This window comes from Buteo buteo, chromosome 25 (genome assembly GCF_964188355.1).
Source record: "Buteo buteo chromosome 25, bButBut1.hap1.1, whole genome shotgun sequence".
In the NCBI taxonomy this organism is placed as follows: Eukaryota; Metazoa; Chordata; class Aves; order Accipitriformes; family Accipitridae; genus Buteo; species Buteo buteo.
In genome coordinates, this window is record NC_134195.1 from 2,164,099 (window position 1) to 2,437,287 (window position 273,189).

General features: G+C 39.0%; 2 protein-coding genes across 4 annotated transcripts; one reads left to right on the top strand and one right to left on the bottom strand.

Moving 5' to 3' along the window:
- Positions 1 to 3,508: 3,508 nt before the first annotated feature.
- On the bottom strand, positions 3,509 to 57,492 carry TUBGCP3 (tubulin gamma complex component 3). The gene is made up of 22 exons (XM_075057278.1): positions 57,220 to 57,492; positions 45,398 to 45,505; positions 43,592 to 43,659; positions 40,149 to 40,226; positions 39,319 to 39,536; positions 36,329 to 36,501; positions 33,669 to 33,787; positions 31,149 to 31,274; positions 27,567 to 27,635; positions 22,941 to 23,073; positions 21,432 to 21,598; positions 19,514 to 19,624; positions 19,006 to 19,114; positions 14,199 to 14,388; positions 12,786 to 12,921; positions 11,912 to 11,980; positions 11,033 to 11,168; positions 8,402 to 8,490; positions 8,136 to 8,267; positions 7,622 to 7,762; positions 6,924 to 7,040; positions 3,509 to 4,636 (listed from the first exon to the last, which is right to left on the bottom strand). Exons 1-22 carry the CDS (start codon positions 57,293 to 57,295, stop codon positions 4,478 to 4,480), a joined length of 2,724 nt encoding a protein of 907 aa, XP_074913379.1. The 5' UTR covers positions 57,296 to 57,492; the 3' UTR covers positions 3,509 to 4,477.
- A 40,764-nt stretch (positions 57,493 to 98,256) lies between these two features.
- ATP11A (ATPase phospholipid transporting 11A) lies at positions 98,257 to 228,551 on the top strand. Of its 3 annotated transcripts, none has more exons than XM_075057697.1 (30): positions 98,257 to 98,502; positions 158,560 to 158,682; positions 169,896 to 169,985; positions 171,134 to 171,214; positions 174,753 to 174,860; positions 178,721 to 178,849; positions 179,322 to 179,425; positions 182,052 to 182,102; positions 184,366 to 184,430; positions 186,026 to 186,107; positions 187,372 to 187,522; positions 188,752 to 188,949; positions 191,859 to 192,032; positions 193,439 to 193,602; positions 193,901 to 193,972; positions 195,683 to 195,756; positions 195,972 to 196,075; positions 197,840 to 198,021; positions 198,702 to 198,953; positions 201,498 to 201,672; positions 202,925 to 203,027; positions 203,281 to 203,426; positions 204,396 to 204,455; positions 206,612 to 206,739; positions 208,499 to 208,634; positions 214,506 to 214,571; positions 214,867 to 214,970; positions 216,827 to 216,992; positions 218,944 to 219,032; positions 224,220 to 224,327. In XM_075057697.1, exons 1-29 carry the CDS (start codon positions 98,464 to 98,466, stop codon positions 219,019 to 219,021), a joined length of 3,405 nt encoding a protein of 1,134 aa, XP_074913798.1. In that variant the 5' UTR covers positions 98,257 to 98,463; the 3' UTR covers positions 219,022 to 219,032; positions 224,220 to 224,327. The 3 variants fall into 3 exon arrangements, with proteins under 3 accessions (XP_074913798.1, XP_074913797.1, XP_074913796.1); XM_075057696.1 differs by lacking the exon at positions 218,944 to 219,032 and adding an exon at positions 221,699 to 221,814 and having other exon boundaries at positions 224,220 to 224,296; XM_075057695.1 differs by lacking the exon at positions 218,944 to 219,032 and having other exon boundaries at positions 224,220 to 228,551.
- Positions 228,552 to 273,189: the final 44,638 nt, after the last annotated feature.

Genomic DNA, 273,189 nt, shown 5'->3' on the forward strand with positions numbered 1-273,189 from the left:
GCGAGCCCTCAGAGTGATATACGACGAGTTAAATCAATGGCTGCAGAAACTTTTAATTCTGAACAACTGCAGGCTAAGAAGGAGAACATCTTACTTGTGCCTGTTTATTGTTATCTTTGGCACTGTAATTTTGGTTTGTTAAATGAGGCAGAGCAGGTGATGGTTACAACGCACTTCTAGAAACCATCCAGAATTATTTCCTCCAACTTCTGAAACAGCAAGTTCTTGTATCTGTCCTGCTCTACTTACAAATGTTTGCACATCTCTTGCAGGTCTCCCAGCTCTTTTTCCCTCTCTCCAATTAGTAGAATCTTATTAGAGGTTAAAGGGATATTTTAGGTTTCAAGTAGCCAAAAGAGGATTCTCAAAATGAATTAGGCACTTCCGAGAAGTCTCTGAGCACCTTTCCGTACGTGCGAAATGTGCTCTGTCGTCTCTGAGGCTGCTCCTTTGGGTGAAAATTGAAATGAGCACAAGTGTCTACACCCACAGCTGGTTTCTAAGGTCAGCATTAGGAAACATTCATGCAATGTCACAGGGGACTCCAATCTTTAAGTCTAGGAGTTGTAAAATAAGCTTCAATTTTCTGTCCAGATGCCTCCCTTTTTTTTGATCGTTCATTACCTTTCAACTCTTAGTGTGTTTAAAAATTTACACGTGCACTTAAAGAGTGCCCTTAATACTGAAAATCGTTGTTAGATGTGGCGTACTGGAAGTTACAGTTTCACACTGACCAAAGATAATTGGCCATTCTTGATAGAAATGCTATTTTAAACGGTTGAAAAAACTTCTTGTCCAAAAAATGGACACCTTAGATATGTGGGAGGATGAAGACAGAATGCTTCCACAACTAATTTTAACAAAGTAAATCATATAGATTTAGTTTCTTTATAAAAGAAAAGTATCCTCCTATGTAGAGTTGACAGACCCTGGCATTTGTTCACTGCATCTGGTGTGAGAGGAGAAAACCCACAGGGCCTTGAGTGAAAAATAGAATCACTGAAATAAAACTGGATTATGATTATATTCTGTCCTTGATCACCTACCCTAAATCTAAAACTAATTCACTGGAAAATACATTATACCATGGGCTTCTGCATTTCCTAGTGGATGTTTCTAAGATACTAAATTGCACCGTCCTGTACCCTGCGGCAGTCGAGCTGTTGTAACTTACAGAGGGAGATTAAATTTTCAGGGCTCTTTTTTAACATTTTGTTCTTCAGAGTTCATATTGGTTAATTTCCATGTCAGTTACCAGAACAAATATCCCTTGTAATTTAAAAGAATAAGACATAAATACTTTTCAGCTCTTTTCCTTTCAGTGTATTTATGATATTGGTAGCCCCGCACGGATAGCCCTTCACCCTAGAAGAGTTCTGCATATCGTGTGACTTCCTGAGGTGGGTGATGATTTTGTCCTCGGTTTCTGCATTTCTGCTTTCTGCTGCAGTTTCTCCGAAATTTCTTTAGGCCTTGGCAACTCTGAAAAGGAGGGAGCCGAGCGTGCGGGGTCGGTTAGCGATGGCCCCGGGGCAGGATGCAGAGAGCAGGAGGAGCTGCGCCTGTTCCAGCCTGGAGACACGGCCCCCAGCTCTACTTGTATTTTCAGACACTGTAGCTCCAACAGCAAAACACTGACATTACCAGCCAGAAGCCCGCATTACGTATCTTACAAAATGAAGAATAGCTTTGTATAGTAAATGTGGTGTTAAGAATGATAATCCTTAACATTGACTGTAGTAGATAAGCAGTTCAGTGTTAAAAAATAAAGCAAAAAGCTAAAACTCCTCTGTTTCTCTTTAGGAACGTACCTGAACGGTGCTGCTGCCACCCACTGCAAGGCAAGCCACCGGTGCAGTCGCAGCAGGAGGAGGTTGTCAACTTTTACACTAAGTCCGCACATTTATGTAGAATTCAGTGTTGGTCTCCAGGCACAAATGAAATGCAAGATCATTTCTCTCTCGCTTTTGTTTGGAATTGCTGAATCCAGCAGCCTGACAGAGGTGAGGCTGCCACAGCCCCAGGTCCAACCAGTAGCGAGGCTTGGGATGCATCCCCTATAGGCACATGCACACACCACATATGTGTGTGTGTATATATATATATACACACGTATATACACATGGACGGCTGCACAGATCACCCCAAACAGACACACAGAGCGCTCGCATGAACACAGGCAGCACCAACAGCCTCATCCTGCTCCCCCCTCTGGCTGAGCAGGGTGGAGGTCCATTGGTGGGAGATACAGATATATTAGTGGGAGATCTATATATCTGTATCTCCCACTAATATATAGTGTGTGTGTGTGTATATATATATTACTTACCTTTCCAAGTACAATGTTCTGCACTAGGAGGTCAGTGAGTGAGAGAGAGGGTGCAGAGTTCTTTCTGGATCTCAACAAGAAAGGCCTGACAACAAATGGCTTAACAAAACAGCTGTTTCAACACAACAGAATAAAACCAGGAAAATGCATAGGATAAAAAGAGGAATACAGGTAGTGAGCAAAACTTATACCCCTTCAGATGCTGGAGACCCCACCTTTGTGCAGCACGGGACGGAGCCTGGATGGATTTTCCCGTGGTGCAGTGCACAGGTCCCATCCGTGGAGGGTTTCCTTCTTCCCATGCCTCAGCACGCAGGATGGGCTGGCACGGACGGGACACTCCAACAGGTTCCCATACAGTGGCTGCTCACGCTGACATTCAGGCTGCTCAAGACCCAGGGACGAGGCCCCGTAGAGCAGACACGGCTGTTCAACCTCCCTAAATCCTTGAAGACAGCACCATCCACAAGGCTCGCAGTACAAACGTGGATCTCTCCCGTAGCCAGGCTTATACACAGAGTCCAGCCAGCCACAGACCCCTGGACCCCTTCACTCCGGATCCATACGTCCTCTCACGGCAGCATCCGTGGCTGCTGGCACCACAAGCACACCTCCCACCCGCAATCCCACTCCAGTTGCCGCACTCAGACCCCCATCACGGACACCCAGGAGATTGGGATTTAGTAAGGACACGCAACAGGCTGCACTGATCAGGTGAAGGGTAGCTGCACCAGCAGGTCCTTTAAGGACACATGGTTAAAAGCCTTACATGTTTTATTTAACAAAAGCAAGGACTCCAAGGTCTGCACAATAACGGGAATTCTGGTGTCCGGAGGGCAAACCCGCAAGTCCAGGGCTGCAAGTCAGTGCATCGTCCTCGTGAGAGTTCGCCTCCATCGTGACTCCCAGCAGTCTCACCTGCACGGCCTGGCAAGCGCCTCAGCTTCCCAGGGTTCAAGCAGAGCAAGGGCAAAGGGCAAAAAAGGCCACGGACCTGGTTGATCTGAGGGTCACTGTTAATTAATGAATTGCACACAACTCTAAGTATAGATCAGACTAGTACCAAAATCCTGTAATGGGTAGGGGTCTGTGAATCAGTACTCTCCTAACTGGAAGCTTCTTTCTTACCCTGTGGAAAAATCATCTTTCAATTACAAAAAGCAAAACACTTGATTGAAAGATAATTGTGTTTTTATTTTTCTAAGCTTGCACTTGTGGAACATAATAAATGACCTGATATAATGACAACTTTGCAAAAGAAGAATCCTCCTCACCCCAACATCTGGACAGCAATATATAAATATTTACAATGAAAAAATAGGGAAGGGAAGAGAATGAAGTCAACATTAGCCAAGTCAGTTTGTTTCTACACATCTGATTTTGAACATCAATTATTTCATTCAATTCAATCTTAACCAACACTTTCCTTTCACAGTACTGAGGCTTTAACTTCATTTTTTAGATCTTATGTGCAATAGATACACTCCTGCTCTGCTTCTATAGTTTTCTCCTGTACAGTAACCATAGAATTTCCCTACTAAATTTTTATATCAGTTAAACAACAAAAAAATTAAATATAGGTTTATGTCTCCTGATACAAAGGTTCTCACACAGTCAAACACATCACAACACTGAAAACCAGCATAATGAAATGCTGTATAGCTTCTTAACAAGGACATTAGGTCTGGGTCCTAATCTGTTGGCTTTAACAAAAGCTCTCTTCAAATAGAACAAGTACATATAGAAAAAATAACCTTCTTATTTTCTTGTTAAAAAAGGAAATGGTGCTTTCTATAAACAAAAGATGCAATTTCCTTGACACAGATATAAGTTACAGTGGGGAGAGCTCAGAAAGCTTCAAATAAAACTGGCATTTGTTTAAAAGGATGATTTAAGAAGCTGATTAGAAGAGGTTCAATCAGCCCATTTAGTCTGGTAATTCTAGAAACGTCAGTGTAAAAAAACCCTACTTTTTTTCCCTTTCTGCTATACAGTGTCACACAATCACATGACTGAAAACACGTTGCCTGCAGAAATGGTAGACACCGATCACGCACGATTTGGTTGTATTACGTCAACACTGATTGCCTTGTCCAACAAGAGGTTCAACATCCTTCGGATACCGAGGTGCGGTCCTTAGCAGCTGCGTCACATGTGTGAGCTTCGTCTGCCTCTAGCGCCCAACGACACACGAAGCCTTGGCTCTCTTGCTTTATAATGTTCATTGAAGTCCAATCTAAAGCTAAGAAACCGAAGGCTTTCGTCAGAACTCGTTGTCAGCAGGACCAAGAACTGCTGGACGATTCCCTGGAAGAGACAGAAAAACCCAAGAGACAGCTAAGACGACATCACCGGTGTGTTTTGCAGAGGGATGCTGCGCGGTGCCCAGGCCTGGCAAGGAGGCAGAGAGAATCTGGCAAAAGGCAAGCATGAGCTTTTCTACTCCACTGTCGGCAAATCGGTCATGCCAGATTCGTTCTTCCTGCAAAACCCTAGAGCTTCGTTTTACCTTCAAAGGTCTGCCACGCACGTCAGAGTCTCCAGGGCAAACAGCTCGCTCTTTTAAACCGCTCCCCCTGTGCCCTGCTGGGACCCCCCATCTGCCTGACGGCTCCCGAGCTGCAGGGGGGCTGCCCCTGCGCCACCCCCCCAGGGACCGTACCTGGGACACCATTTGGGACCTGACCCATGCCAGCACGAGACCTCCCCTTGTTTCCATGTGGCACGTGCAACGTGGGCCAGGCCAGCGTTAGACCACCGCTTGCTTCAAACACGCGTATTTGATGCGGGTTATGCAGCAGCAAGCAGCACCCCAACACAGCAGGGCGCCTGCCCAGTAGTGCAGTCAGTGCCCTACAGACCAGTAGCTAGACTTTATGCATTTGGAGAGGTTTTTATGTGGGACTTGCACTCAGCAAGCGGGAAGCACTCTCCTGAAGCCCATCTTCCCACTGGGCTCTAGTCAAGGGACTGCAGGAGCTGCTCAGCATGCAGGAAAGGAGAGGACTTCATGAAGATGGGAAGACTCATTTGAAGAGCTCATTCCTGATCTCCACTAAATACTAACGTGGACATGCCCATAACTAGAGCACCCCATTACTTCCAAAGATGACCAAGGCTGGCCAGGTAAGTCCTGCATGGAAAATCTATAGTAGGGCTCAGCAGGAATATAGTCCAGGCAGGCAAAAGGTACATTGTCAACTTGTTGCCATCCTGCAGAGCACACAAACTACAATCTATTCACAGCTTACACTGAAATAATTTGGCTCTATTTTCCTCTGGGAGGGAGAACTGCAGTATTTGGATCCAGGAGCAAATTCCTCCCAGCTTTGAAGTCCTCACATCAAAGCTCAGGATCTCTACAGCCTTCAACAGAAGCCACCGGTATTTTATAACCTGGGTGTACTATCCTGTTTTCCTTCAAACTTCCACGTGAACTGAACTCTTTTGACAATGCAGCACTACCTCCAGGGTAGCTATAAGCTTGGCAAAGCTATAGGCAATACAGAAATGGATCTGATGCAAACCACCAGAGAGGAGGACTGGGAAGTGCTCTGCACATCCTGTACAGGTGCTCAGTCACAACTATAATTACTATAAAGAACCAGTTGTACTCTTACAAGGTAAGACGAACATATGGGTAACAACCCAGCAAAACCACTTCAAACTCATTCATTTACTTAGGGAAACAATGCACGCTTACATATTTAGCATTTGTCTAAATGTGTATTTATGGATATTGGAATAAGAAAGAAAGATACAAGAAATATCAACAGCAAGAAGGAAGAAAGCAGGCCCTACAACTTTAAGTCAAACTCAGTATCAACATTATTAAAAAAATCCTAACTTCAGGCATGCCAAAGGTGATAAATAAGAGAAGTTAAAAGGTACACTACACTATATCAAGAGTATCTCACATATCAAAGTCAAGAAATGAGGTGGGATAGGATTTTGGTTTTCAGTTGACCCAGGGTCTAATCCTGAAAGGCTGCTGTGGCACACAGTGCTGTGTCACTCCCTTTCATCGCTTTCTGGAATGCTTTCCTTGAAATCTAACAGCTGTTCTTTCTGGGGAATTGGAGCTTTAGAATCAGATAACAAATTAAGACAAAGCCAGAATAATTACCATTAAAGAAGACAGCCTGCGCACATGCGCCCAAACAGCTTACACATTGCCCACCTCGGTGCGTTTAAAATCAAGTGTTAGGCCCTTAATAAGGACCCTTTCTGCAGTCTTTAATAGCAATGACTTGCAAAGATGGTGAGAAAAACTGGAATGCAGAAGGAATTTTTTTTTTTTTTTTTTTCTTCAGATTACACCAGAAGATAGCTATTATTTCTACTACTGGATGAAGGAGGAGACTTACATGAAGAGACTATTCCCCTTTGTCAGGGGAACATACATGATCATAACACCTACTGTCTGCTGAGGAACAGTAAATCCAGGCTTTTAAGTAGAGAAGCAAAAAATGAAGACCTAGATCCACAAACTGCACACAAAAATACGGAAGTTACACCTACTCAATATCTGAAATTGAGTTCTATATATCAAAGCTCAGCATCCATATTAAAAAAAATGTAATGTAAGGGGCACCTGGTAAAAGTGAGTCAGTATTCGCAGCTGTGAACACATTTTGGGTATTGAGTCTTGAAATTCTTTCATCCTCTTGCTCTCCTCTTCATCTTCTGACGCAGTTACACCCCACTTGCCCTACACAGAGACCAAATGAGTTAAGAGGTCAGGTGTCACATGATGAAAGTTTCTAACTGGGCCACCTTCTGCCCAGCTAAACCACCACATTTATGCAAACCAACCACTGCCACAGTAAGCCACACATGGAGTCTCTAGTACTGAAACCATCAGTTCCCTTGGTGGTTGTACATCACATGGAAGAAATTCAGGGTTAGCAAAGCAGGCGAGTCTCGCACCAGCACTGCATGTCCCACAGACTGACAGTGGGGAGGCAGGCACGGAGCTATGGTATTTTTTGCAAAAGGGTTCAGAATGTTAAAGCCTCTTCTATTTCCTTCACCAAAAGAGCCCTACGTTTCTCAACCTCCAATGGCCACTAATCTGCTCACCTAGAGGTTTTGTGCAAGACAGAAATGAAAAACACCATTCAGCAGTTTTGTTTGAATTCACTAGCTACTGCTGATGACTTTTACGTTTGTCCCAACTACATTTTTCATTTTCACTGTACCTCTACATAGTATCTAAAATCCTGAGTATGTCAAAAGGCAAGTATATCTACCTCAATTAATTTTCACATTCTAGTAATATCCCTACTGTACCTCAAGCTCCCGCTGTTTTTTCCTCTCTTCAAATTGCAACCTCAGCTGCAACTCCTCCAAAGCAGCTCTGTACATTGCATCTTGGGCATTCTGAAGCTCAATGATCTGATCAAAAACAGCTCGAAGTTGGTTGAGAAGTACCTGTGAGACAGTTAAGCAACAAAACAATGAAGCAGTTGTACAGCAAAAGAGTTTTAAGTTACTACCATTCTTCAGGACACGAGTAAACTAAATCTTTTCATGCACAGCTGGAGAGACTGTTTTGCAAAGCTCTAAGACAGTTGTTGCACGATCACACAGCTTCTTAGGACTGAAACCAACTGGCCCACATTGTCACAAGTTTTATAATCAGCATCTGTCACTGTGTCTGGGGAATATATACAGAGCCTACCATAATAAGGTCTTATATCAGAGGAAGAAAAACGACTTTTCCCCTTGCTCCTACAGCATAAGAGAAGGTGGTTCCTAACACATAAGCCAAGATCAGAAATTTCATGCAAAGGAGAAGACTTACCCTGGAATCGCTATCCAGCAAGCACCGAGCTATGATTGTGTCTAGAAAAACTTCATGAGCTGCAATGATGTGATCCAAGTCCTGTGCTTGTTGGACCTTGTTCCAGAGTTCATCCCACGAACATTCAAGCACCTGGAGCAATGATTCAGGATTGTGCTGTTTTGATTTGCTAGATGACAAGCTCTTTGGAATTTAAGACACACAACACATACAGAATATTAAAAGTACTTAATTTTTAAGCAACTAATTGGGTGGATAGAGTATACCTCAAATGTAATGTAATACTGCATTTGATGAATGAAATGGACCATTTCTGATGCCAGAACGTGACACTGATGCAGCACCCCAGAAAGCTCTGTAAAAAAATCCAAAGAGATGGCATGTTAAAGACCGCAAGCACAGGCACAGCCATCAAACCAGCTTGGTAAACTTTTTTCTACCAAATTGAATACTTCATAAAACAGCCACTAGTCTTGGGTGGTAGCAGCAATACTGGCTGGCAACAGATGAGCAAAGAACATTGCACAATTAACTCCTAGAAAATGTGAGCCAAAGATGACGCCAACTGTGTGCTTGGACAGTGCTGGAAACTTGCTGAGTATCACTAGTGAAAAAGACCCTCTCAGTCCCCAGAGAGTAAAATACAGTTAAAGTCCCATGCCTCATTTCAGTTGAAAATCTGAGGCCACAGATTTGCAGTTGCTTCTGGGGCCTCTCACATCTCTTACCATTAGCCTTCAAACCACAGACAGCATATTTTTGCATTACTTAGCTACAGTGAGACCAAAAGAGAGGGGGGGTGTGACAGGGGTAGGGAATTTGTGGCTCATGTGGTCTAGGTTCTATTCCCTGATCCACGACAGAGACCCACAGGCGAGTCACTAATGGCCTCAGCTGCTCACCTGTAAGAGAAGGTACCTCTGTTGCAGAAGGGTAATATCTAGATTACCATAAACTGCCAAAATTCTCTGGAATGAAGATACTCAGCCTTTTGGAACTAGGCAAATATCCAGACAGAAGAAGTAATTTCTTAAAAGCTGCCAAAGTAATTTGCCACTGCAGACAAGCTGAGACTACAACAAAAGAAATTCTACATTTTCATATCTTGGGATGTTACAGGACCATCCAATGATCTGAAAGATATTGTAGCAAGCTACTCATTTCTTCATTTCTTATGCCTTTGCAGGAAGATTATCCCTAACACATTATGCTGCATCAACTTTAAATAGGATCAATGAAAAAAAAACCTCCAGGGTTGGCTAAACAATAGAAATTCTTCAACATTGGTGAGTTGGATACATCTGTATTTCTTCTTCCAACTACTGATAGGAAAAGAGCTAGCATGCCACTACTGTCTAGAGGTACTACTTTAAAGCATTAAAATCCCTGGCTGTTAAGACTTTTGGGGAATTGTGAATACAGCTATCGTGGAAAGTAAATGCTACCTCTTTGGGGTTGAAAAACAAAAGACCCTGGCAGCTGCTTCCTCCTATCAGTTACTGTCTTCCATTTAGTGCTCTGTGACTGGAAGGGCAAGGTACTGTTTTGGAGGGAGAAAGAGAAAATAAAAGTAAGTTCTACTACTACTTCATAGATCAGTGCTAGGGTGGACTCTCCATGTATTTCAGCTTCCAACTTAGACATGCCAGTAAGAAAGACTCCTGTCCCTCCAGGCAGAAGGCAGTACAGGTTTTTGTAAACATACTCTCCTTTGTCAGAGGCACAAACTGAGAAATACAACACTGCTCCTTCTGTCAACAATAGCTATAACAGCTTGGCCAGCATTTCAAATGTCTACGTTACTTAAAACGTAGCCAAAACTAAAGGCGACAAGCAACTGCAGTCTACAGAAGACTGCTCCAAGGCAAAGAAAGGCCTCCCAAAGGGGTGTAGGGGGTTGGTAAAAAGGGAAGAAAAGAGGAAGAAAAATCAAACTTCCTCTTGAGAACACAAGAACAAATAAAACCCTAGCAATGGGAGACAGCTCCAGCCCGAAGACCCTCAGGTGATGAGAATAAAATCTGTTAACTGCACCCTAGCCTCAAAGGGAACAAAATCCTATCTCACAGAAGCAGAAAGGAAACATAGTCATCCTGTACAGTTCCAGAGATCAGCCTTGTGCACTAGAGCATACTTTAAAAAAGCTTGTTTCCCAGCAAACTTCTGTGGCCCACCCACCAAACAGTTCCTATTTATAAAAACATAAACAAATTTTTGTAAATATTACTACGTCACAAAGAAGTGTAACCAACCCTCAATAGCTATTTTTTACTGAGAGAAATGTAGACAGGTAAAAGAGTCAGGAGTGAGCCAGTACAGGTGCTCACAAATATGGCTATATCCTCAGCTGAGAAGTAGGATCAAAAAGTCCCAGTCTATTAAACATACACTAGAGCCACTACACTTAAAGAGCCTTCCTCTTTCTTCTCTAACACCTCTTTCTCTCTTAGCCTCTTCTCTTCTTAGCTAAACAAAAGCATAGGGAATAAGTGAAGGTAAAACTAGTAAATTCAGGAGTGTGTACGTGTGAGACTTACTACTTTCAGCACAAGAAAGAGGAAGACACAGGGTACAGACAGGAAGGCAACAAGGAAGATGAGTAAAAGGGGATGGAAGAGTAACAGTCTTTTTCCAAAGACATGGGATGTTTCATTTGCTCACTGCTACAAAAACTTACAACCAAGGATTAAGTAAAACAACAAACAGGAAACTTCCATTTACAATAATGTTATTTTATCTTCATCATCATCTAACATTACAGTCATGAGAAGCAACAAAATACAAAATTCATCTGTCCCAACAGACTACTTTTTTCCCCTCTTAACAAACAGTTTAAAATAAGATGCAGTCATCTAAATCCAGTTTACCAGTATGTCATCCATTTGGGCCTCTCTCACCTGGTATACTTTTCAGAAGCTTTGCATTACACATGTGCCCTTTCCATATATCAGTAAGAATATACTCCATTCGCTTTGCTCTCCAAAGGAAATTAAATACTCTAAGATAGTGGCTCATGCACTCACGTGTAAATACCTACAAAACAAACAAGGTATCAGTACAAATTTAATAGACTAATGTTCTGAAGGACCAGGAACCTCTTCACAGTCAATCTTATCTGACCCATGCAGTTTATTGGTAAATATTGTCAAAACAAAATCCCTGGAAACCCCAGAGCTTTTGGAAAGATCCTCCCTCAAGGGCTGAACTGAGCTACCTAACATTCAAGTAGGCACAGGGCACTACAGGAGGCATAAGGGATGAACATGGCAAAGCCTAAACATTTCGCTCTTTTCGAACTACATATGAAAAGTTCTTTACAAGTTTTTTTATAGAGGCTAAATGATCAATAGTGTAGCTATTTTCTCAGTAGTTCTAATGAACACTACCTATCAAATTTCATTTAGACAATACAAATAGGTTCTCCTCAAATACATTCTTCAGTTCCTTGCAAATTATCCCAAATTAGCAGTTACAGACTAGTAATAATGGAAGAGGAGCATGGCAGTTATTAAGTACTTGCTAAAATCTCTGCTGGAACAAATGAATTACTGATTTTCAGTAATGATTGTTTTAAATGTAGCTTTTCAGCACTCACGGTCAATCTATAAGAACTGAGATTTTGGCTCAACTCTTTATACAGTCAGTGCATCCTAGATGCCAAAAAAAAGACCCTCCGATCTTACACTCCAAAACAAAGGTTATTTAAAAAAAAAAATAAATTAGCAATTCAATTCAGTATTCAAGACATGTTTACAGCCAGCAGTATATGACATTACCGTTGCTATTGGCCCATCAACATGATAGTCCAAGCTGAAGACATCCCATCCAGTGTCCCCAGGAGATACCTGTATTAAAAAGATATGTTACTTTCAGTGTATAATCAGAGCATACTAGTGCTGAAGACCAACTCTTGCTTACTCTTCCATTCTCCACAGCGTATGAAGAAACAAGCATCCACATCAATATGAGTTACAGGAGTTCCGTGTTCAAAGTAGTAGATTAAGCAAAAATGAATCGAAGTTTGACACAAGGGTGGGATTCACCTCACCCAAATGTTGATGTTCGTAATGTCAATGTTTTTCCATTGCAGTTAGCAAAGGAAATGACAGGAAGGAAAAACTTCTTAGGCAGGACTCAGCCTAAGGTATAGACTTATTTCAGATGCTACAGTTCATCAGTTAACTTCCATCTCTGAGACTGGAGCGCTCTCATTAACTCAAGTTTCTTACCAGAGGTCTCCTTCATGAAACACACTTTCATTGCTTCACTCTTTGTAACTACTGATGACGAAGAGACTACCCCCCAGATTCTTGTAAGAGAAACAGCAGCAGGAGCTGTTTGCAGAACCTCAGATCAGGGCCACCAGCATCAATTACTGTTAGACTCCAGATCTCAACTTTGTATTGTCAGTGAAACAGCTGTAAACCCACAGCTTGAAATACAAATAGACAATAGGCAGGAAATGAGAAAAGAATGGAAGACCTATTAAATGAGGTTTACATAACTCAAAATAGACTTCAAAGGAGAGGGGGGTAAGGGGGCGTATTTACTATATAAACATATGAAAATTTTGTTTCATGTAGATGTCTGCACATATACACACACAAAATAAGGTATGTTTCAGGTCAGAGTCACCATGATGCAACAGACCTCCAGAAGTCGAACATCCAATCGTTTGAGAATCTCCGGATTATCAAACTGGGCATTAGTTGCCCTCACCGCTGTTTCAAGGATTCCAGTTAGATTATGCTGGTATAAGGTTGTAGCTGGTCGTGCAAGCTCTGGCCTGGTGGTTATGAAACAAACAGTCATGGCATATTACCAAGATATTCTGCAGCAGCAATTTGGTAGTAACTGCAGCACACAGTGAAACACTTTTCTGACAGGCTTTCAAAACCTCTCGTATTACTCTTTCAGTCTCAACCACAAAGAAAATCAATGAGCAAAATATTTCGGCAGAATATGTCTATTCATATGCAGCTATACACCTGAACATCAGCATGAGGAGTAACTTTATCCTCATTTAATGCCAGTAATTTGAAATTACCAGGATTGCTAGCATAACTACTCTGTAATTTGAGTTGCATTCATATCTAAAATGAGGCAGATTACCTCATTAACACATCAAACCAATAATTTCATTTCAGTTTTGAGAGACTTACTGATAGCCATCTCACGGGCTTAGAAGTGCGGGCAGAAGCATAAACCCACCCCCTCTACCTAACTTAAACTTTCCAAAGAGCTGCAACATGCAAGTAACAAGCACCTTGCACTACTCCTCTCCCCCATGATCAGGACTGGAAAGCCCCTCACTACTGCCTCAAATGTAATACCAACTCTGCAAACCAATCTTATTCTGCTTTACACTAATTTTCACTTAAAAAAAGCATGGTCATGTACAAATCATCACCAAACAATGCTGATTTTGATTTACAAACAAGTTAATGGAAGCTCTATTACAAAGCCTGCCTTCTAGACCAAAGGAAGGCTTTGTAAAGGACATTTTTGATAGACTAACTTTCATCAGTAGCACCAGCATGTAAAAGCAGCGAGCTTGCAAATATACTAAGAACTGAAACTGATACTTGTGGGTGCACCTGAGCGCTTAAAACAGAGGCTGGTGAGGCATCAAATAATTTTTGAAAAATGCACTGAGGAGTTTTGACAGAATGTTTTGGACAAAACACCTCCAAAATATAGAAGCCTAACGTTCACAGCAATGCTAACTAGTGGCATCAAGAGCAACAGAACTTTTCTGCTTAAACTTGCTGACAGGAGCGAGAGAAGTGCTAACATCCTCGAGGCTGATACCTATCTTAATGCAACTTTTCAAGACATTGTGAAATGCTTCTGTATGTACTTCCTACCAAAAAGGAAAAACAAATTTTAAGCCTCAGGATCAAGAAATTAAACCCAAAATAGAATTTAAAAGTTGTTCAACTAAATGTTTGAGTAGTAAGATTCTTAAAGGGTCCCCTCCCAAAAGCAAAACAGTTTCTGTTCTGATCATGCACATTTGCAAGCTTTAGAAATTCAACATAGTTACCCTTCCTACTCTCTTACTTGAGCAAGTCCATTAAATGCCTGATAAAGTCTCCTTGACCAAGTAGTAAGTAGCGCCTCATGGCCTGCATGTGTTCCAGTAAATTGTACTTCTTATTGAGAACATCCAGCAGGTACTTGCTGGTCTCAAAATAAGCTGCATCAATTTTCTCTTGAAATGCATTTTCCAGATCTGTGAACAAATCAGCAGCTAAAAGAAAAAAAAAGTTAAAATTTAATTAGTATTTTTCCAAAACTGAGGCAAAGAAGCTTCGGAATTGAAACACAGAAGCAGAGAAATTGCTATTTATTCTGATCCACTATATTATACATTTGGCATAGCCAAAGTGCAAACAAGTCTAAAGCAGCCCATACTTCAACACTACTACTTTTAATCTGTGCCCAGCTTGTACTTTCCAATAAGAGCTCATTTCATCACTTTTACACAGAAAGTGATTTTGGTTTTTTTTTAGCTTGCTGAAATACTGCAATTTACAGAATCAAATAATTTGAAGAAGATCTAAAAGCTCAGAGTTGAGGAAAAAGCTTTGTTGAGGGGGTGGGGGGATCTAAATCAGAAGTCACTTCTAAGGGTGGGGTGGGAGGGATGGGGGAAAGAAATCTAAGAATCAGTCAGAACATTCAACAGAAAAGAGTTCCCACATATAAGTCAGAATGAGAGAGGAGGGAATATGCTTATGCTATCTGAGGGACAGCCAGCAACCCACTGTTTTCTTCTCCACCTTAAATGCACGGCAATTTGGAGGCAGAAAGTAGGACGCTGCCCTTTAGTAGGATGTGTATTTCATTCTGTTGTACAACTACAAGCTTATTAAGAAAGGGACTGCAATAAGGCTGTTAGGAGATTGCAAGAAGTGTGGCCTCTTGAGGCAACGTGGAGCAAAACTCCAAATACTGGACTGCCAACAATCGTAAGATTCAGACCTTCCTCAGCATTAAAGGACATGCTCCCACTTTGAATAATTTTTAACCACACAACTATTGTTCTAAAGGTAAAAAAAAGAAGATCCAGGTACCAAAGTAGTGTAAGACAGCGCACTGCCTGCTCCAGGATTAGTTTCAACATGCACCGCAGACAGGAAAAATTAAAACCAAGTTTCATGTTGTTCTGATGAGATTCAGCCTCAACTAATAAAATGCTTTTAAATTGAAGAAATAAACAGTGGTTCTGATAAAGAAGTCACTCTTTAATGAGGGAAACCTCACAATGGCTGGTTCAATGACATTCCCTGAAATTTCCAAACTCTCATTCAGTAACCTGTAAAGCTCTCCGTAAGACACCAGAAGTGCAAGCATATGCAGAGATGTCAAAGAGATGACACTTGTATAACACGTTGCTGCGCTCAAAATCCCTACACTAGGAGAATACTACTTAGTCAAGTAACATGCATCAAGCTTAGGAGATGTGAGAATTAATACAGCCTGTAGTAAGGAATCCTCAAAGTCCCCTTTCCAGTCACTGACAGCAAACCAGGAGAGACAGCTCACCAAGGTCTCTGCTCACTCTGGTCAAGGAAGATCTAGTGTGATCTGACAAAGCGATTCTTGCATTGCTCAGGTAAGGAAGCACGCAGCAGCGTTCCCACTGCTGGGAAAAATGGAAAAATGTCAGTTTGTGCAAATGCACTTGTCTCACTAGTACAGGGCAACAGGGCAGTGAGAACGTCCAGTCAATTCTGACTTTCATCTAGTCTTTCCCCATCGGCAGATCCTGTCCTCTTCACTGCTGTCTTCAAAAGATTGGTTCAACTATGGCTGCTTGCACACACAGTGGTACCAGCCATCTGATCTGCCACATGGCTTCACTGCTGGCTTTAGAGAAAGAAGGAAGAACTTCCAGACGGGGGCAGGGGGGGGAAGCTAAAAGAGGTGTTTCACAGACAGAACATGGCAAGTTACAACACCCCAATGATCTGTGCCTGCAAGTATCTTTCCACAAGATGCTGCAAACCTAATGGGCAAAGCAGAAGAGGGAATAAGCCAACCCAAAAAGAGTTATGAGCCAATACCTTCAGCTACTGGACACAGAGGTTGGGCCTAGGACTGGCTTAAGGCACAGGTAAACCCCACAGGAAGCAGGGAATTGCCTAGTTTGCCTGTGCCTTCATCTCTGACTTCCCATTTTAATACATGTTCAGACAGTTTTTTACATTATGATTACTTCAGCATCAAAAGGAAACTGGGGAAACACGAGAGTTAAGGTTCCAAAGCAAATTAAAGAAATAAAAAAATACAGCCAAACTCATGAAATGTTCAGATTTAAAATGAGAAAAAGCATCCAGAATTCAGGCTGGCATCCTAGCTTTCCATCGTCTTATTATAAGTCATTATCTGAAGGGACTCTCAGGATGTTGTCAGATGGCACAAACAAGGACGACAGGATGCATTTCCAACATCATTGACACAGAATGTTCTTTCTGGATTGAATGGGTAAAATGCCCTAAATACAAATGCAGTTTCGTGCAGAATTAAGGCAGTGCAATACTATGAGGTATTTGGCTGCAGATTATAAGCTCAGCATGCCTTCAGCACATGGCAGATATAGTGGATAACATCCATTTCTAAAACTACACTTCTGCCTGAAACAGGTATTCTCAGCACTTAAGATAATGTACTTGCTTTGAAGCTCTCATCTCCTACATAATACAGAATTTTTGCAGGTCATCCATTCAATCAAGGAGAGAGAAATGAGGGCAAATTAAAAAAAATATTGGAAAAGCATGGCCATAAACACTGTAAAGTGGTGAAAGTAGTGTAACCAAAGAATGTTTTTGCCTTTTTCTGGAGTAGCTGGCAAGATGATGGTTCAAATGCATTTACAGCTATTACTCACTTAGCCCTGATCCCTCTCTGCACTTTAAGTGCATCTTTGACTAGGCAACCACTGCACATGGTACAAAAATCACATTATTAGATTAAATATTCTTGCAGACATGAATGGGATTTTATTATTATAACATCTTCCATGGAGGTACTCATGCTGAAAGTCCATTCTGTGAAGAGTTAATGTAAAAACTAACCCAAGGTTAATCTGGGGGGGGGGGGGGGGAGACAATCCCACAAAACTAAGCTTCAAAGTTATATATAATAAAGTTATCTTTGAGTACAGTAATAACAGAAAAGATATTGTACAAGATATCAGAAAGTGTAAAGAAGGATGTTCTTAGAAAACTAAGTAAAGAACCTGACAGAAAAACAAATGCTTAGATAATTCTTCTCTTGGCAAAAGCTGTATATACTAGTAGGACATCATTACACTTCTAGAAACTACGTACCAAATAGCATCAGAGAAATTATCCCTGTCCTGGTTTCAGCTGGGATAGAGTTAACTGTCTTCCTAGTAGCTGGTACAGTGCTATGTTTTGAGTTCAGTATGCGAAGAATGTTGGCAACACTGACGTGTTTAGTTGTTGCTAAGTAATGTTTAGACTAAAGTCAAGGATTTTTCAGCTTCCCATGCCCAGCGAGAAGGCTGGAGGGGCACAAGAAGCTGGCACAGGACACAGCCAGGGCAGCTGACCCAAACTGGCCAAAGGGGTATTCCATACCATGTGATGTCATGCCCAGTATATAAACTGGGGGGAGTTGGCCTGGGGGGATCGTTGCTCGGGAACTAACTGGGCATCAGTTGGCAAGTGGTGAGCAACTGCATTGTGCATCATTTGTATATTCCAATCCTTTTATTATTACTGCTGTCATTTTATTAGTGTTATCATTATCATTATTAGTTTCTTCTTTTCTGTTCTATTAAACTATTCTTATCTCAACCCAAGAGCTTTACTTCTCCCGATTTTCTTCCCCATCCCACTGGGGCGGGGACGGAGGAAGTGAGTGAGCAGCTGCGTGATGCTTAGTTGCTGGCTGGGGTTAAACCACAACACCCAGTGATCTACATCTTAACAATTAGACTCTCTTTGGCATATTAAATGAGTTCTAAAAAAGTTATAGTAGTAAACTATCACCTTCACTAGAAGAAAGCACATTGTCCTTTCTCCCAGATGTAGCAGCATCCTATGCATTACCTTACCTTCTTTGCTTAGTATTTACACATAAAGTCTCCTTGTTTTAGATGTTTATTTGCTATCTTTCATCATAACAATGTTAATTTTATTGCAAAGAATATGCCACCAAAGAATAACCGGAAATGGTATATAAATTCTCATTCATTAAAACTGAAATCTCTTTTAAATAGAAAGAAAGAACCTGAAGGAATTCTGATAGTTAAATTTTGGTTTAATGTTCAACAGCTGGCAACCCCAATTTTAAGTAATCTTCAAAAAAGAATTTTATTAACCTTCCATATACTCAATTTTCTTCAGACATATTAGAGTGGTAGAGTGCATTTACAGAAAGGCTTCTGTCCTGCCTGTTTTTACTGCTCATTCTCTTATTTACAATTAATTATTATTTTTTAATCACAGAATTAATTCAGTATTATTACGGAATTGTATGATGAAGTATATTTGATGAGGAGGCACAAATACTAAATTCTTACCACAGCACTCCAGAATATCCCAGCCCCCACCCCAGCCCTTTCAATGAAAGTCAGCTGAAGGCAGACTGGTTTCTGAACGGTTTAATTCAGAAATCCAGTACCTTAACAACCATCCAGCAAACCTATCAAATTAAGAAAATCGCACATATGCATCTTCATACATCTTTTGTAAAATGCAAGTATCCATTAGAATACCTTTATTTCAGGTCAGCTGAGACTTTTGTACTCCTTTCCATCCCACTATCCAAAATGTCAGTTTACAGTCTAAACTACATACTGTACAGAGCTCAGTTCAAATATTGAATACTCTACCATCTTTTGAAGACTCTGCAGATTTTGCCACAGCAATCATCTTCGTGGATGGAGTTTGATCATGACAAACTTGATGCAAAAAGTTTATGGATTTTCCTATTAGGAGGACCTGAACAAAAAAGGATATATTTTTTTCAAGTGATTTGCAGATAAGAAAAAAACCCCACCAAACCAAAAAGCCATCCACAACCACCAGGACAACAGGATATTTTGTCATCCCTGTGTGCTCTTAGCTTCACAATCCCAACCACAGCAATCCAGAACTTCAGTGCTAACACAAAAAGGTTTTAAACACAAACTTCTTTTCCCCCCTTGAGAACTCCTTAAACAAAGTTTATCAGTTAGACAATGGAAAGGAGAAACAGTCTTATAGTCTTCCTCAGCAAACAATTATAAAATTCTTAAGAGGATTATTTATTGTTAAATTTGGTCTCTATTTTCATAATGGAAATCTAAACAGCAGCATAGGGCAAACAAATCATCAAAATATTAATTTTTGAATTCCTACCTTTTTTGATTGCTCCATTGTAATAAAAGAAGGGATCATTGATTTCCTCAAAGTGTATTTGTCATGCCACAACCGATCAGTTTTAACTGTAGGATCTGAAGCTACAAAAAACTGTAGATTGAAATAAATATTAAAACCAAAAGACTAATGTAAACTCTCTCCCCTAGCGTCTCATTTCAGTATTTAGAAAACTGTAAAAATATTCTGAATTGTGCCTTTAACTAAAAAAAAAAAAAAAAAAAAAATTTCCTAGCTAACATGCAGAGTTGTCCTGGCAATTGATATGTAAATTGTATGTTGACCAATATGAACGCTGAAGAAAAAGTTAAAGAGCTCACATAACCTAATCTCTTCTGTACATTATGAAACCTTGACTAGCTCAGGGTAAACTGTACTATCTGTAAAACATCCGCTATGAAATACAAAAGCATATAGCATTTTCCGGCAATTTGTAACACAGTTAGGGTAGAAGATAAAGTTCAGAATATAAGTATAATATGCTTTTGTTTTACTGATTCTATTTTTACTTAAGTCCCTTTGGATTTCCTCCTATTTTAACAGATGCAGAATTGCAGAAAACAAAAAAGAAAACAAAACAAAACAAGAAGAAACCCCCAAAACCAAGAAATCCCTGCAATTGAACTGGCCATCAAATGCTAAGGTCTCTCAAGTCCATGCAAGAAAATACTTTCATTTGTAAGAAACTAAAATTACAGGATTACTTTCGTTAAAGTGACTTTTGGATTGATTCTCTCCTCATCCTGTCAAACAAGATACTGATTTTTTAGACAAGAGCTTTCTTCACTGCCTCCAAATACCATTTCCACCAAGAACAGCCAATTGTCTTTGTTCAAAAACTGTGTCTATGGTATGAAAATTGTAGCTTTCGGTATACCACATCCAATAGTTATTTTCAGTATTAAGAACACTCTTACAGTGCCCACATAAATTTTTAAACCAAAAGTTGAAAGCTGATGAGTGATATAAAAACCAAAAAAGACAACACATCACATGTCTGAGGAGTAGCTGGGAAAAAAAGTAAAGTCTATTTTACACTTCTAGCCATAAAGATTCATAGACATTTCACACAAGTCTCCTAATGCTGAGCTTGAAGATCAGCTGTGGGCGATATTGGTACTCATTTTAATTTTGACCCAGATGGACAGTTTCAGAAATCAGACAGCATATTTCATGCTCAAGTACAGTTACTCATATGTGTCTCAGAAGTGCTCAATTCATTTTAAAAAATGATTCTTTGGCTTCTTGGAAGCAAAAAAATGTCACTTCAACAAGACTGTACTGATTGGAGACAGGAAAAAGAGTTGGGAGAGCTTAAAAAGGCATAAAAACATTTCCAAGAAGAAAAAGGACAGTTACTAGAACTTGCTGTTACAGAAGTCAGAACAAATAACTCTGTAGAGTTTCTAGAGGAACTCTGGAAACATAAATCAATCTCTTCTACCCAATTTGACCAACTGAAGTTATTTATGAAGCTGAGGTTAAGAGTGGGTCGTCAGAATAGAGCATTCTGAACTTTATTCCAAATACAACGCTTGCATTCTAAACAGTTACAAAGAACTCTGCATACATTACTATTGTTACACTAAGCAAGAAAAGCTAGATGACTTTGCCTCTCTTCAGAAGCAAGCATCTATTGCTAGTCCATTCTGCCTCTATTAAAGCAGACCCAGGATATGATTGAAGACAACATACTGCATCATTGCAACCTCCAAATACCACACTGACTGAATCCATGCAGAGTGTCACATTTCATGTTGTTATTGTATATGTTACTTACTCATATGTTATACATTTCCATCACAGTCTGCTTTTCAAATTCTCCTCTAAGCTTCCCACAGATTATACTCCCACAAAGCAAACGAACAGAGGAAAAATATTTATTGTATCACATAATTACCTCATGGTATGTATCCTCCAGCTCTCCATCATAAATCCAGCGATAAAGGAAATTCAGTACAGGATGGGATACTAGGCCAAGAATGTGTTGAACCAGAGATCTCATGTAGGGATCTCCTGTTTTAGTATAGGCATGAACTGCTGAGGCTAGTTCACCACCTTTTCTCCCTGTAAGATCATAGGGGAGAGGAACAGAAACATATGAAGGAAAAAACATACACACCACACTTTAATTCAGCAGCCATTGATTTTAGCAAGTTGTATGTCACTCAGAGCTTCCTGAACAGCAATTCTAAAATGTAGCACAAGTATATTTTTTTAATGTTGACGGGGAACTCCTAGGCATGAATCATTAATCTCACTGAAGCATTATGCACAGTTCTCTGACACCATATTCTATCTACTTTATGGTAGCTTGGAGGAATGCAAATTTCAAGGCATCAGATCACACACAAAGGTTGACTTTATGCTGCTTTTCTTCCCCACCGCCCCAACCAGAATAGCATTAAAGGAGCCTTGGTATATTTTCCTTCTCTCCTGTACTTGACTCTCTCTCAGACGTTCTGTGTGCATACACACACACAAACACATCTTTCCTGCTTCTTGGTTATAGTTTCCCCCAGAGCTCCTTTAGGTAATACCTCCAGTCTTCTTGCAATTGAAAGGTAAGAGGTTGTTAAAAAAAATAAAATAGAACTAGTACTTGTTTTGCTGTTATGCTGCACATCTTAAAGGTTCCTTGCAGCACAGGCTGTAGCATTCAAAATTTTGATGAATGTCTTAAAAGTAAAGCCCACTTTTTTTTTCTAAAATTGTTACCAATTCCAATAATCAAGATAAAACAGATGTTGTAAGCTTTTTTGGTTAAGATGCTTTTTCCAAAGGGTCACAATCTCCATTTATTTTCAAAGACAGCAAAGCTGAAGTACCCTGAGGGAGAAGCATAGCCTATGGGTCAGCTACTGGGCAAAAATTTTGGTAAGCTCCACCACCACTCCTCAGCATTTTCTTGTGGATTGACAGCACAGCCACACACTGCCTGCAGATTTGTAAAGTTTCATGGTTTCACATGAATCTGCAAGACAAGTTGCAAATGACTGCTTTATACCATCATATATAGAGGAATAGCATAACACTCGTACATCGTGAAAAGACTAAGCCAACCATTTCATAGTGTATTAGTGGGTTTTTTAACAGTGTAACATTCTCTGAAAGATGACTAACATTGAATAATTGAAAACAGCATGAAAAGTGCGTACTTAAAATTTGAAGGATTTCTCAAGCATGTTCTAGTTTGAAAAAAAGGCAAAAAAGTCTAAGTATATCAAACCAGCAGTATAATTCATCAGGTTTTTGCCTAAACTAGAAGGGAGAGAGAGAATCCTCTGGATTAGCTCCTTCAAATTTTCTAAAAAAACAGAACTAAGATTATCGATATCCACCTTTGGCATGCACAACTACTCAGAGTTACACAACTTCCCCAGAAATATTAAATTAATGTTAAACAGACCTTGACAGTGATCAACAAGTGCTGCAAGGGTCTTTAACCTTATTTTAGGATCATATGTCCAGACTAGAAGACGGCGAAGTGTTAAACTGCTCTCCAGTCCCAAATTCACGCCCTGATCATCTTCCAATTGCAACTGATCAAATCAGAAACAGAAAGACATATCAAGGAACAGAACCGGCAAAACTGAAGCAGAACTGTTGTTTCATAGTTTTAGTTCTGAAGTTAGATTTTTACTAATACACTTGAAATACCCAGTATTATATGTTCTCTCATTAAATCATTGGGCCAAAATCCAAGAGCCACACAAGTGGAAATAGAGAATCAAGCGCAGATGAAAAGACAGAGACAAGTGGAAGTGTAATAGGGCAGACAGAGCACAAAGGCCAAGAAAGTTAAAGCAAGCAAGGTGATAGATAGTTAGTCACAAAAGAGCAGCTAAGGAAAAGAGAGCAGAGATCCTGAAAGACAGCAAATACTGGCCAAAGAGATGCTCAGTAAATAGTAAGAAAAACATCTAAAGGAAAGGAAGGGTGTAGGAGGTAAAATTCTTATTACTGCACAGCCAGCTTATTTTAGTTGAACATGGGACAAGTTCTGTTCAATGTCTTCCTCCAGAAGCCATCAGAACTTAAGTTAGCTCTATAGTGAGATTAGGGAATTGCTACTATTGGGGAAAAAAAAAAAATTAAAAGCTATTATAAGAAAAATCTGTCACAATGTGACTACCACAGATCTTCCAACACCACGGGAAATGAAAGCCAAATATTTGCAGCTCAGATGCAAATGCACATCTCACACACGTACAGATGGCATAAGCAGGACAAGAACACAACCTAAGAATACAGAAGCACGTTCCTAGAACAGTCCAAGCAGATAAACTCTTAGAAAAAGATGCTCTGTTTCCTGTATGGGCAACCATTCCACTCCATGCTTCCACATCTAGCACATTTTTGGCCAAATACTATATATCAGTTAAGTTTAAGACTAGTGTCATCCACGTTAAGCTCAGCCTTAAAGCCAGATTAGCTTCTGGATGCTCCTGGGTCCATGTTCTTTTTGTTTTGTTTGGAAATTGGCAATAAGAGAGATATATGAGCAAGAGCCACCCTTTGTCTTTAGGGAAGAGATGATACATCTTCATCATGGAAGTGGATTTTTAAATGGGCTGACAACGTGAAAACAGTCTGCAAGGAAAAGACCTGAAAAGCTTATGGAATAGTATACAGTACACTCAGGACAACTCTTTCAGAGGCAGAAACATGTTTGGGGGAAGCTGTGAAGACATAATGTAAAGTTATAGAGAGAAAGACAGTACAGAACCCTTTGATGAGATTCTTATGTACTGCTATGCCTGAACTGCTAACCGGAACAGCAGCTAACAACTCCTAAGCTGGCAGCCTGTACAACCTGCTGAATACAGGAATGCAGCATGCACTCGATTCCAAGACACAATTTTCTACATGTTTTCAAGTAACTGAAATGTACGGTTTTGTAAAGAAAGTGTCTTTCAAAAAAGTGGATTTTTTTTCTGTCACTTTTGAAAATAAAATTGACAAGTCACCAAGCTCACATCTGCGATAATCTGGCAAAAGTCTTGAGAATGCTGACTTCTTTCTTAAAGACTTCTGCTCCATCAATTATGAACATAAGGAATGCCATCCTCTGTCAGAACGCTGGCTAGATGAACTACTGCTCTATCTCCAATAATGACAAAGGAAGCACTGTACAAGAGCAGCACACAAAGCTGACCCCTCTCTGCAGTCCGTCCCCCTTAGTCTCCTTGCAGCCCAGTTGCAGTGTTCAGGACATCAGAGGATGCATCCTGGCTCAGCCCTTCTAATAGCAGTTTACAGATCTGTCTTCCAGGAATTTGTATAATCCCTTTGCCAACCTGTTGGTACTCCCTTTTGCCATAACATCCTCGGGCAACAAATTTTGCAAGTTAGCTACTCTGTTTTATACCAACCTCCTGCTAATTTCAGAGTGCCGAGTCCAGCAATGCGGACAACCACCTGCGAGGTCACCAAGGTTTTTCCCCAAACTGGACCTGCTGATGCCAAGTCCAGCACTGAGGAAGCATGCATTAGATTAGCTTTCTTCCACATAAAAGACCATGTACTTCCCACACTGAGTCTCCCCAGCACCGATTTGCTCACACACCGTTTCGTGCTGCTCTTTGCCATGGACAGAGCATCCAGAGTACCAATGCTAGCAAGCTTTCACTGTCAGACTGGGAGATTTCACTCTACCTTACCTTCTCCAGATCATCAACATCAACTAAAACCAGTGCCAGCACCTATCTTTGGTGCACACTACTGACCCTTCTCCATCCTGCAGTGTGACCTTGTGCTTCCCAGCCTTCAAGTCACAAGAGAATCTCTTCTCCACTGCTGGATCTCCCTCCTTTCTTTCACAGCCTTTGGGGAGGAATCTTGCCGGGGCTTCTTGAAAACCCAAACATAACATGCCTCTGGGATCCCCTTCAGTCAGGTGCTGAGGGACATCCCCAGAAACTCCAGTGTGCTAGTGCAGCAAAACTTTACATTACAGACACTGTATTGACTGTTCTCTACCAGAATGCATTTAATTAACGTGCTCAATACACTCATGAACTCTAACACTGGAGATGAATCTGGCAAGAAACATAAAGAGTAGCAAAAAAAAAAAAACAAACAGTAAAAGGAAGACTGGGAAAAATGTGTGTCCAACTACTGAATGGTGCTGGGAAAGTGGTGACAGGAAAAATGGAAAAGGCTGAGGTACTTCATACCTTCTATGCCTTGTTTTTTTGGTGAGATTTGCCACTGAGAATACCAGATGTCACCTGAGATCAGAGGGGAAGTCTGGAACAAGGAAGACTTACTCCAAGTGGAGAAGGATCAGGTTAGGGAACATTAAACAAACCGCGTATACTTAAGTCTATGAAACCTGATGGAATGCATCCATAAGTATTGAGGGAGCTGGCCAATGTCACTGCAAGGCCACTCTTGATTATCTTTGCAACATCATAGCAATCAGAGAAGGTTCCTGACTACTGAGAAAAAGCAAATATCACTCCGCTCTTCAAGGAGGATCCATAGAACTACACACTACTGAGACTCACCTCATTCCCTGGGATGCTGACAGACCAACTAATCCTGGAAACCATTTCCAAACATATGGAGGACAAAAAGGATTTCCTGGGAAGAAAAGCTCAGGGAAAGGAGGAGGAAGGGAAGACATTTGTGGTGATGGAGCTTGTCTTCCCAAGCAAGCGTTCAGTGTGCTGAGGCTCTGCTTGCCAGGAAGTGGCTGGATATCTGCCTGCTGATGGCAAGTAGTGAATGAATTCCTTACTTTGCTTTGCTTGCACGCACAGCTTTTGCTTTCCCTATTAAACTGTCACTAACTTGATTGACTTGTCTTTTTGCCTTCCTTCTATTTCCTCCCCGTTCCTCAAGAGACAGGGGTGAGCGAGAGGCTGGATGGGTGTTTGGCTACTGGCCAGGGTCAACCCACCACAAAGGCAAATGCAGTTTGAAAACAAGGGATGCCAGAACTTTCCTTTCGTTTTCCCCTTACATGCTTCTCCTCCTACCAGACTCATCTCTTCTTTTGGAAGGTTTAGTGGAACAGAAAAGGTAAGAGGAAGCTGCATTTCAAAGAAGTCATAAATATTTTCACGGTCAAGAAGTTTCAGAAGTTAGAATAAATCAAAGCTCCAACAAACCAAGAGAGCAAACGTATTTTGGACAGAGCAGGAAATAATTACAAAAAGAGTAACTGGATAGTAGCCAGGAAAAACAAGCAAAAAGTATGTATGGCAGGCATTCCAAAAGTCAAGAGTGTTAAAGAACTGCAAGTGAGACAAAAGGAATAGATGCCTTGAAAAAGTTTACAGAAACCTATGACTTAAACTACAGATTTTTTTGAATGAATTTTAAATGGCATTTTAATTTAACTTTAGGTCAATTCTCAGAATAAATTTTTCTCAATTACAAATAATGAACTCCTTGAAAGTCCCATATAAAAAAAAAAGTAAGCAGAAGAAAAAAAAAATCTAATTTTTATTTTAGAGCTAGCATCTAGGCGCACATACCTATAAATATTTGTGGACAAACTGCAACATTATCAGCACCGAGCTGGTCTATACATCACAGAAAAAACATACTGAAACATCTTACTCTCTCAATACAATGGAAGCGACAAGGAAAACGCACAAACTGCCCCAGACAGAACAAAAAGTTGGAACTGTTGTTACTAATTGCTGAACCACACATTGCTTGAAATACAGAAAGATTTTTTTTTTCCTCTCTTCAAAGATGTATCATGCTGTTTGGGATTTGAATGATAAAGATATCACACAAGATGAAACCAACAAAAAGGATGCAAAAAAAGGGACAGAGGCTTAGAAATACACATTATATCCCTTGCTTAGGTAATACATCAAATAACAGTGAATTTCTAAGAGAAAAATATTCATTGGTACATACATCCAAAGAGTAAGAAATGTACAGGTTAGAAATCGTCAGTAGAAATTGCTGTACATCCTTCCCTTTCTAATGGGATACCTAGGTATACCTTTTAGGAGATGCTCAGATAATGTAAAGCAAAATAAGAAAGTTAAACAAGAACCACTTAACTTACCTGAGAATGTAAAACAGACAGAAGTCGGTAGTATTCTTTAAGTTCCTGATGTAAGGCTGCACAAAAACTCTGTAAGAGAAATAAGAGAAAAAGAAAAAAGAAAAAAAAAATCAGGAAAAATCTTTCTGGTTTAATCTAGAATAACTTTTATTCTATCACCACACTGTGAAGGTAGTTAGAAATTTCCTAAGAGGAATCGAGCTACAAGTTTCAGCACAAAAGCCAACTCTTAGAAAACTGGCCAATGTATAAATGCTTCCCTACGAGATACACAGGCCTTTTCCAAGAATATATACACACTGTCAAGTGACTTTCTGTTTCTTGCTGTCTTAATTCTATCAACAAACTATGATAAGCATAACTCTCCAGATAGATGTATCACCTCAATAAAGACATTAATAATTACCATAGGGATGTGCAAATCATAACATGACCCAGAAGAAATCGTCTTTAATAATTATGTAGCATACAGCATGTAGTAAAGTAATAAGAGTTTCAATTTCAGGAAGGCCTCTAAGAACACAGAAGTCAGGCAACCATCATTATATTTACAGTATAGACTATATGACATGAACAAGAAAACACAATGCTCAAAAGAATACTCCCAGTAAATGCTGCTGGATCAAGTACTCTAAATTTCTGGCTTTTTATCAATTGACAGTCATATACAATTCTTCACTTAACATGGAACAAATGAATAACACTAAGTATATCCTAAGAAATCTGTAAAATGTGCAGAAGTTAACAGGCCTGAACTAAACCAAAAATTCTTCATAAAACAGTTCTAAGCACAGCTACTTTGGGTTATTTTAAAAATAATTCCTGAAAGAATACTTGGTTAGTAACAGATAGTTTTCCACAGTTTGGGGTCCTGGGGTTTTGCTTTGTTTTTGTAATAAACTTAACCTAAAACACAGACAAAAAAAAAAATCCTGCAAAATATTTTCTAAAACCAAATTAAGAATATGGCTCATTAATTCTGGACTGAGTTGAAAATTTTGGACTTTAAGCACTTTTGGGGGGTTTGAAAATTTTTTGGTTTTTTGAAAAGTACTTCTGTGCACACACACAAATTCTTCAGAACCAATTCCTTACCTAATTCTCAGCTAATGATTTTGATCCTATTTTTAAAAATCCATTAAAATAGGTAAATTCCCCAGGACACTCCCCTCAACCCCTTTTAAAATCATCACAGTCAAAGTAATTTGGAAAAAATATGGACAGCCTCACAAAAAGAACCCAAGAGCTTAAAGTAAAATATTTATTCACTAGAGTGTGTAGAAGGGAGAAATCATTACTACAAGCACAAGGAGAAAATAAATCTTTTTTCCTGCTAAGAGGCCTACCTGCTAAGAGGCTAAGAAGCCCCGCCCCCCTCCCAAAAAATGTGATTAATCTTGCCATTGTATCCTTTACAAGGAAAGACAGTTCCTTTCTTCAACTCAATGTTATAAATTAGAAAGAAATTTGAAATTCATTTTATTCCAGGGGATACTGAAGGGCAAAAAGAAATCCCCTTAGGTGTAACTCCACTTTTTATTTCTTCTCACTTGCTTCTTCAGTACATTTTTGAACCTATTAAAGTAGCACTTGCCAAGATAGAGGGCAGAGTAGAGCCTTCAAGAAAACATTCAAAGGCACTATACATCTACTCAAAAAGTAAGAACAGTAATCACTGACTTCAGTAGCCAAAATGATTTAGGATCTAACTGGCCATCAACTTTTCAGAGAAGCCTTAGAAGTTAAAATTTACATCCAGTGCCAATTCCTGCATCACAAACTACAGCTTTTTGTTTCCCAAACTGTTATGGAAAACTGGACATTATCCTAGAATTCTGCTTTGGTCTACAGCAAAAGAGAATTCAGGAAGAAAACAGAATGCTTGTTCAAGAGAAAAAAATTAAAATGCCCACTACCTCAACTAGATTTAAATGGGCAAAATGTCAAAATATAAGGCAAGTTATATTTCATTGCTGATAATTCGTTTTGCTTTCTGAGGACAAAGTAGAACTTAGATACTAAGCAGCAAAGGTAGAAGAATATAATGTTAAAGTGTAGTATATTGTTATATCTCTACTCCTAATAATTGTCAATACCTGACATTTTGCATGATAGAAACAGCCACCAGAATCATAATAAAAGAGGTGACAGACATTTTATCCTACATGTGGTTTAAACAGGGGTTTACGCAAGCATTCTTTTAAAACATTAGGCAAGAGATGCTTTAGAACGCACAATATATTCTTGTGCTAAATTCTTAATGCACAATGTGCAGCACCTGAAATTGTCAGCTATAAAAGCCGTGAAAAGCAATGGTATATACTTTTTGCCCAGATACTGACAGCAGGAGTAGAACATATGTTTTTATTTGTACACTTATGTCCTAGAAATATATATATATATGTGCTTGCCTCAAGCAAAATTAACAGCATTAGAGCTATGCAGATTCAGCTAGCTAACTGCACAGCCCTCTGCACAGGATCTGAAACCTGCATATGGTAGCTAAGATACTGCACATTTAAATTCACTGAAGAATTAAAGTTCTCCCCTTGCTGTAAACTTGAAGGTTAAAGCCAGAGACAGTAAAAATAAGCATAAGCAGGAAGCTACTAGATAAAGTATAAGAAACTTCACCCAGATATAAGGGGGAGAGTCTGAAGAAAATGCATATACAGTAGCACTACTATATAAAACATGGAAATCAGCATTGGATCACTAGAAAAATTATTATTTATGTGTAACTAAAAGGGTTACGTAGAATAAGAGACAGAAGGGAACAGAATAAAACATTAGAAAAGTAGGAAGCACTACAGTGTCTCTACTGACCTCTTAAGAAAAATTAGATTGAAGGGAGAAGCACTTCAATTTCTTGGCAGATTAGGTAGGATGTTATGGCTAGAGGCAAGGATAACATTTCTGTCGACTCAGAAGGGATAATATCCAGTTTTACAGAGGGAGCAAGTGAGAGGAAACGGGAATGCCTTAGCAGTAAATGTGGTTTTGGGTATTACAGCAGCTGTGAAGTTACTGTAGACTACAAATCATGATGATGAAACCTATAAAAACAAAAATTAATATTCTTTTGATGCTGTATTCAAAAGAAAGGGCAGAAGATAACGGGGTATTTGCATTTTATCTAAGTTAGTGCAGTATTAACACACAAACATCAACATTAGCTGACAAGAGTGTCTCCTGCATAGGTCACTAACAACTGAATTGGTGATCAATTAGCTCAGGGATGCTACCATCCCATTTAAGCAATATTTTTGTTTATAAACATGCATGAGTACTTAAAAAAATTTTTAAAAAAAGGAGATTAAGAAAAGAAATCTATGCATGAGACTTTCCAGCTACAAATGACAGGGACAACTCCTTCTTACGACCAGGATGAGCACATGCCTTTCCCTTGCCTTCAGACCATGACCCATACCAAAAGTGGCAGTCCATAAAAGGAGTAAATCAAGGGATGAATGATCCAAGCTCCAAAGTTTACGCATTATTCTAGTACTGCATTTACTCAGCAGTTTCTAAGGGAATCAAGACCAAAATATTGATCTTGCTACAATTTTTTAGCTGACCTACCTGTCCCACAAGTCCAAACGCACGATCCAAGCTTCTCTGGTCTGTGTATTTTCTTATTTTATTATGTAGCCATCCCAACTCTGCAAGTCTACTTGTAGTATCTCTGAGAGATTTGGACAAGCTCACCTACAAAGTTAACAGAAACAATAACTTGCAATTAAGTCAAATCTACCATGCCAATACTTGTTTCTTCACAAAAGCCCCTCTTTCTCATAAGACAAGCCAGTTCAGGAAACAATCATTTTATATTCTACAGCAGAAATAGTGCCAAAAAAGCAGATAACCATGTAAGTAGCATTACATTTATACACATAAGCATTGAAAAGGCAGCAGCAACAAACTACTAGCAACTTTGTGACCTTCCCTCTTGGAAATCTTAAAATAACAGTATTCATACACTCTTTTTACATTAGGCAATTATGGAAGTAACAAAAAAGTCTTCAGAAAAAGAGGAAGAAATCTGTAATTTTATGATGCAGAATCACACTTCATCTTATCGTGATAATCAGCAAGACTGAAAATATTAGAGCACTAGGAGTCAACTACTGAAACTAATGAAGAAACCTAGAGAAAATAATTAGCTACTACTACTTGTGAAACAAACCTTTAACAGAAGACAAATGACCCAACGCCAAACTAGGTATCAGGAACCGAAACTTACAGAATCCAAATTCCAAGTTTAAGTCTGATGCACCAGCAACAGATTTTATAAACTATTTAATCACGTACCCCTCTGAGATTCCTAGTCTGCTTCTACTTTTCTTACACCAGGTATCTCACTTCACCCTGCAAGTCTGCCTTAGTTCCAACACCATATTTAACTACTACTACTATTTTTATCTCAATCAGCACATTTCTTCCTTTAAATTACCAACACATAAGACACTGTTCTTCCTTCTTGAGATTTGCTTCTACCACATTCCTTCACATTAACCAAAACCACCATCATGAAGTTCTCAAAAATTTATTGGACAAAAACCCCCAAAACAATCTGACTGATACATAAGGCCAAGAGGCAGAAATTGAGTTTTGCCCACAGCAATTGTGCCTATCCCACCTCTACAGTCAATTTTAACTTGAAGAGCCAGCTGGAACAGTCCAAACCAAAGCAAGCGCACTAACAAGCTACATGGATTGCCAAAGAACTAGAAATCAAGCTCATTCATTAAGCCTTTTAGTTAGCAGTAGAGGCATTCTCTAAGATAAAAATCAGATACAGAGTGCGTTAGCTGCAGCAGCGTGGGCTTGAACCAGGCAGCAGCATTTGGTTACAAGACCAGATTTCCATCCCTTGCCCTCTTCTTTAGCTACAGAGGCACAGCTTTAACTTCTTGAACAACATCTGTAGGATATATTCTAGCTCAAACAAGCATAATTGGACACAGTTAAATTGCCCACAGCTAAAACCAGAGATGACATAAGAACTATTTAGAATTCTGCAACTATGCAGTACTTGGCAAGCAGTAAGTACAATACACATCCTCTGGAATCAAATGAGGAACAAGCAAAATTGGCTTAGTGTTATTACATTTGTATCTTTTAGATCAAATCAGAAGCTGCTAGCTTATACAGTGCTACATGTCACCAACAGACCTAATATTAACACTGACATTAGAAAACATTCAGGCAAGAATAACAGCTTGGAAAGCATGTTTCTTTCTGTAAAAAACAGATTATGTACAATGACACTTTCTTTGTGCAGCTGAGGGAAAACTACATGCTTTGACTACTATTTTGCCTAACATGCAGTCTACACAGCTAGAGGAGGTATGAGCTTGGTCCTCCTTGTTTATCAGAAAAAGTTCCAGCTGCAGCTCTAGTCAGTCAAATAATTTCACCTTCACTGGGTCCACTAGCTCACTACAAGTGCCCATAAGGAAGAAGGATGGAAGACAACTGACTTCAAAAAAATAACTGAAGACACAAAGTTCTCAGGAGAAAGCATTATTGACCACAAACCACCTGAATAATCAAACTCCCTGTATTAACAGATTTAGGAATTCAAACTAAAACAGTTTTTCCACCTCAAATTAGCCTATTTGATATGAAAGCTACACAGAAAATTAATGAAACCCATAGTGCCAGTTTTGCAATCACTGACTAAGTTTCCTCCACATTCCTCTAGAAAAATCTATTATGCTACCTTCCCTTTGCCATATATAATCTAACTTGTACATGGAACATAATTAACTCAGTGAAGGTGTTGAGGAATTACAAACTTTGCAGCATCTACACGTACAGAGAATGACATCCTTAAATCCTGTTAATAAACAGATTCTTAACTGATTTAACAAGATTTAAGTTTTCCATTTTTCCCTCCACTAAGCAGCCCTAAATGTCACTGTAAAGTAACAAGGGGAACAATTATACATTTCACTTTCTGCTATTATTACGGTGGAGAAAAGAAAATTAGTTCAGTTATCAACATTAAGATAAGTCTACTGTGCTCTTGGCACACAAAATGGCCCAAAATCAATTCCCCACCATTTCAGGACTGTCATATTGTCACAGTATTAGTACCTTTCCCTCCACTTTATAGCAATTTTCAGAATTGCACATTTTGATGTTTTTGCCGTCTATTCCCTGGAAGACATACAAAACATCTCTTACAAGGTTTGCTTCGGTTATTTCAACAGAGCCTAGAAAGAAAAAAAAAAACAACAACCAGTATTTAGATTTGTTGGGACAATTAGGCTTGAGTACAACTTCAAAAAGCTATTTAGAAGCCTAGCCAAAAAAAGAAGAGAGAAAGCCTGTGTTTATAAACTGTAAAGAAATGTTTTAAGTCCTCTAAACAACCTGATAGGAAAGCCAAGAATTCCCTTTACCTGCCTCTACCAATAGCTGGGATTCTCTCAGAGCAGGTCAGCTTGGACGACACAGGGCATGTAATATTTTAACCACCACTTCAGCCAGTTCTTAAACTGATTCAATCACTAGTGCAAGTTCTGAGGCAAGCATCACAATAACATTACCTTTCTTCAAACAAACAGCTGAAGCTGTTAAATGGGACTTACAGAATAATCTCTTATACATTCAGCTAGGAAAACAACAGAGTTAATCCAGAAGGAAGAACTGCTTGTTTAATAATCACATAGGCCACTGCTCAGTGAAAAGATTGATCAAAACCAGACTGCCAGCTGCATAACAGCTATAGAGCTGGCAAACAGAAAAGCATAAATACTGTTTCTGAAGATAGATATACCTTTGATTTAGTAAAGTTTTTGCTGTTGCAGCATACAGTTTGCTTCTAGCTCATATTTCTAGTTAGAGGTTAGATTATGTTTGAGATTTAGGATATTTATTGATTTAAAGGAAACAGAAGATTGAAAAAGTGCTGTGCAGGCCATTGCAACTACACCCACCTTTTCTGGGCAAAACAGCACCATCTGCTTTTGTAACTTACATTTAAGATATCAAGAATGAAACAATTTCAACAACAACTGTCCAGAAACTGAGATGCTACAACATGCTTCTCCCAAATTTGACAGCACTCTTACCTTCATCAGTTTGCCTCCCCAACAATCCACTTTCTCAGAATAAAAACAACAAAAAAAATAAATTCTACTCTTATTTTGGCAAAAGTAGCCATCACCTCAAGATGCTGTTTAAAACTCAGACTCCCCTCATAATACTAAGATGTGGACAAGAGTAGCTAGTCCCCTTTAGGAACTCTTAGTGAAATGGTAAAAGATTCAAGTGCACGTTTCTTTAATTGGTAAATAGTACAACAGGTATTAGTATCAACCATGCAATGCTCTTGATTATACTGTCTGTGCAGGTGTAGCAATAAGAAATCTCCAATTAACAGCAACCAACTTTAGAAGAAATAAACCCAACCCTTTTACTAAGCAGAAATTCATATTCATAGAACTGTATCTTCTTGACAATAGCCTTTTATATTCTGAATGCAGTCCTACTTCTAGTTCTACATCAACAAGTGACTACATTTAAGACAACTATCAGTCCTTATAACCATACCACATAAGAATCAAGAGTCACAGCTGCTGGCTGACTGAATGAAACAAGTTTCTTGTTCTTTATGGCAATTAGTATAACAAAAATAAGAGGCAGTGCTAGATTTTACTTTTTTTTTTTCTGTATTTATATATATTATACCCATCATATATATAAAAAGAGTATATACTTATGAATATTTATATACATATACAGACATGCGTCCTCTTGCACGTCAACAGTATTGTTAATTAGGTTCTAAATGCCAAATGCTGCCCTCAGATATACCAGTATAACTCTGGTCTATAAGCTCTTGCTTTGTGCACTGTTACTCATAAAGATGCAGGGGCTGGCAGATAGGCTGTATTTTAGCTTCTAACTATCCACACTTTGTTATACAGGAGTTATTTAAAAAAACAAAAAAACTCCCAGCATAAAACCCCACATCTCTTATCTTTCTTTGCCAGAGAGTAACAGCACTGTAGGATGACAACATCTGCTGTTAGCTCTCTTACTTGGAAAAGTCTCCCACTTTTACAGTAAAAGTAGAGTGGGTTGAAACTTACACAATTGCCACAGAGATCATCTGTTAAACAATTGCTCCTTAGCTACACTTGTGTAAATTCAGAATAGATCCTCTAGGCATCAGTTTCAAGTTTACAGCCACTTAATCAAGAAAATAAATTAGTAATATTTATCTAATTTTTATTTATCGACAATATTTTTTATGTCAATTGCTCTAAATACAACCACCATAAACAGTGTGCTAATATGAAGAAAAAAGTTGAGTTCTATATTCTAGTGTGTATTTCCAAATTTTAAAAGACAGAATTACAAATCAATGAGTCTGTTTCAACAAGATCTATTCAATGAGCTCCCCTTCTGACTCTCTAAAAGCAGTAGCATCTTCTGATCATCAAAAGACTGATCATTACTCAACAGACCACAATCATGTGATTCTGACAAACACTGCAATGAAGTCAGTCTTTTAAGAGGACCAGAACACATTATCAAACCAACCACTGCAAAAAGAAATTAACAACCAGCCAAAAAGATTGTGGCCAAATATACTAGTCTTGCATATTTGCTTCTATCCTATCGAATACATTCTAGCAAAACACTCAAAAAATTCAACATGCTACGAAACTACTTCAAAATCATTAAAAAGTAATGGAGGATATAGGTAACAATTGTAATAAGTTATCTTTAACATCTTTGCTCACCACTTGTATCCCCTTCTCGCCTTGACCTTGGCACACCACGGGAGACAGCATTTGAAAAGCCTTTTGAGGTAGTGCTTTGTAAAGAAGGCTGGCTTGCAGTTAGAGTCCATGCCAGACGTGACCCTAATTGCTGACGGAGGCAGTCTCCAACGCCTGGAGCTTGATAGGATTGTCTAAACAGACAAAAGGAAGAAACATCTTTAAAAACTTTGATTCTATACCCATCACCTGGGTTGGGGTATGCAAATTCTGAAAAATGCCCCAAACTTGAGGTGGGGGGGTTTTGTGGATGTTTTGTTTGTGGGTGTTTTTTTTAATGAAGGAACCTTAAAAAGGTGCAGAACATACAAGCAATTTATTGCTTCCTATAAGCCTACACCAACCCCCCCCCAACCTGTATAAAAGAAAAGAGCTACAAATTTGTCAAATATGACTTCATATCAAAGATTGGCTTTGTTCACACTGAACTGTGTAGACATGCTGAAATGGATTAAAAGTGAAGTTACAACTATAATAATAATAAACAACAGTCATAATAAACAACAAATATTGAAGTTCTGTTACTACTTGAAACTGTAGTTACATGTCAAAGAACTAAAGGAAAATAGAGAAGGAGGAGAAAGTTCATTTTCCTGCTACTCTACTGTTTAGGATAGTTTGCATCAGGTGCCTGAAGATGTGATCAAGGAGGGAGTATCTAGGCAAGCTCCGATCTCCCTTCCTCTCAAACTTATCAATTCTTCTCACAAAAACAGTCTTAAATGTAAAAAATATTAAGACTAGAAGGTAACTTTCTGATTATTTCTGTATAATGACAATGAAAAATAAAGTTGAAAATATTTGCAAGGGATTTTTGTGGCTGACCATTCCTCCCCTCTCCCCCAACTGGTTGTAAACATTTGGAAATGAACACATATTTAAAAAAATAAACTAATTCCACAAAGCTGTGAAAGTAGTTGCAGGGAGAGATGGAACAAGATTGCAACACAAATGTCCATGTAAAAAAAGCTGAGGAATGCCTTTCCTCTCTCAACCACCACATCGTAACTCATGGGATAGTCACACATTGTACTTATATGATTGCAGCTAGTGAACAGAACACAGCCCGCAGGACAGAGCAACTCTGTTGTGCTTAGCATTTGTAATGCCTCAACTAGAGTACAACACTGAATTTAGGCTGTTACCCTTCAAGAACGTACTCTAGAAACAAAGGGAAACATATATAAAGAGAAGTTCAGGAGGAATGAAGCTCAAAGAAAGATCTAATCTGGGTTGCCCAGCTCACAGACTACAGGACTAAAGAGAGAGCAGTGAATTTCTATAAAATGGAACAGCCTGAACAGGTCAGACCAAGAATATGTCAGGAACAGGGTAGGTTCTGCTGATATTTTTAAGCAAGTAGATATATGAAATAACCTCATTGACATACCTTTCTATACTGTATCAGGATTATATAAAGGTTGAGGTTGGAAGGGACGTCTGGAGATCACCTCCTCCAACCCTCCTACTCAAAGCAGGGTCAACTAGAGAAGGTTACCTGGTGAACTGTCCAGTCATGTTTTGAATATTTTCAAGCATGGAGACTACACAACCTCTCTGGGCAATCCATTTCAGTGTTTCACAACATTCCCCCACCCTCAAACACACAGCCCACCTCACTGCAAAAGAAGTTTTTTTTCCCCTTATGTTAACTGTAATTCCCAATCTCACAAGTTTTGCCAATTACCTCTTGTCCTTTCCCTGGCCACTACCGAGAAAAGTTTGTCTCAGTCTTCTCTACTCCCCTGGCCAGGTATAATCATGTGGGTAAGATCCCCTGAGCCTTTTCTCCTCCAGGCTGAACAGTCCCAGCTCTCACAGCCTCCCCTCACATGTCAGGTGCTCCAACCCCTTAATTAGTTTAGGGGCTCCTTCTCCAGACTCCCTCCATTCCGTCCATGTCTTTTTCTGTACCATAACTGGACCCAGCATTTCAGATGTGTCCTCACCAGTACTGAGCAGAGAGGAAGATCTACCTCCATCAACCTGTTGAACCACTCCCTCTCACAGGGATGTTTATTTTCCCTCAATAACATAAATTCTGTGAAGTGCATCTCTGTCAGGCTTTGTAGAGCTGCAGGGGTAATACAACATGATATCCCATGGCACAAGAAGGACTCAGATTTTGAGCATGTTACTTTCTGTGTTAGCTTATTTAACAAAGTCAATACTAGGGTAATCATCTTATGGCTTACAATGGCCAGGTTTTACCTATAAAAAATCTGAACTATTTGGTATTTTAACGTTTCACTTCCAAATGTAGATTCACCTTGGTATGAACAGACAATTAAACCACTGCTGAACAGTAGGTGATTTAAGATTTTTTTTCCTAACAGTTAATTTTTTTTAGTCAACTCTTGTCTAATTTTTTTTTTCCAAAAAAAACCCTGTCCACTCAAGATGCGAGACAGCTTAATACAACAGCCAACCTGCTGCAAGCATGCTTAAAACAAAGTCAGACCATGCAAGAAAGGTCACCCATTTGAAAATGGAGGATATTAAGTCTACTAATCTGACACTGGCTGAGCAATGCTTTGTAAAATGAACTTGAGTGGGGACTTTAAATCCAAGGTTTTTACGGAAGAAAGATAAAGACTATTTTAAAGGGTTTCAGAAAACTGAGAAATTTGGAAAAGGACTTGGCACTAGAATCCAAAGGAGTGGATCCAGTAAAGTATCAGCAGTTCAGCAGATAGCTAAGTTTAAGAATGTATATGCTTGGCCAGCCATTTATGACTTCACATAATCATATAACAGCACCTGATATTCAGAACTGTTCAGCTAAGGAACTCGGTTTCTATGCACCTACAGTAGAATTTCCAATGGCATACAAATGGGGAGGGTGGGGGAATGAAAAATGAGAGAAAAAAGAAAGCAACAACAACGAAAAAAAAAGCAGATCACCTCTAGCCTTCTCCAAACCTATTTGTAAGTAAAACAGTTTAATTTACCCTGGAAGCAGTGACTGTGGAGTTGGCGTTGGCCCATTCAGGGCATACAGGCTGATGCTGCTGATCCCACTGCTCCCCATGCTGCCAGAACTCTGGGCAGACTGAGCACTGCGGTCCTGGTAATTCAATGGAAGGCTTTGAGGCCTGGCATAGTAATAAGGGGTTGAGTGAGCATCCCGTGGCAACGCTTGAGCAAAAAGCGTGGCATAACTTGATACCTGAAAAGGAAACGATTTGAAAAGGGAGGAATAAAACAAAAAGATTTGTGAGTTGCTTTAAGTCATGTCTTACAACAGGAGTGTAATATTCAACAACACTAAAAATAACTGAAGACCATATTTATGCAAAGAAAAATTTGTTGTTACAATTATAATGACAAAAAAGCAAGTCCCTTACAGTGAGCAAAAGTACTTTTCGCAATACAGCTTATTTTTGTCTGCAAATTGTCATTAGCAATAACTGCAAAAAGCACTTTGGTGCTAGCAGAACTGCAACCAAAGGAGGAATTTTGCTCTCCCTACTCCATTTCAAACTCATTAGCACATGAGCAGACGTTACACCACCAAGCAGAAAGCAAATAAAAAAATCCACCACCTAATAAAGTCACAACTTCAGCTACAAATGTTGGACAGCTCTTATTTCTACATTTACTTAGCACAGAAAAATTACACAGAAAAAAATTGCAGATACTTAAGTGTGTTCTTCCTTTCAGCCTCACACACAAACACAACCTGAGGTGTTGGTTCCAAGTCTAGATAGTGATTCTTAATGACATCTAAAGTGACACACATTGACCATTTCTCAGAACTAACAAAGGTCTCCTCACTTACCTTGTTAGACTGCTTACGTGGATCTTCACTAAGGCTAAGCAGGAGGTAGAGTATTGACCATTTATTTTTCAAAATGCCCTTTAAAAAAAAAATTAAGACAAACAGAAATGAGTTTGGTTTAACTCTTGATAATAATGTATTTTTTTTATTATCTAGCCTACTAACATGTACACATATAAATCAATTTTCCACACAAATAAGACCAACTCAGAGCCACATTCTTGAGAAAACTGGGAATGTGCAGTGCAGCCTCTGTATTGCTAATTTTATTAATTTTCTCCACTGTGTTCAAATCATGAACTCACCTGCTCTGAGATCAGCAAGTACACTCAATTTAAAATTCATAGCTTCTAAGAAAGAGGATTATACAGAGTTGAACTTTTACTAGCATTCCCACACACTCTGACCATTTAAAACATCTCAGATAGGGATGCTACTGTAACCTAAAGGTGAAGAAGGAAAATTCTTGATACAGTCTTAAGCAAAGAACTGTCTTTTCTCCACTTTCCCCTTCACTGTCCTTTACAGGGAGGCTTCAAAAGTTTGAAGGTTTCAATTTCTATTACTTTAAATGCCATTTAAGAGAGCTACCAAAATTTTCACAGCTTAGGATAGACACGTTGTTAATGTGAAACTTGAGGGATGTGCAATATAGTCTCTAGCAAATAGACAGATACATACAGACTGCTAGAATAACACTCGCAGCAACTTTAGGTCTCAGCAGAAAGCTTAACAGCAGAAGACAGAACAAAGCTAAAGCCCAAGCTACAAAAAAGAACACTTTGAAGAGAAGAATTATGGCCAATATCAAAATGTTTTGTTTTAGATAAGCAAATGTTTCTAGATATATTACTCCATAGTTCTGTGACACTCATCCTTGCACCTGAATTGATCAGGGATATAGAACCTCATAATGGACATTAAGTAGTGGAGTAAGACAAAGAAACTCACACAAGTTCCCTCACAATATTGATCAGGCTATTGTCTGAAATACTAAGCAATGCTGAATATAAAGAAAACTTCAGTCATACCAAGATTCAACAAAGATTCTGTCCCTTATGAAGCAACGTAATTCAGTGCTATCAGTCTTGCAAAAAGCACTTCCAAGGTCACTTTGAAATTCTCTTTTTTAAACACATTTTCACTCTCACCTTTTTCTATTTTTGCTGTTTCCCTGCAAACTATGCATTTTGCACATATATGTTACATGGTATAAGAATTTTGGCCATAGAACATTTCTTTCTTCAGGACAGAGCCCACTAACTAAACCTATCAAAGCTCTACATTTGTCATAAAAGCATAGAAGGAGACATTCTATATCATTATGTAGAGCAGAATTTTATTATCTTCTGCTTTGATCTCAACAAGAAGCAGAAAGTAGAGGTATTGCATCTGTTGCAAGTAAGTAATCCAGCAACTCATTAACAGCTGATGAAGAAGGAGCAGCAACATTACCGCTGCTTGTGTGGGCCAGGATAGAGTAAGTCTAAGTGCCTCAAGACGCACGGTTTGCTCAACTGGCAAGCTGCCACTAAAATAAGCACTGACCTCCTTTTCTCTTTAGAGTAATGGATGAAATGAAGTTAAAACAGATTCACGCAAGCTTTTTTCTTTCTCCTAGTTGCTTTCAAGAGAATTGCTGGAGGAAGAAAAAGCCTCATTGATTCAAGAAACGCATATTCCTTCTGTGCCCTTCCCTAAGCTCATAGGGAAAGGAAATGATTGTCCACCATTAGTAATAAACCTAACAGCAGATTGAATAATAATTGATAGTATGAATTTTAAAGAAGGCAGTATTCAGATGATACCATTTCATGTACAGAAGACGCTAGCACAGAAAAAAACAATACAGAAGGTAAAAAGAACCTCAAACATTTGAACAGGCAGCAAAATACAAGGAGATAGCTGATGTAAGCTTGTATTACATTCAGAAGAATAACCAAACTGATACAAACACGGACAAGGCATTTTGTTTCCAAGTTTACAGCCATCATGCTCTGCAGCTATGTTGCTTGCGCAAGGCAATGGCATGGCAACACAGTACGTAAGCTACAGAAACACGTTACAGAAAACCTGTATTAAAAGAACAAGATCACATAGTGTAATACATGCAAGAAGAGGCTGAAACAAATGGCTGAGGTCATCAGAACAGGTGTCTGCAAACCAGTGACACTTGCTCCACTGTACAAACCAATGCAAACAATATACAAACCCACAGGATAAGGAAAACAGAAAAAGTTACACAACTTCAGCTCCAAGCGCTAACAAACTAATGGGCAAGTTAAGTATGGATGAGGGGAGGGGCATAACCGAGTTCTGACTAGTCATACTCTCCACAGAATCACTTTTTTGTCATCTTAAAATCTTAGTATTGTCCCGTAAAACTCAGCCATCAGATCTATACATAAATTAATGAATAAAAAGCAGAAGAGGGGAGAAAAACATTTCTCCTAAATACAAAGGGCAAAATAAGGACAAATTTCCTGTGATATAGAAAGCATCATCTTTTACATTAACTGAATTTTGATGTCAAAAATCAGGTGTGTGCAAGTGACAACTGGGAATCTTGTTCTATTACTGCCCACCACATTCTACCTTGCTAAATACTCAATTTTATGCAGAATCCAGAACAGATTAGCAGCAGTCATTTTCCACCTACATCAGCTGAATTTCTATCCCCGCATCTTTCCCCCCTTTCACCTAGTCCATCTTCTTGCATCATGGGCTTTCTATACACTAACATCTTTTGTCAGAATATCAACATGCAGTATTCTTTGATTAACACTAGGGTTAGCAGAACCATCAAAGTCAGCAAACTCTTAACCTTCAACATTAAGACTTAGAGCACTTAAAAATTCAGAAGCATGAGGACTGTTTGAACCCTAGATTAATAAAATCAATATACTTGTAAGGCATTGCTGTAAAATAAATGATGAGAAAATTCATCAGTTTTACATATAAAATGAACAGTTATTTTTACAGAGTTCCTTCCTTCATATGAAGAGCCCCGTCATGTAACTGGACTCAAACTAAAAATGCATCCTTTAATTCTCTTCCGATTTACAATTAAATCCAAATTAATTTCTAATTAATAGCAAACAGCTCATAGTAAAAAAAAAAAATTGACTTGTAAACTTTTTCACAGAAATTACAAAATGCTTGATGTTGGAAGGCACCTCTGAAGATCGTCTAGCCCAACCAACCCCTCTGCTCAAAGCAGGGTCGTCTACAGTATGTTGCCCATGACTGTCCACTCAGGTTTTGACTGTCTCCAAGGATGGAGACTACACAACTTTCCTGGGCAACCTGTTCGAGTATTCAACCATCCTCTCAGTAAAAATACTGTTAATGACCTGAGCACTCTCCAGAACAACTCTATAACATCAGAAGGATGCATGTGTGTGCCCTCAGTTTCTTTATTCTTTATACAATTATTACACTACCTGTGAACTGAGTTTTCTGTAGAGTTCTGAAAACAAAGCAGCATCTGCTTCCCTTCTCTGTCGCACAACTATTAAAAAAAAAAAATAGATTAAAAATTTGAAAGAAGTATAAGAGTTTTCCTGTTTTCATGTTATCTGCATTCCAGCCCTGAAAATTCTTGCATCAGAAGTGATGCAATGTAAGTACCTGTTTTTCTTAGATCAATCAAAATATACACCTCTTAAATAAGTGCCCTTTTAAAGTCTAGTCTGCCATTCTGTAGGTTTAGGGAATTAAAACATAACTGAAAGCAGATATGTGTTAAAGAATGCTATAAAGCCCTTCATAAAATTAAGTGCAAATGTTCCTATTTTTAGGCAATCAAAGCAAGAAACAAAAGTAGTAATGCCACTTGCTCGAAGTCAAGCAGAATTCCAAGGTCACGCACTTCTATATATTAAGAAAAATAAGTCTCAATCACTGCCAGTTACATAACAGAAGTCTTTGCTCAGAGGAAAAACATCTTCGAGCTTTAAGAGGTCTTCAGAAAAGCCTTGTTACATCAGAAAGAGCCAGGTTTTAAAAAAAAAAAAGAAAGATAAAACAAAAACATCTGAAGAAACCTTAATAATAAAAAAATGCTGTTAAATGTTAGAATTGTTAATTAGCATCAAAAGCCACTGCTAAGTACACTTTGCCAAATAAGTCACTTCCTGCACGGTAACTCCAAAATATGTGTAAATTTAGAAGGATATATCCAGTCACTTGTTACATGAACACTAACATCAGCCTACGAGCTGAAGTTGGGGAGAAGGAAGATGATGGAAGATTGCTCTCTTCAAAACTCCTGGCAATAGGCCCAAAGCATGTAGAAACTCATCATGCAGAAAGCGTATACTGTAGATTCCAGTGTTTTGGACTTGCATCTAGAGACATTCTAATGGGCTTATTTGCCTATTAGCAAGACGTGGAAGCTCTGCATTAGGAAAAAATACACATGCATTTTAAAACAGTTACAACCACTGACTTTGGTTACCCTAATTCAATCTCCCTGACTGAATAGTCAAAGCTCCAATATGAATCTTTAATTTAATTAGTGTAGTTCAAGTAACTGTTTCTGGACATTCTCCTGTAGAGCAGACAATCTGCTGAAAGCAGTATTTGGCTTTTCCAGAAGAATGCATCACATCCCCATTGGATTCACACAGTGCAACACTTGACTCAGAGCAGCATACAGCACAATGGAATGTAACTGCAACATAATTTACACTGTCACAGTCTAATGTTTTATTTTTGAGAAAGTGGTTGCAGAAAACTTGTAGAGAAACTGAAGGCAAGAAATATCAGGTAAGTCACATAAACAATTCCACCAGTTCCCAGGATGCTCATTCAGCAAATTTCACACAGGTGCTCATGAAGTTAATTGCACCAAAGTATAATATTTCTAAAGTGCACATCACAAAAATACAAGTCTTCTAAAAAGAACTATGAATTCGTAAAGTCTGAGTACTATTAAAGTGAAAGGAGTGCAATATTAATTGTTCTTTATTTTCATGGTGGCTAAGATACAAAGTCAATGGCAGTAAGGGAAGTCTAAGCTGAGCATTCAGAAAAATCTGAGCTGTGAATACAAATAGCTACTCCGGAATACTAGCTAGGAATTAATGGAATTTCCATGATGATATTTTCAGGGATGAGTATTGATAACAGATAAGATAACTATCTGTGAGGCAGAATTGTCCCATTTTCAAAGGAATAAAGTGATCAAATAACTTCTTGAAGAACTTCCATACCTATTTCTAAGAAAGAAACAAAGACGTGCTTACGTTCTTTCTTGATTTTCTCTGCTACAAGAAATTCATCTCGTTCAACAGTGGGAGCAAAGTTGCTTCCAATAACTCTCACTGCATACTGAAACTGCTGGGCTGCATCAGCTGAAAGAAAAAAGGAAAACTATTTCAGTTAAGCAAAGTGTTAAAGTTCTGTTAAAATAAATTTTTTAAAAAAGTGTAAATGTACCTGGCTTAGATCAGGTAACATTATACTATAATACTTAGACACACTTCTAATCAGAGGGCAGTAAAGTCCAGTTTACCCATGAGCACATTACCAATGCTATATGTACTTCAAACACACTCACCTGTATACACTCCACAAAATAACTGCGCTTAAATTTGTGAATAAGCCTTTCCTATTCTGTGCTGACAGAAGAGACACTTAGGCCTACCCAGTTATTAGAGAGCATTAGCATACTTCAGCCGGCTCTCCCCTTCCCCACAGGCTGAAATGCTGTGGGACTTGGCACAAAGTCACACAATTTAGCTCACACATAGGAACAACACAGCCATGTTCGCCAGGCACACTCTCCCACCAGGCACCCAAACTGGATTATCCTACCTGTGGATCTTTACTCAGATATCCACAACAGTGGTTTTACCAGTTTGCGTGTTGGTTTTCGGTTTGGTTTTGTTTTTAAAACAGTTTACATGGTTTCACCACTTAGGTTCAAAGCTAGCACAGAGAGATCGACATCATCTCCTAATGCATAATGTAAATACTAATGTAGAGGTCACAAGCCAGTGACCTCCCTCCACTGCTCCTTCATCATGCAATAACTCTATTTTTAATATTGTTGCTGAACAGTACTGGTTTAGTGCAAGTATCTCTGCTTTCTGGGAAGATTAATAGTCCGGTAGCGCTGAGTTAGGGCCAGCTTAGTATTAATGCCTCTACAGCATAGTCACGTTCCCATTTATTGACCTGAAAAAAAAAAAATCAAATCAAACAATAACCCCACAGACGTGTCAAGTGCCCTTACAAAACGTCAGGTAAATTCCTACTCCTTGTAAAGGAATAACTGTAATAACATGAGGGGAAAGGTACATAAGAAAAAGCAAGTGTAAATGCGTTGTGTCAGCTACTTGAATCCTCACACTTCCTGACTTCAGGAAAAAAAAAAATCTAAGCAATTCTGCATATTAAGTTTGTTTTGTATATAACAATTATGTGTGCAAGTGCATCAGACTCTCTGTGTTTTATTTAGTCAGTTAAGCAGTCAGACTTTCAGAGAAAATGGTAGAGTAATGCAGCAATGATTCAGCCAAGGAAAAAGCAAGGATACTGGCTTGGACAAATACATACAAAAGGAACAGAAAAACAGAATAGGGTAAAGGTCCACTAGAAGCAGAAATACTTTAAGCATTGAATCATCTCTTAAATTAACTAATATTTACAACTGAAAAAAAAAAATCACTTGGGAGATACGAGTCAATTGTTGATTAAATGCATTAAAATATCCAGAAATTTATGGAAAGGAGAAATTTGAAATCAGAATGTGCTACATTCTTTCTGAATGCCCATTTTTTACTGCCTTGTGATATAAATGCCACCCACTGGTCCTAATCTACTACAATACAACTGTAGACCAGCAAACATTAACCAGTTCACACAAAGCAGTACTTCACACAATCAGGAAAAAAGCCTGCTCAGACAGAATCATTAATATTTAACAGTATTTGACAATATTGGTCTACAAAAGAGCAAGGGTATCATTCTACTTCCAGGGAAGAAAGTGCCAATATCCAGACCACTGTAAGGTCACAAGTCTGCATAACTTAAATGCCTCCCAGAAAGAATAGTTCTACTGTTAGACTAAGCAACCTCTCATTCGCAACAGGGACTTGAAAATACAAATATAAAAGAATTTAATAGTTCATCTATTGATAGCTGAAACTGAACTGATGAACCAGGTGGGAAGAGTTAAGTATGAGGAAGTGTTTCTGAGTAATTCTTAGGTATAATACGTGTCATTGCAACAACTCAAGATTTCCAAAAGTATTCTGCAAGGCCAGTTAAAGCCAAATACTGGCACTGAGTTATCCCAAACACTAGTAAGAGTTTTGTCTTCCGTTACTTCCTCAACTGTCTACCTAGTAGCAGTTAAGCAAGAGCTAGGCTTTTCCAGTAATTCTTACATATTTTTGGCATGTTGTTATAGTGAATTAACAGGGGCTACAAATTAAAAAAAAAAATTGCTAAGAGAGTTCCAGGTCAAGCATCTAGGATGAACTAAAGTCAGGAGAAGGATCAAGGGTACTTTATCAGTTATGACATGTGTCTAGATTAAATAATAAACTCCCTCACTGATTATTCAATAATAAGCAGGAGAGAATGGATCTCCAGTAAACCAGTTCAGTAGAAGTTATAGAAGAATACAAAAAGAAAGAAGCAATTAAAAAAACATAAATAGATGTCATCTTAAAAAAAAACCAAAAAACAAACACATGGACACAAACACCCCAACCACAACAAAGCCACAAGGATCTTCCCCCTATAGCTCCTCCTCGTTCATTAGATGCATTACCCTGGTTTTCTAAGGAAAATTATGTTCTGAAATTAACTTCTATGTCCACCTGCATCACCCTATCCCTTAGGGATTGCCGTTATTACCGTTTGTTGTTTTTTTTTTTAAAAAAACAAAATTGATAGAGGTCTCAGGGATACCAAGTTAAACAGGTTTCATAGAAACTGGGGACTGGTAGAACAAACATCCAAACAACTCTCCCTGGGGGACAGAGTGCACTGAAAGCTCAATGGTTAAGTATTCCCTCTTGTTTGCCTGCACAGAATTGGCAATATCAGGTACTGCCTCCTGCCCCAACCGTAGCCAGCGAGCACGAAGGAACAGAGACCTGGAAGGTGAGGGAAGAGGCATTTCTGAATAGAGCTACAGGGAATGAAAGTACAAGCTGGCAGTATTGCAGCTGAGCAATGCAGGGCATTTACTGAAGAGAAGATTTGCAACACAAATCCACAGGCAATAAAGACATATTTAACTTTACTGAACGAACTTGTTTACGATATACTGCAAGATCATAAATGTATCACAGTATGTTATCTTTTAAGAGGGCTGAATAACAAAATATGTAGTTGATTTTAAAAAGAAGTAATTCTGCTATGTCTGGACAATTAAGCGTTATTCATTCAGCTGCTTCTGCTCACTTTTCAGTAGATGCTATGATTTATACTGCCATTATCAGTAAGCCTAATGCTTGGAGAAAAATATAAAAATCAGAGCATTATATTTTACACTGAATGACAATGTACAGTTTTTCCAGTAAGCAATCCTATAAAAAAAAAAAAAGAATAAACACAGTAAACAAATTCTTTGGTTCCGAACAAAATGTTTCATATCAGTGTTTCAAAAAGATTTAAGTGCTCTATTTCCTCTCTGTTGTTCCCTGTGGTTTTGGAGGTTTAGATTAAATTCAAGTGAACCAAGATCTACACAATGAAAAACCAAGTGGGTTTACTGTCTTTAGTCACCTGATGAGATAATTACAAAATCCAGCAAAGATATGTACAAAGCCTCTAGGGACACTCTGGAATTTCATTTCTCCAGAAGAATTGACTCAGAAAGATGGTTATATATTGCCAAAGTTTGGGTGGGGTTTTCTTCGTTGATGATGCTGGAATGGGGATTTACCTCAAAACAGTAGAAGAAAATAATGGACTTTGCCATTTTTGTGTTTTCCAACCTGCCTCTGACGCTACAGCCTTTAGAAGACTACCTGTGCTTCCAGTTCTGTGGTACAAGGAAATATTGATGGCAAGAATAAGTGACAAAGAAACACATGAAAGTTTCTGGACAGAAACCTTGAAGTTTTAAACCTCAATCAAATAAAAAACACAACAGATACATTATTAATAGCAAGTAGCAGGATTTTTTCCTGTAATGGGGAAGTTTTAAGAAAGATGTGTAACCTTCTATAATAAACTATTTCAACACCAACCATAGCAAGACTAGTTAAAGCACAGAAACTTCGTACAGTCTTTTCCATACTGCCCTATGAAAGCTCTCTAGTTGAGAGACTACAGTTCCATCCAAAAAATTCTGATTATTAAACCTGTTACACTAGTAACAATATGGAACAAAGTTATCCACACTGTACACATACAGATTTGCACTGGTAATTCAATAGCCTTGAAGCAAGACTGGTTTTATATTATATTTTATTCAGATTTGCATGTTTTATTCATATCAAGTCCAGCTTCTCTTTTACAAACAAAACTCCCTGCTGTGGGAGTTTCTCGAGCAGATTATTTCTTATGAGTCTGTAAAATAGCTTCAGTACCTAAAGTGATTAAACATAACTTAATACGGATATCTGTCAGTAAAATAAAGATTCACATAGTTTATAACTAATGGATACATTCAATTACTTCCCTCCTCAAAGAACAACCATTATCACAGCAGACAGGCTTAAAATACACAGCTGTCTACGTATGTGTCCCTCCTTCTTCATCAAAAAGTGATTACAGCATGACTATTATGTAACAGCAAGCTCAACATACATGATGCATGAAATGGATGCAGCTCTTTGAAGGGTAAGGGGGGAAACAGCACTGATCATGGCTCGTTTTCCAGAGGTCTGATCAGAGCAGTGAATGCAGGTAGAGACAGCCACTCACCCTCAGACTATATCCCTCAAGTAATACACACATACATACACAATTAATGACACTGGCAAGCTGCCATACAGCTGAGCGAAGAAACAGCACTTGTGAATCACCAAAAAAAAAAAAATTTTTAAAAATGTCTCCTTAGAGCAGAGCAATCTATCAATAATTCAAAGATCTATACTCTACTCAGCCATTCAAACTTTCCTACAAACAATGCAGTACTAAAACTGAACTACTTCAAAAGGCAGATAACAGCATTTTAAAGCTGCAGAAAAAACAAGTGTAGCACATGGAAAAAATACAGAAGCAATGCACAGGAAGAATTTGGTTGTAAAGAAAGCAAGGACAAACAGGGCAAAACAAAGTTTAAAGGAAAAGTTCAATTGGCCAATATACTTCCAAGTAGCCAGTATTTCAGAGGGAATGCTGAAATTGAACAAGTTTTTTGCTAAAAAGAAGCTTCTAACGTTACCTATAATTTTAGGAAGTGAACCAAAAGTCATTTTACAGTCTTATATTCTTTCAACACCATTGGCTTCAGAGATTAGCAAACTCTCTCCACTATCTCTTCCTCCAGTCACCTGTCTGTCATCCTAGACAAAAGTCTTGCTTAAATGCAGATATTCATTATTGTAAAACAATTACACTCTAACTGCATTCAGTGCTCTAAGGGCAGCGCTGACTGGCAAACCCTCAAAACCCCCAAAATTCTTTCCTGCAACAAACTGTTTGCTAAACACCTAATGGGCTACTATTGCAAAACTAAGCCTGGAAGAAAAGATGTAGAACTTGAGAACCTTCTCACATATACCATGAGCAGATACTGTATTTATCAATATAGTAATGCTGCTGTATTTTCTCTGTTTTAACTATATCATAAGTTCTACATCAGTATGAATTATTACCTGGGGAAAAAAAGCAATTGCATTAATATGATGTCATATACTGATAAACTAAAATACTAGTCCAGAATGTCATTAGTGATACTATTTTGGTTTTGAAGAGAATCTGCACACATTGTATGCAAAACTGCTTGTTCCTGTAGAAAACATTGTGTTTGAGAAGTGCAATTTTAGGACTACAGCAGTTACGAAGCAGTCCTGAAAAAAAATTTATTTTTGCATCAGTCTTCTGCTTTAGTCAATGATCTTAAACTTCTCTGTTGTACGTTCATTTCTTTCAGAAAGAAAAATAATAGTAAAAACAAATTATAAAATGTAAATTTAAAAATATTCTGTTCATGCAAGTTTTTATTTGAAGCATTTTAACTTTATTCCTAATTAACAGTCTTTCCAGTCTCCACACTCCTCTCCTACAAAGGAAAAAAAGAACCCAAACCCATCAAATAAAATCCAAACCACACACACTCCCCTGTCTTCCCTTACTTCGAAGTTGTCCACAAACTTTGAAGCACAGCACAGGAAACAAAACTATTCTTTCATTCTGTTAATATTCCTGGCTCTTGTTGTATTGTCAGTGAACAGATTTATAGTCCCACTGGACTATCAGCAACGCGGTCAGACAACCTTCTCAGAACTTTCCCTCACTCTTAATTTTTGCCTAACTTGTCAACTTGCATTTGCTTCTGTTATTAGCAGAAAAAAACCTCCACATCACCTTTTGAATGAACTCTATGCTTTCCCCCCCACTGTGAAATTTTAACATCTATTCCAATAGTTCAGAGCTTAAAAATCCAAAAACAGCAATAACAAAACCGCCACTGACATTACATAGATTAAATGAAGGCCATAGTATGGACTTCAGGTAGCAAACTGCTCTCTGAAGACTGAAATACTACTTTCTAGAGCATGCGCACCTCCAGAAGTACTTTGGCACACAAAAGTCTCTTTAGGATTCAAAACCAAATAGATGTAGCTTGATTATTTACAGCAATACCATTTGATTCCATTGGAGGCACTAAGAGTTCTTACAACTGACAAGCTTGTACAGCAGTCTACAAAGTCCCTAAGATTACCAAGAGGTTTGTGAAAGACAGCTAAGAACAAGAAGCTTTTTGTCAGAAGGATTAAATTCACTGCCCAAAGAGAGGCATGCAACCCTGTATAACTGCCAGAGTCCACAAATAAGGGGGGGGGGGGGAATCATAGAAATTACTGCACAGGCAGGCAAGCTCTCTGCAAGATCAGGTGTTAGTACAAAAGCGAGGCGGATAGCCTGGACAAACACAGAAGGATTGATAATACAAAACTAGACACTAGTTCTTAGACACTGTGAGGACATGAGGAAGAAAGAGGTCAGCAATGGCTGCAGCCGCAGAGCGCAGGGATCCCCAATTAACCGCAGTGGGTGACTGCGGACACACAGTGCCATGGGAAGCTAGCTTTAAGCCCTTACTTGGGAACTGGCTAAAGCACGGGAGCAGAGACCTTTCAAACCTTAGTTCTACAACAAAAAAGCTGAGGTAGATTTTTTTTTTTTTTTTTTTTTCATTTTCAATACAGTTCTTCCAGGTAACTCAGCAGACTTTGTAATGAATTTCTCAGAAGCAGAGCTGTTTGCGGAAAAAAACCAGTAACTAGGCCTATGCAGCTGACTGATTTTGGAAACAAAGCCAGCCATCTACTTAGTGGATGGTCCCAAAAAAGGGAGAAGAGAAAGAGGATAGCTCCACCACTGGGAGCCTCTGCAGCCATGTTCCATCATAGCACAAATTCACTTCAACATAAATCTTTAACAAGTGGGGAAGATGGAGGCCATCACGGGCAGAAACGAAAGAATCCTCAGTGGAGCCTGTTGTCTGCTGGGTTTATGGAGGACTTCAGGCATGGGATTGCAGAATGGAGACACGGATACAGAATAAGACCACTCATCCCACATGAGCTGTAAGTGCACTATTATGATACAGACATTATATAAACGGAATCCTTCAGCTCCTTCTGAAGCCATAGCTTCCTCACAAACATAACAAAACACAAGTGCCGAGAAGGAACATAGCCAAGCAGAACAAACATTCTGAAGTACAAACTCAGGGAATGTACAGGCAGGAAGAACCATTAGATTGTCAAGTCTCAACTCCTTTCTATTATTTACCCATTACATTTCACCCAATTACATTAGCACCTTGTATTTTACTAGAGCACTTACTCCAGGAAGGTTTCAAAAGCTAGGATTTCAAGAAAATCACAGCAGGCTAACTACACAGATGGTTAAAGATGGCTGTTTGTACCTAGCTTCAGTCTCTTGTTACTAATTATTACTAGGAATTTCTCTAATGAATTTAAAAAGCTCTTAAGTATCTGAGCTTTTTCTCCCCTAAACTCTGTAGAAGTAATTGAACATTATAAATTACTTACCAAAGACTAAACTGATAATACTTGTAAAGTTTGCTTCAAAAAAGAGAACACATATACAAAGCAGCCTACCTTCATCACTACACAAGGAGGGGAGAAGCTGCATGTAGACCACTAATCACACAAAAATACCATACTTTGAATTTATCCTGGGCTGAAAGGAAATTAGAGTTACAAGCCTGAAAAACAGTAAGATGCTAAATAACTTGTCTGGTGGTTTTCTTACCACCAAGGGATACATGCATCTACCTCAACACAAAGGATGCTGGTACTAACAAAACTCCCTTATTGTCTTTGTTCCTTGGACATAGAAACCAGGGGCGAACAACCACCATACACACCTTTCATGACTGAGATGTCTTTCATGGACTTTTATCAGTCTCTGTGCACTCTGAATCAATAGCTGAGCTGATGACAAACTAACACAGGTACTACAGTTGAGTGTTTCAAGAGAAGTCCTACATTGGAAGGGTGAGCCTTCAGTGCTAGTCCCTCATAACACAGGAATAAAGAGCAGGGTAAGGATGGGCTTCCTCTCTGTCACATGCATAAAAATACACGTAATGGTAAACATGGCAGACAACTCACACTATTATTTTTAAGTTATTACTTCAAGGGAGTCCTCAGATAACCACACGCGAACAGATGTAGCGAGCTATAGGTTGCACGCAGCAGCTTAGCATGATTTTGAGCAAAATTTCCCGTTTCATTAGTCACACACAAAAGAGATTTTGTTTACATTGGTAGAATCCCAGCGTACAGGAATAGGTCCAACATTTATTTAAAAAATAAAAAAAATCAGAGTTCTCTTGCATGTTTTTGCACATACTGCTTGCAAATAAGCTTCTTATTTCAGTCAAAAGAGATGGAGATGTATAGAAACTATGGCTTCAAAAAGAAGGCTAGACCCAAAGTTGGTAGAAGTGAGCCACTTCTCCTCAATACTCACACCTTGATTGATAAACACAGAGGTTGCTCTTTCTATTCTCATGCTCTGTTTAAGTTTTATAAGTATCACAGACCTAGATAAGATACTCAGTATCAAGAAACAAGCTTAGATTGAGTTTAGACTGCAGTCCCTTTCAAATCTAAGAAAGAGTCATGAAGGAAACAGGATTAGGCAATATAGAAATAATGTCCTCACAGCGGCCTCCACTATTCCAGTAAAGCAAGACAATACCTTTTTCAATTTTTTTTTTCTTGTTTTTCTTTTCAGAAGTAGAACTAGCACAATAATTTGAGATTTCTGGTAGCAAAAAGTTTGAAGTGCTCTTAAGTAAGAACATATACTAACCATATTAGAAAAAAGTTTCCAAGGAACGTTAAAAGCAAGAAACAGCTATAAAAGCAGAACTATAATAGCACCTTAGAATTGTAGACTGATGTGAAATACCCTTTAATACACAGTTAAACCAGCTTCTAAAAAAAAGTGTGTGGTTACATAAAAACACAAGAGATATTAAACAGTTTAGAAGCTACTGTCAATTTGGGGGAGATAGGGGAAGAGTAGAAACTTGCCACATCCTGATAACATCTCACATCAGGAATTCCTGTCACAGAATTATTATAAATTGACATTTCTGGAAATGGGAAATTTATGGCCTTGCAGAAGACTTAAACATACAAAGGAGAGGGAAAGAATTTTAGAAAACAAAACAAAACACAGAAGTCAACAGCTGTTGATCATAGAATGATGGAACCATTTAGGTTGGAAAAGACCTTTAAGATCATTGAGTTCAAGCAAACAACAGAACGTTTCTGTGAAGGGGTCCCTACTCAACATTTCAGTGAAGACAAAGAAATTCCAACTTCTTACCAACTCTTCCAAGCTTCTAAGATAAATCACAGAATCACAAAATGGTTTGGGTTGGAAGGGACCTTTAAAGACCATCTAGTCCAAACCCCCTGCCATGGACAGTGATGTCTTCCACTAGAACAGGTTGCTCCAAGCCCCATCCAACCTGACCTTGAACACTGCCAGGGATGGGGCAGCCACAGCTTCTCTGGGCAACCTATGCCAGTGTCTCACCAAGCTCATCATAAAAAAATTCTTCCTTATGTCCAATCTAAACCTACCCTCTTTTAGTTTAAAAACCATCGCCCCTTGTCCTGTCACTTCAGGCCTTGGTAAAAAGTCTGCCATTCTTATAAGCCCTCTAAGTACTGAAAGGCCACAATAAGGTCTCCCTGGAGCCTTCTCTTCTCCAGGCTGAACAACCCAAACTCTCTCAGCCTGTCCTCACAGCAGAGGTGCTCCAGCCCCCTGATCATCTTCGTGGCCTCCTCTGGACCTGCTCAAGCAGGTCCTTCTTATGTTGGGGGCCCCAGAGTTGAACACTGTACGCCAGGGGCGGGGGGTCTCATGAAAGCAGAATAGAGGGAGAGAATCACTTCCCTTGACCTGCTGGCCACACTTTTGATGGAGCTCAGGATATGGTTGGCTTTCTGGGCTGTGAGCGCACATTGCCAGCTCATATCCCATTTTTCATCCACCACTATCCCCAAGTCCTTCTCTGCAGGGCTGCTTCAAATCCATTCACCCCCCCAGTTTGACTAATTTGGGGTTGCCCCAACCCAGGTGCAGGACCTTGCACTTGGCCTTGTTGAACTTGATGAGATTCACATGGGCCCACTCCTCGAGCCTGTCAAGGTCCCTCTGGATGGCATCCCATCCCTTTCCTCAAGCATACCAGCTGCACTACTCAGCTTGGTGTCATCTGCAAACCTGCTAAGGACACACTCAATCCCACTGTCTATATCATTAATAAAGATATTGACCAGCATCAGTCCCAATACAGACCCTCGAGGGACACCACTTGTTACTGATCTCCATTTCGACACTGACTGCAACTCTTTAGACGTGGCCATCCAGCCAGTTCATTATCCATCGAATAGTTCGTATCTTTCCAATGCAGAGCCAAGGATGGTGTGTAAGATGATGAGGTGCTGTCTCCAATAGAAGGAAACATAATGTTTGAGAGAGAGAGAGACAGTAAGTGGGTTTTCACCTTGTCACTCATTTTCTAGACTTTTAAGATAGCAGTAATTGACATATAGGCCATGTTTTAGTCAGTTTCAACCCAATTCTTTATAAGTCAGTATTCAAAATTATTAGTTACTGTCATGGAAATACCTAAAGATAACTGGGAGTGACTTGCCAGAAGAGAGTAGCATGGAGGGAGAAAGGAACACATAAAAGACTTTATAGCCACTACTAATAAGGAAGAAAGCCATCTCTCATACAAGAAAACAGGTACTACAAAAGCTATGGCACAAATCTGTCTAGCGAGCGATGCTTACAAAGACAGCAACTTAAAAAAGGCGACTTCGCAGATGCACCTCTTCCTTTCCACCCTCCAACTGCTTACTAAAAACAGTCTTTGCCTTGATTGCAACAGATAGAAACTTACACAAACAGGCAAGAGATTCATTCCCTTGCTGGAGAATCACAGCAGCGTCAAGCTGTAGAGGACCTAGCGGATGTCAATGGCTTGAGCAGACACCGGAGGAAGGCAGAGAGATTCCTGAACGTGCAGACAAGCCACTTTTTGCCCCAAACACCCCGGCAGCGCTGCCCCATCCCTGCCAAGAAGGGCACCAATGGACACACACACACCCCCCCCCCCGCCTCAGGGCTCCCCATCAGCCCGCACCTCCGGCTCACCGGGACCGCTGCCGTGCCCGGTCGGCAGCCGAACCCCCCCGGAGGACCAGGGCGGATCAACCGGGCCGACAAACCCCCCCGGTATCCCCCTCACCCCGCCGGGGCAGCCCCCATCACCGGCCTCACCCCCCCCCCCCGCCACCTCTCACGGGCTCCAACGGCAGCCATGGGGGGGGGGGGGGGCGGTGGAATGTCTGAGGAAAACCTTTACCTTCGCTTTTGCCCAGGATGCGGCAGCAGAGGTTCTGCAGCAAAACGTTGGGGGATTTTTGGTCCGGAGTCGCCATCGCCGCCCGGGAGGTGGGGAAGGGAAAGCGGGCGGCAGAGCCAGGAGCACGGCGGGATAACAGCGGAAGGGAGGAGGAGGATGAGGAGGAGAAGCTTCTCCCACGCTGAGCAGCCCAAAGACCCGGCGACACCTCCCGCCGCCGCCCGCCCGCCGCCTCAAGGCGCCATTTTAACAGAACCCGCCGAAAGCCGCAGCGGCGGCAGCCCACTACCCACAATGCCCCTGGGCGCCCGCGGCCGGAGCGCGCCTCGGCGAACACCCTCCGCCGTACAACCGCCGCCCCCACACAGACGTTCCGGGGCAGACACCGACCCCCCCCCTTTCCTCCTCCTCCTCCTCCTCCTTTTCCTCCTCCTCGTTCTTCCCCGACCCCAGCCCCGTCGTTGAGCCTGGCACAGCCCGGGGAGAGGGCTCGCAGGGCTCCGTTTTGGGGGTCCAGGCAGGAGGGGGGTGTCTGAGGCAACGCGGCTGTGACCAGGCCTGCGACGCGTGCTAGCCCTGACCAAAAATGTCCCTCGAATTCCCCACAAAATGAAAATAGAAAATTCCCATTCTGCAACAGCTTTGCATCGTTGGGAAACGTCCTCTCACCCGTCCTTCAAAAACCCCGGGGAGATCGGGCTTACTCATTCCTCTGCCGAGAAGAACAAGCCAGGCGCAGGCCGTGGGGCGGCTGCGCTTGCTGTAATTCACTGCCGTGGGTAACTTTTCCACACAAAATAGTGAACAAATCAACACGGATCTGGAAAAAGGCGTCAAGATCCTCGGCCCACATCTCCCCTGCACCCCTCGGCCCGCGGCCGGCCGGGCAGAGCGGGTGGCCGGGCTGCAGTGCTCTGGGTGACCGGCTCCCCAGGCTTGTCAGCCCCTAACGCGGACACTGACTTCCCAGGATGTCTTGTCTTCCATTTCTTTTATTCAGTAAATTGATGCTGGGTCCGGCATCTTTAAGTAGCAAAATAGAAACGCCTTTATATACAGCTTTTCCACTATGTGGAACCATAGAATGGTTTGGGTTGGAAGGGACCTTAAAGATGACCTAGTTCCAACCCCCCTGCCATGGGCAGGGACACCTTCCACTAGACCAGGTTGCTCCAAGCCCCATCCAACCTGGCTTTGGACACTTCCAGGGATGGGGCATCCACAGCCTCTCTGGGCAACCTGTTCCACTGCCTCACCACCCTCACAGTAAAGAATTTCTTCCTTACATCTAATCCAAATCTACCCTCTTTTAGTTTAAAACTGTCACCCATCATCCTGTCACTATCGGCTGTGATAAAAAAACCTCTATCTTTCTTATAAGCCCCCTTTAGGTACTGGCAGGTTGCTATAAGGTCTCCCTGGAGCCTTCTCTTCTCCAGGCTGAACAACCCCAACTCTCTCAGCCTGTCCTCACAGGAGAGGTGCTCCAGCCCCCTGATCATCTTCGTGGCCTCCTCTGGACCTGCTCAAGCAGGTCCATGTCTCCTTCTTATGTTGGAGACCCCAGATCCAGACGCAGTACTGCAGGTGGGGTCTCATGAGGGCAGAGTAGAGGGGCAGAATCCCCTCCATTGACCTGCTGGTCACGCTAGTCGGGATGCAGCCCAGGGTGCAGTTGGCTTTCTGGGCTACGAGGACTCATTGCCAGCTCATATTCAGTTGTTCATCCACTAATACCCCCAAGTTTTTCTCCTCAGGGCTGCTCTCAATCCATTCATCGCCCAGCCTCTATTTGTGCATTGGATTGTCCTGACCTGTGTGCAGGACCTTGCACTTGGCCTTGTTGAACTTCATGAGGTTCGCACAGTCCCAACTCTCAAGCCTGTCCAGGTCCCTCTGGATGGCATCACTTCACTCCAGCGTGTCGACCGCACCACACAGCTTGGTGTCATGGGCAAACTTGCTGAGGGTGCACTCAATCCCACCGTCCATGTCACTGACAAAGATGTTAAACAGCACCAGTCCCCATACCGACCCCTGAGGAACTCCACTTGTCACTGGTCTCCACTCGGACATCAAGCTGTTGACCACAACTATTTCAGTGCGACCATCCAGCCAATTCCTTATCCACCGAGTGGTCCATCCATCAAATCTATGTCTCTCCAATTTAGAGACGAGGATGTCGTGCGGGATAGTGTCAAATGCTGTGCACAAGTCCAGGTAAATGACATCCATGTCAAATGCTGTGCACGAGTCCAGGTAGATGACATCCATTGCTCTTCGCTTATCCACCAACACTGTAACTCTGTCGTAGAAGGCCACCAAATTGTCAGGCACAATTTGCCCTTAGTGAAGCCATGTTGGCTGTCACCAGTCACCTCCTTATTTTCCATGTGCCCTAGCATGGTTTCCAGGAGGATCCGCTCCATGATCTTGCTGGGAACAGAGGCGAGACTGACTGGCTTGTAGTTCCCTGTGTCTTCCTTTTTTCTCTTTTTAAAAGTAAGGGTTATGTTTCCCCTTTTCCAGTCAGTGGGAACTTCCCCAGACTGCCACGGCTTCTCAAGTATTCTGGATAGTGGCTTAGCCAATTCATCTGCCAGTTCCCTCAGGACCCGCGGATGCATCTCCCCAGGTCCCATGGCAATTGTGTCACCGTTCTGAAATCAACACATTAGGGAGCAGCACAATAAGAACATGCCATTAAAATGGGCTCACTCGTGTGTGCCTGCAAACAGAAGTACAATTACTAATCTAAGCTTTTCAACTGCAGCAAAACCACCTCCTACGTTATGCTTCTGAAGTACTGTAATAGCCGACCATTCTGTTACATTACTGGGAATGTGTCCTTTCATTTCTAGCTTCTTTTTCATAAGGAAATGAGGCTTATACAGTTACTCTGTGTGTCAGTGCCTCCTTATAACTGTTGGATCTCTTTACCAATTTCAATCAAATTTAATAGAGGGATAGAGTTCTTAAAGATATTAAGTTAATACAAATTTTAAGGAACTCAGTGGCTGAGAGTCCTAAGGTCCAAGTTACTGCCCCCTTGAAAAGAAAGGTAAGGAGAACTTAGTTCTTCCTACTGCGTTTGCTATTTGCAAACTGGCTAATTGGTATACACACCTTGGATAGCATGCTATACCTAGCTCTGAACCAGCTACAGTACCAGCTACTTCTTGCCCGGCCTGACGGATGGAGGATGCAGGAACTGAAGGTGTAAGGGACAGAGACCTCTGGAAGTAATGTGGGAAGTAGTCAGAAAGAGGCAGAAGGGATGCAAATTGCTGGGAAATAGAGGAAGCTAAGCTTCATTAGTTCTGCTGCTCATAGAACTCCTTGCTTTTTTCTTAATGAAAAGAATTAATCCTGCAATCCTGTCTTAGAAATGCTAATCCTGATAAGGCAGGTTGCTAGCGTATGCAGGTTATCGTGGTTCTACCAACTCCAGTACAGCTATGATCACATAAATCAGCTTAAGATATCCCCCAGCATTTTTATGGACATGCAGAATCATGTCTTAATTGGTTTCATTTTTGAAAAGCAAGAAAGAAAAACTCTCAGCTCTTTTTTCTTACTTTATAACTATAAGCTCAGTTCACCTTGCTGCTTGGCCTCTGAGCATTGGACAATAATAAAAAAGTAATTGCCATTCAGGTTTTTCATAGTGCAGAAAATCCATCAGTTAGCATAGTTAAATGCATCCTTTTAAAAGTATGACAGTGACTTACAAGGGATTTAGTTTATCCACAGAAGCTTTAAGAGTCTTGCGTTCAGAGCCACTACATAAAGAACATATTTCTGATAGCAAATAGCTTTATAACAGAAGAACGTACAATGAGATCCAGCAGGAGATGGAAGCTGAAGCTTGGCAAAATAAGGCTAGAAAAAATTACGGGTTTAATTCAATAAGGATATTCAATCAGTAGAGAGATACGTTTAAGAGCTTGGCACTTTCTCCACCTCTCAAACATTTTAAATCAGCCTTCCCTTACAGGCATAATGACCAGATACAAACTGACACAGAAGCTACTGAGTTGTGTGTACGCTGTGCATGAAATCAGACTCCCTTTTGGTCTTCAGCTTTCTCAATCTAAGCAATAATGCTAAGAGAAGATTCTTATCCTTATAAAAAAACCTGAGGGTTAATTGTTCTGGTTTCCTTAACTCCTTTATGGTTATGTCTACAGGACACAATACCTTAGATAGCTCTGGCTGTTGGTGGGACACACCAAAATCAGTAGGGCATCGTGCTGACATCTCCCGCATTTCAGTGTGCCAGACAGACATAATTTTTGTGTGTCATATAACCAATGTCAAGAATTATAGTGGCTGGGGACAGCGGAGGACAGTGTTTGTGCCTTACTTGGGGTATGGCAGCCCTGGAGGAGCAGCAGCTGGGTCACTTCTGGCTTCAGCACCATTTGGCTTCTGTACCTAAGCATGTATTTTCAACACAGGCAACCTGTAACGGCCTAGAGCCCTGCTACGCTGTGTTGGGAGTATTAAAAGGTTATAAAGGTGCCCACAGATCTAACCTTTGAAAGGCCATATGTTTTAGGATGAAGTGCTGTGACTTGATTTCAGGTAGATGTTTTCCCTGTGCACAAGTAGGGCTCAGATGAAAAGAGTTTGAGCCAAACAGTTTAACCCTCCCGAGTGCATTAGTTCTGCATCGCAGTCTTCTTGTTGTAACTTTCACAGTATTCCTACCATCTCTCTGTTTTCAAAACTCTTCACCTAAGCTGTTCCACTGCCTGAGGAGGCCAAAGTGTATTCCACAATGCCATATACCTAAAGAAAGTCCATTGAACTGGCATGTGTATCAAAAAAGACACCTGTGTTTTGAAATATTGAAGAAGTGCCAGAAACTATGACTTAAGCTATATAAGGGCAAAATGAAGGACATTTTCATTTTTTATTTTGGTGGTTTTTTTCAATATTTAAGGTAAAATAACAATTTTAGATTAATAATACTAGCTATCCTATAAACTGGAAGTAGTACTGGTGTTTTGCTTCTTAGAACAGTTGTCTTTCTTCTGGTGGTGCCTCCACTACCTGTTAAGTTTCATTTTTATCAGCCCAGTACTTCTTAGCCATAAACAGAATTCCTTTCCAACATGAAGATATACACACACACACACACGTTGAGTCCCACTCAATATGAAATGTTATTGATCACACAGGTATAGACAGCGTTGTATATCTTTCTAATGAATACGATAACTGCAGCCAGCAAACTGGCTTTTCAACAAGCACAGTAAAACTACCTGACGTTTTCTAACTTCCTGTGCTGCCCATAGTATCGCAGTCATGTCACATACATGGAGCTGCAGTAAAGAAATCACATCAAATCCTCTTCTACCAGAAAGTGATTTGGTAAAAATGTTTTGCAAGAACGCTTCTGTTTTGTCAAAAACCCCCAAAATGCTGTCAAAATATTTTCGAAAGTTAAAGCCACTTTATGACAACTATTTAATTTTAAAAAGCAGAGCAATAATTTTGGAAGGGAGCCTGGAGAATGAAGCTCTGTAATAAAACTGAGTTCGTATTTCCAAATATATGTTTCATTTTGTATACAGCATCAGCTTTTCAATAGGAGCTTTGACCATATCTGGCTCTGGTATTTTAGAGCAAAGGCTTTTGATCTTTCCCAGCCTTAGACAAAGTGTGTGTGTGTGAACTATCAAAATAAGACACTCAATAAAAAAAAGGTATGTAGCAGACCAATAAAAAAAGATGTACTAATGTATTTGCAAGGAGATTATTTCTGTAAGTGTGATAATATCACTAGGCAAAAGTAACTCATTAATTATAGCATAAGTCAATAACAAAGCTCTACAAAGCATTGCAATATTGTGCAAGCAGGAATGACAAGGTAATTGGAGTGTTTGGATCAATTTTCTTTTTTTGGAGGGGGGTGTTGTTTTAGCTAACTTCATTATAAAGCAATAAGGTCAGAGGGGTTTTTTTGGTTTTATTATTTTAGTTTATTAACCTTACTTTGTTTACTTATTTCCCCAGGTGCATTATTTCTCCTGCCAATAGCAACTCCCACATCTGTGTGAGCTGAAAGCCACAAGGTCAAGGTTTGGGTTTTTTTTCCTTATATCACAGGGGAGAAGAGACAGCAACCAGTTGGGAAAGGAGGAACCAATTCTTCCTATGCTTTTGTTTTAAATGTCAAAAATATTCATAAACTGATAAGCAATGTTGTCTTGTGATTGTATTTGAACTGGCAGGTTTCTGACAGTGTACTCTTTAAGGGGTAAGTCTGAAGATCTCACTCTATAATGCTTTTTAAAGTGTTTATTGATTTTTCTGCTCTCCTCTCAGTGTTTGGAGAGTTTTTCTGATACTAATTTTTTCCTTTCCAATAAACTAGTCAAGAAAATGATGAAATTAGCTATATCTCTAGCTCTGTTAAATGAATAGGGTAAACAATTTTAAAAATAGAGGAAAACATAGTCATTTTCTTTCCTGAAGCTTTGAGTATAGCAATTAGTCACTTTGTAACAATATGTACCATACTTCCAGACAAAAATGACTGCCAAGGTAACAATATCCCCTGCAGAATACATCTTGAGCTTTGTCTTCCTACAAATATTGGAAGAAAAATTGCTATTCACTTTAGTGAACCATTCATATTCATGAAGCTGATCATCCATCTCCTAAAGTCCACTTCATACCAGCCTGAGCTTTTTTCCATTACAATTCTTGAAATTACTGACTTCATTCACAGTATTAGGAGAAGTCTGTGTATATTACTACATATTTGTAAGGAAAGACATAAACAAATTTCAATCTATAGCCTTCTTAAGAGAATAAGAACAATTCCTGGTGTTCCTGCCTGCCACATTCTAGCCTGATGATTAATATTCCATGTATCTAAATTAGTCGATACCGTATTTTTCTCTGCTTCCTGCATTAAGCTATTGAATCATTTTGCTATCCCTGGTTAAAAAGCTACCATATTCTATTAAGTTAAGAGGTGCAATAAATTGGTCTAACAAAGTGACTTTTAAGGCCTGAATTTACAAAGGGATGTAGGACTTTGTGTCCCCATGGTTGTTAAAAAATTGATGGGTTTTAGGCTTATAAATGTCTTTGTGAATCCAAGCCTACATTTCATGCTCCCAGATGCTCAGATTATAGGATGCTGTAGAATTTCAAAGTACAGTTTATTATTACCACTGTTGAACTAGTAGCAATAGAGGGGCTATAGACAAAAAGAGCAGCACTGGAGCTACAAAGATTTGCCAATTCTTAGATGTGTGATTTAGCAGGGGAACCACGTTTGGCTCCTACCTGCAGGAACATTTCTTTGTCCTATGGCAGGGTAGTTTTTTTGTAGGTGACTTCTTTGTGTTATACTGTTCAAAGGTTTCTTAAATATAATAGCTGGTGGATTAGAAACTAATCTCAACACTTCCTCCCTCCTGCAATTCTGTGGCAGTTAAAAGCATTTTCTAGGAGAGTCAGGCTCACAGAGACAGACATAAATACACGAAAGATACAATCAGATAGTAACTGGATCCTTTGAGAAAGAGGTTTGTTGACTTTATTTCTTGGGTTTCCTCTGTGTGATTAGATCAGCTCTTAACTGAGAGCCTATGTAGATGTATCCAGTGTTTCCATTTATAATAACAGTCAGATAACACCTTCCATCTCAGGATGTCCATCCCTCACAAACAGTTTTAGTATTCTCTGAGGCAGAAAAGGGTTAGAATCCCCGTTGTATACAGAATAAAATATGGAAATGTGGACAGGCACAGATGAAGCATTTTGCCCAAGGTTATATAGGAAATATCTGCCCAGCCCAGGAATATAATACAGATATTCTCTTTTTCTTGTACTTTAACCACAGAATCATCTTTCCTTCCTACTTAGAATGCTTTCAGTGTTTTTAAATGCTGCAATTATCCTTTGACTGCTTTCTATTTAAAGACAGGGATATGTACTCAGCACATCTCTAGAAGGCACACCAGCAGCATACATTTGTTACAAACAGATTGTTCAGGTTTCCTAAACCTGCAGAAAGAAGTCATTATTATCTTTCTAATGCCAAAAGCATTTTAAAACTCAGAAAACCCTCTTATCCTCAGTACAAGAAAAAATAGCGAACGCTATGTTCCCAATGATTTAGAAAGAATAGTTTTTCTCATGAAGATTGGAATTCACTGGATTATGATTACAGTTATTACTATTGCTTTATGAGGGAGAGAGTAGAATAACAGTGGCATAATCTTTGTGTAAAAGTCTTCTAATAATCTTGTTTAGGAACATCTTTTCTCCAAAATGAGTTCCTGGTAATTTGAAGAAATGAGATTTGCCCTCAGTTGTTTCTGATTTCTTACAGAACTGAATAGCAAGGATTATTGTCCTGCCTCTTTTACAGACACTGAGACAACCAAGTATGTGGTCAAATAACCAAACAAAGCAAAGTCCACCCAGGATACTGTGCAGGTTCATTTCATTTCCCAGTTGCTTCCTCCACTGGACAGAAACACAACAGAAACCAGACAGAACTGTTTATCAAACAGTTAAGATGGAAAACATTACACTGAGAAATTCCAACACAGTCTTTGAGAAAGAATTTCAACAGCAAACCTTACATGAGCTAATACTCGAAAAATCAGTGTTAGCTGGAAATCAGAGATTTTCCTGAATTGTCTAATGTAATCTGAGGCACCTAAATTCAGTTGTGGGCACCTTAGGATTCCAGGTGCCTGGTTACATTTGCCTAAGAGAAAGGTAGTCATGTTTATCGTGGGAGGACTTCACAGTATCTGAAGCTGTTGTGAAAAAAAGAAAGTCTGTGGCTGTGCAATTATAGACTGCCCTGCATACATGAGGCAGGAGTACTGCCATGCATTCAGCCTTGGCTCAGGGTTCTCAATTTCCATTTGCTGTTACTACACAAGGCCCTATATCATAGGGACCTGCAGCAATTCTTCAGCGACGATAATACACCACCACCACTGCATTTATCTAGCCCGTGCTTACTACCTGTGTTACACTGGTGTTGACTCTTTAAAAGGTTGGGTAAGTAGGAGAAAATGCACGTTCCCTGATGATGTACCACAGTGTTACAGCCTTACCTGTGCTTATCCGTTGACGTTTGCTGCAGCAGAGCTGTACAGCCTACTGCCAGCGGGCCGGGGGTGCTGGTTCCTGCGGAGCACCATCGTGAGCTGGTTCCATGTGAGCAGCATCGCTCACTTCTGGGCCCCGCACGTTGCCTACTTGTATGTGGAAAGCAGGGCAGGGGGAGGCGGCTCCTGGGTGCCCAAGGCTTCTTCCAGTACGGAGTTGGGAACCGGGCGGCTTATCCTTGTGAGAATTGACCCTTTTTGTTATATGTCAATATAGTTATAACTCCAGATGACGGACTCCACGTATCTTCACGCAGAGTAGTGGAAAGAAGTTCTGAGGAGGCTGTTTGGACAAATTAATAATAAGGGAACTACTATGTTAATAAGTACTGGCTCAGCTAACATATTGTGTGCATCTGCTAATCATAAATTTTCTCTGGTTTAATCACCCATTACATTTTAAGGATAAATTAATCATTGTTTGGAAATGGGCAAAGCTGTCCAGAGAAAGCTAACATTTTTAAAAATACAACTCTCAGCTGGAAATGATAAAAAGAACAAATAATCAGCAAACTCTGGATTTCTGATGTCTAAAACAAAGTTGGTCCTGTATAGGTAATTTAATAAAAACATGAGGCCATTTGGCTGCATGATAAGAACAAGTTACAGACTGTTGGGAGAGATCTCTCCTGGTGAGCTCTCCAGATTATATTTCTACCCAGGCTGGCTTCAGAAGATGCAGCTGAACAAGCGCAACCTGAGAACACAAGAGTACCAGAGCAGAGAGAGAAATGGGACAAGTAAAACACAAACACTGAGACATGACATTTGGTAAAACAAGCACCAGGATCTGAATCTAATATTGTCCTGCTGTAGAAAACAGAACAACGCTGAAACAGATCAGAGCTCATGTCCGATCGCACAGAGACCTTTTCTCTCTTTGACACGGCAACTTATTGGTAAGCTGTGTTACAAACCTGCCAGTGCTTATCAGCATGAAACAGTAAAATTGGTAATGTTAATATTAGTTTTGTTATAAGGAGGATGGCATAAGAACATGAAAGCAGGTTTATATGGAATATCCAGCTGAAGTTATCTGGCCAGCAGAAAGGAGGAGAGCTTCAGTTAGCAGGACCATGTGCTTTTCCCCCAAACACTGGACATTCCTCGCTGTGTGCCTGCAGAAATGATGCTTGTGTCCATGCAAAAGGTGGGGCAGGGCCGATCCTTTGGGCCTTCAGAAGATCGACATGCAAAAGATCAGAGGGGCCTTGTGAAAAATAGTGTTTGAAATTCATCCCCGTTCAAGGAACCGACACCAGGTGGCACTAGAGAAGGCAAAGAAAATTGAGCAGTTGTTAAAAAACCAGTGCTGGCTCAGGCAACCTGTGTCTGCCCCACCGGGATCCTCTGCCAGGGGCAGGGGCACAAGCTTGGTGGCCATCACCAGTTGCTTATCATTTATCTGAAGGAGCTGTTGCGGATCAGCAGAGATGATTAATAAAGGGCCTGTATGGTTTGTTGGGGGTTTTTTTGAACGCAGACTGCATCTCACACTTGGAAGGAGAGGGCTGCTGGGTTTTGTTTTGCCGTTACAGCATGCATTAACTGTTCACCGCATATTCCTGGTTTCTGCCCACTGTCTGAGTCTGCCGCTGTTTGTGCGTACTCTAGAGACAGTTCAGACTTGTCCAGACACCAAACTAACCCCCCTACGCACACCCTCGGGCACGGGCTCTTCCCAAAGCTTTTCAGCTCCTGCTCAGGCGCTTAGCTCTGCAGGCTCACGCTTAATCATCTCAGCTGCTAAAAAAAAATAAAAACGTGTGGTGCGGCAGACAGATGCCTGCCTTTCCTTTCTACTATTGTTCATCTGAGGGAGGAATACGTATCATCCCCTCATGACTGGCCCAGAAGCTCGGTCCCTTTCTTTTCTCCCAGCAAGTAAAGCTAGCGAGACAGAGCAGACTGAAGACCGGGAAAAATTCTCTTTAGAGTGAGACTGCTTTGAAAGTTGAAGAGTATATTGGAAGGGGAAAAGGTCTTCCATCTGTACAGCTTGCTCAGGGTTCTGCATTACCCTGTCTCACCAGGCAAATCACTGCTTTTAAGGCAAAAGACAGATTTTGTGCGGATCACTAAACAATGCAACAACACCCAGGGACAAGGGATATATGAACATGATGAAGCAGGTCATTATACAAAATGTGTTACTCTCAGTGTCTCTGTAAATGAGTGCATAGATCACACTGAAGTACAGCTTCAAAGATTCAATATAGCTACAATCTAATTTTTGTACCGATAGTGCCCATCCACTGTATCACCTCCCACCAGCATGGGAGAAACAGGGAGGTGATGGCACCCCTCTTCACATGCCTTCCCTTCCAAACCTTCCCCCACCCTCTGAGCCCATTTACAAAATATCAGATCGAGTGCTTCATAAATTCATAAGGGAATAGTGAGTTTTCTTGCACCAGAAGTGTGGCCCGCTGAGCTGTTCTGTCTATGTGACTCTCCCTCCTGGGGCACTGGCTTCCCACATTTCTGAGGGTTTGGCTGGACAGACCGCTGCTGGACCACACGTGCTCTGCACGCCCTTGCGTTCTTCTGCTCCCCAAAGGCATTAAATATGGAGCAGTCCCATCTGCCATTCCGTTCTTTTGCCATGTATAATCCAGAATAACAGGACTCTGCAGCAGTGGGGGAGGAGAACAGGTTGTGAAAAGAGAACGAGCACAAAAATAAAATTTGAAGGATTAAAATCTGTTCAGAATCCAACAAACTGGCAGTGCTGTTTCAGCAGGGATCTGAGAATTCAGCTTGTGACATCGGTGCTGGTCAGGAGAGACAGTAACATTCAGAATTTAAATATCAAGAGGATGTTCAGTTTCAGACACTAAGAAAGGGTTTGCAGAAGTCAGATCTAACTATAGAAATATAAAACCGTACACCTCCTACATCTGTTTCCTTAGATGCCTGACAAAATGACATGCTGCTTAGACTGGGTTGATCCCTCGAGTCTATCAGCGCATCATGTCCCAGCCTGTTGGGGATCTGCAGGGGAGCTACAGTTAATTGATCTTTTTTTTTGTTTTTCTCCTAGATAAACAAATTCCTCAAGAGCCTGAGAGGACATGACGCTGTCAGGCATGCTGAAGGAACTACGTCAAATGAAAAAGGCAGCCTGTCACATCAGGGTGAACAAGACGAGGTATGCGGGACACCTGCTTTCAGTGCTCTGGTGCAGGAGAGACTGAGGTTGAGATGACGACCTTCAGGACACCCTGCAAGATTCAACTGCTTACCCAACTCTTCCTGCAGGTGTGGGGAAGGGTCGCATGATTTATTGCACACGTTTTGTTGAAGCTGGTAATTTTTTGGTCTGCGTGTAGCTCACCCGCAGGATGAAATGGGTCTATGAAAAGGCAAAGTGTATCATTGCTTTCAGATGATGAGTTCCATCTTGTAAGTTATAGCAAATTTTTTTTTGCTACAGGTAAAGATATAAACCAGAACTGCATTTTATAACTTTTGGGCTATTATTTAAAAATTTATTTTCATCTTATGTCTTTTTGTACATACTTCTTAGAGACTTGATAATATACTGGAATAGAATTTGTAGGATCATACTTAATATATTTATATTTTTATTAGTAATAGAAGTGATTTTGAATAAAAGCAGAGAATTCAGTTGGCTGCTCTTACTTAGACTAATCTATAAGTATTCAAAAGTGGTAATAAATTCCAGAAAAGTCATAAAGCTTAATAAAATAAGGAAATTAATACAAGAATCTAATGTGAAAATTCATTATTTATGATACATTATATTTTTCCTGTTTTGAAAGTGTATCATCCAGTCAAGAGGCAAAGTATGTAGCTTAGATGATTAAATACATATACCAAAGAATGGACATCAAGATATAGAGTATAATAATATTCATATACTGAAGCCTGTTCGGTAGAGAAAACAAAGCACAAATGCTAAAGAAAATCTTTGATAGTACAGCAAGATGATCAGGAGCTTCCAGAGCTCATTGCAGGAAAGCACTAAGAAACAGTTAGCTTAATTAACTCTATAACAGAGAAAATTAACATTAATTTTGAATAGGTATTTTTCACTATTATTCACTCAACCACATCATGCATTTTTGAAGGCACAAGCATATTTAACTGGGACATTTCACACAGAATTAAATGCACATGTCAATTAAACAGTCCTTAAAACATCTTACATCAGTCTAACTGAGATCAATTTTAGGTACAGCTGTCAGCTAAATAAAGGAATCAAAATTATTGACAGGGTTTACTTTGTAGTTCATGCGAGTTCATTTTCCATTGACTTTGCTGTCATCTGTGCATCGTTGCTGCTTCTCTTTTCCAGAATATGTCTGTTCTGTTCCAACATCTTTTGTGCTGTGAGATGCCATCGTAGAGTCTCGGTATTCTTTCCAGTAAATAGATTCCTCCAGCTCAATAACACTTTTCTCTTGGTTTGTTTGATGAGGCCGAGGTCAGGAAACAAAAGGAGTTTGTTCTCCCGATACTGGATATTGCATTGCTAGAGTTGCTTTCAGCAGTCTATCCTGCTCTCCTATTTCAAACTTAGATGAAATAAAAACACTCCCACTGTCATTTGCAGTCACACTCTCCTCACTGGTATTCTACAGCACTTTTCCACACAAAATATGTTCTTCCCTGATATCAATTTCCAGAAGTTCAGCAGGACTTCTAATAATAAACGAAACAGGATCTATCTGGCCTGTACCAGAGGGGAAACGAAGGCTGTGCAGAACTTCAGACCCTGTTTGGTTTCAGTTGCTTCCTCCCTTTTGTCGGGTGACACACATTTCACAGAGGAATATAGGCAACTCGGCCACCTTCTCCACCTTCAGCCCATGCAATTTTAAAGGCACTTTCAGGCTCTTTACCTCCCCTTATCGTGGAAATACAAGCTTTCAGGAAAGAAGTGGAACAGACGGATAGGGGTGGAAACTATTTAGCTATCTTACCGTAATCTGCCCACATTCAATGGTATCTGAACTCAGAGCTCCAGAGTGTGGGCACACGCTTCCGACACAGCCCAGCCCATACCACAGAGAGGCCCCAGTACGTCCTTGTTATCTAACTCTCTGTGATAGCTGGTTTGCCAAGGACTTTTTAAAAGTGATTCATCCAGAAGCAATTATTTTCATACCATAAGTCTTTACCAACAAACTGCCCATTAGGAGAGACAGAACCAGACTTTCACCATGGTGATGCACAAAATCAAATCTATAATAGTTTTACACAACATTTTAACTGTATTTCCCATATTTTTCTTAAAAGACATGGTTAACGCTAACTAAAAAATGGTCAAAGGCAACACCACCAACCACAGCATTTGTAATTTTCTAATTTTGTAAACATTTGAGAATAAAGAACAATCACAATATAATACTTAGTTTCTCTTCATAAATATCATCTTCTTTTCCCATTACAGTTTGACAATCGCTTACTGTGCTCTCTGCTGCAAGTAATCATTGATTATAACCTTCTATCAGCTAATTGCAGGCAAACATTCCTTAAAATTCTTGCCAGGAATTCTTGCCAGAGAAGTCTCTGTAGCAATCATGCCAGGTTTAGCTCCCTGCTAACAGAATTGTGCAAAGCAGAGTATGTGCTGTATGCATTGTATGCATTGAGAAACAGGTACATGCATCTCAGCAGAGATCACAGAAACATGCATAGTCGGTCTGTACCTAGACAGCACAGGCATTATCACAGTGAGCTTCAGCAGCAACACTCACGCTTCCCACAGGCTAAGTGGTGATCACATCCCAAACTGTCGGTACAGCTGAGGTCTCTGACAGGAAATTTCCTTTACATTCATGTACATGTTTCTGCTGCAACATTCTGTTGTTCATTACATGACCAGGACAAAACAAATTTAAATGAACAGTTATGATAATCCATTACCATCTCCAGAACTTTTAGCAAAGACGTAGGCTTTTCATGACAAAACAGATTCATAATCTAATGTTCCCCTGCAGGCAAAGACTTTCTGGCTGAAAAACATCCCTGGCTTCCAATTGGAGAAGCAGGCAGGAAGGCAAGGAACATTTTAGTTCCCTTTTGTAACATACTGTGTCCTTGTGTTAGTCTTCAGATCCGCAAAGCAGTTGGAGAATATGTCCTTTCAGACCACCATCAGCTTCTCCATCACAAGATTTATGATCTTTCCCCTTAATCTCTACACCTGAAGTAGTGTTAACCTTTTACGTATATCAGTATATTAAAACGGTGGATTGGTTAAAAATAATTTCTCAGAAATCTAAAGGCACAACAGCAGCCTTTTGTCTTTCCCAAACCTTTCTTTTAACATGCATGCTAACCCATAGCATAAATACCTCAGCATTCAACATCACCAGAAATGTCCTTCTCATGTGAATATTCAGACTGCTGGGCTGAATAAATTAGGTGAAATGTTATTTTAAGATCTGAAATGATCATGTTCTGAAGAGCGGTTGTGTGCATGCATAAGAAAAAGCAAAGAAGCTGACCGATAACAATACCATTGCAGACAAAAGCTCAGGAAGGAATTCTTTTGTCAGATCCTCCCTGTAAAAATAGGAATACATTTTTCTGCATATGTATTATTACTTTAATTATTTATATATACTTGTTACATTTTACTAATAGGAAAAGTAGGCAAGAATAAGGACAAAGAGTTAAATAGACCTTCAATTAGAAGTCACTGACAGACAAGTTTTGATGACTCAGACGCAAGATGAGCAAGTTTATTTACTGCTAGGAAGGGGTTCTCATCTGTTTTGCATAGCTGAGAGCCGTCCTTATAAAGTCCTTGGCTATTTTCCTGGGAATGTACACCTGCTGCCATAAAGACCCTAGGTACATACCACACAAGTCTATTTTAACTTTTTATGGCACTGGGACTCTACCTCATTTTGTTTCACATGCTACATTTAATCCCGAATCAGCTCCATGGACTTCAGCATAGTTTTTCTCACTTATGCAAAAGACAGATATGGGTCATTCTGTTTGATTGAAATTCTGCTGTGACCTAGTCGTCCTGTAAGGAACACCTCTGAAGATATACATGTGTCCTGGAATCTCCACTTCCATTCTGGCCCCTACAGACGTTTCTCTTCTGCAGCTTGGCCCTTGCTGCTTCCTGACGGTACTGATTAGGGACCAGTCACTGGTAGAACAACACCATGGTGACTCCAAGGACAGTGAAAATGCTTGCAAAGCTGATTCTGAACTATGTGCGTGCTTCTATATGCTGGGAATCCATTAGAAAACAACCAAGCGGTCAGAAAGACACCCCTTGTCACGGGGGGCAGAATGAGAGAGAAGGGGTTCAGATCGCTTAAAGAATCACCTCCAACTGTATTAGCAATAGACAAATGATTTAACAGAAATTTATATGAGAGTGCAACTTCACAGAATTCGATGGCAAGGTTCACTCTATTACTTAGTACATGAATGAAATGTACTCAGGAAAATTAAGCTAGAATCAGACTAAACTTACGTATATAAAGACCGAAATCGTAATAGGATAAAAATAAATATTACAAAGAAAAATCGAGTTAGAATTAATTTCTTGTGATTTGCACAAAGATTGGGAATGTGAAAAGTAGAGAAGACCCTCCCGCTGAGTCACGAGGTTCAGAGAAGACCCCCCTGCTTTCAAAATTCCTGTCAGAGACTAGGTGCGGCTGGATCAACTCCTAGTCCTAGACTTGGTCAATGGTTTATATCTAAAGGGATTATGAGTATAATAGCAGCCTAAATTCATTCACAGTTGAATAAAATTCACGACAGTAATTTTAAGTATGAAATTGAAAGTAATAACTTATAATATACTTGCTATAATATACTTACTATAGACTATTCAGGTTAGTACATGTGCATGCAAGAAGACACTAAGAGATATACATAGAAGAGAGTAAAAGAGAGTAAAAGAGGTATATCTGTTAAAAATTCCCCTCGAGATCAGTGAAAATATTCACATTGAATGCTTTGGCATCTTTCTCAATGGGCAAAGGGTTGAGCCTCAAGGAGCGGAGAGTATCAGTCCAGGTCATGTCGACTTTTGGCGACAGACCTCTGATTTTTGCAAACTGGAAAGTTTGTGAGCTCTGAGAGGCGTCCCGCTCAGAGGGAGATGCTGGTTGCAGCCCACTGCGGTCCGGGAGAGCTCAAAGGGCCTCACTTAGTACTGCTGTTTATAGATTTGGGAGATCATTGACTTTTGCAATAAACAAATTGCTGGAATCTCAGCTGTGCTGGAAAATTCCGAGACTGAGAATAACTTGAAACATAGATATGGGATGCTCCAAGGCTGTCAGGGGAGGACTGTGATGTCTCAAGGTTGTTATGAGAGAGCACTGGCTGCAGGTTGTTATGAGAAGTGGCTATCTCTACTCCCGTTCCCCGCCTCTGCCGGGCAGCAGGAATCCTTGAGATGCACAGCGTATCTCCCTGTCTTAGTGGTGCAAGAGTTCCTGGCACAGCCAAGGGTCGCTTCACTGCCCAGCTCGTTACACTTACGCCAAGGGCTAGCGAGCCTTCCCGAGTTCGTAAATCAGCCTGGGGAGGGGGTAAGAAGAGCACTCCCACAGCCCCATTACCCCAGCATTAAGAAAGCAGCATCACATCACACAATGTCAACCAAATATAAGACAATATATTTCTGGGATTCCTACAAACTGTTTAGCTGATAAACTATAGTCATGCTTTTGTCTCGTCAGAGCTAAGAAAAGACTGGGAGAAGTATCATTAAGCTTTAATGGAAAATTAAAAGTGTTTTGAATAAATCAAGGCATTGTTATGGATAGGCTTTAACTGTCATGATGTGGCTATGGGAGAAACGTTGTACAGATTTTTTTTTCACCATCATGATGAAGGCTGACAGTGCTAATGGGGTAGGCTGCGAGGAGAGAAGAAAGGACTTTAGCCCATCCCAATAAATCTGCCTCCGAGCGATGGTGAACAGACGATCTCTAACTTAAAGAATTAATCAAGTACACTGTAAAAATGCTTGTGTATTAGACATGCATCTGCAAACTGAGTAAAGTCAAATAATGATTCAAACTACCAACAGAAGAACCTTTGCTTAAGATTCATTTTGAAACATATCTGAAAACAGTCCGTACCAGCTAGGATTTCTTAACTGCCAGGGGTGACAGGAATCTATTATGGATGGAAAAGATGAGCTGTGGCAGAACCATCTCTTAATATGGAAACACTGATCTACATTCCATTCATTTAGAATGAGAATTGCTCATATAAAATGAAAATGTCCTGCTCCAGCTGCTACAAGTCTAAAACTAATAAGAAAGATTTTGCATTAAATTAATTCTGAATGTCTTTCCATGACTATGATGACAGGATTTTGAAAGAACAGATATCTATTTTATATATTTTGGAAGAAGACATGTTAAACCCTCTTCTGAAATATGTATTCCTTCCTGCCCTGGCCACATGCACACCCACACCCACACTACTCTAGGGCAGTTACATTACTCAGAAATACTTACCTCAGTCTGAAAATACACAGAATAAAGCCTATCAGTGAGAATAACTGTATTTTATGATTCAAATCTAGAAGAAACATGTAGTGTGTCTTACACAGTTCTTCCTATATGATGATCTAGCAGAGATCGTAGTTTTCCATCGTTAAATGTAAAGATATAAGTAACAACAATTCTTAAATTTGGAATATTTTAATATTATAATACATCAGGGTTAACTTACTTTAACACCAGCACAATTACATTTTCTGAATGACCTTATTTAACGTCACTGTAAATGTGGTGAAACAAGTTGGCAACTCAGCACAGATGACTTGTAAGACAAGGTGGAAATTCCTCAAAGGACCATGTTGTTCTTTTTCACTAAAGGGAAAATTCTGTCATGGGAGCCAGGACCTGCAAGAGTTTCCCCAGGTTAAATACTTTATACCCTTTTCTGAAGGAATAGCAGTACTGCAGGTAAAAACACGAGGTTGTAGCTCTCCGTTTCCACAGGAGTCTGTGGAACCCCATGGAGATCCTGCACCTTTGTAAGAGCTATAAGTCTTCCTGTTGCTCTTCTACTCCTACCTAGAAACACAGTTAAAAGTACCAGCTATCCACTATAGACATATGCATAATGGCATGCCTTTAAAAAGTTTCCAGTGTGGAAAAGGTATCAAAGGAAAAAAATGCAGCATATGGTAATTTTCTGGACCATTTTCCACTGTGTACCAGGAACAAGGTGAAACACATTCTTTTTCTACTCTAAAACCATATTCCCAAGATAAAAATTTTTGCCAAATACAGATCAATTCAAGGAGTTAATGTGGACTTTGAAAAACTAGTTTTAGTCACTTATGCAATTCCTGTACAGTTAGTCCTTCATAATATCTTGAGATTCAGTTCTTTATATTGGATCTAATTGCCAATAAACCAGTAGCAAAGTATCCATATTTCAAAGCAGAAAATCCACAAATTCAATATACAGGATTATTTTATAGTCCTAATAGTTCAACAGTTCCATATCAGCAAATGGAATGCATGTCATTGAATTTATTGAAGTGAAATGAAGGTGACCATAACTGTTACTATCCAAACTCTTGTGCCTAAAGGTTCTAGCGAGGAGGCAGAACCCCTTTTTGGCCCTGTTGCCATAGAAAGTCAACATTTCTTGCAAAGGGCTTCTGAGCCTGCAAAGTGCTATCTGAGTGCTCAAATTATGTTAATTGAATTTATTCATATACTAAACAGGGAAAAGGTGTAAGAGGGGAAAAGAGAACCATATCATGTTAATATTAAATTAATATCGAGATTCACTTGTTATGTTAGTGGTGGCTGTCACTAGTAGTATGTGCTAAATCATTCTAAGCAGAGCTGTCATGAACACTGAATTTAATTCCTCTATATTCCATTTATGATTTCCTAATCACCTTCACACAAAGGCATTGCAAGGGTCAGTTGAGATGCTTCTTTGACATGATGTGTATAAAACAAGTATGCTATTGTAACTCTAACATTATTTGTATTCCACTTTTAATCAAGCTTTCAATGACTTGGATTTAAAAGACGTGTAGAGGTGCCGCTTAGGGACATGGTTTAGCGGTGGACTTGCATCGTGGTTTAACCTGGCAGGCAGTTGAACACCACACAGCCACTCGCTCACTCCCTGCCACAGTGGGCTGAGATAAAGACAGTGTAATAGGACAGAAAAGGAAGGGGAAATAATAATAATAATAATAATAATAATAATAATAATAATAATAATAATAACAACAACAACAACAACAACAACAACAACAACAACAATAATAATAATAGAATTAGAATATACAAAAAAGGTGACATACAAAGCAATTGGTCACCACCCACCCACCTATGCCCAGCCGGTTCCCGAGCAGCGGCCCCTGGCCAGCTTTCCCCCTAGTTTATATACTGGGCATGACATCATATGGTATGGAATATCTCTTTGGCCAGTTTGGGTCAGCTGTCCCAGCTGGGTCTCCTCCCAGATTCTTGTGCCCTGCAGCCTACTTGCTGGTGGGGTGGCATGAGAAGCTGAAAAGTCCCTGACTTAGTATAAACACTGCTTAGCAACAACTAAAACATCAGTGTGTTGTCAACATTCTTCTCATCCTAAATCCAAACCACAGCACAATACCAGTTACTAGGAAGAATATGATCACAGCCGAAACCAGGCCAACTTGGCAGTGTTAGGTTAACAGTTGGACTCAATGATCTTAAGGGTCTTTTCCAACCTAAATGATTCTATGATTCTATAACTTGATTACAGCTAGTAGCATTCCAGGGTGGCTCAGCCTTACCTCTAGGACTTACAAAGATTTACAATAATTTTCTTGGTTTTTGTTAGTGTTTAAACTAACCAAGATCTGAATTACTTCTCAGTCCAAGAAATAAAAGTTGCCCTGAAGATGTCTTGAAGGAGCACTAACTTGGGCAGAATTGTATTAAGTAGAATGCCTTAAATCAGGGCAATAACTTGAAGCTGTTTGATCTGTAAAACAACTTTTGTGTATGTGACAAACAAGTATCTAGATCATAAATCTGTATGATTGTATGCAGCTCAGTAATACAGAACATACATCTTTATGATAAACAAGGTGTCTATTAAGAAGAAGGCTAAAGTGGCAAATATCAGCTAAAACATCAAGTAACAGACTGACATTTAACATGAATTAAAATGCAAGATAAAAAATTCTTCTTAAAATATAGTTACAGCAGAGCAAATATTATAATGGCTGTTCTATATAGTACTCTCCTTTAAACACTTAACGGGTATGCATATGAAATTACAAGTAAAAATGAGTACTCACTTAAAATGCATGGTCAAATTGTCACTTGTCATTGCATTATTGTATAAAATGAATTAGCAGGCTCCATTAGTTTCACCACTTTGGCATAGCTTTCATAATTCCTGGATTTTTTTAACTGCCACAGATGTCTATAGAATATTATTCATGCTAGGCAGCTGCATATCAGCTGTAGTGGACAGGACAAAAACTTAAATAATTTTACTGTATTGAAGTAAAATTATTAAAATTAATTAATTTTGTTGCATTTGCCATTGTGTTGGATTTCAAGTCCTTTTAATGAGTATGGCCAGTTTAAAAAAATATATCCAATAAAAGATAAATAATACCAGTTTTCTCTCATGGATGAGGAATTAAATCTTTTTATCTTGTTAAAAACAATATTCCAAATAACCATGTTTATTTTTCCTTGAAAAAACCACCACTCTCTCAAATGTCAGTTTATATTTTATAATACAGGACTGACCTGATTTTAATGAAGAATTATATTTGATATTAGATACAAAATTAATTGCACATTACATAACAACAGATGTAATTATTTCCTACTCTATTCCATATCATAGCTTTTCAGATAAAATCCTTTTCAAATATTAGGAAAATCAGCTTAACCATCTGAAACATGTTTGGCCGCAGCCTTTACAATGGCCCAGCTTACACATTCCTATAGCAACAATATAGATGTTCTCTATAAAAAAAAAGATTCATGATTAATATAGCAGATAAAATCAAGATGCCTTGGCCCAAGACTCTATAGCAATACCCTGTTATGCATATTACAGAGCTTCCATCACATGAAACTGATTTTAAATCCAATCTCCAGTGATCTAAATATCTATTGACTTCTGAAGTAAATAGAAAAATCAGTGCTGACAGCATGAAGTTACTTTGAAAATGGATTTAACCTATACTTACCCTGCAGATTTATACCTCTTTGGGATTTAGCTTCTTCTGAGGCAAATATGATAGACTTGGTCTTCTAATCCTAGCCAGGCGAGCAACCCAGGAAATAATAGTTTTTACATCTCTTTCTTCTGTAACTGAAGACAGGGAACTCCATGTTCCTAGTGCTAAGTGAAGACAATATTTCCTCCTGTACAAAACCCAGAAATCAGTTAGACTTGACTGTGACAGTAGGGATGCATTTATGTAGAGGCACAGGAGGAAAAAATGGATATGATGAGAGGTTTAAAAGTAATACTTTTCCCTCTCAGTAATTAGGGCATCAATATACAACCATCAGTAATTACTGAGAACAAATCAGTAATTACACCTTTCTTAATCTTTTCTAAAGTTTCAGGTATATTCCAATAGTCTCCTGTTTAGGCACGATATAAAAGGTATTTTTCCAGTAGAAATTAAACCGAAACTGGCAATAATTTTGTCTTTCTTCCCTCTCCCTCACCCAGCATTTTCTTTTTGAGACAGATCAGTGCTCCTTAATAAAATGATTCCTGTTACAGTGAAAACAGAGGTAAAGAGTTAACAGCCAGTTCAAGTTTTGTTTCTTAATCTCATGTTAGTGTACTAAATTAATGTACTTCAGAAAAATAAAAAATATTCAGGAGACACTTTAACATGGATGATCCAGGTGTCAAAACATTAGCCAAAGATTTGAGATACCAGAGTTTGTTTCTATTCTGCCTCAAAGACTTCCTACATAACCTGTAATAATTCATGTGGAAACAAAATCCCAAAGGAGTTCAGGGCCTGCCTCCCGTGGGATCTGGTCTGAATCACTCTGTTTAGGTCTCTATTATCTCATAGGGCAGACGGTGGGGTAACGGCCACAATACTTCCTGACAGAGTTTCATTCCTTCATCTGCCCAGCTCACGACTTGGCCTGTGACCACCTCGTTCAAAGGATGAGGCAGCCTGAGCTCCGGCTACCTACAGACCCATGCAGGGCCACTGCACCTTCCACACTAGCCACAGAGTCATCGGCTGACGTGTCTGTTCTCGATCAGCCACGCGACGCACTGAAAAGGGACGTTGCTGAATATTGTGACGGACTCAGAGAGGATGCAGTGATGCCACAGTGATGCGCTGGGGCTTGCATTAAGGGCTAGCTTGGTTCTACCTTTTCCCCCTTACCTGGGGCAGGGTTCAGCTTGATCAAACTTTAGGTGTCTACAGTAGAAATGTCCCTGTATAGACAGGTTCTACAGTTCAGTTAAATCAATGAGCCAGTATGGTCAAACACATGCAGAGCAGAATTTATCTCATCCTAAGGGAAACACATTTGGTCAACTGAAAGCCTCCCTGAGCTACCTGCCTGCACTGACTAGCTCTCCATTGACTCTAGTAGGAGTTCAGACATTTTGTGGAGATTCTTATAGTGCAGACACTTAAACTTAGAGCAAGTCATATTGCACTCCTAGATTTCATGCCATGGTGTACACTTGCATTTGAATAATATGGAAAGTCTGAGCTAAAATCAAGATATAGGATAACACATGAAATGCACCACGGATGTTTGTTCTCAGCTTCCTGTGGCAAGTGAGGAGAAATGTACTTTCTCTGCCTTGCAGTGCTGTTCTAAGACAAAATACATTCCAGGCAATGATACACACACACACACACACACAAAAAAAAAAAAAAAAAAAAGAAAAAAAAAGGACCATTAAAGTGCCTCTTTATAGATAAAAGGGACAAATATTTTAGGAAGTAATTGAAATTTCTAGTATATTTTCTTAGTCTTTGCATGTTAAATTAAAGCTCATATAATGCAGATTTGGATGAACACTATTGGTTACCCTTTAACGATTTTTCCATTAAAAGCCTATTCTTGCTTGTCACTCTAGCAGAGACAAAGCTAGCAGTCTAGCAAATTTCAATGCATTCTTGAGAGTATTTTTAGTATAATATCCTGTGTTAGTGCTAGTTAAACCCTTATTTATGTCCTTTAGCCCTTGCTCTTGTAACAAGATACTGAAGAGAGAGCACTTTTTTGTCTATTGCTTTCTTGTCTAATGCCAAGTGAGAGGCACCAAGGTTTAGTACGTAAGGTTTTAAGATTTAATGTTTTAAGGTCTAACCCTGTTAGAAATTGAGTGCTGTTTCACCCCTGAAACTGTTCTACTTGTAAATCCAAAATACAAGAGTATGATTCAAAGTTTGCTCAAGAGAATGTTTATTAAAAGACTGAAAATCTTGTTAGTTTAGAAGAAGCAGTAAGCAAAATATACCTATTCTGAGCTCCATAACAATTAAGTAGGTGGTTAAAAATTTGGATAATTTATAACATAAAAACATTTATCTTACTTCCCTGTGTCTTTCTCTTGGTGGTCTATCAATTAAAAAAAACCAGTCTTCTGGGCAACTTTCATACTTGGTATTCTGACCCCCTAGGACACTTAGTATCAACCAAAAGAAAAACCCTATAGCCTGTGGTATCCAAAGACCTTCATATCCCAGTCCTTTATACTCTGTGAATAATTTTGAAGATGAAGTTGTGAGAGACCTCATCACCATATCAAAGGCATCAATCAAAGATTCTTCAGAATTTCACTAATGCAATGTTGACTAAGAAATATCATTTTGGTGAGGAAAAAGGTGTCTAGATTTTTTTTTATCACTGTGCCTTTTGCATTCTTGCCCATCTCTCTACTCAGGGTCCTCTCTGCCCTTCTATAAGCTCTGGACAAATTTCCCAATTTCCTCTCAATAAAATCAAAGGTTTTAGGGGCCTCTTTGATCTTGCCTGCACCTGGCTGAGCATAAAAGAGCAAATGTTTTGGATCCTGATTTGCATGTCAGCTATTCCAGCATGACATATCAGACTATCAAGCTCACTCTGCCTTTGAAGCAACAGGATTTGAATTTTTTTCATAGTTTAACTAGATGTGAACTGACAGACTAAAGTCTATCTGTCACAGCAGGTCAATGGTTAGGATATAAACGTATTAGAACTCCTCTTCTTCTTTGTGCTTGGAGTGTCTGGCCTGATTGGCTTTAAGAATTCCTTCCAGTGGGGCTTCACCTGAATTAACACACAGAGGTGGGCCTGACTTCCTTCTGTGTTACACTGGAGCTTTGCTGGGAATAGCAGTTCCTGGTCCTGCTTTTTCAGGCAATCATTTACAGTATTACTCTACCAAATTGTTTGTGTGGGAGGACAGAGCTCAAGAAAATGAGACTCTGGCTCTCACAAATACTAGGCTAATTACAACTCTGACCTCTCCTGATTTGCTGTAGCCTTCACTGGCTACAGTCCATGATCTTCCATCTTTCTATCTGGGCTTCAGGCTGCTGTGTCCCATGCTCAACCCCAGCCACTCCAGCCCTTCTAACATGTATTTGGTTTCTCCAGTTTGCTTTTCTCTAGAAGATGAAACAGCAGTACATAAAATATTTAGCATTTATAAGTAATGGAACATGATGGGAAAGGAAGTATGTAAGAGAAAAGTAGATTTTAAACTAATGAAGATTTTGGACAGGTCATAGGTATCTTCCCACATGGGGATCCTTCTGGTCTACATCTTTCAGACCCTCCCCCTGCTCAGACCTCTAAGGGTCTGGGCAACATAATCAGCTTTCTTAGCACGTAAACCAATTATCCCCCTATCAATGTAGACCAACAGGGCACTGGAAGAGCATTAACCCACAGTGAAGTTAGTAATTGCATTAGTAGCTCTTTTGTTTTTCTTTATTAAAACTAGGCATATTTAGTTATGGTAAAGAATACTTGTTAAATTGTTACTTGTTTAAGCCAAAGTGCAAACAGACATACAAATCTGATGAAATTCCAGGCAAGGATTGTTACCCTGAGTTTCTTGAAGTGTATCTGTCCTGTATGACATGAATTTAAACCTGGTAAACATATAAAATCATACCCAACTGAGAGAAGAATGATGTGGAAAGGTCACAAAAGTTTAAACTACAGCCAGAAAGAAATTAAAGGAAAAGCCTCAATAGTATGCAGAGCAGTGAAGATGATAACTCTCATTTTGCTGGCAGTACCAGTGTATTTTTAAATCAGTTTCACTAAGCTGTAGTTTGGCTGAACAAGCAGAAATTTCTGAACTGAATTCAGTTATCTAATTTTAGTTAAACACGGTTGAAATCAAGCCATATAAATGAAACACAGCCAAAAGTTGTGGGTTTGGTACATCTGGACTCGAGGATTCAACGTGAGACACTACAAAATAAGTTACCTTGAAGGAAATGGTCCCCTAATAATCATAGAATCATAGAATCATTTAGGTTGGAAAAGACCCTTAAGATGACCAAGTCCAACCTTAACCCAACACTACCAAGGCCACCACTAAACCACGTCCCTAAGCACCAGACCTACATGTCTTTTAAATACCTCCAGGGATGGTGACTCCAATGCTTCTGTGGGCAGCCTGTGCCAATGCTTGATAACCCTTTTGGTGAAAAAATTTTTCTTAATATCCAACCTAAACCTCCCCTGACACAACCTGAGGCTGTTACCTCTTGTCCTGTCCCTTGTTACTTGGGAGAGGAGACCGACCTCCACCTCACTACAAGCCCCCTTCAGGTAGTTGTAGAGAGCGATGAGGTCTCCCCTCAGCCTCCTTTTCTCCAGGCTAAACAACCCCGGTTCCCTCAGCCGCTCCTCATCAGACTTGTGCTCTAGACCCTTCACCAGCTTCTTTGCTCTTCTTTGGACATGCTCCAGCACCTCAATGTCTTTCTTGTAGTGAAGGGCCCAAAACTGAACACAATGTTCTAGATGCAGCCTCACCAGTGCCGAGTACAGGGGGACAGTCCCTTCCCTAGTTCTGTTGGCCACACGATTCCTGATACAAGCCAGGATGCCGTTGGCCTTCTTGGCCACCTGAGCACACGGCCAGCTCATATTGAGCTGACTGTTGACCAACACCCCCAGGTCCTTTTCCATCAGGCAGCTTTCCAGCCACTCTTCCCCAAGCCTGTAGCGTTGCATGGTGTTGTTGTGACTCAAGTGCAGGACCTGGCACTTGGCCTTGTTGAACTTCATACAATTGGCCTCAGCCCATTGATCCAGCCTGTTCAGATCCCTCTGTAGAACCTTCCTGCACTCCAGCAGATCAACATTCCCGCCCAGCTTGGTGTCATCTGCAAACTTAGTGAGGGTGCACTCGATCCCCTCCTCCAGATCACTAATAAAGATATTAAACAGAACTGGCCCCAATACTGAGCCCTGGGGAACACTGCTTGTGTCCAGCTGTCAACTGGATTTAACTCCATTCATCACCGCTCTTTGAGCTCGACCATGTAGCCAGTTTTTAACCCAGTTTTTAATCCTTTCTTGAACCTTAATATCTAGGGTACTAGAGAATACACAATATGTGAAAGTTGCAGCTATATACTTAGTTTGAAAACTGTAGAAACAGTAGAAGCAAAACTGGATGCAAATATCTCTAGAACAATGGAATCACTGACAGACAAACTAAGATGAGCAGAAATAGGCCTGTTTTCTAAAGCTGCACAGAAAGGAAAAGAACTGACCTTTACATTTGTACATTTGCTATGTTCTTATGTAGAACAATTACTTTTAAAATGTATTTCTTCTGGAAAATAATTGCTTTTATGATTGCCTTCTCTAATATCTGAAATCTTCCCTGATCCAGAAATTTTCATAAAGGAAAGGACCTCAGATAAGATGGCAGACAAAACCTGACCATAATGAAAGTGAGTTCAGAGGTTGAAAAAACATGTACATTCCTGATCCTCCTGTCTTCTTCAGGAAGACTGACCACTTCCACTCTTCAGAGAACAAGCTACTTTCAGCTCTTTGTATCTCTAGCTCCAATCACTGGCAAAACCTTGGTAGTATCACGTATGGAATCAAGGTAAAAGCTTGTAAAAGTAAGGAAATTTTGTTTGTCTCTTAACTCTATGCTATAATATTCTTATCTGACAGCCAATATGCTATTTAACTGCTTATTATTACACCTGTCTCTTCTAAACAGGACTAGCATATTCATTCTGGACAAAGACAGTACCATTTTCCAGTGATCTTGCTGCACTGGCAACATCATGCAGGATTAGTAAAGTTCCATTTGTATTCCTAGAATATTATTCTAGAACAGACTCTTTCCCTTTTTATTGGCCCCAATACATAGATGCATTTTTAATCTGCATTTGGCCTCTTCCTATCACATGAGAATCATCACAACTTTAGCATCAGATTTTCTAGCACCCAGTATCAATTCTGAAGGCACCCTGTAAATCATATTAGCACAAAGAACAATTTTTCCAGCGACTGTAGTGCATACTAGATGCCAGGAGACTGTTTTCACCTTCTTAGTGTTTCCTTCCATCAGAGATTTACTTTCAGTAAGTGATTCTGTAAATCTGGCCAAGTCCTTTAAAGTTTCGTTAGCTTGCATTCCTGGCTCTGTAACGCTTCTCAGGGCTGTGATCTCAAACTAAGAGCATCGTAGAAAGTCACTGCATTCCTTTGTCTACTGTGGAGACAGATTTTTGTTTATCATCTTTTTTCACAAATAGGACAAAACCAGTCTTTTGGAGCATTTCTGGAGTCTCCTTTCTTCCTGATACCTAACAATTCCGATGATTTTGCTAATAGAAAAGATGACTTTTACTGGACAGATTTAGGGAAGTCAAGCCATTTTGAGATATCTGATTGTCCCTGCTTCCCCTTCCCCTCCCATTTCAGTTCACCACTGTAGATTAGGCCAGACTAAGACTTTCTTCACCTGTTGAACGGAAGCTAAGAAATAACGTAGCATGGTATTTGACATAATCTGCAGCTGCTACAACTGGAGTCCCTTACCTCCCCCTTGTCAGGTTGGTGCTGAATCCTGCCCTGAAACAGATCATTAAAAAAGTAATCTGAGTGTGATTGACATCAAATTATGACATTGTTGATACCTACCTATCAGAAACAATACATCTCCAGAGTTTTAAATACAACATCTAAGTGAGAAGAGTGCTATTATGCCACTTTACAGTTACTTGCCCCTTACCATTAAACCCACGCTAAGTGACTGAAGTCTGCAGGGACACACCTCACTGTTTGCAATGAAGTGCTGTGCAATTCCAGGCTGTTTTGATTTTAAGATATAAATGTCAATCACACAAAAACTCAAGCATGATAAATAAGTTGCCTCATATGTGCCTACATCAGATATATGAACAATCCACTCAGATCTGAGGGGAAGCCATGCCAAATTTTCCAGCTTTTAATACAAAAGCCCTGGCAGCCTATCAGTACAGGAAGAATAACATGCAAGCTTATTGAAAGAGGAAAGGATATTTCCTCAGAAAGCACTTTTTTTACCTTAGTCATGGAGGAAGGTTCATTGTCTTCACCTTTTCCTGGCAAACTTAGCAGGCTACATAAAAAAGAGACAACATGTTAGGTTTTGTCCGTAGTGGCTGGAAGACCTGGAAACTGTATATAGTGCGGGACGCTATGCAGAACCATATCACTGTATCACAAAAGGAGGACAATTGCTGGGCAAAAAGGAAGCACAGTTATGCTTTTCCCAGTGAAAATAATACTTAAGTAAAAGCAGCAATAAGTAGTATCTATTTCAAGTAATAATGCTTGTGTATTTGGAATAAGAGCATCTTTAAAAGCGTAATAAAAAAGTAGGGTGGTCTCATGCTATCTGCTCTTTGCTATTCTTTGTCCACTAATTAATGTAAAATAAAAATCTGGGCTTCTAGACTAGGTTTTTTAATGCATTTGTACAACATTATAGGCATATACAGCACCTCAATACTTCTTTAGGCCTTTCAACATGACTATAGCTTTATTACTAAAAGTTATTTTCTTGCATTATTCAGTAAAGTTATTTTTATAGTATTTTGTTTATGTGATGAACACAAGAATAAACCAACTCATATTTCTAGCGGTTTCCAATTTCATGCAGTAAAAATGCCCAACCATGCTTTTGCTGTAAAATAAAATGCTTCTTAAAAAAAAAATCCCATCAGAGTACTTCACTGATTCTTGTTGAAGTCCAATTACCTGTTTACTTTCTGTATAAACACAGCTAAATACATCCTGCTCATAGCAGCAGATGCACAGCTGTGAGATAAAATTTTGTTTGTTTGCTTTTTAAATTTTTCTGAGTGTAACATAGTATTCCCACAGCCTTCTTTTGCCTGCTGAGTATGAGACTGAATGGAAAGTACTATGACTTAACAAATGCTTTTATTATCCAGGGTTTTGGTGCCATTAAGGGCTTGTCTAAAAACTAGAGCTGTAACGGGGCCAACCAAATTCTCTTTATGCTCACTAACTTGGGTACTGGCAGCAGTCTAGTCATGGAACTCAAACAACATATGCTGCTTCTTGACTAAAATTATCTTATAAGTCCCATAACTCTAACACTTCAGGGATATGTAATATAATGTAATACAGTTTCAGCTACTGTATTCCAATTCTTTTTTAGCAGCAAGTTTTTCTTTATGAATAGTGTAATGCATATGTATATGCATTGCATCATCCTGTATATATGCTATATATACACATATGTAATGCATCAGCCACTGGGTTAGGCATTATTAAAAAGGTGCCATGCTTTTGTATCACCATATGTGTGTATATACAGTGACTACTACTAAAGGGCCTCACTGTAATCAAAATGTTAAATAGAAAAAAGGAGTTCACATGCATTTGGCTGTATACACATTTATAAATAGTTAGGTCAGGAATTAATTGATAAAATAAAGAGCTATGAAACACCTATCCCTCCTCTGTTCCATCTCCTCCCTTCCCCTCATGTTTCTTCTCTCTGGCTAGCAGTTACCCAAGTCTTGGTCAAATTTTTTCATAAGACTTTGTTTCTGTCTCCACCATCACCACCCTTCACCCTCAAAGCAGCTGCTCAGAAATCCAAGAAGCCATTCAGATTGATAATGTGTGCTTAATGCTAGCAGCAAATTCATTTCAGTTACACCCATGCCAGCCCACTGACGTCAATGGGGCTACACAGTAGCAGGCAAAAATGGGAAGGGAGCCTAAGGGCTAAGTATTTCAAGGAAGGAATTCCTGACTCATGACCTTAAAGCATGGCAGCCTTCATGAATCACTTCTTCCGCTACTGGATTCTTCCCGTAGTATCTTGCCTTTGATGAGTAGCCTGAGCCACCTCCTCTTTCCAAAGGGGGAGGAAGGGCACAGCAGGGAAGAGTGGAACATTACTTCCTTCTTCAAGCAATATGGAAAAGTAAGGCAAAAATCTGAAATTGCTCTTTGCTCATGTACTTCTCAGTAGAGAGGAGGCAAAGTGGTCACTAATTGATAGAATTCAATTTCAACAGCAGTATGAAAACATGAACAAACCCTCCCACATCCAGCTATAAATCAATACCCATTATACGACTCATTCTGCTGGGATGATTAGTTCTAGAATGTCACACATGCACATAGACTTGCCGGCTCAGATGCGTCAGGGCAGGCCTGTGCGATTCAGGACAGCACTCCATGCGGCTTCGAATCACAGCTGTATCTCCGTGTACAGGAAAACTCAGCTACATTCATCTTTCTGCGGTAACACTGAAGATCATTTGTAATGGTGGTCTAATTTGAGGCAGTAAACTGCCAATAAACAATTACTTTAGGAAGCAAAAGAAAGAGGCATGCTCAAGAAGTAAGATGGTTTGTATTCTTTCCTTTCACCTGGGGATGTTAAAACACTAGTCATGGAAGATACAAATCATGCACTTGTCACACTTCAGCCCTTCCTTTCCAGTACCAGCCAGCTTTGCAGCAGCAGTAGTATCAAAATGGGGCAAAGCAACAGTAGCCTTGACTGTCTTAAAATCAGTCAACACTGAATGGTTGCTGCAGGACTGCCCTAGTATACGTGTCTATTTATAGAGCATCAGATACTGCTGGCGGCACTTAAGTATTTAGCTTACTACCAGATACATCCCTCTTAAATGGTTTCTGGTAGTATTATCCACCTCCACTACTATTCAGCTATTATTCACTACTATTAAGCATCAGTTCCCCTGGAATAATTTTCAGCTAAGGATATTTTATTCTGTCACACATTTCTGGACACTACAAGGTAAATCCCTTCTTTCAACAGCCTCTGCCTGGGTCCAGCAGAGACTTTCACCCACCAGCGGGGGTGCTAACTGATTTCCCTTGCTAGGACAGCCTCCTCCAGCAAACAGACGTCTCAGGTTAGAATCGGTGTAAACAAAAAGTCAGGAAAAGCTTCCGTTTGCCTAACCAGAACTTAAGGCCAGTTACACAGAAACATAAGCTTCCTCAGAAAAAGTCATCTCAGTCTGCAGAGACTTAACATCTTGGAAAGAACTGGTGCTTTGCAAACCACAGCCTCTTGATAAAATCTGTACCTGGCCAGATTTTTCACGCTGTGTAGATGTTGTTGACCAGCTCTCCTTCCTACTTGGCTGTAAGTCAGGTGGGTTTCCTGCTTTCAGAACTAACAGCTTTGGGAAGTATCATGACAAGGCGTGGATATTGTCACCATGGTTTATTAATCCCTTTCTAATTAGCATGGAAACCATACTCCCATTACGCGAAATAAAGTAAGACACAGAAAAAAAACAAACTTCCAGTACAACAAAAGCACAAATACTGTGTGGGAGCAAGCTACGTTCATAGTCATACAAATCTACCTCCGCACTCTCAGCAAGCTACACAAATTTCCTTATAAAATGTGAGGAGACCAGATCTCTGTCGCTTCCTAGGTTTGCCAATTAACAGTTCTGTCCACAGAGAAAACCAGCCTCTATACCAGCCTGGCTCCCCTTCCTGTTCCGCTCCACAGGATTTAAATGAGCGGAACGTTACAGGAGAACATGGAATTCAAACTTTTGTAATTATATGTAATATAGAGATATTTTACAAGTCAACAGGCCGTACTCTGGAAAGGGAAGATAAGACAATGAAAATGCCGATATAATTTTTATTTTTGGCTTTTTATGCAACTCTAATTTTGATTTTTATAAGCCCTTTTTTAAGGATGTAAAGGTTTGTGTTAGTGCATCTCTGTTGCGAGGAAATGTTCCTCCTAGAATTATTGCCTACTTAACTGAAACAATTTCTAGTAATACACAGATGACAAGTTGGAACAAACTTGTAACAGCAACCTTACTGAAATTACAGGCAAACTCCCGCAGGAAAAAAAAAGCAACGGCTGTGGTCATTACACATCTCACAGCAAGTGACATGATGGAATTGAATGTTGTCATGGTTGAAAGCTTCAGGGATCTCATACACTTCATTGAGTCCCTCTACAAAACGCTAAGTCTCACCATGTTCCCTCACAGCAAGATTCCCTGTCCACAGAATGCTCATCATGCCAAGCCTCTGCAGTGCTCAAGAAGATGAGCCAGACATAGCTGCAGTAAGGGAAAACATAGCAGCATCTTAAAGAACCACAATCGAATAAGCCGTGGCTGTAGAAGCAACTTTTAATACTTCCTACATGCAGATGAAAAAACCATGCACAGACCATTAATATTGAAAACATTGCCAAAAATTATTTGGAAACCTTTCTTGGAATACTGGTAGTTTTGCTAATCTGAGGGAAAATGCTGATGCCTTTTGGACAAAGGAAATGAAAGAGGTGCGGTCTGTGTCACTGTCATCTGAGATTTACCTACAGGAAAGAAAAGAATGTGGACTGTATCCATCCTACTTCCATCCCTACTGTTTGGGGAGGGTCATCAGGAGGCCTGGAGGGGTGAAGAAAGGACTTCCTCCTGGACACCCTCCTCCCACCACCACTCCAGCCCTGCTGTGTCCACTCCCAGCGCGTGAGAATGCAGCAGCTTCTAAGAATAACCAGGAGGGAGGGGAAGAACAGAACGATGTGAAGGTACACGGGCCGTTCTCTGTGGGACAAGTCAGATTGCCCTAGACTGCAGTGCTGTGTCCCTTTCTTGGGAATTTGTCCTCCAGCGGGTTGTAACTTTCAAAATGGAAAATCTGATGACTATATCACTGCAACATTTTTATCTAAGCAAAAGGTACATTTTTGTAGTGTTTAATATTTCTGGTACTTCATGTATTGATTTGTAACTACTCATGCTTCCTAAATAAACAGTTATAAAACAAATTGAACACAGTCAGGAGAAAAAGCAGATATTCTCGAGAAACATGAACCACAGCTTTTTTGAAGCCCCGAATGCTGATACTGCTTTATTTAGTGCCTTATTTGGTGGGAAAGAACAAACCACTAAAAGATTTCTTCCAGCTTCGATTGAATGCAACATCAGAACAAAAGTAATTTTACAGATGACATCAAAGTAGCCAGAAAGTGATAACCTTTTTATTTACTATCCTTTTGGAGGATCAGCTGCTTGCTTTTATGTCTAGAAAATACTGTCAAAAAGTACTTCCTAACCTGGAAGTATGTTATGACGAATATGAGTTGTACCAACTAACTAGTCCATCTAGTTACTATCATGGAATATGACAGGAATTTTCATGTGCTTTTTAAAATAGTAATCTCTTTCTTCTGATATTTGGGGGGAAAAAAACCAGCCCCAAGACATGCAATTTATCTGGGATTTGACAGTTTCACAGTGTAGAACTACTACACAGTTAGACAGGCTGATCAGAACAATGACAACGGTGAAAAAAATGTATGTAAAGGTGGGAACCAGACCTGTGAAGTGCTACCAAAAATAAAACGGAATAGCAAAATAATGTTCTGTCCCTTTAAGCTACCAAAAATAAAACCATAATACTTTCCTCATCTAGATCCTGATACTGCACTCAGCTCTACAGTCACAGGAGTCTGACTGTGGGGAGTTCATTGCCGGATCGAGGCACTGAAGTGTAAAATAGAGACATAAGGCAAGACTAACATTAATGCAAATCCAAAGCGAAGAGAACACAAAGTTCATGCAGCAGCAAGGACAGAATATTATTCACAGTACCTATAGATTCCAGCACTTTCCTTTCTTCTGTTTATTCGCTGCTCATTTGTATCTTTTTTTTCTCTGTGGTTATGCATGGCTGCCACTAATGAGGTTTGTCACTATTCCAACAACAAATATCTCTGAAGGTACTTGTGTGTGGTGTTTGAATGGGAAAGCAGGTGAGTGAACGAGGAGGTAAATGGAAGATCACATCAGTAACCACAGCACTCAACAGCATTTCACCCTAGGAGAAGCTTCCTCTGGTGGAGGCTGGGCTTCCTTTTAATGAGTTTAATACACTGTTTCACAGTGATGGGGCCAATCTTCCAAATGCTCCATGTGATGGGATCTTCTATTGTTTTGTGCCACTAGTAAGACCTTCCTGAATGCTGTGCCCTTCCTGATGAAAAGGATTGCTTTGCAGCAGCCAGAGACTGGATCTCTTGCAAAGATGTATTTGATAATGACCAAAATTTCCCTGTGATTCATTAAGTTACACATACACAGGTAATGCAGATGAACAAATCTTGGTTGTAATTGCAGAGAACTGCCTGAGCTGGCAGAAGATTGCAGCCAAATTATTTTAACTGACGTGCATTTATTTGATTGTGTCGGATACTTAGAAGCCAAATTCTGTTCTTTTAAAGGATTTTGTTAAGAAACTATATAACAAAGGTTACCTTTGTTAGCAAGGATGTGGGAATTACATTTTGTCATTATGATAGTGCATTTAGCTTTTGAGTATAACAGAAGTTATGCATTATTGCCAGAGGTTAGAAACAGAGAGGCCAAAGAGTCAGGAATACGTCTCATTTTCACATGTACTTTCTGGAAAAAAACAGATCTAGACAAAGAATGTCAAGCAAGAGTGAAGTGATCTTCAATCTCCAGTGCTTAATCCTCTGTCCTTTGGGCCACTCTACTTCTAATAAAAACATCATCACAGCGGTTTGCTGCTGGCCATTTTACTTACTTTGGCTTCACCTTCAATTCGTTAACTGTCCTGGGCAGGTAAGTCCTCAGAGTACCACAATAACCATTAATTACATTCTTCTTCAAATGAAGTACATCTATCACAAACATCAGGCAGTGAAACGTTTTTAACTTAAAACAAAGACTTCAAAAATTAGTGTTGGTATCTCTTTCCACAAACAATATTCAGAAGGATCTGAGAAAATACTATTTGCGATAGATCAAAGCACAAACATCTGTTCCACTGAGGGAATAATTTCCCTTGTTAATACAAATCAGCTAGTTTAAATATATGGTGTAGATGCAAGAAAGAGAAGAAGTTGTTCTTTTGATTAGCTTTTCAGAAATATAATAGAGGGAGAGACACAATTAAGAAGTGATATATTTGTAAGGGAAAAGCCAGGAACACTGCAGGATAAGCGATTTCACTCAAAGCATACACCAGTTTCTCAAGCAAATGAGCTGCATACAATTCATGACTTTTCAGTCTCTGTTGTGTCCCTCTCCTCACGCTGTTCTCACACATGCCCAAGTCAACTCTTACCACTTACGTTTTTTTTTCAAGAAGTATTTAGTTACTTTGGCCAGAACTACTAGAGACACATAGTCACTAATGTAATAGGAAGCAGGAATCTAAACAGATGTCAAACATCTTAAAATCTAGAACTTTAGTGCCTCTGACATCTACCATATTATCAATGTATACTGTATCACCATTGTGTCTGTGATAACTGTGGAAATTTACTGGGGCCCAGCTTTGAATCCTGCCTTCCTACCTTCCAAAGCTGAGGTGGACTAAACCACAGAGTATCACTGCCTCAAGAAGAGAATTCAACATGAAGTGAGCTGCTGCCCTTGGGCCAGTCTCTCAACATTTTCACTGCAATTATCAAACAGGGTAACCCAGTCAGGATTGCAAAGTAGCAGAAAATACAGCTGTGCATAAGAAGAGTAAATCTTCTGCACACTAACATATTCACATTGATGTCTAAGGCTATTTAAACAACGAGCGGGATGTTTCATGCAGAGCTGTACTGATACGGTAAGTGTACCAGAAACAATGCAAGATTCTGTGGCAAGCAGTGAGATCTAGAGCATTTGGTAATTCAGCTGGGCAGGTAGGAGAGGCCAATAATGGATCAGAAGGAATCATTCAGTAAGAACAGGAAGGAGAAATGGAGAGCAATAGAACAGGAGGTCTAATCTGCAGTCAGAAAAGAAGCAAGAAATTTAGAAAAGACAGCTAGGTCACGCAAGCTAGAGACAGCACACAGGTAGTTTTAGGAATGTATTTTTAAAATGAGAAATGAGGAGTGAAATAAATGTGATGGCACATTCAAAGACAAAGATGATTAGTTTAATAAATTGCTTAAAAGTGAAACATTTCATAAGAGGCAGAACAGATCCATGACCGATACGATCAAGGTTCCTCTTTTGGCCTGACTGTAAAGTCACAATGTGACCTTTAGCAAGTCACTTCAGCCTAGATCCAATAAAGGACTCAGGCACCTTAAGCCTGACTTAGGCAGATTTGGGGTACCTAAGTCTAAAAGTATGACCTAAACACCCTGCTCAGCTGCGTACTAACCCCGGAGTCACTTGTCACTCCAGAAAGGCATGTATATCTGCTGTTCAGTTCTCTCTGCACAAATGCCGCTCAGTCGGCAAGGGTGTGCCGTGTTAACTTTCAGTGGCCTATCAGTGCTCTTTTCTGGGCTGCACATTTAAGTTGCCTTTTTGTGGAAATATGGGCACAAAGGACGACTAATGCAGGCTGGGATTTCATGTCAGCATGTACCCAGAATCCAGCTGTGCTCCTTTTCTCTCATTTTCTTGGTGGCTTAGTGCCACAGGTTCAATGGGAAGGGCAGAAAAATGGCTCAGCTTAGCTTGAGCAGTAGCCTGGAAACAGCAAATACGTATCTGTGCTTCGTGTGTCCCTTCCCCCTGCCCTTGACCGAAAGAGTCAGTGAGAACAGGAACCATGGTCCCCTGTTCACCTTAGAGAATACAGCCAACCCTTGCATTCACGTGGGACCTACACCCACAAGTGGTCTCCAGGCTCTGGATCCAAGCAAAATGGTACTTGCAGCCCTGTCTTGGTTACCTAAGCTGAGGAGACAGCTAGGAGCTCAGAAATATCATCGTGACGATCATGCTCAGCACTGAGCTGTTGTTAACTGTTACAGGATCATCAGGTGAACTTCCTTCCCTTCCGAAAAGCTCTACACGGTGCACACAGGTTCTGTAATGGAAACAGTGTACAGATATAGCAGGTTTTAACCTGTAGGAGTAATTACCTGCTTCCATGAAGAAATGACACTTAATTATGTGGAAAATATATTGCGGTATTTGGATGAAAGAAACTACTGAAAGTATTAAAAGAAAGAAAACTTTAAAAAGCAATTTTCTGCATAATTTGAAAACTTGCTCTCATTCAAAATCTGGGTAAGAAGCAATTGTCATTAAAGACATTGGATGGATGAAATGGCGCAGTTTGACTAAAACTGGAATAACTCCTAAAAATATTACAAAATATTAATATTCCATAGATTCTTTGAAAATGAATTGGCTAGACAGAGACGTATCCTAAAACCCAACTGAAACAATTTCCTGTTTCAGCTTTGCAACTTGTGTATTTTGACATTACCACTTTATGTTCATGAATTAGGTTCTTCTACGTTTTTTGTAATAAACTAGTTTCCTAAAGGCTGATATGCACACATAATATTATTTCAATATGTAATTGTTCATGTAAATAAGCAGGTAAGAAAGTAGTTTTTGTTTAACTCATGCAGAATTGCCAATTTGGAGAAAACTTCCTGTCATTTCATAGCTCTCTTAATTCTTTTTTCCCTTTCGGTTTCAGTGATAATTTCTTGAAAGTGAAATGTAAGTGCAAAAGCCTATGTAACAGAAGTGTTAGGTCTGTAAGTAGGAGCGTGAAAACGGGAGGTGCTACAAGATGAATATAAATTATTAGTAGTAGCCAAGATGAGGAAAATTGGGTTTTAGACCAACATCACTTTAGAGTTTGAATAGCAACATTAGCTCGACCACACTGCACTTACTGTGCATTAAATTATACATTTTGCAATCTAACCAGTAATAAAAAATGCTGAACATATATAATGCATCTAAATTAAAGGTGACCTGTAAAGAATTAGCCAGATGTCCTTTCTCTTACTATTTATGTGACTATCTCAAGCAGTGTAATCTCTGTTTTTTCTGCATATGTTAGTTGTATTAGAATTTCAGGCAGTCTTTGGGTTAGAAGATTTTACGGTGCCCAGAGAACTACTGAATTGTGACAACACAAAAATCAAAGGAGCAAAAATTGCCTAGCTTTGGCTACGATCTAGGCGATAAAGGACAGCTTACACGACTGCTGAAGAAGGATTTTCATGAGTATAAAATGCTTTTGGTTAAATTAACTTTTTAAGTAAAATACTGAATTTTATGAAATTACGAAGTTCCAATTGATTTTGGAGAAAGCATTGAGCTTTAAGTCTTAGTTCTATATTAAGTTGTACTGAGTAATGCACAAATTATCTGAGACTACCTACAAGATTCTTGCAAACCTGAGTCCTTTGGTACGAATGGCATGAAAGCACAACAGTTGAGGAACACAAAGGCCTTTAAAGGTGTTCTTTTGGGCATCTTAAAAACAAAAAGGCATAACGATACGCTCCTTCTTGTCATTGTGCGCATTTGTGCCGACTTCTGCTTATCCCTTCACCTACAAGTAGTCATTTCTAGTGCCTGCAGGCTTACTAGGGCTGTCACGTTTGGGCTTCAGTCACTGAAAACGAGATTTCTTTGACCGTTTCTGCTGCACTTTACGAACGTTTCCATCCGTTCCGTGTCCAGACACGACGCTGCCCCTCACCGCCGCCCCGTCTCTCTGGCGCCGGGACGGGCAGAGCTGCGCGAAGGAGATTTTTTTTTTTTTTTTCGCCTTTTCATACAATTCAGACCTGCCGCGCGGTACCGGTTAACGGTTCTTCAAACGTCCGTGCGGTCTAACAGGAGGCACGTCGCGCTCCGGCGGGCCCCCACGGCGGAACGAACGTCCCCTCACTCCGGCCACCGACCGGAGGACGCCTCTCGCCCCCTCAGCGGGCTCTCCGCCTCCTCACCTTCCCCTCAGCGTGGGGTTCCCGCCTCGCTTCTCCCGCACCGCACCGGTAGGACCACCGGGGGGGGGAGGGGGGCGAGCGAAGGGAGAAATGAGATTTTTAAAGGCTTTTTCACCTCTCGGCAGGTTTATATGCTCGCCCTCCCGGGGGCGGGGGCAGCCCCCGTTAAGCGCCCTTAACGGCGCCGGTACACCGGAGACACCCCGCTCCACACACGCCGCCTGTGGAAAAGGAGAAGGGGAGGGGCGGGGCTGCCGGCGCGCGCGCATGCTCGCCCGCCCAGCCCGCGTGACGTGCGTTACTGTGGAGGGAAGGGAGGAGGGAGGGGGGGGGGGCGCCCGGCGGGATCAAAGCGGGACCGGCGCGAGGCGGGGCCGGTTACCGGGCGGGTCCGTTTAACGTGAGGGGCGGGCGGCCCACCCCGCCCGCGGGATAAAGCCCTGGGCTGGAGCGTGAGGGGGGGGCGGGTGAAGCAGCAGCAGTAGCGGCGGCGGGGGGGCAGGCGGGAGCCAGGCGAGCCTTTCCCGGGAGCCGAGGCGGCGACTCGGCGGCGGCGGCTTTCCTTTCCGCCTTCCCTCAGCAGAAAGTGTTGTGGGGGCGGGGGGTGGGGGGGGCGCCGGGGCATGAGGGGCCGCGGGGCGCCGCGCCGCGGCGTCGGCGGCGGGGGGCATATGGCATAGCCGGGGAACGGCGGTGAGAGGCGGACCCGGTGGGGGGGGGGGGGTAAGAGCGGTCTTGTTGTGGGGTCGAGCGCGGCTCCCTGCATGTGGAAAGTGAGGCGAGTCAGGGAGCCCGGCGGCACCGGCGAGCAACCGGCGGCACGGTCCTGAGTACCTGGGCTAAGCGGCGGCCGCCCGCCATGGATTGCAGCCTCCTCCGGACCCTCGTCAGCCGATACGTGAGTACCGCCGGTTGGGCCCGTCCCGCCGTGGGGCCGCCTTCCCCTCACCCGCGGCGGGTTCCCGCCTGTGAGGAATCTTTCTCCGGGGCTTCCCGCCCTCACCGTGCAGCTCGCAGCCCCGGCGGGTGGGAGAGCCCCCGCCGCGGCGGAGGGGAAGCTGGCGAGGCTGTAAAACAAGCGGGTCTCCGTTGGGGTGAGCTGCATGGCCCCGGGTTTTACCGAAAGGGCTCGGTCAGGAGTTTGGCGGTCCCATGACTTGGGGGGGGCAGGCTCGGGGGCCGCTGTGCGTGATTTCCCTGGGGAAAACGAGGACGGAGCGGTTGTTCGTGGTTCCCTGCAGCCCCTCTCCCCGGCTGTCCTTCGCTAAACCAGAACGGGCTGACCCAAGTTCAAAGCACTGTGATTTACAGTGTGCTGAGGTACGTAGTTATCAGGGCAGATAAAACCTCGAGGGTTGTTTTTTTTTCTTTCTTGTCTTCCTTTTTTTTTTTTTCTTGTTATGTTGTTTCAGTCAAGCTGCGTTTTGTGGAATTGGCCAATTTAAATACGCCGGCGGATGGTCGGAATAGTCCCAAGTTTTTGTAGATGTGCGTGGTAAGATTCAAACGCGCTAAACTTGGTGTACTTTGGGGAAGGAGAGTTGATCTTGCTTGTTGGCCAGCATGTTTTCCCGCACCCATACCGTCCGAAAGAGCAAATCAGTAGTGCGTTAGAGTGGATCCCAGTGTAGGTTGAGGTGCGTCAGTGAGTACAAATCCCATTTCATCAAACCCCTAACATGCTTAGGATGGCGTTCAGTTTTAGTAAATTGGTTGAATGCCAGTAAGTGCAGGGTTATACAGTACAAGAGTCCGGGACCACCAATACCAGGAAACTGCAAATTTCTGCTTTTGGGTGTAGAAGAAATTTAAAAGAGATGGGGAGAGATAATAAGGATTTCCAGAGACATGTAGCTTTTCTTCCCATGCAGGAAGTACTGTAAGTAAGGAAACTTTCATGCTCTGACCAAACAAAAGTAAATACATTTAGTTTTGTGCGTGCCAAGAGCTATCAGCACATAATACGGACTGAAGTCTTTCACCTCTGCTATTTTTCTTTGTTCATATTTAAAAAAGAAAAAGTACTGAGGATTTTTTTTTTCCTGTTTACAATAGGGTATTATGTGGGATGAGGAGGGAATGGAGAGGTGAGTACTGAAAGCAGCTATGTGTATATGGATCCTTAGAAAGTGGCCCTGAGGGAAGGAGGAGAATATTCATAATAAGGTATAAGAGAAGCAGTAGTGTCTGTGATTATGCAAAGCTCAGGTGAACTGTGCTGAGGTCTGTTTGGAAGCAGGCAGGATCAGTTTGGCTGTAGTGATGTCAGTGCTGATCTAACTGTTGGATTCACTTTAAGATTTTTTTGTGTCCATGTGCTCCCATCTGGAGCCTGTACAAATAGTGCATTCATTGTGCACAGAGCATACTGTGGTCTCTTCTGCATAACATTGTTGCTACCCGCCCTTTCAAAGTAGGCTTAAGCATCAAATATGAAAGAAACAGGTTTGAGAGGATGTACATGAGCAGACAGCATGTTGAAAATAAAGCACTTGAGCTTTTAAGTTGTGGACTGTCATCACCCTCCTGCACTGCTGGTGAGAGTAACTCAGCAGTCTGAAAGCTAAATGCAACATTATTACATCCCATGTGAAGAAGCATTGCTATTTCCTAGATCACACCACTTTCTGTATTGTGTGTATGCATGCCAATAGGCTATGTCTAGATAATTGCCTAGCTGTTCCAGGCTGCCTTGTACATTTTCACCTGTTGCTTCTTGTTCTTTTGCATTCCTTCAGTTTCTTAATTTTGAATCCTTTATTCCAAGGAAAGATCCCTTTGAAAAAAGCTGCTGTAAGTAAACTTGTGTTCATCATCTCAGTACGGCCCTTAAGATCTGGCGAGCTGATGCCTGTGTGTGTTGTGTGTTTTCTTTTTGTTTTTTTTTATCTCCATGGCTCAAATATTTTTGTACAACTGCAGCAGTGGAAATGAAAATTAATAGTTTGAATGCTGGGCCTGAAACTGACTGCTGTACGTGAGTAGCAGATACACAGCAGCAGTATCACTCCATAGTTGTTCACCCGAGCTCTATACACACCAGCTACGCCTCAAATGTGGATGTGCCTGCCTCTTTCCAAGCTGCTTTTTAATAAGGGAGACAAGGTAGGGACACTTCTGCAGGAGAGTCAGAGAGGATAGGTATGTCTTGTGCCTATATCAAAGTAAGCTCAGGCTTGGGTTTAGTTAAAGTCTGTACAGAAACTATTCAGTGATTGAGGTCCTAGAACTATGAATTTTTGTTCTGCAAGTTGTGTCCTGGACTTGTTCAGCTGCAGGTCCTTCCCAGAGCAGGCTAATCTCTGGATTATCCTGAGAACCCTGGTTGATGCAGGCTGGAGATGTTGTTGAGGTAGCTGGGAGCTCTTACCAGTGGTATGGTGAGATTTTGGGATAACAAACAGTTGCTATGTGATGTACTAATGGAAACTTCTAATAGGATGGTTTCTAAGAGTCCTGCATCATTTCTTTTCTTTCCCTGTAATAAGTTGTAGGACATAAAGGCATAAGTTAAATACCAGGGTTCTTGTCCTGACTGTGAAGGTACCCCCATTCCCCTTTCCCTTACTGTTGTTGCAGTCACTGTCCTTAGGCAATGCAAAATAGCGCATATCTCTAAGGCCCTATACAAACGTAACGATGACTGGGTGCTGTCAGTTCAAGTTGAAGTCAGTTTCCTCGTTAGCATTTTCAAATATTTGTCTGCTGCTTTACCTGCATAGAGTGTTGCCTTTATCTTCCAGGCATTGGAACAGTTCAGTGATGTGGGTTGAATAAAATACATGTTCGGCATGCTAGTCATACTGTAGTTCATATCTCTTCACCAAGAGATGGTGTAGCCTCTTAGACATCACTGCCTCTGTCCTTCTCTTACTAAATTTCTAAATTGACGTTCTGTTGTTATGCCTCCTTATATCCATCCTGCAAATTTTTTTTTGTTTTCACTTCAGCTCTTATTTCCCCTCACCGTTACTGCAGCCATGCACAATTTATACAACTGTTGGTGAAGATTAACTTTCTATATAAAAGGTGCTCATGTCAGCTGCACTGCAGTGAAACAAAGTTCAATGTCGTTTTCTAAATCTTCATGATCCTTCAAGCTGAAATATAGCAAAGTAACTTTTCTTAATTGCATCTAATGAGATTATTCTGTATATTTTCCTGCTTAAAACTGTATGAGCTATAGTAGAGGCATCTTTAACAAAATAGAAATGCCTTTATATAAAGCTTTTCCACTATGTGGAACCATAGAATGGTTTGGGTTGGAAGGGACCTTAAAGATCATCTAGTTCCAACCCCCCCTGCCATGGACAGGGACACCTTCCACTAGACCAGGTTGCTCCAAGCCCCATCCAACCTGGCCTTGAACACTTCCAGGGATGGGACATCCACAGCCTCTCTGGGCAACCTGTTCCAGTGCCTCACCACCCTCACGGTAAAATTTTTTTCCCAATATCTAATCTGAATCTACCCTCTTTCAGTTTAAACCCATTGCCCCTTGTCCTATCACTACGTACCCTTGTAAACAGTCCCTCCCCATCTTTCCTGTAGGCCCCCTTTAAGTACTGGAAGGCCACTATAAGGTCTCCCTGGACCCTTCTCTTTTCCAGGCTGAACAACCCCAACTCTCTTGGCCTTTCCTCATAGGGGAGGTGCTCCAGGGATTCGTGGCCCTCCTCTCGACCTGCTCCAACAGGTCCATGTCCTTCTTATGTTGGGGGCCCCAGAGCTGGACGCTGTACTGCAGGTGGGGTCTCATGAGGGCAGAGTAGAGGGGGAGAATCCCCTCCCTCGACCTGCTGGTCACGCTGCTTTTGATGCAGCCCAGAATGCGATTGGCTTTCTGGGCTGTGAGCACACATTGCTGGCTCATACTCAGTTTTTCATCCACTAATACCCCCAAGTCCTTCTCCACAGGGCTGCTCTTGATCAGCTCATTGCCCAGCCTCTTTGTGCATTGGATTGTCCCAACTCATGTGCAGGACTTTGCACTTGGCCTTGTTGACCTTGATGAGGTTTGCATGGGCCCCTGTCTCAAGCCTGTCAAGGTCCGTCTGGATGGCATCCCTTCCCTCCAGCGTGTCAACCGCACCACACAGCTTGGTGGTGTTGGCAAAATTGCTGAGGGTGCACTCAAGCAAGAATCTGAATAAGACTTCTACAATAAGATAAATATGATAAATTTTGACAACTGTATTGTTTAATTTACTTTCCCAAATAATGGACATAATGGCTATGTGGGGGTAGTATGAAAATTGCCTTGGAGGGGGGTATACTGTTTGCCACATACTCTGTAAAAATATAACCTCTTTTTCTGGATGTTGCTTTGGCATCAGATAATATGCTTCTCTGGCTTCTCCTTGGATTGTTTGTTCATCTCCCAGATGATGTGTGCTACCCCTGGGAGGGCAACCTCACAGCCTGAGTATATGGAATTAGTGTGTACTGTCCTGTAAGTGTCATGCAGAGCCTGCTGTGTGCTGAGTAATGAGAGGAACTCGTTAGTTTAAGCAGTACAGTATTTAGGGGAAGAAACAAGCATACAATGATAATTAAAACTGTTTCCATACAAGATTAGCTTCTGTTTTATAGTTAGATTGTTTGGGACACTGTGTGGATATCATTAAGCTATGCATTCTGCCCATGTAACTGCAGTTGCATTGGTTTTCTCTAACTTATTTCTTGCTGATCTTGGGAATTCTGAAGTTCTTCCTCTGTATAGTCAAGAGATGGCTAATAATCTTAAGATGTCATCAAGACTTGTTTTATCTTTCATAAAATGAGCATTTACTTTCCTTCATAAAACATGTGCGTGTGTCTTTTACGTATTCATGATAGCTGTTTATGGCTGAATGTGGATTTGGATATCCCTGAATATTGTGGATTTGAATATATCAGGGTAATCTGGAAAAATGACACTCTTTAGCATGTTTGTTTGGGCACTAAATGGTTGCTAAATGTCTTGCAGTCTATGGTGACAGTCTGGTCTGTATTTGTAAGACAGCTGGCCCTCATCAGCAAATGCTCTTGTCCAGGTTGACAGCTTTGGGTTGTACAATAAATACTACTGTGTCAGAGGTCTGTATTACTGAACAGTTTTGGTTGCATTATGTAGTATATTTAAAGATCCTGCCACTTTATTGCTTCTCCTTTTTCAGGTTCTCCTATACTTAACATTGAGATCTGTAATCCTGAAGTATTTGTTGCCTGTGTAAATTTCTCCAAACGTGTATAGCAGCAGATAATATTTGCTTCCAGAAGGAGCAGTGGTTTATTACAGCTCCGGCCTCTGGGAAGGTGCTGGCCTATTAGTTCTGCAGATATTTCTGAAAAATCTTTTTTTGGGAGGTTGGAATAAATGAGTTTACAAATGGATGCTTTATTTTTCACTTCCATAGAAGTGGGTCAACTTTAATCATAGCTTGAGAAGATGATTGACTAGCCTAACCAGGAAGTTGTTAGCAGCTTTTAGCAAGTTCTCTACTAAATTTCATGGCAGCCTGTGGCATTTGGTCATTAGTTTAGATAATTTTGTTGTTTTTATTGACAATATAATTCTAAAATTGTTTTCTAATTAGATTTCTGAAGTATTTTACTTGTGTTTGTAGTCTTATTAGATGTAAATGAATATTGAGCTTCAGGGTTTTTTCTGTTTATCTAGCTTTGACCATTGGTAACTGCCTTGACCTGAAAGTTGCTGAAATTGTAAGCCGTGGTGCTCTGGAATTATTTGTGTCTAGAAGGACAGTCCATTTATCAAGCATTTCTAAGATCAGTTAATCTAAGATAAGCTAATCTAAATCTAAGATCATTTAATACATATGAGGGTACTCTTGCCTTCCAGTTCTTGCTTTTGCCTGCAGTTATTCAGCTTTGTCTGCACCCTTGCAGACTGGTATCAAACTAGTGCTGTCTAGATGTTTCTTAGTCAGGGTGCCTGTTAACATAAAAGCCGTTTTCTTCCTAGCTGTCACTTACAATAAGTCAAAAGGTTTGTGTTGCGTTTCTGTTTGTTTTTGTTTTTTTTTAATTCCATGGTTATAATTTGATAAAATATTAAGTTGTTTTAAATGTCACGTAAATGCGTTTATATACGGACTCTTTGTCTGCAAACTGTCCTGATTGTAGAAAAAGTGTTCTCAGTAGGAGCTATGTGTATATTGACAGGTCAGCAGTTAATAACGTGCTTTTCTTAAGTGTCTGTGTCCCTGCTATGTAATGCGTTTTTGCTATCTCTTGTGCAAGTCAGTGTGTCACAATGTTTTCTTGAAACCTGAGATGCTTCCCAACTCGCACCTCTGCTTCCCTGTGGGTACCAGTTCTTCCTTGTCTGGATGGTGCGACAGAATGCATCTAACAGCTTGATTAACTTCTGAATTCCTGTTTCCCCAAGCACCACTGCTTTGTTATTCTCCTAATTGGCTTTTTTGGGGGGTGGGGTGGGGTGAAGGCGGTGGGGAGGGCACGGGGGAAGAATCTGTATGGAGTGCTGCCTGCATACTTTTTCAGCCTGTCATTTAAAAAAGGCAACGTTTGAAAGCTTTACTTACCTCAGAAGTTAATTCTGCTGAACATTGAGTGTGGCTGACAGGATCTGGCACTTCTGCAAATTTAACTAGCTCTTGTGTACTAGTAGTGACTCTTGTGTTCATTCTGGTTTTGTAATGTGCTTTTAGGGTGTTTCAGTATAATCCCAGCCTCCCCGCCCCCCGACACTCTCCTTTCCCCCATCAATTATTTATTGCTGAGGGGCAATAAACATGGAGAAATGCATGGGCTTTGCCCCACCCCCCCAATTAGCTAATTTACACAAGAAAAACACAATTTCCTTTCTCTTTTGAGAACAAACAAATGAAAATAGGACATTGTGTATGTAAAACAGCTCGCTCACAGGAAGCCGGAGTATGTATTACAAATGGGTTGCTATTGACTACAAAATATTGCTCATCTGTGCTCATCAGATACTCTCTGGTAGTAGAAAATGCTTTTGGAGCATCTAAATTGTGGAAGTATTTCAGTGACTTAAAATAGATCAAGAACTTTTAACCTTGCCATTTTCAGCATCAAAAATACTTGTCTCTTCTGAGATGAGAACTGCATAGTTGCTTTTGTCTTTTGATAGCATGGTTTTTGATTTTTTTAAGAAAAAAATTATTTAATATAGTTCTGCTTTTATGCCTTTTTCTAAAGCACCACAGAGTATCAATACTGAAAGCAGGAAGCCTTTTCGAAATCACTTTTTTGGAGTGGAAGAGGGCAAGGACCAATGTAGCATACTTACAGCTTAGTATCTCTGATCACCGTTTCTCATTCATTCTTTGCTCATGTCCTACAATAGTAATTGAAACAAGAAAAATAGCAAGGTGGAATGGGATTTTTCTAATTAGTCTGCTTTTTAAACTCAAAACACTTAGAAAACAGTAACTCAGCTGCCAAGTAAAACGCAAATATCAGAGCTGGCTAGTGTTTGTGCTGTTGAGATGGGGATAATAAACTTATCTAACTAGGTTTAAGTGTGACTAGAAAATAGTTATGTTTTTGAGGAGCTGCAACCTGATTGACAGTGAGATGCCTCATCCATGTCATGCGCAGGTGTGGCGGGGAGAGGAAACCAAGAGAAATATGTGCCACAGAAAAGACTGAGCAGATGTTTTAGCACCTGTTATACAACTGGATTCAACTTTACTGGTTTTTTTGGGGGGGGTGTGAGCAAAATATCCTGCTTCTCCTCGTGCAAGTCTTTTAGATAAAATTTTTCTAGAATAATGCTTCTTATTTCACTGGTTTACCATTACACAGGATAATGTAGTATTTCTATTTGTGTAATTGTCAAGGGACATTTCAATTGAAGCTCATCCTGAGCAATGAGGCAAAATGACACTGGAATGCTATTATCTTCTCTGCTATAATTGCCATGGCAACAGCTGCAGGTAGACAAGGCAAACCAAGGATTCTTTTTCTGTATCATACAGACACCAGTTGTTTTTTTCCATTCCTCTTAGTAATGACTCTGAGAAGCCTGTGGCACAAACACGCTCTGAGTCATCATGAAAAGTGTTTTTGTTTTTTTTAATTGAACTTTGATTTTAATTTTGTAAGTGTTGAGTAGTTATGATACTATATTAAAAATGCACTCTTTCTAGGAAGAAACTGGCACCCTAGCTTGGATTTTTCAAGGAGACTGATGGGATGAGCCAGTAGCTGGGGAGTTTGTCTGGAACATCATGGAAGACCACAGGCTGATAAGGCACTTAAATATCTTTGTGGATCTCGATGTTAATTTCTCTGCACATTCATCTTTCCTTAGGACGGGGATGAGAGTATTGCCCAGCTCTTCTGTAGAGAGAAGTTGTAAGGGTAGTTTAATGCTTTCAGGTAATAAAATTATTATGTCCCAGGAAGAAAACTGGGTGTGGACATAAGCCTGTAATGACTGTGTTGTAGGGTTGGTTTTTTACTGTTACTTAAGTATCCTGCACTGCTGCTTCTGTTACCCCCAACTTCCCCCTTTATTCCTCCATCTGCATACATGCACGTGCATTCATACACAGATGTGTTCACATGTACTTCCTGAAATTGTATGCAGTTCATCTGGCAATGTCAAGATTTATGCCAAGATTTACCAAGGATCCAGCTGTGTATTAGTATTTAAAAAGAAAAGGGGGGAGAGGGCTTTATACTAACTCTTCTGTCTGGTTACTGAGGAACACTGTGAAACTGTGTTCTGGGATGCTTGTTCTTATACACATTATCCTGGTAGTTACTGCAAGCATGAAAGCTTAAGAAATTGGAGATTTCACAGGGACACTTTTCCATTTATTCTGCTCTTATCTGTAGACTAATTTCCCTTTTTGAAATAGGAGACTGCTTAATTTGTTTCCTTCATTAATCATTAAACTCATCTACATACGAGGCAGGGTGAGGGGGGGAATAGTGTTTCTCTTTCCTGGTGGCACTGACTAATCTCTTTGCTTTAGTCAAAAGAGGATTTCATCTAACCTATTTTAAATAGAGGATTAAGGACAATTAGGCTCTTCCTCTACTTCATCACTAAGATAGGATGTTGTGAAATCTTCTGAAAAGCACATCTGCTGATGCGCCAGTAAAGTTTTGCAAAATTAATGTTAATAATCAATATAGTTATATGCAGAAAAAGAAACTTCGTGTATGCGGTACTTGTCTAGAGAGAATAGTGTGGATGAACTGGGGAGAGGGAAGGAATTGACTGAACCATTTACTTGTTTTTTTGTTTCCAATGCTTCTAATTTGCATTGTGAAGTAGACATGTAGATGAACTGAAATGGATTTCTTGTTATTTGAATTGCGTTAGCAACTTGCAGTTCATGCTTAGCATTTTACATAGCCCTTCACATCTTTTCAAAGTACTATTAATGAGTTGTTTGCACAAATGATTATAATGAAGTACAAACACTAGTATTCATTATCTATGCTTGTATAACTATTTTATGCCACTCATAATGAATATAAGTGGCCTCTCTTGAGGTGGATCTGAATCAGCAGTGGAGTGTTTGGCTCTGGGGTCCCAAAGCTGACTTCAAGGAGAGTTGTGGTCTTCTGTTAAAATACATTTGGTGTCTTGCCTATGGCTTTGGTTTGATGCTATGCCTTTGCACACCTTCTATCTTTAGATGTTTTAATCCTGGTACCTCTTAGGCTATCATTATGATTTTAGCTGTGCAGATGGGCCTAGTATCAAACTGTACTGGTGAGTAACAGAAATGGCATATCAATCACTGGATAAGTTTTGGGTAGAGTATAACAAATGTGGAGGAAACATTGTTGAGAAAGTTGACCTGCTTATACTGTGATTTTTTTTGTTTTAATTTTTTTTTCAGAGGGAGAAGACATTATTTAAAATTAGCTGCTATGAAAGCTCTTAAAAACCAGGCTGCCATTTAATCTTACTATAAAATGTGCCTATGTAGAAACAGTCTCTTTCATTATGTGAAATATGATAGGTATGAGAGAGGATACTGCAAAGGTAGGCTTAAAACAGTTTATTGACCAAATCATAACTAAAAGAATAATTAACTTTTATGCTGATGTTAGCAGAAATGTAATGTAAATAAGGCTGGACATTTTGCTTTGGTTAGAAAGACTTAGACTATAAGCAGATTTTGATTGATTAATGTTAGTGCTTTTCTTTAGTTTAATGTTCATCATTTTCTCTGTAAACATGGAATGTACTGAAATGGTGGTGTTATTCATTGGTGTTTAATGCACCAGCACATGTGTGTGTTACAGAAGAGCTGCAACTCCTTTCCAGTAAGTTATGTGTAGTTTCCTTTTCTTCGATCTATCAGTGGAATTAACAGTAACTGTGATCTTAAGAGTTATCTTAATCTTTCACATTCTAGCCTCCTGACCACTAGTATGAACTTTGGAAAGCTTAACTCTTATATAAACCTTCTGTTCATCTAGGCTTAAAAAAAATAATCAAAGATTTCTCAGGTAACCTCAAGTATTACAAACATTGTCAAGTTAATTTAGTGTTTAAAATCCAATATATAGATTTTGAAATGTGTTATACTGTCTCATTATTAAGAATGTTTGGTATTTTTATCCTTTTGTACCATATTTTCAATTCCTGACTATCTTAAAGCAGTCCTAGGGGTTCTGAACAAATCCACTCTTTCTTGTTGACTTTAAGCTCTTTGTAGGAATGTATATCCTCTGTACAGCACATATATAGCCATTTAAATATATGGCTGGTCTTTAATATCATAGTTGGGAGGATGGGGGCAAGTGGGTTAAAGCTGAGATAAGAATTTTATTTAATGACAGTCATTGAGCATAACTACAAAATTCTTTCATCTTCTAAGATGAAAAAAAACCGAACAACCAACCAAAACCCAAAACTAACCCACGGGGTTATCATAACCCGTGAATGCTGTAGTATTGTAATCTCTTAAACAGTGTTAACTGACTGCTTACTATTTACAGTTGTCAGGTGACCAGGTGGCCTAATTTGGAAGGAGGTGCCTGTGTATTGGCACTGGGAGGGGAGAGATGAAGAGAAAATGACAAAAGCTCTGTCCTCAGCCCTGAACTGCATGATCACTTTAAGATCATTCATGAATACGTTGACTTCTTGATGCTGTAAGTTTTTGTCTGACATAAGGAGGCTACACTTCCATACTCAATGGCTGTAATGACATAGAAGCAATAGGAAAGCTTCACATGCTTTTGTGAAGCAGTGCACAGTGAACATGGGCAGGTATAAAAACACAGGTTTATACAGGGCAGTCTGGACTGTGGTTTTGCAATCTCCTCTCTCTTTCAGCCCAGGAGGTCTCAAATTTGAAAGGCTTATCTTTTTTTCCTAATGGAAGGTTCTTAAGCCCCTGACTTCTTCCTTCCTAAGAAGTGAAAAGTTTACCTTGAGCATTTCTACTCTTACTCTCTGCTGTAACTCGTTCAAAGAGCTTTTATGTCAGGATATATAAAAAATAAGTGTGGGTGGTTTTTTTTTTAAAATACATTAAAAAAAATGACTTGAGGCTAGGTTTCTACTGGGCTTGTATAATTAGAATATCAGTATTCCTTTGCTCTTTTCCTGTATTTAACAAATTATAAAATATTTTAAACTGAAAATAATAATGCTTTTACACATGTGTTTGCTTTTTTGCCTGTTAAAAATGATGACAAAAGCCAAACAAAGTTTGGTTGACTCATGGTTGTAGGTGAGTCATTAAGTGAGACAACTGCAAATACTTGAAAACGTTTAAGGCTAGTAAGACTGTGGCATTGACTTTTCTTGCCTTCTCCCTCTGTCCTCAGTCAGACCACTTAATTCTGCTTAGAATGACTTCTTTCTGCTGCACAATAGCATCTGCTTGGTTATGTGGCTCTTGGCTGATCTTTGAAGAGCATTAAGATGAGGGGGGGAAAGTTCCACTGCACTCTTCACTGTCAAATTCATACCTGTGTCTTGGAGATGCACAGGGGAAAAGCAGAAGAGGAGTAGAAAAGCACGTTTGTAGCATTGTTGCTGGCTGCAGGCAGCCGCATCTTTTCACTTCTTCCTTGAACTGATTAAAAGTGTGATCTGGTCTTCAGTTTCTCGGAGTACATAGAAAAGACCAAAGCAGAAATGTTAAGCAGGCTGATGCAGCAATATACAGCTCTTGTAATCTGTCAGAAGGGACTCTGGCAGTAGAGACAGGTTTGCCCTTTCTTTTCCCTTCTATTTTGGATGTGCTGCTGGCTTGTTGATAGATACCTGTTTTACTTCACTCTGGGTGACAAACCATTCGGCAATGAGTATATGTGGGTATATTCCAAAAATGGTAACTGTTGCTCTGGGTTTGAAGCTGAAATGGGTAAAGTAGTAGCAAGTTTCACTGAGGGAAGAGTGCTGCCAAGTGCCAGGGTTCTAGGTGGTGCTTCTATCTGGGATGCAGTGACATCCCAGAGCAATGGCTGATGAGTCAGGGCTGATTTGACAAGTTGCTGACATCCATGAAACACTGGCTTGTTTTGTGGGTAGCATCTGGCATCAGAAAAGAAGTAATTGGGAGAGGGGTGGGAGTTAACACTTCATATAAATGTCAAGAAGCTTTATGATTTATGGAATGAGGAGAAGCGTTTGGGGGACTACATACTGGAGGGAATGTTACTTAAAAATCAACCAACCAACCAGGAAATAACTCCAGTCTTTCCTCCCCAAACTAACCCTGTGATGTGCACTCTCTTGTAGCACTTGTGTGTCATGTGGCTCGACCTTCCCAAAGTTCTAAGTGCAATCAAAGTGTAATGACTTGGGGGAAAATGGAAAGCCATTATATGCTTAGCATTTCCTCCCATGTGTATATTAGAACATGTTTGGTTGAAATAAGGATGCTAGCCAGCACAGGGATCCTTTGTTAAGATTGTGAAAGCCTATAGCACCTTTAACTCTCACAGGCAACTGTGGGAGACTGGTAAAGGAAGGTTTCTTTGGTTTAGTGTGGAGGCCAGTGTCAGATGCTTAAAAATCAAGGTTTTCTCTGCATGAAGACAAGGTGTATGTGATCTGTTTCACTAAGGATATTTGTAATTAATTTGTTCTGAAAATAATTATTTAAACTTGGTATTTCTAAAACAGGCAACAAAAAAATTTGTTAATGTCAGACTAGTCTTCTAACCTGCATTATTCTGATTCTAAAATAAGAACTGTTGACTTCTGCTTAGTGTTAATTTACAGGAGAAAATACTTTCTTGTCTCTTTTGCAGCCATCTTGGATTTAATCTCTGAGCAGATGGTAATAATAAGACATCCTAGTTTAAAACAGGCTCTGTGGATAAAGCTGCATAACATCTTAAAGTGATAACCTACAGACTCCACAGGTTGTTATTCTAAGCAGTAATTATACTGCTTGGTATGCTTCAAGATTTTCATAATAGAAGTTCACAACAACTTCCCTGTGTTCATCTGCTCAGTAAAAACTACTGTAGGCGGAGCTGAGGCTCTAATAGCTGTGGACCTGACCAGGTTAAAGTGCTGTTCCTGGTTCCTGTTGTTCCAGTTAAAGAAAAATTACTGCAGTCAGCCTATACCCAGTTATTGTCATCACTCTCTACTGGCTTTAATTGTTCATGTGGCTATTCTGAAACCTTTTGCCATAAACAATAGTTTTTTCTCAGATTACTGAGTAATTTGTTAAGCTGACTGATACATGTTCCTTAATTCAGATATTTGTAATATCTGAGGAAGCCCAAACCTTTATGAAAGAGGATGGTAGTAAGGAATTAAGTGGGTGGGGAGCTGTGGATGGGAAACTCTTCTGGAGCATGAAGAGGCTACATGCCTATAACTTAATTTGGAAGCCACTGATGTGTAAGTGTGACCTGAGAGGCTGGAAAAGAAAAGCTGCTAGACTTTAATTAGTAACAAATAGTATGACAAAGCTTGTACCCTTGAGACTTAAACTGTTTGGTCTCAGCTTTCATGACAAGATAGTTGTGTCACCATGGAGCACTGACTCTGGGTGCATGTGCTCCGAGAGCTACATTTAGGTGTTGAAACTACATGAGTGTTCAGTTTGGGGAGGTGTGGGAATGGTAGAAAGAAGATGGAAAATACCATCAACTCTAGATGTCTGTATAAACAGACTTACTTATTCAATGCCATTACCATAAAAAAATACTGGATCATGATAATGGCCTGTAAGCTGTTCTTGAAGGACTTCTTACTGGGTTAAGAGCTGACGAGTTCTGGAAAGGTTCTGAGGCCTTGAGTAAAGGGTAGTGAAGGTTATTTGTTTGGAAGAAAAGTATGGAAGTAAGACCCCCTTGATCTCAGTGTACCTGACTAAGGTTGTCTTAAAATAGTTTGGGGTGTGTTAATGCAATGGGTTTCTATCTCTGTTTTAAAATACCAAAGAGAGAAGGAAGGTGAAAGAATATTCTATAGAACAGAGGGAGTCCTTGGCTGAAAGAGAAGCTTGAGCACTTAATATCATGTGCTTGAAGTCATGTGCTGTAATGTGTCCTTCTGTGGTTTCTGAGCTGGTGGCTGAGGGACAGCAAGCTATAAATACTTCTGTTCTCCACTTATGTGGTCAATTGAAGCTTGCTGGAACTTTTAAATAAAACTTGACCACTAAATTGGCAAATTAGGCCAGCTTTCCTCCTCCTGATTGTAGTTTGCTCTTAAAAAAAAAAAAGGCAAAGTGAATCTACCAGCTTAAGTGATTTAAATTGTGGGATGCACTCTTGAGAGGTGTGTTCTAAAAGAGGAGCTGGAAGCTTTGACAGACTGCTGCAGGAGGAAGATTTTTCTTCCTCTCTTTGAAGAAGACTTCTGAAGTATTAATGATACTCCTTCCATACTGGGCTTAGCCTTTCCATCTGTTTACGTGAGCTATTGGTTTTTGCTAAAAATGTTTATTTTCATTAGCAAATGTGTTAAAACCTCTGGTCTCACCTTGCACAGTTCATGCGTGTGCAGTCTGTTTGCCAGCAGCCTTTAAAACACTGGAGACATTCCTGAAAAGGCTTAAATTCTGAGCCTGGGCTTTAGCTATAATTGATACCAGAAAGTATACAACCCTTGGTCTGGGTGGTATCTAACAGCCTCACATGGCTTGCTGAAGCACAGTTCGTCCAGCTTTGCTTCTTCTGCAGGTGGTTCAGGATGCTCTGTTTTTCTGTGCACTATCTCAGAATAATATACTGGTCTTTAAGCCCAGATGCATCCCATTCCGGTGCCTCAGTTTCCCTTTAGTGCTGCCTCTGCTGATCTTACTATGCTTCCTGTCTCTTCTGTAAAGCCTTTCTTATAGGTCTCTTTCTGCTCAGGTCTCCTGGTTCATTGTTCCATAGCTGTCCTCCTTCAGCCTGTATTCTGATGTCAGTAGGGCTTCTCTGTGGTTCTGTGCTGAAGCTTCTCTATCTTCTCATATGCATTCCTTTTGAGAAGTTACAGGAAACAACATAGTGATCTCCAAATGAGTTTTCCTGGCCTAACAGAGAAATTGCCTCCCTCCTTCCCACAGTCTGATTTTGGGTCATCTGGTCCCCAGCTGACCAAATCAGCTGTTGTGTGGTGGGCCTTATGCAGGAGGGATAAATTGACCCTCGTGTCCTTTGAAGATCCAACTGCCTTTGGTGCTTGCCAAAGTACAGCCAACAAAACATGCTTTTGTTATCTCCCTCAAACTGAGCTGAAGCATATGATTGAAAGGGTTATGCTATACTAGGTTACTAAATATATTTTTGCATGACTCTCTTACACTAAAAACACAATGATGGCCATCTCCAGTAATGATGGGAGTACCTTCTCTGGGTTGACATCAGTGCCAAAACTTTATTTTAGTACCTTCTCAAGTCATTAGTACAGAAAACAGTGCAGCTGTCTTGGCAGGCTGTGCTAGGAAGAAGTGCAGTTCCTAATTTAGTGGGTATCTGTCTGATTGATGCATTTGAAAGTGGCAATTCAGACTGGCAGCAGAAGAGGATTGGAAGCTGGTGCTGAGCACAGTAGCAATTAGCTTATGGTAGCTCAGGGCTTCTTCAGTCTTTACAGTGGGGGAAGAATTGTTAGTGTGTTCACCCTCTGCTCTGAGAAATGGATTGCAGAATGGTCAGTGTTGCAGCCTGGTTGCTTGTTGCTAGGAAGGGGGTTAGAAAATAAAGGTACCTTTTTGAAATAGGTGCCTTGCTGTCCTGAGACCGAAGGCCTTGAAACTTTGGCCTGGCCTACTAGCTAGAAAGCAAGCTTCATACCTGGGAGAATCACCTGAAAACATTCCTAGCCAGCATTATTTTGGTCTTGTCCAGGTCTGTTCTGGAAGATTTTTGTTTATCTGAGTAATGATCTGATGCTTAGGCTGGGAAGTTTTTGTGAAGGCAGTGGTTGCTACTGCTTCACTTCAAACAAAACTTAAAATCTGGAAGCTTGTTATCACAGGCACGTGGTTTGCAGGATGTTGTGATACTTAATAGTGTCTTTGAAGAATTTTGTAGAGAGAGCAAGTAGCTGAGGGAAGTGTGTTCCTTTGGCCTCTTGCTGGAGACTCACTGGGAAAAATCTTTGCTTTGCAGCATGTGCTGAGTCCTGCCAGAAGCCAGCAATTGTGGTGGTTATTGCTGCAGTGCAAGCTGTAGCTCTTTCAATTGGGATAGGTAGCTGTGCTTTTAAATCTGAAAGTTCCAGTGGGGTTGCTAAGTCTCATCATTGTGCTGTGTGCCTGTTGCTTTGCCAGAGCAGCTATGTAAAAGCTTGGTGGAACAATAGATTTAATGTAAGGTTGAAACTTTCCTTTGGTGACAGGGGATGGGATACTGAAGATAGTGTGTTACTTTAAGGGCCCTGCATTCTGCATCATCTTATGGGTTGTCTTGTGGATGTTACACTCCTAGTTGGATTTGTTAGGTTTGCTGTTCTGAAGGTAGAAATGTTGCTGGTAGAATAGGTATACTTTCATTGCATACATGAAGTTGGTAAACACTTGTAACCTTTCTAGGTTTGTAACACACACTGATGGAAAGCTGTATGGGGAAACAAGTTGATTGGTTTTTTTGTTTCACTAAAAATGTTTTACTTTTTTTCAGGTAGTGAGAAATGTCTGTTTTATGGAAAACTACTTGATGCATGTTGACCTTAAAGCAAAGGGTTAAGCTGTCTTGTGGGACTGCTTTTTGTCCTGGAAGGAATCAGCAGTGAAAGTCAGGCCCTCAGCTTTATTTGCATTTCCTAGCTATTGTCCTCTTGCCAGCATCCTTTAAATGTTTTATATGTAGCTTTTGTATTTTTCTAATGCATAACATTTGTATGCAGTGTTTCTTGTGATGATGCCAGAACAGCCATATAGTAAATATTTAATAAGAGTGGTAAAGATTTCTTGTTCTCAACAGGCTAAAGTCCTGATCTAAAGGAAATGAAATTGCCATTCTAAATTATTTATGAAATGCTGCACATAAGGAGATTGGGTTTGTTTGGTTTATGATACATAGATGGCAAGAGTAATGGTCTTAGTTGAGTTAAGACATAAATGGTGTAGGTGGGTTTTAAGCATGATAAAAAAAAAAAAATCTAAGTAATCCCACTTTTATGGCTGAGGGTGATATATCTTCATCCCAGATGGTAGCTGTAGTGCTAGTTGGATGTTGGAAATTCTGTTGCTCCATGCTTCAGCTGACTCAATTTTAGGAGGGCTTGCTTTGTAATCCTTGTTCTGAAAAGCATGAATTAGAATCATAGAATCGTTTAGGTTGGAAAAGCCCTTTAAGATCAAGTCCAACCGTCAACCCAACACCACCATGCCCACTAAACCATGTTCTGAAGTACCATGTCTATGTGTTTTTTGAACACTTCCAGGAATGGTGACCCCACCACTTCCCTGGGCAGCCTGTTCCAATGCCTGACAACCCTTTCAGTGAAGAAATTTTTTCTAATATCTAATCTAAACCTCCCCTGGTGCAACTTGAGGCCATCTTTTCTCATCCTATCACTAGTTACTTGGTAGAAGAGACTAGTACCCACCTCACTACAACCTCCTTTCAGGTAGTTGTAGAGAGCCGATAAGGTCTCCCCTCAGCCTTCTTTTCTCCAGAATTGTTTGCTTGAAAGTCTTAACAATGGAACTGTCACTTTTTAAAAAAAAAAAAAAAAAGTATTTTTTAGGATGGTAGACATGGCTGTCAACTCTCATGGGAACATGAATTCTCCTTGTGATTTACTAGTATTTAAAGATGACAATGATTATTGGTATAGCTACAGCTTCAGTGTAAGGGGAAAGCACATGAAGCAAGTGTGGTTGATGCTTTGAGTGTGTAACAGAACTTGTGAAAAGTATTCTTCCTTCTTTGTTCAAATGCAAAAGAAAAGTATTCAAACTGGTTGAGGCTAGGGAGGAGTGAACAGAAGTAGTGAGGTATATAAGGTACAGGAGACCAAAGCTGTTACAGAAGAAAAAAACAACAGTGTGGGTTCCCCTCTGTCCTGAGACACAAAGCCTGAGACGGTGCAAGCCCTTGGATGTTTTATCGGTTGAGAGGCCTGGTACCTGGCCCTTCTCCCCTTCCTCACTGTTACTGTTCCATTTCTGTTGCATGGAATGAAGAGTGATAAAACTGAGGAAAGATGTGAAGACATCTTCAGAAGGTAGGAGCTTACCTACTTCTCACAGCAAGGGTCCGCCATTTGAGGAGGTAGCTGTCTGCTGAGAATGTGCTTCCTTTCAGCATTACCATTTTCATAGGTGGTTCTCCCACCCACCCTGGGACCACGGCTCTCTTCAGGGATAATAAATCTTTATTTCAAAACTGAGTCTGTGGTAGTGATGGGAGACACACACCAAGAAGGCCCTTACCCAGCTCACTGTAGGCTTTTAAATGTAATCCTGGTCTGGTGAGAAGGCATTGTAGTTTTTAGAGCATTAAAAAAGGGAATGAGCAAGATTGCTGGGCAAACAAATGAGGGCTGTGCCTGAGAGGAACAATCCTTTTCTAAGTAAAAAACTCAAACATACTTTCATGCCTCAACTCTGCAGTTTACTTTCGATGTTGGGATTGACTTTTATGTACTAGTATTAATTTCCTTTCTTGCTGCTTATGCTCCAAACAAGAATATAAGTTGCCTTTTATAAGTTCAAGTGTATCTGGAGTGAAAGCACAATATTATCTTTAGAAACACATGAATGTGTCCAGCAACTTTTAACATAAATTATCCAAATTCACTTTTTTCCAAATGGGGAAAGACAGATGCAAAGTGCACCCATGGAAGTTAAGCTTCATAAAAATGAAGTTCCTGCTTTATATTGCATCTCACTGGGATTGCAGTACTGTCTGTCTTTGTTTTCCTTTAAAATAAAGCCATTCTAAAGCCGTTACAGTGTGTGCATGTATCTGGCTGTCTGTTTTCCACTTCTGTAGAAGTGACCTTTCAAAAGAGTAGTTCAAAGCACAGACATTAGATTGCTCTTCAAGTAATACCACCTCTGAAAATGCTGATAGTTCCTCTGTTTTTATGAGCCTGTTATATTTCTGTTTTGGGTAAGACAGAAAGATAAAATCCTTGCTATTGAGATTTTTTTAAAATTTAAATTTTAAATTATAACCTGGTCTTAATAAATACACATGAATACTATGAAATATATTATAAGAACATTAAAGAGGTTTTAATGATTTCTTTTTTGAATTGGTCATTAGGTTTGGCTTAAAGCTACTGTGGTTTGCTTCAGAAATGTGGTGGTGGGGTGTATTTAAGTGGTGGGCATTATTAGGTGCGAGAAATATGATGAAATCAAACTTACCTCTTTCATGGCAATAATCCTTCCGTAGAAGAGATGTGAAAGCAACTTCTGCCAGTGGTATGCAATCTTTCTGCCAACTCCTGATGTCTGTTGGGGGACTGAAACAGCCTGCTAGTTAACTTTCTAACAGTTGTTTTGCATGCTGTATCCTTAATGAAAGACGTGGTAGCAGATGTGTGCGTGTTAATATTGCTGAACCTTGAAAAAGTTACAGGACTTAATTTTTTTGTGTTCTGAAACATCCCATGGAACAGACTTGACTATTTTAAGCTGTCTCTTTTTGGGTAATAAAGATGTGACTGTATACTGTGTGTGTATGTATGTGTGTACACACATATACATATAAAACTGTTTCTGTGGAAACAAAGTGTGTGCTGTAGATACCAAGGACGTAGATGTTCAGAGGAGGAAATGAAAAATGACTGAGAGGTATCACTTCCAAGTCTCCATATTCTTCCTGAGTAGCCCTTCCTGTCTCCCTTATTTGAATGCACCAATTCTTATGCTTCTGAAGTAGTTTGTCCTTCTGCCAAATAACAAAATGTGTTTGATTGTTTTGTGTGGGTTTTTTTTTAACGCTACCTCTCATATCTACTGCAGAAAAAGCAAATGGCTTAACAAAACAAACAGCCAATTTCTGACTCATGTCTGGTTGAATCCACACTTGGGTTTTCCTGCCTCTGTGTCTGAGCTTCTGAGAAACCTGTTTCTTTCCTGGGTTTCATGCTCAAGAGGTTTGCAGTTCTCTGCTGTCCCTTCCTGTCTGCATTTTGAGACCTCCTCCCAGAAGTTATTTTAACATGCTCTGCTATTAGTTTGTTCTTTTGTAGGAAGCCTCATTATTTCCTCCAGGCTGGAGGAAAATCCTGTATCTTATGTAGGAGCCTTCCTGTCCAGGGCTGCCTTCAAAGCCCATTTACCACTTGGTAAGCTAACTGCAGAATTGATCTGACTTCAGCTCTTAAGTGGTCCGCACTCTTCGTCAAGTTTTGAGTTTTAACCTTGAGTATACTTGTGATTCTTCAAAATGCTGAAATGGGGTTGCTTGTAGGGAATGGAGTGTTGAAGCTCTCATAAAATTGAGCCAAACATAAATTCCACCAGTTTTACTCTATTTATATGTGGAGTAACTTCAGAATATCAGAATATGCTTCTCTTCTAGTGGAGCTTTTCCTCTTTTTTTTTTTTTTTTATTGTAAGGAGACTGATGTAAGAAAGGAACATTGAAGTAAAGTACTGGTCTTGCTATGTTTAACTACTTGAAATAAGGAGAGAGAAAAATAAGAGGGGAAAATTACTAGCTTTGATGGCTTTGATTAAAAAGCATCCTAGAGAAAGGGTGATGAAGCAGATTCTTCCAAAATGGTTAATGATCAGCAAGCTATGCTTTCAGTAGAAGGACAAGCTAGAAACAGGCTGTCCATTGAGCAAGTGCTTTTCTTGTAGAAGGTCTTAATACTCTCAAATACTTTTGGTTGATTAGTTGCAGGTGCATGTAGACTTTTGTGTTGTCCTTGAACTCCCTCCATGCTTTCAGTGGTCTAATGTGGCTGATAAAAACAATTCTCATGGAAAAGTGGTAGGCAAGTGAAGAGCTGCAATTTGGTGTGGAGGAGAAGCAGGGAGAGAGTGAAACTTTAAAAGTGATATAAAACACTCAGTTGTTTATCAGAGCATATCATGTTGTGGACTGGAACTTTAGTTTCATACTTGAACTACTTAAAATGTTTGAAGAATTAAACACTTCTCCGTGTTAATCAGTTTACACTTAAAAATTAAACCCAAGAGAATGCTTAAATGCAGTTCCACAGGTTGGTTGTTAGGACACCTATTGAAAGATGCTGTTCCCTGCATAAAGAGAACTCTTTCTGATATCTAGGAATCTGGAATGTATCAGGAGTCAAGAAGTGCAAGAAACTAAGAGAAGTAAGTATTGTTTTTCTGGTTGTTTTGCAGAAGTCCCTGAAGGCTTCTATTGCAGCACAGTTTGTTTGAAAGATGCCTCCCTGATGAATACACTATCAATGAGTGTGTGAGCACTAGCAGAGATCAAGCCTGGAAGACAGATGTGTATGTGGTATCTAAGGGTGATGCCATGGGAGGAGCTGGCTATTGGTGGGACCAGGGGAGTCCCACCAGCTGCCAGAGAGTTGCTGGGGTCTGAGTGTCTCTAAGAGCGAGACCTATGTGTGTGTCTCTAAGGGTGAGACAGTGGGGGTTTGGCTACTGGGGGATCAGGGGGGTTCCAGCCAGCTGTGTGTGCAGGCACATGAGAGACAGTCTGTACCAGCAACTGGAGTGGGTCTACGGTCTTGGGGGCTCTTATATCCAGGTGGCAGCAACTGGAGAGACTGGGATCCTGGGGCTGACTACTGGGCAGACTGCTGGAGGGATCTGCGTTGTACATATGTATAGATATACCTTCACTAGTGGACCTCTGTCCTGCTCAGGCTGGAAAGGGGAGCAGGACGAGGCTGTGGTGCTACCTGTGTGTGTCTGAGTGCTTAGTGTATTGATCTCTCTGGCTGACTATGGTATGTAAGTATATATGTATGTGTGCCAAGAGGAGTGTATGCTGAGCCTTACCCCTGGTTGAACCTGGGGACTTGGAGCTGTGGCAGCCTCCCCTCTATTGGGCTGCCAGATTCAACCCCCTCACTAATGCAAATAAGGGAAGTATAATGCTATACAACATCCATTTGTCTTAAGTTGTGAAGCTATTCTTGTAAACTACTAAGTAGTGAAAAACATAACACCCAGAAGTTTGCATCTTCGTGGCTTTATCATGGCTCACTAAAATTCAGCTTCTGTTCTTACTTATTTTAAAGCTATGTCCAGTCAAGTGTGTGAATGTAGTCCTACGAACTAAAATTATTTTCAAATTTAACTGCAATCCTTCTGAAAGGAACATTGCATCCACACTGAGAAATTATGTACTGAGTTTAAGTGAGATGTTACTTAAGGAGATAAATTAACATCAGCCAAGTTGGCCTTTATTTTGAGAGTGCTTTTGTCTGAAAAGCCTCTTAGAAAAGTCCCTTCCAAATGTCTTTTGTAATCTTTTTTTGTCTCTGCTGCAAAGAGGTGCCTATAACGATGACTTTGCCAAAAACCCCGTAGTATTGTTTTTAAAATTTGTATAGCAAGAGATAACAAATCATATCTGCCCTTTTAAGAAACCGACTTTCATACTGTAGCTGAGAAACACTGTGCAAGGAGTGAAACCTGAAGTGCTACCTACCATTCAAGACTATATACTTCAAATAACTTAATTTAGATAGGAGACCAAACCTGAATAACCTCTAATGGATGTATTGCTCTAAGTGCACTTTTTTCCTAAATATCCTTTTAAAATTTGCCTGGGACTTTGCCTTCTTTATATTTCTGTTCATATTCATGCCAATGACTAGCATGTTATTAGAACAATAAAACAAAAGCAGGTTATGTTGACTAAAGGGCAAGGAGAGAAGATGTGCTAGCAAGATGTACACCTAGGACCTTAGATATCTTCCTGATTTGTCTGTCTACTTAAACTGTACTCAGTTCTCTGCAGTGTGATACTTATTATGCTTGGTATGGTAATGAACAGAGAAGTATTTTGTTTTAACAGGTGTTGAGCATTCAGTCTCATCAGCTCAACTGTAGCTTTATGCAGAAAAAGCAACTGCAAAAAGCAATGAATGCTTATATGGAAAATAACGTAAGTTTTCCCATCTCCGAAGTCAAGTAGTTGATTTAAATAAACAAATAAAAGCAATTTCAAGTTGTTTTGGTTTTTTTAGCTGAGTTTTTATTTGAGGGTGTGGACATATCTTTGGGTTTATGGGTTTCCTTAACAGACTTCCCTGCTGGGTGAGCACCTGAGGTTCATCTGAGTTGTTGTTTTGATTTTAATACCTACAATAGAGGAGCCTGTAGTGGATGGGGGAACAGTCTTCTGCTTCCTCTCTGCTACAGTCATTGTGTAGAGCAGTCACTGTGTTGGTGAGAAGTCTCCGACTTTACTCACATGCTAGGTAGTGGTATTCAGACTTCCGTCTTTTTTCTTGTGACTGTTCATGATTTCACAGGCTCAGGTGCAGTTGGGGCATGACGAGGTGTATATGTCACCATGTGTGCAAAGGTGGTTTTTTTCACAGCAGCAGGGAGGAAAGACAGTACTCTGAGGAAAGCAGAAACCAACAGGATTGAGCAGCATCACAAGAACAATGAAGCTCTTCGAATTTTGAAGTTAAGAGTTCTGTTTGATTGCTTCCTAAATCTTTTAATACTTGAATACCTCTTCTAGTTGCAATAGAAAGTTGCAATAGGACAAGAATGGAAATGATAGTTCTTAAAACAACAAAACCAAGAAGCATCCAAACTCTTTGGAAAAATTTATCACGCTTAAAAAGCTAGACAAAGATTCTAATTCTCTGTCCTTCTAGAAGCAATGACTATATAATCTGACAAAAAATGAACATACTGTAATCTAATATGTCATTATTAGTGTAATAAGAAAGCTATTCCATGCTCTACTTGCTTTCATGCTATTAATAAAAGACTGCCAGATTATATTACTTAGTTTCTGAGCTGTGACTTAAATTTTCACCCTTCAAGCAGGCCAAATTCAGTGATCTGATGCCCGCTACATTATTTCATATACAAAGTCAGATGAAGTGACAGAGTAGCTGCAGGTTATAAAACTTTGACATTTCAAGAGGATGCAACAAAAGGCATCAAGAGACTTTGACAGCTAGTGAACTACATAAAAAACGCCTAACAAAATTGGAAGGTTGCACTGTAGTTCAGTGTGATGTGATAATAAATGGAATGCTATTATTTCACTGTATGCTGATGTTTTTTATGGAAGCATACATCTAAATATGTAGAAACCATATCGCACCCAGAGAGCATCTGAGCTGAAATTAGTTTGAGACTGGAAGCAAGGATTGTTGCTTGCCATATTTTTTGCTCATCCTTAGGCATTAGCTAGTTATTTGTCTGTTTTGTTTCAAACAAGTCTAGTTTTCTCTGCACTGTTATGCTAAGACATAGAATCATAGAATTGTTTAGGTTGGGAAAGACCCTTAAGATCACAGAATCCAACCGCTAACCTAACACTGCCAAGTCTACCACTAAACCGTAGTTAGGAGTGGTGGTATTAATGCTGTGCTGTAGTAATTTCAAGACCCAAAGAAGTTCAGATGGGCCTTAATAACACAGACCAGTGTGCAAACAGGTGTCTCAGCTTGCCAGTGAGACGGGTTAAGCAATGATGACAGGAAAGGGGAATTGAAAGAAATCTTAAACAAGAGCCAAAGTCAAGCAAAAGGCATGCCTTGGGTAAGAAAGAAGCTTTTCAGGCATCCTCAAGAATAGTCTAATAGTATTGGAGAAGAACAATGTAGAGTGCTTGGATGTAGTGTGCTGGTGGAGACACTGAAGTGGTTAATGAAAAACATTTGGCTGAGAAGGAGCTGTCATAAGGCAGTATTTGAGAGGCAGTATTGCTAAATGAAGGTGTGCTGAGCTGTTAGACCTCCCAGGAACTTGCAAAGGGGCTGAATGGTTTTTCAGTGAAGAGCTACTGGGAAGTATAGGAGGGGGCAGTGAATGGGCAGGTGAATGAAAAATGCAAAGATTTCTTTTTAGTCTCAGGGACTGGAGATACACTCTCCCTGTTGTCAAAATCTGTTGTATTAAAATGTAAAAAGAATACTAGCTTTATTGAAAAAAAAATAATTCATTAAACTGAAGACAAAAAACTGAAAGCTGTAGAAGAAAAGTTTCTTTGGGTAATATCTCACTGGGTGATGAAAGCCCAAGGAACAGAGTTTTGTACCTTTTTTCTTGTTGCCTCTTTCCTGAATTTTAACGTGTTAGCAAATTAAGTCCTTTTAAATGGTGCATGTAAAAATAGACAAGCTGATTAAGTGCAGAGTCTTGTGTGCTTTTATCAAGATGCTGTGTGCCTTTTAAAAAAGGTAGTGCACTGAAATACCTGTTTTAAAATGAGCAGACTGATGCTATAAGTGTTTTGAGAAACTTGATGGAAGGAAGATAATCAATGAGACTGCAGTATCTGGGTGCAAATATGTAGGAATTGCATTACAAATGAGTTGCTTTAGTAGAAAGGTGCTGTATGATTAAGGAGAATGGGATAAAGTAAGATGTGTTAATTGATATGGAATGAAATATGCTTTAAAAGGAGATGAGGGTTAATATTATAGCTATGCTGTTGACCACATAATCAGAATACTGACAATTTTTGTAAAATGCCAGGAGACATGAAAGAACATAAGGAAAAAGTCACAGTAATAGCAGTAAACTTCATTTGCTCTCTAGAGGGAGGAGGAACAACAAATTCACAAATGAATGTGATGAAGAGACAATTTTTTTTTTTTGCAGCTGTCAAGGTTGTTCTTTGATCATCTGCCTCAATGTGCAAAGAAGAAATTTTAATCTTAAGCAATACAGGAGGTCTGGTTCAAGATGTTACTCAGCAGTCATCTTGTAAACATTACCTGTGTTGTACTGTTATTTGGCATTCTTGTATAAACAAAAACACCCCCAAATTTTTTTAATAGGACTTATCCTCCCCCTTCCCAAAAACTTAAGCAAGCCTCATAGACTCAGTGAAGCCAAATAGGAAGCAATGAAGAGGTGTAGCTGTGAAGGTGAGTCTTGCATATGTCAGGGAGACCAGATAAAGACAGCAAATTGGAGACTTGGAAGTAACATGTATCAAAAAAAGGTTTTAAGAAAATAAAAGAATCTACTTGTTAAATAGAACGAAGAAAGCTAATGACAGTAACACTTCAAAGAGCAGAACTCTTATCTAAGAAAATAGGAGGAGGAAGAGAGTGGCAAATTTAAAACCCTAAGATAATATCCCTATCACTGACAGTGGAAGCATGCGAGGAAGAGTGTAGTCCATTAAGTGACTGGTATGTCAGGGAAGTCTCAAGAAAGGTGCTGCTACAGTAGACAAGCCACAGGAGTTCTTTGGGTTAGTGTTCTCTGCGGAGGACTGTGGAGAAATTATCAGACTGAAGAGTTTTACAGGCATGGACAAGAGGAACTGTCTTTTAATAAATGCATTGAGAGTGAATCAGTAAAATGAATAGGAGGACATCATGCAGACCAGATGATATTCACTCAAGTTGTAAAATACCTCAGATATGGAAGTGTCAGATTTTTTTGTCATAAGTATGCAGTCCATCCCTTACATCAGGCTGTGTGTGCCAGAGGAGTGGAAGATGCAAGTATGATACCATAGGGGCCTAGGAGAGAAGTGGAACTGGGAGTTTCAAAGAAGTATAAAAATTCTGTAAATGCATAAATACAGTAAAGAGATTAAGCATACTTCTAGCTAAAAAAAGCCATAACAAAGCAGTTAGAATCCTTTGGGTGGGGGGCGACAAGTATATGGCTGGTATAATGCACTTCGATTTATAAAAAGCATTTGACAAGATCTCCTGCCAAAGGCTTTTAAAGGAAGTCAGCTGTTGTGGATTAAGAGGAACCACCTCCTGTTGTATTAATAACTGGCCAGAAGATGAAAAAAAGGTAAGACAAAATGATCAGTTTCCACAGAGGTCTTTCCAGTGGGATCCTCAAGGATATGTGCCCTTGGCAAATTCATACATGTTCTAGACAAAGGAACAAAATACACTGATGTTCAACTAGTAGGAATATAAAATCACACAATCCAAAACTGAGACGTTCAAGAAGAATTTCAAAATGCAGAGAAACTGGACAATAAGTAGCTGCTGGGATTCAACATTGCTAAATGCAAAGTAATGCATACTGCAGGAAGAGAATAAAAGCAATTCTACTTACACGGCTGACTTAACAGAGTCCTAGTTAGTTGTGATTCTTTGGGAGAAATTTTGTTATTGTGGGTAATTCTTTGAAGGCATAAGCTTTGTGCTCAGTAGCTGTAAAAAATGGAAACAAAGGCAGAAGTATTGAGGAAGGGAGTAGAAGATGGAAAACACCATTACTGTTACTCCTTGGTGTACTGGATACTGTCTACATCTTCAGTCACTGCCTCAGACCATGAGTAAACCTAGTAATGGTGACTGGGGTAATCACTATGGCCTGACTTCCATTTGAGGGAAAGCTAAACAGGATTGAGTGGTGAGAAGAAAGTTTGTGGGTAAACCTTAAGCAGGAGATTCTTCTGGAAGAGGGACCTTGAAGGGTGTGCTTCCATGCTTTTTTTCCTAGCAAGTCCCACCAATTTATTGCAAGGTAATTTCCATTACATGGGTTACTGTATGAGTATGGAAAGATACTTTGCAGAGTGGATTTTATGAAGAGGGTTACAGAAGATCTTAGAGAAGAGTCTGATCAGTTTAAGAATTGATGCTAAATATAAGAAAATGAAGGACTGCAAAAAGAGCTAGCTTTTCAAGGCTGTCATGTAAAGTATCAGTAATTCTGTTGAGTATGAACAATTGTCTCCTGTGTAAAACTTTGAAAATGTTGGTTTCTGTTATCTACATATAGGAATACAAATGTGGGCTAACCTGGGCATGTGAACTTTGAAACCTGAAAAACAGCATTCTTAGTACAGGTATTAATCACCTACAGCCCTGATAATCTACAATAGGAGAAGCTGTAGTGAAAACCAGAGCAGCTTTAATTTAGTCACCTTCCTTCAGGCCTGAAGTGATAACTTTGGCCATAACTTTCACCTTCACAAGGGGGAGGATTTTGTTTCCTGTTCAGAGACCTTGGTGAGTGTTTCTGGGTCAGGTTTATGGCTAAGCACTGTTGCTTTTGTGAAAAGGTTACAACTTCAATTATGGAACATTTTTCTGTGTGTCACCTTGAATGTGTCATCAGATGGATGAGCTGAATAATCTCCTCCCTGTAGGTTGTGGTGGTTGATGAGCACCTACCATAGATTGCTGTCAGGTATTATGGGTAGTAGAAGAGAAAGCTGACAATCTCATGTAAGCTGCCAGAAACTAATTTTTGTTTTAAATTTGATGTTTCCCCAAAACACTAGAAGTAGTCCACCACAATTTTCTGGATAATATATATATTTTTTTCACCTCTGCAAGCTGAGTAAAAAAATTAGGGAACTCTCCTTGTATGGACTGGATGGATCTGGAAAACAGTTCTGTTTCAGAGTTCTGGATTTTCTATTTAATGCTGTCTGTACTTACATTTAAGTGCCATGCAGCATACAATAAATTGTAGCTTATGCATTACAAAATGGGGGCAAATAGACCTCCTAAATTTTTTATATTATTCCAAAGAAAAAAGGTAAAATAAATCATTTTGTCACATAAGCAATTGAGCAAATGTTACAAAGTACTAACAAAGTTCTCAAAACTTTTTCCATCCCAAGATGATTCATTTTAAAGAAAAAAGAATAGTTTAAACACATCAGTATCTCATGCAAATTCAAACTAATTGTAACCATTTTTCTTCTGTATTGAGTTGTGTAAGTGTGTACATTAAGCTTTTTTCTTTACTTATATGTTCAGTCTTTTCTGAGCAGAATGGGAAGCCCCCTAACAGCATGTAATTCCATAATCTAACAAGATATTGTGAGTTTTGAAATGGGGTGGGTTAGTTTCCTCAAATTTCAGAACCAGCTCTGTAATTGTAATTTCTTTTCTGTTTATACTTTTATCAGCTATAATCTCTGTTTTGCACTTCCCCTGTGATCTAACTTTATTCTATTTCAGATGTCAGTTAACTGAGCCCTCCCCCTTGCTTTGTCTGACCTGTTCTTCCTTGTCACATACACGAGGGGTTCTATTTGTCACCTTCTCCAACCTCAGCTGGGGTCTGAAGTGGAGGTGCAAGTTTTAAAATAACTTGCAATGTAGGTACTAACTGTGGGAAGGATACTTGGCTTTTTTGCAGCTAATATGAAAAGTAGTGTGCGTGCACACTGTTGTTAGCATAAGAATAGAACTTTCTACTGATGTGCTTTTTATTTGACTATATCGTTTGCTGATTGTGAGTAACTGTTTCTGGTAAATAAGACAACCTGAGAACAGTAAGTATATAAATAGATATTTCCACTGCATTTCTCTCACTAGTTTCTAATTGATTTAGGATTGAAAGGAAAGTATTTTGGAGACTGACAAGCACAAGTGGAATACCTTCTAATGCAGAAGGCCAGAGTTAGTGACTAATATAAACAGAAGGGAAGTTATTCAGTAGCTGCAGTACAAAACATCAAACCAATATGGACAGTAAGTGAAAACTGATAAATGCCACACTGTAAGCCACTGTAGAGAGACAGCTGGGGACAAGTGCCTTTAGACCCTGTGCCTTGGTGTTCTTTCTCCTCTTTGTTTTCATCTTTATATCTTTTTTTGAGGGAGCTGTTTAGGGTTGTTTTTTGTTTGATATCAGTCTAGTGCTCCTTACTTTTTGCAGGGTATAAAGTTACACTTATAGTACATGTTCTGTTTTAAAAAACCTCAAATCTTTCAAAATCTTGTTCTTTGTTTTTAGGGCCTGCTTTTAGGAGATGAGAGGAGCAGAGGGCAGCAAAGAATGCAGAGTGTTTTATTTTGAATTTGCATAACCTTAATGGGTTGAAAATGTGTGGAGGATGTCTAATTTTCAGTGCTTTCTGCAACTGATTATTTAAAGCAGATGCACTTAAATAGTTAACCTAATGGAAGAGATTTCTAAACACAGTCTTTAGTGAAATGTATGAAGGGAGTTAAATGGAGGTCGCTTTTTTTTTAGTGTGTGTGGGAAGCTCTAAACTAACTTTGACATAATTGGGGATAGTCTGGTTAAAACAGAATGCTATATTTAGAGCTGCGTACTACAAACTCGGAGACATTGATACAAATTGAGGATTTTTATTTACTGCATTATAAATTGTATCCTAAGGGAACTGCTTCTGAAAGATTCTGTTTTTTCTCCCTCAAATTAAAATCTGTGAAAAGAAATGAAAGTTGTAGTTGAGACTTCTGGTATGCTTGAATCTGTTACAACTGAGGATAATCAGCAGTTCTATGAAATACTAGCTTTTTGCAATATGGAGTAAATTACTTAGTAATAAAATGTAATTATTCAACCTGGATTTTTTGGTTTTGCATTTTTAAATCTTGATATAATTTCCTGCTCTAACTTTGTTGAATTGGGTGTCTATTTAATGTTGTAAACTTACTTTTTCACTTTAACTTTTGTTGAACTGAGACAACAGTCAATTTTTGTATATGGAGATAAGAATTGACCACCCTCCCCTCTTAACAACTGATGTACTGGACTTTATAGCTTAATAGTGAAAAGCCACCTAAATTTTAAGACAGCTAGATACAACTATCTCTATCTCTAAAGTTAAAGTTTTTGTGAACTCTTCTGAAGATTATTCTGATTTTATATATTTAAAGAAAACTCAGCTTTTAGAAAAGCATATCAAGTGTTTCCTCTGTTATTAATCACGACTGGACTTTCAGAGCAGTTGGAAGAACAGTACTGGCACAGCACTGCTCTTAAGCCTTTGAATGTATAGAATTTCTTCAAGGCTTTCTGTTAGAGGGGAGTTAAACTCCAGTTTAAAATATAGCCTAATCCATACCAGGTCCAGGTTTTTTAAGTAAAAATGAGGTTTTACAGCCTTTGTACTGGTTGTGTTTTCTGCAGAAGTGATTTCCAAATGTTTCTGAGGTTTAAGTTCAAATATTCATTGCTATTCTGCTGTTACAACTTGAAAAAAATCTTCCTATACGAAGATTTTGTTAGTTTGTGCAAGAATTTGTGGGGAGATCAGCTATGACAGGATTAAGATTGCAGAGGGCTGGAACAGGTTTGCCTTTAGGGACTATGACTGTTGGAAATCATTTATTTAAAGGTAAAAATGTTTGGCTTCATTTGCAGTTTGCGTGTGCACCAGTCTTATCTCTAGGCAAAATGCTTCATGAAATCAAACCCTGATAATTGCTCATTTGTTTGAAATGCCAAAATGTGTCTGTTTAAATAATTAGAAATCCTATTATTTGTTTTGTTTGCGAAGACTGACACTATAGTGAAACATGACCACTAAATTGCTTCTGTTGGTTTTGATTTTTTTTTGTGTGTGTGTGGTTTACCATTTACACAGTAAATTACTTAATCCCTTTTCCTACTTAAGTGTTGTTAAAGCAGCTAATGCTGTGTAATGTTGATCACTGGCTAAAATGATGTATACAACTTAATTATTATCTGAACGGAAGGATTGATGGATGAAGAGGGGAAAATTGACACACTTTCTGAAAAGTAGGTTTTCAATAGTTTTTACTTTATTCATGCTTGGGTTTTTTCCTTACCTTAAGGCACTGGATGCATTGAACAGTTGAAATTTAAACTCAAAATATTTTCCTGTAAGGACAGGCTCTGGATTGTTCTTTTTCTTTTTTTTCAACTCAGAATAAGTCTTTGTGATTCTGTCAGTTTATGTAGCTGTATTAGTACTGGAGGAGAAAGTAGGTTTGCGTGACTTTCTGCTCATGCCAGTGCAGTGGAAATTATCTGGAGAATTGTGTGGTTCACAGAAAGATTAGTATTTCACAGTTAGAGAATATCTTCTCAAAGCTGAAGTCATCATTCTTCTCTCATTTAATGTGTGGAAAGAGTGTGGGCTCACATTATTTTGAGGGCCCCTTTTTAAAATCAAGATATGGAAACATCAGTGCAAGTAGATTGCAGTATTTGTATCAGTACTTATAAAAGGAAAATCTCTTCTGTTGTGGCAGAAACGTTGCTATCTGTTTACTGCCACAAAACAAAAAAAGTCCTTGGAAAATGGCAGATAATTTTGTAGCTGCTTATAGAGTATGAAGTAAATACCTTATCTGCGTGTTGAGTGTCAGTGCCACTTAGCAATTTGCTAGTAGAGCACATCTTAAATGGATTTCTGTCAGGAATAGAAGAGCTTCTCTCTTTGTGTTCTGTGTCAATTCCCTCTTTAATGTGGCATCATATTTACCAAGAACTTTATTTCAGTGACACTTAAATTTGCCAGATTTAAGTCAGAAGAAACACCATTTCTCAAAGGACTTCTACCTCTTTTCCATTTTCCCTTTCATGATCCCTCCTTTCCTTCGGCAATTTTTTCCTCTTCATTCCAGCCTCTTTTGCTTCTGGTATTCAGTAATATGGTGCTATCTCACAGATTTTACTGTTGCCTGGAAGGGCTCAGGAATTGCATGAAAAATGAGGATATTGGGCCTACTGATCTGCATATGCTCAGAGCACACTTTACCTCCTGCAATGATTCCCTTCCTCGACGTTAATTCTTTTGGCTTATTCTACACATGATGTATTTTTGTTCCTGTGCCCATGCTAACCTATTTTCTTTGTTCAGAATATATTTGTTGAAGCTTGATTTGAATGTCATGTGTATTTCTTCTTGTTTCAGAAGAGTGAAATTCTATCTGATGGCTATCTCTGGTGAATAGTCATGTCTGAAGTGTGCTTAACAGTGCTAATAAAATTAGGCAGCATTTTGTAAACTTTGTCTCAGTTGAGTACTAAATAAGCTTTTTTGGAAATTTTTAAAGATAATTTTTATATTTATTGCCATGTCCTCACAGTAAACTTTCTGTGTGTTTTTACTGTCTTCCCAGATCATTTTGTCATACATGCTGGTATTATGCCTGTGTTTTGGATAAGTTTGTGTGTGCAGTTAAGATATAGTTTAAAGTCTCTACACTTCAGGGCAAGTTCTGACCGAGCCACTTTGCAAAGAGGATGTGCAGTCCACCTCATGTTAGGTAATCCTTTGGTGTAAACCCACATTTCTTAATCTTCTGGTCTTTTTGTCCACTCATTTCCTATGACCCAAGAGTTGTTTGCCTTTCAGTTCTGAACACAGTCCTATTTCTGCAGTACATGGCTCCCTGTACCCAGGCAGCCATCAAGGATGCCTATGGCAATACTGTTAGTACCATACTTGGTAACTGTTAAAAGTTCAGGGAGCGCTAAAACTTTAGCTATTGCCTGCAGCAATAACCTAGGTAAGCAGGGTTTGGTGGCCTGTGAATCAAATACTGTTAGAGTAGAGCTATTTATTTCAAGCACACTGGTTATACCTGTCACTGGTAGACCATTATTATAGTGGAGGCTTGTGGGAGATTGAATGTGTTAATCTTGATATGACAAGCCCCAAAACGTTATCTATAGGTCTTTTCAAGGCTGGGATAGGTAGCTGTCTATTAGCCAAAGCTTAGCAAGTTTAGACAGGTATGCCACTTCTTGCTCTTGTTTCCTTCACCAGAATAACCTGTTACACTTAGAAATTTCAGTGACTAGAGCACACGCAAAGTGTCCTCTCCAAGAGGCATCATCACTTTCTGAGGCAGAAGAAACTTCTGTGGAATTGCCCTTGGCCTCTTTCCTTAGCTGTATCTTGGGGCAGCAGCTACGTAGTCAGAAGCAGGAGCACTTTGTCTATCTGTACTGACTCCATGACACAGTTCACTTGATCATATAGGAGCAAGAACAGAAGTTGCTTCATTTATCTGTGTTGCAGGCTATGAGTGTTCTAACAGAGAATCGGGAGGGAATGGCAGATTGCCTTACAGACAGTGGTGACTATTTTCAGGGTGCTCCTAGCTTGTCATCTTTTTAGCCCTTCAAATGTTCTGCAGAAACCTATTGCAAAACTAATGTAATTGCAAAACTGATGTAATTACAATGTAAGTATAATTACAGGAAGATGTTTATGAGACTTCTGACATCATATGTCATCCCCATATGATACTATGGGAATACTCCCAGTCTCAGGCACTGTTTTCTTTGGCAGGAATCCGCTGGTACCTTATGAATAGGTTTTTATTTAAGACTGACCATGTCACTTGCACTTGTTTTTTAACCCTGGGCTTTGTTGTTCAGTTGAACGCTGTCACTTGTCCAGGAATTTAAAAATAATTTCTATAAAAAGGTTAAATTTAGCCGTGGTGGCCGTCATCACAATGGAGTATCCTCACTGGTAGCCAGTGATATTTTAATAACTGTAGTTATTGTTCTGCAGCTTGAAAACGTGAAAATTCTGGGATTGTGCTGTTCTCTTAATGTATTTTGCTGTTTTTCTTGGTATCCAAAGCTGTTCCATAACAATTTGAAAAGTCAGTACTACTTCTTAGTGTTGAGATGGCTTTGAGAATGTAAGTAAGTGTGCTATTCTTCAGCTTTGAGGCTACAGCCTGCTAGGCTTAGATAATTGAAATAAGCAGGGTCTGAGCTTCTTCCAGTTGTTTGAGTGCCTTAGTTTTCAGTTCTGACTTACTGCCCATTCTGTTGACTGCACAATAGGTATATCCAATAAGTACAGATGTATAGGTGTAGTCATCTGTCTAGTCATGTTTGTCAGCAAAAAGTCTTCTGGGATGGAAGAACATTTTAAATATAGACTAGATGAGGTTTGTGTGTTGGGTGATTTTTTCTAAGCTATGTTCTGAAATACTCTTTGTAGACTCTCATTTCGTAAAGTGTCATTATTTCAAGTCAATATGTTTCTGTAATGAAAAATATTTTATGAGCTTAACATTGTTCCAGTGGAAAAATATGCAGATTGGTGGTGGCTTAAAAAATTCTATGAGAGGGCATGTGTCTGCAGGTGAATGATTAGCAGTACCTCCCTGCCCCCTGCCCTTAGATGCCTTTTGGCTTTTATTCTTTCAGATAAAGTTTTGTATTTCAGACAGCCAGCATTTGTCTGTGCATCTTCCAGGCATTTTTGTCATCAATTTATCAAGTTGGGGCTTAAGAATTGTGAGAACTTTTTTCCCCTGTTGGAAGGAGTTTTTTGATCACCTCTCCCTGCAAAAAAACCCCACAAACAACCCAAACTTTACTTCTCTGTTTGGAAGCCTTCTTTTAACTTCCAATCAAACTTTGCAGACTATTTATACACATCTGTTCATAAACCAAACTTTTACTGTTACTTAGTACTGATGCCTTCTTATTCCAGTGTATTTTAGAGGACAACCACACCCTTTTTTTTCACACTTAAATTTTCTAGATTCCTAGATTTTTCTAGAGCAAGATGGGTTAGTTTCTTCTTATCAAAAAAGGCTCTCTGATTATTGATATAGCCATGCTGTGTGCCTGGTTTAGTTTGAATTGACATTTTTTGAATAAGGAGGGCCAGAATCATATGGTTTTTAGATCCCACCCATGCTTTGTATAATGATATCAGTACAGTACTTTCTCTACAGGCAGCATCTCATCCTCTGGTGCTCTCCCAACTAATGAACTGCCAGTTTATAGCCACAACTCTTGCTGTTAGTCCTTAGAAGTGTTTCAGCTTGTACTCTGCAGGATTAAATTTTACTGCTTTTTTTACTATAGTTTTCAAGGTGTTCTAGTACAATATCTCAGTCCTCTTTGGGTGTGCAACTTTGTGTTGTCATCAAAATATACCACTAGTCCATAAAACATTTCCATAGTTATTTGTGAATAATGGTGTGGATGATCCTCGTTTCACCCAGGCCCTAGCCCTGTTTAGTCCGCTGCTGCAGATGTAGCCATTGTTTTGCTGGCCGGTCTGCATCCTTGCCATGCTGAGTGACCACCAGACACCTTGCAGCTTCCAGGCTTTCGTTATCAGGCAGTTCTCCACAAAAAAGCCCATTTGTTTTTCCACTCTGAATTTTGTTTGGTTCTCTGTAGTGAAATGCAGAACTATAGGGTGTATTTCTCTTCTTGCTCTGGTTCAGAAGAAAAAATAACAGACTTGAGATTCTCTGTTTGTGGAATAGGAAGAAAACCATGCACAAAACAGTTCATGCAGTGCTTGTTTTTGGGGGACTGATACAGTGCAGTGTGTGGTCCTGCTGCTGGTCTGATCTTGGACCTAGCTCATGGTTCTGTTACTCTTTATTAAATGATATCCTAAAGGCTGTGTGCTTGTGTTGACTCACTCTAATCTCTAGTGGGAAGATTCTCAAGGTAAAACTGTTCTTATGGTCAGATTTTTTTGGTCTTTTGTTAGAATTGCATATCAGCAAAGAACAGGATGAGCCCGCTTAGTTGCAAGCACACCATGTGACACTGAGTTTTCGTTGGAAGCCTTTTTGTCAGTATGGATGCAGAAAAATGCTTTCATAAGAGGAAGATAATAGAAACTTTTAATAACTGAAATGAGTAATATAAACGGTGGAAGAGCAGAGGAGGATTTTATTAAAATGCTGGTAGTCTTTAGGGAAAAAGAGATCTCGTGTGGCAGCCTTGAGAGAATAAAAACGTAGAGATGAAACTACAAGTAGTATTTAGAGATCTTTTCACGTGTCTTACAAAAGAAACTGTTTTTCTGTTCAGGTTGTGTTGTATGCTTTATTTCCATTTCCATGATTCTAGGTTATGGTAATTTAAACTATATTAAAGATTGAGCAAGTGACACATTGCATAAGAGGATGCTGCTTACTGTATTATGTATGGGTGACTTAACAGCTTATGCTATGGCTTACTTTTCCTTCATGAAAGAGGAACCATTTTTATTAATAAAAGCTTTTTCTTCTAGAATAATCCTGAATAATTCCCACCACAGCTGCTTAGATCATGTTGTGTTGAACACAGGAATGAAACTGTACAGCAAACTTAAACCCCTGTTTGTTTGGTTTTTTTAACTTGACACTGTGTAGCACTATATTTAATATGATGATCTGATTCAAAAGTTTTCTGATGCCGGGAGCAAAACCTGCAGTATTTGCAGTTTGTTTTTGCAGATAAATAGATTGCTTTTTCTCCTTTTGCAAGTGTGTGTTATGGATTTATGCATTAATATTAGTAGATATCTTGTTTGTTCCAACAAGTAAGTCTTATTATCTGTAACAGTTGGTGCATTGTTAACTTCTAATCTCTTATTATGTGATTACTAATGGAGCATAGAAACTGAAGGTTGAAATTCCAAGTACTTTGCTTTCCCAAGAAGAAAAAAGCCATAGTCCTGTAACAAAGCATTTTTTTGTTTATGTTCACATAGAGTGAAGAGGTAGAAAAACTCTTTCAGATTTCTAAATGCAGCAATGTTTAGGAGGTAGTCTATGCACAGTAACACTGCATGGATCTTGGGACAGAGGGGACGTGGATTGTGCCTTTTTAACTGTAAGGCAACTGACTGAAGTGTCATGTGGACAGCAAGTCTTAAGAGTGAAGGATGGATTTGCGTGGAATGGTGGCAAAACCTGCTGGAGAAAGAATATTGCTTTTTCTGTGGTATCATGTATATGAAAATCAGTTACGACACTGTAAAAAATTTTTGGTTAAGAATTAAATCTTCTCCTTTGCTGCTTCAAACTTAGTAGTAGTTTAACTGTTGAGGGAGAGAGGAATCTATTCGTATACATAGCAAGACTTAAAACCAGAAGTCTGAGACTGAAGTTGCTTTCCATCAGTACAGATAAGGTTAGGCACACTGAGAGAATCATTTACTCTTTTAGAATTTTTGTTTGTTCATGGCATGTTTAAATGAAGATTGTTAGGAGTAATCGTGTATTATGGAGAGAAAAGTAATGATGGTGGGGGGGAAGTTGATGTGGGGGTTTTTTTTATTCTACATAAACGAATTGAGATGTGTAAGATTTCTGAAGTTCTTAAATACCTGACCTCAAAAGTGAAGCATTTTTGCTGATTGGTATGTGTCTTACGTGGAAGGAAGATTTTGGTGATAAAGCGGTTGCCAAGTCACTGTTTATCTTAAAATTACTTGATTTCTGTCTCTTTAGCTTATTGACTTAGATATGATATGGCATGAAAATCGTATCAGTTACATTGCTTGTTTTATGCCTTTGGTGATGTGCGGTGGAAAGCTGTCTATGTTGATTTGATTTGTGAAAATGGCATTACTTAGGTAAGTTGTTCTGATGACCTCTGATCCACTAAAGAATGAGAATTAATGTTGTATCATTGACTAGCTTTACAGTAATTCTCAGTGAAGAATGATATCAGCTTTAATTTTGTCCAGTGGTATATAATCCTTATTAGATGACAGAAGTGATGCTGGTAGACGCGAGGACCTTCAGAAGACTGAGATGTTTTATCTGTGCTTGAGAGTACTTGTGGTTTTGGCCTCTTTTGTTGTTTTTTCCGGGTTTATGGTAACATGCTAAATGCAAGGACCTTATGGAAGCATGAACCAACATGTCCTCCCCTCTGTGTATGATAGGTCTTTATTCATGATGTGTCATGTAGAAAAAGTTACCCACATTTTGTCAACTTCAAATATGTTTGTTATTGTGCCTAACCTGCTTCAGAACTTTCAAAACCTTAAGTACAAAGAGTTACTGAGCAGACAGGATTTGTGTGACAGCATAGTACTTAGTTCGGCAAAGCCTGACAACCTGCTGAATTTATAAGGTTAGTTGTGTTTTTGTAAAAATCTGTGACCAAACAACCTTTCCCCCAGACATGATCTCCTTTCCTGTTTTTTGCTGGACTTCTGTTTATACTTGAAGGTCAATATGGAAGGTCCTCTGACCTTGGAAATCGATCCACTTGAATTCTCTAGAACCTGAGCTAGGGAACTTTTAGGTCCTGCTCTGAGGTTCGCTTGCTCAGCATGTGTAGTTCTTTTTCTGTTTTGTTTTGACTTTTCATTTCTCTTATGTTGGCTGTTTGATTTTTATATCGGACGTAGCTAAGGAAATGTATGTAACAGGCTGAGCTGACCAAGTTATTTTTTTGTTTTAAATGCCAGGCTGATGTGGTTGTTACAGGCACTCTCTCTTTAACAGAAATTAGATACGCAGTGTTGGTTCTTAGCTATGTCCGGTAATGGGAGAAACATAGGAAAGTACACCTAGCCAAATGTAAGTGATGATGAAATTGGTGAGTTTTTTTCCTAGGGTGAAAAAGGTATTGTGTGTTTGCCCCAGTCACAGTAATTACTAAAGCTCAGAAATAGTATTGGTGTTTAAATGACCTGTAGAACCCTGGGTATTGGTATAATTCTAAGCAAACTGAAGTACCTTTTAGTGCTTTTTTTTCTGTTCCATTTCTCTGGAGGGAAGAAGCAGCAACAGAGAGCTTGTGTGTGGAAGCGCCTTTATGTTATCATATTTGGCCTACAAGACACAGTGCTGACTTGTAATCTTGGTGTATTGGTATTGAATGTTCATCTAGGGATGTTTAAAGAGAAAGCTTGAACATTTCTAGCAGGCTTGAGCAGGGAAAGGAAAGTGTCTGGAGAGGGTGTGAGTTTCAAAACATCCCAAAATGGATATTTGCTAGTAAACTTTTCAATTTTGTGGCTTGGACAAGTAGTAATAATCTTTTTAAACCAGCCTTGCATAACTTTAGATTGGTCTTATTTGCATCACTGGAAGTAATGGTTGTAATTAGAGTTAACTTGAAAAAGCTGTGATCTGTTCTCTTATTTCAATACTGGAGAATGGGAAAAAATAATGGAAGTAATAGATTTGATGTGTATTGATTCCTATTACTTGCTGTGACTTGAAGGAAAAGTGTTTAATATGGGCCTTCTCATTTATTTATTATTTCTAAGGAATCACCAAGGTGACTTCTTTTCTTAGCCTTGCCTTGTTCTGTAACCTAGAGAATTTTTGAACTAAGGTGGTGGGACAATCCAATAAATTTCATCGTTTGTCTGAATTTAATGGGAGCGCCCTGGAGCGGAACTTCTCAAATCAATAGGTTTTAGTGCTACTTATTTTTGAAGGAAATGGCACCAACCAATAATGACAAGCTAGCAATAAAAGAATAGCCTTTTTGGAGAGATTTCAAAAGAATAAGAGTGTTCTTAGATCTTTTGGTGTGTGATCATTTCAGAGACACTGGAACTACTTAACTAATGTTGAACAGACCAAAACAGAAAGCTGGCTAAATGTTGGCTCTGTATGAAATGGGAGAGATGTAAGATTTTTGCAAGATGATTAAAGGTGCTATTCACAGTTAGATGTATAGTACTCTAAAATACAACTTCAGAAGACCCTCAGACTTTAACTTAGTGAGTTTGTTAGCTTGTGGCAATTTGAGTACTAGTACAAAAAGATAAACCTAATCTAAGAACAGTGTAAATGAGCTTTAAAAGGCCATGAATACAGGTTAAATGTGTTGTTTTAACCCAAACCAAATTGCACAATTGTCAGTTGACTTAACTGTGGTTCTGCTTAAAGGAAAGGACTTTCCAAGAGTAGTAGTTACTGCTTTTTTTTTTCTTCCAGGTTTACCATGTGAAATAAAGTGATTAAATCAGTGCAACATCTAGTATTGGCATCACCTTTTTGAGATGCTGAGAGGGGACTGCATTGTTTCCTGTTATCCATTACAGTATTGATAGTTTAACTGGTTCAGTGGTGTGAACTGATCCACAGTATTGAGAAAGCTTAGAACTGAAAACACTAATAGAAGTTTGAGAGATTAGCCAGGTAGCAATATGGGTCTAGATGATGTGTTTTGGCTATTCTGTGTAACTCTATACTAACTCAAATTTAACAGAATATGTCACGTAGAGCAAATTTGGTCCCATAGATGGAAGTCTTACCAGGGACTAGAAATACTCATTTCAGCAAATTTAAGGCTGCGTTGGAAAAGATTAGTGATTAATTCTCATTAGCTGCTTTATCACTTCAAACATTGTATGACTTTTGCTCAACACTACAATTATACCTTTTGTTTCTGCTAAGATGTGTCTGACTCTTTTTTTTTTTTCAAATAATACATATATTTGTGTGCAAGGTGGGAGGGGAAAATTTTATTCTCTACAGCAAGGGAAAGTATTTGTGTCTTCAGAAGCCCAGAACAGCAAAGGAGAAGACCCTTTGCAGTGTCTTTCAACAGCAAGAGGTTGTTGCAATAATCATTCCACAAAACTGCATCCCCAGTGCAAATCTGTTTTTTGCAAAGGTTGTCTCCTTGGGTTTTGTACTTCACTAGATGGGACCTTCTCAGGTAGATGACTTTCCTATCTCCGTGCCTGTAAATGAAGTTGGAAATTCACAAATCTCTCTGCTGTTCTATTTTTGTAGAAGTTCTTTGCTTTTGGAGCATCTCACAGAGATCTGGCTAAGAAGCTTTCTTAGCTGATACTAATCTTCATCATGCAAAGTGTGGAATAAGCAAATTGCTTGACCTTTTGGTGGTGGTGGTGGTGGCTACCATGGGTCATCAGCTACAGTAAGCCACTAAGGTGGCTGATGTACTGTCACAGGTGAGAATTTTAGCATGTGCCAGCAGTTTTGTACTGAAGATGCAGTTGTGTCCGTTTTTTCGCTGACAGATAGGGGCTTTATAAAATGAGTGTGCCTGTACACTGGCATTTGTCACACGAGTGTGGCAGTGGTGACTTTCTTGGATGGCGGTGTTACTCCTGTGTGCCCAGGGCTGCCAGGCGAGGGGGAGATCACCTGCAGCGGGGTCGAGGCCAGGGATTCAGCGGACTCTGGAAAGTCATGGCTTTTTAACCCTGTACAGCAATGGCTGCTGTTGTGGCCCCGGAGATTGAGAACTGTTTGACCCATTTGCTCTGTTCATTTGTAGTCGGGTTGTAGTGATGTTACACTTTGTGTGTCAGGCTGGATTTTCAGTAGCCCGTGCTCTCCATCAAACAGAATGGCAGCTGTGGGGGTACAGCAGAGGTGGAACTTGCTGGTTTTGCCAGACCTTCAAAAATATATTGTGGGTTTTTTGTTTGTTTGTTTTTTTTTAACATCAGGAAACTGAGTTAACATATGAACCAATTCCTTCATCCAGATGCATACACTATAAAACCACTTCTGTCAGTGAAATCTGAATGCTCAGGAAAAGAAAGAAGCGTGCGGATGGTCCCCTGTGAGATTGAAGGTGTAATCCACCTTTCTCGTTTACTCTGGTTCCTCTGTCTTACAGCAGGGGCTTTGCAGCTATCGAAGAGGAAACTACATCAGCTTTGTCTCCGTGCTCCTCTGGTTTTCGGGGAGCGCCTGCTTCCCGGGTGCTGCCGTGTCTCCCGGGTCCCTCCCCGCGCAGGGCCTGGCAGCAGCCGGGCGCTCCCCGCCTCCTTCCCCACAGCCCCGCTGGTTTGGCTGCATCTCCACTCCTTCCCCCGGTGCCATTTTGGGAGCCCTGCATCAAATTTCCAGCCAAGCGTTGGCTTTCTTCTTGTGCTTAAACCCAGGGCCTAACAGGGAGGGCCTTCTGGACGGCCCTGGTGAGCGGCTGCTGTCTTCCCACGTGCCCGCAGCCTCTGGAGGCTGATGCCGAGGTGGGTTTACCCTGTTGCACGTCCTCCTTTTGATCAGTGCCTGACCACGTTACTTGTTCTCCAAAGCCCTTTGACCTGTGTGGGCTTTTCCATTATTTTTTTTTCTGCCCTCTATTAAGTAGGTCTGACCTCTTCAATATCTAACCCTCTACTTGCTGGCTCTTCACTTTCACCAGTCAGTCTTCAGTTTGATTTGCTTAGCAAATCCCATTGTGAATAAATTAGGAAAAAGTATGAAGTGTAGGTATTTGCCTTTCTTTGAACTGGAGAGCTTGCAAAGCTCACCAGCATGGGTGGCCCCTCTTGTGTCCTTTCCTCTTTGTCCTTTCCTCTTTGAGGTGTACCTGAGGTACACCAAGACTGTGTACCTCACAATTCATTGAGACAAAACTATGTATTTGTCATGAGAGTATTGAATATTTGGCAAATCAAATGCTATATTAATCTTTACAATATTTAGAAATGCCTAGACTTTCAGAGTGGAGATATCAATAAGGAGGTTGATATTAAGGTGAGGGATCAAAAGGGAAAAATGCTCAGTTTCATCTTGAAACCAAAATATTTATGAACAGATGGAATTCGGTTTTGTTTTGTTTTACCCATGAGGTTTCCAGCCAGCATCACATTTGAGGAAAATCCTTTCCCATCTGTCCAGTTTCATATCTCTGCAGATGTATAAACAAAGCAAAAAAGGATTTATAAATAATATTTCACTTGCTTCAAATAAGTATGAAACATTAAAATGGAAACATTAGGAATAACCAGATTTCTATACCATTAAGAAACAAACTGGTATGCTATTTCTTCCTTGTTCTGGTATCTACATTGTAAGAAATCTGTTTAAATGTTGGAGAGAGTGCAATAAAAAGCCAAAGATAGTGTCTGAGAATTAGAGGGATTACCTTACACTGATTAAATTGAGAAACATAGAAACTAATGTTTCATGCCATGGAACCACAGGCTGCTGAGGCAGTGAACGTTCCATGTAATGGATAACTTAAAGCAAGTAGCATCATAGTTATGACACTAGTAAAATTCACATGCCATCTTTAAATCCAGATCTGAGTATTTTTTAGACATGTTCTGTGTTAGTGTATTATGAGAGGAGATTTAAATACCTTGAGAGTTAAAAATCAATCTTCATAATATTTGTTCTTTTTTAAGATTATAACCTGTTTATAAGCTTATTATTCCTCTATTGAAAATGTTTTAAACAGTGAAATAGTTTTTACAGGGTCACTAGGTCAATGTAACTTTTATATTTGGAACATAGCAAGCCTTTCTTTTCACAGTATCTCCAAGTCTTTCAAATGTGAACCTATGGAATAAGTGAAAGCATGCAGTTTATTATTTTGTATTTGTTCCCTGTTAACAGTCCAATGTTAGCATTGCTCCTTACAAGGACAAACCTTTGCTTTTATCTAGTGCTAAGGCTTCATTTTATAGTCTTTTTATAGAGTATATAGGAGGGAAGATACAGGTTCTAATACAGATGATTTAACATGTGTGATTTACTCAGGTTTTATAATTTTTTCTTTGTTTTTACTGAAGATGTTGACTAATATATACAAGTAAAATCATGGGTGTTCTTTGGTTGGTATTTTAATTCTACTTCAAAGGTACAGCGAGTCAAGAGAGGATGCTGTGTGTGTGCCTGCAAACAAAATCTGTCCTGGACTTGTCTCCAGAAAGTGTTTTTTATAGCATATTGACATTAGAGGCATAGTCCTCTGAGAGGACTTTTTTAATAGGACCTTAACACTTTTCGTTTGGAAGGATTTATGTTAAGTGCAAGTACATTTTGGCATAGCTTGTATACTTTTCTATTACTCTTTCTGTAAATGTAAAAAATTACCCTGCAGATGAACCCATTCTCTGCTTAATAGGCTTCTGTCAGTGTCCTCACAAAAGCATCTGAACGTCTTGTTTCCAGAAGTTTGCAACTGAAGTCATTTTCTTCCTTCTATAATGTTATGTTCTCACTGAAAAAAACCCACACCCAACCCCAACAACAAACAAACAAACAACCCACAAAAAACGATGTTCTTGGCTCTTTGAATATTTTCCATAATAAATCTCATTAAGACCTAACGTTTTCTTTTTATTCAAAACAATAGCACATTTAACTCACTTGTGATAGAACTTGCCACAATATCCTTATTCCTTTTATGTGCCAGAACTCGTCAAACTGGTGTGAACATGACTTAACCTACTGTTAGAAGGAAAGTCCAGTGGCATTTCCACCTCACAGCACCCGATTGACTAGAGGCAGTGGCTCAGCCGAAGTAAAATGTTCCAGCTGCCACCGGATAGCCTCTTGCATAAGCACATAATCAACTTACATTAAGAAACAAAGTAAGTAATTATCTCTTACAATCTGAATACTTACTCCATTTGAATTCAACTTATAATGCATAATTGACCCCTTAGAAGCCACGTGTACTAGAAAAAAATTAACAGGATAGCTGGTAGACTCGTGATCTTTGCACTAGGATTACAGCAGCTATCCACTTCCAGGGGCATGGTTGTTGGATATGGTAACAGATACTGCTGCTGTGGCAAGGCCTCAGATGCAGTCATGTTCTAAAAAGTAAAATAAGTGTGAAAATACTTCCTGCTTTCCTTGGTTTTAGTCATAGCTGCCTATTTATAAGACAAAATGGTGAGTTTCTTTTTTTGTTTGTACTATGCCTCCTAAGACTATTCAAGTCAGGATCTGTGCCTGGTATTCCTATCTGCATTTATTAAACGTAGTTGTATTTTATTTCCGAGGAGTTGTCCAATGGAATGCTTCCTAAAACCAAAAAAGAGTAATTGTTTCTAGAAGGCAAAAGTAAATGACTTTCCCTTCCTGAAATTACCTTTCTTATTTATGGATTAAATCTTCTTATATTGGGGAAGTATTAGGAAGTAGACAGAAATAACTCCAGTAAGACACTGTACTGCCAACCAGGGCACTGCCAAGGATTAGTTATCTCATTTATAGTAATGCTTCTTGGGCTATCACCTGAAACTTTATTTTTGGCACTATAATTTTGGTATCTTGCCCCATCTTCTCTGCCTGTAGGGTACATGTCCTGAAGTGTGCCGCATGTAGTCAAAACCATTTGGAAACGAGCAGATTTTATGAAACTGATAATGTGTTTTTCTGCAGGAGCCAAACATGCCTCATTTATTATGAGTATGTATCTGTGATATGGCTGAAGTAGGATTCGTAGAATCTTCTGTTATTTTACTGCATTTTGGGGGCAACAAAAAAATGAGTCTAGAACAATGATTTCTGACTTGATTTGGGTTTTGCCGTTGACTTTCAATGTTCTTAAAGGCTTAAGGTAAAAAATTATGTGATAGAATAAATGTCTTGAATGCTCAGGCTTGTGCTTACAAACACAGTTGTTACTGACTACCAGGCTAATTTCAGTAAACTCGTGTTAGCTGGTTTTAGACATAGAATTACCTCTCTTAAAAACACTAAATTGCAGGCATTTGACTGGCAGTTTATGCAACCAATTAAACTTACCCGTGGAAGTTGTTTGGTCCAAAGCTCTGCTCAGAATATGGACAGTTTTACAGTTTGATTGAACTTTGAAGTCAGATCATATTGCTGATTAAATCTGTAAACATTTGAGAAGATACATGAATTAGGAAGTGTGAATCAAAGAACAGAATTGTTATGGTTACCTATTTTCCAAATAAAAATATCTGGAATATATGTTACAGTATAGTAAGAACATGGGATATTCACTTTAAGATTTCATCTTCATTTATTTCCTGGACACAGGGATGTAAAAAAATAGCATGACAAGCTACTTCAAAATCTGTCATTGCTTTTCCTAACCCACTTTTGCAGCAACTGAGGGTTTGCTGTCTTGTTTTTTCTTCCTTGGACTGGTTCCAGGAATTCCTAGTCAAACAGGAAGAGACACATGGGGGGCACATCGTTTTCTGGGAATAGATGAGTTTTATTGAGCATAAAAGCTAAATCTTTAAAAAGAAAATCTGTCTGTTGGACTCTTTTCAAAAAGATAACACTAAGAAAGGAAACAATGTATTAAAAGTCTTTTCCTTGCTGTTGTAATAATTCCATTTCTTAATATATGTATACATTTTAAATACAACAAAATGTTGCAAAAGGAGAAAAATATTAAATATTTTCACGTTTTTATGATTACCTAGCTGTCTCAGTTTGTAGGTTCTTTAGCCTGTCATACACAGAAGATTAAAATAGATAATACTGATGATTCTGGTCTAAAGGTTTTTTGATACTTGTTCAGCTGAAGTAACACCTCTCAGGTATCCTCCTATTTAAAGATGAATTTGTTTTTTTCTAAGATAATCTGTCTTAGAGGCTATCCACAAGCCTGATATTCTCAGCTTGGTTCTTGAAGGGCCTGTAGGGCCTGTGATGTCCTCAAGTACGTATATGCTTTTTGAAGTTTGCTAAATAAAGGTGTTTCCTGCCAGCATGTACTTTGTACTGGGAATTTACTTATGGTAGGGCTTCCCAATATGTGGGGTATGGGAGACTGTCAACCTTCTGTAAGCTAGTCTTGGCTAATGTTGGTTTTCTTTGTGGCCTTCTATTGAGAATAAAATATGTTTAGAATTTTTTTCTTTTTTTTTTTTCTTGCTTATTGTTGGGAAGGGATGGCAGATCAGCCTTTGAAGCTTGAGAAACATTTCTTTAGGCAGTAGTTCATCAACTTGTTAAAGCTGTAAGTTAATGCTGTGGGGTATGTTTGTCTAGGGGGAAAACGGGGAATTTTTTAGATTGCTAGAGTCCCGAGAGAGAGAGTTTTATGGCAAAGAGAGACCATCCCATCACAAGCTGTTTTTAGGGGGTGATGTATTGTAACTGCTCGCCTCCATCCCTCCTCACATCAAAGAAATCACAGCAGTAAATCAAAGCCTGGAAGTAGGTGCCTTCTCTTGTGTTTTTATGTATGCTTTTGCTGCTGAATAGAAACCTGCAATATCAAAAGGTTGTTTAACCTTTTCTCTATCACTGAATGGCAGACATGTGGAGGTTGAGATTACACTTATCGTCTCATCCCAGACAAAGCTACATAACCCTCTTTGCCTTTATTATAGAAATCATTGCACCTCAGAATATATTAATCTCAATGTACAGTACAGTTCTAGACTTGATAGAAAAATCTTTCTTTAAAAATATCTTTGCTTTCCTGCATGAAGGACACAGAACAGTTTTGATACGTTAAAGTGGAATGTGGACACTTCTTCTTCCACTTATAAATAAAAGGAGGTACATGGAGCTTTGAAAGCTTTCAAAAGCATGTTCCCCAATGTTCTGTAGTTACATTGATACCAGTCTCATAGCATTATCTAGGACCTTGCTTGCTGAGCTATAGATAAATGCTGGAGTGTGTGATTTACATTTTAAATTGGGAAGTAGCTATAGTTTTTACTAAAATAAATTCATTTGTACCTTCTCTACTTTTGATCAAGCAATGGTCATTGACACTGTACTGAGTATACTGGAACTTGACTTCACATGTGTTGGGCATACTGTGTTGACCTGACTATGAGTTCCCTGGCTATCATTAATGCTTTTATTAGTAGTATTTTACAAGTATGGAATGTCTACTCAGGATGGCCAGTCATTGTGGATTAACACAGGTCACTGAATATATGTTGGAAAAAGAGTGTTTTATTTAAGTGTTCCTCACCTGTGTTATATCAGGAGAAGTTCCCTCTGAGTTATTAATGATATTTTGTTTGAAACTTCACGAAGTCTTCACTGAACTATTTAAGATGGTAAACACCAAAAGTCCATCCTTGATTTCCAGTGTCCTGTCTTGTTCAGTGACTAGTTCAGTATTGCAGTTGCTCTTAATTTAGTTGCCAAAGAGTTTAGTTATGGAACTTCCTTCTCACAGTTTTTGACTGCTAAGCATTGGCTGTTTTGATTTCTGAAGTTTGCTATTTAATTGCTTGTATAATATATGTTCTGGATGTTTTAGATTATTTTGAATAGCAACTGGCACTAGATTCTGACTAGTCAATTTCATTTATTTATTTTGTGTTGTGACTAATTTTTTGGAAATGTTGCTTACATTTTTCTGAGACTATATATGACAAAGGAAATAGCTGTAATGTAAAATAAGAATTTTGTATTGATATCTAACTTTTAAAATACAACTAATAGTAGCAAATGCTGTTAGAGTTTACTTTTATAAATATTTGGTTACTGTAGAAGTGTTCTTGAAATAAATCTTTTGATGTTTGTAAAAGTAAGAAGTTGTGAAATATTTATTGTAGTTCATATTGTTCAGTTGCAAATCCTTAAATCTGTTCTTTAAGAATAAAAGTAAATATTAAAAAGCTCAGTACATCAAAGGAATCGTCAAGTAATATTTAATCTTTCTGGAATTCACGTTCCTCAAGTGCAGTGAAAACAAAAGGGATTCTAAAATCTTGTGGTTATTGGTGTCATAAAGCTTTTTATGCATCATGAGTAGGTGTATTCATGCTCCTGACATGAACACTCAAAGGTAATAAATGTCCTTTGTACCATTTTATAAGTTTAAAACTCTTGGTTTTCATCAGTATAGATTTTACCTGAAGTCAGCTTTATGATCCTGATGCCTGCTACTTTTGGAAAATTTAAGAGATCTTCACTATTCTGTGTGGGGATTGAATGGGGTATTTCATCAGCAACACTTGTATGATAGTAGGTAAAACTGTGAATACAATTTGTGAGCTCTTATTTGAATCGGCGCATGGCCTTTTCCCTCAAATACTTCAACATATGACATTGCTTTGCAGTGTTGGAAGAAGTAATGGGTTAATATTTTAAATTCCTTTAGTATGCCAGAGCTGTATTGGAATACTATTGCATAATTGTGTAGGAGTTTGAAGTTTGTTGAACGTAAGTTTTTACAAATAGCTCCAAATAAATGTTTTGTTAATCTTTATAACCAACTGTAGTTAGGGTCCTTTCTCATATCAGTGTGTATGTGTCTGTGTTGGTGTTCACCAGACTGAATTTGCATAACGTGGGATTTAGTGTCAGAGCACAGTAAGAAGTAAGGAGGTGAAGGAAAATGCTAGGTAGCTTCTAATGATATATAATTAATCAGTTAATCTGAACAGCCAAGTTATTTTGGAACTATAAATATGGGATTTCTTCAAGTTGAAGTATAGGTATGCTGGGATTATAATGTGACTTTTTAAATAGTTCTCAAAACTGCTTACAAATAAAAGAAAGTGAGATATATAATTTGCAAGTTACTTTGCAGGGACTATGGCAAAATATAATTACTCATAGGATAAATTTGACTATTAATATTGTCATTTTGACTAGTGCCAGGGCTTCTAGGCTGTTGATAAATTTACCAGTAATGTAGAGAAAGTCTGTCATTTGTACCTTACCTGTTTACTTTTGTGGGTAGTTATGTTGACCAATACAGTCTGGCCTTAGTCTGGGGGAATAAGTTGTGGACTGGAGTAAGTGAGCAAGATCTTGATTTGAAAATTTGTCAAAACATGACACCTGCTATTTTGCTGATGTTTCTCCTTATAGGTGTGGAAGACTAACAGGTAGTAGCTACATTAGTTGTACTGCTTTTTGTAGCACCCATATGATAGTTTGTTTTCTCTCTCTCATTTTTCTTGGGGTATTTGCTTCTGATAAGGCTGCAGCCTGACCTCAAGTATGTATGGTAGCATAGCTACAGACATACACTGGGAAGCTTGGTTTTTTAATTAGTCTTTGTGTAGAAAAAAAACAAACCCAAAAGGTGTTGGAAGTCACTGTTCATTAAGAAACTGTAGTTCAGTATCAGTTAAGTATAAATAGATAAATATGTAAAGATCTATAGAGATATAAGTGAGTTTACAATAAATATTTTGATGAATCTCCAGTACAAATATATAACGTAAGGACTAAAGCCCTAGATTATTATGGATGGAACAGTTCATGTAACAACATTTGGATGTTCTTTGGCCACTGAGTCAGTGGCCTGTAAGACCAGCATTCTAAAAATTGTTAGACTTTTTAGAATATATGATGATACCACAGAGTAACCCTACCTTCTCTCTGCCAGAATCACAGTTTCACTAGCTTTGTATCCACTTAAGAATGAAAATCCTTTTAAACTCTAACAAGAACTGACCATCAAGATGGTGAGTAGTTACTTCTTGCAGTGAACTTGTTAACCCTTGTCATCACATTTAAATCTATAACACAAGGAATAAGGAAGACATTTTCTTGGTGGGAAAACTGCATGCTATTTCTTTAGTGAAAGTAGGAATAGAGAGGTCTGCTGCTCAGCTGCATGTCAGTGGACTGCAGAGTGCAATAGTTAACTTTTTTTTTCATAGCTCACCTGAACAATTTAGAAACTGGCTAACATAGGTGAGACATTTTGATAGCCCTTGTGCTAAGTGTAAAGAGCATATGAAAGCCCATATCTTTTAACTGTCTTTGTTCTGGAATGCAGGCCAGAAATTTGACTCTTCCCCTTGCTTTTTTTCATTTAGGTGTAGTCATAGGGTGATTTTGACCTGAGGGTCTGGCAAGACTGCCACCATGTTGCAGGTAGGGTAGGTATAGTACAAAAATAGAGATTTGTTTAATGCTTGCTTGAAGAGCAGCACTTCTGAGAGTGAACAGAAGATAGGCAAATAAATTGAATATTAGGTTCATTGTTTGTTAAAATCCTTGTAGAAGATGTTGTCGCTGGCCAGTTCTGATCATATCCATGTGAACGCTGTTGGTAGAGTAATTTGCTGCTCTGAATTTAAAGCATATTTTTAGAATATGTCCCCTTTTGAATAACCTGAAGCTCCTCGAAGAACACCACTTAGGAATAACTTTAGTTGCATCTGATTTTGTTGATCTTGTCAATGCATATTGTCTCTCTATGCATTAATTTGTGCTTTTGAAAAGGTAGACAGCAGGTATTTTTGCTTGATTTTTTTCGTAATCATTTAGTATCTTCATATAAAAGAAAACAAATAGTATGGTGTATCTGTATTTTTATTACTTATTTTTGAATGAATAAAAACAATCTGCTGCTTGCCTCCCTCCATCATCCTGTTTCTTTAGCATCTGTAAAAATAAATTTTTTAAAAATTTCAGTTAATTTTCTGACATAAAAATTTTTATCTCTTTAGAATGTTTCTTGATGAATTACTAGAAATAGAAGTATTTCCTGGCAACTAGAGAGTAAAAAACGCCTGCATTCTAAAGCATCTGTACCGGTCTGTCTTTACAAGTTTCTGTCTTTAAAAGTATCATTACAGATACTCTGAGTTTGACTGGCACTGCATGCAGATCTTAATGGAGTTTAGCTGCCTTGCAAGAAATAAAATTGCTCGTGTAGTTTTGCAGCTTTTGTTAGCACTTAAGGAAGCTGTAAATTTTCTCCACAAACCTTGATTTTAGCTGTTGGTCTGGAGCTGCTTAGATATAAACTTGATTTATAATTAATTTAAGTGCTAAGGCTGTCAAATATCTTGTGACTTACGTGACACTCTCCCTTCTAGCTTCTCTTATCACTTCTATTTGCAGTATAGTTTGTTTCTTATTTGCCTTTCTAATTGCAAGTGGGACACTCTTGAAAGGATTTCCATGTAGCAGTTCTTCTTGCCTGGTACTGGGGAGACATGCAACGAGGCACACTGTCTCCCTGTCCCACTGGCAGCAAGGAGCAAAATGTGTCAGACCTGCTATAGTGGGAGGAAGGAAAAGAAGTGAAAACATTTTTTCCAGCTGTCTGGTAACTGATGTATTTCACAGATCTACCTTTTTACCATCATCCCAGTGATTCCTTGAAATTGATTGAAAATAGCATGTGTGAAAGGAATAGGAGACTTTTATCTGTATTGCTTTTATCACTACTTTTCATGGAAATAAACAGGGAAACTAAACAAGATTCTATCTCTTTAATAGAAAGCACAAGCATCACAAATAGCTATATCAAATGGGCCAGTATGTCAACAGTATTTAGAGTTCAAATTGACCATTTATGAAAGATCTTAATCTTGCTTGAATAACTTGGTTTAGTTTTTATGTATTTGAAACAAAGATTTATGTAACTTTTTTTAGGAGGAACACAGATCGCTGGCCTTGCCATCCATGAAGTTGAATGATTCACTCAAGTATAGAGTATGTGGATTTCAGTTAAAGGTGGTGCTCTAGCCTAGAAATCAGAAAGGATAACTGTTTACAAAGTTCTATATTAGAATGTCTCTGTGCAAACTGATGTGACATGATTGGAATATAACTGTATTAGGATAGCTTCAGAAACCTTTTATTCTGAGTACAGTGCTCAAGGAGGCATGTACTGGAAGGCTGAGAAATTTCAGTGCATATACAGGAATGTTGGGTATTTTACAGAAACTAGAATATGTGCTGTTGTGTCAGAATGTTTGTTCCAACCAGTGTGAATTGCAGAACTTTATATGATTCCATCGCCATATTTCTGCATTTCCTCTTTCCAGCTTCAAGCAATGTCACAAATCTTTATGCAGCCCATAGCTATGAAACCATTTCCTCTTCTGCCTGCAAGCATAAGGCCCTTGCAGGAGATGGAAAGAAGGATCAGAAAACCAGGATCCACCAAATGCTGTAGGTATGGCTTGGTCAGGAAATTTACTGGACCTAGCACCATTTTCTGTAGTTAAGATATACTCACCTTTGCTTCTAATCACATCTCTTACTTGAGATTAATAAATAAAATAACCTAATCAAAGTCAAAGAATGTTTATCATCTTCCCTTTCTTCTCCTTTTGCATATACTTGTGTCCACCATTGTGTGTTTTGTAGGCAATTGCATTGGGAGAGTTTTATTTTCAAGTGTTACTTCTGGTGAAAGATCTCCATGCAAGGACTTAAAATGTGTTTGCTAAAAAGAAATGCAGTCATAAATATTCTGTAGCAACAGTATAAGGCAACAGATCCCACGACAGTGACATCTCCCATAGGAAATGTGTTAATTAGTCATAGGAGTTTCTGAGAGAGTGTTGTTCTGGTGGTTTTTGGTTTTTTTTGTGTGTTTGGTTTTGTTTTTGTTGTTTGTTTTTGTGGTTGCCTCTGAAGTGCTGCATTGTGTTATTCCATTAAATTAGTGGTTTTATGGCATATGTCCATATGGCTTATATGTCCATGAAATCATTTACTTTCTGTTTGATACCTAATATTGAGGTAGTCCTCTTTCAGATTATAAAACTTGATAGGGACTTTATCTGATAATTGTATGTTGAGATATTTTTATCTGTACCATTCTATATTCATATGAAACATATAAAAACAATCTTAATAGCTTTTGAAGTTATATTTACTCTTTATTCTGAGCTAGGTTCATTCACATGGAGGGCTGATACAGTGCTGTGAACAAAACATAAATCTTAAGTGCTCTATATAGGTCTTAGTGAGTTTACCGAACATTTAAAATCTTACTAAGCTCCTTTAAGTGGTTGAGAATTTCATTGTTTATCTCTACAAAGAAATACATGTAAATTCATAAGACTTTTTTGCAAAGCGGGCTATTTAAATTCTTAACCTCTTTTACTGGCTAGCAATTACAGGAAATGTAGATTTTTAAATTATTATTATTTCTTTAGAGGGATTCTCCTTTTCATGATTTATAGATCAGATCTACCTTTAAAAGGACAGTGGATTTGATTGGATTTGGAGAATTTAAGTAAAAATTTGCACACTGCGCCATTGTTTGTGTAGGGAGATGACTGCACATTTACCTCCGGAATGGTTCTGAGTCAGGTGTAAAAGAACAGGTACTTGGTACATTTGACAATTGATGATGAGATTATATGATGTCATGGTTTTGTAAATAGTGTATGATAAATAAAGAAGACAGTTTGCTTAAGATACTAGAAAGGAAAATGAGTTCCTTTTTTTGCTTTAGTGAATTACAGCTTCCTGAGAGTTGTTTCTCCACTGAATGAAAAATGAGAAATGGAGGGCATTTTTAGTGGAGAGCTGTTGTAACATATCCAATTAGATGTGAGCAAAATATTCTATATGCGAAAGTTTTTTCACACTGTTCACCATTAGTTCTTTATGTGGATTTTGAGTGATAATAGCTTGTCAGTATCTGTTACCCTAAAACTCCAAAGTGATTGAGCAGCTGTGTGTTCAGTGTGCAATTTCAACAATGGTGCTAATTGCTTTATTGAGATCAAATAGTAATGCTTTATTGAAACACCAGGCTGTTGTCAAAGCCTGCCTCTGTGGGCGTAAAGTATTTCTGTGTGGAAAAACTTGAGGTACAACCTGGGTGAACAAGGCTATAGCTGATGCTGAGAATTCATTGCTGTCAAAATTGTGGTTAGTGTACACTGTCCATTTATGACTCTCTGAGAAAGCATTTAGCAAAAAAGTAGGAGAGAATATTGTTCAATAAAGTGTACTCACAGCCTGGCCAGGGCAGATTTAGCTGAGTTTTCAGCTGTACTTAATGCATATTAACTTATTTTAGTAGTGTTTTTGTTTACATTATTTGGAGAGAGAATATAATTTTGAACTGAAGATTGTTGCTACTAATTAAGCCCAAATTACTAGTTCAAGTGGAGAGTCGGAAAATGTCAAGACTTAGAGTCTTTCAAGGTCAGTTATTTTTCTAGGAGCTACTGCTAGCATCTTCCTATCATCCTCTTACTGTCACCTGTTGAATACTAACCCCCTTGTCTTTTTAGATAATATATTTTTATTTAAATTAAATTTAGGTAAAAATTAGCAGAGTAGCATGAAGGTGAATCTCAAGCTAGTTTCAGTTTGATTTTTAAAGCAGAAAAACAAGTATACTGCATGAGTATTTGATCTCATACATGCATTAAGGTATAATCCTGTTAACTGGCTCTATTTAGTGTTATGTAAAGATGATTTAGTCTTTTGCTGGTCTTTGCGTTCTGTATTGCTGACCCTGCTTGAAGGAGTAAAAGCTAAGTAACGCTTCTTCATTGATGTGCCAATAAAACTAGGTCTCGGTACATTGAGCTTTAGACTATAAATAGAAGCAGATAATGCTAAGGTTTATTTATGGTTTCTTGGACATATCCTTAATGGGTTTAAGTAATAGAACTGGAAAAAAAAAAGAAGTGAATGTAGTTCATTGCTCTGGCAGCAGCATCAGATTGCTTTTTTCAGTTACCCTCGTGTCATTCTGTAAATAATCTCTCATGTGCAATACCTGAACATTAAAAGAAATGTTGGATCAATGTGTTTGGCTTTGTAGGTTAGCATTACCAGACATTCAGTCGGCGTGTTTTGATTTTTTTGTGGTGTGTGTCCTAACTTACAGTGCTGTTTACCTAAAAGCATCTTTCTCTGCTTCATGCAAGTGAGTTTCCTTGTGGTCGTACTGAATAATGCATGCTACTTTTTGCATTGCACTCTTACAACACTGAAAAACATAGCCTTTCCTTTTTCCCTGCTAAATTTTTATGCTTGGACTGTGAATGTTTTGGGGTTTTGAAGCTGTTGAATTAAGTTAGTAAAGTGCATTTAGTTTCTATTCTCTATTTTTATATATATATATAAAATGTTCTGTGCTAGCAGATAGTAAAAATTAAGTTAGATATTGTTTTGTACTTCTGTGGTGAATTTATCAATTCATGATAAAACCAGATCCAATTAAGCTAACAGAAGAGATTGTCTTGATTTTATATCCATTCTTAAAGTAAATTTTATAGAGCCTTTCTTTAGGGATACAAATTCCAAGTTGTGACATTAAGTTGGTTTACTTGGTGTTAACACAATACTCCAGGGCCATCGGACCTTTAAAAACTGGTAGTAATTCAGGAGAATGCTGTTTAGAGCTCTGTCTTGTACTCCTAGCTTGATAGGTAATTTCACAGGGGACTTACCTGCATCATGATAAAGATAAGTTTATGCTGTGAAACTTAAAAAAACTACTTTTTTTTTTAACTAATAATACCCTTGTCGAGCTGTCTTAGAGTGGTTCATAATAAATATAAGAGATGAATTGTCAGGCTGGGCCTGTGTAGAGGGAAGGAGAAGCTGAGGGATTTCTTCTTGATGTTCAAAGGCACATGTTGAATTCCCATTAGCCCTTTATACAACCGTCTCTGAACTCAGGCAGGCCCTTGAGTGTATCAGGAGTAATCTTTGTGTTGCTTTTATGTCTGGAATGTCCTTCCTAATGAAAAATTAATAAACATTGTACAATTTAATCTACTGCTCGGGAATATCTCACACTCTCTTGCATTTCTAGGAGTATTACTTGGCACAAGTGTCAATAAATCATTTGTGTGCATTGTACATTCAAGTGCACTGACAAGGTAAAGTATATTGTGTTCCAATAAAATGATAACAGTTACCACATTTTGTTCTTGGCATAGCAGGAAGGTGGAATATGGAAACATTTTCATTGCTTTACTTCCTTCCAAAATATTTTGGCTTGCTGAAAGAATCCTACCTGATCTTCAGAAGCGGGCTGAATGGCAGTTTGCTTTTGAGTTGTGACAAGTCCTATCAGTGATATGGGATGAGTTGTCTGACTGGAAAATCAGTGTCATTTTTAAACTAACCCACGTCCTAATTTGAGGCCCATGCTGGAGGGATCTGACATGTGAGAAATGTTGTATGTGTACTCCGACTGAATCAGGGATAGTCACAGAGTTTAGCATAAGGTGTGCTATTGGTGTGTCTTATGAATGGCTGTTGCTTTTACTTCCTTTATAAGTAGTTTGTTTTCATATAATAGAGTGACCCTTTCAAGTTATTGAAGATTGAATAACATATTAAAATGGCTAAGAACTTTGGTGTTACTTTTATTTTTAGTTTTATGCCTAGTTTTGTAATTTTGGCCTTCGGTAGCTTCTGAACGTAATGCCTTCATTTTCCTGTAATGTGCAAGAATTTAACTAGTTCTAGTATAAATGTCTCGGGCGGCAGAAATTGCTCTTCTTTAGGCCTCTTACTTCACTTTACATTTTACTTCATCACTATTCAGCTATTTTGTGGTAGGTAGTCTGAGTTCAATAGGCTTTCTTTCGCTAGTTTTGATGTTCTTGCCCACCCCCAAGAAAGTCATGCACATTGCATAGGTAATTATTTTATAAGCTTAACTGCTCCAGGTTTTCAGAGTATTGCAAGATTTTATATGTATATTTCAACAATAATTTATGTTGAATGTTTGTTCTTTGCCTATGTTGCACTTAAGGCAGTGGAATAATCATACAGTAACGAACCAATGAAGGAAATATTAGGGTGAATATTTTTTAAGTTTGAGAACTAAATTTTATTTTAGACTTATTAACCATGTCTGTACTAGTAAAGTAAGTGGGCCCAGAACTATTGACAGCAAGACTAGCTAGAAAAGAAGATACCACGTCTATGTGATTAAACTCTTTTATTTTCAAGAACTACACAGCTCCATGCAGCTGCTTTGGGGAGTGATGCTTTGGCTGTGTTAACTACCAAACTGCTCCTGGTATTTGTTTGGTGTTAGTTTGCGAAGTATCTGTCTGACAGTTTGCCCTTAGAGACAGGCAATCAAGCACCAGTGCCCAGGAGCACTTTGAGGACATATTTAAAATACTAAATAGATGTAGCTGTTGAAGGTATATGGAAGCTTCTTTTCTGTAACATACTTAATGGAAGTATATGTAAATGCATCATTACAACATAAAGCAGGGGTTTTGAGTTTAAATTGATTACATATTTAAATATTTAAATTACTCCTGACTTGACCTAATGATGATGTTAAAAGAGCTGATGCCTGGGCTTCTCTATGTGGGACAAAGTATTAGGAATGTGTTCTGTACTTGAGAAATTAATTCCCATCTACCATATGAAAAATACAAGACTGTTGACTAAGGGATGAGCATTTTGTAATCCAAGTCCCTAAAAAAAATTTTGAAATAATAAAAAAAAATTGATCCTTCTGTTTTTACGTAAATACTTTTCTACAGTGATTTGTACTTTTTTTTTTACAGGGAATTGACAGCATAAAAGTGCTAATTTTGGACAATTTGTATCTGTGGTGGAATTTCGTGATGAGAATATATGAACCTTTTACTTTGGCTCACCTACTTTTTTCTTCTACTTGCAGACACAGCTTTCATTAAAGATCAAGGGATCTGAGTTGAAAAGCTGAGGTCTTTTCCTGGCAGTCTAAGAGTCCCTAAGCTTGTTTGTGTCTGGGGAAATTGTTATTACTAGTATTTCAGAGAACACAGAGTTTCATTTTGCTTCAAATAAAATACTAAGTTATGGCTGGCTAGTCTTAAAAATGGGATGAATTTGTTATATATATAAATGTTTTAATTACCACTGACTCTTATCAGTGGTAAAACGAGTAGCAACTGCGTAAACGCTTACTAAATATCTAATTTGACTGAGAAAATCTTAAGCCATTTTTCTTCTTTCAGTTAGAAAACAAAAAAGACAGAATAGTAGTTTTCATGGATTCCCTTTTATTTGTAGAATTACAGAATGGTTTGGGTTGGAAGTGACCTTAAAGACCATCTAGTTCTGATCCCCCTGGCACGGGCAGGGACACCTTCCACTAGACCAGGTTGCTCCAAGCCCCATCCAACCTGGCTTTGGACACTTCCAGGGATGGGGCATCCACAGCCTCTCCGGGCAACCTGTTCCAGTGCCTCACTGCCCTTGGAGGAAAGAATTTCTTCCTTACATCTAATCTGAATCTACACTCTTTCAGTTTAAAGCCATTACCCCTTGTCCTATCACTATATGCCCTTGTAAGTAGTCCCTCTCTGGCTTTCTTGTAGGTCCCCTTTAAGTACAGCAAAGCTCCTCTGAGGTCTCCCTGGAGCCTTCTCTTCTGCAGACTGAACAACCCCAACTCTCTCAGCCTGTCCGAAGGGAAAGTGCAGTGCAATTGAGGCAGGGTTTTGGCAATTGACTTAGTTTTAGTGGTCTTGAGATTATACAGTGAAGTGTGAGGGGTCACGCGCTTATGGATATGTATGTGTTGATGATCGGACACATGATTAGTTAATTCGGTATGTGACTCATCTTACTGCAGAAATAATGAGTGAACTGACATAATGACTGTTTTTCCCCCCATAGTGTGCTGGAGAAGAGAATTGGGTGGACAGTCGGACTATTTATGTTGGGCATCGTGAACCACCTCCAGGCACTGAAGCGTACATTCCACAGAGATTTCCAGATAACCGAATAGTCTCATCAAAGGTAGTAGTATTTTCTTTCATTCATCTACATAAATCAGCTTAAGTCATTCTTTGTGTATTCATTTATTTCCTTCAAGATTTTCTTCCTATAATTCCTACACCTTTCTACTTTAGCATGACTGGCAAAGGTAAAATGAAGGTATCAAGCTTCTTCCACAAAACTAATTGCCAAATTGCCTCTAATGTGAACAGGAATAAAGTGACTTCTCCAATGTTTACTGTAGTACATAGTAAAGTCTTAGAGTTATACTGTGCTTTTCCACAAAGGAGTAAGAAAGCAATTTTCATTTGGGGCAACCCTGGACAAAAGAAAATCTTCCCAAGGGAAGACTGCATCCTTTGTAATCTAAAGCAATATCTCAGAGTACTAGAAATAGTATGATCAATGTAAGTGCTCAACAAATGAAGCTATCTCCACAATAACAGTGCCATTCCCTTCAAAAGTTCATATTGACAAAACCCCATAGAAATAATATTCTTTGTTATATGGGTACATGTGAATAATTCGTAAACTCTTGTTATTGTGATACATTTGTGCCCTTTAGAAACCTTCCAGTTATCCCTCACTTTAACTAGTAAATCTTTCCATAAGCTTCAGCAGCTTTCTGTGAGCAGTTGGGTTGTTGGTACTCTCCACCTATTTAGACTGGCTGGCTTGCTTTAGCCAAAGGTTTGTACTGCAATGGCATGGAAGACTGAACATTTGCAGCTTATTGTATGGCTAACACCCCAAGAACTTCAAGTTTTTAATGTGGTTAGATTTTAATTTTCATGAGCACACACCTTCAACCAATTACAAAATAATGAATTTGAAAGAATAGCTCCTCTGCTGGAAAGACTTCTGTTTGAACAGTGGCTCAGATCCACAGACTCATTTTAAGAACCTTAGTAGCATTGTGATCTCAAGGAACTGAGTGCTTACCTTTGTGGATCTGAACACGTGCCATCCACTAATATAATGGCAAAGCTATAATAAAATCCACACTTTTCTCAAACTGTGTCTCACTTTTTGGTAAATTTTGTATTTTACTACCTTTAATATTTTTACTACCTTCTTTCTGTACATCATTCGAAGGCAGTATAATAACAAACAGCATAGTATGTAGGCATCTTTAATTAGATAAAACATTTGAAAGGTAATGCAGTAAATAATCCAGATGGGATACAGTCAAACTAATGCAGTGGGAAATCCTGTGCTCTACACACTAATTTGTATTGCCTTTTGGATTATTGAGGAGTAGATAAATTTTATGCAAATCTTTGTACTCCTGTGACACTTTTTAAAACTTTTTTATCTCATACATCTCATCTGAGACATATGTGAATAAAGCAATTGACGTTACTGCTGATACTTTTTGAAATAAAAACATCCTACTCAATTCTGCAAGATGTCTGACATCTTTTTGTGATGATCAAATTAGTGGAAGTTTCAAGTTACCATGCTTTGCAGAGTGAGATTTTTAAGTATGACTTAAATCTGGATTGAGCTGAGGATCCCTTCCAGCAATTAGTGAATATGTATGACTTCAATTAGTTCAGGAAAGAGACTTCAGTATGTTTTTATTTGGATATAAAGCCTGTTCAGTTAAATGTTTTAAATGTTAAACTCTTTAGTTGAAAACTGTATCTGTAAACAGTTTTCCATAAACAGAAGCTTATTAGTAGAAATAATTTTTTATATATACAACATTCCTCAAATTTTCTGTTTATTGATTAAAATTCTCACAGTTAAAAAGTAAAACACAAATCTTTGTGAAAGTAAATACAGTGGTGATATTTCAGGAGGGAACAGAGTTCACATGAATGCTTTGTAATATTGAACAGTTCCTTAGACTGCTGAAGGCTCAGTTTTAATGATAGTTGTCTTTATATGAGAACTTCCCATGCTGTCTTGTCTGTATTGTTCCTTTCAAGTAAACTGTTATTTACATGCTCCATCTCAAACAGCCTGGGTAAAGCACCATCTTGACTTGACTTGTATTCATTCTGGCTCTGTAAGCTAACTAGCTCTTAACCTTTCACTTTGTCCTTGTCACTTGCTCCCTTATGAACACTCTGGAGAGGCACCTATCACAGCCTAGGAAACACAGACGTAAGCTTCCTGAAAAATGATCAAATGTACAAAATTAAGATGGGAAATCCATAATTGTTAGAGTAAAATAAAGATACAGGCATGCAAGTACACTGTATAATGTTACCTCAACCATGAAGGATATTTCCTTCGTCTTTCATCAGTAAGACAGTAACTTTCAGCTGTGCTTTTATAGGTCTTTAATGCTTATATAAGAAAGTATATGATTGCTCTTCAAGGATGAGGAACTCTGAACTTCCAAGTACAGAATTTACCAATTTAAGACAAACTGAATTTCTAAAAAGGGTAGTTTAAAACCATGAGGAAACCTCATGAATTAGACTATCTTGTATGTTGCTGTACTAACAAATGTCCTGTCATAAAGCCCTGAAAAAAGATGTCAGCTTGAAATACCTAGGAAAGCCTAAGGTTCATATTATTTCTTTCCAAAGGTAAACTTTACTGTGCTTCACCAGAGGTTTCCTGGTGTCAGCAAGATAATAATTTGATTCCAGTACAGAGGGATATTTCTTGTATATTGCAATGTCAGTGTGGAATGTGGTTAATGCTCTGTCTGCTTAATGACATATTCCTGGTTGTGAAAAATGATACCTAGACAGACCTTGGTCAGACAAAAATGCTCTTTTGATTTGATGTGTTAATTCAGTTATGAATTTAACAAAGCAGTAGAAAAAGGCTGTGTTGAAATAATAAAAGGCAAAAATTTATGTCTTTTGGATTGTGCATGCAGTTTGCTTATGTTCTGGAGGCAGTGACTTTTGCAAGGCAGATCCTTATGTTGATCTAACTTTTAGCTACTTCAGCTGCCCAGGGTGTTAGCCTTTTGAAGTAGCTATTGTGTGCCCTTGATTGAATTTATCGTATGACAGTGATGCAGCATGGCAAAATATCAGCTGGTAAAAATCCTAATATTTCAAATGAGTAGAAAGAAAGTAATTTAATTGGCAGGGAGGTTTCTTGCTTTTTTCTTTAAAAAATATTCACGTTTTGGAACTATTTACTGGTTAGCAGAACTGCTATGTCAAAAGGAAAGTAAGTTAAACTATGCAGCAGTAACAGTTAACAGAACTTGGTGGGAAACAACTTTTCTCCTTGTGAAACGATAACAAAATTTTGTTGTTTTTTTTTTTTTAAAGACTGATAAATTATAAAATAATATGAAACTTCTTTAAGGTCCAAGCTTCATATTTTTGTGCCAGCAGTATCCTAATCAGTATGCTAAACAGCTTTATCTGTACATGTGTAGTAGTATGTGGATGTGCCTGACCAGCTAAGAATTGCCAAAGGTCCATCTGGCACAGTATGTTGTCACCAGCAGCAGCTGCCTAGGGAAGAATGCAAGAACAAGTAAGCATAGAGTGATACTTCCCCTGAATGCTCTCAGTATTTGCTGATCTGTGACTTAGCCATTTGTGAGCCAAAAGTGATGATTTTGTATTTAATAAGTCGTCAATGGATTGCTCCTCTGTGAATTTCTTAAATACTTTTTGAGCCCATGTAAATTTTCAGAATACATAGTTAAGGCACAGTTAAACTGTAGAAATGTTTGTCAAATGAAACTATGAACCTTCATTTTGAAAATCCTACTTAATAATTTCAGTTCATGTTCCAAGTCCTTGAATCTGAGAACAACTGTTATCCCCTGTTTATCTCCTTGATTCTGTTAGTAATCTTCCACCATATTCCTTTCCAGGCTGAATAACCTTAATCTGTTCAATAATTGCTTGTTTGGAAGCTAGTTCATACCTTTGCTCGGATTTGGGCTGTACCTTTTCCCAAGCCAGATACAGAGTTTTTAAGATGGGGAAATGCATAGAGCATTCAATGTATAGGCAAACTATGGATTTATACAGTGGCATATTGATGTTTTGGGGTCTTTATTAATTTGTTAATGATTTTTAACATTCAAATTCCTTTTCCTGATGTTGATCCAATATCTTTATAGACCTGCTCTTCTTCAAGGATCTCATTCATTTGTAGACAAAGTAGGGATTTACATCTCCTGTTCTAGCTGAATCAATGAACTGAAGGCTAATTGGATGTGTACATTTGTCTCTGGAACAGAGGGGAAAGTCGTATAGAAAATAAAGTCTTTTTTGATGCAACAATATGGAGTTCTGTAAGAACATGTTTAATTACAGCTGCTTACTGCTTTTGACAGACAACCTAAAGAATGAACCACAAGAAAGAACCAAAAATTTCAGAGATGCCAGGGTAGGAATAGCCTGTTGAATGAGAGATCAGAGACCTCCCAGTGTGTCAGCTGACAAACTTAGAAACCCCAGGAACATTCTGCAGGAGGACTGATTTTTTTTTAATTTTTTTTTTTTCCCCATGCCACCCATAGAGAAAGCTGGGTTAGAGAAACTTGCAGTCTCTTATTCTTCTTTTCAGTCTGTGGCTAATCAATACATAGTATTTTGCCCTGATGATCCTGTCTAGCTGCAAACTTTTGCTGTCATAGTTTCATAAAGAGAAATTTTTACAGCTACAAAAAACCACTTGTGCCTGGGTCGCTAACATAACTGGAAGCAGTGGGGTCTAAGCTCCTGGAAGATGATACTGAAGAGTAGCAGGATATGACTCTTAAGTGAAATGCAAGATTGAATCTATAGTGGATGCAGAACTGTTACTTGAAGAATTTGCCCTTAAGTAAAAGAGATTTCATTCAAATTAATTTATCGTATGAAATTGAGATACTGGCTTGTACTCTAGCTTTATTTCCTGTTTTTCCTATAAAAAACAGTAAGGTGAACTTAGATGGCAAAACAGCACTAATAACTTGGAAATGGTGTACAACTCTATTCATGGGCCAGAAGTGCTGCTGGTTTTGTTTCACGAATAATACTATCTTCTGTTGTCTGCATGTTTCCTTGGGACTTATCACCAAATACTAATCCAAACACTGATTTGTATGAGAATGGCCTGAAATAATAATGCTGCATGTTGAGAATCCTATAAATTGCAAGGGGAACCTTAGCTACCTTCAGTGCTGATCTGATTAATTTTGAGTAATCTCAATCACAGTGACTAATAGTTAAAGTTCAGTAATTCTGACATGTTTCGGTGGATGTTGTTGAAATGTTTCTTCCAGCAGAAATTCATGCCCTTGTGCTATACCTCTTCCCTGCAGCACTCACTCGTAGTGTCATTATAAAAACACAAGGTCTGGTGGGGGCTCTGATTTCTCATTTTGTTGCCATGTTTAGAAGAAATGTTAATACTCAGGCTAAAGGAAATATTAAAATACTTCTACCATGATGAGCCACCTGGAACCCAGTAGAGACCTAGGCTGTCCCACACCTCTCCTTCATAACTGGAAGGATTTGTCTGGCCTCTCAAGGGCCATGACATAGCAGTTTCAAGATGAGTTCAAACACAGCCCTAAGCAATGATATTTGAAAGTCAAGAAAGCATCCAAAGCCCATAGTGGGAAACAGCATGGTCATGTGTTTGTGGAGCTGATAAATATTTATGTGCAGTATGCCATAGAGGGGCAGGGAGGATGTGGAGATACAAATGCATATGGGACAGCTACTAATGCAGGCAATGTTGCATGTGCCTTTTAGTGTGGACTTATTGCTCTGCTCTAAAAGCACTGTAACATGGAGCTCCCAGCTTGTACCCCCGTAATCTACTGACTCACAGCTATACTGGCTGATGCAGAAGGTCAGATCCAGTGCTGTAAGGGTTAAATAGTCAGGTTTGCCCATCCATGCCAAAAGGCAGGAGCTGTTAGCAATGAAGAAGAGTAAATGGGCTTGATCGGCAGTCAATCTCAACTGCTTCTGAACCAATTGGACTCTGACTGGTGCCAGCTCAGGGACAGCAATACCTGGGATGGGATGGGAAGTGCATGAGTGTGCAATTCTCCTTCCAGGCATGATAATACAATTTCCTTCTGTGGATAGCTGCCAGTGCCTAGAGAGAGCAAGGAAGAGCTGTGAGCTCTTGATGATCCTTCTCGGGGTGGGATTTTCAGGGCAAAGGCTGTCTGCAGCCTGCCTTGTGTTCCCAGGAGAAGCCATCTACCGTTCCCCTGACTCAGCCCAGGGATAACAGCGATCTTTTATTCTCTGCTGATACTGCCCCTAACAGAGCTTTTAAGTTTTTCATATCAGTGTGGAGTCTGCATGTAGGGAGAGAGAAGTGGAGGAAAGGGAGGTAAGCAAGCAGGTCCAAACGCAACACCAGGGAGGACAGATGTAATTCTCCTCACTTTATGTATGAGAAAGTGCAGCTTGCTCGCTCTAGCATACACTCTCTCACACTTTCTTCTGTTTTCCTAATGTTCTCAATGTTCTCAGCGACTTCTGTCTTCAGTCAGTCATCCTTGCTGTAAGCTTTTTTCTTTTTTTCATTTTAATTAGTTAATCTTCCAGATGCTGGGGGATGTCTTTGTCAGAGGAGTTCCTGGAGACATAGCCACTGTTCAGTAAGATTGAGAGTTGCTGAACAAGGACTACTACAGATTAGGTTTCTTTCTTTGTAGTAGAAATCCTGTTTTACCAGCAACTATTTTTAAGGAACTCTATGACAAAATATGTGTGCTTGTTCATTCAAATATGTAGGCACCATTTGAACTGATTTCCCGAAATCAGTTTCATATTTGCACTCTCTCTGAGTGTACAAGTGGCTCTTAGTCGCATGCCAAAGACCTACATGTAACAGAGCTTACAGTGATCCCTGTGATGTGAACCACCCTACATCTTGTGGTGTAGAGAAACAGGGGTCTCTCCCTCAAAGGAGTGATAAACACTGTGCAGGTGGCGTGCATGTTGATACTTTCATTAAAATACAGTTAATTGTGTATTTCTACATTCATTCCAAATTGTCCTAAACATTGCAGAGTGCTTTTCAAAGTTTCATGGATATTACTATTCCAATTTTGAGTCATATATAAGCGCGGAAGTCTGAAGTTTTTTGCTTGAAGAAGTTAGAGACTGACTTAATGCATCAAAGAACACAGATCAGTTCTGCTACAAACTTCCTATGTGGTTATAAGCAAGTCATTTGAGATAGACAAGCCATACTCTTGACTCGGTTCTTAGGATTTCAGCTAATTATTGATTTCCTTTTTTCACACCCTTTACTATAGTTTTCTGTGCCAGTTCTCTACTCTATAATAGTTAGACAAATTGTGTTTCAAAAAAAAGTAACACTTGGAAGTAAAATTAATTTTAAAGAAATTGTCAAACTTTTGATCAGACTTTTTTCAGCTACTCTGAAGGGGGATAACTATATATATATATGTAACATTTGTAATACTTGGATTGTTTCAGTAGCATAATATAAGGTATTATATATAAAATGTTATGTGCATATATGTGTATGCACACATACAGTCCAGTTGTTAAGCTGGCAGCTTTAAGAATGTATTGTTTCTTGGTAATTGATAGGTACTATAAAAATCTGCATATTGAACATGTCCATTATGGCTTCAGTATTTTTAAGTTTTGTCTGTGTCTTGGTCTGTTAAAAGAAAAACATTGAAAAGCTTGGATGTGACTGCAAGATTCAGTCAGAATCAGTTCAGCTTTTATCTGTTCTTCCCTGAATTTATTATCCTCAAGATGGGTTCTGTTTTGCAGAAGCAACATAGATATTTTGGTCAGAATAGTGTTAAGTATTTACAAGAAACAGTTGAAAAGGTTGAGGGAAAGGAGTGAAATCAGAACAGGTTAGAAAAGAGATCGTGGCTATTTAAAACAAATAAGCTGTAAGAAACTGAGGTGTTGACCGAACTCAATAATGCAATGTGGAGTGCTTTCTTCTTACAGCTCCAGCTTTTCATGTCAAGTGATTACTCTTAAGAAACTCTCCTTTTACTTAAGAAAATATCTGCCTCTTAAGATAGAAAGAGAAGCTTGAAATGTGAGCCAGAATTCTGGTATAGAGGTATCAAATGAAAAGGTCAAAATACAGTGTTTAAAAAAATTAAACTACGGTTAAGAAGACCCTACTTCATCTTTTTGAATTCATGGGACTGGAGGTGTTGGAGCTGGAGGCAACACAGCGTTAGCAAAGAGGATGCAAGGATTGGTGAGATGGAGCAGGGGCACGAGCAGGAATACTGCAGAGGTGTGCATAAGTAGTCTAAGCACATACACCAGCACTGCAGGTGCTATTACGATTATAAATGGGAAGAAAATCTACTTGAATTATGCTGTTTTGACTCTAGACAGACTGATTTTACAGTTCTTGCACAGTGCTTCAGGTGCATCTGTTTGCACAATGCGTTCATCTTTTGGATGAATACGTAACTGCTACTTGCTGTCTGACGTGTTGCCTCCTGTATGCGAAAGGCACGTATGTGCTCTGGCCTTGAAGTCTTTTGCAGCAATTGAAAAAGCCTTCCCCAATGTAAAAGCTTCAAGTGTGTAACTATTGGGATAACCTTATTGCCTTTAAGTGAGTTATAGTGAAAAAGGTAGTTAAATATACATAAACTGCTTTTCAGAGTTTACGAAGAACATGACTAGTAATTATCTGAAGAAGAGAGATGGTATTAACTCTCTATCTGCGCACGGTAGTCTGATGTGTTTAATATCTTCATTTTTAATGTCTTGTCTTCACAGATTTTTATTTTGTTTCTGCCTAACTAGGGTAGCGAAACTGCCTTGAATGCAGTCATGAGACAAATCTTGTTCTGAGTGGCAGCCACCCTGTTGTTTCTCCTGGGAGTGATTATTATGGTGGTTAAACATTAATCATCCATTTGTAGATACTGCTCTGACCTACTGATGGCTGGGGCAGGAGGAGGTCTGTCTAGACATCTTAGTGGTCTGTCTTTCTTGCCTAAAGTCCTTCAAAAATTGTTACTTCTCCTTTGAAGAAGAATGGGCAGAATAAAGGTGTACTTTTTATGTCTGAAACCCAGTGTGATGAAGTGCTAAAAGTGTCAGGTTGTTTGAAAACAAAGTTTTAAGAAGTTTTCTGTGTTAAAGAAGCATCCATTTTAAGTAACACCTCTCAGACCATGAAAGTGATCTGCTCCCAGGTTGTTCACATTTATTCAGGTAAGAGAGTTGCTGACCAAAGGTGGAGCTGTGGGAAATACCACTGCTTGACAGGGAAAGCAGTGAGCAGAGGTTGGAGTATGAGGAGGATCAGATACCAAGGGTAAAGATGAATACCCAACAATAGATTGTTGTTTTAACTAAATTACTTGACTTCCTCAATCAGATGTTTTAAATATCTAGTCTGACAATAATATGCTGTCACCACACATTTAGTCAAATAACCCTCTAGGAGATTTAACCAGGAAGTTATTGCATAAGAGATTACGTTTTTATTTTACAAATGGTGATTTTGGGAGCTTGTATAGATCATCAAACTTTATTGATCAAAAAAACCTCTTTAACATGGAAAAAACCACTTTTTCTAGAAGTTTTTTACTGAAACCTCTATTCGTTTTTCCTTCTCAGCAGGCAGAGATTCACAAAAAATAAATGCATAAGATTAGAAAACAGAGCTAATTTGCCTTATAATCAAAGTTAATGATAAAAATATAAAATTATTATCAGAGAATAGAATTTATATTGTCATATATCACAACAGTAGCTTTGAATGATCAGGACTGTTGTGCAAGGAAAAATAATCAAGTCTAACTAGTTCTCTTTCAAAATTCCAAGGCAAGTAGCTAGGTAGCAGGCAGTGCAAGCAGCATTCCAGTCTGATGAAAAGTATTCTGATTGCAAGATGAGAGCACTTGACTTTCCAGCTGTTGCATGCATGCCTGCCTGAGTTTTGGCTTGCTCACAGGTGATTTAATATTGAGGTAACTATTAAGCAGGATAAGTGTTTACTTAGGGCATATTTAGAATAGATACTGATTTTTGGCACATAATAGAAAAAGAAAATTTCATTCCTATGTTTTGTACGTGTCCAGGCTTTACTCCCAACAAGTAAAAAGATGACATTATAGGGGTTTCATGTATGACTAAGGCATGCTTCTCAAGGATCCTTTTTATCTGCAGATGTAATAGAGGTATTTTCCTTCTAGAGCTCTGGCTGTCTTTGCTTTCAGGGCCAAATTTGGAAGTTGTCTAACTCATGGCACAATTTGCGTATCAGTGCAATCTGCCAAGAAGAGACAAGGTACATTTGTAGCAGAGCAAATAAATTAGGAGAAGCAAGCTTCTTAGTCCATCTCCTTTGAAATGAAAGTTACCTTGGAGTTGTCATTTTATTATGTGTCAAATGATAATTTGGATAATAAGATGATACAGTGTTAGTTTTCTCGAGCCATTTTTTGCACCTTTTCACACAGTTTTAGCTGATGTTTTTACATGTGTTCCAATAAGCAATTCTTGTGATTTTGGTTTGGTTTTTTTGTTGTTGTTGTGGTTTTGGGGGCTTTTTTGTGTTTGGTTGGTGGGGGTTTTTTTTGGAGCTACAGAGAGAGCTGTGTAGAAAGAGTATGGTTGAACCTGCTGCAGGGCAAGGGAAGGGGCTAGATGGTGTAAGGTCCTTTCTCTCTCACTTTCATACACTTTTTTTCCTTTGAAGTTTTTGCTTTTCTGTTTGCACTTTTATATACTGTTTCTTATGTCATTTTACTAAACTTTAGATAATTTCTGAGATCAGTAGAGGAATATGCAGCCACTTACTCTTATTCACTGCTATAGTTTATTTTGAGAAGCATGTTTGTGTCCAAGCCAAGGAACAGAAGAGGGGCTGACAACTTCTATTTGGTCAATGTGCTATGACTGCGAAGTTAACTCTCAGAGTGCCACCTACCTCCTCAAGTCATGCGTACAAAATAGAAGTGAATTAAAAGTGCTGTTTGAATTGACTAAGATGTTTTAAAATCCATTGGTGGCTTTAAATAAACTGCTCTGTAACTAAATCTCTGAATGAGCATTGTTGATAGTCAAAAATTATTTCAGTCCCTAGTACCAAGATTATCACAGTTCAGAAAATTGATCTGAATCCAAAAATACATGATTGCCCATTTAAGATTCCATTTTAGTAAATGATTGAAGTATCAAAAATACTCCTGCTGCTTGTCTAATTTAATCTTGAATTGTGAATTATGAAATTCTTATTTATTTTTTAGAACATAGAATGCCAATAATAATTCTCTCACAAACACTGATAATCTGTGCGCTTGTTTTCAGTACACGTTTTGGAACTTTGTACCGAAAAATTTGTTTGAGCAATTCAGAAGAATAGCTAACTTCTATTTTCTGATCATTTTCCTTGTTCAGGTAAGCTATCCCCATTTTTCAATAAATTTCTGGACTCTTCCTAAAAACAAAGGAGTTGAAAAAGGTTTAAAAATGCACTGGTTTTGATGACTGAAGAGGTAAATGGTTCAGCCTGGACAGCTTTCTACACTGATGATGTGACAAGAAGAGTTTTATTTTGTTGCCAAGTTGTAAATGTGAATTTAGCCTAAAGAGAAATTGATACCATCACGGGTTTGATGGCAAGACATCTCTTGATAAAATTGAAAAGAATGAGTGTAACTTTTATTTTTATTTTGTAATAAACAAACATCCAGATCAGTAAAACCATTGTTATAAACTATGTTGATGATGAACTTTTGTTGATTTTGCGAAATACTTTATTTTTTATAACAATGATGCCTTGGCAGAAATTTTCCAACTGCAGTCATCAAAGCCTGTAGAGAACCTGAAATACAGATGCTCATACAATGCTTGCGTAGGGTGGTACATAAATGTTTGGTTTTGTAATTATTACCTCAAATTTTTTTGCTGCCTTAGTTTGCTGCTTTCTAGGTGTCTTCACAATCACTTAAATGTGTTAAACAATAAAATGTTACTGAGTGAGGTGAAAAGCTGTATTATTTTGCACACCAGATTGCACAGCAAGAAAAGCTATGCAGATTCCCAGGACAATTTGGGTTTTCTTATCATTTGAACTCCCTCTCTGGATTCTACCTCTTTTGTTTATAATTGCGGAAGCCACAGCTCAATATTTCAAGATTTACTCCTTGCATGCATAAGAACAGCTGTGTTGTATAACACGTAAAAACAGTGCCATGCTAATTTTTAATGCTGCTCAGTAATTTTGCCTCCAAAGCTGCAGCTTTCCGTTTTGGTACTTACTTAAACTCTTGAAGGCAAATATTTTTCTAGGCATTAACATCTGAATGTTACTGTGATCTAAATACAGTATTATATCTTATTATAGCATATACTTATTTTTCAAATTTTGTTGATATAGTATATATTCTTAAAATTGTATTAAAGTACTGTTCTTTTTAATTAAAAAGTTCTGCGGTGCTTTGTAACATATTGGTGAAATGATTACTTGAAACATCTTGCTTGAAAAATTGACTGCTTACATTCACAAAAATATAACCAGAAAATATTTGTTCCTCTTGTTGCAGTTAATTATTGATACACCTACTAGTCCAGTTACAAGTGGACTTCCACTTTTATTTGTCATCACCGTAACAGCTATCAAACAGGTAAGTAATTTAGCAAGCAAAAGTAAAACTAAAGAGAGCATTATTATTTTGCATTTCAATTTTCCCTGCCTTTTTGTGTTAGACTGTTTTACGGCAATGCCTAAAGAATGGTTGCGATGAAATCTGACAGAGTAGTTTTATTTTTGTTTCTGTAGTTTAAGTAGAATTGGTTGCTATATGATGATGTCTCACTAATTCAACACAAGCTTCTGAATTTTTTCATAATTTTTATGTCCTTGTGTTCCAAGGAATCATTTACATTCTTGTGTTAACTCAGCACACTTTGACTTATGTTTGTTTCTAAATAGCTGTCCACATCCTATTAAGTTTTTCCATAATGACTGAAAATGAGTTTAGTAAGAACTACAAAAACTTATAAGATAAATCTGCTCTTACCTTTGAGCTTACCTTAGCCTTTACAGTATGAACAGATAATAAAAACTTTTTTGGTTCAAGTCTTCAGTATATGTTGATTGTAATCTACAGTTCATAACGATAGCTGCAGTGCTTTCTGCAGATGTTACTGTATTCTCTCATTTTTTATGTGAAAATTAATCCGTAAAATTGAAGTATTTTTTAGAAATTAGCTCTTGCCACATCATTGAGTATAAAAGACCCTAACAGAAGTTACTCTGTCAAAATCAAATTGCATAATACAGCTATGGAATTGTACAGGTTTGCCATTTCACTTTCAAGTTAGTACTACAGAAAGGAAAAGATCAAGGTAGTTTTTCACCTGCTACCCTAATGCTGTAGTGCTACAGTTGACATAAGCACTTAAATGTAGGTGGGATCTTATTGAAATTAGTGGAATCTCAGATTAATATAGAATGTTTTAATTCATATGGGGATATTACAATCAGATCTGTATGTTATCAGAGCTTCTGATATTACAGATTTGGTCTGGATCAGGAATGAATGAGGAATGAGCTTGTGATTGCCCTTCTGTTGATTTAGCCAGAGCCGAATTTGTTGACTTTGTGAGTTTCAGGCCAGCTGCAGGAGGACAGAGGATACCTGATATGGCATAAACCTTGCTAAGTTAATTCATCAAAAAATTTGCTAAATTTGAACTAGCAAATGAGTTTATAAGCAGTACTTTGCATTCGGTGCATACAACACTCTTCTGCATTTACTGTACTATCTCACCATAGCCACAGAGTAGTTTCTAAAAATCTGGGCTCCTAAAGTAACAGTAACAAATAACGGTCTTTACAGTGGTTCTGTTGCGTGTTTGGCTTTTTGCCTTCAGTCCAATTTAATGATAATTGCTCCTGCAGGACAGCTATCAGGGTAAGAACTGAGTAGCACAGTGAGTTCCCTTTCAAGGATTAGTCTTCACTGTATCTCTGGGTCCAGAGACCAACCATTTCTTTCCTTCATTTCAGTGAATGGAATGTCAATGTGAAAGGAAAATCTATGCAAGCAGCTTGATTTTCAGCATCTTTTGCTGGGCCGCTTGAGGGAATTAGCACTTTCCGTGGGCATAAGAAAGATCTCTCATGTCGTGCTTCAAAAAAATGTCTTCCAAGAAGTAGTTGAACATCAAGACGGTTTCTAGGTCAGAGTGCTCCTCATTTTAGCTCAAAACTTGGGGGGGGGGGGGGGGGGGATCTGTATTTCTGACATACCTATGATGGACTATGATGATTAAAACAGTGACTAACAAAAATGAGGATGTGGTGTGTTGACCCTGGCCAGCAGCCAAACACCCACCCAGCTTCTCGCTTACTCCCATCTCTTGTGGAAAATAGAGGGAAAGTGAAGAGTCTTGTGTATCGTGTTAGTGATGCTTTGATAGGCAAAGCAACAGCTATGCATGCAAGCCAAGAAAATAAGCAGTTACAAGCAGTTCCTTCACTGCTTCCTATCAGCAGGCAGATGTCCAGCCACTTCTTGGAAAGCAGAGCCTCAGCACATGTAACGCTTGCTTAGGAGAACAAATGCTATCACCACAAACGACCCTTTCTGCCTGCTTTCCCTGAGCTTTTCTTGCTGAGCACAATGTCATATGGTGTGGAATATCCCCTTGGTCAGTTTGGGTCTGCCATCCAGGCAGTGTCCCCTCCCAGCCTCTTGGCCACTGCTAGCCTACTGGCCTTTTTCTGGTGTGTGGGGAGGTTGGAGAGAAAGCACTGAGGCTGTTTCCAGCACTGTTCAGCAGTAGCCAAAACACTGGGGTGTAACCAATGCTCTTTTAGCCCCAAGTACAAAGCACAGCAGCACATGGGCTGCTGTGAAGAAAGTTAACTCCATCCCAGCCAGACCCAGAACAGAGAGTAATTTTGATTGTCCCTTAATAGGATAACCGATTACCTTCACGGTTGTCGTGCTAAATGTAGACCTTTTCTTCATTAGTTTTCAAAGAAACTACAGAGAACAGTGTTTCCATTTCTTTACAGTGCCAACTATACACAACTGAGTGTATTCTATAGTAGAATTCAGTTCTTGCTGGTGAGCAAAAGTTGTGATACATGCAATAGCTAGTATTTTTGGTGCGGCTATCCCACTCTGAAGATTTAAAATCTTACACTTTAGAGTCTTACTGTAGTTTGGTAGTGGCCTACTACAGCCTGGATTATGACAAGCTGTGCCTCGTACTGCAGTTCCATCTACCTCCTTGAGTCTTTCTCCCGACAACTGGTGTAGACTTTGGGACCTGCTTGAGGAGCCGTACCAGCCCCTGGAAGTATAATTAGACTAAAGTTGTAAAGACTTCGTGAGTTCCCAGATTATCTCTTGAGAGCATCCAAGGTAGTGATACTTTTGTTCTACATTGAATTTTCAAATATGCTCAAGAGAATTAGATGTAAAAAATGCTATGGAATACGAGTGGTATTTTCCATCTCTTAACCAATGGTGTCTTTGTCAGTCCCAATCTTTATTCCACAGCAGGACCTTTTGAGTAGAAAGTGGCAGATTCTCTGTTCTTTACTTTGTCTGTTTGTATAAAACACAAATTGATAGGATAATTGAGCAATCAAAATAGGTTATTCTGCAAAGTCTCTTAAAACAAACTTCTTCGGGACTATGTATATTGTATATAGGGTTAAAAAGTTTGACATAATTGCATGACAATCAAGAAATATGACCACCTTCAGTCATGTCGTCACTTTATCATCTTTCAATCTTGAGTCCCAGTCTTCCAAAATGTATTTTCTACACTTTCATCTTCTCAGCAACTGCTTCTATAAGTACTTTGCACTTGCTCAGGAGTCAATAGAGCATGAGCAAGAGATGATAGATTAAACATCAGAAATTGTTCTACACATTGTAAACATCCCTATTTATCAAAACATCTTCATTAAAATATATAATTTTGTTGGCTAATTGTGACCGTGAATGCTCTTTTTCATAGATGTCCAACATGAGTGTATTACTGACATGTATCACAATTTCATTTGTTCTAGTGAGAATATTTTCTTTTTTTTCCTTATCTTGATCAAGGATAACTTAAAATTTTTGTTACAAGCTAGAGCTGTTCTGTCTTTATAGCCAAATGTGCATCACTACATCATTCCATTTCACTGTTTTCTAGGGTTATGAAGATTGGCTTCGACATAAAGCTGACAATGCAATGAACCAATGCCCTGTTCATTTCATTCAACATGGTAAACTGGTTAGAAAGCAAAGCCGAAAATTAAGAGTAAGTAACTATGACTTAACAGATTTTAGGAGTCAGGCTTTACTGCACACCTCTTGTAAAACAAGTTACGCAGAAATGTAGTGTGATGATGATGTAGCATTTATTACATTTAATGGAGATTAGACCTACAGTATACTAGTTTTTAATGCCTCTGAATAAAGTATTTTTAGAAGCTAGGTTTCTGCTTTATCTTAGCTTTGTTAACTTCTCTCCTAATTGTTCCTTTCATTTTCCATTTTTTAACTTGGAATTTCACTCATGATTTGTCTTCTGTCTTTTCTCCATTTTCGGTCCTCTGTGGTTATGCACATTAATAATTTATTTAAGCCTGATTATGATAGTCAATGCTACAGATTTGTTCTATGTATACAACACACTTATATGCATACATATATATACACACAACACATCCAGAATACTTTCTTCATTACCCATCAAATCACAGCATCTTCATTGGCCTTCTGAATGCTGCTACACTCCTTTCCCGGGATTTTGAAGGTTATTTTCAGAAATTAATTTCTGTTGCTGCTTTTTTTTTTTTGTGGTGAGCAGATTAATTTTTCATCATTATTCTCTTTTAGAACTCAGCAAATCTGATAGATATTTGTTTGGATTTTCCTTATTTCTGGTATCTTTGTTAGGGGTGTCTTTTTCTGCTCTGTCTCGTTTGGGCATAAATGGCTGTGCAATGTTCACAGCCTTTCTGCTGTGACCTTTCCTTTGAGTGTGATAGTTTCTGCCTAGGGCTTCCCGGTAATAAAAAAAATTAAGCCGTCACATGCTGAGTATTCCAAGTTTGTAACTAATTCCAAATGAAAATAATAAAGTACCACATAACTGGAATTTGTATTCCATTAATTAATCTATTGCCTGTATTTTCTCAATTTCTCCCCTATTCTTTGTCATTCAGAGATTGTATATTTTGAGCAATTAAATGATAGGAGAGACAAGCATAGGAAATATTTGTATGGAAAGGGATATCTGTATGCATGGGTAAATGGGTAAAATTCTCTGACCTGTATTATTCAAGAAAACAGACTAGATTGTATAAAGGTAGACCCTTATGGACCTAAAGCCTGTGGACATTTGATTAAATAAAGGAAAAAAAGAATTGCTAAAAGATGGGGTTTCTTTTTGACAGAATCACAGACTGGTTGAGGTTGGCAGGCATCTGGAGGTCATCTGGTCCAACCGACCAGCTCAAGGGAGGGCCACTGAGAGCCGGTTGCCCAGGACCATGTCCAGACAGGTTTTGAATATCTGCAAGGAGGGAGACTCCACAACCTCCCTGGGCAACCTGTGCCAGTGCCCAGTCACCCTCGCAGTGAAAATGAGATGGACCCTCCCATGTTTCGGGTTGTGCCCGTTGCCTCTGGTTCTGTCACTGGGCACCACTGGAAAGAGCCAGGCTCCGTCCTCTTTGCGCTGTTCGCTGACACGGTGGCAAATGTTGTCAGGACACCTTTTAGATTTTGTTAAGATGTTCTTTGCTAGTACTTTTAATTGTTTGGGTTTTTTTCTTATTCCTGCCTTTGTTTCTTTTGAAAATTGTTTAGATTATTAACTTTTATTTTAATAGGCTCTTGTATTATAGATTGTTTCTGGCTTGCAGGGTGACTTGTATGCCATGGTTTACAGAGAGAATCTTGCTAGATAAATTAATAAATAATAAGGATCATTCAACACTATGATCTGTGAAAATCAGAAGTAAGAGGACTCTTTTGTCTTTGAGTTGGACCTAAAATCTCACTTTCTGATGTGTAAATGTTTTCAGTGGCAACTTAAAAAAACCCTCCAGACACAGTGGGCATTTTTTGTCGTGCTTGTTCTTGTAGTGACATGTGATTGTCCGGAAGGGTTTGTTTGTTAAACTGGCCTCCCAACTTTCTGGCCAGATTCAATGTTCTGAAGAATTCTGATTTTTCCTTTTATGACATCTGTAGAGGAGCTTAAACTTGCAGTAATATCACTGTGGTTTAGGGAGCTGATAAATTGACATTCTTTTCAGTGGTAAAGCAAGCTAGTAAAATCAAAATAGTTATGTGGTGTTCTTACAGTTTGTTCTAGGAATAGGTGGGTTCTCTGTCACCTAACACTTAATTCCTTAACAGTGTTTGGTCTGGTTTTGGTAAAATTCTCACTTTGAGCGCTTTATTATAATTTACCATGTCACCGTCTTCCATAATTAATGATTTTATGGCAAAAAGGCAGCTTCTTTTGAAGACGTATCTTGGGAAGAATAAGGCAACTTGAGCAGTAGTCTGGTCCGTCAGGGTGCACTGCTCTTTGGGATGAAGGCTCTGTATTGTTCATGCTGGCTGCAGTCAAGACATTCACCGCCTCTGCTTCCAAACCTACCCCTTCTCTGTCTCACTATGTATCTTCACTTCCCTGGGTCTGCAGAATGATACATGAGAAGTCATTTAATCAAAAGGAAATATATGAGGAAATTAATCCCTTCCTAAAATTGAACAGCCGCAAACTTATTGTTGATTAAAAGTGCAGCTTTTCCCCCCAAGAAACAGAGTAGCTAGTTGTCATTATGCTGTTTTAATAAGTCTCTAATTTTTGTTCAGAGGCTGAAAATTAGTAAACCATACAGCTCTACTGCTGCACTAGAAGTCATGATTTTCAAAAAGACGCCATCATTTACACAAAAGATGGAAAATATCTTATTGAAGTTTCTGTTAATTTTCATACCTGATTGTTGCAGGTATGCTTAGCAACTTGCATTCTCCTATGCCATATATACAATCTACAATTTTTCATTGCTATTGGTTAATAAAAAGCCTTTTTCATATCTACAAGAAGTTAAATCTCATTTATTATATCATCATCCTAGTTCTTCAATACATGTTAGTAAATCTTATCTAAGCTGTCACAATTTTATTTTTAGATGTTACTAGTGCTGGTTGTTACTGGACTATTTTGCGTAACTGGAATTAACTGACTCCTGCCAACTGCTAAGGATATTGGAGTTTAGCTTTATAAGTGTATCATGAGAACAATGATTAAGCTGAATCTTATGATAATGAATTATGACATAAAAGTATACTGAACAGATGTTGAGCTACATGAAAAATTGCAAAAAATACATATTTTGATGGGATTTTTATTGAAACTTTGATATTCTTAAATCATCTAGTATATCTTTGCCATTTGTTCATTTTTTTATATTCCTTTGTAAAAGATGACCTCCAAAAATGTATTAAAGGCTGGGTTTTTTTTTTTAAATTAGTGCCTTACAGTGATATTTTGAATTTATAGTTGGTTGGCTGTTCTGTGACATTCTAACGTGCTGTAAGATATTACCTATGTTTGCATGAATAAAAATTAGTTTGCATACCTTTAAACATGGATAAAAATAGGATGGACTTCTAGTCATAAATTCTGCTGAAAAATGTATCCTGTTTTCATAGGCAGACTTGGAATTCTTAGCTTTTTCAGCTATTTCTAATTATAATATTCAGAGCTAGATGCTTATCCTTAAGAGCCAACGCCAGTAGCTCACATCTCTGGTTTTGAAACAACGTTTTGTTGTATTTAGTGTTAAAACAAGGATAGTATCTTCCATCTCTCAAATAATGTTGCAAAACTTAGTAAACTGGCAGTACTTGCAAAATGGTTATCCTGAGAGGAAAGGTAGTAGACAGTAGACCTCAGTCATTCCAGAAGCTGTAATTCAGTTTTTCAGAGACATTTCTGTAATTCTTTACTCCTGTGGTAATATCCTGGTGTAAATAAAAATTGATGAATTTTCAAGATATTTGAGTGAATCTAGGTTTTGGTTTTGAAATCTGAAATTTGGGCTGCTACATAAATGATAAATGTATTTCATTTTATTGTGTTTTTTTCCCTAGGTTGGAGATATTGTAATGGTAAAAGAAGATGAAACATTCCCATGTGACTTGATATTTCTATCAAGTAGTAGAGGAGATGGAACATGTTTTGTTACAACAGCTAGTTTGGATGGTGAATCCAGTCATAAAGTAATAAAAAGTTCTACAATTTCTTTTTAAGGCAAAGTTTGTATTTAATTTTTTACACAGATTACAATATGACTTCATGCTTATATGTGTGAGCAGATACACTAACTTGTGTAACTTACATCTCTACCAGTTGACTTCGTTTCACTTAAAGTATCGGGTTTTTTATGGAAAGTTTTAAAATATATGTATTTGTGATTATGTCTGTGTCCAGTATAGGCATGCAGATTACAGAGATAATGCACAAAATTTTTTATACTTAAATGCTTTTACGGTGACCTGGAAGGTACTTGCATATAATGTAGGAAGATTCCCAATTAGGAGCATGTAAAGGTGCATCTTATTAGAACTATGAGCTCTTATGTAAAAGCTAGTAAATTTATTTTGTGCTCAGTTGATGTATATGTGCAGATTAATGTCTTTTATATCTCTCCTTACTTTTTTGATTTTATTTACACCTTTTTATTCATTCCAGACTTACTATGCTGTTCAAGATACAAAGGCATTTCACAATGAACAAGAAATTGATGCACTGCATGCCACTATTGAATGTGAACAACCTCAGCCTGACCTTTATAAGTAAGAAAATAATTCTTACCTGTTTCATTTAAGGTATCCTACCAATAAATTATAAGAATATTATAATGAAAAGATACTAGCTGTATCTGCCTCGTTAGAGTGGGCACCAGGGTGAGCTTGAAGACAGGTTAGTCTTCCATCCATGCTCCTTTCCTGCAAGTAGTTCACTGGTCTGCTGTAGGGCACTAGTCTCCGAAGGGGGTAAACTCGATGATCCATTGGGGTGCATGACAAAAAATTTATAACTTCTATTTCTATTTATTTTTTAAAATAAAAAAAAAAATTAAGCTTTACTGGTATTTAATATTGGTACTGGCACCCTTCCTCTGTGCGTCAGAGTCCTGTGTCACATACAGTTCACGAGGAGTCCCATGGGAAGAGAGGGTGTTCTACAACATGGAGAGGTTGCCAGTGGCACATGACGGTCAAGTGGCTTAAAAAGATTCCCACAAAGAAACTGTGAAGATAATACTAAATGCAAGCACAAGTGAACGAGACAATGGCAAACACTTCCACTCCTAGTATGAGCTCTTCCTCAGCCATGAGATAAAAACAATGCCAATCTAATCAGATCTGACAAGAAGTCAGCGAAAAAAAATTGAAATTGTCAAGACTATTTGAAATATGGATTTATATCTGTTATTGTTAACAAAGAACTGCACCCTACATGCTTTGAGATACTAGCTTATGATAGTATGAAGCCATCATGATTAGAAGACATTTAAAAGCTAAGCATCCAGAACATGAAGAAAAACCTCTAAAGTGTTTTAGCAATGTGTAATAGTCACTATTTCACAAAAGTACTGTACAAAATTTCACTAAATGTAATAATAAATCTTTATAAGCCATTTTTGAGGTTTCCTTCTTAATAGTGAAAGACAAAAAGCCACATACCATTGGGGAAACTTGCTCTGCTTGCCACAGTAAAAATAGCTGAAATAATACACAGAAAACAATATGGCAACAAACTAAAATGCACTCTTTTATCAGCAAATACTGTTGGAAGATGCAGAGGAAACATTGCTTATTTCTGAGGTGTGGAGGTATCGCTTTTTCCCTGATCTCAGTGACCAAGGAACTGGTCTAGGAATCTGCAAGAGAACAGCTTCTTTAGAAAACCGATTCCATGAATGGCTTGATCCTTTTTTAAATACGTGGGTCACAAAATGAACATTTGCAAGTTTTGAAGCGCACACTGTTATGGATGGTGGAATTGGCTGAGACAGCTGTTGAAACACATATAATGAGAATGCTTATTGGTAGGCAGCTTCTATCTCTGCTAATTTTTACTTGGCACTTTACATCTCCACAAACCACAATGGTGAATCTTTCTTTCCAAAGGCGCATAGTCATTTTACATTGTGATGTATCATAACAAACTGTACAGTGTCTTTAGATGTGGCTCTGCTGTGTTGTGTCTCTGAGCCTGAGAGGTTCCCTTCCAGGGTAACAAACCCACCAGCTCCGCACAGTTTCCTCTGCCATCCAGAATGCTAATGTCCAGCTTAATCACTTTTGGTTTGAGGTTACCTGCTTGGACAGTGGTACTGCAAATACAGTGTACTGAGTCTGTCTGGAATGGGGTTAATTTTCTTCGTAGCAGCCCGTGTGGTGTAGTGTTTTAAAACAGTGTTAATAACACACTAGCGTTTTAGCTATTGCTGAAAAGTGCTTGCACAGCAGTCAAGGCTTTCTCTGTTTCTTACTCTGCCCTCCAGCAAGTAGGCTGGGGGTGGGCGAGAGGCTGAGAGTGGACACAGCCAGGACAGCTGACCTCAGTTGACCAGAGGGATATTCTGTGCCATACAATGTCATGCTCAGCAATAAAACTGGGGGCGGGGGGGTTGTCTTTCCAAAGTAGCTGTTGCTTGGAGACTTGGCTGGGCATCAGTTTGCTTATGGGAGGTGGTGATGGTTGCTGTTGTATCGCTTGGGGTTTTTTTCTTCACTTAGTAAACTGTCACTATCTCACTTTTGCTCTTCCAGTTCTCTCCCCTAACCTCTGGGGAGGGAATGAGCAAGAGGCTAGTGGGTGCTTAGCTGCTGTCCAGGATCAGCCCACCACATATAGATAAAATGTACTTAGAGAAATTAAGAGGGGAAAATTGGTTATTGGCTCTATACTTTTGTTTTGTTTTGCTTTTAACTCAGTTGTAGGTTTTAGGTCTTGTAAAGGATAGTAATCATACTGTTACTTACCTCAGGTAGTTTAGAGAATAAGATTTCTTGTCTAATTAGACGATTTATTCATAATTTTATAATCTTTTATATCTTCTAATACACAAACTTTACATTGACTTAGTGTTCTGTGTATTTTTGTGTCTACATGTTTTAAATATATCCATATGTATCTCTGTGTTCCTGTTTATTTCCTGGATAATCAGAGCATGCTTAATTGGAAGCTGTTTGCTCACTATAATATATACTTTCTATAAAATACATCTCAAATAAGCTATTCTCACTTATGCTTTTTTAAATATGTATGTGTGGTATATATACATCTGTACAGAGAGAATTATATGTCCTTGTGATGTACGTTTTAAAAAAATTGAAATATTTGCACATATATACATACAAATGTGCAAATTAGCAGTGCTGCTAAACCACTTGCATGTTTCCTTTACAGATTTGTTGGTCGAATAAATGTTTACCATGATAGGAATGAGCCTACTGCAAGGTAAGGAAAACCCGGAGTTTCTACACATTTCTAAACATTTTTAGAGTTGACTAAGTATCAGTAATGAGAATTAGCTTTGTTTCATCAACATTGTGCTTCCTTGTCTTATTGATAAAATATTTTTCTCTTGTGAAATTACAGTCTGTAAACTTCTATATTATAAATATTTCATATTTTAATCAGTTAACTTCTCTTATGTCTTTATTCAACTTCAGTTTTTATTTTTTATGTATTGTATTTAGTTTCTAAATGATGTTGATAGGATTTTGACAGTACTTGTACAATACTGCCACATTAGCATGGGGTCTTGGTAGCGCACCAAACAATATGAATTTTATCACTTGTGTGTTTCTCTCATTTGTCGTCTTAGAAATTGAAGAGTTTGAACATGCCAAATGTCATGTTTAGTTTCACTAAGGGGATTTGTACATTTGTCTAAAATGTCCACAGTGTTGCCTTCCCGAACACAGGCAGCATTCAGGGAAAGGCATTTTGTATGTGGCGTAGGGGTCGGCGATCTGTTACCCTGGGTCTGGCACCTAGAAGGGTCCGTCTCCTGGGCCACTAAGTTTCATCCTGAAGTGAGTGCGGTGCATTCTGCTCAAGGAGCAGTCTGTAGCCCAGGATGTTCCTTGTCCGGCAAATGGAGAAGAAAATTGAAGCAGTACAAAAGAGGCACGAGTCTTCCTGTCTTTTCTGCCTAGGATCTTCTGTCTACCAGCAGGGGAGAGACTTCCTGTACCTGATTTTGTTCAGGTCCTTGCCACAAAAAGGCAAAGCAGTAGGAGGGAAAGAATTCTCACTTGGGTGATATCCTAGACTGCAGCATGTGGGAAGTTACTCCATTCTGGCTAAGTGCCTTCCTAACCTCGATGTGTCTGTAGATACATAATTTTATATCTCGGTAAGCAAAGAGGAGGGGAAATCCAGCTGCTGAGTGTGTCATTGTCATAGCTCCCTCAGGAAACACCTGTATAACTGCACTGCAAAGCAGTGCAAAAATCTCTGTCACCGTCCAGAGTGACCATCTCTCAGCGGTCCTGGTCTGTATTCTTCCTGGGGTCCCTCAGGGAAGAGGGTCAGGCAGAGCATTGGGTTCCAGTGACAGCTGCCTACTTCCAGGGAGGAGGCATCCTTTCCTGAGGATCCTACTGTTTTTTCCACATTGAGTGATGTATCATGTAATAGTAGATTGCTACAGTCTGCTGTGAAAACAGTCTTTTTTGCTTCTTCCACTTTAAAGATTCGTTTGACTAATAAAGTCAGTTGGAAATGGGCTTGGGTGGGAGAGGAAAGGAAAATAAGCAGAAAATACCTTTTCAGTCTCAACAGCAATAGATGGATCTGTGTATATCACTGTGAACGAGGGGAAAATCTGTATTATTAAGGCTTGTATGCCTTGGACAGCACTGTCGGAGCAATTGGTATTTTTTACTATATTGGGGTATGATGTCCTATAACCCAAATAATTCATATAGCATAACTCCATTGGTTGAAATGGAACTAGTTTCAAGTTTTACATCAGAGTTACGGTCCTGGGGTTTTTGTTCGTTTAGGGTTTCCTTATTTGGGGGGGGTGGGGGGTCATACCACAAGAACACTTTGAATAACATTCAGAAATACTGAACTTACTTCTTGTTTCTTTTCCATTGCTGTATAGGTAGTCTGACAATTCTGCATGCTGTCTGTCTATGAAGTAGTCCTTGATTTTGCACTCACATGATGATTTGTATTACATAACATGCTCCAAAATATTATTATAAACTGCATGGGGATCCTTACATTAATTCCCCTACTCCTCAATAAATTATTTTACCTATATTCATCTTTATGCTTTGAACTGTACACAGCAAGCATCAAACAATACCTCGTATGCCACTTAAAATGAAAGATCGTATTGTTCTTAGTAAGTAATTCTACTATGCAAGGCCATATAGTTTATATAAGCCTAAAAAAGACTTGAATCAGTATTTTTAAAAATAAGCATCTTACAATTGGGATGATGAATCTTTATTTAGGTACCCACATATGTGATTTTTAGATGCATTTGGTTTAAGACTTGAATTGTGAAATTATGAGCTTACTTTTAGGCATCTCTATTTTTTTAATTTTCACTTAAAAGCTTTAAATACTGCCTAGTAATTTTGGTACACAAAATAAAAATATTTGAGTAAAACTAATTTCCTGTTTTATGTGGCTTCCACTAAGGTCTGCTGTTTCTCCCGAAATATTTTTTATATTTTGTAATGCTTATCTTTTGCAGGCCATTAGGATCCGAAAATCTGCTTCTTAGAGGAGCCACTTTAAAGAATACAGAAAAAATCTTTGGTAAGTATTTCTATTGATTATTTAAATGGACTCCGAAGTAATAAGCAAATGTCAAACAGGGTTACAACCCTACAGTTACTACTGAGCATATGATTTCTATTGAATAACTTGATTTACAACTTATTAATAAGGTTTACTCTTGCTGTAAGTGCAGTAATGTAACTATTAATGATGTACACCAACTATAGAGATTTTTGGGAGAGGGATTTTTTAGTTTAGTCTTCAAAGATGAAGTGAAGATGACTCAACTTCTTCATGTAAATATATGGCTTTTGAACAAGCACTGTGTATTAATGTTGTTGTCCCAAAGGAGTTAATGAGCCTGTTGAAAAATTTTAAATCTGTCTTGCTCATTTGTCAAAACAAACAAACAAAAAAAATCATACCCCAACCAGATATAAATATGGGTCATAAAAAAAAAAAAAAATCCACTTAAACAGTTCCTGATCAAAATGAGACTTTCTGCTAGCCAGTGTATTTTGTGTGTATGAATTGTTTTTGTTCCATGGAAAATTTTGAATATGTTAGCAGAAATAGGAAGCACAAACTAAGATATGTTTTTTTTAGAAATTCTTCAAGAAAGCCTAGTGGGAGTCGTAGTTCCATTGTAACAAGCCACTCTTTGCTGGTGACAAAAGGGACAAGGATCCAAGTCATCTTCTATCATATACAACTTCTGTACTCTCAAGAAAGAAGATCATAGATAGCTATGAACTACTGAGCCTAAAATACCAAAATCTTGCAACTTTTTCTCCAAAAAGGGTGTCAAAAGTATTTATTAATTTAAACTTGCTCTCTTTGCTTTTAATTGTAATCTAAAATAGATGAACTAATATAATTAGCTTGTAGTAAGTATTTCTGTAAACTTCAGAGGATGGTTTTAATATTTCAGTTAAATTGTGTATCGGGCAGAGATATTCCTAATATGAGTGGTTTTTTCTAGTCTGCCTAACACATACAGTGTTTGCCATTACCCCAGCACAATGCATATCCTAAAGTATTTTATTCTAGCGATGTACAGGTGTGCTGGTTTGATAGCTGCTTTAAATCCATCTTCTTGTTTACACCATCTTTTTGTTGTTTTATTTAATCTTCTGAAGTTTAGTCTCTCAATCTGTGTTATCAACAGGAAATTGGTAATATCAAAAGATCACTCTTTTCATGAATTATTAAATTTTCCCAAAGCAAGCAAAATCAATGACTGCCTTTTCTTCTTGGATGTATCCTGCAGTTTAGCTCTATCCAGATTTGCTTTCTCAATGTATGACTTAGATTCTAAAATTAAAGCCAAAAGAACTTAAAATGCAAGGAGATTTATTCAAAACCCAGCCTTGGTTTGGCTTTGATACATAGCAACATGTTAGTAATTGGGAACTGTGAGTCTGGAATGGGATGTAAATCCTGCTTAAAATTTCCCTCTAAGAACCAAGATATTAAAGCCATTTCTAGCTTCTGAGTATCATTGAAATCTTTGTTCTTTTTCTTCAGACTACACAGAATTAAAGAAAATACAGATTATTATAAGCTGGTGAATTGTGCTTTCATTAAGTTATTGTACCGTGCAATCTTTAGTAAAATAAGTTGTCTAATTTCAGGTGTTGCTATCTACACTGGCATGGAGACTAAGATGGCATTAAATTACCAGGCAAAATCACAGAAGCGATCTGCTGTAGAAAAGTAAAATTTCTAATATTTTCTTGGGGGGTGGAAAACTGCATGTTTGAGTGGTGAATAAAAAGGGATTATTTTTTGGTTTTGTTTTTTTAAGAAAAGTATGTTTCATTGATTTAAATTTAAAAAGAGGTATTTTTGTGTATCATTTTTTACTTACAAGATGAGTCAATGCCATATAAATGAGATTCTCAATATGGAATTATTATTAAATGTTTTAAAAAGTGCTGAGTTAATGTAATGCTTACCTTTTGAAAATATGATGTGTTTTGTTGTTCTGGAACGCTTTTCTTTCACTGGTTTGTGTACACCTACTGACAGTTTTCCATGATTATGTGCTTCAATTTTCTAACTTCCCTTTTCACTGCAAGTAAGTCTTGGATTCAGTAAAAAAATTACTATTTTGATGTACTTCACTTTGGATCAACTGCAGTAACACAAGGCCTGTCTGGGGCAGGTTTTCCATGATGCAGCCAAAATTGAAAGTTCTGTATAGGCATATATATGGGGAAAGGAAGACACTGCTGTCCTCAAGGGATGAGCTGACATTGGTTGCTTACTTTTTTTAAAATAGCGAGGATTATTTTCTAGTCGTCCTCTGCTATCTGAAATCGTCAGCTCTGAGTAAGGTGTCCAACCTTGTGGAAAAAAAAGTCATTGATTAAGGCAAGCTGTACTGACCAGCTGACAGCCCTTCTCTTACGCAGTGACTGAGCAATGATGATGTGTCTCTCTGTTGTTATTGATGTATACCCCATGGCTTTTAGTTCATGCCCATCATTAATGTAAATATAATTTTCAATGTGGAGTGTTCTTGCTCTTTCTTTTTTTTAGATCTGTCTAGAAAGAGTTAAACCATTACAGCTACATCGCAAAATGTTCTCGATAGATTTATATTTCTATAGTACTTATGTAAGTGTTTTTAAATTGGTTCAGGGAAATGGCAAAAATAGTTCTTCAGATACAAGCCTAGTTATTCTGTTATGATTCTATCTATGCTATTGTTTTCACTAATATCCTAGGTTTGGTAATATGTCACACACATTTTGGAAACAATTATAGCAGTTAACATTTGAAATAGAAAATGGTCCTCAGTAATATTTTTCTTCATTGGGAGAACACTGCAGAGAAGTTATTTTACATCATAGCATTGTTATACTTGCAGCAAATGTTAGGCTGAAGCAGAAGTCTAACTTTTTTTAATAAACTCTGTAGTTTATATGCTAATGGAATTTTAATTTTGCCTTTGGTTTGTTTTTTTTTTTCTTAGATCAATGAATGTATTCCTTATTGTATACCTCTGTATTCTCATCAGTAAAGCACTAATAAATACTGTCCTGAAGTATGTCTGGCAGAGTGAACCATTTCGTGATGAGCCATGGTATAATCAGAAAACAGAGCCAGAAAGGAAAAGAAATCTGGTATGCAAATAAAATAACAAAAAAGTTTCACTAAACCCTTAATTTATAAGAATCCTACTGAAAAACATATACAGCCTGCTTGCTTACCAGTCATAAGTTGTTGCTTTTTTTTGTTAACAGTGGTGGCAATATATTTGTAGAAAGCTTGTATATTAAATTTTTGCACTTAAGTTGTATGTGTGAATGTAACTGAGGAGAAAATGTCTCATTTAGTATAAAAAGCCTCATGAAAGTGTTTTGGAGTTTCCTGTCATTGATGCGGATTACTAAAGAACTGACCTCTTGCAGAGAAATATAGGACTGAAAAGAGTCTCACAACTATTGGCAATCATATTACAGACATGTTCAAAATAATCTGCTGTCAGAATCTCTGTAAAAATACCCCTCAAAAGCTTAGTTTCACACAGCCCTGTAACTCTGTCATGAGCACGAGACCAGCAACAGAGTTGCTGGTGTCCCATGTTGTTACAGGAGCAAGGACATAGTCCAGAATGGATACCCAGATCATCCAAAGTAATGAACTGAACCCAGCACTACAGAAACCATAATACTATTTCACTAAATCCTTCCAATCAGACTAGGGGAGAACTTCTTTCTTTATCCTAAATGCACGATGAGTACACGCTAGACAGGCATGTTTACAGGTTTCTCGTTACCACCAGTAACACTCTCTCAACCTGCTCAGCAGGTTGACTGTACCTCCAACCAGTCTCCACCAGTCAAAAAATGGAGCCGGGTTATGTGCACACATTCTGCTTATATTGAGAGAAGAAAGGGGAACCTTTATTTATTAATGAAATACTGTCTGAAAGTTATATAATATGGTAATCCTTGAATGAGTTACTGTAGTTTTATGGTATTCTGGTAATTTATGAATGTACATTTTATGGTATTGTGTGTTCTCATACAGGTGTTTACCATTCATATGGAAGCACTCTCATTAATTGCTCTAGAACTTTACAACAATGATGTGTAACTTTATTCTACACCTGTATGTCTGTAAAGAAAAATACTAAGTTAAAACAAAAAAGCTTTTTTCTTCATGCCAGATTAGTTGTGATGTTATAAATCATGAAGGTATACATCCTGTGCTGAACTGTGAGCTGTGAAAGGTGTTGCTTACTGTTTGAAAGTTATTAGGAAAAAAATAACTTGCCAATGTATGTAGTCATCTTTTGGTTTTTGATGGTACGTGAAAAATCAATATTTTCTTCTTGTTTCTTTGGCAGTTTCTTCGAGCTTTTACAGACTTCCTTGCATTCATGGTTCTTTTCAACTACATTATTCCTGTATCCATGTATGTCACTGTGGAAATGCAAAAATTTCTTGGTTCTTATTTCCTTACATGGGATGAGGAAATGTTTGATGAGGACACGGGTGAAGGACCACTGGTGAATACTTCTGACCTCAATGAAGAGTTGGGACAGGTAAATTTCATCAAATGATAAATATTTCAACTGTTTCTACCATAATTTTTTATTTTAAAATTGTCACTTCAAATCTTGTTTTGCAACTTAGTGTGCATTTTCTTTAGTGCTGATTAATTTTAAAAATAAGATTTGAGATCTTTGATTTTCAGAATCAAAAATTCTGATTTCTCAGCCAGTCAGTGGAAATCAATTCATATTACTGTATTAGTAAAGGATAAATGCTTTAAGAAGGTAATGATTTCTCTCCATTTGACTACAGAGGGACGTTATATAAGCATCTGATTTCCTTAGAGTAAAAGCCAGATGGAAAAAAACTCTCTTTTGTCTGGCTAGACTGACACCAAATCTCCAGATACATGTTTCATGCAGTAAAATGATTGACTGTCACTCTCATTTTCCAGAATAAATTCTATCTTTAGTATTCTGTGTTAAGAAAATTGTCACCTTGACACAGATAAGCACGAATATTTTTTGAGAAAATATTTAGAAACTCTATGAATTAAAAATGTTTTCCTAGGTTTTCAAATGAATAAATAAGATGGTGTATTTCTTTGGGTTTGTACAGCCAAACTAGTAGTTAAGCTTTTAGGGGGACATATCTATTTGGATAAAAGGTGGTGCCAAATATTTTATTTTTATGGGAGACAGTCGGCACTGTCTCCCATGACATCCTCGTAGAGAACAGATGGATTACGGGCTGGATGAGCAGTGAGGTGGATTGAAAACTGGCAGAACGTCCAGGCTCAGAGGGTGGTGGTCGTCAGCAGCGCGAAGTCTCGTTGGAGACCAGTAACTAGTGGTGTACACCAGGGGTCGATACTGGGTCCAGTCCTGATCGTTAGTGATCTGGATGACGAGGCACAGTGTACCCTGGGGGCCACCCAGCTGGAAAGCGGCTTGGCAGAAAAGGACGTGGGGGTCCTGCCAGACACCAAGTTGAACATGACGCAGCAACGTGCCCTTACGGCAAAGGCGGCGAATGGTATGTCTGCACGAGCAGAGTGTTGCCGGCAGGTCGAGGGAGGTGATCCTTCTCTACTCTGCACTGGTGAGGCCACACCTGGAGTACTGTGTCCAGTTCTGGGCTCCCCAGTACAAGAGACGTGGGCATACTGGAGGGAGTCCAGTGAAGGGCCACAAAGATGGCGAAGGGACTGGAGCATCTCTCATGTGAGGGCAGGCTGAGAGAGCTGGGACTGTCCGGCCTGGAGAAGGGCAGGTTCAGGGAGGATCTTATCAATGTATATAACTACCTGAAGAGAGGGTGCGAAGAGGATGGAGCCAGGCTTTTTTGGGGGGTGTCCAGTAGCAGGACCAGAGCCAATGGGCACAGCCTGAAACAGGAGTTTCTGTCTGAACATCAGAAAGCACTATTTTACTGTCACGGTGACCGAGCTGCCCAGGCAGACTGGGGAGTCCCCATCCTTAGAGATAACCAAAACCTGTCTGAATGTGGTCCTGGGCAACCAGTTCTTGGTGGCCCTGCTTGAGCAGGGTGGGTGGACCAGATGACCTCCAGAGGTGCCCTCCAACCTCAACCGTTCTGTGATTCTGCTATGAAAAATAACTTACTGCTACTAAACTTTTCGTCCCCAGAATGGGACCCTCATCAGTACTTGGCATTATTAGTATCAATCCAATGAACTAAATTTTGCTTCTGCATTTTTTGAAAGATACTATACATTGTATTTCCAATGAAGGCTTTGATTGCAAATCCTGATTTGTGGTTGTAGCAAACACTGTCACACTTTATTCCTTTTTTCATGTAACGGGTATTGATCCCAAAGCAGCACACTGAATGAATAAAAGACCTTTGCTTGATAGCATTTTGTATCTTGTATAAATGTATTACAAAACTGAATGGAAGACTTGAGATGAAAGAAATCAATATAAATCCTGCCCACTTTGAAAAAAGTTGAATACGGGCATTGTGTCCACAGATAACAAACCACTGGAAAATGCGGAAACTTGCCTTTTCAGATTAATGAATATTAGAAAAGTCAGTCTAGGAGGAAAGTTTGCATATTTAATAACTTCTCTTATGACTGAGAGCAAAAATCTGTTTGTTTGGTTATTTTTTAATTTTGTTTGATGCACTCGATAAACTTTGAAGTTTGTTAAGCAATCTGACGAATGCTAAATAATTGCCTTACTTCCAGTGCTTAATTCCTAACCTTACATAATGCTCTCAGTTTATCAAATATATACATGCAATCTGTATACAATACCTATATCCAATATTCAAAATTGAGCTTGTGCCTATCTGGCTGTTCTGGTTTATAGTTCAGGTTTTGGTATTGGTTTTGATGTTGTTATCCTTACATGCTGGGGCTCATTGTAGAAGATAAAATTAATGAAAAAGTCAATATTGAGACAAAAGGAATGTTGCCAGGGCAATAACAGTGCCCATGTGTATAACTGTATATGACCATTAGTCCAGAATCCTCATTTAAACTAACGTAATTGTAGTGGGGAAATGTGATAATACCCTAAAGACCATTCTGACAGTAACCGATCCAAATCCTAGCATGTACATTAAATAATGATCCCTGGGAAATGGAATTTGTGTGCATTTTGTTGCCATAAATATCTGTCGTGCAGCAAGAAAGACATTAAAAACCAAAAAGAAGCTTGAGGGAAGAGTGAAAGTAGGTTAAACGCATTATTTTTATGTGTTATGAGGCAAAAGACAGCTTTCCTGATACTCTTGTATGATAAAATTTTTTGGGTCCCACCTTAGCGTGAAAGATGACTCCCAAGAGAAATTGTTCTCTTCCTTTTCTGAAAGAGCTTGCATAAGGATGTTTAAAGGAAGGTGTAACCCAGTAAAAGTCTTGGTTTTGTTAAGAGACCTTGGAAAATCTCTGTTCATATTCCTGCTGTTTTTAATTTGTGCTCATTTGCAGATTGAGTATGTCTTCACAGATAAAACAGGAACGTTAACTGAGAACAACATGGAATTCGTAGAATGTTGCATTGAAGGGCACGTTTATGTACCACATGTTATCTGCAATGGCCAAATTCTCCACGACTGTACGGGCATTGATATGATTGATTCTTCTCCTGGAGGAAGTGGAAAGGTGTGATGACTCTTTCTAGGTTCTTCTTTTTTTGCAATGACACATAAAAATTGAACTGTGTTGATGAAGGCAATATTAGAAATATCCTTGAACTTCACTAATCAAAGTAGATAACTGCATGAAACGCATCACAACATAGACATTGTCCTTTCCTAGTTTAGAGTAAGATTTAAGGGCTTAATACAAAGTTTCCCAACCTACTGCAGCTGTAAAACTGAATTAAATAAACTCCCCAAAATACAGAACTTTTTCTGGTTAATAGCTGAAGAAACATAATAGCTGGTTTCCATTTAACATTAGCTACAGTAGGGAAGACAAGGCAGGAGAGTCCTCAAGGGGGAAAATGAGTGCTCAATGCAAACACTTAGTCATCACTGAGTGAAGATGCAGCCGGAGAATGGTTTATGATCAAATTAAATTACTTTTAAATGTGACTTAAAATAGCCACATCTGAAATGTGCTATACACAGCATGTATGTGCTGTGGCTTTCTTGCTGTGTGAAGCAAAGTTGAAAGTTAAGGAGACTTCACATGTCAACTGATGAGCGGAGTGTAAATGGGCAGGATAATCATGGCCAAAGGACAATATATTTTTAAGTACATCAATACAATCTCATACTTTGACCATACCCTTCACTATGGCAAAACAAGGCCTCTTAAAATGTATTGGTGTAATTCAACAGCCCTATGGCTCTCACCCATGGCCCTCAGAATGTGGTACCAAGGTACACTGTGTTTTTATCTTGGAATTATAATGGCACAGTTTGTATTGAACAGCACAGAAGAATATGATTCAGAAACAAAGATACAGGTAGAACACAGCCAAGTATCCATGAAATAGAAATCTCTTTCTGGTGTCAGAAGCTGTCATTACCAAGCCATCTGAAACTTTATAGAAGTTCTTGGCTCCAGCTGCCACAGTGTCCATGCTCCTTTTATTTTACATAGCTCTGAGAGGTGTTCAAGCTTATGAGTAATTGAAATCTGTAAAGCCTGTTAACACTTGTGCTCCAGGTGCTGTGTCCCTCTTTAGGGACTCAGAACTCCTAAAATTGTACCTTGACTAGTATTTAATACAGGTTGTTAAAGTTTAAGCAAAAGTAAAGGAAAAAAAAACCTTTAGCCACATCTAGGCATTCAGAAGAGGCAAAAGATGCACACTTTTTTGGGGCGTCAGCAGCTTGACTTGCATGGCAATACTAGTAGCACTGGCAGCTGTTGAGCAGTTGTGTGGTTACCACTGGGGAAGACTGGGCTCCCCCTAAAGGGCAGGTGACCTGTGACGCTGCCTTTATCCCATAATAAATGGTAGTAATCGGTGACATGGAAAACTTTTCTTTTGGAAGGTTAGCAAAGAAATACTTAAGTGATCACACATGATGACAACCATTCCTTTTATTTTTTAGGAGAGAGAGGAACTATTTTTCCGAGCTCTTTGTCTTTGCCACACTGTTCAGGTAAAAGATGATGACAGTGTAGATGGATTGAAGAAAAACCAGCTCTCAAGAAGGTCTTGTATATATATTTCATCATCACCTGATGAAGTTGCTTTAGTTGAGGGAATACAGAGGTATGTGTGTAATCAGGTATTACACTTTTTTAATCTAGAGATCTAATCACTGAAGTTCAAAATTGTTTTCAGCACAAAAATCACAATAAGAAACACTAAATCATCTAGAGCTGATGATTTTCTTAACATACAGTCATGATTATTCATATTTATAAATCAAATAAAACCAGTTTGGGTTTTTTTGTTCTTTGTTTTTTTTCCAGGAGATAAGCTTAGTCTTAAATCCTTATGACATGCTTAAACTGGATAACTACGTAATTGTTGTATTCATTCTCTTGATGTGTGTTTCATTTTACAGACTTGGTTACACCTATCTAAGGCTGAAGGACAATTTTATGGAGATCTTAAATCGGGAAAATAACTTAGAGAAGTGAGTGGTTAAAAATATAACAAAATAGACTGATGAGGAGTTTTTCCTGATGTGTTTAATAAATCATTCTTTCTCTATACATTAATTTTTAATTCAGAAAAGTCAGAAATGGTACATTTTAGTAGAAAAATAAATCATGTGCTAATATTTATAAGTTCTATATTTTCACTTAGTCCGTTAGTTTGATAGTATATGCAATATGAAATATTAATATAACAACAAAGGTGTGGTGTGGGGTTCATGACCTAATCTAATAGTTCCTAATAATTTTCAGGACTGTGGGTATTTTTCCTTTGTTATATTGTAAATAATATTTTCTTAACAGAAAATGGTATGTACTCCATTTGTTCTTCACAAATAATCCTTATAATTCACTGGAAGGTAATATCTATAGAATAAATTTTTATAGCTGGTTTAAAGAAAATTTAAAACAGGTACTGTTTTTTGTAATTTTCCTTTGACATGTAGAATAAATTTTGTAGACCATAATTTGAGTAAAATTTTCGGTAACATTTAAGTAGTACAGCTGTTTAATGGGATCTACATGCTTTTGAAAATGTTGCCTTACACTTCTGTAGCTGTGTGCTGGTTAAGGATATTGTATATCTGTGTCTTCCTGCACGTGTGCTCTGCTAACTACACAGGGACTCTTGGACACAAATATAGGAACTCTGCTGTTATTTTTCCCCCTTTTAGGGGAATGTGGAGGATTTTTCCTGAAGGTTGCTTCAGACTTTTGTGGCTCAACTCCTAAGAACTGGAGTCAATATAATTTGATGATTTATATTTGATGATTTATGAAAACACTATAATTATTTAGGAATTTTTTCCAAAATGCATCACAGTTCGTAGACATAGGCCCGATCCAGCTCCTTGTTAGACTCTGTTGTAAATGAACACTGTGGCCTTGCACAGGTTCGAATCCCAGGCTCAAGGACTTGGAACTGAATGATCTAATTAAATAAGCAGATCTATTTTACAAGGAAAATATTAACAGAGGTGAACTGAAAAGATTGGCATTAATGATTGGGATGCTTATGTTTGTGCTGGAAAAAGGGGGTCTCTCTTAAATAAAAGGAAATAAGTAAGAGAGTAAATGATAAAAGTATATAAACTGATGAATTACACAGAAACAGTACAACAGGAGCTTGTGTTCATTTTTCCTCCTAGAAAGGAAAGGAACATGGGATAAAATCAAATCATAAAATCAATGGTAAATATAAAACCAGTAAAAAGAAATGTTTTTTCACTTGAATAACTTGTCAGTTCACACTTGAGCAAGATTCATGAAATTGGGTGGGCACTTTTGGGAGATAGGAATATTAAATAATGGCTTTTGTGTAAACACCTATGCATTTCAAGTTCTAAGGCTATCCCTAGGTATTATAGGTAGGAATTTACTTTGGAAGCAGTACAGTGCTCTACTGCAAGGTTTCTAGTCTTAAGTAAGTTACATTGACTATGCATCCAAAGATACTTATAAATATCATGCAGACAAATTCTGTTTTAAGTAATTAGGAGCCGAGGGCCTCTGCTATTTATTATTTGTAACCTGCTGTTTCATTCTGTACTAGTTCCATATTCCATAGTACTCAACATAATTTTCCATGTTAGCAGTCATGTTGTAATTGATAGGCTTGAAGTTGTAATAACCAGTTTAGGGATCTGGAAGAGCTGAGTTGTTTAAAAAATACTCTGTTTCTGTTTCAGGTTTGAATTATTAGAGGTTTTGAGTTTTGATTCTGTGAGACGGCGAATGAGTGTAATTGTTAAATCTTCAACAGGTAGGACTGTCACATTCTGTTTCTTCTAGATGTTTAAGCATTAATCACAGTCTGTGTGCCTTTCTTTATAAAAAAGGGCACCAGGTACCAGCATGAGTGCAAATGTTATTGAAAAGTTGAAAGAACTCTTTCTGAAGAGTAACTTAGTAATTTTGATATATTTTTAAAGAAAGATATATTTGGCCATTTTGAATTCCTTATGCTGTCTCTTTTAGGTGATATATTTCTGTTTTGTAAGGGAGCAGATTCTTCCATATTTCCTAGAGTCAAAGAAGGCAAAATTGACCAAATACGATCCAGAGTTGAACGCAACGCAGTGGTAAGATTCCATTTTATTGATCTGTTCATGTGATATCAGTGTCAAAAAAAAAAAGTGTTCTGATCTCCTGCTTCATCTGGTAACAGATTGTCTTTCCAGGCACCGAGTTTATTGTATGCCAAAGTGCACACAGGCTGTATGGGTAGCAGTCTGTGTTACTCCCTTGTTTGAGCCTGTCCTCTGTCTCATCTTCCAAATGCCAGTTGTGGTGAGATATGGGTGCATGCACAGCTGTATGTTATACCAGAAGTCATCAATTAGCTTTTTAGTATAGCACTGTGGTGGTTTGAATTAACTTTTGAATGAAAGAAGAGTGAAAAACTTCACAAAAATCTCATCCCTGCTTTCAGACCCCAGCCTTAGCAATTGTGATTTGCCGCCTTTGATTGCTTTGAAGTTCTTAAAAGAGAAAATCCATTAGAGCACAGTGTAGCAACAAATGCATTTCTTACGGGGAAACAGTGCAGTGATCATGCTTATATTTTTACTTGCTAAAAATGAGCTATGAACTCCCTGATGACCTTTAAAAGAAATTCAGAACTTGGTTTTACCTGAAAGATAGTATTTGGAGTTGTAAAATACTGAATTTTGCTGTGTCCAAAAATATGCAGAACCCATTGTAATGGAGTGTGACTGCCAGTCCTATAAATAGGATAAAATTTGCTGGCATCCAGTACTCAAACTGAAAACAAAGTATTACAGGTATGTGAAAAAATACCTACAGTGTTATCTGCTTTTGTTTTGAAGGGAAACTTCAAAAGTCTTTGCCAAAGTGCTTTGCTAAGCTTCACTATGTGAAACAGCTGTCTGATAATTACAACTGAAGGAGTCTAATGAAACCAAAAGGAGTGTTTACATATCATATCCATCCAATGCCTGTCAAGAGAGACATCCACACCAACAGCTTTTTTTAGATCCTGGACAATTGGAAATAGGGCTGGCTCCTCCATACAGAAGCTTCTGAAAGAAGATACAGGCAGCCACCTGGCACCTACCCTTATCAATAGCAAGAGTCAGGGAGCTTTTAAATAGTTCTCCTTCTTGGGTTGGTAATAAGTAACTACACAAAGACCCACTGGGTTAAAGTTTATGAAGATTAAGTGCCAGTTAAATGTTTTTGTGAGAGGCAATATATTTGAGGTGGCAAAACTTCCCTTCTGTGTTATAACAGCTTTGTCCTGTCTTACACAGTCTATGTACCCTGTTTCTTACTCGTCACACAGTCCAAAAGTCTGATCCCGTCAGAAACACCCACAGCTAAATTCTAGTTTTCACTTGACTGAAATGGCACAGTTGGATTTTCACTTTAAACGCTCTGTGATACTTTGTCCCTGTCTCTGCTGCAACACAGCATCAAAATCAGACTCTGCAGAGCTACTATTTATATTATTGTTATATATTCTGACTCATCCTGCCTAATTATACACATGGCAAAGGAAACCTTTATCTTGACTCTCATTTCCCTGGTAATCTTATACATCCAGTTGGGTCACTGAGCTGTTTCTCTTCTGGAGGATTGAGGTTTGTCCCTCAGGTTGTAGCTGCTTCCAGGGCAGCACAGAATCAAGCTGACCCACATTCTAGTCTATACTGTACTTTGCTAGTCTATACTATACTCACTTCACTATAGAATTGGGTAGTGTGACTCTTCATGTTAATAGTAAGATCATTCCAATTTTTCAAATATTCCAGCATAAACACCAGGAAGAAGTCTAAGAAGAGTTTTCCAAGAGAAATTTTGTTTCTTGTGATTGCATTCTTTAGGAGGGACTGCGAACGTTGTGTGTTGCATATAAAAAGCTCACAGCAGAAGAATATAGTAATGCGCAGAAGCTGCTTCAGAATGCAAAGTTGGCCCTCCAGGACCGGGAAAAGAAACTGGCAGAAGTGTATGAGAAGATAGAAAGAGATTTTATTTTACTTGGTGCTACAGCTGTTGAAGATCGGTTAGTACGTTTCTTATGTTTAGTGATGTTACCAAAGTAGTTGGCGACTCTCTTGTATCTTTTATTCTGGATTAGAGATTTATTTGAAAAAACCTGTATTTAAATCAATTCCATACCCTTAGATTACTGAAGTGACACATGATAACTTTATAATTTAGTAAGCTAGTAACAATAGTTAAGTGTGCAAAAGTCAGTATATTCAAGCCATTTACATGCAGTTTATGTAATACCTTACGGAACAAATTGTAGGGAAAAGTTTTGGAGGAAAGAACTACAAAAAGGGTATTGAGTAAATGAAGGAAGAATCTTTAGGTCTTAAAAAAAAATTCAAAAACTGTCTGTTAAAACTGGGAGGTAACTTTAATAACACAGCAGTACTTCACTGTTTGATGTCATTAGCTGAAAGCACTGAGAATGTTTTAACTGAAGTACTTGTCTGGGGAATGAAGCATCTTGTCTTTTAGGCTATATAAATGGAAGGTGAGCCTTTGAGCACTTTGAAAGTGTCAAAACTAATTATTTATAATGTACTACTTCCATAAACATTTTTAGATTCACACCTTGAGGAAAATTCTTAGATCTGATAACTTTTATTGAAATTTTTTATCTGGTTATGGAAACCTTTCAGTAAGGACCTCTCCAGCAATCTATCAATGTATGTTGTCAATTGACTTCCACAGACTACAAGAAAAGGCTGCTGACACTATTGAAGCACTCCAGAAAGCTGGAATTAAAGTTTGGGTTCTGACGGGAGACAAAATGGAGACTGCTGCAGCTACTTGCTATGCTTGCAAACTCTTCCGGAGAAATACACAAATACTTGAGCTAACCACAAAGAAAATTGAGGAACAGAGTTTACACGATGTGCTTTTTGACCTAAGCAAAACTGTCCTAAGACACAATGGCAGCTTAACCAGGGATACTTTCTCAGGGTAAGGAAAAAGTTGAATTTTCAAGCCAGGAATGGTCTTCTCTGCATTTCATAAACAATTAAATGATTGATTGATTACCTTAAGAGCAGCAACATACTATGTTTCAGTTTCTGTTGTTCAAGTGTGAATTACTGTAAGGCAATTAAGTATGTTTGTTCCACATAACCATGACTGTGAAAATTTAAACTTCTTTATCTCATTTCTGGTACTGCTTTAACTGTTAAAAGAAAAAACCACAGCTGACATTGTAGTTCTATATTTTTCCACTGCAAAAATATTTATTCTTGGAAAAATGATTGTCAAGCAAAATACTGTTTCTAATTTTCAAAAAGAAAACAGATATGATATATTCCTGTAATCAGAGTTAGTACGTGATGTGACTTTCTTGATAAGACTAAGGCCACAGAGAGCAACTATATATGGCCCTTTTTCTAGGGAAGATTGTGCTACATTGACAGACAGGTGACAGGCAACAGTGTACCACCAAATCTTGTGGTATGCATAAAAATACTTGAAGTACCCTAAATTATGAAGAAATCATTGACTTCTGTGTATTTGCAATATGCATAGAAGGATAGGTATCATGTGTACAGAAGTGAAACATAACATGAAATAAGATAGAAAATGGCATTAAAAAGCAAAAAACCTGGTAAAATATATATTATGCTTCATACGGGTAGTAAATTAGGCTACTTATTTGAAGCTTCATAGCTGGTACACATTACTTGCTCTTTTTTCCACTGTAAAAACTCAAGGATTGGATTCTAAATATCTTTATCATCTTAAGATGTTAAAAAAGTTACTAGTCTTCTGGACATAATGGCGATATTATATATCTGATATATTTGATTTGTTTTTCTTTTTAATATGGAACCAGCTAGCAAGTACATTTTATATACTTTTATAATAAGTTTGCAGTACAGGAGCAACAAGCTAACAAGCGTTTGTCATATTATTTTAGCAGAGAGTTTCTATAATTTTTAGCCTTACAGCTTGAAACTCTGGGCCAGAGCATTTTTCATAGCTCTTCTTACACTTTAAGCCCCATTGGTCTAATCAAGAACACTTGTATATTCAATTAAATAAATCATATTTCTCTGTTATCTGTACCACATCTAGCTTAAGTCCCACAGGTCTTACAAAGTATGTTTAAACATGTTTGTTTAACTTTTTTGTGCAATGCCAATTTTCTAGACATTGAGACTCATTAGAATTTTTTGTCTTTGGCTCCGGAGTTGGAGAATGTGCTAAGATAGTAATAGCAAGATTCTGCCCGGATGTTCAAATTCAGGCTGAAAATCTTTCACTATAATACGTCAAACATGCAGTACATTGCCTGAACGTTGTACATTTTTGGTTGATGTCATTGTACACTAATGGTGTTGCCCTATTTGTGCCAATGGTAACAAAGTGCTGAAAATATCTGTGAACTAAATACTAAATACAGTTTACAGTACTGTATTTGTCAAAAATAGCTTGTGTTCTAGTAGTGAAGATGGAGGGAAATGCTTAAAATACATTAATATTAATAAATACCATGTTTTCCTCACAACCATGGGTCCTGGTGAAACCATGTTTGTTGAAAACCCACGCCCAATAGTATAACATTGAAGCACTGAAACTAAAGCACAAATAAACTGCAACGTACGTTTAACCAACACTCGCTGCTGAGCTGGAGCCTGAGGCTGCTGTGTAATGCAGGCAAATGCAAGGGTGCTCTGAAATAACTAGTTTGGATGCCGCAGCAAACCGCTCTTGCAGCACGGACCATCTTCCCCCGTGGCTCACCATGTGTTACTCTGGTAAAGTGTGCTTCATGCGACCACGGGTACACTTCTAGCAATGCCCAGATTATTACAGGATACCCATCATAGATTAATATATAAAATAATATATTGTAATATTATAGATAATACATATAATTATTATATTTTAATATTATAATGACAAGTATGCCTGTATCGGACTTAGCCGCCACACTAAATGCAAAGTATACATACTGTAAATGTAGACAGTAGCCTTATCTCTCTGGGCCAACAAGTCTCTTTTAGGCATTTCCTTCAAAGCATGATTTACTTCCTTACATTTAGACCCTTGGAAAAAAAAGATTTTCCTCATTGAAGTATATTTCAGAGTCCCAAAGGCTTTTCCCTGTAACTTTTTTCCTCTATATTACGGGATGTGCCACGAAATTAACTTCATTCCTGCAACACAGTTTACCTCACTGCAGTTCTTGGAGCCCTTTCAAACCAAACTGAAAGGTCATTAATTATACACTCATACTCACTGGTGAAGTCATTGAGGTATCAGATTTCTGTCTTAGAAATGGTGAAGCACTGAATATTTTTAACATAATCTAAAATTTCAAAATGTCATAAATAGCAGTCCTATACAAGGAATTTCCTTTAGAAGTATATTAATTTTGCAGTATTCCATACTCATAATTTTTTCATTAATTAATTCTCACAAAAGAACTATTGCCAGATTTAAAGTATGTCTGAGAATTTTACAGTGACTCTTAGTTTATATTTTATCCCTGAACAGACTTTCAACTGATATGCAAGATTATGGTTTAATTATTGATGGAGCAGCATTATCATTAATAATGAAACCAAGACAAGATGGGAGCTCTGCGAACTACAGAGAGCTCTTTCTTGAAATTTGCAGGAACTGCAGTGCAGTGTTATGCTGTCGAATGGCACCTCTGCAAAAAGCACAGGTTTGTATTTCATTTCATAATTGCTTGTTAGCTGTGCACATATGTAAATATTGAAAGTTAATACTCTGTATGACTATCATAATAACTTAAAATGTTACCATTCACTTTTGTATCTTTGTATCCACTAAAATGTAAAAAGCAAAAAAAAAAAGGGAGAAGGGAGAATTTCTACTGGCAAGCAATTTAGATAATGGTATGCTAAAATGGCACCCAGCTGTGCACCTGAATTTGATTTATGTATATATTGTGCAAATTTTATGGTTGGTACATACTGATAGATGAATATATTTAATGAACTGAACTAATTGCTTCCTTTTTAACCTAATAAGCTTTGAATAGTCTGCTATCTGTTGATCCTACAAGAACCTGCATTATTTATTACTGTAGAGTGATATTTCTTCTCTATTTTTAACATAAGTGGGAAGCCAAGAAAGAAGAAGCCAGACAGAAAAATGTGTGCATTATCATGTTTAAGTACTTCTTGACTGTTTTATACTAGTTTGTATCAAGTAAAAACATATCCTTCCATTACTGAAACATCTAAGTATAGCTGAGGAACTTTTCAAGGAAACAAACATTGGAACATACACTTCTTTTTTCCTTTCAAACTGGCATGTCTTTTCCTCAGTGCTCAGGTACAGCATATGTAGCCCTTATTAATTTTAACAAATGTATTTAGCCAGCGGTTTTAACTGTCTGGAAGTTTTTAGTTACAGCTGACTTGGTACCAAATTTACAGAGGTGTTCATTTATAATGGACAGATTTGAAGTCAAATTTTTGGACAGTTTCTATGGCACTAGTGTTTAAACCTATACAGAGTCCTATTATCTTAAATAGTACGAAAAAAATTCAGCACAGTTAAGAAAGCAGACTCTTTCAGTCTTTAGTTTCAGGATTTCTTTGAAATTGTACTCTTTGTCTCTGGAACCCTTTTAATTTATTAATACACTTACACAGCATTAAGCAATCTCAACATCATCCTTTCTTCTGCTTTTCCTTCCTTCTGTCCATCTCTCTCAAAATAGTTTGGAAGTATTTGAAAAGTGTTATTTTATATTTGGAACAAATACTTTTAGTATGAAGAAACTGCTGTGATCTTTATGAATCATAGTTGCATTGGGTAATACTGTTTTTGTGTCCCTTCACAGAATTTCTTATATAACTGCGTTAGTCTTTTTTAATTAATCGTACACTCATGCAAAATAAGCAAACCGTTACAGAGAAGAGTTTTTTAACACTGTTTTTTTCCAGATTGTAAAATTGATTAAGTTATCAAAGGAGCATCCTATCACATTAGCAATTGGTGATGGAGCAAATGATGTCAGTATGATTCTAGAAGCACATGTTGGTATAGGTAAGTGTGCTTTTTAGAATATTAATTCAAGTGAAATGACAAGAAACATTTGCTTCTTAAAAACAGGCAGTCTCAAAGAATCAGGTTATACGTTTTATAGACAACTTCTAGTGAATTTACCCCGGAAATTTTGAGATACAGTGGTGATCTCTTATTAGATCAATGTTATAGCATTATTATATATTTTTTCAAATAATTGTATCTTTGAAATAGTTCTTCAGTTATTAAACAGCTTCATCACTTTTTTTTAAAGGAATCATTGGCAAAGAAGGTCGTCAAGCAGCAAGAAACAGTGACTATGCAATACCTAAATTTAAACATTTGAAAAAAATGTTGCTTGTTCATGGGCATTTTTATTATGTTAGGATATCTGAACTTGTGCAATACTTCTTTTATAAGGTAGGAGAATGCTTACTCTAATTACATAAATCTCAAAAACTTAACATGGTAATATCTAACTATAGTTAGCGTAGTCAATGGTATAAAAAAGCAATAATTCCATAAAGAGATTTTGTTGAGTGCCAGATGCAATGCTGAAATGGGATTATTGTTTTTATCCAGGCCATGAAGTGAAATAGCTTTTATATAGATATGTTCTGTAATCTATGGTATGTTTAAAAGCAAAATCTGCCTTGTCTTTTTTTTTCTTCTCTTATATCTCGTCACAGACAGTTCTACTTATTTCCAGTACCTTCTGGGTTCTCTCTACAGTGGCCTGTTACATCAAGTTGGAAATAGTATTTGAGAAGTTAGCATAACTTAATTCACATTAGTTTCTAAATTCATTAGGATAGTGTAGATGGAGAACGTTTATAATGTGCATCTCCCTGTTTAGATGATTTTGTTATGTCTATATGTTGGGATCCAATCAAAGTTCTTTCAGTAAGCAAGGGAAGATTATAGAAAGGAACTTTCAGAAGATAATTCAAGTCTTAGTGGTTGACTATATTCATAATTAGAAGAGGATGAAGTTTGGGGTCACAGCTAAAAACATCTTGAAGTTACTTTGCTGGGAACCATGCTAGCCAAAGTATCCATGCTTGCTTATCACAGTTCGTGTCCTGTTGTGGATTGTACCTAATTTGCCTTGGTTTAACTGATCTGTACTCCTGGATTGCAAAATTCATTGCCCTTGAATTTTGCAACTATAGCCTTATAAGTTTGCTTTCAAAATATTTTCAGTATTTTTCTTAACAGTGCTACTGTAAGATGAGAATGTTGATGTTTAATGTATGTAGCTCTTTCTCCTGTTCCTGCAATGTTTACTATGACTAGTGTTGTAAAACTGATATGCGTAGCTTTAGTGTTGTACAGCATATGAATTAGTGCTTGTATTTCACTTGACAACTGTGTCACTTTGTCTTTCAGAATGTCTGCTTCATTTTTCCTCAGTTTTTATATCAGTTCTTCTGTGGGTTTTCACAACAGGTTAGTTGTTCTTTTTCCCTCACTGCAATGTTTTCTCTTTGGCATTGTTGTGGTTTAATCCCAGCTGGCAGCTACGCACCACGCAGCTGCTTGCTCACTCCTCCCCACCCAGTGGGACGGGGGAGACAGTTGGGAAAAAAAACCCAACTCGTGGGTTGAGATAAAGCCAGTTTAATGGGACAGTAAGGAAGAAAACGATGGTGATGATCATGATAGTATTAATAATAATATGACAATGATAATAAAAGGATTAGAATATACAGAACGAGTGATGCACAATGCAATTGCTCATCACTCGCTGACTGATGCCCAGTTAGTTCCCAAGCAACGATCCCCCCTGGCCAACTCCCCGCAGTTTATATACTGGGCATGACATCACGTGGTATGGAATACCCCTTTGGCCAGTTTGGGTCAGCTGTCCTGGCTGTGTCCCCTCCCAACTCCTTGTGCCCCTCCAGCCTTCTCGCTGGCTGGGCAGGAGAAGCTGAAAAACCCTTGACTTGATCTAAACCCTACTGAGCAACAACTGAAAACATCAGTGTGTTATCAACATCATTCTCATACTAAATCTGAAACATAACACTATACCAGCTACTAGAAAGAGAATGAATTCTATCCCAGCCAAAATCAGGACAGGCATTTTTTGTAAAAGATAGATCCTTTAACACTGTGCCTGTTCAGATGAGAAAATTTCTAGGTTAGTTTACACATTGTAAAAAGAGCACCACTTTTGGTTCATGTGGTTTTCAGTGGCAACTGCAGTTAAGTTACAGAAAGCAATTTTATGAATTATCATAAAAGCAATGTTTTTTTCAAAGTCAAAGAATACAGGAAACCAAAATTTGGAATGGCAATGCAAAGTGAAATGTCTGTGAGAAATGTGGAGTCTGTTAGGTTTAAGCTTATTGCATGTGGCCAGAGGCAGTCTTGAAAGAGAAGTAATTGAACTAGTTATTCATTTTTAGAATTCGGAATGAAAATGGAAGAATAAACTAGTTTTCTCTGGCATGTACAGTATGAATTGCAAACTTCAGACAAATAGTGGCATTCAGTTAGTTGAAAAGAAAAAATAAACACAGAAAGATAGAGGAAAAGTGAGCTCCTGCTCGCCAGAAAAGTGCCATCATTCAGGAGATGATCCAGTATTCTCCTTTCTGAAATTTTGTTTATTTACTTTTGCCCTTGCTGTCATCTAATTTGTGCAGAAAAAATCTGCCTCTTCTTTCTTCTGAATGAGGGAACAAAAACCAAAGGAATGTTTTCAGGATTAAATTGGACAAGAGGAGGATTTAATTGGGAGAAAATAATACTGTTGCTTTGAATTTGTGGAATGTCTCAAAAGAAAGCTCCAGGAGGAGTAAAAATGACAGAACTATTTTTTTTCATCTGTTTTGCTTTTAATTTCAAATGATCACTGAAAACTTTGTAGGTTTTTGTCAAGCATTATTAGGCTTTAGATATGAAAGCGTGTGTTGATGAAAATTTAGTTTAATTTCCTGTTCTTTTAAGTGCTAAATGTAGCTCTGAATCAGAAAGGGGGGTTTGCCAGCAATTTTTACGGCATAAATGATCACCAAATAGGTTTTGGGAAATAACTCTCTGTGGGGCGGTGTGGTAAGTTTGAGGGCTAGTTACAGTGATGATACATACATGGAAAAGTAGTTCAGAGGGAAGAAGAATCAAAGACATGTTGGGGTGTTTCTTTGTACAGCTCATTGCAGTCACCTACGGCTGAAGAACCTCTGGAGCACTCACCCTTCCTCCCTGCATGTCTCCATGTTATATAGATGTGGAGGAGATAAAAGGGGGGTGGATGTGTCAGCGAGGAATTTCTGCCTCTACAGGAATCTGCTGTTGTTCAGTTTGGGTAGTTTGGAGTTGGTCTTACAGTCGAAACAATAGGAGGGGCTGGTATGTGGACCAGACTATTAAATCAATATTTTAGTTGATCTTTTGTCCTCCAGATGAATGGGGTACAAGTGCAGAGTTGTGTCTTATATCAGTTAGCAGCTGTTCAAGGATATTTGCCTCCATTGTGAAGGGATAGAGTTTTGTTTTTTCTGAAGAAGTTGACTCATTCATTGTAAATCAAGTGTCATGCAGTGGATCATGTTTCAAAATGAAAACTAGCTGATTTAATTCTTTTCCATCTACAGACTTTATACGATACTGCGTATCTAACACTGTACAATATCAGCTTCACTTCCCTTCCTATCCTCTTGTACGGTCTAATGGAACAACATGTCAGTGCAGACACACTCAAGAGAGAGCCTTCCCTATACAGGTAAAATTAATACATTATGCCCCAAAGTTCAGTTGTGGGATCTATCTCTGTTATAACCAAAATCCTCAGGATTTCTGTACAAGGTTGCAGTAGAACATCACATACACTGCAACAGAAGGGTTGAAGACCACATGCACAGTCTATAAACTACAATAGATACATGTGTATTTTTGCATGTATATTTACGTATTGCAGTCCATACCATTCACTCGCTACATTAGTGAGCTAGAGCAAAGTAGAAATTACTGTTCTACAAATCTAACTATGATTTATTTTAGTACTCTGTTTTCTCCAGCCGTGGGGAACAGAAGTATTTTAAAAAGAGAAAACATACTGTTTCTTCTATATACACGTTTTATTCTGAAAGAAAAGAGGACTAAGTGGTAGAGCATTGTATCATAGGATGTATTCTGTGTGGTACCCAACATTGTCCTCTGCATATTGTTGACTCACTTCTGTGCATTTAAATTGTGACTGGTTTAGATTCTTAGCCACTTGAAATGCAGTTCTTGCCAATTAACTGCATGTGGCCATTTAAATTAGGAACAGTGCCCAGTTTTGATTCTTGTAGCTGCAGAACTAGTACATTTTAGAGAGTGGTAGCAGTAGATAATCCAAGGGAAAACATTTTTTTTGAGAGTAATATTAGATGCCCAAAGGTTAATCAATGCAATGATATGTTTTTACCTCTGAAATTGAAAAGAAATACAAGATATTACTGTTGAAACCCAGCCTCCACAGCCCCCATTTTTTTCTCTTCTATATTATAAATGTTTTTGGTTTAGAAATGGTCATTCAAAAGATCTTTTTGGTTTTTGAAAGATAGCAGAGGTTATTTGGCCAAAAATATTTGGGTTTTGATATGTAACAGTCTATCGCTAAGCTGCTTTGGGCAAGAGTGCAGTTATTCTGGGCCAGATGAGGCTATTGTTAGCCACATATGGTTTTGCACTGTATATTGGTAATCTGCGGGGAGAAATGACTTCATATGGTCCTCAGATAGTCTTAAAGTGCATATGGTAAAAGTATTCTTGGTAGTAAATGTTTCTGTAGTTCAGGGTTTTCATTTAACTGTGTTCTGATTTACTCTGATGTGGCTTATGCTATATGCCAAGTTGATATATACTCATTCTGTGGGCAAGAACTAAAGTTGTAATATTTAAATTTTTCTGTAATAAGAAAATGCATGCTAGTGAACAGTTCTATTGTTGACCAATCCCTGTATTTTTTTGTGGGAAAGCATTCAAGAAATCCAATTTGACCTGAAGAATCAACTCAACTGCAAAATCCTTGTTTCGCATGTTCCACATAAAATTAATATTTTGCTTTGTTACAATATTCTGTATAAAAGTGCCCCATGGGAAATAAAGCAAAGTCTCCAGAGACCTCTAGTGTTTCCATTTAAAATCTACAGTGGATCATCACATGCGCAGCAAATACTGGAAAACAGATACCTTCTGTAAAAAGATTGAAAAGTAAATGGGTGCAGCACAGGGGAATTTACCATACAGTTGAAATAAGCAGAATTATAGGCAGCAGTTAAAAGGATTTAGTAAAAATTAAATAAAAAAAAAAGAAAGAGGAGACGTTCAGGAAGGATTTGGATGTGAAATGGTAGACAGTTGTCTTGTGGAAATGTAGTGGTTATACATGTAATCTCTTAATTGTTTTTCCTTCAAAAAACCCAATATGAGTGACATCATTTTTCTAGGATTTTTGAACATGCAGATAATGAATGTGTGTATCTTATTTTACACAGAGATGTTGCCAAGAATGCTTTGCTGCGCTGGCGTGCATTTATTTATTGGACATTCCTAGGAGTGTTTGATGCTGTGGTATTTTTCTTTGGTGCCTATTTCTTGTTTGACAACACAGTTGTGACCAGCAATGGACAGGTTAGTGTTGGATTTGATAAGTCAATCAGAAGTAATTTTTTTAATGTCGATTGTGCTATGAACGTAGTTTTAATTGTTTTTTTTCAAGATTTCCAGCACAGCTGATAACTGTTTTATGAGTTATAGTGAGATAGATGGGTTATCTGTTTAGCAAAGTCCAAACTATGGAATAGGAATTCTGTGTATCTGTAGAGGCACAGGGCTAGATACAACTTAGGAGAAATATACATAGTAAATTCCGAGTATTCCTTCAGAATTTACATAGTAACTTTTCTGTTTCGTGCTTAACATGCATCTGATGAATATCTGATTAACATATCAAAGGACTTTTGGTAGAGTAGTTATGAATGATGAGAAAAGAGATTAAATATAACAAGCTTTTTAATATTTTAATTATTTTTGACATATGGCAGCTTAAAATAATCTATCTCTACTTGCTTTGCAGTCACATGAATGCAAATTCTAAGACTTTTGCATTTTATTTATTTTACCCATTGATATTTTGGTCTATTTTATTTGTGTGCTTTTTTTCTTTTTGCTACTTGCTTCTCTTCCTATCCTCAGCTAATGACAACCAGCACTCACATGGTAAGACTATTGTGGATTTGTCGTGATATCCATTTCATCTTTCACTGTTCTTTAATTAAACTGTTAAAGAGCAGTTAAATATTTCCTGTAATTATTTCAAAATATCACTTAAACCTATAGATAGAAATGTTCTTTATTGCTACTTTATAAGTACTTAAAATATAAAGAACTTATATAGACTATAAGGTATGTGAGGTATGGTAAAGAGCCATGAACTTTAAAAACTAAGTAGGCTTTTTGCTTCCTTACATTTTGTTGTTTTGTTCTATGCTTTTTTGTAACCTACATTTTGTTGCTGATTGTCTCTCTGCTATAGAAAATTTATTACACTTTATGCTATAAAGTGCTTGAATGGCTTTAGAAAAGACCCTCAAAATGAGAGAGAAAATAAACTGCACAATTTTGTTGCCTATATGTAACGTACATGTTTGCTAGGAATGCAATATTCAAATACCATTAAATACCATCTTTGTGACATTTATCAGGGAAATGAACTTCTAGTGTGTGAGGGAACACTTTGTTAGAAAGAGCTTTTCTAAGGACAGAATGAATTTCCATTAGACATAACTGCACACTGCAGCACTTCTTCTCCTGGTACCATTATGCTCTGTTAGATGTTCAGAATTCTGCATCAGCTTATATTTATAGTCCTGAAAATTAGACTTCTCATACCTGTACACATTTTATAAATGGTTGGTATTGCAGATATTCTGACTGGGTTCCTTTTTGAAATTTTAGTCTACTGCTGTTGCACACATTCAATCAAATTCTTCTTGATAAAGCTCTAAAGCCAGACTAGTGCCTAATCTCCAAATTTTGAATGTTTATATCTACAACTACATACCCATGTTAATATTTGATGATAAAATGTGTTGTTTGATGAGACATTCTGACTCCTGAGTGTCAGAGAGGGTTAGAAAATTCATTGTTATCCAGCACGCATGCTTGTGTGTATGTATAAAACTTACAGATACTGAGTTGCAGTTTTAGATTTAAAGGCTTGAAAATGTTAGTGTTCAGGAATACATGCGTGAGTTCCATACATACATGAATGCTAGTTGGTGCTGATGGTTGTTTCCAAGTATTTAAATTATGCTCACATCTGGAAAAACTCAGTGGAAGATTTGAAGATTTGAAAGGTTTACCACAACAGTATGTTATTATGGAACAGGGAGAAGGTAGAAAGCAGGAAAGGGGATAAAAGGGCTGAAGGTAACACTAATACCATAAATGATATAAGATGATTCAAATTAGGTTCTGAATTGTTAAAATGGGTGTTGAAGCAAAAATTTTGAATTCTTCTTTCCTTCCAGAAATGAACAAATCACCATTGTTGCAAAACTAGTAAAAAGTGAAGATAGTCAATGTCTTTCACTTAGATTGATGTCTGTGTCAGACTAAAATTTACGTACCATTAAGCTTGCTTCCAAACGTAATCCCCCCCCAGGATGTTTCTTAGTATTTAGAAATTTGTTCAAAACTGTTTGCATGCTGTAAACTGATATTACTAGAAGAATAGAAAAGTGTTCTTTTAATCACTGAGATATACTTCATAAATGCCTGCCTCAGACATTTCCTGGTAAATGAAACTAAGATGCCAAAGATTTATCTCTTATTAATTGTTATTAATTTGTTATATTGCTTTGTATATGGTGTTCCACTTTGGATATGACATCATGGTTGGTGGTGTAAAAACATACAGTCAGAGACCAACTACGTAAGGAGGGTAAGAAGAAAAGAAGGCACCATAGATGTAACTGCAGATTGTAAATGTCATCTTACTTTACCCATATAATAAAATGTATTTCCTGTGTGATTTTTTTATTTTAGCATTTGATGTGGAGTGAATTAAATATAGTTGTTAAGCTGGGTTCAGAGATAGGTAGGAAAACTTAAGTTAAAAGGAATAACAGAGTAGGAAATAGAAAACAGCAGGAAGGAAGAGAGGTGAGTAGAATGATGAATTGGAACATGGAAGATAACAAATATGGTCACAAAAGGAGGAGGGGAAGTCTTGGATAGGCTGGGAGCAGAGCATAGAAAAATATTTGTTAATAAATTAGATGTTAGCACACAGACTTCCGAAAGAATGATTCACAGCCTGAAGACATGAGTGGTATCTTGAGATACTCAATGCTGAAAATACATTGTGAGTTTTTGTAACTCACACCGTCCCATATTGCTCTGCTTACCTTTCTCTGTGCCAAATTAGCAGTCTTGGGGAGTCTGGTGTCCCTGTGGTATGACCTTTTTCTGAGCCAAAGAGATAGGTAGTTGAAGGGTTTGGTTGCAGCCTCATGCTTTCTATCTAGCCTTTTTCGTGTCTAGAGACAGGGGAAAGTTGTCTCAATTTTTTTGTTTAATCTGGCAGCTTTCATTGGAAATACAGACACATCTGTTCAGCATGCAGAAACTTAGATTGACACTAGGCTTTCTGGGAGATGCCAGATACAACATGCGAGTATTGTAAAATTTAACTGTAAGAAGAAAGTAGATAAATGGCATAATTTGAAGTTCCTGAACTAGATTCCTTTCCAGTTTTAACTGCACTGATTTTTCTTAGGGCACACAAAATGTTGTAGCGATGGCATGACCCTATAAAATTATATTACATATCAAAGTAAAAGGTCAAAATGCCGAAGGTTTTCTGCACTTCATCTTGTGTTCTGTACACATGGTCACACATTGAGTAATTTTAAAATAATGAAACAGTTACTTAGAATAATGAGTCTTTCAGCCAGTCTTTTGTTTATTTTTAAATTATTTTCCATTCTCAGTTGATCAGATTATCTCAGCCTAGCTTCCTACAGATTTCTGTCTTGTGGCTGGCCGTGGTCTCCAGTCAGAGTTTTTCCCACGGCAGCACGTTTGTGCAATCCCTTGCCCACGTGGATCCCCGTCATCTAATACTGGGTGAGCTCATATAGAATAATGTAGATAGGAAACGACCCTGGAGGTGATCCAGTTCAACTCCCTGCTTTGTGCAGGGCTAATTAAAGTCAAGTTGCTCAAGGCTTTGTCTAGCCTTTTTCACGTTTTGCGTATCCTTGAGGATGGAGATTCCTGGGCAACCTGTTTCAATGTTTTTCTGCCTTTGCAGTGAAAAAATTTCTCCTAATACCTAAGCAGAATTTTTCTTGTAGCTGAAGAGAGGTCTATTCCATTTCTTCATCTTTGTAGTTGTTCTTCAAATCTTTGTGGGCAGCTACTAGGTTGTTCCTTAACCTCCCCTTCACCAGACTAATTAAGTCCATTAACCTCTTTTCACAGGAGAGCTACAGACTGCTAACCACCTTGGTTGCCTGCCACTTGATCCTTTCCAATTTTTTTCACGTCCTTCCTGAACTGAGGGGCCCAAAACTGGGCACAGTGTTCCAGGTTCAAGCTCACTGTAGCTGAGTAGATGGGATTAATAACCTTTCTTCAGTGGCCATGTTCTCCCAATACAGCTCAGTTTGCCATTTCCCTGATGTATAGAGAGAGCGCAGTATAGGTTGGTATGCAACCCGGAGTCCACTGGAACCCCACTGCAACTTCCTTTCCAGCAGGGGCATTGCTCAGCCAGTCAGTTCCAATATATGGTGTTACTCCTCCATAGGTGGAAAACTTTGCACTTTTCCTTATTTAATTTCATGAGATATCTGTTAGCCCACTTCTCAAATCAGCGAGGTCCCTCTGGATTGAAACCCTGCCATTCATTATGTCACCTATTCTCTATTTTTTTATCACCTCGCAATTTGCTCGTGATGCTCTCTCTGTCACCATCCAGGCCACTGACAGAGATACTCAACAGTATCAACCCCAGTATCAGTCCCTAGTGTGGTTCACTGGTTACCAGCAGCCAACTGAACATCAAGGACATTGATCACCAAACTGCTGAGTCCAGTGGTTCAGCCAGTTTTCAACTCAAGTAGTAATCTGTTTACCCTGCCCCTGCTTCCTTACCTTCCAAATGAGAATGCTGTCTGAGACGAGTCTCAAATGCCTTGCTAAATTCAAAATAGATTGCATCCATGGCTCTCCCTCCTTAACCCGTTGCTCCCACACTGTTGCCTGTTCCTTTTGTTCCTGAGCTTTGCTGGTAAATGCAAGGAGCAGGTTTTGCTCGTGAAGACTAATATCCAGGGTATGAATACTTAAGGATTTTCTTTAACACCTTCCACTAGTTTGTCTTACCACTCCATCAGTGGACTTATATTTTCCCTTTGAAACAAGAATACCTGTAAATATCCTTTTTGTCGCCCTCAACACCTCTCACTAATCTTAGTTTGAGCCGGGCTTCATCTGTGGTTTTGTTCCTCTGTACCCAAGTAATGCTTTTACGCTATCCATTTGCTGCCTGCCCATATTGTCATCTCTTGTAAGCTCCCATTTTGCCTTTTTGTTTGTTGAGAAATGTCCTGCTTGGCCAACTGGGTCTTCTGCTGAAATTCCATGTCCTCCTGCAGGAGAGTTCGTGACATCTCAGCAGCTGTCTCTTTCAAAATCATTCAGCTCTCTTGGGCACCCTTCTTTTTCATGGGTGCAATACCCTGAGTCAACCAAAGTCTCTTCTCCTAAAATACAGTGTCCTAACTCTGTTGCTTACTCTGCCAACATTTCTCTGGATCCTGAACTTGGTCATCTCATAGCTGCTGCAGTCCAGGCAATCCTCTGTGACCATATTCACCACCAGTTCTTCCCTCCATCAGCATTAATGATTGCTTCTGCCCACTTGAAAAGCTGAAGTGTTTTAGTTTCATTACGCAGGTGGGGAGAAAATCAACGATTCAAAAGTGTTTTATCCTAAAATGTATGTTGAACATTTACGTACTTAATGGCTTTTATGGTTACCACATACTTTCTTACACTGTTACTCATCTGTATAACGTGCTGTTGAACCTCCAAGAGATTGTAGGATACCAAGGACAGCAGAGAAGGGAGATCAGAGAAAAGACGGTGTCCAAGAAGATTGATGAAATTACTGCAGTTCATTTGTAAATCTCAGTGATTTGTTAACTGTGCTACACTTGATTTTTATTAAGAAACATACCTGTGAACTAACTTAAGGTTGAGTGCATTGATTGTGGTTTTTTCCTGTCTGTATGAAGTCTGAAGTGTGTACACACGAGGGCAAGAGACCAAACCAGTTTGCACTGGGTAGATCATGTAAGAATTCAGTGGTTTTGCTTTAAGTGTCTGTTCCTGATACAAAGCAGTACATAGCTTTAAGAGGTTTATTCTGTACAATTCACAAAGTTGTGGACAATATTACCTATAAGTGTTTTGGACCATTTTTTATAGATGTTTGGAAACTGGACCTTTGGAACACTGGTGTTCACTGTGCTTGTATTCACAGTTACATTGAAGGTAAGGTATGCTGTATTTTATCCATTGAAACTTCCTTAGAGCTTGCTTTCAAATTGCTGGTTATTTATATTCATTTCTCTCTATGACCATATGTCATTGTATTAGTTAAATTAAATACAGATTTTGCTATCTCTGCCTTCTTAACTGTGCTCAAAATTGAAAAAGGTTTTTTAGCTAGTTCTGGGTAGAATCCTTCCCTTTTTTCAAACAGTGTCATTTTATTTCATCTCCTGCTGAGTATTCTGTTGCCTCTACATATTAATAAGACCATATAATCTTGTTTGTTTTTTTTCAGCTTGCACTAGATACACACTATTGGACGTGGATAAATCACTTCATGATCTGGGGGTCACTGGTATTCTACATTATCTTTTCTCTGCTCTGGGGAGGAATTATTTGGTATGAACCCTAATATAAATTGCATTGCAAATGTTGTTTCAGAAACATAAAGTTGTTACGTATTTCACCTTTTTGTCCCAAACAGAATGAAATTTAGCTTTTATATATTGCAGAACTCCCAATAGCAATCACATTTTAAAAGCATCAGTAATGCTAATTAGAGGATGCTCAGCTCTTCTTTCACTGAATGTCTGCTAAAATTTTCTTAGAGAAGAATATCAGATCTCAGACTGCCACTGGGGCCATCTCAGCCGTGTCAGTCAAAAGCAGTCCAAGGGTTGGTTCAAGGAGCTGGGGCTGCTGATCTGAGGCAAAACATCCCAGAGTAGATCAGGACTATGCAGCTCGGGGCTAGTCCCCGCCTGCTGAGCTGATCTTGGAGGGAACTGGCTGTAGCGGTCTGAACTAGAGCCAGGGAGTGGAACTCACGTGGAAGTTGTGTGGATGGCCAGGAGTCCTCTGTTTGAGGTCAATATTTGCCCCCTTCTTTAGCAAAGTAGATGTACTGTAGATGCCTGAGCACCTACTTGTTCTACTGTTGGTAAGAAGCTTTTTAAGAATTAGTATAACTCTTAGTACATAGCTGGTTGACAGTGGTTTGTTTTGGTGGCTTTTTTTCTATTAAAACATTCTGTGTACTTGAAACTGAAATTTTTGGGTAGGAGATCAAGTTGAAAGAAGTTCCAAGTTCTTACTATGCACGATTGCCATCAGGAGCTCAAGTTTGTGTTTCTCACCTGTAGAGCACCCAGTTACAAGGTTATCTTTTCTGACCTCTTCTGCGGGAGCTGTTCTACTTTGTATGCATAAGTAAACGTTTTGAGGCACCAGAGAGAAAGCAGAGACTAACTGTTGCATCATGATTAAGGTGCTATTTAATTTGGAGTAAGGATTTGTATTTCAGTGTGCCCTTTGCAAATGAGTAACTACCTGTCAGCTCCTTGGATATGCAGTAGCCTCTTCTTTTTTTTCCCCAGTAAGATCAGATCTCAGTTTCTTCAGCATCAGAATGAAAACAGTTTGCAGAAGTGACACTTTCCCTGATAATGTTCTGTAGTCAGCCTTGCTGTATATTAGAGATGTGACTATTTACATGCAGCCATGTATTTTAATTTGATTACCTTTATAGAATGTAAAGACTTCTATCAAATTTTGGAAACTAGCAGGAGACTGCCCTACTGGTAGGATGGCTTTACACTGCAGTGTTGCTACAAACTGTCCGTTGATCTTTGCTCTCAGTAAACATGGTCTCTGGTGCCCATAACTGTACAGTGATGGCATTTTAACGACCATAAAACTGCCATGGAGATACAGTGGAACACGGAAGCGAAGGTGGTGAAAGTGGGGGCAGATAAAAATGTGGTGAGTAGGTTAGGGAGCATAGCATGAAACCATCAGAGATGCTTAGGGGAGCTTGAGACATCCAGAAAAAAGCTGTGGTCAGCGCGCCTTGCTCTGAGCATACATTACAAATGAGTGTGTGTTGGGGAAGAGGAGGGAAGTGATGGGTGGGATGCTGAGAAGAAAGGTGGGAAGTATCTGGGGCAGGATAAGGAGTAGATGAAAAAGCGTTAACAGGATAAGAATGTAACTTAGTTATCTTTGCAAGGGAGAGGCAGTGTGGGAAGGAGGACAGCATGATATTTCCTGCAGCCTGGAAGGCACGAGGAAGGTAGTTATCTCTAGTCAGCGCATGTTTAGATCTCTTCTTGAGAAAACTGGGATGGATGAACTCCCACAAACTGGGAAGTTGAACCTGAAGTATTTCATTACTGTCATAATTTTTATATTTAACATTGCCACTCTTTCTCTTGTGTATTGAAGTGTAATAATCTCTTTAATCTTTTTCCTACTAGGCCTTTTCTCAATTATCAGAGGATGTATTATGTGTTCATGCAAATGCTGTCTAGTGGTCCTGCATGGCTGGGTATAATTCTGCTCATAACTGTCAGCCTTCTTCCAGATGTTCTCAAGAAGGTCTTATGCAGACAGTTGTGGCCTACAGCAACAGAAAGAATCCAGGTAAAAATATTTTTCGTTGTGAAGTTAGTTTTTTGTATCACAAGTCTCTAATAATGAGACCTCTTTCAAGGTTAGAGACCAGATTAGAATAGAGGTTCCCCACCTGTGGTGTGTGTCACCAGTTGTATACCAGCCACTTCTGAGTGGTATGGTGAAAGACGCTGCCAACTGTTTACGTGGTGGTATTTACCTGAATCCTGGGGCAACCCCTGTGCCTCTACCAGCAACCACAGGGAAATCGGCTGATGAGGATGGTGGGAGACAGGTACATGGCTCAACAGGATTCCTGATTTGAGGAGATAAGAAGGGCAAGGGGATCAGGATCTCCGTGAGGCCAGATAGGAGGCACTTGCATTGGCCTGGACAGCAGTTGTTCCTGCTGTTGTAGAGTATTCAGAGGCACTGCCCGCACCCCTGAACTGAAGTCATTGTCTTTCATACCAAGTCATTTTACTGCATAAATGAAACTCTAATGTGGTCGTTTTAGCATTTACCATGCAAGCTGAGCTTAGTTCTCTAAAATGGAAAACCAGCTAAAATAACCTAAGCTCAAAATAAAACTGGTAGGAAGAGAGCATGTGGTTTTACTGAAATCCCCCTTAAAGTAGGGATTTGCACAAGCATTTGCAATCCTATACCGAGGGACTCGACAACTGCATGTGTGTTTATTATTGAACAAATCTAGAATTTATACACTTAAAATAAATGTGATTAATATATAGGATGCTGGTAAGGGATATGTAGTAAACTCATGCCAACATTCATATTGCATGATCTGTGCAGTATAATACTTTCTTAGGAAACTATTTTATACTGATGCTGTGCCTGTTACAAAAACATATGTATTAAAACTTACTCATATTCTATTCATCATTTTTTCCTCTTTTATATTTCAACTTACATTTTGCCTGTTCTGACACATTATTTCTATGTAAATGTGTCTTGCTGTGCCAATGGGAAGAGTATTTTAAGATCTGTTGTCTCCTTTCTTCTAATGAGCCCCGAAGGAGAAACTACTCTGTAAATACAGGTCTGCTCTGCTGAGGCTGAAAGGGAAGCCAGGTTCTGTGGGAAGCGTGGTACTGTTCTGGGGCCATCAAAGCAACCTCAATAGAAAACGTTACCTGTATTTTTCACCCCAACAAACTTTCATATATTATATACATTAGAAAGTGAAGGACAGTAGAGGTGTTGAACATAAAACTTAATGTTACTGCCCGTGTCCTTTTCAGCCCATCAACTGACACTGGTAGGTTAAAATAATGAGTTACCAGCAACTGTGTGTGTAGGGATTAGTTAGCATTTTGATGTTTATTCGAGAAGATACTTTGCTTCCAAGGAAAGCAAAATTTCCCCTTTGGCAAAGGTAAAAAATTCTTCTCTCGTACCTGCAAAGTAACCCCCTTGCCATTGTTCTGTATTCCTTGAATGTACGGTTGTTAAGATGCCCCACCTCAGGGGGAGAGGAAAGAATAAAGATTAGCAGAAAAGCATTCCCAGGCAGTTCAGCATTTAGCTTTTTCTATTTTGATATCTTTAATAGATGTCTCTTTGCCATATATGCTATTTGTGGAAGAAGTTGATCTCAGTATAGGTTGTGCATGCTTAATTTAAAAGTCTGAAGAGAGAGAAAGAGGAGGGGTTAATGCAAAGAAACAAGCTAGCAAACAAAAGCCCCAAACAAAGGTATTACAGCATTTCTTACAGACATTGTATATTAGTGCTGGAAAATGAATCAGTTGTAAAGCAGACTTTGGGCTTAGCACTGGCAATATTCATTTTTTAATATTTAGAAAATCTTTGACTTTTAACCAGATATATGCCTTGTGTTTCTTCTTCCCTCTCTTTGTTTCTTCCTGTCTTCCAATCCGCTTTGTCTAAATAACTGCTACCTTGCTTTAAACATAAATGATGTGCACGGTTGCTTCCTACAATCTTCTGGGGAAATCAGACTAAACATCAGTGCCTTTCTGTTGAGCAGTCCACCATCTTTATGCTTTCTCAGACTTCAAGCAGTCTAAGTTTCTAATGGAACAAAAGGTGACTTTTTTCTGCCTTTCTGCATGCTTGGCCATTTCATTCAAAGGACAGTAAAAAGTTTATCATCAGAAGTTATTTACCGTACTCATTATCTCCATTTCTGATTCACATCAACTATATTTTGAAGAAGAATACTTTTTAGTATAGTTTTTTCCTTCTTCCGTTTGCTTATCTCAAAGATTCTATGAATTATTGTCACAGTCTGTCACTACCATTTTTGTCACTGTTGTTACTGAATTTTACATAGTTTCTGCCTCAAGAATCTAGGATTCTTAGGTCCCTGTTTTAATCATTGGTCTATCTGTAGGTGAATGCATGTCATGTTTGCATTGTACCTGAGTAAATGGAATAGTTGCCACACAAAGAAGTGATAATTCTGATTATGCTGATGTTACTAGCATCATGTAGAAAATGTGGTACTGGAAGCCATTTAAGTGATCTTTGGAATATATTAATATATCTGCTCCGTTGGGATAGAAGAAAATACAACTTTTTTCATTAATAAGTTATTTCCAGCATGCATTTTGAAGCTGAGCTTTCTTTATATTCCATTTCATGAAATTCTGTGCTCTTCCTAGAAAGAAAAGAGCTCAAGATCCAGAAGTTTATGACATTTAATATAATACAAAAGTAGAAGAAATGCTAGTAAATCTTGGCTTCCCTAGAGTCTGCAAGAAAACTATTTTTAACTTAATACTAGAAGACTGTTGGTTTCCATTGCAGATTTTAGATCTTGATTTATTAACCAGTGAAGATAAATATATTTCCTCATTCTTTCCCCCTTCAAAAATGTATAGTCAATAAAAATGAGTGTAATTATGTAAGTCACAGGGAAACTACACAAAGTTTTTTTTTACTATTGAAAATTCTGGCTAAAATTGGCTTTTAAGTGCTTTAGGATTGGCTTGAACTGAGCTTGTAACCAATTATTTTTAAACTTACTGCATTCCTATAAGCTATATTGCTTCTTTGTAAGGAAGGGCTTCTGGGACAGTTGACAAGATTAACCTAGGACCAGCAGCCACCTCCCAGGTTACTAAATTAGTTCTTCTCAGGCAATTAAGATCATATAAAGCCTTTGAAGCAATTCTTACGCTTCTGAGTTTTTCAGTTATTTGAAAGTCACTCCAGTGTGTGGTGGATGATTGCTTACCATCATTATCATTCAGAAGTTTGTAAACATCCAAGATCTAGTTCTGTTTTGGGAGAGCTTTTCTGTGAGAGAGAAAAATCTGTACACACACATATATACATATGTGTATATACAAATACATATATGTACATACAAGTATATGTATATGTGCATGTATATTTATATACACACACATATGAACTGTTGTCTTTCTTGGGCTAAACCACTTAATTCTGCAAAAGCTTTGGAGGAATCTGTTGTCTTTTGGTAATTTTGGTCAAAATCTGCTCATGTCTGTCATACATGCAGTCCCAGTGACTCTTTGGCTCAATGAAAGAAGCTCAATTTTGTGATTTAACTTGAAATTGTGCAGCTGTGAGGTTTCTTTCAGCCTATACTTCTAAAAAGCAAGAGGGTATGGATTTTTTTTTTTAATATATCCAATCTACATTAATTATGTTTCCTTTTCCTTTATTCTTTCATTAATAGCAGAAGCTCAACAGCTCTGTTAGGGAAAATACAAATTCACTTTAAATTGTCCTCTTTTCATTTTTATAATTGTTACTGTGATTGACAGTGTTTCAGCAATCCCAAATATTTTGTAGCTGAAATACCAGGTGTTTAGATTCTGAGCTGTAAATAACTTCTGTGCTTTCATCCCTTTTTAAGAAATATTTTTCTTTTTTTTCTTCGCTTCTGCCTAATGTTTTTGTACTTCGCTTTCACTTCAGTCACAAGATCAGCCCATCAGCTTTGTTACAAGATCTCTACCCTGTGCTGCGCTTGGGGAAACCCAAAGTGGTACTTTTGCCTGGGGAAGCCTCTCTGGGGATTCATCATTCTTCCCTTCCTCAATGGGCTTAGCTGCTCTGCAACAACCACGCGGGGCTCTTGGAAAGCTGGTCATCAGCAAGCTGTTGCCTTTTTCGTGTGTTGGGCTCCCCTTGTTGGAAAACAAAGAAATGGATCTTGCTGTTGCACTATTTGAATCCCGTGGAAGAAGTTACCTCGGTGACTCCCCTGCCCTCTCTCCCCGCGGTGTAATGACTAAGCTGTAAGTCAGCCTTCGTTAGCACTGGCCCCGTCACCTCCGTGTGTAGCACTCCCTTCAGCGTACCCGCTTTTCTGGGGAGTAGTGAAGCAGGGTGTCCGCTCCTTAATTTGGAGTCGATTTGGCTTCATATCACGGGGACCTCTCCCACTTGGTCCAGGTTATTGTCAGAGGGGCAGGATGCAGAGCCCATGGTACTTGGTCATGGTACAGTTAAGTGCTTTTGAGAGTCATCAGGTATTTTTAACAGAGTTTGAAATGGAATTTAAAACATCCTCAGAGTGGCTCAAAGGATTAACCTCAGGATCAAGAAACAGAAACCTTTTTTACACTGGATAACTTTTCCTTTTTAAATCTATCAGAAAATCCCTCACTTTTACAGGACTTTGCTACAATAGTTACATTTGTACCAAATGGTACAATTCATTCACATTTCCCTCTTGTATTCAGCAAGAGTCTCACTGTTTTTCCTCATCCTTGCAGAAGAGTATGAGACATAAAACAGCCCTAAATGCACTGGCGAACAGCGATGGGCCACTTCTTGAAGGAAACCTTTCAGCTTCCGAGCCATAATTAGATCAAAGCTAGGTAACAGTACTGTACGTGTCACCAGTTTGGATTAATTTCTATTGGTGAACTGTGCTATTCACAAATCAACTGTTTCCTCCAGAGTTTTTGATGTACTTTATCAATATTGATACAAAATCATTATGTTTTACTTGGAAAGCCTAGTTTTTGCAAGAGATGTTCCATGCCACAGGTAAGATCTTTTTGTCTCGGACACTTACTCATGTAAAGCAAAACACTGAATCAATATACCCCTATTAAAGTCCTGTAAACACATTGTGTTATGTATAGTGTTGTGTGACGTTGCTCCTGTAAGAACCGCAGTCGTTATTGCAGAGTGTACTTCCATTACACCACAGTGTAAAATACAAGGAGTCAGAAGTAATTCTCACACACAAGCAGTTTATCCATCACCTCTCATGCTCTTGAATACACATATAGACCAAATGCAGACAGTACAACAGGCAGATAACTGCGGAAAAGCAAGCGAGGTACTTGTGAATAGGACCTCGGGTCAGGAGACGGGCTGTACGTCCGACACCATCTGCCCTAGTAAGGCGTTCTGTACAGACCGGTGCCTGCGGCATCGCTGCCCCGGATCAGGAGAGGAGCGCGGTAGACTTGCCAAGTACCTGAGCCAGCAGCAGGAGGGGCGAGCTCCCAAATCCTCCAAATGTTAGGGCAGCAGAATGACGTTCTCTGCTGTACGTCATCTTGCCACGCCACTGATTACACGAACAAGTGTAGGTACGAAGGTATGCTTTTTACTCAGTCACGTTCCCACCTGGATGCCGTATCTGCTCCAGTCCCTTCGTGCTCTCCTGACCCCAAAAGCAGCACATGAAGAATTAAGGTGCAAAGTACCCATGTGTGAAGAGGACAGATGCGATGTAATGTGCAGGTGTGGGCTGTAGGGCTTCAAGGTAGTTGGGGGGTGCCTTGATTTGCTTTTAAAGACTGCTAGACAAGTAGTAGTAGAAAACCCCAGCTTTATTGAGTAGCCTCAGGCATGGCAGATTGAAAGTGCTTTCCTTGGAGCTATGTGTGGAAAACACATGATTTTATTTTTGGAAATACATATGATAACTAAAATGCTTCACTTTCTAGCTGGAAGAATAGGAAAAATAGCTACCATACAGTGCATGACTACTCTCTCTGACATTTCCAAAACAAAGTCTGCTAATCTGTTACCTGATTATCTACATTTTTCTGCATTAATGTTGGTATTTGGTCTATATGTGTGTTTAAAAGAACCCAGACCTCACTGTTAGTGAGCAGTTTGGTATAGGTTGCTGACTTTTCCAAGAGTAACTGTTGTAAGAGAGCTTTCTGATTGCTCTCGGTTATGCAAAAGTAGTGTTTCAAGCTTGTGATTGGCATTAAAAGTGTATTATTAAATCTCAGCCAAACTTCTGTACGCTACCTCATTAATATTTATTTTGTGCTTTTGTCCCCTTTACTACTGGGTTGCTGTTAACAGGGAAGGAGGAAGGGGATGATTAAGAACAGAGAATTACCTGGCTTATATACTATTCTTGGAGAGAGTGTTTGATAACATTGATTTGAATCATGCTTATAATGCATTTGTATCTTAAATACTGTCACATAATCTCTATACCTGGAAATTATATGTGCATTTAGTGAGAAGAATTAGATAAATTCATTGGGGAAACTGCTGTGCTAATTTTCTTGTAGTTTGTGCACGTGTTCCAGGGTCTTGTCAGGCAGCCGTGGTGTTACTGTAGGCCTGAGTATTTCCTGAGTGGAAGTGTCGATTCTGCCAGAGTGTGGAGCAATTAAGTGGTACAGATAAATTTTAATGGACGATTAGAGCAAGGTAGTATTGTGATGTGTAGTATAAATTGCCTATATAGATGCAACGTGTAACCTAAGCTTAAGTCCGAAATCAGATATGGCTTAGTACAAGTACAAAGCAAGTGCATTAAAGCTCTGGAACTTTCATCTATTAGCACAAACGGCCTGTAAAGAATTCCCTCTCCTTGGAAGTAGAGGGCAAAGACCTTGAATCTGTTCTGTCTTAAAATTCCCCATAAGAAGTCCTGACTAAAGAAGTTCAGCGATAAAAAGATGTACCAAGAGAGATTGCAAAATGAAATAAACTCGATTTAAAACAATTCAACTTGAAAGCAGACTCTCTGTCTTCATCTGTTCTCTGAAGAGCCCCATTATCAGGTTTAGAGATTATGTGTAAAATTATGCCTGGTTCTGTAGGTTTTCGTATAAAACTAATCATATTGAAAGTGGTTGAGATTGCTCAACATGAGGGGTTATACCTTCACATGAAACAAACAGCCAGAGTGGTGATCTAGTGAAAGGCATTATTATGCCAATGGCCCTATGAAGGGACACAATGGTAGACTTTTAGCTCCAAAATCATCTATTTACTATGTATTTGGGTTTTTTTCCTTTTTAACAGAATGCATCGAGGCACTGTCGGGAGCACATCTCGGAATTCACACCTCTTGCCTGTCTGAAAAGCCCAAGATACAGGAGCAGTGACTGCAGCAATTCCCCAGCAAGAAGGTCTAATTCTCATTCTAAAAAAATGATGTTTACGCACTGGAGAGGCGTTGATTATTCAGTACTTCCGTCTGTCTTTGGCTATTCCAATAATAAGCATTGCCGTTCCAGTGCAGGCTACCGCTACAGTGGGTCAGGTTTGGAAACGTCTGTATGACAGAACACCAAGTCAAGCCTTTAAAAACTGTAGTTTTGTTTATTTCTTTTTTTCAGGAAACAAACATGTCACAGAAATATATTAAACTGTATGTGGCTTTTGCTGTCTGAGGTAGTGTTCAGACAAACAGGATCAAGAGCTAGAAGTATGAACCCTTCCAGGCCAGTAGGCCTCTTTTTATGTTTTGAACTACTGGAGCAATGAACAATCTGCACAGTCTGGTACTGTGAGACTGGTAGCACTAAAAATTCTCTTCATCCTGTGTCAAGACTTTTGTGCATTTACTGCTTCTGTCATCTTTAGTCATTTTCTTTGTTACTTGAAGTGCATAGTTTCAGTCAGTGACCTACATTTTGAGGATCAACAGTTTTAATTTTCAGCCAGAAGCAATGACCTCAGTTATCTCCAATGAAAGTCTCCTAAAGCGTATTTAACAAGTGCTGTTTCTGATTTTCCTCTGTCCTTTTTCTTTGCTCTTTCTGTAGAACAAACTGGTGTTTCCTCTGTGCAAATCTGCTTTCAAGAAACACTCTCTAATGTTCACTTCCTTGTAAGTGGCCAAATCAGGGCTATGTCTGGTTTTCAGTTCGTTTCCCCGGTAGAAAGATAGGCAAAGTAATCCTTGCGTGAAGTATGTGCACACTGTATGAAGTCAAGTTGGCTGTTAAACAGGTAAATGTCATCAAGGTTGATATCTGCTCCAAAACTGAATGTAAGCGTTTTGCCTAAAAGGTTTTTGTGAATTTGTCAAAGAAGCAGAGTACCCAGTCTTCCCACTTCCTATCCCTGTGATTGTAAAATAGGCATAGCAGAAAGTATTATATATTAAGGGTTTTTTTGACACATTTTTTTCCTTAGAAGAAAAAAGGCTGGTTTTCCAAAGAAGTGTCTTTTACTATCTGGATTCATCCTCTTAATTCTGCTATTTTTTTGTGTGTATGGCTAAATACTGGCTTATCGGCTTGGTAGATGTATTACAAAGCACACAACCGTTAACTTTTGCAAGCAAACCACGAGGTGGCACACGGCTGCTCACCAACAGTTGAACCGTAGTCATGATAGAGAAACTAGTTTGACTGTGAGGATTCTGTCTGAGTGACTTGAAGAACGACAGCCAACTTGCACTTCTGTTTTCTCTGCTAAGTTTATGGTACCTTGCACTAATTCAACTATTAGCTGTGTCCTTGTCTTGTTTCTTTAGTCCAGTGTTTTATTTTGGGGTGCAAAAATATCTGAAGGAGGAATCTGATGTCAATCAGGTTCGGCCTGGTGGTTAGAACTGGTTAATAACCATAGTCATTAAATACCTCTGGGAGGACATTAGCTAAAAATTTACTTCAATGTGAAAACAAAATATTTGGAATCAGAGCTGCAGCCTTTATTGGAAGACCTGGCCGAGATATTGTTAGTTGTCTTTCGAATGGAGTGGGGTGGCAGAGAAAAATTATTTCCCTTTTTGTGTCTAAAAAAAACAACCAACAAAAAAACAGAGGCAAAATGGTTTACTTACTAATTTACTTTTTAAGAAAAGAAAAATCAACTTCCTAGGAAGTGTCCTCACAATATTCCGAGTGATTTTTGCATTAAACAAACAGTGAAATATTCTTAAAATGCCCTGGGACGAGCAGAGATTGTAAAGTGGGTTGTGAAATTTTCAGTATACCAAAGATAAGAGAATTTTAAGAAGTCTAACAGTGAGCACCACAGGTGAAGGTATTTTTACCATTTAACATGTAGCACTTTTAAGTTTCAAAGAATGTCCTCATAGCAGTAACATTTTCAAATACATGCATACGTGTGTGGGTGTGTGTACATATACTTGCCATTGCAGACTTGAATGTTGGTCAGTTAGAACCGTCCCCTACATAAAACACTGGTGTATATATTTTTAAAAAGTTAATATGGGTATAAATTTTATACCAGTAGCAGTGACAAATTTCTTGTGTGTAGTTAACAAATTATTTGTAATGTATTTTTTAGAAATCTTAAAATTGCCTTTGCACTGAAATATTTTTCATACTGTAGCTATTTATAAATCTGTTTTACGCATACATTTGTTAACACACCATTTCTATTTTTTTTAAGTATATGTTTTGAAGGCTTTTTTTATAACTATGAGTTTTGGCCACTTAAATTTAGCTTAGAGTGGAGTTGTGGCTGAATGTTAAAATTCTAATGAATGTCAAATTAGAAATATAGGTCTCTTGCTCTGTCAGTCTCACCCAAACTATCGATGTTTTGTTGGTGTTTGTGATAGCGGCCATTAGAGCGCTGTACTTCCAGTGCTGTACTATTACTGCTAGCTTTTTTACTCTATAAGGCCTCCTGCTTTTTTACTTCTCTGAGTTCCATCTTTTAGCCTTAAATAAGGAGATTTTTGCTTAATGTTTTTGAAAATGCTGCATTCCTGTTCTGCCTACTAACAAAGCAGTTCATTGCAAACTTCATGTAGCCCTGCACTGATAAATTACTGACAAAGTTATCCAGGTTGGAACACCTATACACGTGCTTGGGAAATTTTAGTTCAACGTGTCATTTTTTGGAGGAGAAGGAATGCTTGAATTTAAGTGGAAGTTTCTGCTTTGATTTAGCAATACTTTTACCTTTAAAAGTTTTTCTGCTTTGTTAAAATAGACCATTTAATGGAAAAAACTATAAGACATCAGCTTGGTTTCACTTGATGTGCTTTTGCTTCAGTCCCTGTCACTGTTGCCATGCAAACCTAGTCCACTGCAGCAGGTGTTAACTTGGAGTTTCGTTGTAAATGGATCAGACGATACAAAGATGAAAAAGTAGAAGTTAGAGCAAAATGCATTAGAATGTTTTATTACAGATGGGACACTGAAAGGAGACAGCTTTTCATGTATTAAAAAAAAAGAATTAAAGGGGAAAAGTATAAAAACCTATATAACTTCCTAACTTGCCTTGTTTAAATTGTTGCAGCTTTAACAGCATAGTGTCTCCATAACTGCTCCTATAAATGTCTTGAAACTGGTAAGCGCTAACCAAATGTATGTGAAGACTTAGAAAGTATTTCAAGCTTTTCAGCCACTGAAGTTCATATATTCCTGCAGTGGCTTTTGGCAAAAGATCCTTTTTGCTTTACCATGTACAATAAGTGTTTGTTCAGCCACTTAATGTAAAAGCTTACAGTTTACTTTCTTGCTTGCATTAGCCTGTTTGTCTTGACCCAACTGGCTTGCAAATATAAAAGGAAAAAATAGCTTAACTGAGCAACTGCACTACTTTTCTTTTGGAAGCCAGTGGGATCATTGTGCTCATGCTACTGTCTCTGTTACAAAAGCTTTAATGGAAATTTGTGAAAGTATTACAGAAGTGAAAAAGTCTGTGATTCTACTTTGCAGAACAATCTAAAAATCAGTTTATAGAGCTTTAATTTTTTACCTTATGAAAATTCACAGAATTTTAATCTGCGCTGTCTCTGACATAAATTCTGTGCTATGTACGCATTGCATTTTAAATGTCCTTTCATGATCTAATGTAAAGTAGAATCTGCGAAAGTTGCTGTATGGGGGGTGGGGGGTAGTTATCTGTGCATTAAACATTAACGATGTCTGTAGTCATCAGCACCAAATACTGACACTTATTTTTAACTGTACAATTATAGGTGCATTTATTTAAAAATAAATCAGCCTTCAAATCTAATATTTAGATTATCCTATACCACTTCATTTATTTGATTTGAAGAGTCTGTGTGAATACATTACTGTAAAGTTTCTTTTCAGTGCTATTTTTAACTTTTATTTCTGTAGATAACCAAATATAACTTGTTTATATTCAGTCACATTTTGGATCCTTATGTAGAATATATAAGCAGGAGACATGAATCTGCTTGCAATAAATATAAACATTCAAGACTGGTTTAAGTTTGCTCACAAGTAATTAAAACTAGTATGAATATGAGATGGTTTCATATTAGTCTGTAATAAAATGTAAGTAGATAACAGAGAATGGAATGAGTGTTTGAATCTGTTACTGAATATACTTGCAGTCACGTTTCTTTTCAGAAGAGAGTATAGGTAGCCAGCTAAAAAAGCCAGCTAACAAAAAGGGAAATTCAGACAAAACTGGAACATGAGCGGTGTGGGGAGTTTGCTGCAAAGCTCACAGAAATTGGTACTGGTCCAGGAGAGAGTTGTTCCTCCTGCACAGATTGGATAAGTGCTGAAGTTCTTTCCTCACTAAACTCATAAGCTACACATGAGAAGATCTGTATTTCCTTGCAGTTCTGCTGTGCAGGGAACCCAGAGCTGTTTCTCCTTTCTTTTGCAATGTTGGCAATTTAAAGAAGCCAAATTAAAGGCGAAAACCGTGGGCTTTACCATCTGAGTTGGTAGCAGTGTTCACAGATTCTTACAAAGGAGGCTGAGTGCACAGAAACGCCACCGTTTTCTTTCATTTGGTGTTCCAATATTATGGGACTTTCTGTAGTTTCAAACCCACTCCAGGCTGCACAGGACATCGCCGCAGTCGCAGTGCGGGTATCCTAGAGAGCCTCTGCAAAGCAATTCAGAGCGTTAGGTGAGCGTTAGCCTTCCTCTTCCGCTGCAAGGCTGCGTAGAATGCTTAGGCGCTTTGTGCTGATTTCACACTTCCCATAATTAAGATTTCAGAGTAATGGGTTTGTACTTATAGGAACTTTTAATCCAAACAATGCAAGTGTATTGTACCCATCTCCCTTTTGTGTGTCAAGAAATTTTGTGTTTCCACTCAAAAAGCTTCTGGAGAAGGTAGTTTGAGGGGAAAAGGTAAATATGGAAGATGTTTTTCCCTTTATTAATGCAATGAAGAAAAATGCATAACTTGCAATTAGAAATATTAAATTGGAACTGTTTTTGAAAAAAATACTGTGATGATGCATCTGGATTTCAGGAGGAACACAGTAGCAAGAGGAACAAACTACCTCATAAGCAGACAACTTTTTATTTTGCATGTAAAAATGTGTTTACTTATTTAAAGGAAAACAGGATAGAGAGTGGTTTCTGGATAGAATTCTAAATTGAATACCTTATGTTTTCCTTTAGCTCTTTCAGTAAGTTACATTGTAGAATTAATTGAAAACTGTTTCTTATATTCTGCAATGAGACTACATTTTTTTCTGCAATATATGCAATACTGCTATATAAAATCTTTCCTGAAGGTTATTTTCATACAAAGTGAGGTAGGTTGGAGACAGACTGAAGTTTCTTGGTTTTGTTTTCTGCATATTCCAGTTTCCTCCGGTGATACTCTACAGGAATTAAGAAATAGTATTCGACCATTCTAATAAAACTTTGTTGTTGTGTGTTTTTTCCATTATACATACTTACAAGTCTTTTTCACTTTAATTTCATTCAAATGCTAAAGCAAAAATCAGCCCTTCAAAGGCTTCGTTTACACTGTGAAGTGATAGGACAGGGTTAAAAACAGAGCCATTAACTCATTTCATTATACAGAACAGTTTATCAGAAGCCTCGTGTCCCCTGTCTAGGTTTAGATGTGTTTATCAGAAAATTACAGTGTGTAATCCGTTGTTTTTTAACTAGTGAGTCTGCAGTAAATTAATAGTGGTAACTCTTAATACTTTAAGTGTTTATTTTCCATTTAAAGGAGACAAATAGGAGTAGTATTCAATTCTAAACCACTGAAAGGTTTGGTTTTGTTTACCATTATTCATTTCAGTTAAGAAATCTCATGGTGCATTAAGCTTTTAAAAATACACATGATGTGGTGTCCTGCTAGGTTCAGAGGCTCCCTGTTCAGATTGTATCAGGAAGAACTGCTGCCATCCCCTCTCCTTATTTAATGTGGGAAGAACAGATATGCTGCTTCTTCCTAACAAGGAAAGTAATGTTAATAGTTGTTCAAAAAGCACATCAACACTTACCTTGAGATTTTAAACATCTTTTATAAAGTTACTGCACACTGAGACATTAACCAAATTTGAAAGCTAGATCTTGCAATCCAATAAACATTGAGACTTAGAAATGAAGGAAGACAAATCCTGGTCCAAAGTTCAAGACCATAAAGTGGTATGCCAACTTTTATTTCAGAAAATACTTACAACCAACTACCTCACCTAAGAGTATTCTTCTAGGAAGTGCTGAGCAGCTTGCTTCTAAGATGATTATAAACTGCATAGCTAGAGAAAGTTGTCAATGTTAATTAGGTTGAAGTCTAATTGTTTATTCTCAGCTATGAAAAGGTACTGTGTTCCCTGTTATTCTGATAAAATTACAGCCCAGAAAGAAGGACCTCACCTCCTAAGGGATTTCAGGCACAAGACCACAACGTGTAATGCTGATGCAGTGATACAACTCAGCAACAGTTGGGATTCACTTGGCTTTTAAGTGACTCTTCTCAGTCCAAATTATGTACTGGTTCAGCCCAAAAGCAGTGTTTGTGCATCATCGTGCTGAAAGGAACTGGTCCAGATGGAAAAAAGCTGAAGATCCTTCCATTGTAGGTTGTACTGGAACACGAGTCAGGCTTCCCTCTGTCCTCTGGGATAAGGCCCACAGCCGATGATTTGGCATCCGCATTCCCTGGAGGCCCTGGACTCTCGCATGCTCATGAGAAATGTCCGGGTACCGGATACCCTCCAACTGCAGTGGGTGTTTCTTAGAGCAGCTGCCCAGAAAGTGTACTTGCACCCACTGTAGCGCACATCTGGAACAACATTTCTACTGTTAACAGGTTTGAGCCCAAGATGATCTTACTCCTAGCTACTGCTGGTCTATGTATAATGTAGTAGGTGTTTCTGCAAACACTTTGCTGATGGAGATAATTCTGGGACTTCATTTAAAATCTTTTTGGGAGGGGGGTGTAAGTTTACATATTTGTTCCTAGCCTAGAAGTAACATTTTATTTTTCTAAAAGTATTCTATTCAGTTACTTCTGTTTTCCATTCTGAAAACAGCAAAACAAGGAAATGAAAATCCACAGCATTACCACTTTACACTAAAATGGGAGTAAAGCTGATCAACTTCACCCCCTGCCCTGCCACATTGCTCACTGTCTTAAAATTATCTTGGTCATCTAGTTACGCATCATACCAGGAACTTGTACTAGCAGCTGAAATGCTCTCTACAGCCATAAGGTAAATCTTTGGATAACATTTTTCTTAAAATGAGATTTTACTCCTAAAGCTGATTATTTAGTTGAAATCTTTGTACACAATTTACAGTCTTTTGCTGCCATCTGCACGGAAATGCTGAATTCATGGTATTGCAGCAAAGAGCTTTTAATATGCAGCAATTAAAAAGATTCTGTAAATCATAGTACCAGTGCTGGCTAAGGCAGCTGACCTAAATTTAGTGAGTCCCACTACAGCCGTTTCAGGACTACTGAGGTTTGGTTTGGGGTTAGGTTTTTTGGGGGGTTTTTTGAGGTCTCTGATCCTGTTTCCTTGTCATAAAACTAAACAAAAGGTGACTCTCAGTCTCTCTCATGTAAAACATAAGCTACGCATTGAATCAGAATATCCTGAGTTGGAAGGGACCCAGGACCACTGAGTCCAACTCCTGACTCCAGCCAGGGCAACCTAGAAGTTAAACCGTAGATTTAAGAGTGTTGTCCAAGCGCTTCTTGAAGCTTGGGGCCGTGACCACTTCCCTGGGGAGCTCCTTCCAGTGCTGGACCACCCTCGCCATGAAGAACGTTGTTCTAATGTCCGATCTGAACTTCCCCTGACGCAGCTTTAAGCCGTTCTCTCGCGTCCTATCATCACAGGACACCAGAGAAGAGATCAGCACCTCCCTCTCTACTCCCCCCACAAGGCAGTCGTAGAGAGCAGTGAGCTCACCCCTCAGGCTCCTCTTCTCCAAGCTGAACACACCGAGTATCCTCAGACGCTCCTCAGAAGTCATGTCCTCTGGTCCTCTCACCATCTTTGTTGCCTTCCTTTGGACACATTCTAATATTTTCACATCCTTCTTACATTGTGAAGCCCAAAACTGTACACAGCCCTTGAGGGGAGGCCACACCAATGCTGCACTCTACGCAGTCTGATGTGCTGACTGAGGGATAAGGAGGAGTTTGAGGAATTTGGAGAATAGCAACTGCTTCAGCCAGCTGGCAGGAAGAACTTAAAAAAAAAAGTGAACATGCACAGTTGAGAGATGGTTAGCTGGGCACACGCATTTGGGTAAGTAAATAAGCAAAAAATGTGCACATGCAAAAAAAAAAAAAAAAAGCTGTATGAAATGGAGAATTGTCCATCTAAAGAGTTTGACTAGGGTTTCAAACTTTAATGCCTGCTCAACTCTTGTTCTCCCTATAGACAGGACATGGGAGACACGTTTACATCTCCCCTTTCTTGCCCCTTACCTACTTAGTACCTGACGTGCTGGGGTACCTCCCTCTCCCCCAGAAGTCTATTTTAGCACTCCATGCTTTGTTCTGAAAGAAAGATACCATTCCCTCCATGTTTGAGCAAAGTGTAGTTCCATACGTGGTAACAAGAGAGAGCTCTCTTTTCCATGCTGTCTCAGAGGAGCATTCAGCAGGCAAACCAGCAGATCTGAAGCAACACAGTCACCACCACAACAGGTACTGCCTTAGTCACTTCTATACAAATATTTGAACGTGTGCACAACCACCACCACCCCCCACCAGTGTGAATTTCATGAGATGATAACCTCCCTCTTACCTTCCTCCTGCGTACAGCTCTGTTGCTTTTCCCAGGTCTCTTTCTAAAGCAAATTAAGACTCAAAATAAGATCATCCATCCTTTTCTCTGCTAAAATTGCACATTTTGGAAGTTAACCCTTTCCCTGTTGAGTCCATTTATGCTACCTGCTCCAAAAGGATACATGGTCTCATGGGACTTTTTCAATATTTTTTTTTCTTATAAAAAGTTGTTATTTGAGGTATTGGAAAAAAGGAATCTTTAGCCCACTGAGTTTATTGCAAACTACCTGCATCCTATAATTTTGACTTGAGTGACACATTACCTGACCACTCACATGTTTGAGGGTCTCCAGGGAGAATTTCTTTTTTAAGAGTGATTGTATTTGTAAGATGAGAAAAGGTCCATTTTCATATATACCCAAAGATTTGAAGGTAACATAGAAAGGGAATGGCTATTTAAGTTCTAACACCACACCACCCTCCCAATAAATTCTTATCCATATCATATCTGAAAGATACATTTCCCTTATATTGATCTGATTCTGTATCAATCATGCTTATATCTTTCAACTAACTTTGGGCAATATGCCACTATCCTGAGCCCATGAATCTTTCCATTGTAGCCTAGCTGAATAATACTCATGCACTCAACATCTTCTATTTCCAGATGTAGTTCATGAGAACCATCTGCCAGCTCTGTATTTCCAAATATGTATGAACATTGAAATACAGAAAGTTGAGAGATTATCTTAATTTCACTGGCAACTAATCTGCTCATTTGAGAAGTCTCCACCCTTACTCATTGTTTAAGAGTTGTTGCTATTTTAGAACAATAAATAATTGGTTTCTAGAAGGTACTCGTATGTTTTCCATAAGGTTAATATCCAACCACCCTATTAACTTTTTAACCACTTTATGAAGATTTACATTCCCCTTACATTTTGCAGAGATGCACACTTACCAATTCTGATTTATCGTAATTGATTTTATATCCAGGTATTGAGCCAAGACAGTATGTTTGGAATTCTACTGATTTAGGGAGGAAAGCGGATGTTGTGCAAAAAGCCCAGACTAACTGCTGCAAGGCACTATAGTCTTGTCACTGATCTGCCTTCTCATCTATATGTGGACACTACAGATGTTATATTAAAATATGTTGGCTTGGGAGTTAGGCAAGTATTAGAATAACATAAAAATAAATTTAACTGATCCGCAGCAGAGTTCAGGCATCCTCTCACATGGATTGACCTGTTAATCTGATGAATGTCCATTCTGAACAGTTGCCTGCAACTTATCTTTTACATTACTGTTTCACAGGCATGTCACCTTACTGCCATGTTACACCACTCTTCTAATAGGGTTCATGGGTTGCAAATCCATTTATTCTCAACCACCACACTGGATGTAGTCAAAACTAACACACTCTTCCTTTCTAATATTTTTAAAGAAAGTCCATGCTTTTGTCCAGTCCCAAACAATCTCCTTCCTTAACTACTAGTCTTCATCATTACGTTTCAGCTGTTTCATGGTGCACAGCACAAACCCCTGATCTGCAGTTTGTGTTTCCCGCAGAACAAGACAGCAGCACATATGACTGTGAAATCCCTTCCTTACATGCTGCAGAACAAAGCACACCATGTTTGTAGTTCCAGGCACTTTTCCACTCTCCTCTCCCTCTCTGCCTCTTCTGTGCATAAGCCAAGGCAGAAATTAGGTGGGAGCTGTGTATTTGAGTAACTCAACATCAAAACATGATCCAAGCAGCCAGGCGTGAGGTTCAGGTTCAGGCACCTACAGCTGTGTGTGTACAACACAGGTGGCCAAGCTCCCATTACAGCCAGCGGAAAATACTGGTTGGATGGTACACTGAGAATAAGAACAAATAGTACCTACAACGTATTTTTAATCGTGACATTCACCATAAGTCCTTTAGTATGTATTGTATTTGTCTGTCAGACATTAAAAACATATTTACTGTCTAATACTACCTAATATAAGCATAGTGAACTCCATTAACGGTTTCAGTTCTTTTTTAAATTTGGAAAAGCCAAGAAAAAAATCAACTAGGAGGGAAAGAAAACATACATGGCAAAGGATGTTTTGCATCCATGTCCAAGAAAAAAAAAAGACAAAATGTTCTCAGTGCCTTCTATCACTATGACAACATAGACACAGAGACATGCAAAATTTGAAATGTGAATAGCGAAGTTAGAATTTGGGGCTCTTGCACAAGCTGTTAGCAGGATGGACTTACAGCTTCGTCCTCCCACATGATTTTTGTTGCTTATGCCCATGTCCCCAATACACAGATTAGGACTAATCTTATTTAGCTGACAAGCTCTGCACCCTGCAGCCTGAAGCTGTAGGGTTTTGTAGGACCTAAGCATCTTTAGAGTCCCAGGTCTCTAGCCAGGGAATCTTCCTCCTTCCATTTAGATGTATTCCACACTCAGGCTTACTGGCAGATCTCCTAGTCCTCACACCTTTAATGGCTACGGGACTGCTCTTGTGAGGCCTGGCCTGACTCTTATAACCCTGAAAGGAAGGAAGGGAGGAGAGGAAAGAGAATCATATGCTCCACACACCGCATATGCGTTATAGGCGCCAGAAGTTGGACGAGTCTGATTCTGTGCCAGCCACCAAGATAAACAACAGGATAGATTTTCCATGGTCACTTCCAGCACAAATTTGCTAGAAATCTCACATATTTGCTAAATCAACGTATAGGGAGATGCTTGCCCTGTGATTTCCCCATGCCTGTAGGAAACTGGCTTCTGTCTTGTGACAGGCGTTTGAGATTTTGTTGCTCAGGGAGAGCCATACCCAGCTCTTCCAGGCCCTTTCTGGAAGCTCTGCTAGGCAGGGTAGCTATGGTGAGCATCAGCTGCATGAACACTGCCTGCTTTGTGCTGCTAGCGCTTTTCATGTTGGTTTGATTACAATGAAAAAGCACAGAAAAACCCTTTCTGGATTTCAGAAGAGTCCAGCGTTTTTAACCTGCCTTTTTAGAGCAAGATAAAGGAAGAGTCTTCCTCCACATGAGCTATAAACAGTTTCCCTTAGTCCCTGCTCCTGTTGCTACAGATTTCCTAGTACCTCCCAATAGGAAGGTCCCACCAAAGGATTCTCCTTTATCAGCTGATTCCCTGGAGATAATGTTCTTCCTGGTTTATTTATTCCACTTACATCTTACAAGACTGGAGTGTATCTTCACTTTTGTCCCAGTGACTAGCTCAGGGAATCATGGCAATAAATGGTAGAAGACTTACAATGAATGACTTCATCTTCAGAACCCTGTGTGTCTTCACGCAGGTTGTGACAATGCTTAAGAAGTCGCCCATCTGGTTTTTAAAGCACAAGTCTGTATACTGCTTTTTGATCAAAATGAGTTCAGGGAGGGCATCAAAGAGCAGTTGGTGTGCACATGTCTTTTTCCTTGTAACTAATTAGCTTGCTTCCTATTCAATGCACATATTTGAGCGTCTTGTCCGTTTGATTCCTCCCCAAGCCAGTTCCTTTCGACGCAATCCCATTTGTTATGGCAATCGTCCTGTGTTTCATCAAGAACTCTGGTGGGCACAAAAGGATCATCCAGCCATAACGAGCTGAATCTTCAGCAGTGCCCTGTTGATAAAATCTAACTTACTATAGGCTAAAAGGACTACTGTGGGCTACACTGGTATTTCTAGCCCATTCTGCTTGAATTTTCAGCCATAGAATAACCCTGAAATCAAGAGTCTTTCTATTATTTATGGAGAGACTGCTGTTATTTTTAGTGAGCTCTTAGGATTTGTATTAAGGTAAATATTTCATATTAGAGGAGGAGGAATTTCTGGAGATACTTTACACCATCAGAAAGCAGAGTATGATTGCACAATGTCCTCTGAGCCTCTGAGTCATGTTTGTTAATGTTCACGGTGCAATAAGAAGACAGGCTATGTTTTCTGGTAACATGTTTTGCTCACATCTTGCAAAAACACGGAATTGTTGTATGCATGCATATTGGCAGCCTACCAATGGGATTCTCTAAAGTCTGGGCTCTTCTTTTTCCCAATTTATCACATTTTCTTTATATTTGCCACTAAGAAATCTCTCAGCCCAGTGCTTTATTACACATATCTCAATTGCTCCGATTTTTTTTTTCAGACTGCTTTGTTTTGATCAGATTTGTTTTACATCATTCGCTAATTATTGCCACAATTATAAAAAAGAGAATCATTATCAGTCTCTTAAAAAAAAAAAAAAGATAATTTTTAATTTCCTCTTTCCTGTGGACAATCATTACTATTTTATTCTCATCATGTTTCAAAAATCTTTCTAACATACCCTGGAGAACTTCTCCAAATACCAGCTTTGAGGCTTAATTTTCTGCATATTTTTTCTCAGTAGATCACTATGATTTTACAGACAGTTTCTGATTCTGTACAAGACGTGGCTTAGACCAGTTGCTCCATAAAGAAAGGTCTCAGATATCTGATAGACACAATTAATGTAATCTCTCCCTGAAAGCCAACCTGTTGTCATTTCGTAGCCCCTCCAGACTTCATAGCTGGCAGAAATGGCTACGGCTCATACCAAGCTAACTTCTTCCTATGGCACCGCTGTTAGTTCTGTTCTCGCTTGAAATATATGCATGTAGAATCACACCAGACCACACAGGGCACACAGTTACGATTCCCTATTTAGATACCTTCGTACACCTCTTCTTACTCTGTACACTTCAAAGTAAATGTGTGCTTTAGAGTGTTTCTCTGGATAAATTTGGCAACAGGCATGGGGCACTAGATCAGGAGAAGTTAACTCCTGAACTAAAGGCCCTTCACTGAAAATACTGTCGCCTGTCTTCCCAACCTGACTCCCAAAGCACAGCTATGGCAGCAAGTCTCAAACACCTTGCAGAGTTTATCCATTCATTTGATGTATATGCATTTGAGGGAGGTGCTCCGTGGTACAATTTTTGCCAGAGCCATAATACTTTGTTGGTTTACAGTCCCTAGGAATCCTACCCTACTCCTCCTATTTAGGATGGATATCTTAAGATATCTCAACCTCATTCCAACCCACTTTTACCTTCAGCTGTTGTAACGTGAAAGCACACATTTGCTCTAGTGGCTTACTTACTTTCTTTATTAATTTCTTCAGAACTTCTAAATGCCATCTGTTCTTGACATTTGCTTGAAACGTAACTGCTTCCATGCTGAAATTCACCCCAGCTTCTTGGCATAGCCAGAACAAAAGAGTTTTTTCCATGGAATACACCATTCTTATCAAAGCCAATGTTATATTCATGAACATATTTTGTTTAATGAAGAAGAAATAACATTTGTGAGGAAACAAAAGAAAGGCTGTTCATAATGAGATAAATTTCTTCCATAAATTCTGATACTACCAGCCAATGCAACTGTATCTTCTTTTGAGCAGAGATTTCTGCAGAAATCCTGCTCCATCAAAAAATCCTCAGATCTTCCTGTCTGACTTCTCATTGCTCGAAACCAGCCAGTGCCTAAGGTTCTGGTTTGACACAGAACACAGTGGGGATTGCAAAAGTCAAAAACCTCATGTTTCTACTAGCCAATAAAGCAGGTCAGGAAGTGTCCTTTGGCACGGGAACCTGCTGGCACAACATGGCTTGCATACACACAACTAAACTCTCTTATCTCCCGAAACAGGTCAGCTGCATGCACGTGGTCTTGCCGGGAATGGCCCCTGATCCACACTGACCCATGAGCTGTGCTGGGAATTGCTTCAGATACTGTTAGTTTGCTAGGACAGAACCACACTGGGAACACCACCAAGGAAACAGTACGGAGGATGACCATGTGCTGCAGTTTAAGCCTGAACCCTAGCCCTGTTCAGTTTACTGTTATAGGGGTAGCTATAGGGATAGAGATCAAAAAGTGCCTGCAACACAAAACAACAGAAACCTAAATTGTGTGTTTTATCAATGTCCGCCTTGTGCTTCACACTCTTCTTTCAAAGCTATTTTTGACATTACCTCCAAATTAAGGTATCATCTCTGCTCTTTCATGTCATCATCAATTGGCCCTTTTTCCTGGACAACCAACCAGATCTTTTCAACCATCACTGAAAACATTCTTGTGAGGTACTGAAAAAAAAAAAGAAAAAAAAAAAGGTGATTTTCTGAATCTGTACTTTCTCTCTGCAGAGTCCCCTCTTTTGCAGTGAAGCGTTGCAGGGTCACTCTTTCCCATGGCATACTGCAGCACAGGGTATCTTATAGAGAACAGAGCACGGCTGCTGCTGAGGCGACGATTACCTACTCGCATCTCAGGTTCTGTTTGTCCCGTATTTTGGGTTAAGCTGCTGTAAGAAGCTGCTAGATACTGAAACCTTGTTTCTCTAAGCCATTTCCTGACACTGCCTTGGGTCACCAGGCTTTAAGAAAGAGCATTTCAGGTTATTAAGATGACAAGTAGACACAGCATATCTCTGTCACCTGACGCATTTCTAAAAATCAGATTCCTCTCACTCAAGAAAGAGAAAGCGCAAGAAATACATGGTAATCCCCCTTCGTCCTCAGTCCTGGAACACTCTTCCTGAAAAAATTCAGGAACCTGTGCAGTTTGGGAACCACGACTGTTGCAGCAGGGATGTAGGGAGTAGCGTGAAAGACTGCCGACGGCCTGAGAGGAGAAGGGATTGGAAAAGTCAGTGTGGTCAGAGTTACGCACACATCTTGGGTGCTTCCCCTGAAGCGCACGCCTTCCCCACAGCGCCCGCTTTCCATGTGTTTATACACCCAGCACGTGAAAGCACACGCTGTGCGCTATTTTGCTTACAGTTTTTACTGCTTGGGGATACCTGAATAAGAAAGCATATATGTGTTGTTGCTTGGTTTGTTGCTTTTTTTTTTTTTTATAATGGGAAAACTAATCCACTTCCAGCAGTTCAGTTGTCAAACAAACACAAAAAGCACAGTTACCTTCACATACACATTCCGATAACAGCAAAATAAAACGCTGGAAGCCAAACACTGAAAGACCAGGAAATGTCGAGGCTGCCAACCTTCTGCATGGCGCAGCCAGGTCGTACCTCAGTGCCATTACCGCAGTTTCCCAAAAGACGAGGCGATACTCCTACAGGTAGCAACCGCTTTGCTGGAAATAACCGCTTTTCCCAGAAAAAAGGCACGCCAGGACCCTAACTCCGACGCTTTCCCCCCCTCCGTGAGGCGGCGGTGCCTCACCGCCCTTTTGCCGCCGGCTGCTTCAAAGAGCCGCGCGACTTCTCCTCACAGAAAAGCCCGCCAAGCCGCCCACCCCCTCACGCCCCCAGGTACCTGCCGGTGAAGGACGAGCGCCGCTCAGCCCTCAGGTTAACTGCCCCCTTCTCCATGAAAATACGTAAATAACCCAAACTCAACCGCTAACGGACCGGCCTGGGTGTAGCGCGAAGGGAGGCGTCGCCGCCGGCTTCGCCTCAGCGGGGGCCGGGGGAGCCGTCGCAGGTCGCCCCTCTCCCGCCTCAGCGGTCCGAGTTTTCGCCCGGGCGTTGGTGAGGGGGGATCCGGGCTGAGGCGTTACAGGTGCCCGAGGGCGGGGAGGAAGGTTCCGCTTCGCTCCCCTTTCCCCGCCCCGCCACACAAAGGGCCTCTAGCCGCCTCCCCCGGGAACACGCACGGGTGCTGGGGAAGGGAGCGAAGCCCCGACAAAAGGCAGCCCCTCTCCGCCCCTCCGGCTTTGCGGGCGGAGCCCCGCGGCGCCTCCTCCGCGCTGCCTGCCATCCACGCCGGTCCCGGGGGTGGGGGGGGGGAGACGCTGCCCCACTCGCCCGGGCGAGCTGTTGAGTGGCGGTAGCGGCCACCTGGTCCTGCGGGTAGGGCGCCGAGGTGAGTGAGGGAGTGGAAGCGGGCGCCTCATGGCCCGCGGGCAGCACCGCACCGCTCGCCCCCGGGGGAGAGCCACCATTTTGTCGGGGGAGGCAGCGCTCCCCCGGGGGGCAGAGGGTGGGGAAGCGCCCCCCCGGGGTAGGAGAACAGGCGGCCGGGCTGGGCCGCGCCAACCGGGTCTGAGGCGTGCGGTGTGGGGGGACGCGCCCGGTGCCGCCGAGGTTCTCCTCAGAGGGCGCCGGCGGTGGGACTTTGTCGCTGGTCAGCGGGACCCCGCGGTGGGGGCTTTGTGGTGATGTGTATGGGGGGGTCTCTTTTTTTTTTTTTTTGCTCCCCCTTCCCCCTCAGTTTCGGTGGTGATAGGTCCGGGCTGGGTGGGGGGGGAAGCGAAACAAAGGCAAGCACGGTAACCTGCCTGAAAACGAACGAATAAATCAAGAAAATGTGGTGGGCGCCACGGGATGCCCTCTCCTCCCCCCCCCCCGGGGGGGGGTGCCCCGCCGCAGCCTGCCCGGCGCTGTGGTGGTGCGAGCGGGGCTTGTGCTGTTGGTTTTGTAGTAGATTAATTAAGCATCCCGGAATCGCAGGAACAAAGCGGTCCCCTGGTATGAAGAAGATGTTTTAGGTGCGGGGTTTCGTCGGCTGGTGGTACCTGCAGTGGTTGATCCCACGGGCTGCAAAATAGGATGTTTCTGCCGCTTGTGGTGTTTATTTACTCTTTGTATTTCACTGGGGCCGGACTATTAAAATACATCAGCCAGCTGCGTTGTCTGTAGATTTATTGGGGTTTTTTTTACTTCTGTTTCTTTTTGTCCCTACAAAAGGAAGGAGACTTAAGTGTTTGCAATCTAAAAGCCAGAAAGAAAGATTTGTTTAAAGATATTTTTAGCTGAAAACCTTGGAAAATAATCTAAAACTTTATCTTGATAGACTTGGCAATAGATTTGCTCTTGCAAACCCTTTATTTAATTTTTAAAGCCAGTCTGATTTAGCAATTTCAGAATGACTGAGAATGTGAATAGTAAAGACTCAGAAAGCAAATGAAAAGAAACCAAATTTATTTTCTAAAAGATCTCCTATAGGTTGCCTTTTTATGACAACCTTCAAATGCTTTTTGTTAGTATGCATACAGCCTTTCTGGCTTGGGGAGCGGAACAGTCAAAATAATGTTGTTCAGTAGCAGGGTCTTTGTTTATTAAGTGTACTTACCCAGTGCAATTTTGGTTAGCATAAGGAAAAATAAAGAATACCATTCTAAACAAAAGTACACATCTTGTCACTGAAGTAGGAGGGGAGAGGAAAAAATCTGATTTAGACCCTAATTCCAGAAGGTGCTAGAGCACGTGCCTAGTAAAGGCACAGTCGTTTTTGTACTTGAAGTTGCATGCTATTTCTTGTGGTTTGGGCCCAGCTGCTACAACACAACCCTCTTTTCTGTCCTTGTCCCTTCTGTAGGGAGGTATGGGCTGCATCCACAACATTTTTCTCTGTTGAACTTTGAAATTCTTGTGTTTCAGATGGCTTCCAGAAGCGATATGCTTCACTGATTCAGGACTGGGCTATACAAAGTAATTGCAGAAGTTGCATGGAAAGGCTTTTTTTTAAATGACAAAGATGTCTGTGAAATCAGTCTTGAATGCAGCCACCTGTGTGCACTTTGCAGGAGCTTCAGAATAGATACCAAGTTCAATCATCTTAAAATGTACATCTACTTGAAACTTTTAATACAGTGCTCCTTTCAAGACAGAAGTTGCTGTCAGTTGCTATTTCTAACAAAATTACCCTGCTGGGTAAATCCATAACAACTTCATGGGGAAGTATTCAGCATAGTAGCTACTTAACAGAAAATTAAATCCCAAATAGATCAGAAGAGAACTTACCTCTTCTTTCCTAAAGGGTCTCCTTTACCTTGCACTTCTGTTCAGCAAATTCTGCAGGCACAGGACATTGGCAGTGTTCTCCATCTCAGTCGGCAGGCGGTAGGGAAGGTTTCTTGAGCTTTAGGAAACCTCAGCCGTGCTTTTTTCCCCCTCTGTGTTGTGGTAAAAGGCTGAACGCTGAAGCTACGAATCTTGAGGGTTTTTTTATGGGTTATCGCAAAATGCTTTTGATCTGTGACAAGCTGGAGTCGGGAGGGAGGAGGAAGAGAAGGAACTTGTGGAGTAGATGTTCTGTGAGCCCTTTGAAACTAGACACCTATTATATGTTTGTCAGCAAGTTGGTGGGATGAAGTGACCCAAGTGATCTCTCAGAGACCTGTGTTCTCTAAGCTGAGGAAAGCATGTACTCCTGTTATATGGTCACTGAACAAAGAGGCTGTCCTAGAAGCTTTCTTCAGAGAAAGGTCTTTGACATTCCAAGTTCTGATTTCAAGAGAAACTGCTAATATTCTAATGCATTTTTCCATGATAAATAAATTAAAAATAAACTGAACATGCCAGGTATTCAGTGACCTTCAGAAAGTAGCATGTATTCTGCTTCTTTCAACTGAATTAGTCAAGGAGTTAGGATTTGCATGCTTGGCCATGGGTACCTCTGAGTTAAACAAATGGTATTTCCATAGTGTCTTCATGCTGGTGGCATTGACTTGTGTTTGTCATGGCTTTGCATGTGCAAGAGTAACGCATTGGTGAGGTGGGAGTTTGGCTTTATCGTGAGAACAACTTGAATAAGGGGAGATTTATCAGCCCCTTAAAATAAGGGGTCAAGCATGTAACCACCTCATTCTCCACGGGATGCTGCATAGCACTATCAGATACTATTGTGTTTCAGGCTTAATTTAAAAACTAAACCTAGCTTGTCATTCTCTGGGGTCTTGAGAAAAATCTCTGAAACACGATCCGAGTGGAAACGGATACAGACTGTGAACAGTTAGAGATGTAAACTGCTCTTCATGCCACTTTAGTGGCAGTATGATTATTTGATTTCTCATGGATGGAAGGAGAAATGAGTGGGAAAGAAAACTTCGACATGTGGAGGCAGCATGAGGGGGCAGGAGGAGGAGAAATTTAGATACCTTATTCCAGAAGCTCAGTTTTCAGGAATGTAGGTGGTTTGGTGGGAGTTTTAAAGACTAAGGAAATTATGCTTTTGCTAATAATGATCTCTAGGCAACTAGAATTCTATAATATGGTGCTTTTCCCACATTTATGTTAATACTCCTCAGTATCTTATTTTCTTTGCTTATAGTCACTGAAAATAGGGAAGGTCTTTCACTCACCATTAGACATGAAGTTTGTACAAAATGGACAGCAAGCCATTTTACAAATCCAATACCCTATTAAAGTTGAGGGCCTCTGTTTTTTCCTGTGGTGGATCCAAAGCAGAAATAGCACGTGTATAAGGTCCAGATTTCTGAAGGACTTGAGATGCAGCTCAGTTTAGGAGGCGTGCAGCTGGTGAGGGAGGAGGAGGAACTTCTGGCTTTGTCCATACCTCATTTCATACCTGCAAGAAGCTGATCCCTTGCCCTTGTGCCCTGCTCTGACGATCTGTGGGCAGCTTGGTGTGCACCGGGCTTGTAGCTCTGAAAAGGGAGAGAGAATTTGTGTACATAAAGTTATTCCAGCGCCTACATGCAGAGTGGTGTAGGCAGGCAGCAGGGAAGGTTGCTTGAGTCTTGGGAGAACTCAGCTACCCTCTGTCATGTGTGTATGTTTACCTTTTTATTTTTTTTGTTAGATGTCTTAAAATATGATGCATGATCCCGGGTTAACTAACAGAAGATAAACTTTTCTTGTGTGGTGGAAGGAGGAAAAAAGACAGCTAAGGGACTTCATTTAAACTTGTAAGTGTTCCTCAAAAGACAAATGGCTACCTATAAGATGAAAAGTTGAATAAATAAGAAAGCATTTCTCTTAAGAAACACATTTGATTTTTTTTTTTCCCCTTCCTTTGAAGAGGACTCAGTTTAGCTCTTGCTAAATAGTCTTGCAATTTCTTTGAAATTATTATTTCCTACATAGGTCTGTTGATGATTTCTAATGCTTTGTGAAAGGCTTTTAAATAAAAAATGAGAACGTTTATCTTGAAGGACTACTTAGTACTCAAGTTAAATGTTGAACACAGTAAAGCTCCAACTGAGAAAAAATTTAGTCTTTAGATTGATTTTGGCTTAAAACATGTAAGGGTATTCTACATGCCCTAGAGAGAGGTGAGAATGTCTGGGGCTTTGTTGCTGCTGGCTTCTTTTTCGCCATCTTTCTGAACAAAATGTGACAGGACTGGGGGAGGGGCAGGAGTAGAAATACAATATCTCCATAGGCAGAACTTGAGTAGTTTAATAGGCTTTACTAAAATCCTAAAATGCTTTATTGTTTTTATTACATGACTCATTCTTTGTGGCACTCTATCGGTAATGTATACAAAAGTGGGACTTTTCATCATACAAACTCAGGTTCATCCACAATTGCCTTGGGCTCTCTTGAGTCAATGTGAGGGGCTGCTGAGCCTCAGGAGACGTGCATCTCTTATTGCAGTGAATGCTGAAGGCACATGGGTCAAGCAGGTTCTTAACTTAGACCTCTCAGTTTAATGTCTGAATTTAGGTGGGAGGAACCTGGGCTATAATGTATGTGTCTTGCCTATTTTGCACTTTCCCAGCTTATCGTGCAATGGAAAGAATGACTGGCCAGTATTGCAGAGGATAAAAATTGGAAAGAATGCTGCAGCCCAGATACATGCACTTAAAATAAGATTCTTATCAGAACAATATTGACAGGTTCAAATACCATTCAGTGTATTTTAATCCATTCTAAAATAAATTAGTTAATTAGTACTATAATTTATGTACTATAAATTAGTTAATAGTTAATTAGTACTATACAGACATTGGTATCCAATTCAGTCCAGTTCTTCTGCAGAGACCTATGAGGTACACGGATGAGCTCTTACTTCTTCAGCTGGACTCCACTATCACTATTGATAGGGGTGTACTGAGCTTGGTGAATTGCTAAGTTTAAGCCTGCCTGTTCAGGCTGGATTACACATTAAACAGTTTTTCAAGAGCATTGGAATAAAGTGTCATTGTGTATATTGAAAATAAGGGCGTGAAATCTTAGGAGATGCTAAATTAGGACCAGTTTTTCCGACGTAAATACATTTTTTTCCCAGTGACTTAAATGGAGCAATGATGAAAGCATGATGAGATGCTGCAGTGATTAAATGCTAAGTGAGGTAATTCACAGGACAATCCGAAAATATCAGACAAATGATCTTAGAAGTGAGATGCCTTTAAATGTTTGTGTTATACCTGACTAGAAATAATGCCTTGCCTAAATAACCCGGGAAATAGCTGAAGAAATTGCACTGTGTGGCAGCAGCAGAGATCCAGTATAATAGTGTATCGACTCAGAGCAACAGGGACCCAAGGAGTCAGGTTTAACTGCCATGATGAAGTGGTTGCAGAATATCGATTTAAGTTGCTGAGATAACTGTATGCCTTAATAATTATCTTCAAATGTAACCAGATTACTTAACTACTCCCTTTGCAGTGCAAAGGGGGCTTTTGGGTGGGAAACTGAAGTAAATTCAGTGAAGTGTGTGTGCAGATTGAAATAGAAGGACTCTTGCTTTCAAAAATACTCTTTTGTCTGAATTTCATAAGCAATGGTTCAGAAAGCGTTTGCACTTTAATTAAGAAGTGGCGTGGAGTGCTATGTAATAATATTGCATATTACTTCTTCATCTTGCATATTAATGCATTCCTGGCCCCATAGGTAATTACAGTTTCAAAGCTAAGATCTCATCCATTTAGCGTGCCGTCAGACCTTGCAGACGAAGCACCCAGCGCACCTAATTGATGTCGGAATAGCTGGCAACTGTGGTAAATGGGGGGATGGTGACCCCTACCCGACGTTCCCTCTGGAAGTGACTGGCATCACGGGGGGGAGAACAGAGCTTTTATATAGGGACTGTGAATTCGGAGTGACCTGTTACACCTACTGTGTTCTTGGAGACTTTCTCTCCTTCCCAGCCTAGAGCACGTGCCAAAGCTGTAACGTATCTGTGCCTGTTTTCATACAGTGGTGAGGAACTATCGCGTTTGTCAGACGTCCTCTGCACAGTCCCAGGTGTTCCTTTGTGCTTTGCTGTATCCCCATTAGAATTATATTTTGATAAACTTTACTGAGCTGAGAAGCGGGTCTTTCTCTGAGTTTGCGTGAGTTGTACCTTAATAATTGGTGTCAGAGAGCAGCAAGAGCAGGACTGCTGCACAAGGGGGGCCAAGGCAGGAGCTGAGGGTGGCCCTGGCACAGACTCGCTGACCGGGGCACCGCTTGCAGGGTCTGAGCAGCAGAGCTGGGTGCTGGTAACAGGCTCCTCCAGCCGTCCCTGACCTGGTGAGCAAGGAACCTGGTCCTTGAAGAGGGTCCCATCAGGAGTGAAAGGATCCAGAGGCAGGATTCAAAGCAAGGCTGTGATGTAGACCTGCCCAGGGGACAGGGCTGTGGATGGGCATGCCAATGGCATAGCGTAAGTAGGGACTGAAGGCCTCGGGCTGAACTTGGGCCAACGAGTAGAGGTCCTGGCTGAGGCTGGTTGGGGCCAGTGAAGCCTACTAGTGCTTTCAGGCCCCGATAAATGGATCCAAATTCTGCCCTTGCTTTTCTTTGGGTATTTCACCAACTTTGATGTCTGCAATCTGGTTTAAAACAGAACAGAAAAACCCAAACCCACAAGCAGGGTGGGTTTTAGCATGCAAAACTGAGATTCAGGAGCAGTTGTTTAGACCTGTAAATGTCAAATGGAGGTTTCAGTCTTGGGGTTTTTTTTCTTGGTACATCAGCCTAGTTTTTTATGCTGGTTGAGGGCATTAGTTTATCTTTGGATGTTTTGAAATAATAATAAAAACTATTTGTACCTGCAGTATCATTGCAGAGATCCAAATGCACATATACCTGTCAGGGATGCTGTGACTATTTGGAACGTTTTACGTTAGCTCTTAAGACAAAAGAGTATGTTGGGGTTTGGGGTTCCCCCCCCCGTTCTTTTTTTAATGTTTTCCTTTTTATAGGTAATCTCGGTCAAGTCAATTTTGTGAATGTCTCTGCAAGCTGCCTCTCTTCATGAAACTATGAAAAACATATGTAGTGATTATGTCTCAGCCTTCCCGTATTTTTTTCCCCAAATTCTTTGCCCTCTGAGTTGCTGAGCTGTTGGCTTAAAGACTTAAGTTCACATTACTGTTCTTAAAATCAAAATAAAGATGATGAGTGGGTCAGAAAACTAATTAATTAAAGTAGGTTTAAGGTCATAAATGTGTGTCCCTAACTGCATATTTGGATAAAATTATTTCTGGTTATCTTCAGGAGTTTCCATTCCTTAAGGAAAGGCAATAAATTAAAAATTTATTCCTAGAGTAATTTGCTGACTACTGAAGCATAGATCCAGCTGCTTTTCAGTTCACCTTGCACAGGGGCAAGGGAAAAACTACTGAAAGTTTTTGGGATTTCTGTCTCCTTCAGAGGAGACTTTCCTATCTCTGCCCTGATTCTTGGGGTAAAAAGGAGAATTTCAGGACAAGAAAACTTTAAACTTTGCTAAGTGGCTTTAAGAAGTAAAATCTATTTATTTAATATCTCAAGTGTAAGGGTAATAGAAGCACACACACCCACTCCCACAGAACTAAAAAAACCATTGAAATGCTATGAAATGCTTCTTTCATTAAAACCCCCATGCATGTGCTGCTTAGGTACCTGCGTGTGCACGCTTGTGCCCACAGTTGCACGTGGCATGTCAGACAGTTGCAGAGGCAGATGCAGTTTAAAAGCACATACTATGTACTACATAGATTATTTACAAGCAGCGTGTGCTTTAGTACAGCTGTAACTGTTTGCTGCTGCCTGTGTGACAAGGAGTATGTGTGCACTGAACCTGTTGGGTTTGGCAACTATAGAAAGAGTTGAGCAACTGGCTTTTAACTCCATTACCTGTCCTCTGACAAATGTTGCAAAGCCTGGGAACAGGCAAAGGGAGAATTGAGGAAACTTGGCAGTATGTTGGCTAAAATAAAACAAAATTACTGCCTTTAAACTGGGAAGATGATGCACCTTGCAGTAGTATTTGAAGAAATGTGTTTAATCTGGAAGTCCTCTCTTCTGTTGAAGTAATAAGTGACAGAGAGTACTTTGTCCTTCATGGGTGATTCCTGGGAGATCTGGCGCTAAATAATGCAGAGGTCTTTTTTTGGCTGTTTCTAAACAGACAACCTTTTATATTAAGAAGGCTTTTTAAATGGAGTTTACTTTCTTCAGGTCTATAAAACTGCCACCTGCAGGTGTTTAAGAACGTGCTTGCTCCCTTACCTGTAAGCACAAATAAGTGTGGTAATTAGCTCTATCTAGGCTAAAGGAACTGTTGCCCCTTTCTCCTGCTCAGGAAGAAGGCAACCCCAAAGGACTTGGGCACTGTGTCAGAAACCAAAGCATCTTTTCTTTCTGCCACGTTTCCAAAGTCAAGTTTTCCTTCAGTTAATCTGTTTATGAAAATTTCAAAATGTAATTTCAGCACCCCATATCATGGGAATCATAGTATCTTATTCTTTTTTTTTCAATTATTATTATTTTATTCTTACATTATTTCACTTTTTGACAGTCCATGTTCTGGGGTGTTCTTTCATCTAGTTAAACTGGATTTCAGAAGGTACTTTTAAGATAAATATTGACTTGTTGTCTGAAAATACGGAGCGATACTGATATTTTTTGCCTTTATGCAGTTGTTATTAAGATCATACGTAATTTGATATTGGCATATTTGGGGTTTTTTGTGATTAGCTCCCTGACCTATGATACAAGCATTTTGAGAAACTACGGGGGACTTGTGAAGTTTGTATTTTGGGTACAGTACGCTGGATGGCTATTATGAACTGCATATGATACCATAAATGGCTATTATGAACTGCATATTTTTCTTTAAATAAATGCAAGGATATGGTAATCTATATGTAACTGTCAATCTTAACATTATTTGAACCTCTTCTTTCAAGTAGCTAGGGGTTTTTTTCTTACTTGCAGAAAATGATTTTCTGTTTGTTTTTAAATTTCAGAAATCAACTTACAGCATTTTCATGTCTGACTACTGGTATTGGAGGTTGATCCCGTGCAAAGAAACTGGAAGCTGCAACTGTTTTGCAACAGCCAACCAGTCTAATGAAGAGAAAGAAGAAGATACAAATCATCAGGTTGTGGTGTCAGATATCATGCAGCTTGTGCGAGATAAGCAGGAGGTGCCAGAAAGCACAGCAGGTGAGAAAAATATAGTATATTTTGAAAATTATCCAGCTGGCTGCCAAACTCTGTTAAGAGGAGGACTGATGGCTTTAAGAATTTTAGCAATGGTGTCTCATCACTAGCCATGAGAGTAGGGCGGGGAATAAAGGGAAAAAAATAAAGGTAAAGCTGACTATTCACTTGGAGGAGGTTGATATCACCACAAAACCAAACATGTAGTAGCAGCCAGTGAAGAGTGAAGACCTTTACTCAGGAGGACTGATGCTTGTTATAAGAAATTAAAGTAATTCCATAAATTAATTGATTAGCAAAAAATAGTCATCCCGGAGAAACCTGACCTACCTTCCTACAGTTTTAAAATCATACTCTACAGAAACTGTGGAGAAGCAAGTACAAAATACCTTTGCACTTCATCATATTGCTTTTGTTGCTGTGGTCCGTAAGCAGAAAACTGCAGTGAGTGCTAGTTTATAGTTACAGGGATTAAGAATACATTTTTTCCTGTACTATCTGATCTTGTATTTACCCATGCAGGAGGTTGTTGCATTCATATATGAACTATATGACCTTTGCCTTGGTACTAGTACAGGTGAACTATAATTCTAATGTTTGATTAGCAGTTGCTAATTGGTCTTTATTAACACATCTTCATTTCATTAAATACATTTTTAAAAAGCCTCCTAGGTAATTAAAAAATATCTACACATATTCATGCAAAGCTCTCCAGGCTGGAATGATGATGCAAAACCGGAAAGGTGAAATTCACTAAAATGCAGGTTTGCATTTAATACACAATTACAAGGCAGGATATGACTCCTTTGCCATAAAAGAAAAAATGCTCATTCTTTCAGCCTGGATGAGCTAATGATGTTGGTGCTACTACAGAATGATTCATATTCTGCTCTGGCTTAACAGGAAGTAGTTATTAGAGTAACCATTTTATTTATGTAGTAGTGAAGTCTCAGCCTTAATATGAGATTTCTTTTGAGGGCAACAAGTAAGGATGTAAACAAAAAACCCTGCAGAAATGCCAGAGGAAGATGTCAGGATTGGTCAGAGGGTTACAAAATACGACTTCTGCGGAAATAAGGAGGGCATATCTAAACTACAAGAGAAAACAGAAGGGAGAGCACACATATTCTGACTTTCTAGTGGAGATCTTTGTAAGTTATGGGAGAAGGTGGACATCTGCTTGTTTTTATTTCCTTGTTGTCCGTATCTGATAGAATAAGAACAAGAAAATGTGAACTTGATTTCTGCAGAGAAGATTTAGACCTAGTTGTGGGGATAGCTAAAACAGACTGCTTAAAGAGCTTGTGCAGTCTCTAGCCTGTTCTTAATGAAATCTCTAGTGAAACAAACCACTGCTGTAGGTGAGCTAGGTGTACTTGATTCCATCTAAGTGCTTTAAGCTAGGCTAAGAGGTTTCAAGAAGTTTTTTTAGTATGGTGCTTGTGTGTTGGAGGAAGAAACAAACAAGTCCTGGGAGGGGCAGGCCTGGAGTACGAAGTCAGAGGAAAGGTGGTTCTGTCTTGTGTCAGCTGGAGGATTTTAAATGGGAAATTGCTACTCCACCTCTCCAGAAATTCAGGGGAGAGCTGTGTTAGGTTCAGAGTAAGGTGCTTGTGTATTCTCTGTTGATTTAACAGTGAATCAAGGGTTGACTGGTTGATCTACAAAGGCAACTTGATAACCTGCACAGATCAGAATGGAAGCATTGAAGGTGGACCAGGAACTTCACAGGCGTGGGATTGCCTATAGTAACTTGCACATACTTGGTTATGCTAATTTCACATTTTAGCTGTGGCTGCTGTCCTTCTGTCACTGAAGTCCATTTGAAAGGAATATGAGGTTTCCTGGAAGAAGTTCTGGACTAAGTTTCCTGGCCGGAGATTTTTTCATTGAGGGTTACATCCATGCCTGGCTTGACAGCTGAATTGCAAGCTGTTAATCAAAACTGAAAAGCACCTGATAATACTCTTTATGCCTGGAAAAAGTGGGACGTAGTTTTCAAAAAAAAGTATGTTTTCTTCCGACTTAGAGGAGAACAGTGTGTAGACTGGGAAAGGAGCTTTTCCAGAGCCAGGCATGAGAAACTTGGTTGCAGATAATTTTCTGGTAAAGTTACTAAACTTTAAAACTAAATTTAGTATGAAAGCTCTTTCTGTGTCATAACTAATACTGTTGTTAGTATTGGGAATTAAATAAATCATTGTGTTTGTGGCCATTTTATTGGGTTTTGATTTTTAATAAATTATTGCTCTTAATTGATGCAATCTGCATGTTAATATTTTCTGACTTTATCAAGGGCCTGCTAAAAAGAATCTGCTCTGAAAAGAAATACAGCAGCATAACATGGTGAATATTTAAAATGGGCAATTTGTATGTTGGGTATGTGGTGGGATGAGCAGTTATTTTGCTCTAGTTCTAATACTTGTTCAAATACTTAGTTCAGGAAAAGAAGCAAGTATTTTTGTGGTTGGTAAAGAAAGCCATAGTGCCTTGTTCTGTGAAGCTAAGCCTTACAGTCTTCTGGTGGGAAAAGGCAGAAAGAAAAATGCTGCTGTGGAAAATAAACTCCAGCAACATTGTTGGAGTCTTTTCCCTTCTCTATTTTTGGCTTCTGTAAGCAAATGTGAGGGGTCTTAGCCTCTCATGCAGACTAATAATACTGTAGGATGGAGACCATCTTGTTGCTCTTAGTTAAACCATATGTTGCTGAAGTTTTAATGCCTCTGTTCCCTCCCCCTCCCCAGGAACTCATCTGCTATGCTATTGATACTATATTAATAGCAATATTTTTACTTCACTGTTTTCCTAGAAGTTGTAATTAAGATTGAGTCTTCATTGTGTCTGTGAGTTTATACACAGAGAGAACATGTTGCACCTTGGAAGGCTTAAAAGCGATAGATGAAGAAGCATGCAAAATTCAGCTTGAGGGAGAGCACAGCTGAGGTGGAAGCATGATAACATCTGACCAACTTGTGTGTGCTCTTGTCTCGTTTCAAATTGTGTGTGTATAATACATACTTCCCCCTCTTGTCTTTAGAAGAGGCTGGAAAATGGAAAGATCATGGAGAAAGGATGAAGGTGTGGAAGACAGTCATGAGTCCAAAACAAACAAAAAATTAAAACCCCAGTATTTCTGTATTTTCTCAGTTCCTGGTATGTTGTTCTACCTGTTTGGGGTTGGACTTCAGGAGGCCTGTTTACACAAGAACAATGTTTTGTTCTGTTTTTTTAATGTGGCTTTTCTGCTCTGGAGATGGTCCCCTCTAAATGGTTGACAACACCTTTTCTTTGCTTGTTTGTTTTTTCCTCTGTTCAGTTCAGATCTGTTTGGAGTATAATCACACAGGGTTTTTTAGCCTCCTGCCATGATGCTAAAGCAATAGGGAAGCAGAGGAAACCTTTTGTGGTATCAAGATTTGCTAGTGTTACATCTTGGGAACTGTAATTGCTGATGATGTAGCAAACAGCCATGAGGGTGCCTACAGTCAAAGCTTTTACAAAAGTAAGGGGACTACCATGACTCTGCCCAAGTTCTGAGGAATTCAAGGATACAGATGACTGCTGACTGAAGTCTCCCTTGTCCAAATTTACATGAGAAGACATACTTCATGAGTGGAAAATTTTTTTAAACCATTGTAAATTATAAAATGGGTGTCTTTTTACCATTTTACATGATTGTTAGGATTTTTGCATAAGAAATTACAAGGCAGCTGAGAGGACAGCTGAGTGACTGCGATATGCCAATTCTAACACTTGTAACAGTGCTGCAAAACACAGCATCATCTGCTGCGCTCACAGGCACTTGAAATGCTCACCTGTTACATTCACATGTCTGGAACAGTGTGGTCAGGTTTATGTTATCAGGACCATTGATGACTCATCACCCGCATCAGTGTGGGGGGAAAAGCCAACAACATGCTGTCTCTTAAACATTTGCGCATCCTGGTAAACTCCAGTTATACGCTGAACCCAGAGCTCATTAGCCCCTTGCTTCCAGTAGTCACAACTGTATAAATGTGAGATTTCAGTAGTAATGTATGAGGGAAATATTGTAGGCGTTCATTGTTATAATAATTATACTGTTTCAAATTAAGTGACTTTTCAGAAAAACAATAGCTAACGCTGTTTGGATCAAGCCCATTCTATTCCTTGATGTCTACATATGCAACCTTTTAAATATCTTAACTAAAAAATAAGAAACTTAAAATGATCTTGTAAAAGCTGCTTTTATTGGTAGCTGAAAGAGTGCCAGTGTGTTTTTGGGGAGAAGTCCCCCATTTATGCAATATATTTGGGAAGTTCCTTGATTCCTGGAGCTGTTTTATATTGTCTGAGAAGCTTTAGCATACTCAATATTTCACTAAAATTTTAATTTTGAATTGCAAAGCTATGTACATTACAGTATACCTGAAGTAATAACTTGATGAAAAGCTTTTTTTTTCAAGGGATTACTTATAAACTAGATTAATACAGCTAGCAGGTATATGTAGAAAATGAGGCTATGAATATATACAAAATATTTTTTATTCGAGGTTGTTTCCACACTCCAAAGTGAAATTAAAATGTCAAATTTAGACAAAAATTTGTGAGGCAGTTGGAGATTTCTTCTGTTACAATTCCATATGCAGCAAGACTGCTTTTCTCATGGGACTGACAACAGTGTGCTGTCATCTGATTAACATTGCTACGTCTTCTGTGGGGTGAAGATGGCATTGTAGACTTCTCAGCTTGTCCATGCAGATGCTAAATAGCCCATGACCTTTTTTGCCTTTAAAAACAGCCAAATAGGGCAGGAGTCCCTAAGCTGTAATACTTGGGATTTATTTTCTTTTTTATGAACATAGAACTGGGATCACCATAACTGTTGGTGGAGAAAAGTATTTGTTTTGCTGTACATTTCTCTTTGCTCGGTGGCAGTGGGTTGACCCTAAAGGATGGGCTGGTTTTTACTGTGGGAGCTTTTAAGTATACCCCTGCTGAGCTTTGTGTTTGGTACTAGTAGTTTCATTGATGTGAAGTGCATGTCAAAGTAAGGTATAGCAGATATTAGGTGTGCACAGTTAGCATTTCTCAGTGTTGGAGGCTATTTGCTTACAGTGGAACTCAATTTCATAAATAAAGATCTTTACAGATGTTTACTGGCTGCTGTAGGACTGGTATCAGTCTCAGCACATGTTTTGAGCCAATGTTTTTATGTGTTAGTTAAAACTGCCGCTTTTTATTAAAACTGAATTTCTACTGAACGAATTTGGCAAATTCTTATGAGTTTAACTCCTCAAAATGAGACACATTTAAAGCTAATTGGAATAATCTAACAACATGGAAAGGAGAACCTTTGCATTGTAAACCTCATCTGTATTGTGTTGCTGCTTCAAGTAACAGAGCAATGAAATCCCAGCCTGATTAAAATCAGTAGGAGTCTTGTCAGGATTTTCGTCTTAAGACTTTTAAGCTGTGCAGGTTAACCAGCCTCTTAAATGAAATTAATATTAAACATCTTACTCTAATTCCTTCTTTCCTGGGAATTACAGCAAATATGGAATATATAAAAATAACTTCTTGTTCAGCTAGTAGCATTCAGTTCAAGAAGTTAGAGCAGAAAAGCTCCATTAGTATAAAAAGGCATTGCCAGCTAAAAATGAGCTATGGAGTGGTGTTTCAGTAATGTCAGCAATAAAATTCAGAGAGTGTGTGTGTGTTTGTATGCGTGCATATATATATATATACACGTCTGTAATTTGGTGCCACATTTGATGAATTTTCAGTTCAACTGCTGTTTGCTTTCCTACCTGTGTGGGTATTTCATATAGTAACAGAGAACGAATGCAGCTTTTAAAAAAAAAAATAAATTACATTTTCAGGAAATAGTGCTGCCTGAAATTACTCTTAGCCTTAATTAACTTCTAGTCATCATTTTTTCTTTTTTTTTTTGGTTTTTTTTGGTTTGGGGTTTTTTTGTTTGTTTTTTGGGTTTTTTTTGCCAGGCCATTAAGGTAAAGTTGAAGAACTAATGGTACCATCTGCAGCTATAGTAAAGGCATGAAAGCATTTTTAATTTTTCTTCAAAGTTCCCTGAACCCAGTTGGGAAGGATTTTAGGGAGATGTTCCAAGTACTGCATGCTGCAGTGGCTTATACTGATCCATTGCAACTTTTAATGGTGTATAGGTGTATTGGAAATACCTTTGCTGCATTGTTGCAGTTCATTCTACTTTTTCCCTGTTTTCTGTTCTAATAAGCAGCTCAGCCACAGCATTTGTGATTTTGTCCCTTTCTATTCTCCCATTTCCTAGAGAGTATTTTGCTTTTCAGAAAGAGTTTGGCCGGGGTTCCTTGTTAGCTGTGAGATCACATGAACCTGGGAGGTATAGTGGGAGCTCTGCCAGCCTGTCTGCCTTCATTTTGCTGCCTGTTGGCAGTGCTCCTTGCCAAGGGAGAGCCAAACACCAGTAATCTGTACAAAGAAGCAAGGGCTTTTTAAGATTAAGTTGAGGGAAGCTACACCTGCTTTGTTCTGAAGTGTGTTCAGAACACTTTCATGGTAAGATGGGGTGCGTGTAAACTGAAATTTGGAGTTTCCTCAAATAGTTGCATTTTTATGTTGCATAGGCAGGTATGAAATTACTCTCTAGCAACATTAAGCCAGTAAAAGTTAACACTTTCTTGGGTTTATATATTTTAATATTATATAGTTATAGATGTCCTTTTGTTTATAATCTATTTGGAATATATAGCTATTTAATCAGAAGAGAAAGCAGTAACATTTAGTTTATTATGAAAATTAATAGCTTTTGTGATACTTCTGAATGTAATGAATCTTTCTCTTTTGATTTAAATAATGCTTCACTTTTCAGATATTCTCCATGCAGCATGAAACATTAGAAACTTGCTGAAACTAAAGTAGGAAAGCTTTGTCAATTCTGTTTAGTCCCCGACACAAGTACCTTTGTGCTTTTGGTGCCTCAGGTGGCTCCAAAGAAATTGGAAAAGTGCCTAAGCAGCAGTGTAATTGAAATTCAGGAGGGGTGACGCGTCTAATCTGTTTAGGCATTCTGTAAATCCCATTTTTCAGCATATCTTTGTAAATCTGCTTGATGATAATATCTAAACAGGAAAAACCAAACTCTATTATAGAAACTCGATTATTCTTCCTTCTGACAGGGTAGTGCATGACCTTAAACATCTCATGCCTCCAATGTGCCCCCCTATGTAATGAAGAGCAGTCGCATGGCAAGTTTAGAGTTCTTCCTTGCTTGTTGCCTCCTCTGCTTCTGTAATGGCAGACTACTTGCTGGATTTGGCACTCACTCTTAAGGCCAGTTGTGAAGGTAAACATTAGGTCTTGCATAGATGCAACAGAAACCATCCGAGCTACAAGGTTTCACATGCTGCCTTAATATCATTTCAGTGTCACCTGCACATCTCTAGTGTAAAAAGTGGTGGGTTAGATTGACTCGCTGGCTTCCAGATGGATGGTGTGTGTCACAGAAATGAATTGTATTGTCTCTATTCTAGCCAATACCCAGATTAGATGTTGGGTTTGGTTGTTGCCTCTGGCTCTGAGGAATTACTCAGAGCTGTTTCATGCAAATGCACAGATTTGCTGGTGGTAATCAATGCACTCTCTTTAAGTTTTAGAAAGTCAAACCATCTCTATGTGGGAGTAGGGAGCTTTGATAACAGAAATATTGGAAAATAATGAAATAAATAAATTTAAGGGTTTTTTCAAGTCTGTTTTTGCATTTTGCTGTAGCAACAACAGGTGTTAATGTCCACGAGTAAGGTGCATAGAAATCTTCCTGTCGCTGAAAATAGCTGTCTAGGAACTCCTTTTGTTCATTATTCAGAGGTACAAACTGCTGACTAGATGCATACTGATACGTCTGGGTTTCTTTGCTGTTGAAAACTGCCATTTTAGAGTTGACTAGAATTGGTTAAATGGCCAACTGTCAAAGGAAAACCTTTTTCTCCAGCTAAAAATACTGTGTTTGTTTTAACTGCTAGAGGCTAAAGAGAGTTTATTTAATTTGAACATGCAATTTAAGTTACTTAGTGAGCAGTTTTATTTTCTCAGCTCAGCTTATCAGATCTGCTTAAGCCTATTTGTTGATCATAAGGTACATTAGAAAAATTGTGATTCTTTAAAATTATTTGTTGCAGATAATTAGATTATTGCTTGTAATCTTAAAATGTAATCTAAACTGATTATTGAACAGATTAATATATTTTCCATTAACCATTAGTAAACGACTTTATATAGAGAGAGGAGGGAAATAAATTTGATAATGCATCTGGAGTCTGTCAGTTTAAGCTTTCTGCTGTCAAATTTGTGTGACCTGTTTTGCAAAGGCTTACCCGCGGAAATGTACTTTTGCTAATTACTAAGTGTGTGGAGGGAGGGAGGGAAGGCTCTGTGGTAGCCCTGCAGCACGTGTGACTTCCATCCAAGAATCATCTTGGGGAAAAACAGCTACACTGAAAATGATGGATTGAGTGGAAAATAAGCTTCTTGGGTTTAACTGCTGCCAAGACCTGTCCAAAAGGTGAAGGTTCCAGGGAAACCACATCAATGTTGCTTCTGCTGAGGTTTCTGTGAGGTGGGGAGCAGGTCCTTGAGAAACCAGGCAGTCTAGCCAGCTGCTTCTGTTTCTAGTAAGGTGTGTGGATACATGCATGAGGTTGTGTATGTGTAGGGAAGTATTGGGGACCTCTGTAATGTTGTCAGGACTTGCCAAAAAATCCAATTGGAACAAGGCTGGTGGGCCTAGAAGCAGTCAGCTCCCTTAATACTGCTGAAGGCCTCTTCACAAGCACTCTGTGTGTTGAGGACAGGGTTTTTTCCCAGGAGAAATCCTAGAAGCTTCTTTTTCCACATAGGCAAGGCTTGCAGTCAGAGGAGTGGGGGGAAAAATACAGCAAAAATGCCCCATTACACATGTTGAGGAAGCTGTTTTACTTTTTCTTCCCTTCCCAATTACTGCTTATTTTGAGAAACGCCTCTCATTTTACAGCATATAGTGTATGTTCTAGAACTATACTATATAGAAATTTGCTGTTCCATCTGTGTGTTGTAGTATGTTTTTTGTATATTTTCAGCTCTGAGCAATAGTATGATGTGGTGTATCACACACCCTGGCATGTTTCATTCCATGGAAATCATCTGTGCCTGCCCTTTTCACTGTTGCAAAACACATTTGCATAGGAAAGCTATAAATGAGGTTCTAGAACATATCACAGTGGTGTATGTGTGTGCAGCCAGGACCGGTTCCAAAGGGAGCAGCTGGGTTGTTTTTCCATTTTACCAGCTAGTGGGGTTCCAGCAGGGCTGCTGGGCTCGCTCTTGTTCACTGCACTGCAAAGGAAAAGCAGCACACAGGAGAGAACAGTGTCAATGTTCGGGGGACTTCAGTAGTGTTTAGGTGTTTAAGTCCAAGAGGGTGTCCCTCATTCTCTTTGTAATTCCTTCAGTAGTTTTTCTGGTGAGGACTGAGCTACCTGGGGTTGATGGGTCCCCTTGACTTTGCCCAGCGCTGCTGCCTTCTTGAGAAGGCTGTCTGCAGTTTGGTGTTTGCCATGCTCTTGAGCTGCTATGTGTGCCCAGTACACACCTTGCTGAGCTTCTCAAAAGGTAGGATGGTCAGCTTCATACAGGCTGGATACAGAGGCATTGGGGTTCCCGACATATGTCCTAGCGAAGTGATTGGAGCACTTGCCCAGAAAAAGAGAGTGCTCTTCAGTTTCATCGTCAGCCTAAAGGACTGGGTGGATGCTCAGCCGACCAGCTGCTGGGCTCTTCCTGGGTGAAGACACTGTCTTGAAGGAGTCAAGATTCACTAGACCAGAGGGGGGGGTGGCAAGGGGCAACTTGGTTACCTGCCAAGTGAATGAGGCCCTAACTTGTAAAATAGGAGTTTTGAGTTTTGCTCTGTTTCCAGTAGCATTTATACATCTAATAAATAATTGCTTGATATGTGATCCATAATCAGTGCTTGGAGCAGGGATCCTGTTCTCATCTGATTGCATTTTAAAAGGAGGAATTGCGTAGGTGTCGAAAGCTGGGCAAGGGCTGGGATTGTGAGCCCTGATCATGATATGTGCCTTTCAGCAGACAGATGAAACACCAGTCTCTGCAGAAAGAGGGATGGAGCTGAGCTTACCCCTCTGTCATTGTCTTTGGTTTGGTTAGATGGAGCCTGCCAGGAATGTGGATTGTCCTGTGTCCCTCTCACAAGGCCTCAATTCTTCTTGTGCTCCACTTAGGGAATTTAGACTCCAGTAGATTCTATTATGGAAGGCAAATGCTGGGTGTCTTCGGCCAAAATCCTTTGGGATCCTTTTTCTTAACATTTAATAGGTCCACATGTGATCATCTTGTTCTCTGTGAAGTTGTGAAGAACTTCTGCTTGGTGTGATCTGGCTGGTTATTAGTCACTGCTGTTTGGTTGGTTGTTTTTTGTTTGTTTTTTTTAATTTTAAAATCTGTGTAATTGTTAAAGAGGGAAAATAAATTTAAAGAGCAAAAGGGGTATAATAAACTTCTTCATTGCATGAACTTGAAGACTGTTTGAATGCTTTTACTGGCAGAATTCCTGTCAACTGGTTCTGTTAGCTCAGTGTATATAATATTCCTAGAAGATGTAATATAAATACGTTGTCTCCAAATGACAACCAGAAGTCATTGCTATTCTTTTATCCGTCTTTTTGTTGGTATCGTTTTCTTTTTAGAGGGGTGAGTAGAGAGCAAATGCCCATTTAAAAGTTTTGTTCCTTTCAGTTCTGGTTTTGCAGTGACTGGGATGCAGAGATAGATGCTGTAAGTATTTTCTGCTGCTGTGCCTGGCCCTTTAATCTCTTCTAAGAAATTGAATCTTGCCCTTCCATGCCCAGTAGATGTTGCTGTTGAATCAGTAACACCAAAAGGGGACAAGAGGAAAAAATCTTTCAGACCTCAGAAAGTATGGTAAATATTCTGTTATCTTATCCAGAGAAAAGAGGTCTAATTAAAAAAAAAAAAATAAAAAAATCAATGCCCCTAATATTTTCATTTATATATATTGGCTTGAGAATCTACAGCATAAATGAGAAGTAAGCATTGTGCATGTAACTTTGAGTTGCAGGTTTAATGTCCTGTGGAAGAACTGCAGGGAAAGAGGATTTTCTACCTTGCATCTCCATTATGGTTTTACTAAATATTTATATTTTGTCCTCTCATCCTAAGAAGCATAAATCCTGTCAGTCATGGTGATATCTCTATAGCACTATAGAATTTTGCAAAGCTATGCTATATGGTAAAAATAGGCATTCCTGTAGCCTCTCCAAGTCAGCATTGTTCCTTGGAGCTGGGGCCTTGTCAGGTTGCTGGAACACCTTTTAGGATGAAAACCAGTGACACAGGGTGGGGTTTGTTTGCTTTTATTGAAGGAGACAAAGCAGGTGAGGCAGGTCACTTTGGGAGAGGAGACTGAAAGAGGATAAAGAGGAAAACATTTAAAGGTGACATGCTTCCTTTAGCAGCACCTGTTCGGTAAGGTTATGTGCAGAGGAAGCTTTTTTTAAATTATTTTTTAATGCAGTCTGGTCTTCTAACAGAATTTGAGGAATAATTCGTTATTGTTCAGAAAAAATGTGTGAATAAAATATTGAGTAAACAAGTAATCTCACTGCTGAATTTTCTTCCCTGTTATATGGGAAAACATCTGCAGCTATTGGTTTCCTTGGAAACAAATTCACTGCAAAAGCTAAATGCACTGCACCGAGTCTCTCAATTTTACTGCATTTGAGAAGAGTTTAACATGCACACTTGGACCTTTTTACTACCTTTGTTTCTCAAATGCTGTGTCATTTATGCTGTTCTCACATAAAACACCTGATCAAAGGAGATGTGCAACATGCTTTGGATTTTGGACAGAACAGCAAGAAAGGTTGGTATTTACAAGCCGAAACATGGACTCTGTGTGTCTGTGTGTGTATATATATTTACTTACAGCATCTAGTTTTCTGAACACTTATTTTTAAAGTCTTCCCTTTTAAAGCTCAATGCTATTGTTTGCATATTGTTGCAGTCTTAGCTGTTTCTTGGAGTTGGAGATCAGAGAGCTGCTGAAAGGAATTGCTGGTACATTTGCCTCATAATAGGATTTTGGCAGGACGTTGGTTTTATTTGTAGTTTATTTAAGTAATTCAAGATGGGATACATGTATGTGTTCTCACAGATTAGTATTTTTGTTCTGGCTGTGAGAGGAGTATGATTTCATATATTGTGTTAAAAGATTTTAGTGATGCTTATGATTAGCTTCAACTGTTCAAGCCAAAACCAAATCTGTGCAACAGTGTGGTTATGTAATTATATCAGGAAAAATTAATTTAAAACTTACTTGCATTATTGTACTTTTAACAAAGCTTCTCTTTCTTAGCAAGTATTGCATAAGAATTTGATTGGGTTTTGGCCAGTATGTTTAACATAGCTTCATGTGTGTACCTGGGTCACAAGGACATGAGGTGGAAGTCCCATTTGTGACTGTTTCTGTTAGTAAAACAGGTTCCCATATATACTGGAAAAATAACATATAGTACTGAGAAGACTATGCTGTATAGAAAAACACTTAACCCATGTTGACAAAACATTGGCTGTAGCTTGTCAAATTATAGAGACATCTGGCAGTGATTCCATGGTGGGATTGCTTGCTAAAATAGGCTTTAAAATGTTTCATAAACTCCTTTTCCTCTCTAAACGGAGACAGCTGTTCACATGAAATGACATATAAGTTTAGTCACTAGGCCCTTTGCATTTGGGATTTTATTCATGAGTATTAAACAACCTTTGAATCTAAGGCCTTACTGTGTTTCCCCCAACAGATAATGTTGCCTGTCTTTGCTGAGGTATATCTTTTTAAAGAGTTCTCCCTTTCGAAAGGACTTGAAGTGAAGTTTTCATGGATTTTCTTTTATTACTATTAGCTTTGGATGCTCTAAGTTACTAATATTACATTAGAATGGTCCATGTGCTCTGTGTGTACAAACTGAGCCTATTTGGGGATTGAGGAAATAGGGAGAGCAGGCAGATACTCTCTTTTCCATGAGAAACTAGTCTTCAGTTTTAAATACTCTTTTGCAAATGTATGAAAATATTTATTTTATTGTAAAGCAAACAGTGCAGTTCCTTGAACAGCATGCTGCCTAATCCCATGAAAGCAATAAAATTAAAGTTAAACCATCTAATAACATAACTACTTCTACTTTTTGAGAGCTGTTTACCTTCAACCCGTTACTACACCACTGCTAATTACTCTACAAGATATCCCATGTGCACATACATGTGACAGTGAAGAGAAATCTGATGTTTAGAAAGTTGAAGTAGGATAACAGTTTTTACAGGAAACATTGTGTTATGGAAAGCTTTTGGGTAGTTAGAGAATATCTGACCTCTGTATTTGATAACATCATTTCAAACATTGTTTGCTAGGTTGTTTATTTTTATGCATTTCTCTGGTTTTACCTAGTACAGCCTTCCAGCCAAAGTTAGTGATTTTTGTTTTTGTAGCAGGTGATCCTAGCAATGGCAGATGCAGCCATACTAATAACCACAGATGCAAAGGTGACTGTTTCCTTAATGCCTTACCCTGTTTCTCTGAAGCGTTGGTCAAGATCTTGAAGGAAGTAAATGACTCTTAAGGGGATGCTAATGCAGATCAGTGTCTAAGGACCAAAGAGACTGTTGTCCTTTCGTGTGTGTTGGTGTGGTATAGCTAAAGTTTCAAGTCAGGCTTTCCAGTGCATGGTATCTGGCATCCTCAAGCCTCCTCTATATGCTGCCCTTTGGAATTGCAGCTTTTAAATTACATTTCATAATTCTAGCCTCCCTGTTCTCTCAGCTGCTCTTTTGTGCTCTGCTGGTGCATTGACAGTATTTGTCTCTGAAAGTGGTCTTCCTCTTGGGTACACAGGTGGGAATGGTGAAGAGGATCAAAATGTTGTTCTTCAGAGATCCGGGCATTGCCATGAAGCATACAGGAACATGATTGGAGACTGGTCCATTATACATCTGCTGTCTTAGAAAGGGGCATATGGTTCCATAATTCTTTCTTTCTTTGAAGTCCTTTCCAGGCCTAACACCCTGGCAATAATCATGCAGAAGCGTTTTATGCTATGACAATCATATGACCATGTGTGATGAAATAGTGTGAGATGCTGGTTTTTGTCTGACACATTCATTTATTTTTCCTTTACTTTCTTGGAAATTTTTGTGTACTTCTGAATTTTTTTTGTTAAGTAATTATTTTTTTCAATGTTGTCGTAAATAACATCTGACTGGAGCTGAACCAAAACCGGCATTGTAGATATGCCCTTTGAATCAGCACATCCAAGTTGCACAACTGTTTCAGTAGGCACTCAGCTGTTAACCTTTTGAAAGGAACTCAGTGCTATGGTTCAATCTTGATGTGGTAGTTTACATCTGATGAGTAAATGCAGATGGGTAAGTGGCAGAAGTGTGGCACAGGACAGCACTGATATTCTGAGCCTCTGGGGAGGGGCTGGCAGCTGGAGTGAGTAATTTTCAGCCTGTTGAAATTGCTCTCCTAAAGAGAGGAACTCTGAGAGCAAAACTTCGTAGAAAGAAACTTGAAGAACTTGAGAAATGGAAAGAGTAGAGAACCTGAAATTTTGTGGAAATCTCACTTCGAACTTTGTTTAGGTCTCATAAAACATGACATAACTCAACGAGCAACAGAAATCAGTGCAAGAACAGTGTGATTACAAAGCAACTGTTGAGAATACCAGTGCTGAAGATATTTTGGTGCAGCAGTTGGTTCATCCTGGTGGTTATTAGTTACCAATAATTGTGCAGCTGACCTGACAGTATTGGATAGGGTTGGAAACAATGAGTCTCATGAGTTGGAATAAGAAATGCTTACTGTGCTCCGGGGATGAGTCTCTCTGTGAGCCTGTCCCTCTGTGTTAATCTTTGTGGATTTATGGAGCAAGCTCTTGGTTGCAGTTGCAATTGGCTCAACTCAAAAGATGTTTTTTAAAGTATTCAGATGTTATAAAGCTTAAAGAATTATTTGAAGCCCATGCAACCTCTTATGTGTAATAGGTGGTTTGTCAAAAAAACACTTTTTTACTGCATTTTAAAGGCAAAGAAAGTGAAAATAAACAGCATTGCATTAAGCTTGTCACTGACAAAAGAATCCTTGTTATGGATTAGAAATAGCTGTAGAGTGAAGGAGAGAAAATAAGAGAAACCAACAGCAGTACATAATCAAAATAACCAGGAAATGTATACCTGCATGCTTACATTTTTCTTTCAAAAGCAGTAACTATTCAGTACTGTGGTCCTCTAAGAAAACTAACAGCAATACTTTCAGAAGCCTATTAAAGCAAAATTTCAATTCTTTCTGTTTCAAGAAAGCATGAAATGGTGGTTTGGATGTAGCTTACAAGGTAAAGAAGACTAGATGACATTTTCCTTTCTGACACCTTTACCATAATGAAAGTGGAGAAAGTATAAAGAAGAGCAGTCGTTTTCTCTCATCTACTGAAGTATTGTGCAGGCCAGCTCCCAGGAAAGATCAATTTATTTGGCTAGTTTGGGAAGTAACATCTTCTGTGAAGAATGTCAAATGTGAAAAAAATGATGGGATCTGAAAATGTTCACTATTTCATATTCTAATTAAAAAAAACCCAAATCATTGTGAACTGGACATAGAGATTTTTGCTTTTCAAGAAGTGAAAAAGTTGTACTTGTCTGCAAAAGCCTTTTTTTCAGAGACTTTTTTTTTTCTTCCCCCTACCTGGAATCTCCTGCCACTTCTAACAAGATCTGACCTGGTCTTTCTCTCCTGTATTAAGCATCCATCAACACAAATAACCAGACTAAGAAAATAATGCTATTTTATTTACTGACGATTGTATGCAATAAAATAGATGGGGGAATTGGCCTGTTAAAGAAACATACACAGAGAAGTTTTCAAGCTTTGTTGTGAAAGACACAAAGGTACCATTGAAGGACCTGCAGTCAGGGTGAGTGTTCTGCAGCAAGACTGAGATTTTGTTTGGGTTTTGGCCTCTTTGGTTGCAGGCTAAATACCCTTGTGGTTGTTGGAAATGATTTTCCTATTCCTGGATGTTTTTTGAGACTTCTTAAATTTTCCTGTTCTGCATCAAGACAAAGCCAAGTCCTTTAACAGTGCTTGGGGTGCAGTCCAGGAGGGAGGCCAGCACCCAGGGCAGAATAGTAAGTAGCCTTGGGGGGTCATGTCTGCTGGAGGTGGGCAGCTTAGCCAGACCAGTCATAAACTGCGTTTTCCCGTGTCCTCAGTGCGTTCTCTGAATATTGCACTATTTCCTTTTCTGAAAAGGGAAAAGCTTTCTGTCACCCTAAAGCTCCAGTGGATGCTACATTTTAAAAGATGTACAAGTGGAAAAGGGCAGTCAAATTTTAAGATACAGCCCATTAAAAAATAGTTCCGAATTAGAGTTGACATCCTTTTACTCTGTCCTTTATCTGTGATAAAACTTGTCAGCCTGTTCCTCAGGGGTAAGCACTTCGGTTTTATTCTGTGCAATCAAATTGAATGGTCCTGGAAATACCCTACTTTTTTTTACTCTGAATACTTTTTGGATTGCTGATTGTATGTAAAATTAACAATTATAAGTGACAGTTAAACATCACATTTTGTTACAGAGTAATTTCCTGAGAATGTTTTAAATCAGCCCTGACTCTTGAATGGTAGACCTGTTTAACTTCTATGTGTACGCCCAGTTCTTTTGAAATAGTGATTTTTGCAAAGTGGGGCATGTAATAAAATTTGGACTTTTCTTAATACTCCAAATCTGAACACATACAAAAAGGGATTGATTTAAAGTCTAATACTTTTTAGGAGACCTCAAATATTTGAGCTTTAAAAAACGTTGGACAGACTTTGGGGGGGGGATTAATTTTATGAATCCTCACCCTGCATTTCCTTTGAAAAGAAAACCACCCTGACAAGAGAAGACAAAAGATGTGTGTTTTCTGGATCGATTTCATTTCTGCATTTAAATACAGAATACTAACTGTGAGAGACTATGACATCTCTGTATCTGGACTCTACCACCTATTTATTTATCATGGTACCTTTCAATATCTGATCTTCTAAAACAAGAGCTCCCCAATTTCCCCTTTTTTCTAGGTTTAAAGTACTGTGGTTTCATGTTTTGAGGGGTCGGAGTAGTTTCCCTTGTGTGGCCTTTCCTTTAATACATATACATACACATACCTGTGGAAGTGCCCCAAAGAAGAAAATAACAGTGATACTTCATTTCTTTCCATATTACTTCTGTTTGCAGCAAGTTCTTTCCTGGCTTACCTGTATGCTTTCCTATCTTTGGTCTTCCTAACTTCCTACAGAAAGTGCTTCTTTCTTCTATAAAGATATCTTAGTAAACTTAGAAAGTTGGGGTCTTGCTTGGCACTGCACTGGTGAAAAGGGAACATTCATTCACTGCCATGCCTGCTTTTAGAGGAGTGCAGCTGCTGGCACATCTGGGTGGTTTAGCTCCTCAGACTGCAGAGGGATAAAGGGCTGGAGCAGGGGCAGTTGGAGGTGTTACACTAAATAAACTCTTTCAAGGCTGTTGGCTCTGCAGTGATTACTTAATCCCATGTGGCAAAAGAGGAGGATGAAGAAGAAAACTGAATGAAGCGGTTACTGGGAAACTTGGCACTCTTCAGAAACACAGAAGATTGGTGGAAGAGATTCAAATGACACTTCATTCATTTCCTTCATACAAGCAAGAGAGGCTGGGGAAAAAGACACTGCCTGTTATGCTAGGAAATATTGAAATCTTTGATCTGGTCAATCATTTTAAGTTCAGGCTGAAAAGCCTAACTACAAAACTTCACAGAAGTATGAGGAATGCTGCTGTAGTGTAAAACTGAGATACAAGACATGAAAGAAATGAATTGCAGAAGAGTTAGTGGCTAAGCTAAGCTTCAAGAACTAATCTTGTTTGTTTGTTGGTTTTTTTAAGGGGAGGCTAGACTGCAATTGAGAACGGGGAAGGAAGGATGTTTAGGGAAGAAGACTGAAAGTAGTGGGAGCTGGACTGTAGCAAGATGGGGCTGAATTGGGGAAGGGGCCACCAAATAGAAATGAGTATGTTGTATTTCATCCATCTTCTACTACTTCTCAGCCATGGGCCTGAGCAATAATGGAAAGGAAGGGGAGCATTTAGGTACAAAGAGGGTGAGGGTGAAGCTTTTCCCCTCCTGCTGAACACTTGGTCTGGGTACCACCTCGGCCTGGTCCCTGTGTGTGGCTTACGCACATCCTAGACAAGGGAGCGTGGAGAGCAGCTGCCAGGCCTTTTTTTCCTGTATGGCACTTACTTTCTCAAAGGAAAACATTATTGAGGTTGACCTGACACTGAGAACTCAAGAGAGGTTTGGTTTATTAGTAGATTAGTAAAACAAGGCATAATTTTCATGGAATTCCTCTGTTAAATGCTCCCGCACATCTGAAGGCTTCTGTAGTCTGTGTTCCTATAACGAATCTTGTCTGTACTCTGGCTTTGTATGAGTGTTTGAGTGTCAAGTTTTTAAGGAGAAAAGACTTCTACTTTTTCTTTTCTGTCCTGCATGTATTTGCAGTGTAATGACTTGTACAATGCGAAGTTCTCTGTATTCCTTGAGATTGTGAATCTAGGAACAATTTTCTCCTTGTGAAAGAGTGAGGTGTTGCCAAAACCAGAATACTGCCATCTCTGCTTATGAATCCCAGTTTCAAATCCCAGATGCTTTACATAATAAAGCCTAACTGGGCTGATTACCAAGAGAACTCAGTCATTCAGAAAAATAAAAGGGAAAAATCCCTTTGCTTCACGAAGGAAGAACTGGTGCCAAGAGAAGGTTGAAATGTTAAAAATGCATTTTCTGTTGGATCTTTCATATCGACTGTCCTCTCTCCCCTTTCTGTTGCCTTTTATTTCAGGCTGGGGATCAGTATTGCTCTTGTGCAGTGGGTATATGTGGAAGTTTTTTTGTAGGATCTGTGAGGACCTAGATTATGAAAACCACATTCAACGGGGTCTCTTCCCGCTCTGCAGGACCCCAGCTTAGGTAAGTCTTTCTGGCTACATCTGCAGTGTCTTGGGACAGTGGTGGTGATGTGGATACCTGTAGCTTCATTGCTTACACTGCATATAGAATTTCGTCACATGTGATGTTGGGGCCATCCAGAAAAGAGCGCGGCTGACTTGCCTGCCTGATACCACGTGGTATCACTTGAAAGCCATATGGGATGTTTGGCAGAGGATTCAGCTGCGTAGCATAACCATCCATATGTTCTGCCCGTTCCCTTTGCAGCAAGCAATGTGGTAGGGCCCATACAAAGCAGCAGGGAAACATGTATGTGTTTTAATTTCTTGTAGTCCTATTTTGTGTTCTATAAATAGTATTTCTTCTACTGCAGCTGCTCTTAGAGAAATTAAGCTCCTATGGGATAAAATGGAAGCCCTCTTGTGGATTGATAATTGATTAAAAAAGAAATGGAGAGTTGCTTTAGGTGGTCAGTTTTCTGTGGGTGGAGGAAAGCAGGGATTTCTGCAGGAGGTTCAGCTATGCAACATAATCCTAAATGAGCTGGAAACGGAAAGGAAGCGTAGAAAGACAAAACTTGTAAATATGTGAAATTATTCAAAATAGTCAAAGTCAATGCTGAATGCAAACAGTTGGAGGATAAATTGGTGATGCTAAGTAACTGATCAGTAGAGAAGGTGAAATTAATTGTTTGTTCAGAATGATACATATGAGAAAAGACAACACTATTCCCCTAAGCTAGCTGTTACCCTCAGTAAGAGATCTTGACTGATTGTGGGTAGTTCCCTGAAAACAGCAGCAGCTCAGACAGCACTTTGTGTTGGTCCGAAAGGCAAACAGAGCATTACAAACCACTGAGAGGGAAACCAAGAGCAACAAAATCCTTATGTCACTGTGTAATCTCTGCTGTGCCTATTTCTTGAGTACCGTGTCCAGTTTTGTTCGCTTTGTTAGAGTAGAATTAGGGTATGCGGAGGCATGGCGAAGGCGGTCAGAGGTATGGGGTTGCTTTTGTACAAATAGGAACTAATTAGTGTAGGAAATTTTCTGTCTGGAAAAAAGGCAATTGGAGGGGACATAATATCACCTACAGTGGAGGTCTGTATAGTCATGAATGGCTTGTGGAAGTGAATAGAGAGTGTTTATTTCCTGGGTTTTTTCCACTGCTTCACAAAAGGCAAACTGGGGCACCCAGAAAAATTTCAGGAAGGTAGTTTAAATAAAAGCAGTTTTTCACACAGCACATAATTAAATTTTGGAACTCATTGACAACTGATATTATGGAGATCAAAGTAAAGTTAGCTGAGAAATCTTTAGGTATATTGTTGCAAGTATCTTTTGCTCAGGCAAAACTCTTTACATGATTATATGTTAATGACTTATGGTTACTGCTTTCGCTCCTCACATGAGAGGATAGTTGTGTATTACTTCCAGAACATTTCCAAAATAGCTACAATTTCTTGAAAAACTAGGTGATGCTTTTTGGCTTGAGCTGTTTGAAAATGAGAGATGTGTGGTGTTGCTTTGTTTGAACAGGCTTTGCTGGAAACCACAGCCAAAACCAGAGCAAAGTAGAGTACTGAGGGGAAAAAAATAATGTTGTTGTGGCTTTCAAACCCAATAGAAGTTTAGAAAAAAATCGTACAAACCTGCAGAAATCAGGTCAAATATTACATCAATGTAGTCCTGGAAGTTGATTGATTAAATTGTGCAATACATTTGCTCCTTGATTATTATCTTTGCTGTTTCACTGAAAGAAATAGGACTATAGACGATTTGACAAAAATATTTTTACTGCATTTTAAACGTCTAAGACAAAACTGAAAGGCTGTGTGTTCCTCAAATTTCTTTGTGAAAGTATTTTTCCACAGTGCTATACTTCAGTTTGAATTCCTCTGTTGCAGCAGGGCCTTGCCTGGGACTACTGAAGATTTTTTGCTAGAGGTGATAATTTAGCTAAATAATTTAGTTAAAAAACAGAATTCCAGAAGCAGCTTGAATTTTTCAGTAAAAACAAAATATATATAATAAAAATAATCACATTTTACCTGAAAAGTGAAAACATCTTCTATTGTGTTTACAGACTCTCAGTGCTAGAACTGGACATCAGTCCTTTTACTCTCAAATTCTAGTTTAGCGTGAGATGTGTCGGGCTGAAATGACATGTTCAACTCCCTAATATGAACATTGTGATGACCTGCAAAGGTGTGGGGCGTCCGGTACAAGCTTCAAGAGAGCAAAAGTGCAGTGGCTTGTCGCAGAGCTATACTGACACTGTTATTTCAAGGACTGTTTTGATTCCCTGTGTAGCTCATGGTAAGATACTGGTTTGATTTTTGTTGCAAGAAAGCTCAGTTGGCTCCTCTTGTTAAGAGTTGATTTTAATTAGTTTAAGGTCTGTTTCTTTACTCTGACTCAATGTTATTCATGAAACCACGGATGATCCATTTTCAAACCAGCAGGGATCCTAATCCCACATTCTGGTTAAGTATTTTGAAAATACTGTATCTCTATTTCCTTCAGTAGAGAAACTATGCCTAAGCTATATCACTCCAGACAAGGCTGCCTGATTTCTGTGAATGAACATGATTAAACAAGTACGTGGTTACCCTACTTTTAGGGCAACTAACTTTCAGTCCAGCTAACTGAAGCCTTTCACTTTGATGCTCTGCTCATGCCTTGCATATTTTGAATTTGTTCGAAGGTGTAGAAAGCATATATAAAGTGGCAATGTTGGTATAACTGAGGTTTAACTTGAGTATTAGGGTTCTCCATTCATTTTGCACAAGTATAAATACATATTATGTGATGTGATCCTGAAAGTTGACTGGCTGATGTGATAAAATTCATCAGTACATTTATATCTTTTCATTTGTTATTTCACTGAGAAAACACCATGGAAAGATGGACCTTATGATATATGGGACTCTTAAGCAGTTTTCTGATTCTCCAAGGAAAACAGGAAATTGCTATTGAATTGAGGCAGGACACTTGAGGAAAGCTGGGATTGAACTAGTATCTTTTATTGCAGTAGATGCTTATGAATCAGTATGTCTCCTGCACTTCTTGCTACACCGGGAAATAGTAGAATCTTACAAGTGAACTTTGCTGTTCCGCATATGCTAAAATGTCTTAGGCCTTTAACTTGCTGCAGTCAATAAGTCCCATTGACTTCCTGACATCTGGAGCTCTCCCTGGGCTATCTTTGGACGTGGTGCTCTGTCCCATAGCCTTTGTTTCAAAACAAGCCTCAGCTATCCATACACACCCGTGGACTTGCACGCCTTTTCTAGTTCTTTGCTTCTGGTTCACCACCTGAATGGCCAGAGCCTGACCTGGTGATCGTGGTCTTGCTGCAGATTACTTGGTCCTTTCCAAAAATGCAATCTTAAATGGCAGTCAGATAAACAAAATATTTTTTGCATATGAAGTTTCTATAGATGCTGTATTTCCATGGTAATACTTTGTTATGCAAAAGCTTGACTGAAGACTTCAATTTTCATTTCTATTAGCATGGAAATGGAAAGATATATGACTTTAGTCATATATAATACATGGAGCTGCTGTAGGCCCGTCATACTTGGAGTGGAAATGATGTGGGACTTTTTATAAATTAATAGTTAAATATGATCTCAATTAATTTTATTGACAGAGGAAGCCCAGATAGGTTGATGGGTCCTCTTAAAAAAATATTTTTAGTTCATGTCCTCCCTAATGTTATTGTTGAGAGTTATGAACAAATCATCATAGGTATTCACATATTTTCCTGGGAAGGACTGCTGCTTTTTGCCTGCTGTATGTAATCTGTAGAAAAGAATCTTTATCCTAAATAACACAGTGTTTCTAAGTGTGCAGGAAAACATCCCTTTTTCTTTTAGCCATAGATAGCCTTTTATTTATTTTAATGGCT

Coding starts and splice junctions, on each gene's coding strand:
- TUBGCP3 (XM_075057278.1), bottom strand. CDS start 57,295: ATGGCGACTCCGGACCAAAAATCCCCCAACGTTTTGCTGCAGAACCTC. Junction 36,502..39,318: donor CCACAGTCACTGCTTCCAGG/GTAAATTAAACT, acceptor TTGTCTGTTTAG/ACAATCCTATCAAGCTCCAG. Junction 19,115..19,513: donor CAATGGAGCAATCAAAAAAG/GTAGGAATTCAA, acceptor TTTTTTGTTCAG/GTCCTCCTAATAGGAAAATC.
- ATP11A (XM_075057695.1), top strand. CDS start 98,464: ATGGATTGCAGCCTCCTCCGGACCCTCGTCAGCCGATAC. Junction 182,103..184,365: donor AGGAATGAGCCTACTGCAAG/GTAAGGAAAACC, acceptor TATCTTTTGCAG/GCCATTAGGATCCGAAAATC. Junction 188,950..191,858: donor TCAATGAAGAGTTGGGACAG/GTAAATTTCATC, acceptor GCTCATTTGCAG/ATTGAGTATGTCTTCACAGA.